General features: G+C 45.1%; 18 protein-coding genes and 1 long non-coding RNA gene across 36 annotated transcripts; 6 read left to right on the top strand and 13 right to left on the bottom strand.

The window, feature by feature from the left end:
* Positions 1-8,324: 8,324 nt before the first annotated feature.
* On the bottom strand, positions 8,325-12,020 carry LOC143010509 (regulator of cell cycle RGCC). The gene is made up of 5 exons (XM_076162856.1): positions 11,879-12,020; positions 10,870-11,034; positions 10,077-10,157; positions 9,379-9,441; positions 8,325-8,796 (listed from the first exon to the last, which is right to left on the bottom strand). The coding sequence occupies exons 1-5, from the start codon at positions 11,898-11,900 to the stop codon at positions 8,789-8,791; spliced, it is 339 nt and encodes a 112-aa protein (XP_076018971.1). The 5' UTR covers positions 11,901-12,020; the 3' UTR covers positions 8,325-8,788.
* Positions 12,021-12,885: 865 nt separating this feature from the next.
* Positions 12,886-16,974, top strand: pcdh20l (protocadherin 20-like). The gene is made up of 2 exons (XM_076162863.1): positions 12,886-13,056; positions 13,539-16,974. Exons 1-2 carry the CDS (start codon positions 13,033-13,035, stop codon positions 16,059-16,061), a joined length of 2,547 nt encoding a protein of 848 aa, XP_076018978.1. The 5' UTR covers positions 12,886-13,032; the 3' UTR covers positions 16,062-16,974.
* Positions 16,975-18,441: 1,467 nt separating this feature from the next.
* Positions 18,442-24,133, top strand: plp1a (proteolipid protein 1a). 2 transcript variants are annotated; one of them, XM_076162853.1, is made up of 7 exons: positions 18,442-18,614; positions 20,205-20,391; positions 20,509-20,665; positions 21,006-21,174; positions 21,283-21,356; positions 21,435-21,500; positions 23,636-24,133. In XM_076162853.1, exons 1-7 carry the CDS (start codon positions 18,611-18,613, stop codon positions 23,801-23,803), a joined length of 825 nt encoding a protein of 274 aa, XP_076018968.1. In that variant the 5' UTR covers positions 18,442-18,610; the 3' UTR covers positions 23,804-24,133. The 2 variants fall into 2 exon arrangements, with proteins under 2 accessions (XP_076018968.1, XP_076018969.1); XM_076162854.1 differs by lacking the exon at positions 23,636-24,133 and adding an exon at positions 21,920-23,435 and having other exon boundaries at positions 18,443-18,614.
* Positions 24,134-29,308: 5,175 nt separating this feature from the next.
* On the bottom strand, positions 29,309-32,951 carry rab9b (RAB9B, member RAS oncogene family). Its single transcript, XM_076162851.1, has 2 exons — positions 32,870-32,951; positions 29,309-31,935 (listed from the first exon to the last, which is right to left on the bottom strand). Exon 2 carries the CDS (start codon positions 31,873-31,875, stop codon positions 31,267-31,269), a length of 609 nt encoding a protein of 202 aa, XP_076018966.1. The 5' UTR covers positions 31,876-31,935; positions 32,870-32,951; the 3' UTR covers positions 29,309-31,266.
* A 1,941-nt stretch (positions 32,952-34,892) lies between these two features.
* Positions 34,893-37,877, top strand: pofut4 (protein O-fucosyltransferase 4). The gene is made up of 5 exons (XM_076162755.1): positions 34,893-35,074; positions 35,300-35,638; positions 35,715-36,095; positions 36,222-36,844; positions 37,017-37,877. Exons 2-5 carry the CDS (start codon positions 35,300-35,302, stop codon positions 37,165-37,167), a joined length of 1,494 nt encoding a protein of 497 aa, XP_076018870.1. The 5' UTR covers positions 34,893-35,074; the 3' UTR covers positions 37,168-37,877.
* On the bottom strand, positions 37,593-47,771 carry znf185 (zinc finger protein 185 with LIM domain). 2 transcript variants are annotated; one of them, XM_076162753.1, is made up of 32 exons: positions 47,583-47,771; positions 46,555-46,622; positions 46,181-46,298; positions 45,969-46,088; positions 45,848-45,877; positions 45,541-45,600; positions 45,384-45,431; positions 45,224-45,298; positions 45,058-45,138; positions 44,765-44,824; positions 44,603-44,677; positions 43,955-44,521; positions 43,607-43,672; positions 43,460-43,507; positions 43,315-43,377; positions 43,014-43,088; positions 42,728-42,802; positions 42,531-42,605; positions 42,094-42,153; positions 41,906-41,962; positions 41,106-41,156; positions 40,633-40,701; positions 40,472-40,531; positions 40,284-40,346; positions 39,912-40,004; positions 39,696-39,743; positions 39,542-39,577; positions 38,883-38,945; positions 38,717-38,791; positions 38,555-38,620; positions 38,354-38,459; positions 37,593-38,248 (listed from the first exon to the last, which is right to left on the bottom strand). In XM_076162753.1, the coding sequence occupies exons 2-32, from the start codon at positions 46,562-46,564 to the stop codon at positions 38,147-38,149; spliced, it is 2,595 nt and encodes an 864-aa protein (XP_076018868.1). In that variant the 5' UTR covers positions 46,565-46,622; positions 47,583-47,771; the 3' UTR covers positions 37,593-38,146. The 2 variants fall into 2 exon arrangements, with proteins under 2 accessions (XP_076018868.1, XP_076018869.1); XM_076162754.1 differs by having other exon boundaries at positions 41,906-41,959.
* A 1,742-nt stretch (positions 47,772-49,513) lies between these two features.
* On the bottom strand, positions 49,514-51,857 carry nsdhl (NAD(P) dependent 3-beta-hydroxysteroid dehydrogenase NSDHL). Its single transcript, XM_076162705.1, has 7 exons — positions 51,620-51,857; positions 51,370-51,531; positions 51,127-51,273; positions 50,914-51,042; positions 50,672-50,814; positions 50,288-50,390; positions 49,514-50,191 (listed from the first exon to the last, which is right to left on the bottom strand). Exons 1-7 carry the CDS (start codon positions 51,638-51,640, stop codon positions 49,859-49,861), a joined length of 1,038 nt encoding a protein of 345 aa, XP_076018820.1. The 5' UTR covers positions 51,641-51,857; the 3' UTR covers positions 49,514-49,858.
* Positions 51,858-52,929: 1,072 nt separating this feature from the next.
* Positions 52,930-54,866, top strand: cetn2 (centrin, EF-hand protein, 2). Its single transcript, XM_076162879.1, has 5 exons — positions 52,930-53,172; positions 53,278-53,442; positions 53,540-53,668; positions 53,759-53,896; positions 53,995-54,866. Exons 1-5 carry the CDS (start codon positions 53,170-53,172, stop codon positions 54,082-54,084), a joined length of 525 nt encoding a protein of 174 aa, XP_076018994.1. The 5' UTR covers positions 52,930-53,169; the 3' UTR covers positions 54,085-54,866.
* A 147-nt stretch (positions 54,867-55,013) lies between these two features.
* gcna (germ cell nuclear acidic peptidase) lies at positions 55,014-58,734 on the bottom strand. Its single transcript, XM_076162809.1, has 13 exons — positions 58,487-58,734; positions 58,177-58,274; positions 57,899-58,058; positions 57,742-57,814; positions 57,607-57,656; positions 57,417-57,480; positions 57,259-57,329; positions 56,711-57,166; positions 56,448-56,613; positions 56,154-56,298; positions 55,899-56,034; positions 55,592-55,796; positions 55,014-55,491 (listed from the first exon to the last, which is right to left on the bottom strand). Exons 2-13 carry the CDS (start codon positions 58,264-58,266, stop codon positions 55,263-55,265), a joined length of 1,845 nt encoding a protein of 614 aa, XP_076018924.1. The 5' UTR covers positions 58,267-58,274; positions 58,487-58,734; the 3' UTR covers positions 55,014-55,262.
* A 737-nt stretch (positions 58,735-59,471) lies between these two features.
* LOC143010529 (UDP-N-acetylglucosamine--peptide N-acetylglucosaminyltransferase 110 kDa subunit) lies at positions 59,472-72,589 on the bottom strand. Of its 6 annotated transcripts, none has more exons than XM_076162885.1 (22): positions 72,211-72,589; positions 70,344-70,524; positions 69,207-69,450; positions 68,968-69,036; positions 65,441-65,557; positions 65,270-65,349; positions 64,973-65,168; positions 64,714-64,854; positions 64,508-64,608; positions 64,252-64,405; positions 64,050-64,151; positions 63,760-63,957; positions 63,282-63,440; positions 62,900-62,989; positions 62,639-62,764; positions 62,332-62,502; positions 61,906-62,022; positions 61,412-61,582; positions 60,858-61,010; positions 60,506-60,758; positions 60,213-60,336; positions 59,472-60,131 (listed from the first exon to the last, which is right to left on the bottom strand). In XM_076162885.1, exons 1-22 carry the CDS (start codon positions 72,245-72,247, stop codon positions 59,957-59,959), a joined length of 3,159 nt encoding a protein of 1,052 aa, XP_076019000.1. In that variant the 5' UTR covers positions 72,248-72,589; the 3' UTR covers positions 59,472-59,956. The 6 variants fall into 6 exon arrangements, with proteins under 6 accessions (XP_076019000.1, XP_076019003.1, XP_076019001.1 ...); XM_076162888.1 differs by having other exon boundaries at positions 61,439-61,582; XM_076162886.1 differs by having other exon boundaries at positions 63,778-63,957.
* A 16,275-nt stretch (positions 72,590-88,864) lies between these two features.
* Positions 88,865-97,547, top strand: fhdc2 (FH2 domain containing 2). The gene is made up of 12 exons (XM_076162860.1): positions 88,865-89,041; positions 90,206-90,838; positions 90,936-90,997; positions 92,377-92,479; positions 92,725-92,810; positions 93,039-93,139; positions 93,413-93,483; positions 93,631-93,738; positions 94,010-94,080; positions 94,423-94,540; positions 94,695-94,859; positions 94,961-97,547. The coding sequence occupies exons 2-12, from the start codon at positions 90,452-90,454 to the stop codon at positions 96,908-96,910; spliced, it is 3,222 nt and encodes a 1,073-aa protein (XP_076018975.1). The 5' UTR covers positions 88,865-89,041; positions 90,206-90,451; the 3' UTR covers positions 96,911-97,547.
* Positions 97,548-99,063: 1,516 nt separating this feature from the next.
* Positions 99,064-102,651, top strand: rhogd (ras homolog gene family, member Gd). Its single transcript, XM_076162772.1, has 2 exons — positions 99,064-99,131; positions 99,708-102,651. The coding sequence occupies exon 2, from the start codon at positions 99,737-99,739 to the stop codon at positions 100,310-100,312; it is 576 nt and encodes a 191-aa protein (XP_076018887.1). The 5' UTR covers positions 99,064-99,131; positions 99,708-99,736; the 3' UTR covers positions 100,313-102,651.
* Positions 102,652-122,883: 20,232 nt separating this feature from the next.
* kctd12b (potassium channel tetramerisation domain containing 12b) lies at positions 122,884-134,336 on the bottom strand. The gene is made up of 2 exons (XM_076162850.1): positions 132,920-134,336; positions 122,884-124,115 (listed from the first exon to the last, which is right to left on the bottom strand). The coding sequence occupies exons 1-2, from the start codon at positions 133,761-133,763 to the stop codon at positions 123,478-123,480; spliced, it is 1,482 nt and encodes a 493-aa protein (XP_076018965.1). The 5' UTR covers positions 133,764-134,336; the 3' UTR covers positions 122,884-123,477.
* A 3,337-nt stretch (positions 134,337-137,673) lies between these two features.
* Positions 137,674-143,699, bottom strand: znf711 (zinc finger protein 711). Of its 4 annotated transcripts, none has more exons than XM_076162783.1 (9): positions 143,529-143,699; positions 142,406-142,489; positions 142,202-142,299; positions 141,842-141,862; positions 140,374-141,261; positions 140,125-140,268; positions 139,828-140,010; positions 139,560-139,703; positions 137,674-139,467 (listed from the first exon to the last, which is right to left on the bottom strand). In XM_076162783.1, exons 3-9 carry the CDS (start codon positions 142,278-142,280, stop codon positions 138,287-138,289), a joined length of 2,640 nt encoding a protein of 879 aa, XP_076018898.1. In that variant the 5' UTR covers positions 142,281-142,299; positions 142,406-142,489; positions 143,529-143,699; the 3' UTR covers positions 137,674-138,286. The 4 variants fall into 4 exon arrangements, with proteins under 4 accessions (XP_076018898.1, XP_076018899.1, XP_076018900.1 ...); XM_076162784.1 differs by having other exon boundaries at positions 139,569-139,703; XM_076162785.1 differs by lacking the exon at positions 141,842-141,862 and having other exon boundaries at positions 143,529-143,698.
* A 418-nt stretch (positions 143,700-144,117) lies between these two features.
* Positions 144,118-153,417, bottom strand: LOC143010456 (SLAIN motif-containing protein-like). 6 transcript variants are annotated; one of them, XM_076162777.1, is made up of 9 exons: positions 153,142-153,416; positions 152,030-152,694; positions 149,567-149,703; positions 148,390-148,512; positions 147,141-147,281; positions 146,662-146,991; positions 146,363-146,506; positions 145,828-146,125; positions 144,118-144,998 (listed from the first exon to the last, which is right to left on the bottom strand). In XM_076162777.1, exons 2-9 carry the CDS (start codon positions 152,680-152,682, stop codon positions 144,944-144,946), a joined length of 1,881 nt encoding a protein of 626 aa, XP_076018892.1. In that variant the 5' UTR covers positions 152,683-152,694; positions 153,142-153,416; the 3' UTR covers positions 144,118-144,943. The 6 variants fall into 6 exon arrangements, with proteins under 6 accessions (XP_076018892.1, XP_076018890.1, XP_076018888.1 ...); XM_076162775.1 differs by having other exon boundaries at positions 152,030-152,691; XM_076162773.1 differs by having other exon boundaries at positions 153,230-153,416.
* Positions 153,418-156,059: 2,642 nt separating this feature from the next.
* Positions 156,060-158,511, bottom strand: LOC143010517 (uncharacterized). 2 transcript variants are annotated; one of them, XR_012964804.1, is made up of 4 exons: positions 158,477-158,511; positions 158,147-158,278; positions 157,339-157,453; positions 156,060-156,509 (listed from the first exon to the last, which is right to left on the bottom strand). It is a non-coding gene; the product is annotated as an uncharacterized LOC143010517 (long non-coding RNA). The 2 variants fall into 2 exon arrangements; XR_012964803.1 differs by lacking the exon at positions 158,477-158,511 and having other exon boundaries at positions 158,147-158,293.
* Positions 158,512-158,778: 267 nt separating this feature from the next.
* Positions 158,779-160,568, bottom strand: LOC143010498 (solute carrier family 25 member 53-like). The gene is made up of 2 exons (XM_076162842.1): positions 160,321-160,568; positions 158,779-159,959 (listed from the first exon to the last, which is right to left on the bottom strand). The coding sequence occupies exon 2, from the start codon at positions 159,956-159,958 to the stop codon at positions 159,086-159,088; it is 873 nt and encodes a 290-aa protein (XP_076018957.1). The 5' UTR covers position 159,959; positions 160,321-160,568; the 3' UTR covers positions 158,779-159,085.
* A 377-nt stretch (positions 160,569-160,945) lies between these two features.
* prps1b (phosphoribosyl pyrophosphate synthetase 1B) lies at positions 160,946-164,962 on the bottom strand. 2 transcript variants are annotated; one of them, XM_076162844.1, is made up of 7 exons: positions 164,654-164,962; positions 164,053-164,242; positions 163,397-163,495; positions 163,111-163,235; positions 162,729-162,902; positions 162,363-162,522; positions 160,946-162,031 (listed from the first exon to the last, which is right to left on the bottom strand). In XM_076162844.1, exons 1-7 carry the CDS (start codon positions 164,773-164,775, stop codon positions 161,939-161,941), a joined length of 963 nt encoding a protein of 320 aa, XP_076018959.1. In that variant the 5' UTR covers positions 164,776-164,962; the 3' UTR covers positions 160,946-161,938. The 2 variants fall into 2 exon arrangements, with proteins under 2 accessions (XP_076018959.1, XP_076018960.1); XM_076162845.1 differs by having other exon boundaries at positions 164,059-164,242.
* Positions 164,963-168,760: 3,798 nt separating this feature from the next.
* frmpd3 (FERM and PDZ domain containing 3) lies at positions 168,761-178,130 on the bottom strand. Its single transcript, XM_076162832.1, has 10 exons — positions 178,023-178,130; positions 176,989-177,120; positions 176,638-176,757; positions 175,926-176,062; positions 175,274-175,400; positions 174,854-174,943; positions 174,451-174,630; positions 174,077-174,212; positions 172,493-173,371; positions 168,761-171,576 (listed from the first exon to the last, which is right to left on the bottom strand). The coding sequence occupies exons 1-10, from the start codon at positions 178,125-178,127 to the stop codon at positions 168,770-168,772; spliced, it is 4,713 nt and encodes a 1,570-aa protein (XP_076018947.1). The 5' UTR covers positions 178,128-178,130; the 3' UTR covers positions 168,761-168,769.
* Between the last annotated feature and the right edge of the window lie 36,755 nt (positions 178,131-214,885).

Genomic DNA, 214,885 nt, shown 5'->3' with positions numbered 1-214,885 from the left:
GAATTCATAACAAAAACAAAGAGAGAAGTGCTTTTTATTTCCCATCCCTCCCTCCCTCCCTCCCTCCCTCCCTCCCTCCCTCCTGCGGGAAGCGCGTCCAGAACAATGGCCTCCACGTCAATATTCATGAAACCTTTTTAATTGCTTCTGTGTTTTTTTGTTTCTTACGTTTCGATGCCTTACGAAGCTTCTTCATTTCGTTTCTTATCATTTCTATACCCCCAGACTTTTCCAAGCGGAGCGAGTTGATATCTGACTTGAGGAGGAGAGACTGAATCCAGGACGGGGACCTATAGAGGATATGCAGATGTAGAGATTTTTAACCCATTTTGGGCCCATTTATTTTTCCTGTTGTGTACGACAGAGCGACCACACGGATAGAGTCACGTTTGTGTTTTTAGCTGCACTGAGATGATTTTGTCTGGGACGCTCGTGCTGAGAGGCGACGCTCAGAGATGAAAACTATGTTACTGTGATTGTTTTGTTAAGAAAAAAGTGCATCTTTTACAGCCAATTTTCTCTGTTAAGCTATCTGATATTATCTCCACAGAGTGTGTGTGTGTGTGTGCGCGTGTGTCTGTGTCTGTGTGTGTGTGTGTGTGTGTGTGTGTGTGTGTCTGTGTGTGATCAGAGCACCTGGGCGTTTCTGCGTGCATGAGAAAACGGTTTCTTGCTCACAAAGTGCAGAGAGGAGACAGAGATGAGAGGAAATGCAGATTACCGGAACTTGCAAAAACAAGAGGGGTGTGTGAGTATGAGTGTGTGTGAGTGGGTGTGTGTGTGTGTCCGTGCACCAGTTTTTTTCCAGTTTGTGGCTTGTATAATGTGGTTTGCGGGTGGGGACTGAGTACTTTTCTCACGTTGTTGACTTTTCGTTCTCCACCAGTAGTGTTTCTGCTCCGTCTCTGGGTGTCTGTCTTTGCAAAATAGCACTTTTGTTATTTTTCAAAATTATATATGTCTAATTTTTTGCTTAAAGATTACAAAAATAAATCTATTATTTTATGTGTAAGAGAAAAAAAATAGCTAAAGATTCAACTGAACTAACTGACATGATTCCATGACTTTGTAAGAAGCAGACAGTGGCCTGTTTGCACTGAGTGAAAACACATCAGTGCACACTTGTATTTCTTTGAATATATATATAAATATGGGCGTGCATACATATATGTATAGGGCTTCTATGGAGATTTCGCTGCCAGTTACGCAAATGGAGTCAAACACTGTTCAGAGAGTGAATCCTTTGTGTGTGTGTGTTGTTGTTTCAAACACGCCTCAGCCAAGACCGCAGCAGCTCTATATGTATATTTATGTATAGATATATTTAATATTTATTTATGTATACCAGATGCATACATGCTGATTGTGCCATGTGCCAAATTAAAACTGTAAAAAAAACTCAAATGAAGAGGATAAAGTTTCACTACACTTTCTTCCCTCTTGATCAAACTTCTTTTCCTCGCTTTTATGACTTTTATTATTTCCATTTTGAATGATTTTGTTTTATTTTTTTGCATTTTCCTCAAATCTTCCCTCCAGGACTTCCTGTCTACCTCCCTCTTCCTCTCTCTCCCCTCCTCTTCCCTTTCTCTCTCACAGAAAGCTTTGATAAAAACAGTCTAACAGCTCGGGGCCAATCTGCCTGCACCACTCCAGATTTTACTGTAATTCATGCAAAGTAGCGCCGCAGCAATGGGAGACGGCGCAGAGATTGCCTTGATGTGCTCACATCGCATCCTATTATACGTGCCTCTCCTCCAGAACACTGGAGCCGTCGGTTCTTGTGGGGTGGGGAGGAGGGGGGGGGGGGGGACGCGTCGTTTTCACTGCCGTAGCTCCAGATCGTCTCTTGGAGGTTTATAAGAAATTCGACCTGACCGCTGATCCTCGAGCTCAACTCCGGCACTGAGATACTTTTTTTGCGCCACAGATCTAAATATTTTTGGGTGAAGTATTCTATTAGTGTGTGCCCAGGTACGCAGAGACTGGAGAGGCGGCAGTGCGTGAGGTGCAGGCTGATCAGCTCATCACCCAACCTGCCACCAGCACAAACCCAGAAAAGGTTATCTGAGGAAAATTGACTGATCTCTGAATATGAGTCATTCTGTCTCTGCTCAAGCGGCTCTCATCCACTCTGCTTTAGGCACCGCTGCTGCTATGGCAACAAGTATGACATCTCTGACCTTTTGATGAGCCTAAATATATTTATTTGTCATATACTTCTGATTGACTCGCAGCTAAATAGATGAGTTTATTTATTTGGAACTTATTGGAAGACTGTGTGTCCTTAAAGCAGACGGTGAACCTCCCAAGTAGACTGTTCCGTCTGCTGCACTGAGAGGTCAGTTTCCATTGGCTCTGACACACACACACACACACACGTACACACACACGCACACACACACGCAGTGGCACAGGGCTGAAATTGAGTGTCGAAATTGAGTGAACTATCAAAGGGGAGAAATGTCACGGGAGGGCAACTTGTTTTTTGCCATGTAATTTTCCCATATGCCATTAAAGCAGAGCAGATGTCACCGAGTATTGGCAGGGGTAATCCGGGGGGCCCCCAGGACCCAGCTGGGGGAGATTTTGCCCTGTAAAGAGACACATAATTAAGTGTTGGGCCAACGGAAAAGGCCACGAAAACTGCAAACGGCGTGGCACCGTTTGCAGAAAACGAGGTCAAACTCCTCCTGCAATCTCCGCACCTGAAGGCTTAATGAAATTAGTGCAAACTTCCTAGGAGGAGAACTCATCGGCGGTGGCGGCGGAGAGAGAGAGAGACAATTGTGGTTTGTTTTTGGCCTTTTCACTGCGAGTGTGTTCAAAGGCATCATTCATGGATTGGCTGGAATGCCCCAGTGGGGGTTGTGACTGCCGCGACAGCACTGGGAGACAAACCCAGCCTAGGAAATGGATGTGCCAAATTACACAGTGCCACCCGCTGGGAGCCCACTGCAGGTGTTTGTGGTGTGTGTGTGTGTGTGTGTGTGTGTGTGTGTGTGTGTGTGTGCGGGTTTGTTATTTGTGAAGTGTGAGTGTGTGCAACTATTGCGAATTTTATTTCTACCACGCTGTTACCTACAGTACACTTCCCTCTCTCTCTCTCTATCTCTCTCTCTCTCGCTCTCGCTCTCCCTCACCCCTATTCCTTTTTCCTGTGTCTCATTTCGTCTCATCTTTTGTGTTCTCTTCCTTTTATTCTCCCTCATACACATTTCACTTTTGGCAGCCGCATCTCTCACACACACACACACACACACACACACACACACACACACACACACACACACACACATACACATACACACACAGGGACACTTTCTTTAATTGAGAGTCTTTATTCTCAAACTGTAAGTGCCATAACCTGGACAATTTGCTTATTTCCAGACATGTAAGGTCTGATTTTGTTTGAGTAACTCTCCTCTTCCTCTCTGGGGGGAGTAAATATATGATTGGGAAAAGTAGAAACCACTTACTGAACCACAAATCATGCCGTCAGACTTCAAAATCCCACCACATTTGAACAAAAAGCATCGACCATCTGTGAAAAACGCACTTTTCTACCCACAAAGCAAAGACAAATCACCTGCATATTCTTCAGGTTTCTGAACGACGACGTCGACGTCAAACCCCTGATACTACAGTATATTGCATTTTTCATACACGCTGAGACTGAAATCAACTTACCTAATTGTCCATGGGCCCCAAATATGTCATGATAAAATCTTTGCCATTTCAGTGTCATTGTACAGATTACTAAAGATGCCCTGTTACATCTGTTTATGTTCATAGAATGTATTTATAATCGCGCAAACTTGAGTAATCAAAATAAAATATCTATTCTTTCTGTATTTTATTGTGGTTCTCATGTATGCAGACGATGACGCGTGATTTCAGGAGGTTTTGTAAGAATGTAATTGTAGAAACAGCTTGAATAGAGGGAAAAAGGAGCTGCTGTGGGTTTTGAGTGGGTCCAGCAGCGGATAGTTCATGTAGTACAAGCAGCCCCACCTGCCTCCCGGGCCTAAAGCTGCCTGTCGACTACATAATGATCTGCCCTCTGTAAGATGGATGGCCTGCAGAGATCACAGAGACTGCTGAGACCAAAACCTACACGTTTCCCCGGGTGTGCGTGAGGAAAGTAACAACACCGGGGAGTCAGGCGTGCTGCAAACCTGGAGAGAGGATCCATCCTGTCCACAAAATCTGCTGACCGGGAGATTCTAACGGACAGGTGGCGCCTTAATTATTCACCACTTCTTTGAATTTTCCTGCTCTTCAAAGTGATTTCTTCCCCTTCTTCGCTCTGCTGCTGGCTCTGGGTTGCATCAGCTGGACTTCACCATCAGATGGCGTCCACTAATGTCTTTCTCAGATGTGAGTTACTTGTGGCAGGGAAAGGTTGCGTCAGTGGACCGTTGCTGCTTCACACACACACAGACCAGAAGCTCCCAGAGGAACGTCCCAAAATCAGCTTTTCACTAAGATCACATTACAGTGACTCTCAGGGGCGTCTGTTTGATCTTTAGCACTAATTCGCGCTACCTGGATTTCTACAGATCCGCCGTGATTTGGACTTCAATGCCTTCCGTTCAGTGCTTGAAAATCCACACCAGGTTTCTTCTAGAAGGAGCTGGAAGAAGCTTTTAAGTGAAGCTCAGAGAGGTGACGACTTCTTTGATGAGTGCTGCTCTTTCCGATCGTTTAGATTTATTCCTGGATCTCATTCATCTATCCTATCTTTAAATTCAGCTCCATCATCCTCCAGTCTTTATTCATATAACAATAGTAATGAATGCATTTTGGCGCTCGGCATTAAATTAGATTTAGAGTTTTTATTTTGCTGTCAGATATAATCAATCCTGCTGTGATTAAATGATTCATTCCTGACTCAAATGCTTTAATTTCACTGAAATATGGAATGAATTGCAGGGTTTGAGATGTGTGCGGTGGTGTTCCCAGTCAGCCGCCAAACTGGGATTACTGGGAATCCCTGGTTGATGTACACGGCGTCACCCTGCCGCCATGAGCTCAGATTTTCCAGCCGCTTGTTTCCAGCTGCCACCGGGTTCTCAATCCTTCTCACTCCACTGCGTTTTCCTTTGGTTTTCCGTCCAGTTCCTTTGTCCTGCGTTCCCGCTGAGGGTGAGAGTCCCGACACCCTCCAGAGGCCGGCTTTTATCTGCACTCTCACTCTTTCTGTCACTGCTCAGGACTCATGACCGCAGATGAGAGCTGGACCATAGATTGACCAGTAAATTGAAAGCTTTCCCTCCAGGGCTCGGCTCTTTCTGCAGCAAGCAGTCCAGTAAATTGTCTGCCATCGACTGCAAACTGATCCATTGTAAGTTGGAGGTCAGAAGCCAATAGAAGTACATTATCTGCCAACGATAGATGGGACAATTTCGGTGGGTCAACAAACTGGACTGTACCCTTTGTTTTGCTGCCTAGCTTAGTTATTCTGTTCACTAGACCTTGAACATCGCCACAATCAATGCTGGGATTGAAACATCATGGGAGTCCTTTCATAGTTTCTGTTCTCTGGAGTTTCAGTAATGAATTCAAGTGAAACATGCCGGCTGACTTGAAAGAGGAAGGGTGAAGAGTTGAGAAATTCCCACTCAACAGTGTTGTAATTCCTCATTTGACTTCCAGCTGGACGATTCACATTCTTTTGGGGTTGTGAACATCCTCCTATGGAATTCCGCCGGTTTCCTGCTCCACGCTGTGAAAAGCCTGTGCCGAGACAGACGCAAACAGGAAGTGACACGGGTGACAAGGGCGTTGACTTGGCCAAGCAAAGGGGCCTCAAAGTGTTTTCCACAACTTTAAAGTGGAATGTTTTTTCCTGAACAGGGGGTGACGCTGCGTAGAGACCTTTAATAAACTGCTGCCGTGGTTACCCTCCTGTTATGTCACCATATTTATACGGCTGAATGAGATGTTACAGCATTTACAGGCAGCTGATGTGACTTTGATACATTGTGAGGCCTTTTTACAGTCGGAGCTGCTCGTTCACACTTTTGCGAGTCAAGTTCTGCTGCAATAACAAAGCAATGATCTGAATCCTTGATCCTGGCTCAGTTATGTAAGCCCAGAGTGTGTGTGTGTGTGTGTGCAAGTGTGTGAATCTGTGGAGGGGGCTCATTCGGTGGTGGTGGGGGGAGTTGATCCATCTAATTCCTTAGGAGAGCTTTGTTAGCCGAAGCCATTTGAGGAGCTCTCAGGGGAGCGACGCTGCTCCGCTCTCTCATCAGCGCCGTGACAGGACGCTGCGTGCTCTGCATGCCGCTCCGGTTCGGGGGCTCCTGAACGCCTCGCCGCGCGCCTGCCTGTATCCCAGCTTCATTTACTCATCGTTCTGATAATAACAAGTGTCTCCTTTCTGCTATAGTCAATTACATCTTCATTAGCTTGCTAACTAGCTTAAAACAAACCCTGCATCATGTCTGGAGGTTTCTAAGTCTATGTGACATTAATCAGTGAGAGTCTATAGGTGAACGCAGTGAGGTAACATGTTTATTACATCTTCATCTTCTCCAGCACCTTCGTCAGCACCTCTTGATAATATCACTTCATTTTAATTTATCAGCTAATGATAATTCGTCCATCCATCACGTTCTCTGCCTGTTGATTGGCTGACATGTTGGCCTCTCGCTTTCATGCCACGCCAATCAAAACGCGGCTCACGTAGCAATTAGCAGACAAACAATATGGAGGCGTTCCCATATGACAAACTGATATATTACATCAAATCCCATTTGAAAAGCAATCTAATGAAAATCACATGGAATAATTAGCCTTCTGCTATTTTTCCTGTAAAATGAGACGACGGCGTGTGTGAGGCGATCCGACAGGGGAATCACAGGTCCGAGTTACGCAACGGGATGCAACAATGGAGACGAAAATTCCAATCTAAACCCCTTTCAGTTTCATCTGCTCTTGGTGATCCTGTTCTCCATCCGTCCCTCGTCTACCTCCTGCGAAAAAACAGGACGTGCCCTTCGCTGGCGAGGGAAGCCAACTTTGTTTGTTGCATTCCTGAACATCTGTGGCCTCAATCAGTCATCCTCGTCTTCCTCTAAGTGGAACAGACGAGGCAGGAGGAGCAGAGTGTCGCCCCTCTGCGTCTCCCCCATTTTGTTGTCTCTGTTTATCTCTTTATGTAAGTCAACACATTTTCTATTCATTTGCTTGTCTCCCTCTCTCCCTCTCTCCCTCCCCTTCGCTCTCCCTCCTCCTCCTCCTCCTTCACCCTCCCGGAGCAAAGTTCCCCTCTCAGGTCAGCGTGGTTAAACGGTTCAGAGTCGGCCGCTGCTCTCTGAACAAAGCGCCTTTTAATGAGACATAAACTGACACGGAACAGTATCATTAATGTTCAGCCTGGCTTCCTTTCGGCCGCCGCCATTGACTTAATGTCAAAAACCAGGTCGGCTAACGCAGTGTGTTTGTGATATTTCACCGGCCGGCGGTTGGGGTGATGGCTCATATCAACCAGCTGTCAAGGGATATTAAGGATAAAACAATGGCGGCTCAATAAACGGCTGGTGCTTAACATCTCAGTTCTGCTGTGAGACGTTTACTCATCCCGGCCCGAGGAACCCTGAACACACCAGGCCTGTGTGATTACAGTTGGAGCTGTGCGATCCAGAGCTACAGCCTGATATTGGTTTGTTCCTCAATCAGCCTCGTCAGCCTCACCTCAGCTTTGGCACTTAGGCAGGAGAGGAAGAAAAATGTCACTTTGCAAACTTCGGCTGGATTAATGTGCTGATGTCAGTCAAAGTGAAATCAGAAGACACAAGTGACAAATCAGCGCCAAAGCCCGCCTCATCTTTTTCCCTGCAGCCAGGTTGATTTGACAAGGAGGGATGTCGCTTGTTCGACTTGATGCCGTGATGAAACGACAACAAAAGATAAGCATAACTATGATGGATAAGCACTTAATAGTGCAAACGCAAAACTATTTCCTCCCCTTGTTCAAAGCTTGCACGTCGCAGCTTTGAGTTATAGCGGAATGGAAGCTCTAGAGGAGAATTACAGCGTGACCATTTAATGAGCTTTGTTCCGCTGTGAGCAGTGATGACGCACTTCCCCTTTAAGAAGTCATCCTCTGGCTGTCTGAGCAAAATTTGTGGCTTTCCTGATTTGGTAGCAGAAGTGAAACTCAACAGCGTTTTTCAGAACAGACTTACAGGAAGTGCAAGTACAAACAAAAGAATGGGCGATGAAGGATCTTCTCACACACATTCACACACACACACACACACACACACACACACACACACACACACACACAGAATAGTCAGTAGGAGAACAAATACAATAGAATCCGAGTCTTTATTTATATGTTCATTCTTCTACTTTACACATCTGTAACTGTACAAAAGTTTATGAAACAATTCTATTAACAAACTATACAATGACATCATCAGTGTATAAATGGACTTTTATACAAAACATTCGATCTGAGCCTCACTGCTTCCGTTGACGTAACCTCACTTTGTCCTTCGTTCTAACAGACTGAAAGCGTTTGTCTCGTTTGGAAACACGTCGCACGTCTTGGTTCTGGCGCCGCGGGAACGTCGTGTTGCCAGGTAGGATGCAGTGTTGCCAGGGGTGAGGTGGGGTGAGAGGTAGGGTGGGGGTGGAATGCTCCTTTTCAATTTTCTAACGCTAACCTCCCTCCCCCCTCCGGGCAGCCAGGGGGGAGCTGTGATCTGCCCGTCTGCTCGGCGGCACTCAGCCATTCCGCCCCCCTGGCCTGTCTCTGCCTCTCCACGTGTCACATATCTGCCAGACAAAGACAACAAACAAATCTAAGGAGGAGGGATAAAAGGGATGGAACACACACACACAATCACACAGACACACACAGGCACATACACTTGTTGAGTAAGTGAGGGGAAGGCTTGTTTAAGATGCAGGAGGGGGGAGAGTTACGATTAATATGTTGGAGCAATTCTCTGTGTGTCAAGCTCGGCGATAACACCTGATGCATGTTTTGTTCTTGCGTGTCTGTGTGTGTGTATGCGTGTGTGTGTGTGCAGCTGGCTTGTTGCACGTGTTCACAGGTCTATGAGAGCACCGCTGCTTGGGCGCAGATAGCAGGAACATGATGCTGGTACCGTCAAATACGCTATCATCGCTAAAGGCCGCGTAGATAGTTCAGCCCAGTCCCCGCAAATGGCATTCACACACACACACACAGACACACACAGACACACACGAGAGGTGCTCAGAGATAACGGGGAGCTAGGGGATGGGACAGAGACTACACGGTGGCGAAACATGAGGGTTCTGTCAGCGTCCGGGCCCGCTGACGGGGTGTGTGACGGCTAAATATCGACCGACGGAGGAGTTTGAAATACGCACCAGCAAGTTCTCTGTCCAGGCTGTCGATGAAACTCTGAAGATCCGTGGTGTCTCCAAGCTTGGCTGGAGGGAAAGGGGAAAGAACGCAATGTGAGAAAATATAGAAAAAAGGCAGTGGAACATTTCTGCGGCTCAGTTCAGCGGTATTTCCTTTGGACCAGAAACTGAAAACTAATCCAACTCTGCGGAATTACATAGGAAGCAAGCAGCGTGTGGAGTGTGAAGACGACCGAGCGGAGATCAAACCAATCTGAAGCCGTATCAAACTCTTTGGGCTTGATGAGGCCCCGCCGAGCCCCTGTAGGATCTCCGCTCGGTGTTGTGTGTACGAGAGTGTGTTCTATAAACAGAGCCAGCGTGAGTGGCAGCTCCGGGTCACTTTCCTGTTTTATCATCCAGAGCGATTCGACCTTCCAAATGCAACATTCATTTACAGCACAAGAGACACAAAAAGGCCCTGCAGGGGGGGTTTAGAAGGGGGGTGCACGGCGGGGGGGCGAGGGAGAGGTAGGGGGGGGGGGGGGGGGTCACAGCAGCAGCGGAGGCTTTGTTGTGTAAAAACAAAAGTGATGCCAGGTTATTGTGGAGTGTTTTTGTGTGGCGTGTGATAGCGATCAGAGTGGAGAGTGATAGCCATCGCTGTAAGAACCGCAGCTATCTGGATGAAGATACGGCCTTGGCTGAGGCCTGGCGCGTACCTTTTGGCGGCGGCGTCACGCCTGCTGTGTGGAGCTCTTCCTCGCTTGTGTTCAGGCTGTTCCCCAAAGACGCCTCGCTGCCTGGAGGGAGGGGAGAGCAGAGGAGACATTAGAGGAGATGAAGAGAGGAGAGGAGGGAACACAGAGGCCAGATTCTAGAGATCATCAACGCTAATAACAATCTTAGCACGGAGCAGGAGCTGCAGATAATGATCCTGAATATGCATTAAGATGATGGTAAATGCCTCCTCACAGCTGGAGCCTCCCATGCGTCCAAACCTCCCGTTTAAATGAGGACAGGACAGACTTTCATTTAGCCCACGACTGTTCAACAAATAATAAACAAAAAATAGGACGGCTACAATAGATGGCTTCCCCGTGAATGCGGTTCACTCGGTGCACGGCCATTGTGAGGAGTAAAGCAGCTCATTCTCCTGCCGCGTCCAGGGATGTGTCCTCCTGTAACACTAATTTCAGGCAAATTAAATGTGTCAGGCTGCAGTTGTTTGGGCTGATAAAGGGGCTCAGCCAGCACCTGCAGGGACCCCAGACAGTCTCTCTCACCGGCAACTTATTGCTTTTCCTTTGCTCCTCTCAGTCGAGTAAGCAAATGGCTTCTTAATCACAGCGATGTGATACAGTAGAGCGATACGGACGCCACTGAGCTGATGGAGCTGTGAGCTTTCTCCGCTATCACAGAGATTTATCAAAAAGTGTTATGTTGTGTCTGGCCTTGCTCAGCCTTGGCAGAGGTACGTAGTCTGTAGTCGGAGTGAACGGTTTTGCTACTCACTGTAATCTGAGTCTTCCACGCCGCTGTCGTCCCCGAGCCCCGTGCGTGTTTTGCCCTGGTGCAGTAGATGCTTGTAGGCGTCCGGCCTGCTTACAGACGGGGCCTTCAGCTCCTCCACCACATCCTGGAACTCCTGCAGCAAGTCGCCCAGCTCCAACTCCATGTCTGTGGAAAATGTGACAGCGGGGAGAAATCAAGTTACCCCACAAGATGGAAATGAAGTCAGAGGTTATAGAAATAGCAAGTTCATAGCTGGACAATTACATGGTAGTCTGATGTTTTTGAAGGGAAAAAGCCTTCATTAACATTCAAGTTTGTGATGTTGTCAAGGGGAAAACAGTCAAATCACTCAGAGCTCTTTCATAGTTTCACTCTGATAACGGTAAAACGGATACATATATTTTCAGGGTGAAGAAAAAGACAAATATAAGCCAGGAGCTGAGATCTACACTTCTCATATAAGATAACTGAATGTGTGGAGATGAGTTCAAATCCCCAGGAGGCAAAAACCTCTAATAACCTGTAAAACTATGCCGGTACAACAAAATAAACCATGTCGATCCCGGTATTATTTCTAATTCGGTGTTATGTGAAGGCTGCAGGGCAACGTTTCATAAATCATAAAGCCACGGTTGCAACAGAGAATAAACCCGGCGCAACTTTTATACGCCTTTTATTTCCATAGAGGTGATTTAGTTTAGAAGAGACATAAACGTGCTTTACAATCCCCCATAGGAGGAGTAAACCAAAGTACAAAGATAATTAAATATAAAATAATAGATTTAATATGTGAGTAATGAAGAAAGTGCCAAAGTTTATGATTTAATAGAGGCAGTAATAGAATAAATAAAACTGTTAAAACGTGAGGAAAACGCTAAATAGAAGCCAAAATAAAGGCAGGATTCACTCGTATAAAAATGAATTAAAAGCAAAGGTATTGAAAGGATTTAAAGGCAAGTTAAGCAAACATTTAAAACTCTGAAATTTAGTTTTGAGGCGTTGGACTCACCTGTGACTCTCTGTGAAGACATTCTGGAAACACAAGTAAACTCCAAAGCTGCCGCGTGTGTGTGAGAGAGAGTGTGTGTGGCTTCAGAGGGGTTTCTAACGTGACAAGCGGCATTGTAGTTTTATTCTAAACACGAGCTGCACGCCCACTCGAGACGCAGCCAGTCAAGATGCAGAACGACCGCAGAAAGAAAAAAGAAATTTGCCGCCGCGTACTGGAAAAAGCGCCGACGATACATGACGTCATGGAGACAGACCCGAGTGAAGGAAAAGCCCGTTATGCAACAAGAGTTGTAGCAAGAAAGAAAGAAAGAAAGAAAGAAAGAAAGAAAGAACGAAAGAACGAAAGAACGAAAGAAATGTTGACCTCTAAAGTTTTGTAAATGTTATTGCAACACTAATATTAATGACGTAACAAAAGTCTGCGCCATCCCCGTGATTGTTGTGCTCTATGTGGTGCAGTACCGCGTCTTGCCAACAGAGGTCGCACTTTCTACAACTGAGGAGTAAAATAACTCAACTGGTTACCATAGCATGAGATTTGTACCGCGCATGCGCGTCTATAAGAGGATCAATCCCCCCAGTTTGTGCAGTGAGATCCTGTATGAGTGCAGCAAAAACTGTAAATGGAGAATCAATGGCACAGGATAGCTAATGTTATTGGATTTATTTACATTGATCTGCTCGCCTCTTTTTGTCTCAAATGCTTGTGGAAATGTGGATAACAGTCACAGAGACTCTAAAGATGATCACTTGATGAGCGTTAAAGCTTTCTAGCAAAACAGAAACAATAATTTCTACCAAATTTACACTTGAGAAGACAGTTTCCTCTTCCTTTGTCTCCACTCCTCTTCTATTAAACATAAACATGTTGCCACAAGTCGTGTGTTCTTTCATTCTTCAATGTTGTAAAAGGAACTTGAGTGGTTGATTACTAAACAGAAATTGTTTTCAGATCATGCGGGCAAACCTGCTGTTCTGAATTCTTGCCTGTCACATTCTGGTGCTAGGTGAGCGTTGGAGGAGGAGCTTGGAGTGAAGAATGCCTTCAGCCGTGCAGGTATCAGGGCTCTGCCTCTGTCTTCAGCTCTCACTCGCTGCCAGTGGAATTTGTTGACATGTGTGAGGGCAACGTGCCATGGGACTCCTGATAATATGAACTGGACTGGACTTCTGCAGGTCAGTGTGTTAAAAACATTACAATCATTCTGAAGGCAGCTAATTGACAGAGAGTATTATTAAATGTGCGGTGGAATACCTCAGGCAACAGTGACAACAGTGTTTAGGAGTGTCGGCTCACATGAAGAAATACACACGTTAGCTCCTGTTATTGATCAGGAGGAGAGACGGATTAGAATGTTTAGGAAAATGCAGGAATATATATGTTTCCTCCTTGGATAAACGTTTTACTCTTTTGTTCATTGTGTTTGTTGGAGCAATTGGTTCAAGAGAAGTAAGCGGCATCGTGTTACTTTCACTGCACAGTCCCGCTTTTAAAAGAGCTCAATGAGGCGTAAAGTTTAAACCTCAGCGCTAACTGAGAAAATAGCCAAACTTTGTGAGGTTCAACTGGAGCAAAACACTGTGGAGTCATTACCAAACATAAAGAATCCTAGAATAGTCCTATAATTCTTCACTTGTTTGTTTTTCCTCCCCATCAGAACCTGCTGGTTGTGGTCCACCTGGAGCGGATCGTATGTGTCCGCTTCTCCATCCCAGAGGAGCAGGAAGCTGGGACTCTGGCCGGGACACTGGGCGGACACTTTCCGCCTCCGTACCAGCTCCTGACTCAGGAGTACCTGTGGATGGATAAAAACACAGGGAATTTCTACATCACTGAACAAAAGATGGATCGTGAGGCCCTCTGCCCTGAAGAGACAAAAGCAGAGGAATGCATTATACTACTCAATGCTCTGGTGGGGCCCTCAGGAGACATAATACAGTTCCCTGTGATCATAGAGGACATCAATGACAACGCGCCGCATTTTGAAAACAATGAAATACACCTGAGGCTGTCTGAGGATGTCACCGTAGGGACCAGTTTACTATTGGACGACCAGGCTCAGGACAGCGATGCTGGGCGTAATGGAGAGCTGCAGTACCACCTGCAGGGTTCTAATGGAGCTTTTAAATTAAGGGTTGAAAACGGCCCCGTCATCATGCTTGTTGTGCAAACAGCTCTGGACAGGGAGAGGCAGGACCGATATCAGATGGCGCTGGTGGCCGCCGACTGTGGCTCAGAGCCGTTAAGTGCTACTGCCACTCTGGTTGTCACGGTGACAGATGTGAATGACAACTGTCCAAGCTTCGGTCCTGACAGCGCCCGCAGTGTCACCGTCCCCGGGGACTCGCCCAGGAACACGCCGGTAGCTCAGGTCAGTGCCACAGATCCAGATTTAGGCTCTAATGCTGCCATTGTGTACTCGCTCAGCTCCAAAGTCTCAAACCGGGCCAGAGAGCTCTTTAGCCTTGACAGCCACACAGGGCACATCGCACTAACACAGGACCTCCAAAGTGACAGGTCTGAAGAGCTGGTGCTCAAAGTGTTAGCTACAGGCGATCACTGCCCCCCTGCAGAGACGCAGGTAACTGTATCTCTGCTCCCCAAGACAAATCAGGCCCCGGCCATAAAGATCGGGTTCATAGCCGAGCATCAAAACCAGACCATGCTGTTACCAGAGAACCAGCCGCCCACCGTCTTGGCGGTCTTGCAGCTCGTGGGCGACAGAGATGTTAACGACTCATTTCTCCGCATTGAAGGCGACGTCCCCTTCATTTTGAGCCTGCAGAGCGACAAATATCTGCTTTCCACATCAAAGCCGCTGGATTACGAGACGAAGAGTGAATATGAGTTTAACGTGACGGTGAACAGGCAATCAGCCGGAGGATTGGCCATCGCATCATCCAGGGAGCTGATCAGGGTGCTGGTGGTGGACGTCAATGACAACACGCCACATTTCCTCCAGTCACACTACAAGATGGAGGTGAGAGAGAACAACCAGCCAGGAGAGCCGCTGCTGAAGGTCTCAGCTTCAGATGCAGACAGCGGACACAATGGCAGGGTGACGTACCGGCTGGGCGAACACACAGCCGCCGTCTTTAACATGGACAGTGTCACAGGTCAGCTCTCCGTGTCCGCTCCTCTGGATAGGGAGCGGCAGGATGTACACAGATTCACCGTGGTAGCACAAGATGGCGGCTCTCCTCCTTCAGAGTCGGTGGCCACGGTGTCGGTGCACGTTGTGGATCAGAACGACAACGCCCCTGTGTTTGTCAACCATCACTTTGTTTTTTTCATCCCAGAGAATGTTCCCCCTTTTGCCCAGGTGGGTCGGATAGGAGTGACGGACCCAGACGAGGGGGAGAATGGGAATATAGGGCTAAGTGTTGTAAACGGCAGCGGATCCTTTGTTCTTGATAACTCTAAAGGGACCCTACGCAGCACCACCGCCTTAGACCGAGAGATACAAGACCGCTATGAACTCAGCCTGCTGGCAAGCGACAACGGTCACCCGTTTGCTTTGACCTCCACCGCTCGAGTGACTATATTTGTAGAGGACGTCAACGACAACCAGCCAAAAGTGATCCTTCCCAACAGCAACCTGTCCTGCCTGACCGTTTCTCCAGCAACCACGGCGGGCACCATGGTAACAAAAATCTACGCCATCGACGAGGACTCCGGGTTTAATTCGGAGATCACGTACACGCTCGCAGCACGAGACCCGGCGCACCACAGCAGCCCTTTCCGGTTGGACTCGCGGTCCGGAAACATCACAGTGGCTCAGCGTCTGCAGGTGGAACACATTGGAATGCATCACCTGTTCATCGTGGTCAGGGACGGGGGGAAACCAGCTCCACTCCATACCACCGTCTGGGTTAATCTATTGGTCAATGAGACCGCGAAGCCCTGCCACCTGGACAGAGCGCCCAGGTCTCTGCCATACACACTGGCACAGACCCCCACGCAGGCGCCCATCTGTGAGATGGAGGAGGGGTCCACCAGATCTGCTCAGCTGACACTGTTAGTGGGCTCAGGCATGCTGCTGGCGTCCATCTGTTTGTTTGTGCTGACAGCTGTTTTATACCTGAAGCAGAGGAGAAGAAGTCCAGCACAGAGTAAGAGGGAGGAGAAGGAGGAGAACCAGATCCCACTCAGGCTCAGGGATAAATATTACTCCGACTAAACAGAATAAAGCAAACAGCGTGCGTAATTCTTTATCTGTACAATGTCAAGAATGAAAACTGTGCTGCGAATCAAATGCATTTTGAATATCTGTGGAATGTTTCGTGTATTTTAACGCCCACATTCTCGGAGTTACTCGCATAGATGAATTCAAAAGAGCGAAACCACAAAAATCTGTAGAAATAAAGCTGATCTGCTCTCTGGCCCGGTTTATTTTTAAATTTTCATGTGACCTCAGGAGTCAAATAGTTTGAATTACGTGCTGAGACTAGTCCTGGTGCGCCGTGTAGCCAACAGTAAAAGGCTGTAATTTGATCCATGTAGCTGGTGATAAGTACAGTTATTGCTAAGCATCAGACAGAGCGCAGAAGAGCCCGCATTGCTAAAATACCAGCAATAGAGTCATTATCTTCAGGGACGATTCACCTTGACCCCTGCAGTGAGGAGAGAACACTGAGCCGTGAGGGCTGAGGTAATGGTCTGCTAAGTTGATTGGCCCTTACTCAGATTTCCTAGTTTGAGTGATGGGGAGTCTAAAGTGTTTAGACACACAAAAGGGTCTAATGTTCCTCTGGTGGGGAGGTGATGAAAGTCTCTCAAGAAGCAGCAGATCTGTGATGGACACAGGAGGGCAGAGAGAGAGAGGGATAGAGAGAGAGAGAGACAGAGGCCGTGGACAGGTGAGAGACAGCGGAGGGAAGGCACACCGGCATCTCAAGTCACGGCCTTTACCGTGTCATCTGATCTTCTCACCCACACCGTTTTGGATCAGACCCAAAGGCGTAAAAACCATACTGTACGCTGCACCCAGTAACCCCGACTGGCCTGTTGTTTTCATGACAGATGTTTGGACTGCAAACACACAAATCTTCAAAAAGACTGCCGCTCTTTTTGTGTTACACCCTCTCGTGCGGGGCTACGCAGGAAAAACAACTGAAATATCAAAGCAGGTAAAGTGATACATGAAGTATGCATCACTTACCCTTTACAAACGTGGGAACATAATTATACAAAGTGCCGGTTTCAGAGGAGAACAAACTATTACTGGGAAACTAAAATGCGCTGGCGGAATGGTGGAAAACCATTACATTCTTTCATCTGCAGTACACAGTGTACAACATCATGATTAGTGTTTCTGAACACAGCTGAACGGGTCTTGTATAACACGAGTGGTGTCTCTTAGGACCTCTGAGATTGTTGTTCACAAGTGAATAATCGAGCAGGAGAGTATTATAAGACTAAGTGCAATAATAGAGCAGAGGTGAGAGCAGAATTGGACATGTAAATTTAGGACAAATGCCATCTTTTCTCCTGGAATGACATCAAAAAACGTTACACAACCTGTTAAAAACAAGCACTTAGAAGAAACGAGTTATCTACAATAGATGCAAATGTTTGACTTTATGAGAGCTTCATCTTCAATAACTTATCACAGCTTTTTTTCTTTTTTTTACAAAGAGCAAATCCATTTTTCTTCACATTGAATATGATGCTGGTGTGAGAATTAAACAAACACCTCTGCTAATGCCTGTCTGTCACCTTGCTTTATAGAAGAAAGCCTGCCATCTACTGGACAGAGAGGGAAACGCAGCCTGTTCTTTATTGTTATTAACTCCTGGTCTCAGGCCCAGAGGGGCAGAGAAGAAATCTAGAGGACCAGGTCTCGCAGTCTCCCTCTGGAATCGGTGTTTCTCCTCAGCTGAGGCTCATTTCCCTTGTTTTTATTGCTTTCAAATTCGTCAATTTTGTAGTTGCATGAGCTGAAATGGACAAATAAACAAATATAATTTTTCCCTACTGAACAAACCCACCTCAGTCTTAATAATCTGGCATGAAAAAGCTCCAGCTGACTATTAAATGCTCATTTTCGTGCTTTTTAGAACAATCAGCCTGCTTTTAATGAGGCGTTTAAGGGCTAAATTGTCCCAAGCGTATGTTTGCTAGACGGGACGCCGGCGGATCCGAGTCCACATGAGGCTGATCACGCCGCTGAGTTATCGCCTCTGACGAATCACCTTCTCCGGCGGTGTATCGTGTCGTAAGTCTCCCAAAGGCCATCTGCATGACTCATGAGCCGCTACTCGAGTTTATTTATCGCGCTGAAAATGTTGGCCGCTCCGGAGGCTCTTCAACTCCAGAATAAGGGGCCTTGGTGGAGCCTGTGACCGGAGGGTGTGGACGAGGCCAAAATCATCAAAAAAAAAAGGTGATTAAAATGCAAAAATGCGCTTTGGTCCGCTGCTTACCAACAATAATGAAGTTAGTAAATAATCTCGGAGCGCAAAGTAACCCTGACCTCCTCCATTCTCTCATCATTCCACCGTCTTGGGAGGAAGTTGATTGAAAAGCGACATTGTTTCTTTAAGATCGCACACTCGCGGCCATTCGGCGGCTCTGTCCATTGTTGAGAGGGAACAGAAAGAGAGTTGAGATTGATATACGGGGGCCGGAGACAAGTGGCGCATATCATCAGCGGAGCAGCTGTGGAGAGAGAGCGGCAGTAGCAGCAGCAGTAGTAGCCAACGAGCCCTTGAACGCATCATTCCAGACATGGGTAAGAAAGTCCAGCCGTCATAACCTTTTTACCAGATAAACTTCATAGCGTCACATTTGAATTAGATTGTTAGATGATTGCAGAAGATATGAGTGGATCCATGAAAGGGCAGCCGGACTTAATCCGCCTCTTTCCTCTCAGTTAAGGCTTCAGCTTCTCCCGCTGATGTTCCTCTGATATTCTGGGGCTTTATTTCATGCTTGAGGTGGCATTGGTGCTTCTTTTCCACAGAGCCCTGTCACATTTACGCTCTGGTTTTTAAAGAGCCAAAGCATTTTACTGTATAGGTGTGTGTGTGTGTGTGTGTGTGTGTGTGTGTGTGTGTGTGTGTGTGTTTTGGTTCATATTGCTTCACCTGATGTCACTAATTGGAGTTAATTAAAGGGCAAACAGGATGTAGATGATCTCACTGCATACAGGTTAATAGTCTGTGACCCTATATAAGTTTAGTTTAGGTTTGGATACTTATTTTCTACTTTAGTGTGTGTGTGTGTGTGTGTGTGTGTGTGTCTGTCTACAGGCCGGGTGTGTAAATGGCAAACTGTGATTTATTTTCTAATAATAGTGAGAGTTGGTTGTTTGCCAGTTTTGTTTCATTTTGTTGGCCGTCTCTATACAGACTTCCTCATCTGTGTTGCAGAATTCAGTCTAGATGATCTCTCTCTCACACACAAACACACTCACACACACTGTCTCTCACACACACACACAGCCAACATGTCCATGAGTCCAAAATAAAGAGTTATCTATTTGTCCCTCCCACCATCTGTGCTTACTGTAATGGTACCAACCACAGTCTGTCTGCTTCCATTGTGTGTGTGTGTATGTGTGTGTGTGTGAGTGAGTGTGAGTGTGTGTGTGTGCGTACAAGCATGCATGCATGTAATGGCACACATTCGCACAATTGCATTGTTTGTGTACTGATTTCTTTCCCCACACACACAGCACACACAGCTCCTCACCATCACCTCTTTGTCCCTGCGTCTCATCATAAGGAAGTATATGAGTTTGTGTTTATATATCTGGAAGGGTTTTTCTGTGCGTTAGGCATGGAGGTGCCTCTAGCCTTTGTTTGCTTGACATTGGTGGCCCTTGTACCCCCTTGATGCTGCGGGACAAAGCCTGTTGTCTCTGCAGTCACAAAAGCAGCCTCTCTCTTTCACTTTGTCTCTCCTCTCTGTCCACCCCATTTTCTCACACTCTCCACGCTGGGCCGTGAATGGAGTCAGGGTGTGAGCCGGGGTCGGAGCAGACATATCCCCGTGCCCTTGGCCCTTGGCATCCTTTCAAAAAAATCACATGACTATGAGGAAGAATGCACAGCTTTACCAAATGAACAGACTGCTCGCAGGGACAATAAGTGTTGACAGCTGCAGCTGGATGCACAACGTGTCAGAGCAGCGTGAAGGAATCTGCTTTGGTAAAACGTAAAAACAAGAACAACAGCGAACACCCAGCAATGCATCCTAATGCGTAGAGCACACTGTAATTATTTGTACTATCTGTCATAAAGCATCAGCTTGTGAAGTCACTCGACGCTTGAGTGCCTGATGTGATCTGACTTTCTGTGGCGCGGCGTCTGACGAACAGGTTGCTATGACTGCTGCATGCGCTGTTTGGGTGGGGTGCCATACTGCTCCCTCGTCGCCACGCTGCTGTGTTTCTCTGGCATCGCCCTCTTCTGCGGCTGCGGGCACCAAGCGCTCACCGAGACGGAGAGACTCATCGAGACCTACTTCGCCCGTAACCTTCAGGACTACATCACTCTAGCTTATCTGTAAGTGATCCAATCGAGTGTCGTCGAGCTCCTGGTGTTTCTTACATAGAAGGTTCAGATTTGACGAGAAATCCCAATTAATCCATCTGTTCTTCCCCCTTTCTTCTTCTTCTTCAGCATTCAGTATTTCCAGTATGTCATCTATGGCCTGGCCTCGTTTTTCTTCCTCTACTGCATCGTGCTGTTGGCAGAGGGCTTCTACACCACCAGCGCTGCCAGGCAATCCTTCGGAGAGTTCAGGAGCACCATGTGTGGCCGCTGCCTCAGCCTCACGGTGAGAGGCCCTAGAGTGGGACAAGTAAAGAGGATTAATACAGGAGTGATACACACATCACTCCCTACTGGGCGCCCGGCTCACAATCTTCAGGCTGCTTTAAACCTTTGCGGACATGCGAAGATAAGCGTACAGTGTGTGGGTTGTGTGAGTGTGTGGGTGAGTGTGTGTGTGTGTGAGCACTTAAGTAAAGCTGTGTGGATGGAGGAGCAGGGGACCGCAGAGCGAGATAATAAGTAAAAGTAATGAGAAAAAAGTAGAAGTGAGGCTGTTGCATTGCTTATGTGCGTCACTTTCTCATGATGTTTATTCCGCCTCTTCCTCCTCCTCTTCCTCTCAGTTCATAGCCCTGACGTACGTGTTGGTGGTGTTGTGGCTGCTGATGTTCGCCTTCTCCGCCCTGCCCGTCTACTTCTTCTACAACATGGATGCCACCTGCCACACCATCGACGTGCTGGCCGAGACCCCGGCCAGCATCAACCAGCTCTGCGTCGACGCCAGGCAATACGGTAAACCCACGAAACGCAGTCACGGCAACGGGTGTGATGTCATTTACCGAGCTCTTTGTCCTCAGCTCTTTTAGTAATGAACTGACGGCAGATATGACATTTAAACAGGTCTGCTCCCTTGGAACGCCGTGCCGGGGAAAGCTTGCGGAATGACTCTGTCCACCGTCTGCAAGACCCGAGAGGTACGACGCACGAGATGACACGCTGATGTAAATGTGGCGGTCGCGTCTCGCTGTCTAATGCTAATCTCTCCCTCTCAGTACCGAATGACCTACGACCTCTACATCGCTGCCTTCGCCGGCGCGGGCATCACTCTGCTGGCCCTGGTGAGTCACTCTACTCTTTCCACATAGTGGTACAATAGAGTTACGCCTCATGTGACGCGGTGACGCTCAAAGTGTAGGCGGCGAGGCATCCCAAGCCTCCATGACTGATGACTTCTGTACTATTGCTCTCTGTTCCCCTTCTTCTTCTTTTTTTCCAGCTGACACAAACATCATAATAATACTGTAATGTCTGGTGGTTTCCCAGCCGGGCGAACGCTGCGCCCATTATACTCGCATGCTCCATTACAAAAGCTGTTATACGGATGGAATCTGCTATTGAATTAACGCCATTAGCAGTTAATCTTTTTACAGAGGAAGAATCTTGTTCGCTGACTTTCAGGATGTTATGGAATCCTCCTCGCTTGAGCTCTGATCAGAAACTTTCTCTCCCTCTCTCTCCCTCTCTTCTTCTTCTGTAGCTGACCTATACCGTGTCCACCACCTATAACTTTGCGATTCTGCGCTATTTGGGGAGGAAGGGCATAGGAGCACGATGTTAAGACTGACCGGCTTCCTGTCCGCTCTGTCACTTCCGTGGGAACCCAAAGGGAGGGAGGTTCTTCTTCTTCTTCTACCACATCCTCCACACTGACCCACCTGTGGTGCCGGGGGCTCGTTGGCCCCGTTGGACTTCTTGTATCAATCTTCAAATCTCTTATTTCTTTCCCACCAGATTGTCGTTGTTTTGTTTACTTTTCTTGTTCGGGGTTAGGATGTTATAAAAGACCGGTGTTTTGATTTCACTTCACATGGAGCTCCACATGTTTTCAGTGCCCTTTCACCAAAACATCTGTAAAGTACCACTTAAGTTGTTTGCCGGTGTGTTAAAGGTCACGCCAATGCGCTCATATTACTTAATAACACACCACTAATAAAATAACATAGCCAAGAAATAACCAGGAGAGTTGTGGCAAATGGGGAATTTAGAGGTGTTACCATGGCTACCACCCCTCACATCTGGTTGCCATGGTAGCAGACAAGCACGCATTTGCAGTCTCGCACTGACCTCAGGACTTTTCTCACGGGCTGGAGAAAAGGCCGGACAATGGAGTCACGCTCGCTTTTAGAAGCGGCCGGCCAATCAGGGGCCGGCAGCGGGGGCCACCTGCGCCCCGGAGCACGCCAAGGGTTACGTTAATGTGTCAGGGGAGAGGGACCTCGGAACAAAGACGGGCTAAGACTTTTTGAGCCTCTGGGACGGCAATCACACACACATACACACACACAACACATCCACCCACTACTGCGTGACCCCCCCTGCCCCACCTCCCTCCCACCGTCCCCCCTCCCTCGCAGAATAATAGAAAATGATGTATTCAAAGTGAAGGACATCTTAGCTGATATTATTGATTAGTTTCTTTCTGATAAAGGGACATATTTGTGTAGTTGCTTTAAACTGATCTAGAAAGGTCTGACATTGTTTCTCTCATCATTTTGAGATGGCAAAAAAAGTATACAAGCGCTTACTTTGCCGGTGACCTCGTGTCATCGGACCTCAAGCGCATTATTGAAAGACGTGTGACTTCTCCCCCCCCCCCTCCCCACTGCCGTTAAAGCATGAATAGAGATAGGACAGCGTTTGTTTTGTCTCTAATTCTGTAGTCATTGTCGTAGTTATTGTATAACACATTGGACTTATTTGTAGCTGACTCTACTGGTGATGTTTACGCTCATAGTGTTACTAACTCAACATTTTCCAACAAAATAGATGATTTGGTTTGGTGGAAGCTTTAACCAGCTGTGAGTGTTTGACCTGTGAGGTGGCAGCTGGCTGTGTGATAAATATTTTTGTGTTGGTAATATTTGATAATAAAAGGAACATTCTTTGAAGTATTCCTTAGGTGTGTGTGTGTGTGTGTGTGTGTGTGTGTGTGTGTGTGTGTGTGTGTGTGTGTGTGTGTGTGTGTGTGTGTGTGTGTGTGTGTGTGTGTGTGTGTGTGTGTGTGTGTGTGTGTGTGTGTGTGTGTGTGTGTGTGTGTGTGTGTGTGTGTGTGTGTGTGTGTGTGTGTGTGTGTGTGTGTGTGTGTGTGTGTGTGTGTGTGTGTGTGTGTGTGAGACAGGCACCGCCGCGTCCCTGGCCCGGAGCCACGCGGAGGGGCCAAGGTGTTTTGTATTCTCTCCTCTTTTGTCCACAGGTGCACTGTTCCCTGCACTTGGCGGTGAACCAGGCCTACCTGAGGAGGCTGAGGCAGGGGGAGGAAGAGGAGAAGAGGCGAGGCTATGACCTGTTTGGGAAGCTGCAGAGGGACAGAGAGGGGACGCTGTGCTCTCCCTACCCCATAAACCTGTCTGACATCTGCTGACTGTGCCGCAAAGATCCCCTCCGTGCTCGCCGGCTTCAGAACGGCGCTTTTGTGTTAGAATGTATTGGTATTTTGATGCAGTGTCTTCTTTATTTGGTCGATATTTTCATTAAAATGCATTTTGTTATACGTAGAGTCGTTTGGAAAGCGATAGAAAAACTTGTCTCCTTTGTTTACGCAAGTTGTAGCCGTTTCTCAGAATTTGTGAACAGATTGTATACTTTCTCTATGACTCAGGTCAGAGGTTTAGAACGACACAATCCCGTTACCTTGGTTTTCCTTACACATACGCTGCGTGATCAATGTAATTTTAATGAAGGGAGAATAAAAATGCAGCGCACGATTGGAACTCTGTGTTAATAAAAGTAAAAGAGCGTGAACGTGGCAAATGGAACGTTCACCTTCTCGTTTGGAAGACAAAATATGACTTAGGCCTGTTCTGGTGCCTGGTTTATTTGTAGGTTCGCGTCGGTTAATATTCACCACTAACAGCAGCATGTTGGCACAACCAGCCTCATCCTCCACAATGATGAAGGAGGGAGGGAGGGAAGTTGTACAATAGCGTTCACTGTAGTCGAGATGAGCTGTAACATTCACACATTAAATCACGCTCATGGGGTGAATACTGCACAGTAGAATGGACTTTAGTGTCACTGGAACACTATTACTAAATGGATGTCCTTTGCCATATACATAAGTCTTTACTATGAGCAGGCATATACAATTAGCGCTCACATTCATAAATACAAGGTTATCTAACGCGTTTGAGTCAGGCTGGGGGGGGGGGGGGGGGGCGCAGTGACTGTGACATATTCTATGATCGAATGGAAGTGATGACGTCACGATGTTCGAACGTGTGTTTTTTTTTCCCGGTCAGTCGCGGTTCAATGTGACAAACAAGATGAAGGAAGAAGGAAACGCAGCGATGACACCGTCAATAAGCAAACAGCTGATTAACGTAATGAGCCCGCAGCTCATGGAGGACATCAAGTCTGAGTGGACAAAGACACTTGTGGACTTAAGCGACATGCAGCTGTGGCTGAACGTCAACGCGGTGGAGTTAATGAAGTGGTCGTGTAAGGAGCTCGTCCTGCGCGCTTACTTCGCGGTTTCTTCTTATCTGCCACCCAAAGGAGCCAACAGATTTGTCTTCGGTTGCGGGACAAAGGAGGTCCTCGGTAACTTTAGAAGATGTCTGCCGTTCAACCTGCCCAGACAGAGTCACAGCGAGCGCTTTGACTCTCTGCTGGAGTGGGTGGCAGCGCAGACCACCAATATCATTAACGACCAGGTATTGATTTCTGATTTCTTCCTGCACGGGGCGGTTCCTTGCAGGGTGTTGCGTAATGGCGCCAGACTGTGGAACATCTCCATGTTTGGGGATTACAGGCGTAAACTCCGCACCGCCGGGGATGGAACGCAAATCATAGGGATCCCTGCCGATACGCTTGGTTTCCTTGGTGACGCCGAGAGATATGACGATGATGATGTTGATCCGTTTTTGAGGATGGCTTTCTGAGCAGCAGGGGCGAGTGAGCCGTGCAAGGCAACACACCTGCTCATAATCAGGCGCAGTGAGGGATTCAATGTCTTGCTCAACAACACTGCGACAGGTGGGGATTGAACCAGGAACGACGGCTCTACCCACTGAGCTGATGATGACGTAGAGGACTAAACGGTGTTATTTCAGGCGGTGCAAGTTCACAGCTGCCCCTCTATGAAACTTAATTCTACACAGTTTCAAACTTCAAACAAACGTCACAGTTTCCACCAAAGTTAAGACATTGTGGGTGTCAACAGAATATGTCATGTTTTTTAAATTTTGTTTATCATAGTTCAGATGTTTTTCAAATGTTTCAATGCAAAACTGACTTCAAACTTTATTGTTTAGCTTGTATTATTATTATACTTTCATCTGGTGTGTTTTGTGGAAGAAAACAGGTTTAAGTGATTTAATGGTCAAAATGAAACTGCAGGATTTCACTCCATCATACAAAGATGAATCTGTGTTATTTCTTAGCTAAATTAGAGAAATGGATAGAAGATAATTATATTTATGTAAAGTTATTATATGTATTGTGAACAAGTTTGAATAATCTTTTCACCTCAAACACAGGTGAAAAAAGCAAGAAGAGTTGAGAGATCACAGTATTTGTGTCTTTTGCTTAATTTTATTATTTGTGTTTACAGGTTTGTAATATTGCGTCTGTATACCATTTATACATAAAGAGCCGATAGTTTCAAATGCAACAATTGCTCCTTGTTTTTTCTGTTCTTTATTGGTTTTATCTCTAATCCTGCTCCCACTGAACCTCTGCTGCTGTGTGCTGTCGCAGTCCTACACACACATCGCAAAACACAATGAGACAGGTACTTCAAACCTATACAGACTTGTAACTGTTCATTCCAATTGTTAGGGTCAATAGCTGCAAATGAAACGATTTTTACAATCTGTTGTTCACCCACACAGCTTCCATTGTATAATAAAGAGCTGTGGCTCCCACATCACATCAAACATGGCTCCTGTAGCGGCTCTGAACCCGGCTTATGGTTCCATGCAGGGCATCTACATTACTCACAACCACCCAAGCCTCCTTTTAAAATGATAAACAACAGAACACAAATGCTTATACAATTTCAAAATGATCAATAAGTGCTGCACTCCAGAAGCAGGGGCTCTAGAGGGAGGATTTTCTCCCCCAGCCTGTGTGTCCTGCAAGGGGGTCTTTGTGGTGGAAGCCTCAGAGCCAGAGGAGCCCCAGGGGGAAGGGGCAGTGTGCAGGCTGGGCCTTGTGTGTCGTGGCTTGTTAAAAGGAGCTGTGATGTCTCCCTGGATCCAGGCTCCATAAGGGGAGTAATGAAAACATCCATCCGTAGAGGGAAGAGTGAAGAGTGGCTCATTTTATTGTGTTTTTGACGTGGCAGAAAGTGGAGTCCTCAGAGGAGCCCAACTACACAGAACCAAGGAGGATAAAGCGGAACAGTCCTCTTTAAGGTGATTTTACCTCACTTGCACCCCCTAAAATAACACTGTTTTGTACTCCGTGAGCTGCTCTACATCATCATGAGCTCGGGGGGTAGAGCAGTCATTTCTTGTTCAATCCCCACCTGTCAAAGTGTTGTTGAGCAAGACGCTGAACCCCTCACTGTGCCTGATGATGAGCAGGTGCGGCGCCTTACACGGCTCGCCCCTGCTGCTCAGAAAGCCATCCTCAAAAAAAAGGATCATCATCATGATCATCATACCATTCGGCATCACCAAGGAAACGAGGAGGGTTGGCAGAATTCTCAATATGTTTTCCGTCCCCAGCAGACATGAATTTACTCCTTTACTCCACAAACATTGAGATGTTCCACAGTCTGGCACCATCACGCAACACCCTGCGAGGAACTGTCCCGTGTATCTAGGAATCTGACATGGATGAGAAGATTGTTAATTAGTCCAAACAAGCCAAGCGCCTTTTGTTTTTGCCTGCTTCTTTTCAGCCAGAATTGCCCGAAAACTGATTGACAAAACAGCCATGACGGACATAAACATGTGGGCTCTGGCGTGTTGGTCATTTGAGGTCAGGGTTTGATGTTTGAGTGCTTAGATTCCTTTATTGATTCCATTGTCTGGCATGTGTAGAGGGAGTAGATGTGCTGTTGTGTCCAAACCACTGGGTATGGCACTGATTGTCAATGAGAAGAAGCCCCGCCCCCTGCGCGCGCACAGTGCAGTCAGGTGGAGCAGACAGGAAGGTAGAGAGAGAAGAGAAGAAGAAGAAGAATGCGTGTGGAATGGCTGACATGTTTTATTTACTTATCTTTTAAAGGTAGAATTTAATTTGAAATATTAAGAAAGAGAAACTTAAATATGAGGAATGAAATGTTAAGCATGGTTTTTGAATCTTATTCAGCGTTTACACGGATAAACAGTCATTCCTGTCTTACTGTCTTACAGTTGTCAGGAACAACGGGAGGTCTTTGTTCCAGCTGCCCCTAAGTGGTTTAATTAGCAATTATATTTTGCTGTAAGGGATTTTGGATCTTTTCAACAGTTTTGACGGTATTACGGTGTTTTTTAAATAAAAATGTCTCTATCACTGTGGTCCACTTTTGCTTTTTAAATGCGGGTTTTTCCCGTTTTGATTGTTTATTAATTGAAATTTGTTGACGTGTGGTTTGTACTTTCGTCTTTCTTTCCTGTCGCTGTTTATTGGATTGGTAAATGACGTCACGGAGCAAAGTTTCATGTGTTCAGCGGTCAGTATTGTTTTGTATTTACATAATCACCGTCTGCTGCGATGACATATTTCCACGAGCGATCGAAAACGATGACATTACGTGGGAAAGTTGTTAAAATGTGTGTTTTCGGTCAGTTGGGCTCAGTGGAGCTAAGAACATGAACGCACCACAAGAGGCAAACGCACTGATAGCGCCGCCAATAAGCAAACAGGTGATTGATGTGATGTGCCCGCAGCTCATGGAGGACATCAAGTCTGAGTGGACAAAGGTGTTTGTAGACATAAATGAGGGACAACTGGAGTTGAGCGGAAATGTCATCCAGTTCATGGGTCGTTGGTGTAAGGAGCTCGTTATCAGCGCCTTCCTCTCCGTTTGTTATCATCTGCCACCCAAAGGAGCCAACAGATTCGTCTTCGGTTGCGGGACAAAGGAAGTCCTCGGTAACTTTAGAAGATGTCTCCCGTTCAACCTGCCCAGACAGAGTCACAGTGAGCGCTTTGACTCTCTGCTGGAGTGGGTGGCAGCGCAGACCACCAATATCATTAACGACCAGTTATCCATGTCAGATTTCTACATACACGGCACAGTCCCTTGCAGGGTGTTGCGTGATGGTGCCAGACTGCGGAACATCTCCATGTTTGGGGATTACAGGCGTAAATTCATGTCTGCTGGGGACGGAACGCAAATCATAGGGATTCCTGACAACCCTATTCGTTTCCTTGGCGACGCTGAAATGTACGATGATGATCACTTTTTGAGGATGGCGTTCTGAGCAGCAGGGGCGAGCCGTGCAAGGCGCCGCACCTGCTCATCATCAGGCGCAGTGAGGGGTTCAGCGCCTTGCTCAGCAACACTTCGACAGGTGGGGATTGAACAAGGAAGGACCGCTCTACCCCCTGAGCTGATGATGATGTATAGCAGCTCACGGAGTGCCAAACGGTGTTATTTCTGGCGGTGCAAGTGCAGTAAAATCCCCCTAAAAGAGGATTGTTGTGCTTTCTCCTCCTTGGTTCTGTCCCTCTTCACAAACAATAAAAGTCACTCTTCCAATTTCCCTCTGGGGATGGATGTTTTCATTACTCCAAAGGGACATCACAGCTTATTTTAACCCTGATTCACGGGGCCCGGCCTGCACACTGCGGCCACCCCGGGGCTCCTGGAGCCTGTAGACCCGGCCCTGGCTCCTGGGGGGGAGACATCACCGCTCCTCCCCTGCTACTGGGTGAAAGCACTCTGATAGTGTGGGAATGAAGTGAAATAAAAATGACATTAACAATACCAGTTTTTAAATTGTACATTTATTTGACTCATCTCATCATTTGGAAATCCTTATTTCCACGACACAGGGCAGGAAATACAGTAAAGCAGCCCAGGAAACATTAACACTTTCAGCCCTATTCTCCAATTGGATTAATGTAGGCTTACACATCATTCTGTTAAAATGCCCAACTCAGTTCACAGTTAATAAATCTCTCGTACACCCTAAGTGTCAGGACCCAAACACACCCTTAAAAAAAACACCACCTACAGTAATAGTAAACAAAAGAACAAGCAGTGACTTGATAAATCAAAAAAAATTGTGTTGTGAAGATTGGTGACAGCAGCTGAAAGGGTCATGTTCACATTCACAGTGAGACGTTTGTAAGGTCACCGTCGGGTTGCACACATACTGAAACATGATGCAATCTTAGTCACTGAAATGCAAACATCTCAGGCTAAAGGATTCTAGACAACCAAAGTAAACTAAAAAGGTTTGACAACATTGAACCATAGTGACAACCAGAGGGAATGTTGACATTCATAAGATACTTGATCTTATTCTGTGACAGGTTTGGGTTCTTTTAAAGTAAACACAACATGAAATACTATTCGAGCAGCGATGGAAATACTGAGGAGAGGAAGCTTAGGATTTAAACCCTGCGTTCTGTCATAAGCGTCAAACCTCAGCGGTATTATTTTCTTAAACCAAACAAACAAGACAGACGCACGACAGTAACTTCTGCCCAACAGCAGGGAAACCAAAGGAACAAAACTCAACACCGTACCTGTGGCAAGTAAACCTGTGAGAAGACAAATCAAATAAAAATAAAAGTACCATTCACTTAACAACAACAATTATTCTCCTAATACTACGTTGCATGTGTCGTCCAATACTGTTAAAGAGGTGAATACAGAAAAGAGGTGATGTACAATAAACACTTGGATGGTAGAGTTGATCTGGAATGACCTTGTACTGGATATTATCGTTATTATGTCCGACCTGGTGTCCCTTACATGTACAGAGGATCAAGTTTGTCTTACAGTAACATAAACAGCAGTTTAACAACAGTAGCAAAAGCATGATTATTACTTTTTTTTCGGACATTTGAGAAACACTGATCTCTGTCCAGTGTGCAGCCCCCTTTCAGGTCACATGGACACACAGAATGATCGCCTACTGCAGGACGTCTGTGGCTCTGCTATAGTGGGGTGGTAACGGATAATGATTATTAGAGCGTGACAGTAGCTTATGCCCAATACTAGCAGAGCTGCGATATTACAGTGCACAACTCCCTTTGCTTTGTTTCCAACCAAGGAAACGTTCCCTTTTTATGTCGCAATCGCTTCTCCTACTCGTACCTCAATATCTCCGTGTGTCAACAAAATGATTTCGGCCCATATACTGAGCCATATCGTGATTTTCTTCTGATAAAAGCAAGATACCTGATTAGCTATCAAGTATCTGCCAAGTAGGGTAAAGAAATGTGGTATTCAAAAAGTTTCCTGAAACTCTAGAAAACAATCTCCCAGAGAGATGAGGAGTCGTGATTTAAGACCAAGTATGTTGCTGGGACAAAGGTCTGTGCTCATCAGGAGAGGATGGGTAACTTAGTCAATATGGGTGAGTCAAATGGGACAAGTGAACCTAAATGCAGTGAAAGGACGAGATGATAAAAACCACCGCATAGGCATACAAACCTCAAGCTGGGTAAACCTTAAAATTCTTGTGCAACAAAGTACAAAATCTTAGTGTGCCTGTACCTTCGTCAAAGCAAAAACCGAAGCCTTCTGAACATCGGCTGAATCTGTAGCATAACACTCTGCAGAGCCGCTCCAGCTGATCCACAGTAGCTTAAGGTGGACGTTGTACTCGTACCTACAGCACACGTACCATAAATAACACCTTACCGGCTCTAACTGCTGCTACAGGCGTGTTTCAGAGACGTTAAAAGAGAAGGTGGACTCACACCGACCCATCAGCAGCAAGAGGAGCGAGAGCTTTTGCGGTTGCCGTGAAGATCGATAGTGCTGCACAGCATCGCGTGGTCAATCTGGTCCTCGGCAGCCAGGACCTCCCTGACAGCTGACTCGAACGCAGCGGTGACGTTAGTGTCATCTTTAGCACTGGTCTCAAAGTAAGGGCAGCAACCATTCTCCTCACACCAAGCCCGAGCCTCGTCCTCCCCCACCTCCCTCACTTCCATGTCGACCTTGTTTCCTAGCACCACAAAAGGGAACCGTTCAGGGTCTTTAACGTCCGAGTAGTACATGAACTCCTTCTTCCAGCCGCCCAGGTTTTGGAAGCTCTGTAGGTCGTCTACGGCAAATGTTAGTAGGCAGCAGTCGGCACCGCGGTAGAAGGGTGTGCGAAGGGACTTGAAGCGTTCCTGGCCAGCCGTGTCCCAGATCTGGAGGGTGACCAGGCGCCCGTCCACCTCCAGGTCCCGGTTGAGGAACTCCACACCGATGGTGTGAAAGGACTGGGAGTCAAAGCGGTCAGTGACATAGCGGTTCATCAGGGAGGACTTGCCCACTCCACCGTCCCCGAGTAGGATCACCTTCAGCAGTAGGCTCTTTCCGCTCATCACTCTTCCTCCCACCTAACTAGGCCTCCACACCAGGTGGCAGACCAGGGACAGTTTAACCTAGAATGAGGAAGAAAGGCAGAAACTGAAACTTCAGACTAACAAGAAACAAATGCAGACAAAAATGAATCATCACTCTACAAAAGGAAATGAAAGGTGCTGACTTCTCTAAAAGCATCACTACCAGATGTGTCTGTGGGCTTTGAGAGGGAAATGCTGATCTAAAATGCTTGAATTCAACCTCAAATAGCCTTTTCCTCCACAAAGAAGAGTCGTATCAGTTGTGAAATAGATTACTTGGTTCAAGGACGCAATGAAAGGGTTCAATGACCGACAAGTCAGTCAAAGCTCTCAGTTCAGCTGCTCATGCTGACATAATGATGACGGATAAAGAGGATTTCTGTCCGATTGTTGTCTGCATATTACAACGATTACATTATTCATAATCATATCATTTCTGTCTGTCTTCTCATGAATCTGTTTAATGCTTGAAAGACTAAATTGAACATTAATGCCGGATCGTGTGTGCAGAAGATGACCAGATACACTGTGGGAGACGCGCTGTAACAACAGGGCTGAGTCAGGACCACAACATCCACTGCGCATGCGGGGACCACAAACTTGTAGCAGCTTGCTGCCAAACGTGTTGGGCTACAATCTGGATCAAGCTGCAGGATCACTGGGCAGACGTTCGTGAATCAGGGTTTCACAACAGAATATGAGGCGAACACGAACATTCTAAAGCAACAGACATTCAAACGTGTTGTTGTTGCTGTTAACAAGCCGCCGAGCTAATCAGCTGCCGGCTAGTGTGGATGTGGCTACTTGCTTGTTGACATCCATCCTGGTGAGCCCTTAGCCGTTAGCTTCTGTGAATAAGCGACTTAAAACACTAAAGAACTCTCGAAGCAGACGACAAACATGTATCACGATGAGGCAACATATGAATGCAAGCTTATATCTAATGTATAGAAGCATATACGTGTTCGCTCACCTGTTCTGAGTAGTTATTGCGGCGCTCTCTCCTCAGCTCCCCTGCATCAGGACTGAGCTGGTGTTATGACGTGACGTGCGCGCTCCCCCTCGAGGAACTCCGCGCGTGCACGTAAGGTAACCGCTTAGGTCCTAGCGCCGAATATTCACTCGAATATGATTATGTACTTCAGCTCTGTTTCTCACTCTGTGGTTGAGCAAAAAAGAACGACAGAATGAGAAAATTTGAAAAAGTAAAGAAAGTCGTTGTTTCTTTCTCTGTTTTCTCATGTCTTCGTTCTTTTGGCCCGATGTTTTCTTTCTTCTTCTAGTTCTTCTATTCTATCATTCCATTTCTTTACCTCCACTTGCAACTAGAGCGGCTTCAAAACAGCTCTAGAGCAACAACATATATTAAGTTCTGTTCTCTTTCTTCACCTACTTTTCCTTGGATTTCTATTCTGTGTTTTTAACTTCGCCTCCTTTTTCTTGCTCTAACGTGCTTTTTCTTCACCTCCTTTTTTCTTTTTTTGTTCTATCATTCGTTTTCTGCACCTCCTTTTCTGTTTTTTTATTGTCTCATTCTTTTTCTTCGGCTCCGTTTCTCATTTTTTCAATTATATCTTATATATCAATTATAGATTCTGTTGTTCTTTTTCCTCACCTTCTTTTCTGTCGTTTTCTATTCTCTCGTTCTTTTTCTTCACCTCTTTTTTTTATTAATATGATCATTGATGATTCCCAGCCCTTCACTATTGTGGAGGACATAGGATTCAGACAGCTTATTAAAGCTTTGAACCCTAACTATGTTCTCCCCATAAGGCAGGTGCGTATGTGACCACATGAAGCATTTTTCCCATTTCCCCATATTTGCCATTGCAAGAGGTTTTCATCATCTTTCCTTTAGGCTTTGAAAGCTACGGTGGATGCCAGATACACAGAATCCATCGAGAAAGTGAAAGCCAATCAATACTGATGCTTATCATTTTTGTGAAAAGCCTATATCTTGGTCAATAACTGAGCTAGAGCCGCACACACCGCATCTATATGGCACTGGGATTCATTGGTGTAAGTTTGGGGAAAATGTGATTTTTGGTCAAATTCTCCAAAATGACATGGACCAAACTGTTCATTTTTTGACCAAATTCTGAAAAAGCCCATATCTCGGACGGATGAAGTAGAGAGCTAAAACTCATCACACAGCCTCTGGGGGGCATGAGGATCCATTGGCATGAGTTTGAAGAAAATTCCAATTTTGGTCATATTTTCGAAAAAGGTAAGGGGGGACCCTTATCAAATTTGACATTTTTTGGATCGGCCATATCTTGGCCTCGGAAACACACAAAAAGCATACACAACATCCCCTTGCCACTAGGATTCATTGGTGCAAATTTGGAGCAATTTCGACAATTTCGATAAATTTCTCTAAACGCCCATATCTCGGACAAGGAAGGAGGTAGAGAGCTAAAAACTCCACACACAGCCCCTGGGGGGCATGAGGATCCTTTGGCCTGACGTTTAGTGCTCGTCTAAAGATAACATGGAAATAGCAATAGTTACACCAATGTATAAACATGATGTGCATATTTGAGGATACAGTAATACAGTACTGTACAATAGGCAAACTACACTTATAACATTATTGTAATCAGATACAGTAATGACTAATGAATATGTCTACAGCGATTAATAGCTGTCATCTAGGTAGATGACATAGATGTTAGACAATGAACATAATTATGTTAGACATAGATAACATAGTGTATATGTACATTAAAACTGTAGGTACTGTAAGCAAACCCACCATAGCTCTTATGGTACAACACAGTGTGACACTGCTGCACATAAACACACACAATCATCTCACCACTACTTACTTTAATTGCAGCGAATACAGTGTGGCACAATACATGGCGCTGGGATTCATTGGTGTAAGTTTGCGTCTATCACCGCTTGTGGGACGTTCGCGTGTTCGTGTGTATTCGCATTCCGGAGTTGTGGTGGCAGTGTGGGGCTTTAAGCTGGCGACGCAAAAAAAGAAGAAGAAAACCGCAGAAGAAGAATGCAGCTGTTTCCCATAGCTCCGTACCGTTGGATGATGCCTGATATCATCTGACTCCTGTAACACCTCTAAGCAAAATAACTTTGTTTTTGAGAAAGCTCTTTATTTTTTTGGAAAAACGAACTGTGAGAAACGCGCCTCAATGCTTGTGTTGCATTGAAAACGGTAGGAATTTGTAAATCTGTGCATATCCACGCATGCGCTGCCAACTCGACAACAGCAGAGAGAAACGCTCGAGTTGTTTGTTTAGTTTATTGAACTAAGTTAGTGGCTGACAGAAACCGTTTCTTTAATAACACTTCAATCTGGTTAAAGCACGGGGTCATTACGTTTCAGTTTTAAATGATACTTAATTGATCTGCTGTGTATTTTGCGTGTGTGTGTTGTCAGATGGTGGGTCGGAGCAGGCTGATGCCCTGTGTGTGTGCGGGGCTGCTGGGTCTCCTCTGCTGGGTCTGGGTCTCCTTTGCGTCCTTGCCTGATATGGACCTTCAGCTGGAGCCCTTGGATGCGGTGGACTGGGGAGCCTTCCAGCCCCAGAGTGCTTTTTCAGACATGCAGTTCTCCGCCATCGCTTCGTACCGCGGCCCCGGCAACAGTGACCGCCGCGGCAACAAAGAGCTGCCCATCCTCCTCTGGTGGAGCACGGGGCTGTTCCCACATTTCCCTGGTGACACTGAACGCATCGACTGTGCCACATCCTCCTGCCTGGCTACAAGTAACCGGAAGGTACCAGACCGACTAAACAAGCTCACATCCTGTTAGTGAAACTCTCCCATCTCACAAATCACTTTGATCCTGAAAGGTGCAGCAGTACAAACGGACAGCATCCATCATCTTCTACGGGACTGACTTCCGGGCGTACGAGGCCCCGCTCCCTCGCCTCCGTCACCAGACGTGGGCCCTGTTCCATGAAGAGTCTCCCATGAACAACTACGTTCTCTCCCACGCTCCGGGAATCCGTCTCTTCAACTACACTGCCACGTTTCGCCGGGAGTCCGACTACCCTCTGACCCTGCAGTGGCTGCCCTCGCTGGACTACCTGCTTCAGCCCGCCACCGTGACCCTGAAGGAGAAGAACCGCCTGAGGCAGGAGGGCCTGGCCCCGGTGCTCTACATGCAGTCTCACTGTGATGTTCCCTCAGACCGGGACAGATACGTCCAAGAGCTGATGAAGCACATTGAGGTAAAGATTGAGGTTTCTACTAAAAAGCATGTTAGAGGAACATTAAGACACCTGTCATGATGTACAATGTTTATTATGATACATTGAGTTTGGACAAGCTGCCTCATTCCTCTTGTGTGTCCATAGGTGGATTCTTATGGCAAATGCTTGAACAACAGAGCTCTGCCTTCTCATCTGGAGGACACGGGCACTGCTACAGGTGAAGATCAGGGCTTCATGAACTTTGTGGCGCGCTACAAGTTCCACCTGGCACTAGAGAACGGCATCTGCCCGGACTACATGACGGAGAAGCTGTGGCGTCCTCTGCACCAGGGCTGCGTGCCGGTGTATCGAGGCTCCCCGGCGGTGGCAGACTGGATGCCCAATGACCACTCTGCCATTGTTATAGACAACTTCCCCTCGCCCAAAGATCTGGCTGAATTCCTCAAATTCCTGGATCAGAACGACGATGAGTACGCAAGATACGTGGCGTTCAAAGACCCCGCTGAGGTCACCAACACTCGCTTGCTGAGTGCGTTGGAGACACGCGAGTGGGGGGTCAATGACATGAGCAAACCCAACTACCTGAACGGGTTCGAGTGTTACGTGTGCGACCAGGAGAACGCACGACTGGCAGCCGAGAGAGCGAACAGGAAAGACCCGAAGAAGAACCCAGCACCTCGGCCTAGAATGGCCCAGAACTCCCACATGGGGTGCCCCCTGCCAAGCCCGGGGTACGGACGCGTCCAGGATCTACCTGCAGACGACGGGTGAGTTACTGCTGCCGCGTCTGGGAAATCAAGACGGAACTGCTCTCCATTATACAAACACTACTGGCGTAAGAATGTCCCGAGGGGGAGGAGAGCAGAGTCCCTTTAAATAGTCTAATTAAAATGGCCTCTGTGTGCAATGAGCCTAATCTGTTTGCATATCTGTCTGCAGATGGTTGCAAATATGGCCCCAGGACTACTGGCAGAGTCTGGATCAGGCGGAGGGGCTGGAGTCCCTGATAAGGCACAACGAGTCGGACCCGGCGCTGCTGTGGAGGCACATCCAGAACATGGCTGTGAGCAGAGCCAGGGGGACGCGCTGAGACGGGTTTGTCCCCCTCTGTTTACACGGGGGACAGACTCCACTCATCTGTTCAGAACTGAGCCAACAGTGTGGACAGAGACAGAGACTGTGATGTTGTACTAAATCGAGCTGTGCTTTTTCCTCCTCTCCCTCTGTTCTTGGTTCAATATTGAGAAAATGATTTCCTCTAAACATTTCCAGCCTTCTGTTAGACGCCGTCGTTGCTTTTATTCTGCATTCATCTAAAGACGTTTCCCGTCTCTGCCCGAGTGTGTGAAGACCATCGCGTCTGTAATCAACGTCTTCTTCACTCTCACTTAACAGGCAGCTGACGGTTTATGAGCTGAAATCATTTTATGTACAAGCGTGTTAAATGCAACAAAGTCTGATTCCACTTAGCCACTAAAAGAGGAAAGTTAAGTATATAAAGACGACTATCCTCTGCATTTGCACACAAGTTCTCAGGAACGCTCTTTATTATTATTATTGCTTATTCTACTATAATAACTCCATGTGATGCTAAGATCTATGTGCAATAATGTTTAAATAATGATGTAAGCATGTAGCTGCTGCAGACCATCACAGTGTTGTTTGCCTACTTTTATATTACATATTTATATCTGCGTTAGATAAATCAGTTTATTTTGTTAACAAAGCATGAAACACATGAACAATATTTTGTACCAAGTCAAAGTAAATAACTTTTTATAGGACTATTTTTTACTCTATTGTACCCAAACTGCCAGTCAGCTGTGTTCACAGTCAGCTGATCCTTCATTGTTTACATACAGACTTTCACCACCAGGGAAAAGAAAACGTAGATAGGAAACGGAAGACAAAAGACGGCCTAAAGTAAATGACATTGTTCACTACAACTCTTTGATCAAACCAGTTCAGCTCAAACCCCAATAAAGTCTCAACTTTTGTCAAAGACTGGTTCTCACTTTATATGCAAATGAAGGTCGGGAGGATAAGAAGCTTCAGAGCGGGAAAGAGAATCAGTCCAGGGCTTTGGAGTAGCAGCTTCCACAGTGCACCTTCCCGCCGTGTAGGAACATGTCGTCGAGGAGGTCTCCCATCGGATGACCGCACACGCCACACTGCGACACACACACACACACACACAGGGAGGAGATCATCACGTTAGATAAGGAGAAAGTAGGAAAGAGCGACTCTCACAAACACAATACGACGTGGAGGTTTACCTTGAAGCAGTCGGGGTGGCAGTTGATGTTGAGGTGCTCGATGGTGATCTTTGCGTTGTTGCCCACCGTCTCCCCGCAGTACGTACAGGAGGAGTTCACGGGGGCACTGGAAAGACAAAGGAGGGCCGAGACACTTGTTAGTAACCCTTTCACGCCCTTGCTTAGCCTCTTTCTGCAGATTTACGTGCGGGTGGGTTTTACCTGGAGTAGGTGGAGGGGCTGCTATAGGAGTAACTGCTGGATCTTGATGTAAAATAATCAGAGCCACTGAGGAGAAGAGCAGGGTGGGTAATTCATTAGGGGTGGAAAATGTCTGAAGGCGCCACAGTCAAATATGGGGGATTGTGTCTGATCTGATCTTACCTGCCGGAACTGTCTCTGGCGTTATGCGAGGCCAGCTCTGACGCACTCACGTACTCTTTCAAATACACAAAATTCCTTCAGTAGACAGATTGGGAGAAGAAAACCAGATTAATCAATATGCACCATAAACTTTTTTCTAAAAAATGATAATCTCTCCTGGACTCACTTTCTGGGTTCTGGTGCCTCTGGTGCCGGTTCCTCCCTGGAGGTCCTGTTGAAGGTTTCATAACTGTAAACACAACACAGCAGCGTTAGTGTCGTCTGTCAGCACAATGCGGTCACACATACGGCCGCCACATCTGTCAAACGTAACTCAGGAGACAATCATTTCCTGCCCTCAGTTGTTAACGGCTCGCCATTAAAGCGGCTGCGATTCCACAAAAGGACGACTTCAGTACACATCATTAATTAGACATCTGGAGACCCGTAATTACAGGGACGGGAACGAGGGCTAACTGAAAGACAATGGGCGGCGTCTCGTCGTTTGATGTCAGTGATAGACTTTGTGAAGCGGAACGTAAAAAGAGATAGAGCTGACTTTAGATTCAAACTCCAGCAGATTAAACTGACTTCTACAACTTCAATGAATAAACCTCACCTTTCAATTGACTCACGGACCGGCAAAGGGGACAAAAAAGTGACTTTTATTATCTATGCATACCTCCTCCGAGTCATATATACTTTTAAAAAAAATCTGTTTGATGGAGAAAGTCTTCGCAAAGGGAAAGAAATTCAACAGACCAAATAATAAAATGACATTTTGGAGGGAGTAGGAGTATTCTTCCATTATGTCTGTGTGTGATGTTCATAGGATCATAAACTCACCGATCCGTAGCCGGCTCTGGCTCACCGTACGTCTCCCTGGAAAGTCAGGAAAGTTGTGTTAAAGTTGTCATCTCATTGGAATCATCATATATTATAGATCGGAAATTTTAAAGGGGTGTAAGGGAATCGACGTGATTTAGGGATTTGCACTGACCGGATGGTGGTGATGGTGGTGATCGTCTCAGTTTCTGTCACCTCAGGCCTACGGAACAGAGAATTAGAGCTTTAACAACAAGCAGGGTGAGTAAATGTGACGACAAAAAGTTGTAAACCAGGTGATTATTCTTGGATCGAGTGGTGTTCAGTTGTAATCAGTTACAGATCAGTGCAATCACAACCCGCGAAATGAGTTCACACGCTATAATGATACCTTTGCTCCTCTTCCTCCTCTTCCGTTGTCGTGGCGACGGTATAGATAGTGGGCGATGTCCATTTGTCCCAGGGGGAGTCGTTCTCGCTGGACCTTAAGCACAAACAAAGTCATGACTGTGCAGCACACAGAGGTGGAAGAGCCTCACGCTGCAAGGAGCTCCATTTATCTCCCTTCTGAGGGGAATTTACAACAAATAAATATATATGTGGCCTATTTTTATCGGCACTAGTGCACAATGTCTGCTGGTTCAATGAGCTGAGTGTTCCCTCTGCAAAAGCCAAGCTGCTCCGCCACAGTGAAAGAGAAGGAGGTTACGGGAATAAAAGGAGCACATGTGCACTCGGAGCTTTTAATAGAATGATGACTTACTTCTTCTCAAACCGGACTAGTGTCTGCTGATCCTCCGTGCTGCTTTCAGGTTCATATTCTTTACTGATGGGACAAACACACAGTGAAAATGCTTTAAAGCAGCTTAATGGACGAGACGGACGGTTACGAGTTTGGACCGTACTACGATGTGGACATGTAAGAGGGGGAACGTCAAAGTGTGTCATCACCTCTGTAGGAGCTGAGAGTTGCTGGGGTCCCATGAGCTCGCCCAAGAGTGTGTGCTGGGGCTGCACACACAGACACAGACAATACAGCGGTTAAGGACTTTCCTCTTCATCTCACACTCGCACATTATTCACGCAATTATGCACCACGCTCAGTTTAATACCTTTTGGTGTCGGTGTTGATTGGGTTCAAGTCTACCAGCGAGTCCATGTTGCTACTCAAGGTGTTCACACTGTCAGAACACAAACACACACACACGATTATTCAATAGAAATGTCATGAAATCAAGCTTATATCAAGAGAAATCAGAGAATCTTTCTCCTTCAGGGAAGACCGTGAGTGAAATACAGATGGAAGCACGCGTGTGTATGATGGCTGCTGATTACAAAGTGAAGCAGGTGTAGTAACTAGCATGTTAAGTAGTAATATGATAATATCAGTGTCATAAATGTAGGGTATAGAAGGAGGATTTGCATTCTCATTCCCATACATGGAAATAGTTCAAATGGGTTCGAGCAGGTCAGAGGAGCTGCAACACAGAAAAGTGGCTCATAATCACAAGCTGCTGCATTATGCATGTGGAGATGCTATCTGCCAGGCTGGAAAACAGTCACAGCTCCAAACCAATATCATTACCTGTTATGGGATGTGGGCCTCATCGGATATGGATCAAACGGATCAACCGAGCTGAAAAACAATTTCACACTGATTTCACTCTCAATTGTCAGCACGGCCCATCTCGTGTCAGAGGAATTCTGATCACATTGACTCATAATGGAAAGATTTAATGCAGTTTGAATTGTAAATAGAAACGCAGAGGGACCTGGAGCCAAACTCAATCAAAATCAGATGCTTTGACAAATGCCGAGGCGATTCTTCCGCTGTGCGGTAAGAAAAAAGAAACAAACAAAAAAACGCAGCGGTTTCCATTCTGTCTTCGCCTAAAATGAACTTTTGATTTCAGTCAATACCAATTACACTGAAGAAACATTAACATTAGCACTATTTAAAGCTTTCAGATAACAAAAACTTTCCTATAGACTGATAACTCTGTTGATTTCACAGAACTTAATTTGCCCCAAGACATTTAATTAAAACCAGAAACTTTATCACACCAACGAATCTTTCAAGATTATTCCAAAAGCAAATGAAAGTAAATGAATGGCGAATGCTTTAATAAAGGTAAAGCTTAGGGTTTGGTTATTTTAAAGCTTGCACATTGGAAATGCACAGGTGTATCTAGGCAGCACCTGGATTCAGTGAGGACAGAACTCAAGGGGTCTGAATTATCCTTCCCACTGCATGATGGGAAGAGGAGAGGAGAGGAGAGGAGAGGAGAGGAGAGGAGAGGAGAGGAGAGGAGAGGAGAGGAGAACATAGAGCATTTACCATGAGGTAAGAGGTTAGAGCTTGAACCCCACTGAAACAATTCCTACCTTTCGTCAGTGATGATCACAGTAGTGGTTGATACGGTTACGGTCTCTGTGGAGCTGCTGGAGGAAGAGTTACACAGCACAGTTTGAGGAAGAGTTAGTATAAATCCTAACAAAGCATATCTGAGCAGAGAGAGCCGCTCTGCACACGTAGATAATTGTTTAAGAGCAAGCCTGTCATCTGCCTCTACCTTAGTGTTTCGCCGACTGTCTCATCTGTCTGCTTCTCTTCCTCCCGCGCGTCGCTGAGGCTGGCAGGGACAAAACAAAGCCACAATAGCAATCAGCACGGAACATTCTCTTCCATTTCTGCTGGCGTGCAGATATGACAATTTCAAAGTGTCACTCATTCCCACTCCGCAACTTTAATTTCCAGCTCACGCTTAGCAAAGGTTAAGGGGAGAATGCAGAGAGGAGGAAGGAAGGAAGGAAGGAAGGAAGCATGGAAGGAAGGAAGGAAGCACTGATTTATGGGTTCCATCCTGAGGCGCAATGGGGTTTATTAAACATGTTACACCTCAGGGTGCTGGACACGCTTCGGCCCCTTCATCCATCCTCCTGATAGCTCCTGATGAAGCTTTAATAACGGTAAAAAAGGAGAGAGAGAGAGCGAGCCGAGGCCATTCACCTGCTTGCTTCAGTGCTGATAGGGATGACATCATCAGCCAGGAGATTCAGTGAGACAGTTGTGCTTGCTGGGTTACTGAGACACCAAACATACAAGAGTCACAAATCTGTACAGAATTCTGGCTAAGGTATGGGTTTCGATTTTCCAAGGTGAAACTAGGATACATCTTGGCATGAATTGATATTGCGCTCGTGTACCTGTCCAGTTCGCTGAGGAGATCCTGACTCCAGCGGCCCGGGCTCTGTGGAACCGGCTCTACAGGCTCCTCAGGACTGAAGAGAGGGAGAAGTGGGAGAGGGATTTACTGTAGGATTCAGAGATTTGTCCCTAGAGAAGACGGGGCCAGCTGAGGTAGAGGTGAGGTGGAGCATTAGAGGTGCAACACTGCCACCTTGTGGGTTTGTAACAGGCAGGGAGGGGAACAATGGCCAAAAGGGGACGGTTAATAATTGCACAATCAGCGGGAGCGAAATATGAACGAACCCAGAAGTGAGAGCCAGGAGATCATCGGTTATTGGTATGCAGTTGCTGAGTACTGGAGTTGGCTCATGTTCAACACTGCAGACAAGACAGAGAGGAGAGAAGATCAGCGCACACACACACACACACACACACACACACACACACACACACACACACACACACACACACACACACACACACACACACACACACACACACACACACACACACACACACACACACACACACACACACACATTACTACAGTGCAAGCTATACTTTAAAATAATACTTAAGAATTTAGAATTAGGGCGTTTCATACCCTCCGTTAATGAGCACCAAGCTGGCTTCCTCCTCTACAAGGCTGGGCTGATCATCCTTAAAGCTGGGGAAGGAATTAACCGTTATAATCACAAAGTGTATGTCATTCTGCAGTGTTTGTGGTGTAGACAGATGAAAACACGCACCTGTTTGAGGCAGAGACAAAGGCATCTACCTGGGTTTCCTCTGATTGACTGTGAAAAGAAGAAGAGATGAATAGAAAGATCAATCCAAACACCACAATTGTTTCGTTTTAGAATTGGATCTTTGCTTTGGTCTCATAAAAAAATCACCTGGTTGAACTTGTGTCGAAAGAAAGGAGCGTGTCAGACAAGGCGACCAGCGTGTCAACATTGGTGCTGTGAAAACACAAGGAGAGCAAACACGTGACGTTTTCCGTGGCAGCCGTCCATCACACGCCATCAAAGAGCGAGAGCAAACATTTGAACTGTGTACCAGCACAGTCGCCTTTTAATCCTTTACAAAGCAGCGTTCAGACACTGTTAAGATTTGACGGTCAACACGTTGTTTGACTCGTGCAAGCTTATGTGACAGTATTAGATATTACAACGTGTAAACAAGGCGGGAACATTACAGCATGATATGAAGGAGTACTGAGGGTAGTTCGTGAAAAGTCAAACCTAATGTATGGAGAAGACGCTGGTTCAGGTTCTTGGACTGCAAACTCTGGGGTAGGTGAGACCGGGGCAGGAGGTGCAAAGGCTGCAGGCACTGGGGCAGGTGAGACCAAGACGAGAGGTTCAAGGGCAGCAGGTTCTGGGGTAGGTGACACCAGGGTTGGAGGTTCAGAGGCTGCGGGTACTGGGGCAAGTGAGACCAGGGCAAGAGGCTCTTGGATAGTTGACTCTGGTGCAGGCTTGACCAGGAGGTCGTCATCAGGCTCTTGGTCTCTGGGGGCATCTTGAATAAACTCGGCGATGAGTGCTGGCAGTGGAGTGTCCACCTTGGTGCAGCCTGGTTTCATGCCTGCAAACGGGTCTTCCTCCTCCACAGGAACCGGAGAGGGGTCTTCTTTCTCAAGCTCGACGATGAGTTCTGGCAGTGGAGTGGCCACCTTGGTGCAGCCTGGTTTCATGCCTGCAAACGGGTCTTCCACAGGAACCAGAGGGGCGTCTTCTTTCTCAGGCTCAGGTGCAGCGACCTCGACTTTAGGAGCCAGCGGTTCATCAACAGCACTGGTGTTGTTTCTGTAAATCACACAGATGAAACTTAAAGGAAGTGGAATGAAAGTGAGTGACTCGCTGGCGCGGCGCGGTGAGGAGACTTACGCCGTCTGTGACTCGGGCTCAGGGACTGTGGCAGATGGGGCAGGAGGACTTTCATCATCATCGAAAATCTCCACCCTGATGAACACATTTAAAGTAGAGCACAGATGAAAACACACACACATACACACATTTGATCATAGTCTTGGATTCAAAGCAATTTACCTTTTAGCCACGAATGACACACTGCTGTTGACTGGTGCAGCGTCTGCATTATCCAGAGACCTGAGGTGTTGGACACACACATAAATACTTTAGATCTCGAAACCTTTACAACATGACCCTGGTGATAAATTACAGTAATTATTTTTATATTACTTCCAACAAAGAGGTTGTGTTTTGGGTCGTGTTGGACATGATCCAGGGACGAACCAATTACATTATTATCAGACAAAACACAACAACACATTGGGTGATTCAGTAAGGAGCGTTAGAGGAGTGACATCATAGATACATACTCGTATTTCTTTGCAGCAGAGAGCACGTAAGACCGCGTTTTGACTGATGACCTCTTCAGAACATTACTGGCTGCTTCCGTCCTGCAAAACAACTCATTGTAATTCTCCCTCTCTCACCCTCTCACCCTCTGTCACCCTCTCTCTCTCTATCCCTCTCCCTCCTTACCGTTTCTCCTTCTCCTCCGGGCTGAGCTGCTGGACCTCCTGGATCTCTGAAGTGGTTCTGACAGTGTGAGGGGCTCTAAGTTGAAACACAGATCTTGTGAAAACACACTCAAAGAGTTTCCGTGCCAGCAGTCAATCACTAATCTCATTTACACACTCACATTTTCTTGTAGGTGTCTGAGGCCTTTTTGCTGTAATTTGTTGTTCCGCTGCAAATGGATGTAAAAGCGGAGATTAATTCGTGTAGGAAGATGTTGATCAAAGTGCCTCTCTTGTTTACTCACTTCCCTGCCTATTGAAGCGAGAGAAGCTCCTTACCTGATGCCATTAAACGTTGAGGACGTGGCAGGCTTGCTGTCTGTTCGTGTGAATACACCTCTGAAAGGGAAACAAACCATCTTAGAGCTTCATGACAAATTGATGCCAACTCTCACCGCCTGAATTGCTTTACTTCCTTTCTTTTGATTAATGACTTACTTTCAGGTTCAATGCCACAAATGGACCACAATGAGATTGTTGCTGTAAACTTTTGTGTTTGCTTATTTGTGTATCCTTATTCTGTTGGTTAATAGTGGTACAGAACTTGCACTGGGTTTGACACAGGAGTTCGGTTTGTTAGTCTTACCTGATCAAGAATCCTGAATCCTTTGGCGTTCTGCACACAGGACAAAGACGAGATGAGCATGACTGTGTTTGGTAGATAGAAGTTGTAACGGCTGCAGCTAATGACAGAATGCAGAGTTTACCTGTCTGTGGCAGGTTTGGTGGGTTCCTCCGTGGGCTTTACGGTTGAAGACACTGGACTGATCTCAGAAGTTGCTTGATCTTGGTCTTCGCTCAAACGACGGGCTCTCACCTCTGCTATCCTACATGGATGCACATTACGTCGCTTTACATTGAGCCATGGGAGTGTGGACGCTTTTGTAAAGTGTGGGAAATGGGAAACGCGTGTTCTCACCATGGTTTCTCCTGCTGGGGCTCAGCTTCCGACTGAGTCCTGTTAAGCATCCAGCTTCCGTCTCCCTTCAGCTTGGTCCGCACCTTGGTGGTACGGAACACAGTGTCTCTGTTGCCCTCTGAGACACAAACACAACCACAATAGATCACACAGACCTCAAGCCGTGTCACATTAGACTGATTCTTAATGGCTGAGCGTTCTATTCATTCCACTTTAGGTTGTCAAACACCACAAGATCAACCGGCCGTGCGGTGTGTTAAATCAGAGCGCTGAGACAACATATTTGGAATCATCGGCGTAGCAGAGACACACCCACGGATGCCCTCTGCTTCTATGACACACACACATTCACATTCATAGGTTTGTCTGCTCACCGCCCGACATGGTTGTCCCAGATGTTTCTCCTTCTTTCTCCTTCACCGTCTGCTTTCAAACACTCAAGCTATGGGAGGTAAACAAGAAGCAGCAGGGAGAAGCAAGAAAGGTCACGTGAAAAACTTTGACCTATTTGATACCAAATTATGATTCATTGTGAGTCTGTATTGGTGTGGCCGTTCGCACCCAGTGTCCCCTGTAGAGAACACATGCTTTCTCACACATTCCTCAGTCTCACTCCTCAGAAATGTGGACGATCCTGTCCTACCACTTCCCAAGAAGAAAAATAGTCCCATTGCCTAAATACGGCTGGATGAGAGACACACTGAGACACATTTGACTAACATGTGGAGCACAGAGGAAGAAGATTCTCACGTACGAAACATGACTCAAGAAGTACTTTGTTTAGTTGTAAACAAATGAGCTGGGCCCCTCTGATATTTCCTGTCAAACTTGAAGTGTTCGGCAGGAAACACACTTCCCCTTGGCGAGAAGCTTAGCAACAGAAGAGGGATCCTTATCTGAGTGTAGACAAGGGCAGCTTATGCAAAACTGTGGCATGTTGCCAAATGCAGATGCAAATACAACATGTAAAAAAAACTCCTTAGGCTGTGAACTCTTTCAAAAACATGAAATCTCTCTGATGTATAGTTCTGATTAATGGTGACAAGACAGCAAACGCAGGGAAGCTATTTATCCTTAGTCACACAGAGAGAGAGAGAGAGAGTCCACGCATGATGAATGATTAATGAGGGACAATGCCATTACAGCAAACAAGAAGCAGGAAAGACAACTCCACCACAGACAAGCAGACATTACAAGGAAACACCCAAAGTAATGAGCAAACACTGAAATCCATAAACCTATAAACACTGAGACCTGCAGGCTGCGCAAAGGAATCCCTTTCTGCTCTCTCTCACACTTCTCCGGACGTCGACGGTCACCAAAGTGTCCAACACCGCGTGTGTATGTGTGTGTGTAAAGTCACCCCGGCCTGTAAAGGTCCGGTCCGGGGGCTGCTGCTTACCTGCTTCCGACGGGCCTCCGAGAAAATCCAACCGCTCCCCCGCAGAGTTCAGGATGTGTGTGTGTGTTTGTGTGTGTGACCGGGTTTGCCTCGAGAGTGAGTGCAGCAGGTGTGTGAGCTGTGGGGAAAGTCCTGTGCGTGTGTGTGTGGGTGAGCAGGTACGGGCGTGAGCAGCAACAAGCCCAGCCAGTCAAGGAGGGTTGGCGCGGGGTGGAGCGCTCATGTTTGTCTCTCCATGTGAGTGTGCGTGCGTATGCGTGCGTGCGCGCGCGCGCGCGTGCGTGTGTGTGTTTGTGTGTAATCGGGGTTGCTAAGGGTCCGTTTCGGTTTAGCTGATCGGCGCTTTGTTCGCGGCAGTGAGCAGGCGCAAATCTGGATATGACAACCGGGCTGACAGTGACCCGTGGGAGAGGAGAGAGCAGAGGACACGAGTGAGAAGACTGCAGCATCCCGGGGAGAGGGGGAGGGGCGGGGGGGGGGGGGCAGAGAGAGAGAGAGAGAGAGAGAGAGAGAGCGAGAGCAGGGGTTTCATTCAAATCAGGCCAAGAGCAAAGGAAACACGATTTTCACCAACAAATCAATCAATATCCCAAATTTCAATTAGTGGCCCATAATAAACAAACAATACTTTCTATTTTTAGAATTCCAGAACATTCCTGTAAATTTCAAATACTTCATTTAATTTGATATTTGCCTGAAGGCCTGAGATCAAACTAAAGCACTGCAACTGAAACACGACTCCTCTGTGGGATCAAAGGTCCTCAGACTGGAGAGGAAGCCAATCGTGTTCATATTTTCATACAAAAGATATAGCCTATTATAGACAAAATGTGAGCTCCACAGTGTGTGTGTGTGTGTGTGTGTGTGTGTGTGTGTGTGTGTCCATTTCTCCAATTTCTTCAACAGGGTAGAAAATAGCCCCCAGACCTAGCGGAGTGTTTGACCTGACTGTGTTCTATCTGAAAACACAACATTGAGATCAGCCTGCCGCTGCCTCTTCCAAAAACCATTTCACCGCCGCTGTGCCCGTATTTACCAAGGCTTTACAAATAAATAAAAAAAAGGGTGTGCATGTATTTCACAATGTGTCAAGAAAAAACAATCATCGTGACACACATGTTCCTAAGTCCTCACAGATACTAATTTGTCACAGGAGAGCGATGGGGGAGGAGAGAGGGAGGTGGAAGAGGAAACTGTCACATCTGAGAGCCAAAGTTTCACTCTGCTGAGCACATTGGCATTGGAATCTATTGTCTCTCTCTCTCTCTCTCTACCGTGAGCGAGCAAACCAGTCAGACAGCCTTGCCCAGTGGCTGCGACTCCAGCAGTGAATCATTAGGGTGCCACTAGTTCAGAATTAAGGAGGGAATTCAAAGTATCTGAACTTAACCCCCACCTTGTCCTCACCACACCAAGATATGGAATGACAGAAATGTAGCAGCCAATGAAAACATTCAACAAGAACCGTTTGGGAATGAGACCCAGCAGCTAACAAGTCCTTTGTTCTTTGTTCTTCGTCCTTGTATTTCTGTAAGGATTAGAGATTATTACTCAAATGAAGGTGGAAATGGAGACTGGCAGCTGGAGGTTCTGATTCATTCCCAACTCCATTTTGGTTCTTTGGCGATCATAGAACAGTTTTGTCACTTTGTCCAGCTGCCACAAAGGGAAGCAGGTGCATTAAGTGAGGCGTGCCCATCATGGTGACACTTATCTTAATGTGTAATCTTTATACTTAAGAAGTATGTAGGATCAGATAGTGTGTTTGGATCCTGTGAGTGTTCAATTAAATGAAACTGTATTACCGGGAAAGTTATTATCCAAATGAGTTTATTAAGGTATTTTGAAATGAAGAGCAGCTTCTTAAAGGTGTGCAGAGCACACACACACACACACACACACACACACACACACACACACACACACATATATGAAAATGAAACAGGAATGTTTAATAGTTGCCACTGTGTGTCCAGGTTGTTTCAGTGAATAGAAACTGGCTTTAATCATTTACAAAGTGCTTTGGAATCTTGGCATGAGGCTCCACTACGAACCAGAACCAGGAGGATCTGCTGCCCTCTTCTGGTCAAAACAGCGCAGTGACATGTTCACCTTCACACATCTATGGAACAGCTATGATAGCTAAATAGAAACAAGCTTTCAAACGCTTCAAACCCGTCTGTCTGACCTGACCTGGCAGCTAATCTCATTTGCATTATCACCTTATTGTGATTCTGACACCGTAACTCAACCTTACAGTCTTGTTCACGCCTCCGTCAAGCCCCTCGTCTGAGGTGAGGGTAGCTCTGCACCGTACGCTCTATCCCCTCCTTCAGACTGACCACTGGTTTATAGCCCATGTCCTGCTTGGCACCGTCACAGTTATAGTAATGATGGGTGCCGGCCAAAGCCACTCTCATGGGTGTGAAGGTGGGTTTGAAGGCCACCAGAGGACGCAGGATCAAGGCCAGGAGCCAGAGGAGCATAGCCAGTCCGTACACAAGCATGTAGGGGAGATGGTAACGTGGAGCAGCGTATCCCAAACCCACCAGGATCTCAGACATGAAATCCCAAAAGCGAACCGGCTCATCGTTGGTGATGTGGTATGACTGAAAAGACAAGCAGAGATTAAAGGGTTAAGTAAACTGGGATTTCATGATGGAAACCAGTCAACCGCCACCATGAGTGATGTAACTGTCACTCACTTTACCACAAATGGGCGAATCTGCTCTCAGACGCTCAGCAGCCAGGATGTGACCATGAACTACATTCTCCACAAACGTGAAATCCACCATGTTGGTCCCGTCGCTACACACAGAGAAGAAAATACATGAGCACAGAGAAGCACAACAACAATCACAACATTTCACATACTAATTCCAAAAACCAAACTATAATTATTTCACCCAAATCACATTTATTTTGCAAATGGTTGCAGTTGAATCCGCATAGTTTAAAAGCAATATAGAGGATAACACACACACACACACACACACACACACACACACACACACACACACACACACACACACACACACACACACACACACACACACACACACACACACACACACACACACAGGCCTCACCCAATGATAAATTTCATCTTCCCCCTTTGAGCTGCGTCCACCAGGATAGGAACCAGCTGTGGATCCCGAGGACCAAAGATGCCGTGAGGCCGGATGGCAACGGTGAGGAAACCCTTCTCTTTGTTACAAGCTCTCAGAACCAACTAAGAAACAAAGAGAGTACAATCTGAATCTTAATAACAATCATATTAATCCACATCTTCTGCTCATGAGGATCGTAGTTTCAGGTTCTCGTCTCCTACCTTCTCTTGTTCGATCTTGGTCTGTGTGTAGTAGTCGATGGGCTTCTTGGCGTAAGGTAAGTTCTCTTTCCCGTTCTTAATGTCTGTGCCCTCAAACACCACACTGGCACTGCTGGTCAGAACCAGTCTCTGACAAATCAAACAGTTTACAGCACATCAGTGATGCAGCCTCTTATGTAATCCTTCCCTCCGTCAGCCTCCACGCTGCCTCACCTGCACTCCAGCCTCCATGCAGGCCTGGATGACGGTGCGTGTTCCCTGGATGTTGACCCTCTCGAACAACCCCCGGTTATCACTGGCAGGCGCAGGGGAGGCGCAGTGGAACACCAGGGACACGTCCTTCAGAGCCGGGAGCAGATCCTGGGGCGGGCAGAGAAACACACAGGGCTTGTAATGCATCATTCAAAAGCTATTAGCATCAATCAAAGGCCATTAGTTGGAGGATAAGGATGGCACCTGTTTGTTACAGAGGTCTCCCTGGTGGAAGGTGACACCTGGCAGCTCGTAACTCTGGCGGATGTCAAACACAGAGACGGAGTAACCTCGATCCATCAGCTTCTCCACTAAGTGTCTGCCGAGGAAACCGGATCCTCCGATGACCGCACACCGCTTATTAGCCTGTAAGAGACACGGGAGCTTTGTGTCATACAGGGTTGGATCAATGTTTACATCATGAAAAACTTATAATAACAAACTTGTCACTCACCGGTCGAACACGTGTGGCCATAATAAGAACTGGAGAGGTTTTAACTTGAAAGGCACAACGGCGGGTGAAGTAGTTGCGGCTGCTTCGCTCCTAAAATGGCCAAAGCGTTCTCCAGTCCTTCAGTGTCCGTCCGTAATTCGCAAACGAGCCGAATTTACACTCGGGAAACGCGATATTAGGCTGTTTACCTGCTTTTCACCTGCTCCAACTGGCCCCGCGTACCAGACGAGGTGGTTTGAATCAGCTGAGTGAGACGTGAGCTGTGATTGGCGGAGCCAGCGTCGGGATAAAGGTGACGTTAAGACTAGCCAATAAGGTTTGGGGTACGTCAAAGAACGCCACCGCGTTGACCAATCGGCGAGCACATGCTGACTGTCTCCGCCCTCTTAGGAAGTGAAAGAGGGGTGTAAGGACCCTGCGGACACAGTTTATGTGCCATTCCATTTCTAAGTGTATATCGTTTTTCTTTCCTCTTGTTCGTTTGACTTTTAGTCTCTTTTAAAGTCTTTACTTTTGTTTCTTTTTAGTAAATACACACCTATCCCATTTGATCTTTCTCAAAGCTGTGTTCACCATCACTGTATTCCCCAACCTTAAATAAAGTTATAAAAGGGAAAAAAAATAATTCAAACTATGCGCAACCAACAAACCTTAATTTCACGCATTCCTATTTTTGTTATTTACTTCTTTATTTTTCTGCAGAAATCTCCAGTTCCACATTACAGTCCCGTTATTAGCCAATCGCCGAAAAACTCCAAAGAAGTGGAAGAAGAAGAGTAAAAAGAAGAATTGCATTGTGTTTCATACGTTAATGCTAAATACTTGGTCAGTAAATATGTTTTTATTAGGCGTTTATGCGTTTTAATTAACGTAAACACTTAAATAACCCCCTACAAATATCCAATAAACTTGGATTAAACCGTTTCATGTAGACGGAAAAGTCAGTTAATCAATAAATGAATTCAACATGGATTTCTCGTAGGTAATCAATAATGTAGCTTCTCACTCACGCAATCGACGACAATTAATTAAATGTCATATATTAAATTACGCGTCCAGGGTGTATTAATACAATTTACATACAATTAAGTGCTAGTTGCATGTAATATAGCATTTCTAGGAAAAACACTGTAATACTTTTTAATATCGTGATTTGCGTCCCTTGATTCTCAGGAACCAATCGCAGGGCAGGTGTGCTTGATTTATACCCCTGCTCTGCCCGCGCGGATCCTCCTCCGTCTCCTGCATTGTCGTAAAAGGCGGGGCTCGTCTCCGGGCACGGAGGGTGAACAAACCGAATGCCTACACCCTGAGACGGAGGCTGATTCACTAATACGCGTCATTACCTGCACGCAAACGTATATTTCCTTTATTGTAGCCATTTATCCTGTGACTTTACATCCAAGGATATAACATTCAGTGTAAATACGAGTTAACTCATGAGAGGAGGAGCCGTTTTGTTGGATCTTCTCCCTAAACGATCAGGCGGCTTCGTAGCTCAGAGGAGAATACAGTTAAATAGAGCCGTGTTGCCGTGATACCAGCATCCGATGGTGAGTGATTGATTTATTAAAGATGAATAATCCGACAATGGAAGCTGGATCTTGCTCCGTTTCTCACATACGTTCATCTCCCCCGCTTGTGTTCTCTCTCACCAGGCAACCACAGCAAAGAGACCTTCCCTGCAGGGTCCAGTGCCGCCTCCACGCAAGAAGACCAGCCCCAAGCCCGAGCTGACGGAGGAGCAGAAGCAGGAGATCAGGGAGGCCTTCGAGCTGTTTGACACCGATGGATCCGGATTCATCGACGCCAAAGAGCTCAAAGTAAACAGACCCTCCATCAAGTAGATCAACACGTGTCAGGGTAGAGGACAGCTGTCATCCCTTTGTTTGTGTGTGTCTGTGTGTGTTTATGTGTCAGGTTGCGATGAGAGCGCTGGGGTTTGAGCCAAAGAAAGAGGAGATTAAGAAGATGATTGGCGAGGTGGACAAGGAAGGAACAGGGAGGATCTCCTTTGCTGACTTCCTCTCCATCATGACACAGAAAATGGTAGATATCTGACTTGTTGATTGAGAACTTTTGATAGAGTCCATTTTCTCTCTTTATAAATGTTTTCACATGAACTTTTTTTAAATTCAGGCAGAGAAGGATTCCAAGGAGGAGATCCTGAAAGCGTTCCGCCTGTTTGACGATGACGAGACGGGGAAGATCTCCTTTAGGAACCTGAAGAGAGTCGCCAAAGAGCTGGGAGAGAACCTCACAGATGAGGAGCTGCAAGTGAGCAAAGCAATGAGTGTATTATTACGCAATAACCCCAGAAGGTCCCTTGACATTGGACCTTCTCCCATCTCATCTTCTCTTTTGTTTTTGTGAAGGAGATGATCGACGAAGCAGACAGGGACGGAGACGGGGAAGTCAACCAGCAGGAGTTTCTGCGGATTATGAAGAAAACCTGCCTGTACTGAAGGAAGCACACAGTGTTGATACATACACATGGTGTGTGAGGAACCGTATGTGTGTATGTGTGTGTGTGTGTAACATGTCACGCTGCTCATACGGCTTAGTTATGTTGTGCCATATATTCTTGATTGAAAAAGTGTCAAAAGGTTTAACATACAGCAGGAAACGTCACTCAGACATTATATTATAAATGTTTTCCCCTATTGGAATGCTGCATACATTTAATGACATTTCTTTGATAATTTTGTCTATAAAATTGAAAGTACATGAGTTAAGATATTCCAGTGCCTGCCTAAATATGGAGACAAACAAATACATTCCAAAGCATTATTTTATAGTGGTTGTTTGTTATAAACTGGCAGCTCCCGTGTTTCATAGTTTTGGCTCCTGTATGTTCATCGTTTTCTTCTGTTACCATGGTAGCAGTTACCATGGGGCAAAGCGTTCCATCTCCCTAAAAAAAGAAGAAGTCCGTCCTCCATGAGCTTGGGGAGCGCTGCTGTGTCACACCAGTGCTGCCTGTGGATCTGTGCCTGTAACTAAGATAATCATCACAATCAGGGAAGCCGCCCGACCTCTCTCACCCGCACACCTGCCTCAGGAGGTCCCACTTTGTTCCAAATACACTCGTCCATGTGTTCCGTTTTGTGTTTCTGCTTGTGTTAGGGTATTCATCCTTCTGTTGTGTATCATTCCCCCCTCCCCCTTCAGTATTCTTGAATGTTTTGTATTATAGTAATTTAATGGGAAGATAATATATTAATGTTGAAGGTCACATATCAGATTAAAGGTCTTTAAGCAGTTTGTCCCATCTTATTTCTCATTATTAACCCAGAAGATCACTCGTCTAAGAGATGTCATCAGTGCACCAGTTCACTTATTATTATTGGCAATTTAACTTTATTCAAACATACAAAATATAGTAACCTTTGTATTAAAAATTTCCCTGGGTTGTAACCGGACGCACAACTTTACAAACAGGCTCAGTAAGAACACAATGAAAGTACTGACGAGGCTCAGTTCAGATAGGTTCAGTCACACACTGACAGAGAAACACGAGAATAAAAACATTCATTCATTCACTCAGGCTGCTTGATGGTGAAGCCAGTCTGATTCTTTGAGGTATTCAAGAAGAAGAAGATAAAAACATAAAAACATTTTCCTTGTAAACGTGTCGATGCTCTCAGCTCTGACTGAGTTTAGTCTTGGTAGCAAAGTCTGCGCTGAGTTTGCGCATCACCTCTGCGTGGCTCTGACCTGCCAGCTCCTGCCGCACGCTCCCGTAGTTCTCTTTCACGAAGTTGGCGAAAGGCGTGGGGGCGCGCTTGGACGGCGTGAGTAAGATCAGCTGCCCCGTGCAGGAGGCGCACGCGAACCTTTGCGTGTCCAGCGACTTGGAGTGACGGCCGATCCTGCAGAGAAGCACAGCACGGCGTGAGAACAGATCAGGGGACAAAGGGTCTGATGAAGAATACCTAGGGCTTTAAACGCTGTGAGTTCAGTCAGACGTACGTGTTCTTGCAGCGCGTGCACTGGTACTGGAACTTGTACTTGATGTCGTAGCTGTGGCAGCGGGTCACCATGGGCAGCTCGGGGTGAGCCAGCGTTGACTTGCGGGCGTACAGCTTCCAGAAGTTGCCGTGTCCGTCTCTCACGCCGTTGATCAGCCAGGTGGCGGCGTGACACATCTCGTGGACCAGCGTGTCCCTGAGACGATCTAGGGGAGGGGGGGACAGAGACAAAAGGAGAGTTTGAATTTAAACTGAATTGTGCGTTACAGGCAGGGCCGCACCTCACGCTTCAGGGCCAGGAGCTTTACCTGCAGAATCACACACTTTCACTGACAGTTCGATGCGGGCGTAGCGGTTCCCTCCCCCCCTCTCCTGCCCGGTGATACAGAAGCCGGCCGTCTTCCTCATCTTCTTATTCCAGGTCACTGACATGTCGACGGGGAGCTTGAATAGTCAAACAAACAAAACAATGTTAAGATATCGAGACAAATCACAAATTCAAAACATGTAACTGAAGAAGAATGTCAATGACAAAGCATCAACACCGTGAGCACACTCTTCACCTTGCTGTCAAAAACACTGGTGTTGTATAAATGGTAGAGTTTGCTGGTGAGTTCTTCCTTATTCTGCTTGAAGTTGCGGCCGTAGCTGGGGCCGGGGTTAGAGAGGGACTCCAGGAAGCAGCCGGGGGTCTTACACACCACCAGCCTGCAGGGAGAGCAAGGGGTTAAACTGGAGAAATGTACTTATATGCAAGAAACAGAGCCTGGGAAATGTTTTAAGTCACAAAGAAATATGGCTCTTAAAGAAACCAGCGATTGGACATATTCTCTGTCAGGCTTCAGATGATGTCATACCTGCTGATGGGACCTCGTTTGGGCTCCGTCTGACTGACTTTGGGTTTGGAGATGGGGGGCTTCCCCGGCGTCTTCATCTCTGGTGGTATGTCACTTAAAGACCTGGAGGCCGGAGCGGTTGGCCTCTTCACAGGAGGAACCAGCATGGGAGGCTTCATGCTGCCATCTAGAGACAAACACAACCGCAGGAGACAAACACACTTAGAAGGAGAGGATGGAACAATTTAGAAAGTTAAGGAGGACGACAAACATAAAATGTTTACCTCTGACGCTGTTAGATGACAATGGAGTGTTGGTGAGCTTGGTTTTACTCTTTAGTCTCTCCAGGAGGGAAGTGAACTCCTCGTCCGAACTGGACGACTCATGCAGCTTACTGGGGGCTGAGTGTGTGCTCTTGGTCGAGCCACGGGGGCCGGCTGAGGTCAGAGAGGCCTGAGGCTTGCGAGTGGTGAGAGAATACAGAGACGGAAGGGGAGGCGAGGGCGGTGAGGGCGGCGAGGGAGGCGAGGGCGGCGCTGGGGAGCCGTACAGAGCAGACGGACCCTTGTTTGCATCTCTCAGGGGTTTAGGCTTTGAGTGACGGGTCCTCCAGGTGCTCTTGATCACTATGCTGTCGTCGTCATCACTGTCACTGACAAAGACGGGGGAGTCCCACTGAGACAGAGGCCTTCCTGCTGGACGCTGAGCTGCTGGAGTCCTGCTGCTGCTGCTCTTTGGGACTACAACATATAAAGTGAGAAGAAAAAGCATCAATGTCAAATCTATACTATCTTCTTTACAGATCACAGGAACTAAATACCAATACGGTTACCTTGAGAGGAGGATTTCTTCTTAATAAAGTCGTCATCAGAGGACAAGTCGTCCACTATGAAGTTCTTAAGGCTTTAAGGAAAAACACAAGCAATATTTTCAGACATTTTCAAAAATAAAATGAATTTCTTTAGTAAAAAAAACCCTTTAAAGACTCACCTGTCTTCACTGCCGCTCTCTAATATTTTCTTTTTCACATTGGGGGTTTTCACACTTTTAAGAACTTCACGGCCCGACAACAGAGAAGACAGAAGAAGAAACAAACCATCATCCACATGTTTACAACCATTTCCCTCAGATTATTGGTGTCCAAACTTGACTCCATTAGTAGAGATCATGACATACTCACATGTTTCGAAACCGTCATCGCTGTCCGAGCTGACTGCAGGTGCCTTTGATCTGGAGAGGACAAAAGAGGAACAGATTTTTAGATCTGAACCATCGCTAATGTCCGTCCAGGTTGTAAAGCTCTCCACTGTCTCACCTGTCTGTCTTTGCAGCACTGTGTTGTTTCTGTGATGCGGCTTTGGCTCGAGGTGTCGCCTTTTCCAGAAGAACTGAGGGATGTAAAGGTAAAGCCAACACATTAAAGTATAACTCAGCTCAAGCGTATGTTTACAGCAGCATTTCCAGTCGCTCACATTGGTCAAAGTCGTCATCGCTGGACTCGATCAGGACCTTCTCTCTGTACTGGTGCGTACTGGCCTCTGACCCCCGGTTCTCCTTCTCTGGATCATCCTCACTGTCAGATCCATGACCACATGTACCGACACGACGAGGCTTACCAACACTCTTCATCAGCTGGAATACATAAAAGGGGACACATCTGTACTTTGATGTGTTTATAGTTGTGGCTGTTGACACTTATACTCACCAATACTACAATATCGTTGTTGAAACATGGAAATGTGCAACAAACCCTTTGTTCCGCGGTGTCCAGTCCCTCCTTGTCCATCCATCCCATCTTCGTAGCGACACTTTGAAAAAGTCTGCTGGTTTCATCGTTCATTCTTCTCTCTACAAAAGGAGGCAAAGTGGCAACGTTAACGTTTAAAGCCCAGCGTTAAACTTACGACATATCCGCTAACACGCTTACGAGCTAAACACGCGCTGTAGGCTGTTTGTAGCGCTTTCTCATCGCTACTTTGCCTTCATTTGAGTGTTTTAGCGTAAATGTTAACGCTGTTGACCAAACAACGCGAGTCATACTATGAGTTTAAAGACGTTACCTTCACTCGCAATAGTAAAAAAATAAAATGCTGCAGTTTTTCCGTTGACGTTTAATGCATCAAATCCATGTTACATTTGTTATTAAAGTCGAAATTAAGACTTGTTTCAGATACGACGAATAAACTGTGTACACAACACGAAAGGTTAGCTAGAGACGATTCAAAACTTGTAATCCGTTAGCCCGGAAGTTATCACAATGAAACACTCACCAATCAGAGTGGACGTTCGCGGTGACGCTTTCCACGCCCACCGGCAATGGCATGGTTTCCCACCCGTGGCCCCACAATACGGGATGTGATTGGTCAGTTAATGTAACGTGACATCGAAACGGGCTACTTTTGCTTCGTGTTGGTACGAATGTGGCCGAATACCTGCAGGTTCACGCTACACGACCACACATGTAAACGTAACTTCAAATGTGCATCTTATTTTCACTTCCGGGATGTTTACTTCCCTGTTAAAATGAGTGCAGTAAAAAATAAATCCAGAGTATCAAATAATCAAACAGCAGAAGGCTACATGCTTTTGTTTTAGCCATCTCTTTATTGTGTTTACACCCGTGGGCATCATTGACATCCTACAGTTAACGGACAATACAAAAACAAAAACATCTTAGAAAATACTTACCTAGGCCATTCCTGGATTGAGTGACAAATCAAAATCGATATGTAAATGACAGCTAAACTGAAGTTGAGGCCCTTTCCAATGACTAATGAGAAGCGTCTGCTCAGCTCGGTCGAATTGTCTTTACAAGCAGTGTGACATCAAACAGGACGACAGCTAAAGAGCATATTCTATACAACAAAAACTTTAAAAATTGGCATTTGGTGAGGGAAACGAGTCTTCCACTAGACTATATTCTTCAAATCTTGAACACTTAAGCCAATGCAGTCAGTTATTAACAGCTTAAGACAAACTAAAGAGCAGTTGCAAACCACGTTTTATGCTTGCATGTTAAAGCTGCTTCACTTTTTAGTCAGAAACACAACTTTATTGGTGCAACATTGTCCTTTTAAACACAACACAATCCACTTATAAATAGAACAAGTAATGAAGGCTGGGCATTCTCTCAGCGAGACAGCATTCACTCCTGTATGCACACAGATGCGGTGCCAAGAATCCGTCGATTCATCGGGGTCGTGGAGCGATCACAAGCCTCTCATGCTCGCCAAGGTTGCTGTGGTTTAGGACTGGAGTCTCAAATGACAAACGCCTGATACTTGGGCTCTATCTGGCTTGTGTTTGGTGCAACAACAAAGGTGAAGAGGGGGGCAAAAGGGTACAGCAGTTGGCTCCTTCACAAACAAGAGTCCCACTAAAAGTAAATAAGAATGGAGACACATTCTGGGGAGAGGACTGGAGTGGAACTGAATCATTCGAGCTGGGGTTCCAAGACTGGTTTAATAAAAATGCTGAAGATAACTGCAGAGGGTTAGACTGTAAGGGGCAAAGAACTCAAATGTTCATGCTCAGGCATTCTCGTTGGTCTCTATTTGTTTGACCATGTGTTCTGGCTTGTTTCCATTTGAATGATGCTCCCACATCTGCAGGTAGAGCTTCTCCAGGTCCATTGTGTACTGCTTGGTATTGAAAAGAGGGCTGGAGATCCGCTGCTTCCAAACACGGGCCCTTATCATCTTTAAGCTGCAAGACATTAGCAGGGTCAGACTAATAGTTCAACCAAAAGAAAAGTGCCAAGAAGGAATCAGATCAGACTTTACTTACTATTCCATGTCAGAGCCAAGTTTGACTGCAGAATCCTCATAGTCTTGGCGACTATGTGCTATCAGCTCAGGGCAGCCCAGGCAGCTGAGTTGTGACGCAGCCACACGGGAGGCAAGGGTCTCACCTATACAGATACAGAGAAATTATAAAGCAGTTTGGGCATAATTAGAAATTTCCTCAAATTATTTTCATATCCTATCCTGTTTTAAAAACTGCACTGTACTTACTGCCATCAAAATATTGTATTCAATTTGCCCTCAAACTGTTATAATGCTAAACAAACAGCATCTCACCTGGCATGGTGACCATGGGTGTTCCAGCCCAGAGAACATCCATGCCTGTGGTGTGACCATTGCACAGAGGAGTGTCCAGGCACACATCAGCCAGCTGCCCTCTCCTCACATGCTCCTCCTTAGGGGCCACAGGGGAGAAGATGATGCGAGAGCCAGGCAGACCCATATTCTGTGCATACTGTTGGATGTTGGGCTCGCCCACAGCCGGGAAACGAAGAAGCCACAACACACTGTTGGGCACACGTTTTAGGATCTGTGCAGAAAGAAAATGGTAAAAAAGTTTAAAGTTAAGCTTAAAAAGGAACAACATACATGTACGTTGTCATTTACAAAGTCTGGCTGTGTAACTTACATTGGCCCACATCTGAAGGGTAGGGGGGTCTATTTTGTAGAGCTGGTTGAAGTTACAGTAGACAATTGAATCCTCAGGGAGGCCATACTGGGAGCGTGTTGTCACAACGATTGTGCGTGGCACCTCCTCACCAGTGGCAGCTTTGTTGTTTATCTGAAAAGGAGAACAGATGCCTAAAAAGTGATCACTGTGAATAAATGAGTCACCAAACCTACCTAAGTATCCAACCTAATAATAATAATAACAACATGCCTGAAGGGGCTTTAACATTAGACTTCTTGTCACAACATAACAAAGCTGAGGTTATAACAATGCTTTAACAGCCACCAGCTCTCTCAACAACATGCTTTATACTTCTTTAATGAACACATCATACCATAGGGTCTAAAGTGTCAGAAACTACAATCACCCCTGCAGCAAACTACATCAACCTACTGCTCTTGCCTTTCTCTCTACATCCATGGATGTACGTATACAATGGGTGTATACGTACATCCATCCGTTGTCTCAACATTGCATGCCGTTCAGCAGAAATGTGCAAAAGAGAGGCGCACCTGTGTGGTAGCCAGGCCATTACTGACCGTGAAGCCATTGATTGTGACCTGGATTTGACCTTGGTTGATCATATTGATAATGGCTTCAGCAGCTGTGTTCATGGGGATCACGGGCATGGACAGAGCTCCATTACTGTCCACGGGCGCTTCCTGGTTGTTGTCACACTTCATCTGGTCAGGGAAAACAACCAACATGCTTGAAAAACATTTAAAGAAAATCATACTTGAATGCAGTTTTGACCAAAGGAAATGCAGAGCTGTTCAAGATCGTTAAGAACTCCAAGGAGAGAAATGAAGTGGCACAAAGTGTTTTGACTGTCATGGACACTTAGCAATAATACATGAACCACTAAGCACACAATGACATCCAGGCTCCAAATTGTTGTCAAGCAGTCTACCCAATTGTGTCAATCAACCAAATAAACATACCTACCTTACTAAAACTGGCACCTGGTTTAACAAGGCCAAAGATTCATTTAATTATGTTTACTCACTTTGATCACCTTCACATCCGGCAGGCTGTCCAAGAAGGCCTTCAGATCGATGCCATTAAGAACAATGCGGTTGTCAAAGATGTGGCCATTAGACTTGAAATCAATCACAGCCTTTTTCTGTGGGTAAAAAAACCACAACACACATTATAAACTAGAGAAGTCAGACAACGTGCTAGGTGCAGGCAGGATAATTCTCTAAATCTATTCAAATAAGAGAAAAAGAATTAATTCGAGATATGCTGTCATTGAAACAGTTAAATGGGACCAAAATAAATCTTAACAGCCAAGCTGAAGGCAACCTGATGACAGAGTAGCTCACTGGAGCAACTTTGTCTTCAACAAGAAATTGTGCAAATAAATAAACAAATGTCAGCAGCCAGACCTGACAATGAAAAACATAAACAAATAAGGAATGACTAAACAAACCTTGAGGTGAGGGAACATGTTGGCATGGTCTCCAATGAAGAAAGTATGGGGCATGTAGGCTATTTTCTCAGAAAATTGTTCTGCTACTTCCATGGGTGATGTCTCCTTGTCAGAAACAATGTAGTCCATGAAGGGAGCCCCGCTTGTTCCTGGGTAGCCCAGCCACATCGTCTATGGGACAAGCATACAGACACATTGTGGATGCAGTTTTGATGCCAAGATAAAGCTGAATAATGCAGTTTGCTGCTCAGATGAAGCCTCATCCAAAGATACAGGATCAGTGTCAGAAACCACATTCAAAATGTACCTGGATGGGTGCTGGGCGGAGGGCAAACAGCTCATTCCTGGCTCCCTTGGTGTATCCATTCATGTTGACCAGAATGTGAACTCCATCCTGGTGAATGCGATCAGCTGCCTTGCCATTGCAGGGGATCTAATAGGGGAGAGCAGTGAATGATTACTGCAAACTGAATTCGTTGCAACTGGGCTCTGCTAGTGTAGCCATTTCAAACATGAAAGACCTGGGCAACATGTCGTGTAATCATCTGTAAATTAAACAAACATTTACCTGTGAAAGGTCCGTGAAGTGATGAGCCTCTGCCACCACTTTGACTCGGAAGTTGGTACTGTCGTCTGGGCTGAGTGCATAGCAGAACACCTTGAAAAGTAAAAATTGAGAAACGATTAGTATTTCAAAAGGGACATGACCCAAACATTCCAGAAGGTCAAACCTATACTTTCCTACCTTGTAATATCTTAACATGCTAGCACATGACTGTAAACTTAAATGTATTCCATCAAAAGCTGCACCTATATTTTAAAACATCCTCTCAGGCAGTGGGGAGTTCCATAGGCCGCGCCCCTCTTTTACTCGTTTTTACCAAGAAGCTCATCATTTCTGTAGCTAAAATCCCTGGTTAGGCTATCTACTAGTTAAAAAAATCTCACACCTCAAATTTCTCTGGGTTGTGCATTCCAGGAATAGACTGCATCAGGTGGGAAGTAGGGTGGTTGCCAAAGTCAGAGCTGACATAGCCAACACGCAGACGGCCTCCACTCGCCTTCAGGTCCTTAGGATGCTCAAACGCAGGTTTGTGTAGGGCATTTACCTGTGAGACAGAAAACAGCATAAGTATGCAACTACATCAGGACAAACTGCTCTAGGGGAGTTAGTAAGCCAAGCTCATATTTACTGAAATAACCATGAATTTAAGAACACTTCTGCTATCGGTTAATCTAAAATCAGTGTCAACCCAAGACCTTCATCCCTGCAAGCAACCCATTCACCACCAGCTTCCATCATGTTGTCTACAAATTCATTTCTACACACTATCTTGCCCATCCCTTACCTTCCCCATACGCCCACAGACAGCCACTGCCATCACCAGCCACCTTTCATCCCCAAAAATCAAATAAAATAGTACTTGCTTTGATCTGTTTTTCTACCTTGTCCAAGCAAAGGTTGCCATGGCGTTCGGCGATGGCCTTGCGGAAGCCATGAGAGAGCGGATACAGCATGCTGTGGTGAGGGTGCACTGAAGGCAGGCGATTCTTGTCCAGCTGGTCGGCCACAATGCTCACAAGCTTCTTCATCCGGTCGTCATAATCTGTCCAGTCGCACACAATCTGGAACAGTGACATGAGGGAGAACTTTAACTGGCCTGGTCCACAACTAATTAATTAATTAATTAGGACCTACAAGATGAGCTCTTAGGTACCTGCAGGCAATGTGCCAAGTTGCAGTAAGCATCAGGGAAGTCTGGCTTGAGTTTCAACGCAGTGCGATAAGATGCAATGGCCTCTGGGATGTTGCCAGAATCCTAATAGTAAATAAAGACAACAGAGGCAATGGAATGTCAAATACTTTACATACAACACGAGTATACATTGACTTCTAGTCCCATCTACAATTGTCCTTACCTTGTGGATAGAGGCCAGGTTACTGTGAGCGTCGGCAAAGGCAGGGTTGATCTGAATGGCACGGGTGTAGCACTGTAATGCTCCTTGTACATCCTGCATTTCCTTCAGTGTATTACCCATATTTGAGTAGGCATCAGCAAACGTGGGACTGATTCTATAATCAAACAGGACAGGAGAGCAATTTTACCACCTGTTGTAATAGGCAGTAATCAAGAATTTGAATTGTATGAGCCATCACCAGCGTATAGTTACACACCTGATTGCCTCCTTGTAGTGCATGAGCGCCTCCTGCAGTTTACCCTGCTGTTGAAGGACACTTGCCAGGTTGGAGTGAGCTGCTGCAAACTCTGGGAAGACCTGAGGAACAAACAAGCAAAATTAGAGTTAAATAGTGCTCACATTCAGAGCCACCATAACTGCCACATTACACACATCTGTAGTGCAAAGAGCATGTTTCTGTACCTCTAGGGCTTTTCTATACAACTGCACCGCTTCCTCGATGTTGCCCTGCTCACGCTTGATATTGGCCAAGTTGTTAAGTGAGTCTGCATGGGTTGGACACAGACGCAATGCCGTGTTGTAGCACTCTTCTGCTTCGGACACCTGGCAAAGACAAAAAAAACATTAAATCCAGCAAATGCAACTTGGCATTACATCAGCATCTGCCTGTGAAGTGCAAATGGTCTTGACGGGAGTAAAACGAAAATAATAATTAGCTTACATTGCCCTTCTCCTTCAGAGCGTTTGCCAAATTGCAGTAAGCGTCAGGGAAATGGGGCTGCAATTCAATGGCGCGACGGTAGGTGTCGATAGCCAGGTCAATGAGTCCCTGCTCATAGTAGACACAGGCCAGGTTTCCATGGACAACGGCATGGTTGGGACTGAGGCTCAGTGCTCTCAGGTATCCAGCCACAGCTCTGGAAACAAAACATGAATGAAGGTTTGTCAATTGTGTTCTTTAATTTATTCACATCTTTCACGTCAACAGTTCTCAATAATACATTTTCCTTGACCTCACCTGTCAAAGATGCGGGCTTCCTTCAAAACATTGCCCAAATTGATGTATGCATCAAGGAAATTTGGGTCCAGAGTCACTGCCTGAAAATTGGAAAAAGGGTTTAAATGTGCACTTGGTATATAATAAAACAATTAGGAGTAAGATGAGAACACTTAAAATGTTGCTACTAACCTTTTCAAAATGGTGTATGGCTAACCATATCTCCCCCTGGGCATTGAACACACAACCCAGGTTGCTCCAAGCCACTGCAAAGTTGGGCTGCGTCTCAATGGCTTTCAGGTAACAAGCCTTCAATGGGTTAATAATAAAAAAATAGGAAAGGTGGAGAGGAGGTAGAATGGGAGAGGGATAGTGTGTAGAGGGGAGGACGGGGGGGGGGTGTAAAATAAAACAAATAGAAGATTGAGAATAAAAAGGAAAAAACAAAAAGGGGAAGAGAAAGCAGAATTAGTGACTGATCTCCATGAGGGCAAAAAGTGAGTCTGCAGCACGGGCTCGCTTGCGCACAAATCTGCCTGCGCCAAGCTGCATTGCTTTTCCCTACGCTGCGCCGATCCAACCAACACCCACACGCAGGCCTCGCATCCCACAGTTATGATCACATTTGTAACAAACTATGTTCCCCACATGAGCTACACAGTGCTTTGATTCTACCAAGTCCCAATAATTACAGCCCCAATCAATAACATTGACAAACATTGATCGATAACAAATTATTTTTCTTTAATGCTTGTTACAGCACGAGCACTCTATGACTGCTTCAGTTCATGTGGGCGTGACCTCACAACCTAGGATGCTTGACGGTTCATGTCGGTGACGGTTCCTGTAATGCATGCGCAACAAATCCAGCGAGCGCGCGGGTGTGTGTTTATCACCACCAACCACAATGCGCCGCATACTGCCGTGTGCGTGACCTTGCGCCTGGCAAAGGTCATTAATTAGCTGCCGCGCTCGCCGACTGGCCAGGTCGGCCGCTGCAGACACGCATCCCCTGCCAGAACTCCTTCCAACACCAGACTGGCACACAGTCGTCACCCACAGTGCATCTCAGAACATGAGTTAGGGGGAAATGAAACCTATTAGATATGGAAGTCAGCAGCCAATAGCAACTTCCTGATGTATAACTTTGCCATGGCAAATGGATTTTTGAACCCAGAGAAAAGGGGATCATAGGGGGTCATAAGGGCCAGTCACAAATTTTCTGAGATAAGGGGGGATTTAGGAGCAAGGCTGGTGGTAAGTGGAGAGAGGATGTCAACTGACGGGCCAAAGAGGGTAGAGGGTTTGGGGATCGCACGCTTGCGCTTGCCGCCTTTTGGGTTGCTTGGAGGGTATCGCTGCGCGGCCCCTGCGCTACTGCAGACTCACAGCGCAATATCTGCATCATCAGATCGCTGCAACTCCAAATAAAGAAGGTAAAAAAATCAAACAAAACAGGAAAAATAACAAACATGTAAGAGTTAGAGGGTTCTTACTTGTTTTGCACGATTACTGTTTCCAAATCCAACTTTCTTTTTACTTCATACAAAACTGGGCAATTAGTATAGCGTACTTCAAGAAATGCTTACTATACTTTGTTTGGTTAATTTTTTTTTCTTGTTTGCTCTTCAAAGGAAGCCACAAGACAGAGGAGCTCAAGCATGAAGTGAGGTGGTTTTTTGTTTTCTTTTGTTGGCAGTTACAAACCCGTTACCATATTTTTGGACTTTGTCAGAGTGGCGGCCGCAGCTGGCTGGAAGAAGAGGAGAGGACTGATGCTGCCCTAGTGTTCCTTTCCGCCAGGCACCTACGCAGGAATAGTGTCACCCACCTGAAACCTTCTAAATAACAATATCAGTTGTGGAAAAACCAAAAGAGACAAAATCAGAAAACAAGATCATTAGTAAGTTTTTCAAACAATACATTCTGCTTCAATGTGGAAATAAAACAGGTTCTTTCGATTCACAACAAACTTAAAAAGACTTTTCTCAGTTTTCATTCATGCAATGAATGTTTCACTTTAAAGAAAACAAAAGGAATGCTGAAAGGATCATTGGGATGGAAGAAAGGCTTTGTTCTCTCCAGATTCTTGGAGCAATATAGTTCAGCAGTCAGACATTATAGCCATTACTTCAGTTTTCACCTACACTGCAGGAGAGAAGTTACTGGCTTGACCTTCCCCAATGAACTGATCCCATTTCTTTGGGAATAGTCATGATTACACTTTTGAAGACAAATTTCAATGATCTTTTTCTTTATCATGTCCTGCCTTCTTGAATCCTGGCCAATGGGATAAAGAGAAAAGACTGTGGTTTAATTATGGTTTCTAGAATCCTCCACAGGTCTGAAATAAAGAAGTCATCGCTGTTGCTGCGCGTTCTGTCTCTCTAATCCAGCATCTGACGCAGGCGATGGAGCATAGTTTGTGAGCCGTCTGCCTGACGCTACTCTGGCCATCTTGCAGGCACATTGTTACCATTATTGTTCTCAAACCCACATTGTAAAACACATTCAATGATGGGAGGCTGTCAGCTTTGATAACCAGCTGGATAGTTGAATTGTTAGCCATATTCAAAGGGAACATTCATGGGAGCGTGCAATAAAAAGCCGGGTAAGGGCCTTTTTCACACTGAATGGGCATATCTCAAGGGTCAGGAAGACAGCTCTGAGCGCGCATACTCCAATCCTCAGCAAGCGCGCGGGGAGTAGAGCGACAGAGCAGGAGAGCTAGGAACTCCCTGATGCTCCTCCCCACTCCTTAACCCCCCTCTAGCATGAAATAAGATGGCCTGTAACCAGTGGGACAATTCCACACCTCCAGATTTAAACCCACCCAGGGTCCCTTTAACAAATTTAAAACTTGTTCAAAAGGAAAGTAGGGCACTAGATGATTAGGGCACACTAGCACCAACTGCACTGGGGGCAGTGTGAGGTTGAAAGTGTCGGTAGTTTGGTCATAAACATTACTGGAGTATAGTGCTTTGGTAAGAGACCATCTTATCTTTTGCACTGCAAAGTTAAACTAACTTTTCATCAGTTCATCAAACTTTCAAAGACCGAGCCAGCATTTCCCCTCCAAGAAGCAACTACATAGAAATGCATGAGCAGAGGCTCAAAGACCAGATTCATATATTAAAAATTGCAGCATAACAATATGTTGTACAAGTTACCAAATCAATCTAGCCTTTCTTCCTGAAGGAAGGGGATGGGGGGGGGCAAACCTCGGTAAAAGGCCGGGGTAAAGAAAAAGACAGACTAGGATCCAGAGATCAGGTGGGGACAAAAGTGATGGTTCCTTTATAACTACACTAAAAAATAAATATGTATGAAGCTGTCTGAAAAGTAATCAACAGGAAAAAAGTCCTGGCTATTGTGATTTAAAAATGATTAGAGAAAAACTGTCTCATATGGGTGCTGACTCATTCCAGTCCACTACTTCCAAATGTTTTCTGGGGAATTAGACGAGTATGAAGCGAAGCTCACTGAAACTCTGAGAAATGAGAAACAAAGCTACGATTTGCTGTAGCTTTGTTTTGTTTTGTTTACTTGGACTGGAGGGTTGAATGTAGATGGCTTGATGTTGCTTTAAAAAATGTCAATAGGAGAAAGATCTATGGCCTTCGAGGGGGGAAAGTAAAAAATAAAAAAAATAAAAAAAGGAAATGAATAAAATAAATATAAAACCAACATCAGTCAAACGTCGAGCGGCTGAGACGTACCTTAGCCTCTTCCAAACGCCCAAGAGCTTTCAGCAAGTTCCCCAGGTCACTCCGCACACAATAGAGGTCCTACAAGGAGGAGGGAGGTATGTTCAATATGCAGCCACAATAAAAGCATTGGTGAATTTGTTGACTGCTCAATCTAATGTGAACTGAATGAAATTACTATTATTATTCTTAAATCTAAACTAAGGCTTTATCCCTCACTACTGTGGGCGTATGCCCCATGTGTTACTTACAGGGTTATACTGTAACGCAGACACATAAGCCTGTACCGCTCCCTCCATATCCCCTGCTGCCACCAGCGCTGCGGCCAGGTTGATGTATCCATCGATAAAATCTGGCTTCAGTCTCAGGGCGTGTCGGTAATGCTCGATGGCCTCCTGCAGCTGCCCGCGCTCCTTGAACACATTGCCCAGGTTGGAGTAGGCCTCAGCCAGCATCGGGTTCTGTTTAATGGCCAGTGTACTGAAGTGAGCAGACCTGTAGGGCAAGAATGAAAACAGGAAAGTCAGAATCCTGCTGGGAGTGGTCGGGGGGGAGGAAGACAGCAACATGATGACAGGTGTAAGGATGTTTGACATAACATCATATTCAAATGGAATGTGGACACGCACACAATCATCCCATCAACACCATGGTGCTTACAATTTGCAAATCGTGGCCTGATAAACCCTGAAAGGTCGTATTGGTGTGGAAACAAACGAAAGGGAACATCACAACTGGCTTGAATACCAGCTGTGTGATCGCCTCGCTAAACTCTTGTCATCTTGACTGTCTTCACTCTTGTCATCTTAACTATGTCTTCACTCTTGTCATCTTAACTATGTCTTCACTCTTGTCATCTTAACTATGTCTTCCAAACAGAGAGAAAGGTTTGAAGTCTTGCCTGGAACACGCCTACGAGGTTGCTCAAACCTGTTATCTAGTCAGCAGCATTTAACACTTTGATGCATCTGTAACCCTCTTGTTAAGAGAGAGGAAAATCAGTTTAGCATTTAACAAACGCTGAGACTGTCTCACTTTCTCGCAATTCTGAGAGGCCGGTAAGGACACCATGTATTGAGGGCATGATCTTAAAATTCAAGCTGTTTTTCAATACTTCTCAAGATTGTTGCAAATGTGCAAATTCAAACTATTCACCATCATTAACGTCACCATGAAACCTGTAAAGCAAGAGTACAGACACCACCTTCACCACCACCAACACCCTGAAAAACGTTATGAGGGGAGAGAGGAAGGACACAGAAGATTTCAGTGGCAGGATTTCCAGAAGCTCCCCAGATCACCGGTGTGCACTGAAAGTCAGAGCTGTGCCAGTGTTCTCTGCTCCTCCAAAGCCTCAGTGTGCTTTAATGTCAGCCCCCACACCTCACCTGTCGAGTCTACGGCACTGGAAGTGGATGGAAGACAGGAGCAGCAGCACGCCTGTGTTATCAGGCTCCTGTCTCCACAGCTGCATGCAGTGGCGCTCTGCTGCCTCAAAGTCTCCCGACTGATACTCCCGGTGCGCCAGCTCAGCCAACCCTTGGAAGGAAAGCATACGTTTTGTCGGTTCTGGAGCACCAACACAGCCCAAGGAGGGGGGAAAACAACATGTTAGAGGTGATGGAAGAAAATAATAGACAAATGAAAACTAATGAGATGATACAAAGAATAAATATGTTCAAACTCAACTGTAAAATAATGGACAAAATGAAGGGAACCACTAAGATTCCGTACTGTCACAATGACAAACGCCAGAACTGCTTTACTGATCCAACTTGTTGGAGCTGTATTTGTCATACAACTCCACCCTTCATGTGAGACTGAATCTTTTGTCTGAGACACAAACGCTGGTTCATAAAGTGAGACCTGCTGTCTGCCTCTTACATTTCTGTTTATAGTTGCGTGGAGATTGGAAAGTTTATGTTGTTGTATCTGATCACATGATTAATTGTGTTCAGATGACTAAGACTAGCAGCTGTGTGTGCATACACACACACACCACTACCTTCCCTCTCTGACTGCAGGCATTTTGCCAAAACTTTTGTGTGGGCATGATTAAAAAGTTAAAAGAAGGTGGGCATCAGACACGGTTCAGATGAAACACAGCAGCCCAGCCAGAAAACAGTAGGGGGGCTGCCACACTGTAACCATTTTATAATTGACTGCCTACTGATATAATGGTGTATATCACACCCTACAATAATGAGAATGGAATTTTGTGGAAATTTGAACAACTCAAGTGAAGATGAGAAAATGGCCCCTACAAAATTCACAAGAGAAATCAAATATATTTTGAATTAACACATGCATTGGAAAGAAATTATTAATCATGCAACAGGTTACGTGCCAGCACGCAGTACAAAACGTTGCTGGTACACTTAACGTTAATGTAATTACACACTTGAGCGATTGTATTCAACCAAATGAATAACCAGGGGTGAAGGTTTGTTTCTTTTGAGAGCACCAGCAGTGAATCATCAAATATATATAGACATTCAATAGATACAAATGAATAACTAATGTGTTCTGATTAAGCTCATAATAGCAATTACTGCAAACGTGTCGGTCTGGTAGTTCAATGAATAAGAACGTCAAGTGAAACTAAGGTTGGGCTGAGGCAGGAACAGATGGTGCATGAGATATCAAATTTCATATTTCCACAGTTGTAAGTGGATATTCTGCTCTGGAAGCTCATGGAAAGCCTGGGTTGAGGTGGCTAAATGTGCGACTTTACATTTAAGATTAACATTGTAATTCACAGCGACTAATGAGGAGCATCTATCCATTAAATCAGGCAGCTGTGCTACGATCAGTTCCCTTGTTATACAGTATATCAGTGCAACGTGTAGCTAGCTGATACCAGGGCCAACTTTGTGATATTTATGTACTGGAAATCATTTAATTGTATGAGTCGGTGTACAACATGGATGCACGGTAACTTGAGGTCAATCGGGGTGGCTACACGGCAGCTACATCAGCAATGTCAAGCCTTTGAGGTTAACGTGTGTGCGTGGTTCGGCTTCTCTACCTTTGCCTCGTTGAGTCAGCACAATTTCCCGTTTAACCCACAGATACACACACTCCTTGTAAAACTTAAAAACACAGTAAATAACATCTTATAGCTATCGTTTTACAGCGATACGCGGTGAAAGCCGAGTAGCGAACGCCAGCTAGCTTGCGCGCTACTTCGACCCCCACCGCCTCTTGAGGGTGTAACACGACAGTATGGCGACTAGCAGCTACATAGAAACCAACCTGTGCTGTCAGCCACGTTCCCCACTGAGCTCGCCATCTCCTCGGTCTTCGCGTCTTGCACTGTGGTAGTCAACGTGTCTTCCGGCGAGTTACCGTTTCAAGAGAGAAATATGCCGGACAGTCGTCTTTGTCGGCGGCGACCAAGCTAGCACGTTGAGGTGACAAGCTTTACCTACCCTCTGCGTTTCTGTGTTCAGACCAAACGCCAGATAACCCAGCCTTTAGTAAATATATGTTTGGATAAGTAGTTAGTAGCTCGATTAAAAATACATTAACGACAGACTAGATGGAGATTGTTACTTTGCCCTGCTCGCCAATCTCTATAAGCACGCTACTTGATTTCCTCCTCACAACAAAGCAGTTGTGTTGGTACACAAAATGGCGAACGAACCGGAACTCGTTTTTTTAAGAGAAACTAGATCCACACATTCATGGGGAAAAAATGAAAAAAACATTACTAGCTATTGTTCTTGTAATGAAATAACAAAAGGGTGCAGGTTTCACATTCTCTCTTGATTAGGTGTCATTATATTTTATCTTTGAAGAGAAACGAGACCCAAACGAAATGCGCGGAAGAACACATTGGTGCAGTGGGACATTGCGGCAAATTGTGAGGGGGTGAGCGCACGTTCCACAGAAAGGCGGGGCTCGCACAGTCAGAGCTGCGTTTCGTGCCATGCTTACGTCATCCATTCCCAACACCCGCCAATTCACGTTTGCGCAGGCGTGGAGCTGAAAGCCTTAAGTGTTATTATTACTGTGCAATCCTCATATCTTTGGATCACAGCTCACCGCTCTGTTACTACAGGAAAGGCTGACACTGACCCGAACCAGCAATGGAACAGATTCTGTTGTTAAAACTGGTCAAAAAGTAAATAAGAATACATTAAATAATTTTTTTTAATAAAGATACACCTTAGATAAACTGCTATATAGATTACAAAACACAAAATATTGTTAACATTTTATGGTTTTAAAATCTGAGAAACATGAATTTAGAGTGTAAGCGGGTTTGTAGTTTGAAGTCTTGTAAACTGCTGAAGATGTCATGCAAGTATCAAAATCGCCGACAGGGGGCAACCCATGTTAACCTATGTCATGGCCAATTCTTTACATTAAGTTTAGTTATCTGTAATTACATGTAGAGTAGATTATATTTGACTGTAGTTGATGATAGATTCTCAGAAAACCTGGAAACCCAAGACCTAGAAAAATTGTTGGTCTATATTCAATTCCATTAAAAGAACGTTCCTTTTTTAAAATTCAAAATAATGTTATGAGTTTTCTGTCCAACATCACATTGGCATCAAAGACAGCACATAGATCCTCATTTAATTGTATTATCTGTTGTAATTGACATGCGGCTACCAGTTTTGAAGATGTGGCACATGAAGTGAGTCATTAACATGCCATTCTAGCCCTAAAGATGGTGAAAAGGGGGCTACTGCTTGATGCCTTCTCATTTTTCCCATAGTGCCTCTATGGGAAAGTCGCTGACATCATTGCCAGTGTTTGGTTTGTGTTGTGTGCTCAAAGCATGCATAGGGCGCAGGGTTTGTGTACTCTTCTACACGTTCCTCTGTTTTGCTGTCAGTCTTTACACTGCTTGCAGGTCACTTGTGCACAGAATGATGTCATGAGCACCGTGTCTTTGGCAATTGCATCTGACATGCCTTTATCTTTGTGCAAACTACAATCACTAGCCGCGCTGTCAGGAAGAAGACAATTTCTCCAGCCTAAGGGTTGGTGACAGTTCTCTACAACAGACCCTGCTTTCACACAAGCTATTTTAGGAGGCACGTGAGAGCAAAATCATCAGTCACTCACTGGTCAATTTGGCTTGGTTGCTATTAAAATCTCAGCATTGCCTGGGGGTGTTTGTTGTGTGCTTTAATTGCTGGGCCAAAGAATGCTGCGACCAAATGAATGCCCTAAATTGCTTCAGTCCATTCATTTTAGAATAACATCCAATCCATCCTGCTGACCCACATTGTTTGGAATGTTATAGAAATGTTTCCTACGTACTTAAATGTGATTTTGGTTTGAGGGGGTTGAGAGGAATAATATGAATAATGAAGTCATCTATGTTGCTCCATTCAGTAACACCAAGTAAAAGCGGCTCAAGACAAGCAACTCAAACATGCAGATTTTACTTTAACAATCTTAGAAGAATCTCTTTACTCTCCCTGACATCCGGAGCAGCCATCACAGACAAGCATCTACCCAGAAAAGTTACACAAATGCTTTAGTTGCTTCATTGAATATCTTTGAATTGTGTTCACCATGGTACCTTATAGATTCATAGCTGGTTTGAAATGCTTACAGCTTGGCCTTAGGCAGTGCTTTTTAATGGAAGGAATGTCACTGTCCAACCTGTGCTGTGGGGATGTACAGAATGTGGTAAAAGAGCTTTGAAGATCTAATTACAGACAACATCTTCTTAAATGATTCCAAATCATTACAAGTCATTGACCTTTGAGGACTCAAACAAACAAATATATTTGGCTGAAGTGCATAGTTTGTTAAGGAAATGGTTTGTTCTGCTTTCATGTTTTTTTCTATATTTTTGAATAGAAAAGAAAGGAATAGACAGCTGTGATTTGTGCATGATTGCAGCACTTTATTTCTTTGCCAGATGGCCTGCAGCAGCAGACATATTTGTCACCACAAGCTTCCCTCTGCAAGACGGACAGAAAAGAGCAAAACCATTTCCCCTCCTCATCTTTGCGGCTGTGCGCTGTGATTGTTGACAGAATAACACAGCGTGGCAATGCTGAGTCAGTTTGAAATATGTGAAGCTTTACTGTCAAACAAGCAATTTGATTTAAGTTCTTATAATTCCTACCCTGTGAACAGACTTGGGATGTGCTTGTGTTTTAGTCTGTCCAGGTTAACTGTAGTGTAGAAAGAGGTCAGGTAGGCACATGTAACATTTGACTCCTAGCTGCCAGCCACATTAATCATCAGGTTCCCACAGTTTGATTCATAGTCCTGGTCTTTATTTAAGACCTTTGTCAGCTGCAGACCGATGCACGTGTTTTATAGCCGCACATTTTGTGGTTAGAAGTTGTTTGCCTGAACGAAACAACTATGCAGAAAAATGCTCCGCTGTAAAACTGTGTCTATTTGAAGTTTACCACTTTACTACTCGTTTTTTCCAGTGTTACAGATTAAAAGTTATTCAGCACAGGTGGGAAATAAAAAGTTCTTTCTGTTACAACTTGCACGTTACTTCCTCACCGATCTCTGCTAGTGTTATTGATCTAAAGCGCTGGGAAAACAAATTGCACATCATCATTTGCCTTCATTAAAGCCATGCAGTCACACTTTAAACTATTTTATAGTTTAAACAGAAATGATTCTGCATAATTGCACACACACCATATAAAACTGCTTGTGGTTGATATGGTGAAGTTCAGTTTACATGGCAGTCCCAGCGTCAGAGAGGAGGAGCAGGACAGGTCAGGACTGGTGCTGTTAGAAGGTGTCCGGGCCTGTCCAGTGCCCTCTTTAAAACTCCAGCATTCATCACCCATCGTCCGTCTGACTCCCTGACCCCTCTCACCCCGGCTGGCGTGTTCCACTCCTCCTGCGTCTCTCCTTCCCTATTTCCCCCGTGAGGAGAGACTCGTCCAGGAAGACCTGGTGACACCACTGCTGATAGCATCTGTCAGTTTTTTCCTATCAGTTACGTTGGCTGACAGACATCCTCTCCAACCCCTGTCCTATAGTTTTCACCTACTATCTGGGAAATTCCCAACAGCATCCTCCATGGCTCACACACCTCTCTGCACACAAACTCTCTCTCTCTCTCTCTCTCTCTCTCTCTCTCTCTCTCTCTCTCTCTCTCTCTCTCTCTCTCTCTCTCTCTCTCTCTCTCTCTCTCTCTCTCTCTCTCTCTCTCTCTCTCTCTCTCTCTCTCTCTCTCTCTCTCTCTCTCTCTCTCTCCCCATAATAGCATTTTAACGATCACATATGTATGCATTCTTATTCTAAGCATGTTTTTTGCATTGTTGCACAGCATTACTTTTCGAAGGTGAGTTTTTCCTCAGATTTTACATTACATTACATTACGATCATTTGGCAGACGCTTTTATCCAAAGCGACTTACAGTACATTACCACCCTTCGCAGAGGGGGGAGCAATTGAGGGTTCGGTGCCTTGCTCAGGGGCACCTCGGCAGGGACTCGAACCGGCAACCCTCTGGTTCCCAAGCGGAAGCTCTACCCACTCGACTACTGCCTCCCTTATTGACATTTGATTTGTAGTAAATCTCCCATGTAAAAACACTCCTCAGATGGAAAACTCCTCTGATCCCAGCTTTACATTTAGGGGGGTGGGGAGGGGTGGGGAGCATTCAGTGGTGTGCAATCCCAGAGACAGTGTGTCTGGGTTAGGGGAGGATTAGAGGATATGCCCCGTCGCTGCATGAGGTTTCTACACTGTGTGCAAATGTGGGTGTGATGTATGTGTTCTATCTCCTATTAGCAAGTGAGCACCTTCAGATCAAGCAGCACCCCTCAGCCCTGCAGCTTGGAAACCACCTCCCTCTGGAGCGCAGCCCGGGACAATCACTGCCACGCACACATTAAAATGATTTGTTTTGATTTGCTTTGATGTAGTTGTGTAGTTGTAGTTGTTGTTTCACACATATCTATCTTTTTGACTTGCAGTTATCTCAACTTTGGCTTCAGTTTTATCTTGTTTGAATTAATTTTACGAGCGTTGTTTGCTTTCCATTGCTTGTTAAAGCTCATTGTTGGTCTGATTAAAGTATCCCAATGTTTTCATGTTTAATGACGCAATCACTGTGCCGCTTTCACATAGTCCTCATTTGACTTTAGAGCCTTAACATTCAGAGATTTTATTGATTCTTCTTCTAATTAAAATGACTTGGCACCACCCAGGCACAGACACACTCTGGGAACATACGTGTTACTACTCTCTGACTTCTGTCCTCCTTGCTTCTTCTCTGCACTGTAAACAGAGCACTTGTTGTGGCCCATCCCTATGTTTATTTAAGATTACACCGAGGTGGAACACATCCATCGACTGAAAAAACACAAATAAGTTGTCTGAGTCTAATCTTATAATTACCTACTAGTCACCCGCTGTACATGTGCAACACGGTGATGATTTAAGTGGAAGCATGGCGACTTGGATGAGTGATGTTGTTCTCTGGTGCTGACGTACTCAACACTCAACTACATTCCACCTATGAAACAATGATCTGAAACAACAATGATCATATCCTGGACAAGGCAGGAATTTGGGGCAAATCAGGGAATATTGAATAATTTCGAAAAGATTGATCCCATGGTCAACGTTTTGGCCAACTTGAGAAAACTTTAAAAGTCCATATCTTGGACAAGGAAGAAACTAAAGAGCTAAAAAGAGCTAAAATTTCAGACACAGCCTCCAGGCTGCACTAGGATCAATTGGGCTGCACTTTATGAGGGCCCACTCTCCTCAGAGTTAATGAGGCCTGTTGTTCACCTGGCAGTTTGCCTCCTTTTCTCTCTTTTCCTCTTCATTTAAGTGGCTTGCCTCACCAGTGACACTTACAGTGTGATTGACCTGTGACTGGCCTTTAGCAAATAGAACATGCTGTGTCGTATTCTCACGCAGAAGTTATCCACTTTGAGAAACCTTTTATCCGAAGAACTGGATCATCTATCACCCGTCCCACTCCCCTTTTCTAGCCTCTCCGCATTGCGTAATAGGCCGTACCTTGTGAGTCAGACGGTTGGGGGAACATTCAGCTCAGAAAGAAGGTCACCAGAGGAGAGTGAACCAGCCTCTCATCAGGCCCGGGGCACAATACCACACTGTTGGTCATAAACTCATCCCCACTTGCCATCTGCACGCTGCTTTGCTTGACAGCCACGTACTTCATGCAGCTGTTCTTATTATGTTGGAGTTCAATCGTCAATTCTGTCTGTGTGAGAACTTTTCCTTCTGTGTCTCACCGAGGCTGTTCAACGTTATGTAACTGCACACTATGACACAACAAAGGATTAGAACAACGTTGAGAAGATAAGCTTTGCAATAATAACAAGCAGCACAAAGCTACAAAGTTTCCTTTTCTCTGGGGGTGTTTATGTTTCAATGCTACAAACTCATTCACATCACCATGTACTGCAGCCGTCTCTGTTAGGCCGGCTTATTTGTTCTACACACCACATCATCATTCACCAGCTCTTTGGATAATTAGACAATTATTTGTTGACATTGTTGTTTGAATGGTTTTATCGCCAAACTTAGCCACCTCTGTCTTTTCCCACCCGGCTCTTTTCCTCCTTTGGTATCCTGTTTATATGAGCGCTTACTCGTAATATATCAAGGAAGCTGGAATCCATTTCAAGATACAATGTGCCAAAAAATAATTTGCATCCACATTTTGTTCATAGGGCATTCTGTGTGTGTGTGAGCATGGATCTCTTACTGATTGCTGGTGGGAGTTATGGTAAGTATTTGGTGTCTGTGTGTTCATTTATTCGTGTGTATGAGCATGCACGTGCATTCATGTCTGCACAATATTTTTAGTGTACATGTGTGTGTTTCTGGGTCTGTGTGTGCATGGCTTAGGTCGGAAAGGGTTTGACCACAACAGCTGTGGAAGGAACAGGGAAGGAGTCCAGAGGAAAAGGTGTGTCTACTCCTTGTCAACCGCGACATCCACTTGCCCTTCCCACACGGTGCAATAAAATATACACTGGAGACAGTTTCCCCCCTTATACACACACGACACACACACACACAAGTACATGCGAAGACATGATGAGAAACTACAGAGCTGCCCATTATTATAGATGACCTGACCTCCTCTTGTAAAATGTCATGTTTAAGCAAATTGGATAATTGTGTGCTGTAAATTTGGAGCAGAAAGCCTCCCACAGAGAGACGTCTGTGGTTTGACTTTGGATCAGAATAGAGAGGAAGTGAGGTGGATATGCTGACATCCATTGTAGTAAAATACCAGTTTGGTTACCGGTCAAGAATACTCTCGCTTTGGTCGGCCCAAATCTGCTCTGTTCACACTCTGCACTACTCCTGTACTGAGGTGAGGGATGGTTAGAGCAAAATGAACTCCCTTTAGTCATCCCTCAACATAACACATGCTGAATAAATGTATGACAAACCAAAGATTAGGACCCACAATGATGAAGTCTACCTCATTGAAAAGGATTTGAATTAGAGGAACTATCCAATCTTTATAAGGAAAGAGGTTAATCGTTTTCTCACGCCGGTCATCCATTTTTGGAGAGGCATCTTACTCACCAAGGAGACAGCCCATGAGCTCATTCAGACACAGCTGTGGCAGCAAGACAGACTGGGTCAAAGGCCAACAAGAGGATGGGAGAATCCGAGGTATCGCTGTCTACTGTAAATGTCAGCTAAACTGCTTTTACTCTACAGACAAGGCTGCCAGAATTCATGGGTGATAACAGTGGAACATTTACACAGAAGGTCACTTTTTGATTTGTATCAGCAAAAGGAACAGAGATGAATTTTCCATTTAACTGCAGGCTGGTTCAGGTCAAGGAAGTTCACGCTGTCATTTTCCTGTGCTATCTGTTGCCAAAGAATCACAGGAATTACAGGAATCGCTTCATCGACCGTGAATGAGAACGTGAAAACTATTAGGATATAAAACAACACCCATGGTCAAGGTTATTATATATATTATATTATTATGTTTACTAAAACCATAAGAGAAGCAATGGTTAGTTAGGATAAGTGTTTTGTGACTTTAGGCTACACAGTATAAAGCAAGGGAACAGATCACTATAACATCATGGACACTGATAAAGCTTTTGATATACTTTGACCTATGAATGACAGACAAAGCAATAAGGATGTGATTCTAACTGCCTTTTAAAAGCTTAAAAAAATTATGAATGAAAATATAAAATAAAATAGAAATGGCCAAACAGGAATACAACTAAATTTAAGCTAAACTGAAAATGAAACAATATTGAAATTGAAATAGAAATGGAGCTAAAAGTACCTGAAATCCTCCTTTGTTTCTTGAAACATAAGGTGATGAGTCACCGCCTTATAAACAAGGATTATGGTGTGATAGTAGTTATGTAACTATCTGAACCAATGTTGCAATGCGGTTGAAGCAATCAAAACTTCATCGGTGAAGACGAGTCAAAACAAGCTCCTGTGTGGGCGACAGTTGGCACTATCGTCTAACCTGATTGGATATTTTCAGGTGACAAAGCTGAGCATTAAAAGTGTTTGTGCTATGTGTGATTTCAGTTAGTTGCACATTTGAACTCCTAAATTATCTTTGACCCTATTTCCACCCTCCTTGGTAACAGGACCTGGGAAGTGGGACCCACCAGGGGGAAACAGGGGGGTGAAAGGTCAGGGGTTGCTGATGCAGTAATAAGGGTCAGTGAGGGAGTGGATGGTGTTGTGACCTTTGACATCAGAGCCAAAGACATGCAGACAGGCAGTCTCAGCTGACGAGCCAGTCCCGCTCACCAATCAAACCATTAAAATGAAATATCACCCTCTTCTGTATCTTCACACACATATCTATGTTTAATATACTCGGTGAACTTGAGGAGGGCGGCCTATTTCAAAGTAAAAATGTGCAGTGAGTAAAGTGATTATTTTCCTGGTCCCGCCCTCCTATGGTATTGTTGTTGAACTAGCAGGCTGGTGGGTGAGGCTCTGCAGGGCCAGAGGTAGAGCAGAGCTGAGCAGGCCCAGCAGGCCCAGCAGGGGAAGTGCGTGTGCATGAAGAAATGGATATTGGCGCAGATCGAGGCACCGACTCCACTAAATTGAACATGTTTGTTCTAGATAAGGCCCATTTTTTAAAGCTGGAAATCAGAGACATTGGCATTGTAGGATGTTGGCTAGTCCGGCTCTCCGCTCTCTAAATCAGAACATAATACAATAGCAGTGTGGACAGGACAGATAACAGATTTTGGCTGAAACTTTTTTGCCACTTTGAAGTGTGCTGACTTCCAGGCTCAAAGAAAACACAGAAACACTTAGCTGAGGGACAGAGGACACACTGGAGGACATCTATTTTATTTTAAAAGAGATGAGCAAAGTCACATGGAGGCTGACACTTGGAACCAAGTGACTGTTCAACCGTTGTCAGTGTGCATGGCCGATCTCAACCTGCCAGCAGCTCTTTTTATACAGATTTACTATTTAATCAAGTGTACATTTGTACTGTGACTGTAAATTATCTTCAAAGGCAAAGTTTCTATTATTGTTATATTATTATAGCCCTCCTAGTGCACTTGAGGAAAGGGATGGAGCTTGGAAAGGTTTGAAAGCTGTGGAAATGTGTCAAGACATTTCTTTTTGTCCTGCTTCCTCAGTTGTTGCTCTGTCTTAATAAATTAGGGACATTTCACACACTGACATCAGACAGATTACACAGATTTCCCTGACACACACGCTGATGTTCATTCAGGGTAAATCTGCTCTGATCTAAAGGCCCGGGACATACCACTGCACAACTGTCTTTCTCATTACTGTCAGCTGTAATAAGCACCTTTAGCTTATCTGCTGTTTTTATAGGAGCACTATGTTATTAACCTCCCACTGGGAACTCTGGCTACACTACTTGTGCCATGATTCTTCATATGTGAGATCGGTGACCACATATGATCTCAGAGTGGTAAATACAAAGGATCCATTTCAACACATTAAAACAGCTTTGGAGAGTTTTGGGGAGGAGGGGGGGAAAGGTCTCACCAAACTGCACATCAAAGGATTTTCCATGTCAGTCACATTTCAAAGGGGTCTACATATGAAAGAGCCAGTGTTTGCTGAGAGCCGTGCCCCTGGACCCCGCTGCTCGGCTGTGCCACATAGTGCCACCCTTCTCTACTCTGATGCTCACATTGTCACCAAGAACTAAGGGATTAATCAGGCGTGTTCTGTTTATGTTTGATCGCAGCACCAGCGAATGTTGGACAGTACGGCCGCCATGTCACATACGCCACTCCTCTGCGGGTCAGTGGAGATGACTAAGATCAGCCTAAGATGTATAGATTTCACGACGGGGCGTCCTGTGCGACATGAGCCAAAACAAATTGTGATGCCGAGCCAAAAAGGCTGGGAGAGATGTCCACATGCGACAGAGCTGCGATGCTGTATGTAACGTGGGACAATCTAACAGTAAACCCACTCCAGTGAGAATGAGACAACAAAGACAACAAATTGGCATGAATTTGTTTTCTTTACCGTTTTTCTGTGATTTTCTGCTTCATTCTGAGCAAACAAGACAAACACCAAATGTGGCAAATAAACAAAGTCTTTTGGAATTAGGCCACTGAGGAGGTGGACACGCCCTCGTCTCCTCCCTCCGTCGCTTCTCAAGACCTCCCCCCCCCCCCCACACACACACTTCTCCTCCTCCTCCTCCCCCAGCACCATCTAAGGTCACAGTTGGAAGATCATGAATCCGCTGTGGTGCACGCCCCCCCGCCGCCCGTGCTGGATGAGGGAGGTGTCAAACAAGAGGCCTGCCATTATGATTCACGTATGTGTTTTGTGTGTGTGTGTGTGTGTATGGATGTGTTGTCCTGTATGTGTGTGGCTGATTGCTGTGCGGTTAGTTGCCGGCTGTACTGTACTCCCAAACCCCAGAGTGGGTTATTTACATGGCCTGTGTGTGTGTGTGTTGTGATATAATTAACAGGTTCCCCCTCTGCTGAATTTCAGTTGTCTCGATACACAAACAAAGCACCTCCTGTTAACTCTTTACGCTCCCCGAGCTGCTGAAACAACAGGCAGGTGTGACCACTAACAACAGGATGACAGGGTTCAACACCTCTGCTCCCCACTGACTTCCTCCTCTTCACACACCCTGGATCCAGACTGAATCGCACCCAGAGCCAGCAGGGGTACAAATGCCAGCGCGGAGGCCGATGTATGTGATATCAGTGTTAAACGGCTCTATGTATGCGCCGCGTTTGTGTTTGTGGGTCGGGTGTGTGTGCTGCCACTCTGCTGGACTTAACCCCTGAATACCTCCACCAGGATAATCCATTTAACTGTAGGAGCAGCCATCTACTGAGACATTTGTAGCTAACCCCAAACAGCCGCTGATAACCTCCCAGCCTGACCTGTGACCTCTGACCTGAACCTGAGGGCTCATCAAACAAGACATTGGCCTCCAGGGACTAAATACACACATCTTAATGGGTTTCTCCTTTCTATTTTGCTCTGTTTTTGCTATTTCTCCTTCTCTCTCTCCCTCTCGACCCCCCCTTCCCTCTGGTTTCTGTTTAATGCAGCTCCAAGCTAATCCGTTGAATCTGTTTCCTCCTCGGCCCATCCTGAGTTTTCACAACAGAGAGCCGCAGGCCGGAGGATATACACGTGAGGAGTTATGCGTGGCTCTTTCTTTTCTAGCCTCGCTCAGGCTCAGTCACGCGTGTTTCATGCCCGAACACAAGAAAGCCAGATAATCGCTGTATCACTTATCTAATTCAAGTCCTACTTTGATCGGCCTTTGATTTGGGCTTTGCTCTAAATCTGAGCTACTTTCTTTTTGCAGTGCAGAGTTCAGGTTTGTCTCTTATACTGATATGATGCTTTGGTAATCTGAACCACTTTCACGTCGTCTAAAGCAAACGAAAGTCCAAGAACTGCACAAACACAAACACATAAACTCAGAGGCCTTGAGTGACAATAGTTTGAAAACTGCAATATCCTGTGAAACAACTAATGTTTATTTCCATGTGCACGCTTTTTACATCCATCACTGTCACTTGAGCCTCCCCCTGGGCCTCTTTGTAGGCCCTTTAGATCCCTCTCAACAGGTTGAGTGGTTAATGAAGGCTCAAAGAGAGTGATAGAAGGTAATAATGGGTTATAACACTAATTGGTGGTGATTGCAAAGCCTCCAAAGTGGTATATTTGGGTGAGTAAACAGAACCCCGCTTCTCTTCAGTGAGCCTGGCCAAAGTGCTCTCTCTCTCTCACAGCACAGCCTAGCAACAGCCCGTCCTTCCATTTTGCTGGGTTTTGACCAAATAACTCAGCTGGCCATCGCAGCTCTGAACTGGTCACTCATCCTTTTGTTCCCTCTCTCTTTCTCACTCTGCCAAACATGCCAGAGTGAGAGGGAGAGAAAGAGAGAGAGCAGGAGGGAGAGAGAGAGAGAGAGAGAGAGGGAGAGAGAGAGAGAGAGGGGACCACCTATTACTATCCTATTTCATATTTAAACATAATTTCTCCTTTTTTACTTCTCAAATTTGCACAGACACAGTATTCCACACATTCACCGATTTCTCCAATGGCCCAAACTGCCCACAGTGGAAGAGACTCGTGGTGGCACTTTTGGGGTCCTTAGGGTGCCTTGTTTCACCAACAACCTTCAAAAGTTCAACAAGAGGCAGGCTGCATTGTTATGCAACAGTTTAGTGAGGCTGAATAGATCTCAGCACAGGCCGGTGGTAACGATGGGAAGAGGGTAGCAGCTAGGTTAATCCCAGAAGCTGTCCCCCAGGGGCCTGGCCCTAAGATCTCCTCTGTGTTTTCCTTTCAGGCTCAAATGTGTCGGCTCTATCGGTGCCGAAGAAGGAAAAGAAAGGAGGAGGCTGGGCGATGGAGGTCTGGTAGCAGGCTGGTTAATCCCTGCGGCCCCAACACAAGGGCCCAGGCAAAACTTCAAGGGACTCCTCCCCTCTCCTCTCCTCTCCTCTCCTCTCCTCTCCTCTCCTCTCCTCTCCTCTCCTCTCCTCTCCTCTCCTCTCCCCTCGCCATTACAGCCAACCTCGGGGGCACTGGGCCAACAATCCCACTGTCTCTTACTGGGTGACATCACCGGGTTGGCACAAAGAAGCAGAGGGAGGGAAAGGGAAATAATTAGGTTTCGCCGGTTGAAGTAACTCTGTGTGTGCGTGCGAGTGTGCACATGCACGATGATGTAGATGACCCTTCACCCAACGTGGAGCACAGAGATGTTTGGTCAACACTCAAGTGGAGCTCAAGGGGAAGGAATCAGCTACAAAATGCAACAGTAGGGATCAAACTGTTTGCATTTCAGGTCATGAAAACAAGAGGCATTAAACATTAGAGGAGATCAATAGATATCTGATTCAGTTAGTTAATTGATTATAATGATGGATGACTATAGACTCCATACATGCGGACCCCAGCAGAGCCTGTCTGTTCACGGCGCTCCATGCTATACGCACAGCCTACTTAGGGGAACGGCCTTTGTTTGCACGACGCGCTTTGTCAACCTCTATTTAGTGGCTCCTCTACAGCAGAGCCGGGCCTTTGAATATTAACTGTGTGATCACTCTTGCCACACAAGCAGCCATTCTCGACCCCCTATCGACACAGCCCCGGCTCCTCTACACTCCATTTCAGGGCTTTGTGCCCAACCGCAGCTTGGATAGAAATTTGGTCCGGAGACTCTTGCGGTCTCTCATCAGCGACTGGGAGGGAAGTTTATTTTCCATTGCTTCGCTGACATCATTTATGAACCATTTGATTCATTTTACAGATGAGGAAAGTCTGTGGCCCAAATGTGAGGGGCTGGAAAGAAATGGAAGGACGAAAAGGGAGAACAGGCCAAATTTGTTTACGCCGCTCCCTGTCACTGTCATTGAAATCTTCTAATGGAGTGAGACCCTCTGCCTTTCTAGTGTAATGACCGTAGCAGCTGGGGCAGGAAGGGGGACGAGGGTGGGAGAGTCTGGGTTTGTGTTTTTGCAGACCAATAATCCCCTTTATTGAGTCTCAGGAAATCCTAATTGGAGTCGGAAGTGGCTCTAGCGGCCAGATGTGCCAAAGACAAATAGAGGAGAACTGAGAAACAAAACCCCCAAGGACAACTGACCACAAGCACCTCAGCATCCCAGCCACCCTGCTGAGGTTAATTTAAGCCTATCACACACATACAGAGACACACAACAGAGCGAGCACCTCCTCACCTCAGTCATCCCTGGTGAATTTAAATGGATTACAACACGCAAACGTGCACACACATCTAATGCTAAAAATGCTCTGGCAGCAGGCGGCTTGGTAAACGTTACCAAACCTCAGCTGTGCGCCTAAGAATGTCTGCAACACATTTGTGTGTCTGTTCAGAGGGTTAGGGTTAGAGTCGAGTATTCTTCTTCTATGGTTCGCTGTTTAGTCTTTCTTTACTTTCTGCATGAGATTTGACATTCACTTTTCTTCCTAATCTCTCTGTCAGCATTATGTTTGCATCACCGTCTAATGGCCTGTCTGTGAACCCCTAATGTCACACTGGGCAGCAGCAGTGTGTGGGAGCCTCTTTTGTGCCTAACATGCATGCGTAGGAGTGAATATGTTCTCATGTATGAAGAGAACGAGCGAGTACGAGTGCACGTATGAATCTGTGTATGAAACTTTGAAAAGGAGGTCGAGATGCCGACACGCAGACTGAGCGCGCCTGTGTCGTCTGTCTCTGCTTATCAGGCCGGCAGTCTGACTGAAGCCAGAGATCCTTGTCAGGCCTCTCTGTCTCTTAACTGCACGTGATCAGAATGCAGCGGGGGAAATGAAGGGAAGTCTAAAGAGCCTGCGTTTGATTACAAATGCCTCCCCAGACCTGCATGGGATCATACCCAGGTGTGCTGTGTGTGTGCGTGTCTTTGAGTGTATTGTAGACCCCCACAGAGCTTAAAGTCAGACTGACCTATTTTCTCTACCACTATGGAAATGACCCAAGTCCCAGGAGGCAAAAGAGACACACCAGAGGCAGGGCAGCGCTCAGCCTCCCTGCTGTTGCATCAATACTTTCAGATGGAATAGTTTTACAGCAACTTTTAAAAGCTGTAGAAATGGGGCAGCTGGGCGAAGAAATCTATTATATTGATTTCTTGACATCCGGAGTTAATTTCTGCAGTGTGAAAAAGCCATTTGTATCGGACATCACCGGATAATATTTGATCGCCGTAGAAGAAGCTTGCACGGAAATGAATTCTGTGTTTGGGCGTGTGTGTGCACCTATGATCGTGCATGTCTGGGTCTGTGTGTGTGGGTGAAGGGAAGGGAGGAGGGGCCTCGCAGTCTTCACCTTTACTCAACCCTGAGACTTCAAAGGGAGATTAGGCAGAGATGGAGAAGGGCGAGCAGTTGCTGCATGGCTGCAACCAGGCGGTGTAAAGCAGCACAGGGCTAAGCTGCAAAGGGTCGGTGGTGTTGAGGTCTGGTGTGTTAATCCTGATTTCTTCATCCAACTGTGGGAAAAGTTGGTGACTTCCTTTTAAATATCAGTAGTTCTTAGAAGTTATCAACCATCACCTACCAGGATGTTTGCCTGAATGTTCTAGGATGTATTGACCGACTGAAGGAAAAGAAAACTCCGCCTTTTGTTTCACACTTGAGTTATATGCAGTGTAATTTGACTTGAATGCATTTATTCAATGATTCCCTCCCACACTCACACAGGGTTACACACCGATCTCACACATGAACACTCTCATGGACCTTCATTTACTAAAGAATAGGCCAAGCCAACCACAAACTCAGAAACTCACTGTTATGCAAAAGAGGGGCTGACGGGGAAGTGGGCCTGTAAACACATCACAGACTGTTTTGTCTCATGCAGTTGAACTGTTGCGGCGAAACAACGGAGGGATGTCGAGTTAACTCCTTACTCTTAATCAAATTCTGCCTCGATGTCTAGCGCAGTGTGTGGAATCGAGCCGTTCGGGGCCATTTATGGACTATAAAACTGCCGTCTGTCAACAGTGGCATTTCCTTGTATTCTGAGCTCTGCACTGTACTCTGAGACGTGAGCAACCCGACAGAAAGTGAAGTTTCCTGAGAGAGATTTATTCTGGCACGGCTACACCATAACATGGCCCGCTGGACAGGGACAACAATAGCCAGATCCTCGAGGTCGTAACCCCCTAATTACTGTAGCTTGGGAACCGCTGACTACTGCCTGTCAGCATGGCCTGTGAAAGGGGCTACCTGAGCTGGACATGAGAGCAGCAGGTGAGACGGGCCAGGGACACTCCAGCACCTCTGATGAAAGGACCGTGTTATGTCTTTACGTCCCAGCACCTGGACCATTTCAGCACCCAAGATGGACTTCTAGCCTCTTGGCTTTCACACACGCCCTCAGTTTTTTTCTTTCTGCAGGCCGATCCCGGTTCAGGGAGGAGGGATGTGGATGTCACTTCCCATGTCTGATAGCCATCTGCTCCCTCCTCTCAGGTTCTCTCAATAGCGTGATCAAGGCTTTCTGCAACAATTACAGATCACAGTCCCTCCCGAATGTGATCATTACTCGGAAATAGAGATTGATCATGATTTCAATGCAGCTCTAGGCAGCAGGCAAATATGATGTATTTCATCTAAACATTAATTAATGAGTATTATATCAGGTATGACATCATTATTTTGGAGATCTAGTCCAACAGGAAATGTAAGGTTTTAAAGCTTAATACTACAGAGCCTGAATCTTTTGTTTTTCTGCCCGGTAAACACTCCTGACTATAACATCTTAACAGTCTAGAAGCAGACAATGAGGTGTTAAAATTGTAAATGGTCTCAATGTGCACAGACACACACATACCTTGAAATCCCAAATCCACCCCTGGGAAAACTGGGAGGACACAATAAACGGCATATCAACGGGCAGGAGTGCGCATGCGCGATCGCGATGAGCAGTGGGGAAGTTTCCCCAGTAAGTTGGGAAACCCAGAGGAGCGCAGAGAGCGACACAAAGGAGATCAACCGCTCACATCACTGTGATTTAAGCCTTTATTTACAACATGTTGACTGTTAGATAACATCCGGCAGATTATTCTTCTGTTTGTGGAGGCGCATCATCGGAAAAGTGAAGCTGTTAAATGTAAGTAAATGAAATAATTTGTTTGGATTGTTCTCAGCGTAGTTTCTAAAGTTTAGATTGATTGAAACAGTGTTATTATAATTCATTCACCATGTTAACCCGCCTGAAATTCACCACAATTCGCTGATGTGTCGATTTTATCAGTCTAAGTGAATAACAAAGTGAACGTGAATATTAACGTTACATTTCTTAATTGACACTCGATTTGCGCGGATCTCTCTCTCTCTTACTATTGTTTGTTGATTTAATAACTTCACAAGCTTCTGAGGCATCAACATTTATCTATTAGATGTTTTTCTCTCGCTAAGTCATAAATTCCATGAAATGATGGATGAGCTCACTGAGGGTTTGTGTAGCGCGCTCATGCGGTTCTGAGTGGAACAGCTCACCAATGAATCTGAAAGTTGCCAAAATTCCCAGACGCTGTGATTCGTGCGAAGAGTGTGAGCCGATGATGGTGATGATGTATTTTCAGGCGAACTCCAAAGCCTTGTAATGATGAAAGACTTTCCCCTGAATTAGACACCTGAAACCTATGAGTCATTCCTAATTGTGAATCACTAATCCTGCTCCAACTTTGCTGTTGCACGTGCGAGCAACAACCTTTCAGATGTTAAACCTTCAATAACGACAGAAGAAAATTTAAGGCTTTATTCCTTTAGCTCCAGACCCCCCTCCTTGTGGGCTTTGTGGTTATCTGTGTATGTCTATACCTTGCCTGTGGTGTCTCCATATATATTCTAATTAGAAGGGAGAAAGCCAGGCAGGCATGGTGGAGGCATGTGTGCTTGCAGTGGGGTGAAACTGAACAGGATGGGACAAGCTGTTCAAACAGCTCAGCAAGGGGGAGAGAGCTCATCTTGCATAGCTAGTACTTTCCCAAAAACGCCTTGAACTTCTCCTTAAAGGTGAACCTGGGGCTACATCTTCACCCCCCAACTCGCCTTTTTCATCAGGCGATGCATTGGAGTCATGCTCATGAAAGGGGCTGACAGGCCAGGTGTCAGGCAGCCTCACCGGTCAATTATGTATGTTCAAGTGAGGTCATCACTGGAGTTAAAGCTGCCTGAGTGACTCACTTGTTGCGAAACCTCCAACGCGCAGCTAACGAATCAGCTCAATACTTTTGTCCAAGATAAATCTGTTTGTTGTCGTTTTTCCTAGAGTGGAATCAACCTTTGAACTGGAGCACGTTGGAATGTGGAAAAAACTTCCTAGAGCGAGCAGACACTCTGGGCAGAGGGACGAGCTTATGTAGAGGCGCAGGGCTTCTATGCCGCTTTGCATCTAAACCCAGTCTGAGGCCTGTATGCTCATCATCTGACTGTGGCCATCGAGGACTCTTGTGCCTTTCATGGAACACTGCCTGTCCACACCACTGGTGCCTCTATTGTCGTGGAAGTGACAGCCATGGATTCGCTCCCAGCGCTGGTCACCTCTCCACCACCTCCTCTTGCATCTCAACCCCCTCTGCTACCGCCGCCGCCCCCTCCTCCTCCTCCTCCCCCGCCTCCGCCGCTGACGTCCCCCACTTCACCTTTCAGCCGCATGGACAGCGCTCGTCGGAGTCGACTGAGGAAGCTCAACTGGGAGCGCATCCCCAAAGAGAAGGTGGAGGGGAGGAATAGTGTGTGGAGTGGGGCAACCACGGGGGAAGATGAATTCCCGATTGACCTCAGTTCTCTGGACGAGCTGTTTGGTCAGAAGGACAGTAAGCCTCAGGACAGAACCAGCACACTAAGGCGCCGATCGTCTTTGCTGCGCTGTAGATCCCCACAGGACAGCAAAACAGAGGAGGTATGAGGAGGAGTTTCTGATTCAAAGAAATTACATATTGAAGACAAATGCGGTCACTCGGTCAATTCTTAACTTGTCTTCTTCTTTTAATTTACAGATCTCTATATTGGATTCCAAACGCAGTATGAACATTGGAATATTTCTACGTCAATTCAAGATGTAAGCGCCTTAATTCCTTTGAGCGTTTGTACACTGTCAGGGTTTTAAATCAAAGTTATTTAGACCTTTAAAGGCCTTTGAGTCTGCTTTGCTTTGGGGGGTCATACATCATAGAAATTGTAATTAGTCTTAAGAGAAAGAAAAAGGAGTGTTGGAGTGCCTGGAATTGAGCCCAGAGGGCCAATAACCCTAGAGTTGGGTTGTGTGTGCGTGGGGATTTGTTTGTGTGTGTGTGTCAAATGTGTGAGGACTCATCCACAGAGGTCTGTCAGGGTGACAGCGTTTTGGAAGGGACAGGTGTGGAGGAGATGGCACCCTGAGCAGCTGGACTGGGGGGTTGTAGAGGAGGGTGGTGGTTAAGGGGCCGGGTATAAATGGTCACCCTAGGAGTCAAGAGTTGACACCTGCTGATACCCTTAAAGAGGGTCTCATGTTAAAGCAGACCCCCTGCAGAGACTGACCCCGCTGGAGACTTTTCATATTCATCCATCCCCTAAAGCCTCTTTAGCATGTCTGCCTGTCTCAAACAAAAGCTACAGTTCTCCTTGATGAGAAATGTAAAACTCAAAGCAATCTGCTGAGCTGGTGCAGCATATTGTCGTGCTTCTGTGTATGTGAGGCATTCAGGGAAAGTCAGCCGTGGGCATCTTAATTGAAGATCAGTTCTCCTCTAAACTGGAATTGTCAGGACTTGTAGACTTGTTGCCACTGTGTGAACGGAGACTCTTCTGTAAACAAACCTCTTTCTTGTTGGAAGCTTATTTGCCTTCTTCTTGTTCTGATCGCACAGGTAGACGCAGTGTTGGAACAGAGGTGTAGGTCGAACAAAGGATAGCTGTCGGTGTGTGAATAGTTGTTTCCGTAACCTCTGATGTGCCAGTGGAAGCTATTGAATTCAGTATTTTGTTTTCATCGGAACCAAGAACTGTGTTTCCTTTGTTAACGTTTCTTGAGTTTTTATGAAATGATTTATTCACTAAACGTTTTTGGTGTATGTGTGAGTACATGTGTAGCACTGGGAGGAAGTAGGCAGAGGTCAGGCAGTTTAATTTCATGTCTTTCACCTCACATCTTGACATTCCTTTCCACATCACGACAAGGCCTCTGATTAGTTTGCTATGTGTGCCTGTATTTGTCCCGTGTCGCCATCATGGCGTCAAAAAACCCTCACTCCTCAAGACTTAGCTGATAAGAAGAGGATAAGCCTCGCTACTGCGTGATCAGAGTAAAACAAAGCTGATACAAGTTTTCCTTGTAGGGTGTTGTGACTTTCAGGCTGAAAAATATAGGACATCAGTCGGGGACAATTCTGTCTAAAGTCCCCTGTATGTGATAAATGATTTCATAATTATGATGTGTGTGTTGTTTCTCCTCCACAGACCTGCTAAGGAGATAGTGGAGGATATCAGACAGGGTGCTGGCGAGCGTTATGGGGCAGAGAAGCTGACAGAGCTCTGCAAGTTACTGCCTGACAATGAGGAGGTAAAGTTCTGTATGTCCTCTTTGGCATGCAAACACAACAAAGTCCCCTCCCCCCTCGCATCCGACTCTTCATCTGGCTCTGGTTAGGATGATCAAACGTTTGCCATTACACCATGTCGTCTGATGTGGCGTGTTTCCTTAGTAGGATCATGGTGAAGATATTGGAACTGATTGTTAACGGCATATTTTTTCCTTTCTGTCAAAGCAACTTTGGAGGCTTTTGCTTATCATCTGTTCTCTCTCAGGAATCTCGCCTGAAGAGGTTCAGTGGGGAACGGGGCTGGCTCACACAGCCCGATCTCTTCATGCTGCTGCTGGTGGAAGTCCCCAGGTACACCACACCTCCAGTTTGATTTGTTTTTCCAGCTTTGATTTGTTTTGATTATTCTTTCATTATCTGTGAAGGACCATAGTTGTCCCAGTTACATGAACACACTTAACTGCATAATCACGTTGTACTGACGTGTTTATTGAACTGATGATTGATCAAGACTGCCTTTTCATTCCCCTCATCTTTCTCCTTCAATCCATCAATCCGTCCCACCCTTTCCTCCTGTAGTTTTCGGCTGCGTCTGGATGTCATGATCCTACAGCACGAGTTTGACCCCGCTATGACCTCCCTATGTGTGGCAGCCAGATGTCTGAAGGAGGCAGCTAGAGGTAAAGTAACAACAGACAGTTCTCTTCTCCGCAAATGATTTCAATGTATGTTTTGCACTCTTACATGTTTCCTATTTAGAGACAGATGTAATGTGGTTATGTTCTGAACAAGAATGCAAACATTATGTCGTAGTATTCAGAACAACTTACAGCAGAGTTTTTATAGAGCTTATGTTGCTGGTCCAATGCTGGTGCAAGATTAACCTCCAAAAAGTAAAAGTTTAATGTTAGTACAAAGACTATAACAACCTTGTCTGTCCGTTGCTCTTCTAGAGCTGCTGAGCTGTCCGAAACTGCACTCCATCCTTCGTCTAGTGCTGAAAGCAGGGAACTATATGAATGCTGTGAGTGTTTCTTTGTTCTCTTTCATTTTTATTTCCTGTTCTGACCAAGTAGAAACCTTTTATGTCTTTGCATTGTATGTAGTGTTTGTTTAATTTTGTCACGTGTTGTGTGAGTATGTTTCTCTGACCTTGTACGTGGTTTCTCAGGGTGGATACGCAGGGAATGCTGCTGGTTTTCGGATTGCATCGATGCTCAAACTGGCTGACACCAAAGCCAACAAGCCGGGCATGAATCTTCTGCATTACGTAGCTATGGTAAGAATTGAAATAGTTTTGGTAAAAGATATTGATGAAGATGAAGCATAAATACTGAATATAGCACATAAAGCCCTAGTAATGTGAAGTGAAATACTCAAGTGTAGCAACCTAAATTGATTTGAAAACTTCTCCACCTTTGACTCTTCATCAGACTAATATCAGGCCATTGCTATGAAGATGTACAAGACTGATTTTCTAAATGTTAACAGATGTTGTCTTGCTTGTTTCCAAACAACGGCTGTGTAATAATATATCTTTGTCTCTGCAGGAAGCTGTGAAGAAGGACGAGAGTTTACTGTCCTTTTCTAGCCAACTAGGCCATCTTGGCTCCGCCTCCAGGTAAGTCTCATGTTTAGTAACAGTAACAGTATCAATGCACCCCAACCAACTCCAAGAAAACAGTCAAGAAAACCAGTTAAGTTAAGTAAATGTAATGCATTAATTCAAACATCAGAACAAGGCCTACAGCTGTTAGCAAGCTGCATGAGCGAAAGTGGGCCAGGACATTGTTGATGGTCCAAGTCTCTGCTGGAGCGTGAACGTTACCTTTCTTTATGCTCGGCAGGATGAAACACTTATGGTACTTAAGTTACAGAATTAGAGGACGCAATTTGTTTTCTTGGAGTGGGTTTAACAACGGTTGGTTGAGTTTTTGTTCACACTAATTTCTCATCTGTATAGGCTGAGCGAGGAGTCCGTGTTGGAGGATTTATCGAAGTTGAAGAGCAGAGTCTTGGCCCTCAAGGAAAACATCCAGACTGAGGCAGAGATTCAGAAGCATGCACAGCCTTTCTTGGAGGTACAGAACACAGTTTCATTAACTGAAATGTAATCCTGAAGTTTCGCTGATACAATGGGATTTAATGTGTGTCAATAAATTGCTGTAAGAAAACAAGATGTGGAACAGATGCTGTAAAAGATGACTTCATAACATGTGTTTGCCATTTGTGCAGGTGGCCGAGGAGCGCCTGAAGGAGGCAGAGGATGAAATGGAGGGTATGAGGATGTCTAGTCAGGCTCTGGTGGAGTTCTTCTGTGAGGACGATAGCACCTTCAAGCTAGAAGAGGCTTGTAGGGTCTTTCACTCATTTTGTCACCGTTTCCAAAGAGCTGTCCAGGTTAGACCCATGATTCAGTGTCGACATGATCAGAGAGACGCATAGATTGAACTCAGGAGTAAGGATTATGGAAAAATTACAAATTATTCTGTTTTCTGCAGGAGAATGCAGAGCGGGACTTGAAGGAACAGAAACGTCTAGAGCGCCAACGTGAGATGACTGAAAAGCGTCGTTCTTTGGGAGTTTGTGCGGGGCTGGAGCTGGGCCTAAGCCTATCCCGAGAGCCCCAAAGTCAAGAAGACCAAGATGACCTGGAGAGAATCCTAGAAAGGAACCTGAGCTATACTTGGAGTCGACGCAGCTTGAAAAGCTCTGAAACCCGTAGACACTCCCACCACCAAATTGATGTCACCCATCTCCAGAGCTCAGCCATGAACGAGAGCTTCCCAGAGCTGGCAAGCAGCCCAAGTTCGACAAGTTATCATTCGAACAGTTCACTTTGTAGCTCGCCAGAGACTGTCAGCGCAGGTTCACCCATTGAACAAGAGCCAACTCTGGCAAGAGGGGGCAGGACTCCATCTATCAGCCAATACCAAGCAGCCAGCCAGACCATCAAAGCAATGCAAGGCACACATATTGCTACATATACTCCTACTAGTGCACATGGCTTCAAGGTCAAACATCAAGGACCTGAGAGCATTTCATTTGTGCTGCAAAGCCAAATGGCTTCAATACAAACATGTGACCTCGAAAAAGAAGTAACTCAGGTTTCACATGGACACAGACCATCTGTGGCCCCAGAATCTTCATCAAGTTCCTGTAAAAATGCTGTAGCTAAAACTACTGCAACTGTCTCCCAAAACCAGAATCCAGCATGTCGGCATAACTTTAGTCTGCCAATGTCAGACAGCCGCCCTCTTCAGAGTGAAGCCAACAACGCCTCAGAGTCTGTTTTTACAAGTGGAACATGTTCTGATAGCAACACCATTGCTGAGCCATTAACATACCCGAGTTCTGAGAAACACATGCAGTCGTTCATAGATGCTGCAGATAAATTCCAATCACAACCACGGGAGAGGGAATCGTCTGCCATTACATCCAATGCTGTGATGTCTTTGACTGATTCATGCCAACAAAAGCAACAGGCAGATACAGAAGTGGCCTCTACACCTGTGGCAGAGAACTGGATGCCCTCTAGTCTACCAGAGTTCAGCCACTCGCACCCACAAGAATACTCTGATTTGCCTAAACCTAATCCTGTAAAAGAGAGTGTACGGCCATATACCCGCGTGGTTGAAACATTGGAGTGCCACACTCTGGTGAAAGGCCTGCGATGTTATGATGCTCTGTCACCCCCAACCTCACCACTCCCAAGACCTGCACCAAGCCTCTGTTCAAAGTGGAGAAAAGAGAGGGAGATTGAACTTCGAGGGGGAACAAATCCAGGGTCTCCTACACTAAAGGAGGAGAGTAGAACCAAGAAGACCCCTGTGCGAAGTGGAATAGGTGCCAAGAGGGGACTTGTGTCACGTGCAGGACCATCCAATAGCACAGGCATTCCCAGGGTGCGCTCTAAAACTGAACCTTCAAATGGAATCTCAGCCCCTTCAGTTGAATCGGCTGCACCTCGTCCCAGCCGCATGTCTGCTCCCCGCAGCATATCCATGCGCTCACCCCCGAACACACAACCTGCCTGTATTCAGGCAGAGGTAAAACGAAGCAATAGCACACGGGAGGCGACACAGACTGTAAGTGAGCCACAGATCCCAGGAAAGGCCAGTCTGATCCGCAGGACCTCAGATAGATCTCTACCAGAGAGAGTCTCAGGCAGCCCTCAGGCCACCTTTGTTAGAGGAGCCCCTCTCCGTGTGTCAAAACGACTTGCCCCAAACTCTGAAAATCAGGTTTCCAATCAGCCTCGCACTGCTAACAGCCCATCCTCTGCCACAGCCAAGTCTATACGCACAGCTGTCATATCTGCTGCCCGAAGTAAAACTGCTAAGACTGCAAGTACAAACTCTGCCCCTGTGAGCTCCAAAATTCCTACAACTACACGCATTCCGGGTCCCAAAATGCCACGATCGACGACAGCTCAGCCACTGTGGAAGTGATGGAATTGATGAGATGCCTGAACTATGTGTTTTCGCACATTTGTCGGTTTTTGGACATTATTTTACATAGGTGATAGCAACCTGCACTGACGGCAATGGCCCTCTTTTGTCACATGTTGTATCCACTGAGAAGTAGATCATTTGAAACCTACCTCTATTCATATCCGTTTTTGTCCTGTGCAGGCAATAGGACATTGCAATAACATTAATCTTAAACCTGAATTTCATATTAACACTTAATTTGATCCCCATAAAATTTATCAATGTGATATCTGTATGTAGTTGCTACTTTCGGTTCTATTGCCAATTATGAAATATTATGTTTCAGTGGTTTTTAAGCAAAACGTCCAAACATTTTATATTCTGTAAGCCTTGGGCTTCATTCAAGTATTCATTGGGCTCTCTCACAGTCCAAATCACAATCGGTACAATATTGACCTGTTCGTCCTCCTGCTGAGAGGCCATCATCATTTTGTTGCACTTTACAAACTGAAGAGGCGGCGTGGATATGAGTATTGTAAGATTCTTTCAGTTTTGTTTTATATCTTAAGAGTTTATAATTTAATTGAATGGCATTGGTTGTTATTCACTGTGGTGTGTATTTGTAAATAAGAGAAAATGAAATAAAGACTGTGATCGTGACAGTCGGGCTGGATTTTGTGTTAAAGAAGTATTTCTCTAGTAATACTCATGATACTCATCTTTCATCATGTTTTGGTCTTTCGACACACTGCCTTAGTTTGTGTCATCATGAAAATCCTTTCTCTTCCTATTCTGCTGCTCTTCTACTGTCTTTCTGTACTCTGCCCTGCATCTCCTCTGACTCGTGTCCTTCACTTTTCTCTCAATCACTTTCTGCTCTCTTCTTATTGCATCTCTTGACTCAGTCGGCCCCCAGTCCTGCCACTACTGGTTGCCATGGTAATGCTACAGGCGTTACGGGGAATCTCCAAACAAAATAGCGGGGTGCAAGGGTTGGGGTGGAGGGTGACTGTGGCTGTAGAGTCCCAGTGGGAATTCTCTTTTTATAGGCAGCAGTGACGCCAAAACCTCTTGGGAAAGGCTATAAACTGGTGCCTCTTTGTGTTGTTGAGTGTCCGGTTGTCGGTCAGAGCTGGCCTCTTAACCTGCCTCAGTGTATAGAGATGACATCATCATCGGGTCTCCAGGGGTGCTGGACTGACTCGCCGCATGTGATGCCTTTTTTAGCTGCCTTTTTTAGCTGCCTTCACAAGTTTGCATTGATCTGAAAGTACTGGCGTAGTGACAGTAATGACTTGTTTGAGAGTGAAAAAGTGATAAATTGCCTTTACAAGCGACGATGGCCAAAGAGGAGTGAGGTCCAAAAGACAGGATTTTAATTGCCTAATGGCCTGTCTGTGTGTGTTCCACTGTTAAATGACAAACTGGATGTGTCCCATCCAGTGTAAATAAACATAAAAAGGTTAGTAAAATGTGAGGTGTAGCAAAATAATATCTCTAAGCCCTTATGTGTAGTGGGCTTGGCTTTTGTTACCATGTAAAAGGGATAAGTCTTAGCATTTTGACATCTCTTGTGTCTCTTTATATCCTTTGTTTTCCCACCTGTGGCTCCCATTACACACCTGGCTATTGGAGGAGAGGGAGTCTCCTTCCTCCTGTTTCCTGAGCTTTTTTTCCCTTCCCAGAGAACTTCAGGCTTGGCTTGGATCTGTGAAGCCCTTTGAGGCATTGTATGTGATATTGGGCTATACAAATACGCTTCACTTGACTTGACTTGACAGACAGGATTGAGCACTGCAGCTTTTCCATTAACAAAAAGCGCTGACTCCTCTTTTTATTGAAAATTAAGTCTCAAAAGGTCTTAAATCAATGTTTATGCTAAAGGAGGAAATGCCCTTGAAAACAGGAAATGGCTCGTACCATTAGCTTGCATGCTGTAGAAACCACTACAAAAGTTGAAAACTACAGTATATTTCAATATTATTCGACCAACCGAGCAAAACATTTAAATTAAGCATTATCTATATTAAAACAGACAATAGTATCGTGTCACACTCACGTCACTGGAAGTATGAAGCGTAGCGGCGCCATCTAGCGTTTCACATACTGGAACGAGACGATACCACTACATGTCCCAGCGTTCATTGCGCCCGCACGGCACATTTACGTAATGGACAGCTCCCCGGATGCGGCTGTGATTGACTATACCAGGGAAAAAGAGATCGAAAGCCAAGTGGCGGTAAGTCGCAAAATGCTTCAAAATTCGCTCTAATCGCTAACCACTACTTTCGATACATACGATGTATTGTAATACTTTATTTTAGAGTGAGTTGTGGCTTGTGTGGGATCAGGAACAGAACTTTGTGAGACGTACTTGGTAAATTAACTTCTAACTTGTTTGCTAACTAGCTAGCTCGTTAGCATACAAAAGCGCTAGTTCCTTAGCTTCATGGTAGCTACCGGGGAACGCCTAGTAATATAAAGTGATAAGTGCGAAATATTTAACATTACCACACCTTTGGATTACTTTGATTACAGTTTTTGCACTTTATCCAATTATCGGTTATGTGTATCTTAAAGTTAGCGGGAGTTTGTATTCGGGTAACAACAGAAATCGTCCCGTAAGTCGCCCCGCTAATGCTGGCGCTGGTTAGCGGCTCGGTTGTTGCTTCACAGCTGTTTTCATGTTGACGCGCAGAGTTGATGCGCAGATCGGTTGATCGTAGTGATTTTTTAATGAGCGGTTCCTCTCGTTGTTGGTGCTGAGGGATCTGTAACTGTCCTTTAACCCAGGTGTTCTTCCCCCCTCTGTCAGGTGCTGCAGCCCCAGTGGTCGTAGGCAGGATGCAGACCATAAAGTGTGTGGTGGTGGGTGACGGGGCCGTGGGCAAAACCTGCCTGCTCATCTCCTACACCACCAATGCATTCCCCGACGAGTACATTCCCACAGTGTTTGACAATTACAGCGCCCAGATGAGCGTGGACGGCCGCACGGTCAGCCTCAATCTGTGGGACACGGCGGGCCAGGAGGAGTACGACCGCCTGCGCACGCTGTCCTACCCCCAGACCAACGTCTTCATCATCTGTTTCTCCATCGGCAGCCCCTCCTCCCACGCCAACGTGAGGCACAAGTGGCACCCAGAGGTGTCTCACCACTGCCCCAACGTGCCCATCTTACTGGTAGGCACCAAGAGAGACCTGAGGGGCGACGGCGAGACGGTGAAGAAGCTGAAGGAGCAAGGCCTGGCTCCCACCACCCAGCAGCAGGGAAACGCCCTGGCCAAGCAGATCAGGGCGGTCAAATACATGGAGTGTTCCGCCCTGATGCAGGAAGGCGTGCGGGAGGTGTTCGCTGAAGCGGTGAGGGCGGTGTTGAACCCGGTCACAAAAAAGAACGGCAAGAAGTGCGTGCTGTTGTAATGAACGCTTCCCAGACTGGGACTGTGGAGGAGGATGATGGAGAGCAGCAGATTCAAGGGAAGGCGGAGTAATGAAGGTCGTCATCTCGCCGCCTCCACCACGCTGTGTAGACTTCAATTTCAGCTCCTCTTGTTCCTCCTCTCCTCCTCCTCCTCCTCCTCCTCCTCCTTCTTCATCGCCTCTGTTGCCTTCCTCACCAAAGTGACTCAAGCCAAACGGGGAGCAACAGACACGCATCTCCTCTTCCACCTTTCCCCTTCGGACCGCTTTGATTTTAACTTTGACCGTATTTACGCCTTCCCTCGAAATTTGACACCTGTTTTCTAGATTTATAGCTTTTTTCTGCTTTGCCTTATAAAATCTCATGCTGATCGTGGGTTGCCACAAGCCATAATAACACAACCAACCAACCAACCAAGCCAGCCTGCGAGCGAGCGAGCGAGCGAGCTACCCTGTTTGACTGGAGAGAGAGAAGAGACCTGCCTCTGCTCAGGTGGAGAATTAAAGACTACCTCACACACTCACCTAGGTTGCATCTCATGTGTCTAAACTATTACAAGGTCAAGAAGCTTTTCCGCGCCCAAAGTAGCAACACCTTCTAAATTTACGCAACCCAAGTTCAGACGAGGTGCAACGCCTCAGACCAAAACCACTTCCCCCCTTCCCCTCCCCTCCCCTCCTGAATCATTCAACACAAATAAGAGGTTGAACCCGTCAGAACCCAGCCGCCGCTCTGCCGTCTTCAGTCAGGGCGCAGCAGGTGTCAAAGAGGCCAAATTAACCTGCGTGTGTCGGTAATGGATGTCTTTGTTTGTTGCACAGCTCTTCTGACTCGACATCTTACTCATCAAGGCTCACACAAGGGCTCATTTTAAAAACGCCGTGCCTCAGAATAACTCGAGCGGACGGGGTCCCACTGACCATATCGTGTCTAATCATGTTGAATTTACTGTACATTTCTTTTTCCCTCAAATGTTTTTAACCCTACGAGTGTGGTCACGGCCAAAGTTGAATATATTTTTTTGTTTTGTAATAGCTCATGTTTCTTTGATCAGTAAGATGTTTGTTTTGTCGTTCATTCATACTCAAATGTGATAAAGCAGAACTCCTAACACTCCCCCATGTCGATGACATTATTCCATTTCACCTTCTCCCTCAGCAGATCAACCTCTGCTCAATGGATTCAAGCCCGCGTTTGATAACAGATTATGTTTGAACTGCAAGGCTTCCCTACTTATTTTGTCGTATTGTTTTGGGTATTTGATCATTTCATATCTTTAAGGAACCACAGTGCCATAGCTGCCTTGTTAGTAACGGTGTTCTACCTTATAAGGTTAGTTATCAACAGTATCCAAGGAGCCAAGTGTTTGTATCAGGGGCCTTCACGTAAAACCAAAGACCAAAGCAGGTCCATGTCAAACCCAAAGCTTCTTCTTGTTATTATGATAGTGTTTCGAGTGCCGCAGGATCACGTGAAACCAACTCTTACTCTATGGTTTCATCATTTCTCATCAAGTTTCCTGACAAAGCCCATTTGGGGCCTTCTTCTGAGATGCAGGTGTCTTTACGGTCACATTTCGCGCGCCAGCGGCCCCCCTGCGACCTCTTAACAGATTGTGGTTTTTACGTCTCTGCATGGTTCTGGTGCAGCGAGGGGCGGGGGCGGCGAGGCACAAGCACAACAAGCAAACGAGCCGTGTGAGAGGAAGAAGTGCCTCGTGTTTTATACATTTTATGGAAAGTTTTTATGGAGATGGTCGCTCATCCAGTTTGTGCCTACAGCTGCCAGTAATAACGGCCACCATTTCACCGTATTGCTATTTTCTTGTATTCACGTGAACGGGGGTATATAAGTACAAGTATAAGTATAAATAAGTGCGGCCTGTGTAGTAAGTATAGACCAACTGAAGCCTGACATGAGCGCTATTTTTTTACTTTTATTTTTTTCTATAACCGAAATAATGCTTGTCTGAGATCTGCCAAAAGAAGTGTGACAATTTTCCCAGCCAAGTGTGTGCGGAGTGTGTGTGAGCGTGTGTGTGTGTGTGTGCGTGGAGGGGTGAATGTGCACAATGTATCAAACTGACAACTGTGGTGAGCTTGTTTTTATTCTGCCGTGTCCCGATTAGGTTGAGATGATGCTGTTGAAGTGGAACATACACACCTGTGGGCTCTCTGTCCTCGTCCCGGCCGCGTGCGTGGTACTACACTTTTACACTGGGAACTTGATTTGTAGAAATCTATTTGTAATTGTTTTATATATAACAAAAGCATATTTGTAAATGAACTAACAGTGAGATGATTTTAAATTATGCCAAATAAAATGGTGGTTAAAAGCCTGAGTGTTGTTTTTTTTTTGTTGTTTTTTTTAAGTTTGGGTTAAAGGTGCTTTGGCTGTTAGGGCCAATCAGCACATTACTGCGTCTCGCTATGACAGCGGTGGAAACAGAGCGGGCATACCTATGTGTAACAAATGAGTCATATTTAAACACTGCTGTGAGTGTGTGTGTGTGTGTTTTCAGCTGGGAAACCACAATATGTTCCTGTGACTTTCTCAAGTTTGCCGAAAACCAACTTCATTACCGTGTCTGACCACTAGATGGACACAGAACTCTTAACGCCAAACTCAAACTCTGTCCAGAATGAGTGTCATTCCTCATCGCAAAGGTCTTTTTTTTCTCTTCCTCCCCCTCTCTGTACATTCAGAGTTAATGGTCTATAGCCGTCTCATCGCTCAGTTTCGCTGACACCTGCAACTTCCATCAACTGGAGCATCTGAGAGAAATTCCTTTGACCTTTATAAGTGGTGACAAATGCCAGATGTGTTGAACGGCGGCGCCACAGACTCATTACAGCGTCGCTACTGCTACGTTTAGAGCCAGCTGCACCCACAGACATGTTTCTGGCTTTGTGTTTACAACATGTTACACTCATTCAGGGCCTGAGAGCAAATCTGAGAGTGTACAACAAACAACATAAGACAGGGTGAGCAAGACGTTCAATCAAGCCGGGTTGCTTAATGAGACTGGTGTTAGTTTAGAGATGAACGGGCAGCAGAAAGATAAATAACACAAACACAAACTAGATGGTGTAAGTTGCTTATGTTGTTAATGTGATTCTCCTCCCCGCCACGCTGCACTGTTACGTCAAAAACTGTGAACTCACCGAGATTTCCTCCGCCGTTATGAAAGCGGTAGTCGTGCCGAGCGGCAGATGCGGTCTCAGTGAGTCATCTGCGTAGCGCGAGTGGGCGTGCAGGCCTACAGTGGGACCTTGATCTCCGCTCCGTCTATCGCTGGTGCTCCTTCCCTTCTTCTGGTGTTGCGTTTGTTTGATGATGATGACGCTGTGCGGTGCGACAGGAGTGGGCAGCTCCGGGTGATATGAAGCCAAAGGAACAGGGGAGATTCAGCTTCAGCTCTTTCCCCCCCTTTTTCTAAAAGATGAAAAAGCAGCGGCCTTGATGTAATATTTTGGCCCAGGGCGAGAGTAAGGCGGTAAAAGCTGCTGGCGTGCATTCGAATCCCACTGTTTATGACTTCCTCAGCTTTTCTCACCTCTTGTTTTCTGTCCCGTTTGGCACTCGGGTGTTCAAATCTGACTCAGCAGCTTCACTTCTAAGAGGTCACGACCTTGCCGGTGCAGGGATGATACAGAAAGTTCATTTTGGAAAATTCTACGAAATGATAGACGTCAAAAAAAGCAATTAAGGAAAAAGGTTTATCATTATGCTGAATTTTATAAAGCTACATTGTTCGCTGCACGTTTTGATAACAGCAGCACAAGTTCAGCCCGACAAATACACAATATGAGCTGAAAAACAATATGAACAGTTAAGATAAGAAGAGGAGGATAAGAGCATATAGGAGAGAGAAATTAATTAAGGGTTGTGGATAGAAAAGGAACAGAATAATGATGTTGTTGGGGGTAAATTCAGACAAAACAAAGAATAGAAACTCTTAATTATTCTGTTATTTCTGCAGCTTGGAGGTGGAGAACGTCTGCATGCAAAGTAAGAGCAGCGGGTACAGAAAGTCCTCAAGTGCCTTCCACATATGCCTGTAACTCAACACGCCTCAGTGCCTCGGGGAAAACAAATGCAGAATATAACCGGGCTAATAAGATGTGCTGTGTGTGTGTGTGTGAGTGTGTGTGTGTGTGACTGCCCACTGTTGATGCACAGCCCCATTAAATCCACAAGAGGCTGTTCACACGCTGTCAGTCACTGATGTCTGTATCACCCAGCGCCACAGCGGGGGGGTGGGGGGGGTGGGGGGGGGGGGGGGAAGGCCAGATGGCTCAGGGTGCCAGAGCAAGTCAACGCCAACGCTCTTCAACATCGCACCCAAACCGTCGCAAGGGTTTGAGTGATGAAGTGAGGAAATAAGAGAAGAAGAAGAAGAAAGAAGGAGGAAACTGATCTGTGGTAAGATTTAACTGTAAGCCACAGGCCAGCTTGGTTTGATTGGTTGGGACATCGTGTACAACTGCCTCCACAGACCACAAACACACACACACACACACACACACACACACACACACACACACACACACACACTCTCTCTCTCTGAATTGATCTAAAAAATATTTCCATTTTCCTCTCCCAGCCTTTCTTTTTATCACTTCCTGGCTGCCGTAATTTTCAGCATTCTGATGAATCTGTCAGCGGGTGAGCTGAACCTTTTCACACGCCTGTCAATGCCGGCAGCCAGCAAAAGGGCAAACCTGCAACTGAGGTACTAATCCAGCCCAAACACCGCCAGCCAACTCTCCCCAATACATCTGCGAGCCTCGGCCCACATGAAGATGACGCAACATCATCAGTCAGACTCCTCGTTCCTCTTCTTCTTCTTCTCCGGATTCCTCTCATGGTTTTTGGATGCAGCCGCTTTGGCACAGCGGCGTGTGTTTCAATCATGACAGTGGTTGGCGTGGCTGTAACCTTGACCCCTGTGTGTGCTGAGAGACGGCACATCCTCAGCCGCTGGTTTGGGCTTCCTGCAGCACCGTCTGTCTGTCTGTCTGTCTGTCTGTCTGTCTGTCTGTCTGCCTGCTTTGATCCCCCTCCTCTCCCCTCTGAGGAGCAGCTTCCCTTAGCTGGACTGAAGTAGATTGCAGAGGTTTAACTTGGTCTCTTTTTCTTTTCTGTCTGGACTTTTTATGAGGTCACGCACAATCAGTCTCAGCGAGGATATCAGCACTTTGAAATGCTCGTTGCTTTACTGTAACACACTCTTGGCGCTGTTTTTTTTTAGTTTGTTTTCATTTAATTTGTGGTTGTATCGTTGCCACAGAGGATGACAGCTGCAGCACTTTCGGGTGCCATAAACCGGGAGGGAAGGAGTCCTCAGAGTCTCAGTGTTAATCCAATTCTCTTTAGTCCCATGTGAGGAAAGAGGATTGGGCTCTGTATGAGTGTGTGTGTGTGTGTGTGTATCCTCAGATGTTTATGGATTACTGGGAGGTCAGTTCAGCCTCTTCTTGGCAGGGAGCACGTCACTGTTTTGCTTGGCTTATAGTAACATACTGTAAATCTCATAACCTGCTTTCCCCGGTCGCAGCACAGTGTGTGAACGCTGCATTTCAAGTCAAAAGCACTCAGGCTGTGACAGGATGTTCAGCTTTTGAGGTGCCGTTCCCTCGGAGGAATAAAAAAACGTGACGCCAGTGCCATTGTTGTTGACCACGTCTGCTTCAGCTGCAATTAGGCAGCGACTAAGAGCTCGCTCAGATGACAGAATAGAGCTGCTTTCCCAGCGGCAGTTACTCCTCTCTAACAAGCAGCGAGACGTCTCTGCCTCCTTTCATTCCACCCTCCTCCTCCTCCTTTATCTCCTTGTCTCTGACTGTCAACAGCCAGAAAATGCATTTACTGATGCAGCTTGTCCTGGTTCTTTCTTCTCATCCAACCTGATGCGGTGGATGGATAGATGTTTGGATTATTCTGGGGTCATATTCTGATCTGTAAATGAAGTTCACAGATCAGAAAACATGGAGAAAATAAAAACAAGAAGGTGCTGCACATGTACTGTACATAAATTAAGATATCTACTCATAATACAGTATATATGGGAACATAAAGTACAAAAATATGACTATACTGCTGGAAATATTGATGTAATTTACATTCATGGGAAGCATTTTGGAAAACAACACTACAATCCACAAGAGTATCATATAGAATCACTTGTGTTCATGCTTGAGAAGGCAGGGACGTGTGGACAGACAGCGTGTGTTTGGTGTAATTGATGGTTTGCTTTTATAACATCTGACATACTGAGACAAACAGTTTATGCTGTGGCCATGGAAACGGGAAATTAGCCTGTTCACATGCGACGGTAATCTGCAGGCTGACACTTCACTGCACTCGCATCCCTAAGAGTGTAACAGGAGAGGGGAGGAGAGGAGAGGAGAGGAGGGGAGAGGAGAGGAGAGGAGAGGAGCCACGTGCAGACCTTTGAGTGTGCACGGAATCATAATTTACCCAACAAACCAAACACATGTCTCTCCCCGATTCAGCCTTCATCTCAAATCCCCTCTCCTGATTGAGCTCCGCTTCCTCACCGCAGACGTCTCCTGGATGGCGGTTGACTCGATAAGAGAGACGTCTCCTCCAGATGTGGCATCTGCAGCTCAGTAGTGTGTGCTTTGGGCTCCCCAGTGGCTGAGGAGGCAAGCTGTGTACAGTTATTGAAGCCGGCTCCCCCCAGGGCTGCGGATTAATCGCTAATCAAGTCTGCCTCAGCCTCACTACTGCCACAATCGCCCTGCGAACAGGGAGGCAGTGGATGTTTGACCCCCGTCTGCCGTCTCTGTGTGGTGCTTCAGTAGAGATCAAGATGCTGATATACACAGAATCCTGCAGGCTTCATTTCAGCATATGGACTCAAGTGGAGATATGTGTATGGAAGTACTTATGGAAGTAAATATTTGGGTGCTCTGTGTGTAACACCCACACGCGCACACACACACACACACACTGTTTTCACATTTACATTACACGCACCGCTGCACATTGATGGTGATGAATTTACACAAACTATATAAGGTCAGACGCAGGTTTTTCCCCTCATTTTGCTTTCCCACAGTTTTGATTTGGTTGCAGGAGAGAGGAGACGATTCTGTCTGTTAGGGACAAAGGCATCTTCATCTGTAAATGAACGAGTTACACACTGAATAAAGCATCTGGTCAAGATCCATAATGACCTCAGCTCTGAGTGCTGGGCTCAGTGTGAGACGGAGAAGTGAAAAGAGGATCAAAGACAAATCTACTAACACAGTTGAAGTTAGTTTCATCGCCTCCACTGCTCTCATGCTTTTCAGAATATTATACATGTATAATAGAAATGTTATCTTTATTATTGATCATCTTAAGCAATAGAAATAGGGGAGAGACTTATAAGGACCTTATTTCATTTTAGGGGCTATTTAAGATGGAAGCTATTTAAGTGTCTCTCTATGTCCCCATCACTGACGGAGATGATTGTAATTATATGCTCAGTGTTGCTTCCCTCCATACCAAAATAGATGTGTAAATCACTAACCCACGCAGGGTCCACACACACACACACACACACACACACACACACACAGTAACAAATGTGCGCTCACGTCTCTTGTAATCAACCCTGATGGAACACAATTAATATCCAGTTGCACCAGCCTTTGTTTTGTTTTTTTTTTGCTGGTGGATTTAAAAAGAAAAGAGGAGCTTTGAGGGGAATTGAGTCGTGAAAAAGCAACATAATGTGTTGTCTGCTTGTCGGGGTCAGAGACAAAGATCTTGTGGTTGTGGTTGAATGACTTGTAATTTTCCAGAGGAGGGTTAAATTAAAGAAGATACAGGAGGAAACATCCTGCTGCGGTTCTGTTCTGATACGATTTTAGACGTAGAAAAACTCCAATCACAAGCTTCCTGTCTGCCTCTAAATGACACGCCGACGGATACCAGGCCAGCTCATTCCCTTTGCTAGTCTTCAATCAATAGCAGAAGCAGCAGGGGAGGGGGGAGGAAGAGGAGGAAGAGGAGGAGGGGGGGGGGGGGGGGGGTATTTTAGCTTCTCCCACTTTCACCTCTAAATCAGGCTCACCATGGCAGGGACGCAAGACAACCCTCTTCATCCTTCATCTTTACTGGAAAGACAAGCCTAGAGGAGCTTCTCAAGGCAAAGTGTGAGCTCTGCAGTCTCCCGGCCCGGCTGCCTCAGCAAACCGGGCATCCGCTGAGCCCCCAGCAGATTTATGCACGTGTCGGTATATTTGGCCACCATTGGCATTAAGATAGATCTCCTCCAGGAGGACAACATCAGGGAGTTTGAGATGTATGTTGTAATAATCTTGACAGTAAGCCAGCATGTTTGCCCTTGAGGAGTTTCTTTGTAAGTTCTTTATGTGAAACCTCATCGTTTTTGTCACATAGTCGATGTGTCGAGTGCAAAGTCATGCTGCATGCTGAGACATCTTAAAGCTGATTTGCTCCCCTCTTAGTCTCCTTCATTCTGTATCCAGCAGAAGTTTTACAGGAGCACATTCATCCTTTAGAATGTCAGTCTGTCTTTACACGAATGTAACAAGACGTCTTTGTTTCAGGGGTGGGATAAGAAAAGGAGTGGGACAGGTGAGGAAGTCAGGTGACCGGGCCCAGCAGGGAAACCGATGGACAGGTGGTGAACTGCAGTCTCACACACACACACGCGCGTCCGTCTGCCTCTACATCTTCTTTCCTCCATCCTTCTTCCTGTTACTGCAGAGATGGATGGGTCTTCGTCACGATGGATGATGCTGCCTAAGACACCACCGCGGAGCCATCGCTCTTGTGATGAGGCGTCGGGACAGCGCCTCGCGGTGTGTGTGTGTGTGTGTGTGTGTGTGTGTGTGTGTGTGATGGAGATGGATCAGCCCAGTAGAGGTCAGACTGAGAGAAGACTGAGGAGAAGCGTAAACAAGTAGCTGCTACAGGGTTGTTGGCGTGGGCAACAGATGGGAGGCCATGACTGTGTGTGTGTGTGTGTGTTTAAAACAAGGGGTGTAACAGTTGAAGCAGGGACCCCCTAAGGTGAGCGGTTAGAGCAGAAGCAGTTGGCAGCATTGTGCGTATATGTCAGAGGGTTCCAGGCCTGCTGCGGGAGGAAGGGTAATGAGAGCAGCCACAGAGCGGAGGTGTTTGTTTAGGGGGCAGTGGGAAGCATCTAATTAATGCCATCCCAGAAACCCTGGTGAGGTCTGCCCTTCTGTTCAAAGCCCCGAGCGACCTCACCCGCCTGGCCCCGCCCGCCCCGCCATCTACCACGCCTGAATTATTGATAAGACTGGGAAGAGAAGCCAGAGAATAGTGATGGATCAGGATAGCTCTGCAGTATGTGTGTGTGTGTGTGTGTGTGTGTGTGTGTGTGTTGTAAGCGTGTGCAAACAAGTGCATGGGGCTCAGAGGAACTTAGGCATTTTAAAAAAAGTGAGGTATAATGAGGATAATGCCACAGACGGCCTTCTCAATGGCCTGTGAACAAATCCAATTTAACAAATTCATGGAGAGGAGCGAACGAGATGAAGGGCGGGACGGAGGAGAGATAATGCTGACAGAAGAACGACAGATCCCCGCGCTCACAGTTCAGCTGGAATGAATAAGTACAAGCAGTGAAATGCATTAAAGTTCAGGAACTCCTTGCGATTGGTCGGTTAAATGGTGAATCACACTAACACACACACACACACACGCCGTGTTCATTAATCAACAAGGAGAGTCAAACTTGGATGAATGTTCACACTTTTAGGCCGAAGGTTGAAGGATTACAGCGACGCTCTGGTGTCTTTTTAAACAACGACATCTAGTTTGAACTGTGTCATTGGGCTTCAATGAGACTAGATTGATTTCATTGAATTTAATCCTGATGGGTGAAGCAACGAATCGGCTATGATGTAGTCAAAGAACTCTGAGAAATGTAGTGGAATTAGACATAAGAAGAAGCCAGAAGTGCTTCAAATCTGTACAGTACTTCCATGAGAGAGCGAGAGAGAGAGAGAGAGATCAAAGGATGAGGACAGAATGAGAGGAAGAGAGTAAAAAGAGAAAGGGAAATGAAAGTTGTTCCAAACAGCAGGAAATGTGCCTGTGCAAGAACAAAATGCAGCAGATCACAAGAGAAAGTAAATGGAGTGTCTGCTGTGAGTCTTAAATCAGGGTGAAGCTTTCCCCAAACACACCCCCCTCTCTCTCCATCAGTGAGAACAGATGGAGGTAATAACCCCAGCAGGCAGATGGACGCTTCCATCCCAACGGACCGTCTCCCAGGCACACTTTAATCCCAGGGCGCGGGGCCACGGATGGCCGGCGGCTGAGGTGACCAGTGGGCCGGGCAAGAGAGAGAGAGAGAGAGAGAGAGATAGGTGGAATGATTTACTGACAGACTGGAGGAGAGAGAGAGAGAGTGTGCGTGTGTGCGTAGCGGCTTTAAATACCAGAGTTGGAGGATGTGACTCATCGTACATCTTGAGTTACCAACGCAGTCAAATCAATACACAGCACAGGCCGTGTCCTTATATATCTGATTAATTAAACCTTAAGCTTGGTGCGGCGCAGTGGGCATAAAAATCAAGCTGCTCTCCAGAAGTCAGACAAGAATAATTTAAAAATAACAAACATCTCGTTCAGTGCCTGAGTTACCTTGAAATCGAACAAGATTGCAGGAAATCTCTGCAGACAAACGGCCTGAACGCTTTTTGCATAAATTCTAGATTCCATAAAGACTAATTAGCCCTTTGTCTCTGTCTCTCTCTCTCCCCCCCCTCTGTCTGTCTCTCTCTCTCTCCCTCTCCCTTCCCCTCCCTCTCTCCCTGCTAAGTCATTAACAGCAGGCGTCCCACGGGAGCCTGAGCTACCTGTGCTGCACTGAACAAACACTACCTCCTCTTATGCATCAGTCACTGTGGCCCCTGAGAGCAGCAGAGAGTGTGTGTGTGTGTGTGTGTCTCCTGCTAATGTATTTTTAATCACTTGTGTACAGTTTGTCTTCTCCAGGAGACCGAGGCACCCGGTCCTCCTGTTGTCTCATCATATTAACTTAATTCAGGATCATGCCGCTAACTCTCTGCGCTCACACACACACCCAGAGCCAACAGGTCGCTCACCTTCTTCACTTGAACAAACACAGCCTGTTCTGTTTACATTTACAGAGCTTTCACCTCAAGCCATGCAAGAAGAAGAAGAAGCTCTTTCCTATTTCTAGCAACCTTTCAGGAAATTCTCTCGTAACAAATGTAAAGAGAGAGAGGAAGGCAGAGAGAGCTTAGCAAGGACGAATGTAGAGGAAACACTGAGCTGACAGCGATAACCAAGATGTTCCTGTTGCTCACAGTGGATGGGAGTCTCAGCAGGAGCAGCAGCCAGATGTCACCATCTGTATTTATTCTTCACCGGCAGACTGAGAGTGATGGCTGCTTTGATCCAGCACAGATCCAACATACCCAACATTACAGCTCCTCTCTGAACGCCCAGCAAAGCTACACATCTGAAGAGCTCCAGACAAAAGCCTCTCATATCTGCCTGTCACGGGCTGAAAGATGTTATGTGATTACAAATTGTTTCATTAGCTGAAATGTTCGTCGCGGGGGGAAGCACGGCGAGATGTCTTCCCTTCGAGGCAGACTGAGTGAGAAAAATGATTTCCATCCACCTGCATGGGGAAATGTATTCTGGCTTTGTTCGCTTGATGTTTGCTATGACATCACCGGCATGTTATTGTGGAGAACAGGACGGCTTGTTCCTACAGAGAAGAGCTTTGAAGCGGAAATCCAGGGCTATTCAGTGAAAAGGCTCTTTGGCTCTGTAAGCTGTTGATAGGTGGCTTCAGCCTCTGAGGTGCTTTTACTTGGTGTGTTTGTCTCCCGCTGCGCCGCCGGTATAAACACTCTCAGTATCAACAGTCTGAGGAGTAGAGAAGAGAAAGAATCGCTCTGCATTTTGCGGCCGTGACCGCCTGGAGACTTCTGTGCGACTTCATGACTGGATAATCCTCCGTATACGTTATGAAGTTAAGACCAGTTGAGTGTTTTGCTGCAAGGGATTTAACCCACGGCACTCCACAGTAAATCCCTATATAAGGGTGTACGTGTGTCTGCATACGTGAAGCCATTTGTATGCGTGTGTGTGCGTGTGTGTTCATGTCGAAGCCCTCAATGTCAATTTACATTTTAATAGCAGCCGTGGGACTCATTTTATGGAAACACGTACAGTCTGAAGATTTTTTTCCTTCTGAAATCAGCTCAGTTTGGGCACAACAACTTGTTTCTCTGCCTGTTTTGAATACGATTCGGTAAACAACCTGTGGGAATCTTAAATGCCTCTTATCTGCAGCGTCTGGCTCATATGCAGTCGAATTGGGCTCCTGATGCGCGGACGGCCGATCCTTCACCCCTGAGGTCTGCAATTTGTAAGCCAATAATTTGAGTCGAGGTAGAGTTTAACCACCAGAGGACATTGAAGTGAACAATCTGCATGTTAAACAAATGGAGAAGAGATGAGATTTCAGGTGAATACCCCATCATGATCACCCAGGACCTTCAGATCAACCTTGCATCATCACAGGTGCAGCGTTGAATAATTCAACACCTTTACAGCACATGTGGTATCTAATGCTTTCATATTTCCATTGTTAACCGTCTTGAACAGCAGGATTAGATTCAGATATGTCCTGATTCTAGTGTTGTATTGGATCACGGTGTGTGTCGCTGCTGCTCTGAGGTCAGACGTAAGCGAGACCTCTGAAGGTCAGCGTGTGCCGAGCGGCCGGCCGCTGTGACCCAGCTGATGCAGAGCGATCCTGAAAATCAATCAGTGTGAACAAATTGGCGTTACAGTTGACCTTTCAATCGGGAAACGAAACATTCCAGCTTCCTTCATGTGACGATCTGAACATAACTGTGTTTTACTTCGACCTTGTGTGTGTGATCCCTGACTAGTGTTTTTTTTAGTTCAAGCTGTTAAAATATGGGCGAGGTAAGAATAAAAACAAAAAGGGTTCAGTGGCTCATAAGCAGCTTGATGTTGTGACAGCAGAGAAGGAAGTTAGCTGTGATTCCTCATTCCGCCCCTCCGGTGTGTGAGTACAGATTGTCAGTTGCGGAGGAAGCGTGCAGATCGTTTCCTGTTTTGCATTTCCCCGTCTCCAGTCCTTCCTGTGCCACAGCTGCAGGTTCGTCTAGAAACTTGTGCATGTGAAACTTAACGTTGTGCAGGAGCTGGCAGGTGCTGTGTGAAGATAGAAAGTGAAATCGCAATTGATTCACTCTGCAAAGCTGAGGCAAGTGCATGAAAGAATACAACAGGAGCCAGACGGGTGCGGTGCAGCTGACCGGAGCAGAGCGCCAGGCCAGGGCCGCTGCTCTGACCTCTGACCCCTGACATGTATCCAACCAAACACAACCTCCTCACGCGCCCGTTCGTGATTTTTCTCACTCAATCTCACAACGAGGTTTGTATTTTGGAGCCTTCTCCCGTTTGTATTCTCAGAAGCTCCTCTAAGTTTCTGTGGCACAAATGTTTGGCAACTTTTGTAGAATACAGTATGTCGTGCCACAATCTCTCCTTGTAACTGTGTGATCATAGAGTGGATTGTTGGAAACTTGGACAGCCAGATTGAGACACTTAACAACCGTTGGCAGCTTGTGCGTCTGCTGGTCTGAGATAGAAAATTATGAATGTCTCCATTTTGGCTGCTAATTAATTTGTTTCTGGCCAAACTCTTCATAATGAAGTGTTTCCTTTTTAGAGACAAAGCATCTAATCGCTCAGCATCCACCCAGGTTCTTTGTGCATGTACGTGTGTGTGTGTGTGTGGATTGATTTGGCATTGCCGTCGCTGTCTACACTCAGGCTGCAGTGTGGCGCTGTGATGAATCGCTGCAATTTGCCCTGCCTGAGGCAGAGGCGATACCAAAGACTTTAAAGGCGGCAGCTTGCATTGATTACTAAAGCAGGTAATTGCTTGCTATAGATAAAATCAGTGCTAGTCCCTGGAATGCTGTCAGGTTTTGAAACAAGAAAAACTTTTGATCCTCCCAGCGGGGATGTAAAAGCCTGCTCGTGTCAAAAGTGATAAGCTGAAACGGACCGAATCAATTCTCGCCGTGGGTTAATTGCTTTTCCTCGCACGTCTGCCACATTTTAAGGGTGAAGGGATTGTTTTATTATTGATTCAGCGTACGGGGAAGATTTTAATTTCCCCAAACCTCTGTATCAGTACAGCCTGTCTGAGGTTAAAGAAATCCAATTATCAGGTCTCGTCCCAAAACTAACAAAAGCCACAGGAGAGCCATGATGCTGGAATGACTGACGGGACGTTTGAGGGCTTATCACATTTTTTGAATGGCTTGAGATCAGGATGGATACATGAAGGTCACAGCCATGGATGGAGATCATAAACAACACTTTGGCTCTGATGCAGGCTTGTAATGCAGTGCAGTGTCCTCTGTCCTGCCGTCCACCAAACAACCCTGCTGGTGACCTTAAGTTGTTTACTGTTGCAACTATCAGAGACATAAACAGGAAATGAAGAAGCCTAAACTCTCAGTCTGACTGTGTTGCACTCTGTTGTACTCGCATATTTCAATCTAAACGGTGGAAAGACACATTTCTCTCTAATCGTTAGCAATCTAGTTAATTAATCCGATTTTCCAGCTTCTTGTTTTCTGCCCATCCATCATCACCATTCATACTCTGCAGATCCATACACATTGCTAATAAACCATAGAATGAGGCCTTTTATGATCATTTAAAAGGCTGTTGTGGACCAGGAAAAGCAGGAGGTGGATCAGGAATACAAAGAGAGTGGAAATGAGAAGACGAGAAGATGGAAAAAGACAAAATCGGCAAGAGAACCAAAGAAAAATACAGAGGACTTCAAGATTAAAGTGAGCCTTTTCATTTCCGTTTTGAAGCTAATCTATGCAGGCAGTGATTTGCGTTCACCTCCTCACTCTTAACTCCCATTGATGTGCGGCTTTTGTTCGGTGTCCAAAACATTCTTTTTCATTCTTTTTTATCGCTTTTATTAATTATACCCGTCCTGTATCCAGAGTCACTGGGGGGGACAGCAGGCTCTCCGCTCACCTTGACTCTGCCACAGGCTATAATAGAGATTTCCCTGTTCTGTGGGAGAAGAACACAGCAGAGTGATGATGACTGCAGAGCCATCAGAGAGTCTATACATAATGGATGACTCAGGCTCAGTCTGGCCCTGAAGCACATTGTTTTTCCTTACCAATTAATTTAGCAGTAATGATTCCTCAAGCACCTCAATAAGGCGACACACACTCATCAAGGAATTAGAACTCATGTGTTTACATTCAAGAGCTGAAGTGATGACATCATGGCCGTCACTCACACTTTACTGTGCTGTCAGTCAAACTAACACACGACTTGTTGAGCAACACTGTCAATGTTTTCTGCATATATTAACGTGTGACAGACGTCTGAGAGGAAGACTGTTGCAGACAATGTGCCGCAGCTTTGTCCATGCGATGAAGAGGAGTGTGAGCCTCAGTGCTGAGTTGGATGCAGAGACACAGGAAGGCAACACGGCTCCTGGTTTCATTTGGGGACAGCGGGGGAGCTACAGCAGCCGCAGTGTTTTTGGGTTTTTGTTTTGCTCAGGAGCTGATGGGGCCCCATGAGGGAACAGCAGAGACACACACACACACACACACACACACACACACACACACACACAGGTAGGGTTTGATGATGATGTACAGCCGCTGTATATTGAGGAGCCTCCTCAGCAGTATACGATGCCAGGAGAGCGCAGTGACTCAGGCTGACAAAGCAGCGAGCAGAGGAAACTACTATCTGCTCCCCGAGCTGCAGAGTCCTCTCCTGCCAGGAACGTCGCAAGCTTTTCATGCCGGGTTGTGAAAGCCACCGTTAATATTCATACAGACCCAAATCCACCCTGACATTTAAATGGGATTCTTTTAATATAGTTTTAAAGTTTAACACCGTCTTTTTCACTTCTCCAGGCTGTAATATTGGCCCAGCGCAGAATAAGCAGGTATAGAGATGTAACCAATACACACATAGGCAATATATGTCTCTCTCTCTTTCCCCCTCTCTCCCTTTTTACAGTTGTTTATGCGGAAATATTTGGGATGAACTTTGTCAGACATGATAAAAAATGCATGAATTCTGCTTTTAGGCAAACAGAACTTTTTAAGCCATTCAGAATCACTCTGCGTTTCAGAATTATGCCGTCCGTGTTCTCCGTCGCGTCAGCGCTCGAGTACCAAAGTGCCAAAGCAACAATCTGTCATCTACAGCTGGACGACGGGAAAAGAGCCAAATGACCCAACACACCAAAAGTTTGTACACAGCAGGAGTTAGAGTGGCTATAAACAAACACAAGCAGCGAGAAAATAATAGTAGTTCAGCATAAATACTGCTTCAGCCTGTAGAAGATGATGAAGTGGATTAGCTGCGTGATGACGGGGAATCAAACTTAAAGCCCCTAAGGTCATCATTAAAGTCTTTATTCGTGTATTTGCATAAAGCCTAGAACAACATTCTGAAAATGCTCAATACAACAGAACTTATTGATAAATCACCAGAGGGAATATTGCCTCTGCCTCAATCTGCATTGCTGAATTTATGTATGTTAGCAACGTTGTAACTTAGACTTTACTAGTTTTGTTTATTACAAAAGTTTTCCTTTGACAAGTTTGGCCCAAGAAATGTCAACGACTTGTATTTGTTTGCATCCCGTTGGCTGCTGAGTCGCAAACTCGTACTCATTTGGAGTTCGCTAATTAATTCACGCTGCTCTCAACAACAAGTCGAACTGAATCTAATTGAAAATCAAAGCCGCCCGGCCTTCACCAGGTGGAGCCACTTTGTCTTCTGTTTGCTCCGTTAGTGCCATCGATTGTTTGCCCCCTGTGATTGGTGGAGGATGCCGGTTGAAGACAAAAACACGATAACATGTGTATGAGTGTGTGTACTATGGATGCTTTTGAATTATTGGCCCTTAGTATTCGTTTGGTGACGCTGCTCCTTTTCTCACTCAACTTCTCTGTTCAACATATTTTTTTATGGACATGCCAAACTTTTTTGCCCAATCCAAAAAGCACAAATTTTATGCTCCCTTCAAAATTTAATGTCTCTTCATCAAACGAGGAGGAGGTGGATCGTAACAAAACAGAAAGCTCAGTGTCCTAGTGTGGCTGCTTTTATCGTCCTGACTTCATCTCTTTTTTCATTCATCATTTTTGTATCTCCTCTGAGGTTTCATTATGATGTCATTTCAGCATAGCCTTTGCCGGCTGTGGTTAGTTGCCGTCGCTCTGTTTGTCATTCATAAACATTACAAAGTCTGGTTTTCTTTATGATTTTAGTTCTCTTCTTCATCTGTGTCTTTTCATTTCTCCCGTGTGTATAAAAACAATCCCCATAAGGAAATGCGTCACACACATGTAGCTCCATGTAACAGGACTGAGACAATGGCTTCACTATTATCACTTTGCTACGGAACACCACCTGTACAACCCGACTAACTGTGCTGTGTCACCACTACTTTGTTTCCTTATGCACCTCATTCACGTGTGTAACACATTCCCTTGTTGTCAATGTTTATTTCCTTGTTCACTTTCTTTCCTCCCCTTCTCTGTGTTTGCTCATTGGAATGTCAAATGCCTTCTTCAACAACAAAACCTTTTGTATCCCTCTGCTACAATTTGTAACATTGGTGCAAACAGACATTAGCCTCAAAAACAAGACACACAAGAACAACCCACAGGACCACTGGGTACAAAGAGCAAAGACAAAACAGCCCAGAGGAGGACACACACAGACTAAATACAGGAGAGGTAAAAAGGGATGATGGCCAACAGGTGAGGCCAATCAGGAACAGGTGAAATTAATCAGCAGACGATCACAAAGGCGGGAAAACACAAAAATGTCCTGATGGTGGCGCTATAACAACAACAGATAGATTTTGTCAATAATGTTGGTACAAGAATGAGTTTGTGGGTCTGTATGTGTGAGGAAACAAACTTCTGGGACACATTCCAGACATGTTAGGAGCTCTTTGACCTTCCGAGGAATTCGTGCCAGAAACCCCACAGTCAAACCGGCTCTGTCCGCTCTGTCCGCTTCTATTCTCACAAAACGATACACGTCGGAGATCATCATCATTATCAAATAAAAAGACTTCCCTTCATCATCACTCAGTGTCAAATGAGTGTTTTGTGTGATCGGAGGAGTTGCTGTTAACTGCAGACGACTGTAAGCGTTGAGAATGTAAACGTCTCCTCATAAAAGCTCTTTTATATCAAGCATTTCATCAACAAAGCAGAATCTCTGTATAACATCTTAACCCTGATTTGTTTGCATTTTGCTGAATGGCCGATAAGACCGGAGCGCCTCGCTGGAAAGCTTTAACGGTGTTAAATATGTCATTAAAGGCGACGTGGTGACAAACAGGATTAAGGGCTAATTGCTGTTAAAACGCTGCTTTCTCTCTGAACGTTGAAAGCTTTTCCCTCGCTGCCGCTGTCAGACCTCGAGGTGTGTGAGCACAATTAGCAGCTGCTTGAAAGTTCCCCAGCCAAAGTGTTTCCTTACAAACCTACATTCGCCATCCTCCTCCTCCTCATCTTCTTCTTTTTCTTCGTCTTCTTGCAGACATTTTTTACCAAACACCTTTATCCTTATCATTTTTGCTTTCATCTCCTCTGCAGACTTTCATATAACGCCGCTGGGGTGCCGTTGCTTCACTCTGCTGCCTTCAGATGTATATTTTAGGGCTGTTTCATATTTTCTTAAAACAACATCAGATATGACTCCAGCAGCAGCCAGCAGCAGCAGAGCGCCTCACCTCGCTCACCTCACACATGGGACAAATCAACACAAGTGATATTTGTCACGGCGACTCCTCGGAATTATTGTGATAAGTTCATACGACGTGGAAACACACAATCACTCAGAGGATAACGCACACACACACACGGACACACACACACACACACACCCAGCAGACTGATGGGAGAGGATGGGGTAGATTAAATTCAGGCTGCAGCACGACTCTCCTGTCTGAGAGCAGATGGCCTGCAGAGTGTCAGCAGGGCACTCATTGCTATGCATAAAAATGCAACTATCCGCAAAAAAAAACACAGAGAACGAGCGTCAAAGATGCTGCAGCCATTTGGACCGGCGACAGCAATAATGAGCAGCAAAGCATCATGGGACGACTGCGGAAAACGGCATGGCTGGATTTCAAAGGGCCGAGCTTTAAATAATGTGTTTTATCTGTCAGCACGAATGATGACAAATTCTAAACATGTCGCAGGCTGAAACGTATTCTCCATTTTTACAGTGGCTATTCCCACGCAGAGGCAGGAAGTCTGTTCCCCTGTGCGACAAGCTCGACGCAGCACAACAAGCAGGGAAATGTGCCTGCGAGCGTTTCTTCCACAGGGAGAAGCATCAGGCCACACATTTGGCTCTCACGTCTGACCATCTGCTGTACAATCTCAACAAATCCCACACATCTAAGCGATGCCCGGCAATCAAGTCGTCTCGTGTTTCTGTTCACTTCATGATCCTGCACATGACTGCTTTCCTGCCATTCTGTTCCCCAGGCGACACAGCTGCAGATCCTCTTACACGCCATTAATCGCGGGTCAGGATCACGTCCAGGGCAGAAATGAGCAGCGAATCCTCTTCGTACACACTTAGCAGTATTTACATGTATGCGAGTTAAAAGCGAGTTAAGTGAGCTCAGAGACAGAGAGTGTGTGTGTCTGGGTGTGTGTGTGTATGTGTGTTTGATCAGTGCAGAAACGAGGGAGAGAGAGAGAGATAAAGAGAACAATTGCAGTCTGCTGTGTGGAAAGTGAAAAGGCTGCAGGATTGTGATGTTAAACTACCCAAAGGATTAAGATTCAGGGTTTTAGGACAGAAATGAGAAAGCAGAGAAGAGAGATGGATTCTGCCTCTGCACAGTGTGTGTGTGTGTGTGTGTGTGTGTGTGTGTGGATGGCCTATAAAAGAGAGCTGCCGTGTAAATAAATTTCACTTACAACCTCAGTTTGCCAGCACGGGGTTGAGTTCAAACAAATATCACGTATGGAATGGAAACAGGTTTAGATTTATTCCCACACGCCTGAGCGTTGTGCATCATACTGTTATTGTTGGTGTCGTTGTTACTCTCACACCAGACGCTGCGCTCCAGATCCAGAGAGAAATCAGGCTGTGAGTGCAGAGCTGGAATGCAACTACAGCATTTACTCAAGTGCCATTTGATTTATTTGACAAACACACACACACACACACAGACACACATACACACACATTTATGCATTGAAGTTTGGGCTTAGCCTACTTTTGATTGTGGAGTGCATTTTACTACCAACAGAACAGCAAACATTTACCTACAGGACTTTAGATGGAGTATTCTCACTTCCTGTTCACTTCCTCCCCTGTTGTTCCTGGGCCTAATCACATGGATGACAGTTATGGTGACACCTTCTGCTTTCTCTCCTTGAGGAAGATTAACTGGCCGACATTACCGGAGGCGTTGCATTAATCCGTTTATCAAATTAGTAAATGTGCTGACTGGATGTCAGGATTGGTGTTAACTCTCTGCGGCGAGTCCTTCGCTTGTGTCGGAGCGAATCGCTGACAATCAGGAAACAGCAGGAACGGGAAAACTTTGACTCCAGTCGCAAATTAGTTTCGACAACTCGACTGCCAACACTTCCATTGTGAGCCCGAAGAGTAATTACAGCAGATAGAAGCAGAGCGTTGCTCTGGCTTCCTCCTCATCACCCTAAACACACACTCCGCTCACTCTTACCTACTTTGCTTGCTGTGGAAAACACTGACACGCCACTGCTCACTTCACCGCTCCGCCGTGCGTAGTTTGCCCCTCGCTCGGTCGTAAGCGTCCGGGCGGCCGACCGCGTCGTAGATAACTCGTGCCCCGAAGAAATGAGATGCTAATGCTGCGCCGGCCATTCGAAATAAATTTGCGAGGTGCTTCGTCATGCTAATGCGAAGCTCCCTGTGTGTCAGCAGTATGAGAAGAGGCGGCAGAGCGAGCAGGGGAAGGTTCCTGGGGGCCAATGTGCTTCATCTGGCTCCCTCTGTTTACTGCTCCAGGCTGCTGGGTTTTAACGGGAGGGATTTCATGTCCGCTTGGTTTAAAAACCTCTCGTTCCTCTTAAATCTGAGCGAGAGAACGGAGGGAAGCTGCAGCAAATCACAGGCTTAATTGTGTTCGTTAAAACACAGAACGAGACGAGAGCAAAAACACAGAACGAGACGAGAGCAAAAGCTAGAATTTGTTTGTTTACTCTGGCGTCTGTTGTGTGGAGGAATGTTTGTGTGTGAGTCCAGCCTGCTCCCACTTGGCTGCTTTACCTTTTCATTTCAAAGGAGGAGTATTCCCTTTGTTGAGGGGATGAGCCTATCAGATCAAAACCTCAGAGCGCTTTAATAATACGTCAAAAGGCTTCAGCCTCAGCTTCAGATAAGGAAAAAGGCTGAAAGAGAATTCCAAAGAGGAAGCTTTGTGGGTTTTGTGTTGGACTGAGACGCCTGTTTTGTCTAACAGGCCTCCGACACAACAGACGCTGCAGCTTGAGCTCGACAGTAAACAGGAATTTCAATCAGGATGACTTGTTGTCGTGGCACTCGTCTGCATGCGTCCTGACTCAGGCTGCTCTGTAAACGACACGAGTGTGAATCCGGGAGCTGGGCCAGCGCTCCGTCTCTGTCCGGGGCTGGAAATCTGCATGGCAAATGGGAGAAAAGGAGCTGATGAGGCGATACTGGGAATGATTTACAAAGTGGGAATCTTTGTTATGGATTTCTAGGCTGTGACCGTCCAGTTGGAGACGCTTTAAACAGAGCGTCCGTCCATCGTGTGAGATGCTGAATGTCCTGCTGAGTGAGTGATGGAACATTTTAGCTGCTCCTGCACAGTCACAGGCCTCTTCTTCTTGTTCTTGTTCTTGTTCTTCTTCTCTGTCTGATGATAAGACAAAACAACTTCATCCTCTCCATTGCCGCTCAATTAGCAAATTTCCTTGCGTAACAAAGCTCCCCGGGGTGCGATGACACCGTTGCGATTGGCGCCTCGACGCGTTGGAAGTGCCAGATTGGAGTTTGCTTCGGTCGCAGAAGAAGCTGCGAAATAGACGAATGAGTCATCGTCACCCATTCCAGAACGCGAGACCTCGAGTGTTGAATGAAAATAGGAGGAATTGAAATAAAGGAGCATAAACGCGGCCGAGACGTTTAAACGCTGTCAGGTTAAAGGTTTGATGGAGCACACAGGGATTGGGGCTGATATATGTTGGATTCGTCTTCTGAAGTCGATCAATACGATGTGACAAGATGATGAACATGGTTAATTAGAAGTCATTTATCATTTCAGTATAGCCTGCGTGTATAAAAGAGCAAGAAACACACACACACACGCACACACACACACACACACACACACACACACGTAATGAATCAGCAGCCAAACTGGATGAGCATTTTATTCAGAGCACATATAGAGGAACAAAAGACACGCTGCGTTTATCCGCCTGCTTGTTATTAGCGTCGCTCTGGCCCTCTGTCTTTTTCCCGCTCGTTCTTGCGTTCTCCTTCAGAATTCCGTCACCGTTTCCAGCTCGCCGATAACGTATCGCAAGACGGACGAAGACGAGTGAAAGGCTTTGAAGTTGGACAGCTATTATTGAGGAGGTGAGGCGGTTTAGACGGTTAGAGCCGCAGATTTCACTTCTCTCTGTGATTTTGCATCATCGGGGTCAAACGGCTCACATTCCCAGAGCGGCTTTCCTTTTCCAGCCGCTCCGTCGGTGCAGAGAGGAGGGCAGAGCGTTCCTGCACTGGTGTGCTCTCCATAGATGAGCGAGTGAAAAACAAAGCATTTAGCATCTTTCATAATAAAGTGTGTAGCTGCTTCAGAATAGCTTAGCGGAACAAGAGAGCGTCACTAACAAGCTCTATGTGGAATCTTAAATCTAAACTCTATAGAACATTTAATGGGTTTGGTTTCTGTCATCATGCAAAAACTAAACGTGCTGTCAGTCACTTTATTGCACTGAGACTATGAAGCTCCACTGCAAAGCTCAGAAATCTCTCCACGAAAAGTTTGTCTGCTTCTCTATGCGTTGTGTTTCTTGAGCAGATCGCTCTGCCAGTGCCTCTTACGGTTGGGAAACACTCTGGGCAAGCGGATCTTTTTGAAGTCCTCGATGCATTGCTTTAGATCCTCCTCCAGCATCTTCCTCTCCTCCTCGTCTTCGTCCGCGGGGGCCACTGCGGGCCCGCCGTTCTCCTTGGCGACGGGCCGCGGCAGCGTCTTTAAGCGCAGGGTGGTCGGCCGCTGGGGGCTGTCAGGGGTCAGAGGTGATGGAGGAGGAGGAGGGCTGGAGGAAGGGGCCGGTTTGGGCGGCAGCGGCGGCTTAGGGACCGGAGGCGACGCCGGCGGGAGGTCAGGACTGGCTGGAGTGGGAGGCGGAGGAGAAGGAGGAAGAGGAGGAGGAGAAGGAGGAGGAGGAGGAGAAGGAGGAGGAGGGAGAGGCGGGGTGAGAGGAGGAGGGGAGTCCAGGAGGGTCTGGTAGGGGTTTGGTGGCTCCTGCATGGTGCTGCATCTCCTCTCTGGGAGGCTCTGGGCTCTGCTGGTGCTGCTGCTGCTGGTGTCTGTGGTGTCTGTGGTGTCTGTGGGGGCTGCAGCAGGATGAGACACCCCTGTCCCAGTGCTCACCGTAGGGGCAGAAGGTGTGGAAAGCACAGATGAACCTGCAACAGAGTGAGATAATTACATGTGTGCACGTGAGACTCCATATGTTAGAAGCAGAGTTAACAGGGAGAGACGTGGAGGAGATGCCCTTAGTGAGCACAAGAGCGTCACACACAAACGTTTGATTCCCTTCTGCCGTCTATTGTTTGTCTATTGGTGTAGCGTGACTCTAGCAGAGAAACACACACTGGCTTTATGCCGCTGTTGTTTTGTTTCTAAAAGCGACGACAAAAGTAAACACATCCTGGCACCAGAGGACGCGGATGAATTATGGAAATAACAGAAAGGAGAGGAAGAGCGAGCTCAGCAGGAGAGCAGAGGAGAGGAGACGACGGCGGAGGAGGAGAGGAGGAGACGGTATAGGACACTTTCAATCCATTTAAGATTTGCCCCCTCACACACAGCTGTGCGTTCTTCTCGCGTTAATATATTTTCCGAATGAAAACCACTATCACGGCTCGGGAACACTGTGACTGAAGCTAGACGAGCCACTTTTCACGCTGTGTTGACTTTTCATCCCTGAGTGTGAGGGAGGAAGGAGGAGGATGAGGAGGAGGATGCTGCTGCGGTGCGATTTCTCAGAATCCTCTGAGCAGCACGTGTACATTCTACACTTTACACTGTGTGAACTGGCCTCTCTGAACTCGCAGCCATTTTGAATTGGCTTCTCTTCTCCCTTTGTTTACCTCCTGCCTTACCTCTGATTTTCCCTTTTTCCCACGTTAACGCTGTCCAATGAAGTCAAGAATACAAATTCACTTCTTCCTTCCCGCTCATCTTAAATTTCTGAATAAAGACGTCCTAGTTGACGTGTGAACAATTTCAATTTGATGCTAATAAGGTGAAATATTATTACATAAATGAACCTTATATGTTCCTGGAATGATGGAAATTGCTTTTCATATAAGTTGCGTCTTCTCTAAAGTGGTTCCATCTTGTTTTTCCATTTGAGAGAATCTTGTCTTGCCGCTTAGACAACAAACAGCCTGTTAAAATGTAAATGCTGGCGTAGACGTAAATGCTTTGAATAATCAGTTTGAAATGAGGCAGAGCCGTTTTGGCGGAATCCTGCGGTGACGGCGGCGCTGCTGCATGCGTTGGATTAACATGCAGCGTGTTGACTGAGGAGGACGCGGCCATATTAAAGCTAACTTGGACGCGTTTCCACTCCAGAGTGTGCACGTGAGCCTTAATCTTCCTCACAGGCAACAATACACACTGCATGGGCAAAAGATGTGAAAAGGGAAATGTGCCACAAACACAGCAGGCACATAATATACACACACACACACACACACACACACACACACACACACACACACACTCACACACACACGCACACACATGGATGCATGCACGCGCTCACACATTTAAAGACACAAAAAGGGGGCAGCACTCTTCCCTTCACTGGGGCTCATCGTCACGGTAACGTATCTTACATAACAGGAAAAGCAGCTTGTGTCAAATGGAGGAGGTGGGGCCGAAGTCCTCCTGTGTTAGCTTTCTGCATACCTGAATATGGGACTGCAAAAGTGTGTGAGTGTGTGTGTGTGTGTGCGTGCATGTGTATGTGTGTGTGTGTGTCAGTGGGGGCGAACCACTGTGCCACTTGTGTGTGTGTGTGTGTGTGCATGTGTAAGCAAGTGTGGACTGTATGTGTGTGGGCAAGTGTACACATAGGGTCAGAATGTGTTTGTTTGTGTGTGGTGTGTGTGTGTGTGTGTGTGTGTGTGTGTGTGTGTGTGTGTATTCTGGGCATGTAATGACATTTGAAAAGAGTGAGCGATAAAGACTGACAGAAAGAGGAAGATGTGGTGGGTGGGAGTGGGGGTGTGTGTGTGGAAAATAAATACGCTCTCTGCTGTGTGTGTGTGTTTTTGTGTATGTGTATGTGTTCAGCGTCTCTTGTCATAATGAATACGAAGTGTTGGAGGATGGCTGGGACGTGGGAGTACGGGGGGGCTTAGTGGTGTTGGGAGGAATAATCCACTGGGGGGAGAGAGGGAGGGGGGAGGGGCTCCAGGCTTTCTCCTGTAAGCCTTATGGAGAACAGAGAGACAGAGAGACAGAGAGAGAGAGAGGGAGAGAGAGAGAGAAAGCACTCACTCGCTCTCTCCTCTCCCCAGGCCACCGCTCCACAGATAGAACGCTAAAGCCAAAGCACTCTCTCTCACACACAGACACACATACTCACACACTCCCTCTCCCTCCCTCTCTCTTTCCCTCTCTCTCTCTATCTCTCTCCCTCTCTCTCTCAGCGACTCCCATCTGTTCTCTGTGACACATCCCTCCGTCGCCATCAGTAGCACTATTAGCGACTCTAATGTGTCACTGTTGCCAAGGTTCGCCAACTCCTCCGTCACAAAATGTCTCCTCTGCGGGTCATTCATGTTATTTTCCCCACGCTACACACAAACATACACATAAAGGTGTTCTGTGTGGATGCATATAAGAACTAAGACACACACAGGATTGAGACTTTATGGCTTTGTATGTTCTTGTGAGTAACGGCCTGTGGCTACTTCTTGCAATTTTTTTACCGGCAGGTTGGCAAACACTGCATCGCCATGGTAACGCACACAATGATATGCAGAGGACATAGCTACACAATGCGGCGTAATGGCTCTCAGATGGAGGAGCTGTTTATCCCAGAGCATGAAGTCGTACATATGGCTCCGTGCTGCTGCTCTGGAGGGAACTCATGCTACATAGTTTTGGCAATTACTTCGTGTTTTCATCTAATTACCAGCTATTCAGCTCAGATATCTCAACATCTGCTTTGTGAAATGATCTGTATGGCGCCTAATGACAGACCGGGGCCTCGCCGCCTCGTCTCGTTCAATTCCTTTGCTCGCTGATTGCTGCGAAAACAAATAAGTACGGGGGCATAATCAGACACGGTGCCACTATGTTGCGCTGAGCGGCGTAAGAGCAGTCTGACGTGTCCAAAGCACCGGAGTGTGCCGCCGAGTCTCCAATTACCGACCTGTCAATCTACATAATATAGAGGAAATGGCTGAGATGAACGGCAAAAAGGGTGCAGCGACGCCGCCGAGTTAGAGGAACACAGAGGGGTTCAGCAGAAGAGATCGATAACGATAAGTAACACACGTTTGGAATGCTAACTCCTATAAAGCTCCCCGTACTTTAGACGCCTTGAGCTGTGCCTGGATCACACCTCCCTCACCACACTAAGTAAGCACTCAAACACCCACCCTGGCACCCTGAGGACCTCCAGTGTTTTGGCCCCAGGGCTCCTCCTCTCCTCCTCCTCCCTCCTCCTCTTCCAGTGTGAACCATTGACCTAGCGAGCTGAGGACCGTGGCAAGGACGTCCAGATTACTGATAATTACAGGGGGAGATTAGCGCTCGGGTCTCCAGATGGTTGGAAGGTGAAGCTTAGCCCAGAAACAAGTCGGATGGAGGCGACTCACACCAACACACACACACACACATACACAGGTGAAGAAGAGGCGGGATAATGACAACGTTTGGGTTTATAGTCAACACATTGCCAACAAAATTGCTTCCACTCCTTTAACAACCCTCAAATTCATCCTACCTTACTTCTAAAATTGGACAGCGTGTGTGTGTGTGTGTGTGTGTGTGTGTGTGTTTTGGAGTTGCAAGATGCACCATTCCTCCAATCGCCTCCAACCTTGGCATGTTGCAATAATGGATGACATCATTAGGGAAGATGTCACAGCTGCTAATGACATCATTGACAGAAGCACATAGAATCATGGATAGAATCATGGATGATGTCACCTGTAGGTGGTTGGGGTGACGGGGGGTGACACTAGAGCAAAGCACCCTTGGGACCCGGGGATGCTTTGCTCTTGTGTCTATAATCTGTGTGGGACAGCAAATAACTTCAGATGCTTGTAGTTCCTCTGCTGGTTACCCTCTAACCTGCCGCTGACACTTGGCCTCGCTCCCTTTAACTCATTTCATGGCCGCTGCTCTCTGGTTCCTGTCCTACTTTCAGACTTCTTTTTTTTTGCACACCTCTAACACTTTTCTGCATCAGAGCTTCGGAGCTTACAAGGGAAAAGAAAAGACTGAAGAGAGAGAGAGCGAGAGAGCGAGTAGATAAAGAGAGAGAGAGTTGTGAGAGAGGCGACAGAACAGTGAGTGCAGACACTGTGCACCATCTTTTGGCGGCTCTTGTCTTGTCCCCCGTCTCCCCTCTCACCTCGTCCCCTCCACCCCTCTGGACATCCCGTGACCTTGCATGACAGCGTCCCTCTGGTGTTTAAGGGCCAATATGTTTTCTGACAGCTGCTTGTCTGCGCTCGCTGGAGGACAGAGCCGCACGGAAGTAGGTACACATCTGGCTCAATGCCCGCTTCCCTATAAATAACCTCACACACAATGGGACCAAGACGCCGCGAGCCAGCGCTACTGTACTCCGAGCATGTGGGCTCACACACACACACACCAGCGTGGGCAGGCGGCCCTGTCATCAAGGACAAACACTCAAGAAATCATTAAGAGCTGCGCTCACGTACATACACACGTGTGAACTCACAAAAGCGTAGAGGCCTTCAATTAACAAACACATAACAGGAATGGCCTCCCACCGTTCACACACTGTTAACATATTGCTGGAGAAGGCGGGAGGAAGAGGCAGGAGGAAGAGCGGGGCCTCCATCTGCTCCCTGCTTCCATCCTTTGCCTCTCTCCTCTCTGTGCGTCTCCCACTGGCTCACACTGCTCCCAGGTAATTAGCAGCAATAATGCTTTTCTATATTAGCATGGAGTTCTGCTGTTTATTACCATCAGGAGAGGACGGGGGAGGCAAATGGGCCGTTTGTTTGCTAATGTATTTTTAACTGATCATGAAGGAGAGCGAGAGAAGACGGCAGCCAATTAGACTGGAAACCTCACAGCACAGAGTCATGAGCCGGGGCGTCCCCGTGCACTCGCTCGCTTACACCGGCATATTCCAGGAGGGTTGTTGCACGTCCTCCTTCTCTCCGCCGCCTGTGTGTGTGTGTGTGCTGAGCTTTTACAGGCGACAGCTGCCCGCTCAACACACCAGTGAGCCAGCGGGCGTGCCTGATCAGAATCCCTGCATGGACCCATATCAGCCCACCAGGGGAGCGAGTCACAAACAGAGCTGACAGGCCCCCAAACATCCCTAACACACAACACACACAACCAAAATCTAAAATTAGACAAGGAACTGAGGAAAGGCAGTATGAGCCAAACAGGCGCGGTTGCAGCTGAATGGTTAGAAACGGAAACGCGGTTGCGTAATGTCTGAGCTGAACTCCGTCAACAGAAGCGATGATGTGTCGTATTAAGATGATGGAATGTGAAGAAGCCGCATTCCACAGAAAGATGAAGCTCCGTTGGTTTCCCGCCTTTCTGCCAATGTGATCAGATTATGATTATCAATATTTCATAGAATTAATGAGGATCAATCTCTGTCTGGAGTAACAATGGAGCTGAGAGGCCTTATGACTCACACAGCCCGCTGAGGGTTTTGTTGCCAGGGTGATTTAGCACCTCAGCAAACATCAAACTAACCCCCGTGAGACGAAACAACATTAAAACCTTGTTGGTTTTAATCCCTGAACTCGTCGTCTCTCTGCCTCTTTGGCCGCCGTGTTCCACCTCATCTCCTCTGACGTACATCTGCTCGTGTCTCTCCTCTTCATAGTAGGAAGCCGAGAGAGACGAGGGGATTGAAACCAAAGAGACCGAGGGCCCGTTGCTACGCCGACCCTCTCGCTTTCACACTGGCAACTGGGAAAGCACATCACGCTCCAGATCAAAAAGAAGTCTCACACACACTCGGGACACAAGGTTTCTTCTTCTTTTCGGCCTTTTATAATGACACTATAATTGAAAATGCTTTTTGGTGGAACATGCAATATAAAAGTTTGAGACATTACTCTACTTGAGACCTGGCTGCTGCTGTTACATGGATGGAACGCCGACACGTGTCACGCTTCTACTGTTGAATGTCGAGACTCGCCGCAACCTATGGAGGTACACAAGGAGAGACCGGTGTGGACGGCGACGTTTGAAATTCCACACCGGCCGAGTCTCTCCGTGTCAGTGCTAATGAACGACCTGAGCGACGGGCCTGGGGGGGCGGGCCTGAGGGGGGCCCTGGGGGGGGGGTCTGGTGGGGTCTAGGATCATGCATGTCAGGCACAAAACATCACCTGCATCTCTATCTGTGTTTATCTAGACCAGACAGAGATAATGTTCAGAGGTCTTGACGAACGTTTATTTGAATGTCACTGATTTGAGTTGGGATTTTGTAAAATAACACATAATTGCCTCAACTAGAGAACATCGGTCTGATTGCTCTTGTAAATAAGACCCATTAACTTGTCTGAGTCGGCCTGAACAACAGCAGTAATTCACAGTCCTGTACTTTACGGCCCCCGGTCTGGTCTCCTTTGGATTCTTACTGGAGAAAAAAAACTAATTAGAGCCGCTATTAGCGCCAAAATAAGAGGTTTGTAATCCGCTTTAACAGACGCCGTTATCTTGCTCGTGTCCTCATTTTTATTCCGGCCGTGCTCTGTGGTCAAATATTCAATACAAGCTGGCGCTAAGGGGGAGAAAAGGAAAGAAGGGGAAGAAATATGGAGAGGCAGATGGGAGCATAAGCGAGATGAAGCCCGGGGTGAGAGTGCGGCACATTTAGTGTTTAATATAGTTTATGTTCAAGGGCGCTTCCTTAACGGCTCTATCTCCATGGAAAAGGGCTGGGATTGGGTTTTATGGCTGAATTAAAGGTTCTGTGAGTTTCCAAAATGTGAAGCTACATTATCACAGCGTGTTGCGTTTACCTCAGAGGGGTCGAGTGCTGTTTGATGTCGAGCAGCGGCGGCGGCGGCGTTGGTCGTGAGTAGAAAATACAACCCAAATTCCAAGAAAACATCTTTTATTTGACAAACCAAGATGTTGAACACTTTTTTGTTTTTCATTTCAGTGCCGTCTGTGTGTCTGCGGTTGACCTGACATGTTTGGGGCAGATGTCAACAACACTCCATCACTCTGGAACAGAACACTGCAGGTTGGAGACATTTTCAGAATACATTTATTGTCACTGTCCAACGTTCTGCCAAAAACTACGACCCGACACGTCAGTTGAAGTGAAATCCTACACTTCCGCTCTAAAGTCGCTCTATAAATCTCTCATTTACTGCCTGATCAGCGTGTATCTGACCGTACGCCTTATGTGGATCTGTTGAATTCCTTTGTGTGTGCCTTCAGTGTGTGTTTGAATCTGAGGTATTTGATGTGCAGACCTGTCCTGAGGCTGTATCTGAAAGTGACTCGCTCAGTTATAACACACGTTAGACGCACTCTGTATAAACGGCCCTCACAATGCCCTTGCTACAGTGGGGAGAAAACACTTGGTCATGGCCGGCGACAGCGTGATCAAACCCTTTCTCATGAGTATTGACTTACAGTGAGTGAGAGCTGTCATCAAATATGCAACAGCTCCACCTGTAATACTGAACTGAGTATTAAGAATAACATTTTTTGTTTACAAAACACTCCAAACATGATCCGCTAAGATGACTACCACATTTTTTTTTTTTTTTTTGGGAAAGAAGCCATGTCGTGGCGGTGCGAGCCTCTCCCAGCGAGTGAGCGAGCGAGCGAGCGAGCACTTCACGGGGGAATGCTTTCACATATGTAACTGAGCAGAAAAAGCACAACAAGCACAGAGCGGAGCTGTGGGCTTAGAGTGATGTAACACCTTTCCATCTCCATCTCTGCCCTGCCAGCGTGGGTGAGTCAAATACTGAAAGCTCCATTCCACAATCAATACACGCATTTCATCTTTTTTCATTCAGTCAACAAGAGCTCTTGATTTCTGTCCTCTCGTCGCCCCTTTGAGAGGCCCTGCTTGGTTATTTTTTGTCACACAGCCAACAGGAAATGCCATTCAGCGATAAGTAGATTGTCCTGTAAATTGTCCTTCCCAACGAAAAACAAAGTTGATTTTTATTTTCTGTTTGGTTAAATTACCTGTACAAGAGAGGGTTAACTAAACCCTCCTTCATAACAATGGAGCAGGAAAAGCAATATGTCCTCAACCACATGGAACAGGACATATTTAATAAAAACTGAAGGAAATTAGATTTTTGTGTTACGCTTCCTTCTTGTGCCGGGCTGCTCGCAATCCTTCAAGGATGATAAGATGTCCAATTATTTGGTAATTTAGTTCAGCGGCGCAGGAGAAACTCTGATTTGCTTGAGTAAGCAGGCAGAACTACAGTGCAGCTCTGCATGTGGTGGGCACTCTTTACAGCCCTTTAGATTAGAACCTCAAGACCAGTTCAGCTGTCATAGAGACACAATGGGGTTCAATTTCCACAAAATTAGCTCTTGGATACAGTATTGTGCTTTATCAAGGCAGATGTAATACACAGAGTACAAAGGGGAAATAGTACACACAAGGTATCCGTCTCTGAAAGAATGGCTGCAGGAGGTTTGAGGCCAAGGACTGGGACTGGGACTAGATGGAGGAGTGGCGTAGGAGAGGGCAGAAGCTGGATGGGGGGAACGGGTTTGGGGACGGACAGGAAAGCTGTGGATTCCACCTACAGAGAAGGTGAGAAGAGTCAGAGCAGCTGGTGGATACTGTTTGTGTTGGGGGGGGGAAAGGCTGGAGACTGGAGAGAGAGATGGAGGAGCACAGAGTCTAGAGCAGGAGCCATCGGAGAAAGAGAGAGACGGGATGGCTGGAGGCTGGAGGCTGGAGAGGGGGCTACTTGGACAGGGTGGGGGACCAGGGGGGGACAAAGCCGATAGTCTCACTCACGGTAGAACACATATTCAGTGTAGCTGGTCCAGATCTTGTCGTCGGTCTGCTCGTGGGCAAAAGCGCAGGTTCCTGTTGAATTGCAGGCCACCATGTGAAAGCCTGCGTCAGCCAGCTTGTCAAACGCCTGCTCCAGAAAGGTGAACTTGAGATAGTAGCGGGATGTGTAGCGCTCCGGGGGACGGTCAGGGTCACGACTCTCGTTCAGCGTCTCCCCAAACACCTCTTTGGCCAGGGAGGTCTTTCCACAGACCATGATCCGTGCCACCCGACGGAATTTGGCATCGGTTTGGCTGTCGCGGCCCAGAGTGTAGGAGCCTCTGTAGCCTATGGTGATGAACCCAGAACGCTTGCTGTCCACAGAACCGGGCACCAGACTGGCACAGGCGGCAGCAGCTGCACCCAGGGAACTCAGGTTACGGGGGACTTCAATCGCAGGTGAAGAGTCTTCCGGGTCGCTCTGACATCCCTCATCTCCCAGGGAGTTCTGCTTGCTGATTTTGGGCGCCAGTAGCTTCACGAGCTCGGGCAGATTGAAGAACTCAGCTTCCCTTTGTAGACGCCCGCGTTCTGGAAAGTGGTCTGGGAGAACCAGCTGCTGGTCACGCATGTAGTCCAGGATGTAACGGAACAGGAAGCCGTCTCGATCCACAAAGAATCGTCCCTTGGTGTCCCTCGCCAGTCCTTTGTTGGACTTTTGACTGAACATCTCCCACAGCAGGGAGTCTGGCACACTTGTTAGGGTAGAATAGCGAGTTATGTACACCTGCCCACCAACATTGAGCTCTATGATCTCTGGGAAGGGCACCTCCTCCCCACCTATACCACTGTCTGGTAAAGCCATGGCTTACTCCTACAAATGCAGCCTAAAAAAACTCTGTGTCCGCTTAGATGAAGCAATAATTGTTCTGATTGCAAAAAAATAATCTGCAGTAAATCGAGTCACAGTATTTAGCTCTATGCAAGGGAAAGACTGCGGGTCCTGGTGCGGAAACGCTGCATAAAACGGCTAGAAAGTAGGAACAGGACTAACTACAGCTCGACTAATGACACAACCATCGGGTCCTTCATCACTAAGAACTCGACAATGAAATCCAACTTGTTTTAGTTACAAATACGCGAGCACAGCTGCCCAGAGCGCCTCGTCCCCTCTAATCTCGCTCGGTGGTCCTGGCGCAGACCGGATCAGGTGTCCCAACTTGAGCTGGGCATTCCATAGTTGTAGTACATCTCCTCAGGATGCTCTTTAGAGAAGAGCCAGCGGATGAAGAAGAAGTTGAACGAATAATGCGAGACGAGAAATATGTAGAGGAAGATTTCCAATTTTTCCATCTCCGGGACGTCGCTTCTCGTTCGGCGGCTCGGTCCCTCTCCCTGTCTCCCTCGTCTCCCTCGCCACACTCTGCTGCGACGCAACGGCGACTACGGCGGTATTTATCCCGGATAACCACGCCCACTCGCGGATGACGCGTCTCTGCTGTGATCCAGGTCAAACATATACCGAACATCACTTTTGGCAGATTGCTCGTTTTTATCCTTGTTTTTAGGTTTATTACCGTAATATCGAATGGTAATGTTACGTATATTTTTATTGATGTAATAAGTACTTTAAATAAATAACGGGCTCGTTTATGCTCACAGAAACCACGGGTTAGATTTTTCATTGCAGAATTTTACATTTTACAAACACATATAAGGGATGATTACAGAGCCTACAGAGAAAATACGATCCAGTCTCTATTTTTCGCTTTGCAAAGACTGAATCAAACAGTGAAATTAATAAGTAAAACGTTAACTATTAACAATGTATGCGAATTGTGCTGTCGTCTCTGTACAATCCGCTGAAGGATTTGTGGGAAAAGTACATTTATTATTTACTCAAAATGATCAGCGCGGTCCCGTCTGCCTGTATAGTGGGAGAACAGTGACACCCAGTGGACACTCTACAGTATGCACTTTCTCTTACAGTCAAATCATTTATGACAGGGAGGAGAGTTAGTAAAAGGCAATGTGGGCACACCAGGATTTGTCTTTATAGTGTTCTAAACTGTGTCTGTTCCTTTGGTGTTTCACGTTTCAGAGTCATCGGCAAGGCCTTCAACTTCAACAGCTGTGAATTCATAAAAGGGAATAAATGACAAGACTCAGTTTCGAGTGTAAACGCTGTGCAGCAACAGCAACTCCCGACTGCAAACTGGTTGGCAGCCCGGATGAGTCGGAGTGACAAGCTGAGGTCTCTTATCTGTCAGTCTCCATCTTTGTGTCTGCCTGCTCCCCTCCTCTCCCAGTCTTATGTAGTTCATGCCACAGTCCTCTCTCTCACAATTCAAGAAGCCAATTTTGCTCGACTCTAACCAATCTGGCACTGATTTCCCTGGAGGGAGGCCCACAGTCTACAGCTGGCTGTCGCACCAACCTTGCAGCTGACAATCTGGACCAGCTGGCACAGGCTATGTGGGCCGCTGTAGGTTCTGGAAGTAAACGCAGCAGTGCCGTCTGCAAGTGGAATTTGACATCTCGGTCCCAGCTCAATTTGCCATTTCCTTCACAGACATAAGCACAATATGCCTTTGAAGAACAGAATCCCATGCAGTTCAGAATCAAAATCTGTCAAACAATATGCTGATGCAGAAACATTCACTGGCACTACAACTGTTTGGGGACGATTGTCAAGATTTTAACCCCTCACAATGATGGAAAAATGTTAACATAAAGAAATAAAGCACTCTCCATTTGGAACCTGGATTTCTAATGTTCATCAATCTAATCACATCCTGACCACAGAACATCGATCTTGGAAATATTACTACATCAACTAAATTAGTTTGCAAAAGCTGGATTATCTGTGTATGTCTGACAACGCTCATCACAGTGATGGCCCTCCAAGATTAAGTAGATGCTGTGTGTGTGTGTGTGTGTGTGTGTGTGTGTGTGTGAAAATTTCTCTCTGCGACTATGTGTGTGTGATTGTGTTTTCATGCTCCACTGGGAACGAGATTGATGATCAACATACAGGAAATAAGGAAATGTTAGTAGCTGCACTCATACACAGAAATGCGTCCTGCCATGCATACTGATGTGCTGGGTAATGTGAGGAAGAGGGATTATGGGAGGATTTCATGTGAAGTCTGCATATTGATCTCGGGGTCCGCAGCAGTTTTATGCTGACAGCTGCATCAGTCAGTGATTTATGAGATATTCAGTGAAAGCAGCACAAAGTGACAGGCACTTGCATCTTTTTTTCAGGTGTTTGTGTGTGTGTGTGTGTGTGTGTGTGTGAAAGCATCCGCACCGCCTCATTACCCCCTGTATCACACAGCGTACATCTTCCCTGGCAGGTGACGTGAAACATAAAGCATTTCCTCCGCGCGTCACTGTAAAACATACTTAAATTGCTTTTGTGGAGTGGAGTAAAGAAAGAGACTCTGAGTGTTCTGAATACGAGGCTGTCAGAGTCGACCGCACAAAACAGACAAATGAGACAACAACAGAGCCTCCACCAAGAACTCTACTTCGCTCCAGCATCCCGGAACCTCATAACCGCCTCTTATCTGGCATCAACAGCCTCAAATCCAGTGTCTACCATTATTCTGAGTTCAGTAAATGCATGTAATCCCTGAACTACTAAAAGACTTTCAAAGGAATGACTTCACTTTCAGAACTCTCTGGAAAAGCAAAAAAGACAAATAGGGTAAAAAGATAATTGTTTATTTTGTGTCTTTCCCACCAGTAGTTATTCCACAATCAGACTGAAAGAAAAATAGACTAAAGGTACAAGAAATGCATGGATTTGTTTTGTTTTTTTTAAATATATACCACAATTGATTTAATGGAGACAGCATATGTGCATACTTTAACGACTAATGCCAATATAATGACCGCTGACTTCAGGGGTCCATCCCACGCTCGGGGATTGTTCTTGTTTAGGATTAACGCCTGGGAAGCTTTGTTAGTGCGCACAAACAAAAACACAAAACCAAACCTGTTGAACCAAACAATCCAAGGTTTAACTTCACCGCTTTCAAATCATAACTCAGTGTTGGTGTGATGTCAGGTTTTGTTTCTGCTTACCCGCTCACAAAGCAAGCTCTGGGATTTGTGTTCATATGTATGCTGTGTGAGTGTGTGTGTGTGTACAGTACATACAGCACATACTATACACACACACGCACACAGTCCCCCTAGCGCAATTTCTTTTAAAAAGTAATTAAAGTGCTTTCTACAGTCCCAAGCACACAATCTCTTGGAGAATAGTACTGATACAGCATGTTTGAGACTTAAAAATCACTTATCTGACGAGCTGCATTCAGTGCTTTAGGAACAAAAGACTAAACAGGTGTAAGGCATGACTGGAATCAAATGGTTAGTTGAGGGGCACATCTGTGTCATAGTTAACACAACACAACACAACTTAGAATGGCAGTCAAACACAACCACTTCAGGGGTTATCACACACGACAAAAACCGACCCTCTCAAGTTCACGATACACTAATCAATAAGCAGCAGCGACGCCAGAACAGAGAGTGGCGGACTGTTTGGGGTGAAACGTGACGCGGACGCTGAAGCCGTACTCCACCAACCACCCTGTGCAGATTCCTTTTGCTTTTGTTATCCGATCGGATCCAGATAAACCATATTAAAAAGACCCAGACGTTTGAACAGAAGAAGCGTTACACATGATTAGTCTGCACGGACGTTCAAGCTGGGGCGGCGAATCACGACGCACACAAACACAACTGATTTAATGACAGGGTTTTTGTATTATGTATGTGAATGTTTGCTCTAACCATGTTGATCTGGTCCGTAGCCCTAACCTGTGGATTAATGACAGACAGCACTGGAAACAAATATCAGGGTAAAAGCTTGTTAATAAGTAAAAGAGTTTCTTCGTTGGTACTTTGGAGGCCATTGTTCTCCCGTGTGCATTCCGCATCCTCTGGAGAACTGGCATGACGTTAACAAAGCACCGCTTTCTGTATTACAGGACACAGTCATCATCTTGCAGCGTTTCAGCTGAGTGGGTATAAAAATATAGACATTTGAAACCCTGAATATAGGTTCATATGTGATTTTTCGCAACAAAACAAGACACAATTTACAGCTGTCCCACTAAGTGTACACACTTTCTTTTTTAAAGTCACCCCCGTCTAAAAATATGTTCTTGCATTCCCCCCGGGGGTGAGGTTTACACCCATTACAACACAGAACACCGAACGGTCAATTATAATATTGTCATTGTTATAAACAGCCTACAACCACCATTCCTTTGTTAATACACTAAAATTACCTCTGGGTGTTTTGACAGATTTACTTGGAAAAGAGGAGTGTGTGTGTGTGTGTGTGTGTGTGTGTGTGTGTGTGTGAGGTTACATCAACATGTCTTTGTGATGCCTGGCTATGTGCTGGCTCTTCTCTGAAGGCCTCCTAAAGCCCTTGGTGCAGTAGTCGCAGCGGTGCGGGTAGTCCTTGGTGTGTATGGAGATGACATGGCGTTTGAAGCCAGAAGCGTCCGTACTGTTATATTCACAATACTGGCACTGATAAACCTTTCTACCACTGTGTGTCTTCATGTGCTTCTTCAACTCGGCCGGCTGCCTGAAGCCTCGTCGGCAGCGTTTGCACTTAAACGGGAGGTCCTTCGTGTGCAAGGACAGGATGTGGCGACTCAGGGTGAAAGTGTCGGGCGCGTTGAAGTTACAATGCCTGCACTGGTGTAACTTGTTGCCCTTGTGTGTCTCGGCGTGTTTCTTCAACTCTGACGGCCTGTGAAAGCCTTTCTCACACACGTCACACTGGTGGGGGAAGTCCTTGGTGTGAACGGAGATAATGTGTCGTTTCAGGTCACTGGAGTTGGTGCTCTTGTGCTCACAGTGTGGGCACTGGTGGGTCTTGTGGCCCTGCACCATCTCCATGTGACGCTGGAGTTCACGTGCGTCTGCGTAGGCTTGGGGACAGTGGCTGCACTTGAAAGGCAAATCCGCACCATGTTTGCTCTTGATGTGAGTCTTTAGGTTGGACTGATCTGCACAGCGGAACTCGCAGTGTGGGCAGTGGTAGGGCTTCTCACCTGTGTGGGTCCGCATGTGCTTCTTCAGCTCTGACGGGTGACGGAAACCTTTGGCGCATTCTACACAAACGTGAGCAAAGTTCTTACTGTGCACAGCCAGCAGGTGCCGGTTGAGCAGACCCTGCTCGGCAGTTTCATAATCACAGTACTTGCAGTGATGCAATTTGGGCTCGCGGTCCTTGACGATGAGCTTGTCGGAGCCCAGGGGGCTGGACTCGTGGTAGCGCCGCGTGTACTCTGTGTATTCACCAGAGCGATCACTGTTGTGGCTCAGCAGCTTGTGGCTCTCCAGGTGGCTGTGGAAACTAACCTTCTTGTTGGTGGTGAAGTCGCAGTCCGTACACTGGTATTTCTTCTTCAGCAGGTGGTCCGGGTGGTTCTTCATGTGGCATTTAAGGAAACCCCGGGAGCGGAACTTCTTCCCACAGATGTGACAGGGGTACACTGTCAGAGGCATGCCATCAGGACCAATGATAACAGCTAAAGGGACGAAAAAAGATTGTTAATGTTGTTAGAAAAGCACAAGGATTTGTTGTCATTTGACTAATTACTGAGGTTACTTTAGGACTCACAGTTCATACCTGTCTGGCACTGCCGAATCTCTCCTTTCTTCTTTTTCTTAGCCTTGGGTTTGAGGGCCCGGTTAGTGCCAAGCCCATCACGGATCTGAAGAAAAGGTGTGGCAGTTCCATTCTTCACAGTCTCAATGCTACTACCTGCACAAACATGACAGCAGAAAAAATGCTCGCTTTATGGCAATTTCACTCCATAAATAATCACATCCAAGCTGTTCACTGATCTACAACCACCCAATGGAACTATTTTTTCAGAAGAACATACTGATGTCGTCTTCATCATCTTCATCCTCACTCTCATCCTCATCATCCTCTTCTTCTTTTAGATGGTTCTTGACTGCCATATACACCATTTTATCACGACCAACTCCCAGCCTGCCTGATGACGCAGCCTCCAGATCAGGATGTCCGTTGTGGTAATCATCCTCCGTTATGACTTCTGTTCCACCTGGAGGTCACAAAGAAAACTCTGTCAATGCTGCGATGCCAGAGAATGAAAGAGTCTACAAATGTTTTCTTATACTGTGAGACTGACAAAGTGGTAATTCTCAAAGTCACTTGCCTAAATCGTCATCCGCTTCAGCCTTGAAAATGTAGACTTTGATAACCTCTGCGCCATTATCTTTGGAATCCTTATCTTCCATTACCTCAGTGCTGATCTCAAGGGGAGTGTCTCCAATGTCCAGCTTATCTCCCACTTCATCCACTAAAGTAATATATAAAATGGTATCGGTTACTCAAAAATGTTTATCAACAATAATGAAAAGTAAACTAAATTCAGAGCTGTGTAAGTAAATCCAAATTGTCTCACGGGAGATCATGAGGTAATCCTCAGAGCTGCTTCTTGCGTCATCCTCCTCGTCTGTTTGCAAGGGAACAGCCTCAGCTTCCAGCTCCTCGTGGATGATGGTCTCACCGTTGGTTGCTCTCACCATCACCCCTTCAGACACCAGCTGGTGGTCCAGGGTGTTGTCTTGGTGCTCAGAAAGTAGTTCTGCCACAAACACTTGGTCTGGCATGTCATCGTGATGGTGGTCTGGGTCTTGGATGAGGTCTGATGTTAGGACGTGGTGGTGGTGGTGGTGGTGGTGGTGGTGGTGGTGATGGGGGTCAAGCTCTTCCTCTATAGCTACCTCTGTCCCCAGAATATTGTCAGGCATGATCACACTGTGCTCTGAGGACACCATGTCGTCGCTGGTAATTTCATGGCTCTCTACCCCTTGAGACTGCAGACTTTCCACATCTACCTCTAGACCGTCAACAACCTCTGCTTCTAACCCCTCCACCTCTACCTCCTCCTCGAGGCCCTGAACAACATGAGCCTCCAAGTCTTCATCGTCGACCACAGTTTCCAGGCCCTCAACTACGTGTGCCTCCAGACCCTCCACTTCCACCTCACCGTCCAAGCTGTCAACAACCTGAGCCTCAAGTTCTACCACCTGTGTCTGTAAGTCTTCAACCACTTCTGCCTCTAGGCCCTCCACGTCGGTTTCCAAGCTCTCCACCACTTCTGTCTCCAGACCTTCGACTACCTCCGTCTCCAGGTCTTGGACCACATGGGTCTCGAGGCCTTCGACCTCGAGCTCATGTTCCAGGAGGATGCCCTCGTCTGTCATCACATCAGAAAGCAGCATACCCTCGGGCACAGACACCACAATGTGCTCCCCGTCTATGTGAGCCAGGCCTCCCATTCCTGCAACTGTAAACACAACAACGTGGAAGGAGGTCAGAGGGGTGCAAGACAGAAAACTTTCAACAAAACAATGTCTCTATTTAATGATGCACATTCAAACACAGTTAAGACATTGGGGCATCTAGTTACATGTTTAGGAAATTGTTTGAACTTGTTTTGGTGTGCTGTTATCATTTGTGCATCATCATAGCACTTAAGCAACACACCACGTATGCAATAATAATTTGGTAATAGGGTTTAATTTTTCATATAATAATCTTCAGAGATATCGATGCATCTTTTTCTATATGTATGTTTTTTTTGCAGCCAACTCATGCGATTTTTGGTCTGACAATGAATACAATCACTGACTTTGAATGAACAATTTGGTGTGAATAAAGGTTATGTTCGACCAAACTAGCTGTTCCGGTGCCTGTCTTAATTAATTTGAACGACACCTGCTTGGATGTTAAAAACAAATGTATCTCAACTTGCAATCAAAATGCATGAGAGTAAACGCAGTTAGATTTCAGATCATGCAGACCTAGAACAGAATATATTTGCATCAAAGACCCAACATAATATTTTTCAACAAGGAAAGACTTACTTAATGCATCGTATAATTGATCTGAAAAGCCAAACACAGTCTGATAAGTTAATAGCTTGGAAACTAAGAAAAATACAATGTCGTCAACATCACACAGCCATTCATTATTGCAAGCAACTACCAGAGATGACATTTGCATGTTCAGTCACGTACAGACAGCCTGACAAACCTGATGATCAGTTAAGTGTGAAGAGCATCTCCAAATCATATTAAATGGATGGATAGAATGCTGACGTATAACTGAAACTGCATAACTGAATGACATTCTCATTGTTTCTGCAGAAATATAAGCAATCTCTGCATCTGTGACATAAAGTTTCAATTACAATGGTAGTCATCTTTTTCTAACCAACTACCTACCAAAGTCTTGCATGATCATAGTATGGGGCATCTTCAGCTCCTGTGTGTGCAGCTCCAACACCCCTCCACCTTGGTCCATGTTTTCACGAAGGAAAAGACTGAAAATAACAGTATACTTTACATTTGCTGTTCTTCAGTGTGCTCGTGTGTTTATCAAAATGAATGCAAATGCAACAACTACATTTGCCAATATTCATAACATACCTTCACATTTGATGAGAAGAATCTCTAGAATAAAACCAATAGGTTATTAATCGTGCGTTCTTCCATCAAGGTGGCCAATCCTTCCTTCAATGGAAACACAAACAACTTGAATAAGTATGCATAATGATTATTATGGAAAGGGAACAGGTGTTAATGTCTAGGTTATAAATAGTCTATGGGTCTTCCACAGCTCACTACAATTGGAAATTTTCTAAATATGTTAAGGTTTCTTTAGTGAATATTTGTGTTTGGGTGATTGGCACAATAACAAATAACTGCCTTGGTATGTATGTCTGCCCACGGGCACCATCCTTTGGTTAGCGGGAGTACTGCAAGCGGGTCCAACCTAACAACATACTGTATTTACATCTGAAGATAGTTGCGCTCCATGGTTTAAAGCAGTGTGCAGGAGGGCTGATACGGGGCATAGGGGACTGGTAGCTATAGGAATACGTGCTTGTGTCCGAGTAAATGCTTTATCATCCCATGAAAAGACAAATGTGTCATATCTGCAATGATTTGAAGTATCCCTGTGCAGTTGTTTTCGTGTATCTATATCACTTAATAATGGAAGCAACACTGTGCAGCCATTGTCGTTTACACATATAGGATACCGGAACATTTACATAAATGTATTTACGACTCTTTTAACTTAACTACACATGCTCCGAGTTTATGGCCGCCAATGAAATACCGCAAACGTTATGCAATACATAGTAGGGCGGCAACCGCCCTCCACCCACCGCAGCTAGCTAGCAAGCAGGCTAGGGCTGTTCCTGTCAGCGCCATTTTGTTTTAGCATAACGGCTAACGCCGTAATTCGAAAGCCGTTTCATAAAATAATATTACAAAAGCTTCCACACACCATGTAACGATTCTGCAAAAACAATGACCATAACCGACGACCAAGCCGTGCACCATGTCGAATTTATTGTACACCAGTCATTAATTTGTGCGCAAACATTGTTCGGTCGGCTAGCTAGCTTGCTAAGCTAACGGAGCTGCCTGTGCCGCATTATCTACCATGTTGTTTTCAGAGAAGGCTGAAAGAGGCCCGCTACGGCCGACTGGGCCCTTGTGTCTTATTCAACGTATCGTTCTAATCGATTCAAAATAATTTTACCTGATAACGACGTCTTCAGACTCTATCGGTGTCTCTCCCCCCTGTTGTTTTTGTCTGTTATTGTTTTGGTTTATTTTTGACGGTAAGCTAAGTGCGGCCTGCAGTTTTGGATCCCCGGGCACTCTTTGCTAGGCCTCGGCCAATCAGCTTGCTTCCTGACAAGCAGAGGGAGGGCGGGGGGCAGACAATGCGTGGCCTCGTTTACCGCTGATCCCTTACTATTTGCGTCATGCATAGGAGAGCACTTACATTAACACAGCCATTATTTTAATGGAACCACATTTGTGTTATAGTCATCTACACAACACCGAGACAGTATCACGGTGACAATTGTACGTTTTTATGTGGTAACGTGCAGTGCGCTCACATTTTGAGTCCAAATGAGGCCTGTAGGCCATTTTGTGACACGGGGTTTGAAGCGCCGCGTCTGAGCGCTCATTTCAACGGCGCTGGCTGCTGCGCCCTGGAAATATGAGGAAATGACAGCTATGCTGTTGTTTTTGCGCCGGGTGTAGGATTTTACTGCATATTGTGACTTATTAGCCCATGACTTTGGCGTGGATTAAAAAAAAGAAAAAAACAAGACATGCAGCTTCAGGATATATTTTATTCAGTTCCTAATTGTCAGAGGCACACAGCATGAGGGTGCATAGCTGTCTATGGCACAAGGCCTTCGTGCATAAATATTTTTTTCTATTTCTTTATCCAAAAGCAAACATTTAATTCCACATCTAGACATGGAGTAAAAATACAGTACCATGATTGTACAATTTTTCACTTGAGATTATATCTAGAATAGAAAGTTCTGCAGCCGCAATGTACAGTACCTTGGCACAAATCATTTTGTTCCATTTTCATAGTATTTGTAAGGGCAGTGTGGTTTACAGAAGTTGCATCGCTGTATGTGTATTCTTATGTTTAAAAGAATCAAAACACGTACAACAAAATTTGAATTATTTCACAAGGAGTTACTCAAAAAAATTATATTAAAAATCATATATTCATCCAGATCATTGTGGGACATTTGGAAGATTATACCTTTACCTTATACCAATACCTTGACCTTATACCAATACCTTGACAGTTACATCTACATGATCATCATAACCATTACTTCCCCAACAATCTCTCATAATAATCATAAAAATAAGACAACATTTCTGGAAGCTCCAAAGTGGTCCATATAACAAGTGGCGTGTACAGTTTATGTGTGCCTTCTTGCCTGCTTACACATCCTTTGTACTTGGCTAACGTTTCATGCAATGAAAATAATCCTAACTACAAATCCAGTGCAGCCCAGCATTCCAGTCTGAAATAGGAATTGAAAGGGATCACAACACTTTCATTTAACAATATCTCTGTTCTTGGAACCACGTGAGGTAAAGGGGAGAGGTCAGGTGAAGGTTGCATCAGGCTCAGTAACAGCCATCTCTCCAGGATTCATCTGACATTTTAGTCATGCCCAAAGACCTGTCGATAAAAACAAATGTTAGTTAGACTTAATGCTGTACATAATGGTGAATCTACAAGGCTATGTGGGAGTAACGTGGAAAACACAAAATTGCTCAATACCACAAGTATAAAAACTTATTAGGCACTGGGCATAAAACATTATTTAAAACAAATTAAAAAATCATAAATGTGATAGATGTTTGAACACAAGCTGCAATCTAAGCAACTTGTTTTTCTTTTGTCCAAGGTTACACTGCGGCTCTGGTTATTTTATTTTTATTTTATTATTTAAACACAACGTCCCTTCCCCTCATATTGCCATCTTTGGGACTCTACTCAGGCTCATGTCATCTAAACACTGCAAAAACAAATGATCAGTTTCACATCTCTACTTGCCAGACGACATCAGCTCTTACAGAAAGAATTCCCAACCCATCCCTTTGTCTCACAATGGCTGAAGGACACCATGATTTTTCTGGGATGTCTCCCCTTTTTTGTTTTCTTTTCCCCCTTGTGTCTCCCCACTTTTTTCTCTTGCCACAGCCCATGATGCGTTTTGCACCTGCTGGTATAGTGGAATGATGGCATCCTGTAAAAACTTCACCTATGAGGTCATCTTTCTAGCGACAGAGATGTCATTCGAGTCTCCACGGTCACATCGTCATTTCAACATATCTTTGCTGGCTGCAGTTGGTTTCTGTCAAATATTGTCCCATAACAGACTGGATGGATGCTCATTGTCATGCCAGATGCTTTCTTCAATACAAATATTCAGCAAAAAATAATAATAATAATTTGCACTGATTAATTGATTACCTAATTGATTGATTAACACACAAGTACTCACCTCCGAGGGGGCTGTGAAAGTCTGCTCCTGTTGGATGCTGGTGGCACAGCCTGTCCTCTGCCCACTCCTGGCCTTCCTGCCCCAGTTGAGGCTCTTCCAGGGAGATAGGCTCCCCCATTAGCAGAGCTTGAGGACTGGACCCTACGGGACCCTCCTGTAGGAGGAGTCTGGATAACAGGCAGACCTCTGGATGATTGACGAACAGCTGACATGGAGCCGACAGGATTCACAGCTTTTACTGGAGTTCGTAGGGAGAGAGGAGACTGGCCATTGCTGCGTAGCCGACTACAAGTCATACCTGCAGAAGAAGAAACAGACAGTGGTACCATGAAATGTCAACCAACGATTTCTTCAGGCAGGTTGGGAAAAATGTATCGTTAACATAATGAACAAAAACAAATGGTCAATACACTCTAGCGGGTGTGTCTGTATCCTGGGTTAACAGAACTATGGTACTATGATCCAACGCAAAAGTAGGTGTCGTAATATGGTATCTGAGGGAGTGGTGTGGGCCAGGTGATGAGGGCAGTGTTACCTGTGGGAGGGGAGTGAGTAAGGTGGGACATGCGGTTGCCAGAGCTCTGGAGGTTAGCCTCCATGCTGCGGCTGTTTCTGACTGCCTCCAGGGAACGTAGGCTGGTGCGGGGGGCCAAATTAGGCATGCTGTGCCTCAACTCCTCTGGAACCACATATACATAACATATTTAGCAACAGCAGTATATATGTATGTATATATCATTAAGGCTTTGTATAAAAGCAGACTCGATGTTGATCACACTAATCTGTTTCACTTGCACCCTGTGTATGAATAGTGTATTAACGATCAAAGCATACCTTCACTCTTGGCAAACTTGAGCAGTTCTGGGCTAGGGCCCTGGAGAGATCGTCTGGGGGTTCTAGTGCGTGGGGCGCGGAGTTGGCTACTGTTTTCCTGACCGTGGTTGGAAGTGGAAGGAGACAGGCACCGGGGTGAGCTTAAAGGTGAGGGGCTGAAATGGTGCTGACGCTGGGGCAGGGTGCAGAAATCCTCCTCTTCGTCTTCCAAACTATAGCTGTCAAACTCCTGGTCGCTGTAGGTGCCACCACGGCGCAGTGACTGCAGAGAGGCTGTGGAGCTGCGTCTTGAAGCAGATGCTGAGCTTGAAGCATAGTCCTGTCTTAGACCTGAGATGAAAAATACACAGTTAAATAGCTGCCTAGGCTTTGGTTTCATCTTTCCTCTTCAACTACCTCTCCCATACAAAACACTATTTACAATCTGGACACTCATCTGTGGCCAAAGTTGAGAATGCCATTTGCAAAACACTACTCACTCTCCTCCTGTAGGCGCGCCATGATCTGGACATCAGTGAGATCTTGCAGTTTGTAGCCCATGGAGATAGAATCATCAGATGTGCTGAGCTCACTGTCTATGGAGGACTGGGAGCTCAGAGCTGAGGGCAAGCTCCCAAGGCCTGCAGAGACAGAGGGACATCTGTTCCAATCTGCGTCTTGTATATCAATGATAAAAATATCAATCACACTTTTTTGTTGGGCTAAATCTGTATTAATAGAGTGAGATTCAGCTGACAACATTCACACGTGACCCATTTGGATGGACATGCGTCTCCACCCAGAGTTCACCCCAGCGCAAGGACTGTGCTGATCAACGCGAGAGCAGCTGTACCCAAAGTTACCCCGACAGGCACGTCTGTCAGCGACACACAGGCCGGAACAAACTGGCAACAACAACAGCCCGGGGCATTTGGTTATGTAAAAAGTTTTGGATTAGATAAGGGTCACCTCCCACAAGCCAAGCACTCACAAGTTCATGCAAAGATTTGTTATTTATGGTGTTCACAAAGCAACATGAGCATTGCTGCACTTTGCACGCTGTGGTGCCATGTATTGTGAAACACGGATAGATATCCAGAATGCACAATAACCGTAACAAACCCCCATTACATCACCAATGATCACTACGATACAAGTCAGAGAACGTAGTGGTGCACAACACTTCCAATGTCATCTGCTTAAAAGGACCATACCAGTGTTTTGGCACGTTAAGCCGATTTACTTTACATAACTGTCAATTGCTTTGCAGAAAATACCAAAGCTAGAGTTTTATGAATGCTTTTATTGATGTTCAAAATCCACTTGCAAAGGTTCAGTTTGCTTGAGATAGGTATTCCTACATAATAGACACCATGTTCAAAAGAAGCAGCGCCTCCCTTCTTCTTCTGCTTCTATAATGACGGAAGCAACAAAAACACTTCCACAATGTTTACATTTAATACGTTTAAGACAGTGGTGAATTAAATTAATGCAGCTTAGTAGCCAACGTATTCAGTCTTGGGATTTAAGATTACCAAGCAAAGCGCATTGGTGGAAATTAGTACATTATCTGAAGTAAAATATGCATAAAACAGTGGTAAGGTCCCTCCCTTGTGAGAAATCACTGGGTTGTTGCGTTCGTGCGCGACTTTTCAACCATCAAAACACCAACATCCTTACAATACAGGACGTCATCCACCTGCTGTTAGCGGAACATGAGGAGCACAGTGTGTTAATGTCATGCCATACCTGAGCTGCCACAGGTTAGTAGGGATTTGTTAGTTGATTTGTGGTACCCAGGAGAGATCAGGCCTGAGCCTGCTGAGCCTGCCTCTGCTGATGGGCTGCTGTACACGTTCCTCCATCGGGATGCTGCAGAGAACAGGACAGGAAACACAAGTCAGCGCCTGAGCAGATCACACAATACATCTGCATGCACTCAATACTCAAAATATGTTATTGCTGTAATTAAAGGGCGTTCCCTGAGCATACATGACGTGTTGGGGAAATAAATGTGGAGATTGCCGCCTCCACTTCCATAAAAGCTGATTTATTGCGTCGATTGCAGTCTAGTCAAAGTTATAAAGTGTGTGTACACATGACAGATGGATGGTAGATAAAAAACGGACGAAATAATGAACTGCCTAGTGTGGAAGAGATAAACAAGCAGCACAAAGCGCTCGTTTCAAACAGAACTAACAATGTACTCTTCTTTGCTTTTATTTGTTTAACTTTCACTGGTATCATTTACCTTTGTACAATTTGGCATAAATGTTCTCTGTGCCACTGGGCAGTTTCATTGCCTTACAGCTGTATAATGGTGTCATTTAAACAGTAGCGCTGACCCCGGGGGAGGAAGGTAATCCAACCCAGCTCATGACTCCATGTAGCCCTTCAGCCTTGGTGTGAATAGCTTTGTTCAAGTTCCGCACTGTGCAGGAAGTGAGAGCTGCGAGCAGTGGTAAATAATGAATGTGGCATGTTGGATCAAACACAGCTCCTGACATACACACTGCTAGGACACATTCCCTGTTTTGGGCTTGGTCATATGACAAAAAAACAAACAAACCCAGCCATGCACATGAGCACACACAGACACACACACAGTGGAGGTGAGCAGTAAACTTGAAAGCAGTACATCCATTTAAAGGGGGTCAACTCCCTCCCTGTGGTCAATTAGGTAACGTAGGACTTAGGTTCTCATTAAACGCAAATGCTGCTGTTGTTTAAACGTTAGGTTAAGTATAAAGAGTTAGCTCTGGGCTTTGGTAGCGGTTTAATAATAAATGCAGATGAATAAATACTTTGGCTCAAGCATTTCAAAGGCCATATAGGTTAATGTAGAGAATACATGTACATATTTGATGAAATTGTCTTTCAGATGGTCTGTGACACTGGTCTAGTCTGTGTAATACTGAATGCATACTCTGGTCCAAACGGTGGATAAATGTCCGACAAGCCATTTCTGTTTCTGGGCTGCGATGATCAAGAACCCTCCGACACCATTTCAATGGAGACTCTGGGCCTGGATCTGCTACTTGCTTTTTAGGAGACACATACAACCTGAAAAAGAGAGGCAGAGAAGCGGACAACAAATAAAGCTAACCAATAGCAATGACAGAAAAAATAAGAATTGAAAATATGAGGGTGGGGGGTTGGACAGCGAGGCAATGAGCATATGGAGGAAAACAGAGGCAGGGGGAATAAACACAAGCCTGAAAGCACAAGTTCTTTTTTTTTTTTAAAACTGAAGCCCAAATTCAAAATCGTTTGTACCCGACCCTGACTGGTTGAGCTTCAGAAGCTCCCAGTCCAACTTAATGAAAACTTACGAGCCTCTAAAACCCCTACACAGCCCTTTTATCAAACACTTCTCTGTGTATGAACTCACAATGTCCTTCTAATTTATGTCTACATTGACTGTGTTTTGATTACATTATTGATGAGATTGTACTTTGAGCACTGTCTGCTGTTGCTGCTGCTCGGCCACTGTAATCTTCCACCCGAGGTTTGCATAAGTCGCCACGACAACGCACATCCGACAGCTGCTCTATCTACATAAGGGAGAGTGACTTCCTGCTTCTACTGCAGGTGCGACAACACACAAGAGAACGGAAGGATGTCATGCAGAGAAGAAGGAAGCAGTGGATCCATATACATCTGTAGCCTGATCCTAATGTACTGAACAGCATATTAAGGGTCTATCACTGACGGTGAAACCTGAGCGCTGACACAAAATTAGTCTCATCTATAAAGGATTGATTAATTCATCTGTGAGAGGTCAACGTGCCAGACAGCCTCATTGGCTTTTATGCAGCGATACAATAAGATGATTTGAAAGAACCTCAATACTTGTAAACAGCACATGGATTATATCCCGATCAGTCGTGTTTCATGTCTAATGGTCTCTCTGATGTGCCCAGTGAGAGCAAACAGCCATTTGAAGGCTTGGCAGTCACATGGGCTGATCCTTTGAGCTGGCTACACAAAAGGCCCAGACTGACCGGTTCTGGACCAATCAACTACTAATCATCTTCTTATTAGGCAATCACACAAAGACTCATTTCCCACAGGGATGCGTGACAATACAGACAGCAACGTCCAGGTTACACCCTGCCACAGAGCAGAGCCTGTATGCGTTGGCTGAGGGAGACACTTTTACACACACAAACCCTGCATTTGACGCAGGAAAATCTATGCAAATGGCTGTGATTTTAATGGATTTCTTCTCTGTATTTGGTTACTAAATTGAATGTTATTGCAAGACTGTATAGAATATCTGAATTTGTCACAGTTACACCCAGTTGGACTGTCAGACTAAAGTCAAGCATTGTCCTACATACACACTTATACCTTGTTTCACTGCCAGGTCTTGTGAACTATTCAAAGGAACTGCAAACATGATTTTACTCTGTGTCTCTATGTAGACCTGAGGCTTGTTGGATCTGGTTTGCTGAAGGCATTTGGACACAATCTTGTTTAAGAGTCAATAAAGTTACTGTTTTGCATAAGTATACAAACACAGTACGGACCAAACTTTACTTTGACTCAATGGGAGTCTTGTTTTTCCCCTGCACATATCTGATTTGTCCTGAGCCACAACAACAAACCGCTCAGGTCCTTCTCAGCTCTAGATTCCTGTGTGGGTTGTACTGCTGGGTTACACCGGGGGCCCCAGATCACATGCTGTCAAATCCCAACCAAAGCAGTTTAGCCAGGTGGCAGCATCCAGCCAAGCACAGATCAGATTATGTCCTTATGGGGATTACTCAATGTTGTGGCTATGATAAACTCACAAGACACATACAGTGTGATCGGGCTAAGGACCTGAAACTGAAAATAACTCAGGAATGGTTCTAAGTGGCTCTAAAGCACCATGGCAAAGCTCGCTGCACCAGAAAGGTCAGAATAGACAGGGACAGGGGAGAATAAAATCAACAATGATTATTAATACTTAATCTTCTAATAGTGTTCACTTCTATTAAATGGTCCAAGTTCATCTTGTTTCAAAGCATCTGGCTGGCATTTCATTAAGCTACAACGTGACCTGCAGCCAGGAGCAGTGATGCAGATAAACAGTAGCATTGTTGATATTTAACACATTGCGTAAGAAGGATTGGAATGGAAACATGAGGTAAGATCCTAGAAGAACATTCTCACTTCCAGCTAGTCGCATATTCAAAGTTTGTGACAGACATGTTTGCCACAGGCATGCAGCGCTTTGTGAGTACCAGAGTATGCAAAAGACTGCCCTTGCTTCTGAGGATGACAAACCAAACATGTTTATAATGATCCTTGCTCTGTCAGGCAGCACACATCAAACAAACAAACATAATGGATCCAATTGGCTGCTGGGTGTTTCTTCCACTATGTTTAAACAAAAACTTACCAACTGTCATCTCCCTCGATCTCTGCACAATCATCTTCCAAATCTAGGACGTCCACCTCGTCCAGTGCAGTTTGGTCGACCCCTGAGTCGCTCTCTGCAAGTGTTTCTGATTCATAGCTTTCTTGAGAGGGGCTCTCTGGTGTTTGAGTTTGCTCCTGGATCTGTCCTGCTCCTTTACTGCAGGTCAAACTCAGAAAGCCCCCACACGGCCCCTGATCCTCTTCCTCTGACTCCTCCTGTTCATCTTCTTCCTCCAGTCTGCTGGCCACAGGCAGTGGGGACATGTCTTCACCACTGCTGCTGTCCTGGGGAGGCGACAGTTCAAAGTCTCTGATGCCCAGCTCCCCACTGTGCTCCAGCCTGAGGTGCGAGTTTGAAACCCCCTCACAGGCGACCCGGGTGTTTATATTGACGCTGGCTGTGAGGTTACTGTTGCATGCGGCTCCTGCATGGATGATATTTCTGCCTCCTCTGTTGCGGAGGGTCTCATTCTGGACCTCCAACCTACGTACTAGTTCCTGCAGCTTTCGGACCTCCTCCAGCTCCACCCCTGCCAAGTCTTGACCACCCTCCACCTCCTGGGTCTCCACGAATCCAACGGGGTCCCCATTGTCAGGATGGGGGCCCACGTCGGTACTATCTGGGACCACCATGCTTCTAACCTGCTGGGAGAAAAGGAAAGACTTGACAATCAGGTGATGACAACATGCACCAACTTCATCATTTACAAAACAAAAACACGAATCACGCACACATTGCACTTGTACACACTCATAGCTTTATAACGACGGTATGCCCTGAATGAAATACAGGAGAGAAACTATCCTGACTAACCTTTATTTGACGCCAACACACCGACTAGCTTTAGTGACAAGTCACCACTGTGGCGCTAAGCTCAGCTAACAACAAGTCATTAACGCTGATCACTTTTCCCTCGTAATAGCGTCCGCTGCAACTGGCGCTACATGTGGTCCACAATATGACGACGTGCATCACCAATTCTACTCCCCAATTACACACTTGCCGCAGCTTTAAGTGTATCGATTAACGTGGATACATGTGAGAGCTGTTATTAACGTTAGGTGTGCTAGCATGCTAGGAGCCAACAGTACCGATGAGTGAGCCGTGTCCCCTCTTGTCGCGTCCCTGCGAGCTGACTGAGCTTGCCCGCCACTCAAAAGCTTAAACTCCGGTGTTTACCAGCGGCTCCATTGATGAAGTAGACAATTAGAAACGATGCCCGTGGAAACCGATGCCAAAATTGTTCAAAGGCTTCTTGTTACAGCGAAGACATCCTCGGTTCATGTTCTCTCGTTACCAGCGCTTCGTTTACCTTGTCTGTGTTTTGCTAACTAGCTTGTTGATGGACGTTCGCTAGTGGTGATGGGTCAGTCACGAACGAGCTGGCTCTTTGAAGTGATCGACGGGAGCCGGGTCCCAATCAGGAGCCGTTCACTTTTTTTTCTGTTAAAGCCGCACGGGTTTGGATAAGATGTGTGGGAGGTGAGCTGTGAAGCCATGATTGTCCATGATTTTCACCGGCAAGTGTGCGATAGAAGCGGGGGTAAAGGAAGACAGAGAGAGACTATGAAGCTGTCCATGATTTTTTCCGGCAAGTGCTCTGGCACCAGCAAGTGCGCTAGAGAAGCGCCCTTCCCCCCCCCTTTACCTGCGCAACTGTGCCACTGTGACTCCAAGACTCCGACTCCGGAGTGTGAGTGATGAAAGGTCAGTGGCCAGTGGCCAGCTCTTTTTAGTGAGCCGAGCCAAAAGAACCGGCTCTCTAAAAAGAGCCGAAATACCCATCACTGCTAGTCCAATGATCAGACCCGCGCCACCGCTCGCCCCGCCCCCTAAGGCGTTTGGCGTGTTTCCTGTTATTTGGCGCCCCCTATGAGAGGTAAGTAGTACTGCTACGACCGTTTTTTGCAGTGTTCCCTTCAGGCATTGGGTGTCGCAAAAAACCCTTGCATTGATTTAAGAACGTCAAACAAGAACAATGTGTTGTCTGTGTTTAATAAATCAACATATCCGCCAAAGTACACGGTAGTTCAGAATCAGCATAGAGGTGTACTGTACGTGTTTTATACTATTATTTTTATTTTAATTTGATTTAGCAAAAAGAATTTGACATTGAGATTGAGAGGTGAAAACACTAATAATTATCTGTTTTATACAGGTGGTTCACACTGTGGGAGAAAATGTAATATAGAGAAAAGCCAGAGGATGCAAAAAGTGTAAATGTATGACTAAAACAAAACTAACATTCTACAGTGTTGAATTTACTGTATGTGGCAATCCATATTCTCATATTTGTCTTTATTATCATGTTCACGGGCAGCATGTGGGCATAAATTTGGCAAAATGCACAATGCACGTTCAGGTATAAGTCTCATAATATCTTTGGTTTATGAGCTGAACATACAGCAGTGATGAAACAAAATGTTCCGGCCTAACTTGTTTTGCAAGAAAGGAATATAATGTGCTCATGTTACACTGTTGACAAAGAGATAGCGTGTTGTTCAAAGAGATAGCGTGTTGTTCCTAAAACTTAGTTTAGACACTAAGAGCAGCTGAACTGTAAAAAGGCAATGCTATATTATAAATTACATTTTGTATATTAAGTTACTGAATGTAATGCATTCAGAATAGTACTGCCGTCTGGTTTTGAATAGGTTTCTCTTTTCCGTGTCCTCATGTGACCTTGCTTCCGTGCAGCACCTATACATTTGTGTTGCACAGACGTGTCTGAACGCGATACACCCTAGAGAAAAAAACAGCACCAATTGCTTCCGTGCTTTAGGATTCATATAAATAATCATCACCTTAAAAACAAAATGTTCTTTTTACTGACAAAAATCGATGACTGGCTTTATAAGGGGAACTGGAATATGAAATAGGAGATCAAATTTTTGACTTGACATGCTTGCAATTCTTGGGAATTGAAAGCCCCAGGTAGTCTCCTCAGATGAGGTATTTGGGCTCATGTGCTTGCATGCTGGTAAATTTGCACGTTTGAACTGGTCTGTAGTGGAAAAACACAACCTGCCTCCTCTTGAGAAATCACTTCAGGAAGAGAATATCATTGATCTATGAGATACACAGTCACATTCCCAACATCAGCACAACAAGGCATGTTCATATTGAAAAGATGTATCGGAACACATTCACTCCTCATATGCTTGTGCAGCACAGTAAATGTGAGGTCCCTGCCCCAAGGAGCCTTAATCTAGACATCAACTTTTCCAAAACAAATCATATTTTATAGACACACAGGTATGTGTCACACCTGCAGCTGATGCACTCCCTTTCCCTAAGCAAGTATAGGCCTGTTGTCAATCTATTTTGTGCGTAGTATTGCAATGATCCACATTAAGCTGAAGTCAGCAGTACAATCTTAGTTTGTTTGCAGCTTTTTGTGCATCATTTCTAAATTTTAACAATGTCCACCCTGTTGGGCAAACATTTATCAAATAACCAGTTTTGCCTGGGCCTCTACCTTTAGGAAAACACGGATAGTCTGTCACGATGATGACTTGAAGGCAAATAATTAGATTTTTGTTTGTCATTCAAGGTTGACTGGCTCGTAGGTCTTGTCATGAATTACATAACAGCCATTCTGCCCAGTCTGTTTTACTAAACTTTTTTATCCACAAAATCTTTATTCCACAAACAATGAATAAATAAATAAGGCACCCCCAAATAAGAGAGGGTCCTCTATAATATGTAATGTGTCTGTCATGATTGATTATGGGTGGTAGCGGTTATTATATTGGTGGGACCCCCGATCACGACCCAGGCCTTGTTTTCCACTTTGTTATCATTACCCTGTATTGTCTTAAGCTGCATTGTTCATTTGTAGTGAAATGAATATATATGTGACATTATAGGACCTATATGACATTACATGGGAGGATGTGATGTGATTTGTTGTGCTTTCATCTCATGGTCAGTCTAACCAGGGGCACCTCCAAGACCTCTGACATAATTCTAACACTTAATACAAAATGACAGAAAATACATACACACATTGAACATTTTTACATGTTTATTTATTTTTTGATAAAATCAAAAATATCTTTTTTTGGAACATTTCCCAAATGGTTCCATTTATAGGCAAACATATGTCGTGGTCAACAATGCAGTATGATCTCATGAAAACAAATATTTCTGCTTTCCCTTTGTTTTGAACCCAGTGTTGTGTTGATCAGCCCTTTATAGAGAGCATGAAAAAACAATTCAAATTCATCCGTTGAAATAATTTTTCTTGGGACAATAATCTGATTTTCCCATAAAGCATCCAATCAAACACCTCTCTAATGACATCATGGCATGGAAAACTGAAAGAAGCCGAGAAGATGGACAGAATAGTTGAGGAACAGAAGGTAACATAGCAGAATTGTAGGAGACGTTGTAGGCCGCGCCTCTCACTTGGAGCACTTCTTCTCTTCTGCTTCAGCCTTCCTCGCTTCAATGAGATCTGTGATGGAAAAAGAGAAACATACTCATTGTTGTTCAAAAAAGTCCAACAAACAATAACTCACAAAGCTTTTATTGCAAGTAGTCTATTTACTCTATTTAAGTAAATGTTTATTTGGCGTGGGAGATGACCAAGAATATCTTAGCTCTGGGTGTATAAATCCTTAAGCATGTCAAACAATGATTTCTGATGTGCCCTCACGCATCAGTGTTAAATACGGATGTTAGCTAGATTTGACTATGTAGTGTTGAAGCAGCTGCCGTGACAGATTCTTCTCTGCTACAGGCAAAGTCTTCACACAGTTTCTCCCTAGGAGCATCAGCTGTCTGCTAGTTGCACTGCAGATGATTTAAGTAGAATGTCTAACAGTTAGTTTGCAGGGAGCAGGAAAACAAAACAATAGTCAGGATTTGGCTTGTGAGGCAAAATCAAAAGATCTAGAAATAGATGGAGAATAAAGATTGCAGAAATTGCGGGCTCAGCAATTACATCTTATGAAAGTCAAACTAGAGCGTAATAGACTATAACATCCCGCCTCTGGCTCCTCTGAGAAAAAATTTAGACAAAACTAACTCCCCGAATGCACAAGCAGTACCACCCAGGCTTGTGTGTGGCAGTGGTACCTGATACCTGTACCTCAAAGCCAGGAGTGTTTTACCCAGCAAGAATTACATAACTTGTGAATGATACTTGTGAATATTGCATGTGTGAGAAAAATCTGCATTAAATGATCATGTCAGGTTGTTGGGAATTAGGCAACATGCAAAACTCATATCAAGCATGGCTGAGATAGTGAAGAGAACCTTCCTTTTCCATTTACAATACATACCTTCCTTGGTTGGAAGGTGGTTATTGACCTGTGGTATGGTTTTCTTCAGACTATTCCTTTTAAAGTTATTCAATTCCTCATTGACCTTGTCTTTGTCTGCCATTTTGGATGATTGCTAATGGAGAGAGAGAGAGAGAGAGAGTGTAAAATATCAATTCAAATAAAATAGGTATTTTTCTTGATCAATGGACAATTGCGTGAAAAGGTGTAAACCAGATAGCAATTGCATTTCACCACTGAGTGCATGCCCATACAAGTAAAAAAATGAAGCCCCACCTATGCTACCAAACAGTAGGGCGTGAACTTCAAGAATTATGTAATCCAGTCACACAAAACACCCACAGCACCTATTACCCACCTTCCCACAATGAGAGAACAAATAACTGCAATCTCGATGGTGTCATATTACATTGTACTGTTGCACTGGGCTTAGATTCTGGGAGAGAAACATATTGTTTTTGCTACACTTTGCTCATAAAATCTCTTACTGGGAGGTTTGTAGGCTATATTTGAGAGGTAAACAACACCATTACTACTGAAAGGAGAAAGGTTTCAGGAAATGTTTAAACTTTTTCCCTAGGAGACGCACATATAGCCCTTAGTCTTCACAATGTGCTCAGAACATCACAGCGATTGCAACGGAGCAATCTAAAGTTGCACTAGTTGGATAATCAACAGTGTCTGCACATACTGCCCTCACTTAAAGACCATGCAGCTTTAACAATGCAAAGGGAAATGCAGCAGAGAGGGAACAGAGAGCAGATGATCCTGTTGCAACAAAAAAGTGAGTTAGAATAATTGACTTTACCTGATGCAGTGGTGCGTGGTGAGAATGTTCCTGTCAGGTAAGATGTGTGCCGTTCACGCAAAACCAGCGGTTTAAATAGAGAACACACGCCCTTCACACGCAAACATGGTCTCACTCTCATTGGCTCCTCACCTTTGGGGGAGAGTTATAATAGGTCAGGCTTTGTACTTCTGGATTTCCCCTTCAAACATTATTATATTAAGCTTGTTTTTTGGCTTTATCAGGCTTTGTTTGTGAAATAGAATAGGTTGAATGATTTGTTTCCAATTGATGCATATTTGATTGATCGATTGAGTCTCTGAGCTGCTGTAGAACGCACAACCCACATACTTAAAAAGCTCATGCAGGTAGCCCCCAGTTTCTACAATTACAATAGCGCTTTCTGGTGGCCGGAACATGGTATGACAGAAGGCTGACCTCAGAATGACGTCACGAAAAGCAAACCACAAATGCTGATAATATACACAGTTTCTCTTTATTGATGCACTTTGAGGTAAATGCATGCTGTGTGGAGCCAACAGAAGTCTGACATGACATGCGACAATCTTTCTTTCACAGTTGAAACAGATATAATATGATCTTTTAAATATGAATAATTCACTTTTATTAACATTTATTCCTTTCATTCCTATACATTTAATATTTCAGACAGTAAACCAAAACAACATCATGACTAGGCAACTTGAACATGTGTCTATTTCCTGTATGCACCTCAAAATGACACAAGGCACCTTTGATATACGAGCACCTGATTACTACTTTTACCTCTCAAACTATCTTGGGCCATTAGATTCGACTTTACAAAATTGTTATGGCCAAGCACCAAAAGGTGAAAATAACGGCACAGTTTGCTGGATGAAGAGACATTTCTTACTTGAGTGAAATGGTCAAACTAAATGAATGTAATTGTATAACACTATAGATATTCCCTGTTTGTATTCAGCCTGAGCGTCTCGCCTGCCTGTCATAGAGAGCAGTGGTAATCCCCCATGTGATACAGGATCTAAGTATAACCAGGGAGCCCCCTCGGTACAACAGACGTATGCTACGCTGCCGAGTGTCCCACAGCATCCTCCAAGAAGCCATGACCCCTTTCGCCTCCCCACCTACCCTTGCTTGCATGTTAGCAATTAGCACAGACAGCGGGTACAGAGAAAAGCTGATGGCCATAGAGGTCAGTGTCCCTGAGGCGAAGGAGGATGCTGTCGGGGACAACCCCTGTCCCTCCACCGCAGCACACATCGGTCCCTTCAAACCAAAGTAGAGGCAGCTGCCGAAGGCATTGCGGGCCATGATGGGTAGGAAGGCTTTGTAATACCCAGAGCTCAGCGTCTCTGCCCTGAGCTTTAAAAGAACACTCTTCAAAGTGGGCAGCTTTCGGTCATTCATATCATTTTGCAACACATTCTGTACACGCTCGAAAGGAGTGAAGACCACAGCCTCAACCACACCTGCTCCCATTCCAGCCACAGCAGGGAGGGCAGAAGCAGGGATAACACTGGGAGATGACAGAGACAGTTGATGGAGGAGGGTGTCCTGCAGGCCAAACAGCAACGTCCCATTCAGTGACCTCATCAGCAAGGGTGGGGCCAAGCCCCTGTAAAGCTTCACAGGTCCTTCCTTACATAGCTGCTGCACTGCCTGGGGAAGTGGAGTGTTGTGGAGTTGTTGCCGAAAGACAGTCTTATATACAGGGAAGACAATAGTGGTGGACAGCAAGCTGGAGGTGCCTCCACTCAAGTAGCTTTGGAAACGAACCACTGGGTCTCTTGGGCCCTCTTCCTCTTGATTATGTTCAGGACTCCGCCCCATCCTTGGGATGAGAAAAATAAAGTCATATATCAGTCAGGACTACGCAACTATTTGCGCTCATAGCACATTAAAATGTTATATTATGCTGAAGAATGAAGAAGAAGTTTCATGCATTGTGGGATTTTCTTTCCATAGGGATAAATGATGATGATGATGGTCTGTGTGCATTTGATGATTACAAGAGATTTGTTATATTATGTATATGTGAATTTTACTTGTTTCTTTAACCGTTTGTTTAAGAACTATGCATGCACAATAGAAAAATAGGGTTAGATTGCATCGCTGCATATTTACAAATGAACAATAATCTGCATTACTGGTTGCAGCCACAAACATGAATCCGTAATGAAGGAAGCGCTTACTTTAACGGTCAGCTGATGGCAGGAAGCAACAAGAAGAATAAGACGTTCGGCCTGGTGTCCACTTTGATGTCATCTCCCATCGTTCATTGTGAGCCTGCCATGGATGGGAGGTGACAGTCCCGAGCATCCATTCGTTTCCGTCAAATAAAAAACCGCGCGTTGTTTTCCAGTCCCAGTCTCGCCACCTTGCCCAGTCTGATCGATCAGAGCGCGAAGCAAGATGCGGCGAAGAGCTGTGCCGCTAAGATGATTACAGGACGTCAAGATAAGGAGGCAGAGTGATGAACCGAGAGGCCGCGCCGCTCACAGGGAGCGCTGGTGAGATTTGTGACACCACGTGTGCGGTGCCGTGCGCGCTGATTGGTCCTTTATTACCGTTAAGTCAAGCAGGGGAAGCTGGACGATTCTTCCTCAATCTGACACATAAACTGAAAATCTGTGACACAAAATTGGAGGAAACTAAAATCTGCCGTTTTGTATTTTTGAATTAAAAATCTACAGGCGAAATTACCATAAATAACTTCATCAGAACAGTATACTAATAACACTTAACTGAAACTCTTCATTTTGATAAAAACAGTAAATAATGCATCATTTCTAACTCACAGAAAACAAATACCCAATGTAAGATTTCAAGCATGTTTAATTTTTATTAAGAACACATCTTCCATCTTAAATGGCAGATTCATCCTACAGAAAGCGTAAACACAAAGGTGTGGGATACGCACATTAATATGACAAATCCTTCTTCCAGGCGTACAAAAGACAAAAAAGAAGAAAGAAAAACAGCAGGTGAACATTTCTGAAGGAAGCTCCAGCCTGCAGAGAACCCACGTGCTAAAAACCCAACAGCTTCTCTTTACAAACCAGATCTTTATCCTCAAAGCTTAAAGAGCAAACTCTGGATACTGTGCGACCCCAACTCAACAAGGGCACCTCAAACGATAAAAAATAAATGCCTGTAACATATTTCATATTAAAAGACGCATCAATGGTCTTCATCCACAAATACACAAACATGGGGAGGGGGGGGGGTCGAGGCGCTCCAGGTTGAGTGGAGCTTCAGTGGCACTGTAAACTAAATCAAACATTCACTTCATTGCAAATCAATCTTTCAAAACAGCATTACATCAAAGAGCAAAAATGACAAAACTAACACAAGAATGCGCATTTGTAGCAGAGCATTGTAACAGCTTGATGGGCCGGACGCTTCTCCTGACCACCGGAACCTGCCAGGGATAATTATGAGCTCTTATACGGTAACATTCAACTTACTCCCAAGGTCAGGTGCAATGGTCAGGAGAAACTCTGCATCTTTACGTTATGAAATGGAGATTAAGTACAGAGAGGATAAAGACATAATTTATCCACGTACAATAAATAAGCTGGCCTGAAGTTGTAGCTTGAGATTGCTTTGGTGGCCCTGATGTAAGGGCTCGGGGAGGGAGGGGTGGGATCAAGTGAGTGGGGTCAGCATTAGTAACGGACATGACGGTTCATTCACTTCTTCACTGTTAGTTAGCAGAACATCTTTGCTAATGGCTGTGTTTGGGTAGGGACGTTCCCTTTTCTCTTATTTGGTGTAACAGCACATGGGGTTGGTGGAGGACGCCGTTTGTTACAAGGGGACGTGGCTGAACAGGTACGACACAGACTCGCCGTTGTGAGTTCTGCGGATGGCCTCTGCCAGGATGATGGAGATGTCAATGACCTGGAGGCAGAGAAGAGGGAACCATGTTAAGATGACAACACACAAACACCACGGAAATGAGTCCGAAATTTTAAATAAGTACCACCACTATTACAAACAGGTGAGGTCCTTTGTGATTTGTATTTAGAACGTGGATGCTTATTACAAGTGCTTATCCAGAACTATGAGTCTCATAATGCCAATAAATAAGAGGAACTGATCTGTAGCATTTATTCAGTCATGATGTTTTATATGCCACATGATTGATTCATTAAAAAAAAAAAACACAATTGCTGAAGAAATGCCAATGAAAACATATTTTCAGTATTTAATTCAAATTCAGATTCCTGACCTGTATCTTGGGGCAATGTTTTATCTTCTCCTCCTGGGGGATGGTATTGGTCACCACCACAGCTTCAAAGCAGGCGTTGTTGATGCGGGAGATGGCTGGGCCGGAGAAGATGCCGTGGGTCAGAATGGCGTACACCTTCGTGGCACCAGCGGAAATTAATCTAATGGAGAAGAGAAATGGTATAGTGTATTTAAAGCCTCCTCAGTCTGCTTGACGAGATGAATGCTGGAAAAAGCTTTCTAAATAATCCAATAATGATTTCCTGCTGCAGACCATGGCAGCCACAAGAGCTCGCTGCCTGTAGTCTGATCTCTTTCTCTCACTGTCAGGTTGTCAGCATGTTCTCCATGCGAGCTGGATGCTTACTTGTCAGCAGCGTGGCAGACTGTTCCACAGGTGTCAGCCATGTCATCCACTAGAATGGCAACACGATCCGTCACATCCCCGACAAGAACCATGCGGTCCACTTCATTTGCCTTTTTCCTCTCTTTGTGGATGAGGGCAAAGTCCACATTCAGCCTGTCTGCTATAGAGGTGACCCTGCAGGGGGGGAAGTGTAATGTCTGCAGGTAAGAGCAGGAAACTAGGAGACGTGAATTACAGTGTAACTCTACACCTCTATTTGCATCTCCACTGGAGATTACCAAAACAAATACAAATTTGAATCCAAAGAAGAGTCCAGAGGAGGTACTGGACAGGCAAGTCCTGCTCAAGGGTAGAACACCTATGGCAAGCACCCCTGACATACCTCTTTGCTCCCCCTGCGTCAGGTGAGACAATGATGCAGTTTTTCCACTCGGGGATGTTCTCTTTGATCCACTTCAACACAGCAGGCTCTGCATACAGGTTGTCAACTGGGATATCAAAGAATCCCTGAAAAACAAAATGCAACAACATGAACTGTGAGTCACGGCTAGAAGGATGACGTGAGGTTTCTACTGTAAGCCTCTAAAAATAGGCATTACATGGCATCTTATCAGGAACACAGTGAAACACACTATTTTGGCCCTGTGTTGTGTTTATGTGTTGCTCACCTGGATTTGTGAGGCGTGTAAGTCCATAGTGATGATGTGGTCAGCGCCAGACACCGACAACATGTTGGCCACCAGCTTGGCAGAGATGGGAGCACGACTCTGCAATAAAAATAGATTCAGCTTCAGTCACATGGAGTTAGATAAGGCAGGCATTGCTTGTAGCTAAAAATAACTTCAAACTGTGAGCTATGATATTGTCAAATCATACTGGGTTAACCGTGAAGAACACTACTGAACAAAGTACTTCTGACTAATTGTCTCACATTTATAATAGTATTTTGGCTATGACTCATTTTTTATTTTACTTGGGAGTGAATATGACCTTTGTTAACACATCAGCAATGTACACAACAGCCAATTAGTTAGAAACACCAAGTCTATAACAAGAGAGCTTCCAAATGAGAGATTTTGATCTGCAAACATTTGTCATGCATGAAATGGAATGAGAGCAAATGACTGCATACTGACAAGAAATGGATGCAAACGAAACAAACGCTATACATTCAGCAAAGCATTTTGGACAAATAAAAGGGGACCAAAATAAAAGTATGTGCCTCGTCAAGTGGCTGTTGGTGGACATGGCTGCAGGCTTCTGGTCAGTGATGATGCAAGGTGGCAAATGGCATGACAGAAGTAATTAGACAGATATCCCTCACCCCCACCTTGTCCTTCTTGTCTTGTCGGGCATAGGGGAAGCAGGGGATGACAGCCGTCACCCTGGAGGCGGAGGCGATTTTACAAGCGTTGATCATGATCAACAACTCCATCAGATTATCATTGATCTCCCCGCAGCCACTCTGCACAATGTAGACGTCCTCCCCACGTACACTCTCTCCAATCTCCACGCTGTCACGGGTCAGAGGTGACAAGACAAACACTTAGTTTCACACTGTGCTAACACACGTGACACTCAGGGGACAGATAAGACAAACAATGTTTCTGACCGGGGATGATAACAATGTGGGTCAAATAAAGAAACGGAATCAGAAAGCAAACATTTTACACCGTATATAACATCTATCACGGCAGGTAAGGAGGTGTTGTTAGTTAGCTGATCAACATGAATGGACCGGCTACAGTTAGCACGCGCTGCCTGCCACGCGTGGACACCAAGTTTCCCAAAACACTGCGCGGCAAGAAAAAAAAAAAATATACACCACGTTTCTAATTAAATAAACGCAGCTAAACCGTTACATCACACGGACATCTGCCCGGTAGTTCTTCGCCGTCATTAGCCATAGCAGCATAACCACCCACCATGTTTCCTGGTTGCTGAATTTCTTCGTAACAACCTTCCCCAGCTCCAGACCCAGGCGGTCGGCTATTTTCTGAGACAGGTCCGGATGGGAGCTACCGCTAAATATTTTGATGTTAGGCATTTTGGGCCGGTCCAGAGCGTCGTTCAGTCAGAGCTGGCAGCGGCTGTTGAGTAGAAAGAGAGTGGAAACGGTTGAGAGAACCGCTGGAAACGGAGCAACTGTTGATATTCTACCCCTGCCGAAGCTAAGTGTGTTTCCCTACCTATCCACCATTATGGCTCACACAGCGCGTGCGACTCTCTTCCTCTTTGGTGCCGCGCACGTTTTCGCTTACGCCCTCTGCGTCATGGCGTCATACCGGACATGGGGCCGGAACGGGGACCCCAATACTAATTCAAATTAAAAGTACTTCAAAATGAAAATAAGGCGGTTACTGACTGTCCGTACGAAGTGAAAGGCGGCGTTCGTTTGTCGCTACTGCGAAGTTTGATGATGTCGTGCGTAACTATGACTTGTAAACAGTTTTGGTGTGTTTCCTTCCAAATTAAAGTCTGGCTCCTCTTTGGTTTGCCGCTACTTTTCACCCAACTACCGACAAATGACAATGGTGCCACCAGGACTTACAACCAACAGGCTCAGTGTTATGATATAATCGTACCCAGTTGTAAAGACGACCAAATGACTATATTGCAGGTGGAAAGGTAGCAGAACAAACCATGATTTTGCATTTACCTTATGTTTTTGCCTTTAGAATAGTACATGATAAGATAAAAGGTAAAGTCACTCAGTCTGATGAAGCCTCTGTTTGCAGGTCTGATCCCCAAGGGCCGGATGTCCTCTGCAGACCACAGAGACAACATACAATTCAGTCATGACTGTGTTTGAATGAGGTAAGCACAAGTTTTAGCAGTAACATAATGTTGTCTTAGAGATATTTGACTGGTGTGAATTATGAATGTATGATGTTAATGAACTCTTAAGACCAAGTGATTTTTGCCGGATAGTTTGCTGAAGTATCTTTGCCGCAATGGCAGTAATTTGGTAAAGGGGCTCTGGTTGTTGGCTCAGCTTTGATCTGCTTTTGAAATGCTCGCCAAGACTGAACATAATCCATAAAAATGTTGCATACTTAAATGAATAAAACCTAAATGCCAGTAGCACAAACACATTTAGCTTTTAATGTTTTTTACAAAAGAATTACAAAGTTAGAGGCCAAAACAGTGAGAAGCTGCTGGCACCAGGAAGGCAGAATGCTTCCAGATGATAAGCTTTCACATTACATTATATGTTTGATGCCATTCTAGCTGACACCTTATGATAACTTATGATTTCTAGTTTACCGCATGCAGGGTCATTGCCAAATTCTCTGAAAAAGTTTATCTTCAATATACTTTATTGCTCTTAAAACATGAGTTACTTTGTACACAGACAAAAGACCACAGTGACGACAAGATCATTGACAGTAAATAAAGACAGGAATGAATAGGTGCACATAAAGAAACAATGGATTAAGCCACGATAGGCTCATCGTGTGAATGAAACAGACAAATCCACACAAGTTGGCAAAGCAACTCGACAATGACAACCACAGAAGATGTTTAACATAATGTTAAATGTTCAAGTGCTGATGAGAGAACATTGCCCGATGTTTTGTTTATAAAAATAAACACGTCCCATGCTTTATACTCATTGTATATATTTTAAAATATATGTTTCCCTATTAGTCGCTATGTTACATTACTACTATAAATAATGACCTTACAGACATGTTTCATCTTTTCTCTTCTTTTACAAAATATTGAAGAATTTGGATAAATCTTAATGTTACAAGTATTTAATATTTTAAAAGTATTTATTACTTTTATTAGATATTTACATTTCCAGTGTATAATAATATATTCCCACATTGAAGAAAATCTGCAAAACATTACATGATGGCCTTTCATTTGGCATGATCAGTCTGCTTTAGAACTGGAAAATGATATGTACAACAGTCATCACCCTCAAAATGTTACTTCCCCTTTATAGTCAAAGTTTGTCTCTCTGAATGTCCATCAGGTACTGTAAGTGGAAACATGCAGTATAGTGAACAAGAAAACACTGCATATGGTTATGGGAGATGTCACGATAACACTGTTAAAAGAGAAGTGCCTGTAAACATTGTCATTGTATTTTGAAACCAGGGAAACGGAAGTACAACAAAGTGGAACCCTGGTTTTCCCTTTTTATTGGCGGAAAACCCTGCTGTATAAAATGAAAAAGATTTATTTTGTGTAGAACCATGTGCAAGCCTATTAAAAGTTAAACAATACAAATTAATTTGTTTGGTTTAAAAACATGTCCGTGGCTCAAATTTACAGCAGTACTAAGACATGACTGTATATCTATTTCTAACTATATTTTGTTAAACAACACACATGGAAAATTGTCATTATACAACCAACATGTGTAAAGATTTTATGTTGAATTTGTCAGGTTTTGATTAATGGTAAGTTCATTTACAGCTGTCCACAGCATGACATTCAATATTCTAATATTTCATCTTGAGACCCAGTAGCCAAATCCCTTGTTTACATTTGTTTGTCTATACACTGTACAGTGCTACAGCGCAAATTCTACTGATGTATAGACCACATCTTTTTTAAGGCTTATCAGTGTATCAGAACTCAATTTTCAGGTTGCCATGAACTTTCTGAAAGCACCAGCAATATTGGATTTCACGATTTGTAGCACCCAACTATCAACAGGGTTTCAGAACACTTTCTTTTAACAGCGAATGTAACATACATACATATGGACCTTCTAATGATTTAGTTTCAGTTATGACAAGAGGATGAGACACAAAGAAGATTTCAGACAGGAAACAGATGTTAGTTTTATTAAAATACATAGAAAACTACTTTGTGTGGTTCTTATATATTTGCTAGATTGCACAATGTATAACAGCACATAAAAAGCAAATTTGTTATACTGTTTCTGAAAACTTGAATTAAAAAAAAGGATAATTTGAAACAGTAAAGCCTCATTTTTGAGATGAGCCACATAAAACTGTTGCAACTGACGCAAGTGATTTTTTTCCAGCAGCAGAGTGAATTACAAAACATTAAACAATATATTTCAATTTTCAGAGCTAACTTTGGAGGCTCTGCAAAATTCTATAGATACGATTACTCACTTGAAAGTGGATTTCTATTAAAAACTATGTTTCACAAGTGAGATTAACAATTGAGCTGTGGATCAGTGCTCATGTAAAATATTATGTGTGCATTTGTGGGTATTCCTTATGTGATGACAGCTGAGTGAGGTAACAACACTCATTACTGTACAGTGGATAAGACTGTGACTTGGGTCTCTGCTACATTGTCTGCCCTGAGCAGGTATGTTCTATACCTGCACTATGTTCTATCAGTGAGAGAGTGGGACTCAGTCAATATTGTTTAATGATACTTGTCTTTCCGCAGTTTTCATTTTCCAACACTGTCATTTTAAGTAGTTTCAGCACACCAGACAGGTCAACGTAGCCAACAGAGATCTCAATTTTGCATTACAACAGTTAGAAAATTCAACAAACAAACACATCACCATCTAACCAACCAATGCTTTGGACTACGCAATTTACAGAAGTCACTATTTGACGCGATCCCTGTAGTATATTTGCCCACAGCATATTTATTTCCTCCGATTTATAATAATCTTTATATTTCTCTTAATACATTTCAAATATACTCTTCACCCTTTTCTTCACAAACTTTTATATATTATTACTTAAGAGGACACAACTCAAATATATGTTACATAGAAAATAGTATATCATAGTAATTTCTGAATATTGTGAATATTAACGTGAGGTGGATAGCCATGTATCACCCAGTCTGTTATAGGGATATCGCTCCATTGTGCATTATTTTGATGTATCACATTTCAAAACAAGATCCACTGGGCTACCTCATGGCCTGTAAACATGGATGGAACAGCTGCATTGCAAATTTTTTTATTTTTTTTTAAACTGAGGATGATTCATTGCATTTCTTGTAAAAAAAATATAAACAATAAATAAATAATGAATATGGATAGAGCCACCCACATTCACAACTGTTTTCCCTGGTAGATGTCTTTACTGGGCAGGTAGAGTTTTAATGGGTCGGGTGAGTGAGCTCATGTTATTGGTGGTGGAGCAAACTTGAGGACTCACTGTCTTTGTCGGCAGGCTGCTTGAGTGTCCCATTGATTCCTCAGCTGCACGCAGAAGCAAAGTGTAGTTGATAGCTACTTCCTCAACTTTTCTCAACAGCTGCTGCCTTTGTGATTCTGAACGAACACCTCTGACCAATTTGATGAAGGTCTGAGTTAGGTCACATAATACTTGAAAGCTGGCCGTGACAACGGCAAGCATACGAGTTGGGCTCTTTTCAACACTTGCCACTCGTCGACATGCAGCTCTGAATTCTTTGAACCTCACTGCCAGCTCCTGTTTATACTCTGCAATCCGTGAGGGCTGAAGACGAGGCTCACCTTCTGCTTGTGGGCTGTTAGCGCACTGACGCAGGATAGCAAGCAATTCATTAGCATCAAGTTGAGCGTTTAAGAAACCATCAGGCAAGCTGAAAGTCTTCCCCTGTAGGCTCTGTACTCTTGCCAGGCTCCCTTCCAATGTACCACACGCTCTTAAGTCAATCTCCTGTGTCTGTGGTTCCTCCTCTTCCTCCTCCTCTTCCTCCCCGCTGCAGTCCTCTGCATTGAGAACCTGGAGAGTTTTGCTTACTACTGGAAAGGTATGCGAATCTAGCTCCATGCCTGGAAGGACCTGAAGGGGTATGGAGTATGAGAGCTCATCCTTCTCACTGCTTTCATCTGCTGCCTCACACTTCCTGTAGCAGAAACAGAACGAGCAGCATTTATCCCTGTCATCACTGTCTTCACTAGGCAGGGTCAGCAGCACTTCCGCCGTGTCCTCTTTGTTTTCATGTAGTAACTCCTCTCCCTGAATGAAGAACACACCCTTTTTCCCCTTTCCCTCTGTCTGAGAGTGGACCGGCTCTACTGGGGTTGGTAGCCTCAGTCCTGTGGCTCTCACTCTCTCCATCTCCTTCTCTAGGCTCTTGGCTTTGGGCTTGACCTCAGCATATACAGGTGTGCTACTGCTGTTATCCAGTTCGCCAATGCTGTATCGCCTCTGGATCTTCTCAAACTGTGGTGCTCCAGTGCAATCTGTCTGGGAAGTACAGGTGGGCAAGCAGGAGATGTGCTCGCCTTTTGGCTCTCTGGACTCGAGGCTGGTAGAACGTATTCGTGTGGTTTTGATCTCTAAGGTCTGGGGTCTCCTTGTAGAACCTTGGGTGTGAGCAGCTTTGGAAACTGCTGGAGGGGTCTTAGAGATAGTCCTCTCTCTGCCCCTGTGCTGTGTTTCTGCTGTTGATCCAACTGGTGTGTCAGGTAGACGCATGCCTCTACACATTCTCTTACAGTCACAGCTGCGTCTCTGCTCCCTTGAGATACCTGGGGCCTTCAGGACAGGACTGGTGCGGAGCTGACAGGCACAAGGGGTACCTGATGGCACAGGTGAGGATCCCTGGGGCAGAAACTCTCCTTGGGATGATTTGGGCTTAAGGAGCTCCTCTAAGAATTCCAGCTCATACTGGCGGACTTTTTGCAACTGAGCTCGTCGTTCATCTGTTTCTCTTCGCATTCTAGCGGGGAACGTAGCTGAAAGAAGGTTTCTAAAGCTCAAGAAAGGGGCACTGCGCTGGGATTTCACTTTACTACTGCCCTGCTTTAGCTTCGAGTCCCTAGTTGGGAGAGTGGAGACCTTCTCTACATAGGTGCTAGCAGTTGTAGGATCATCCAAAATGGGTAATGATTTTAAGGGGCATTTCTGTGTCTCAGGATGTGATTTGGCCTGGGAACTCTCAGTCCTGCTCTCAGTTGCTTCCTTTCTCTCCGATTTAATAGGCAGACCAGGGGAATACTTAGTTTGTACTTGAGGACTGGGTTTAGCCAAAGTAGGTTCTGCTCCTAATTTCACTGCACTTTCTTTGCTGTTAGTGAGTTGGAGGCCCTTAGCCCGAAGACGCTCATCATCTGTTGGGGAGGAGGATTGAAACACTACCACCTTCTGAACCTGTGGGTCTTTTAGTCTTAGTTGAGGTCCAGGCTCTTGCTGCACTGGGCATGTGCAGAAAAGGTCATCAATTGGCAGAAGTTCTGTTGAGCTTGAAGGCTTCATGGTCTCACTACAGGCAGTCTTGGCATCGTGGCACATGTCAGTGGGGGAAATTTTGGCAGAAGCAGTTCTGTCCACAGGCAAGAGGATAGGTAAGGCTTTTTTGTTAGGATCTGTATTAAGAGGTGATGTTGTTTTCGCCTTTACACCCACAGAAAGATTTGGGCTCATGGTCTCCCCAGAGAATTGAGATATCTTCTGACCTTTGCTGACTTGGGCTGTAGGTGATGGATCTGATGTTTTATGTTCATATGGTGATTTAGAAGGGGGATCTTGGCTTTTTGCTTTGGTGGACTCTGGTTTTGTTATGTCTGCCTTTTGTTCTAACTCTGTTCGAGTTTTTTTATTTCCCCCCTGTTCTGCCACAACACTGAGTTTTGCTGTGTCTTGGCTGGGGCTGACTTTAAAGGGAACTGTCTTGCTGAGGATCACTTGCTTAGGTGGGCAGCCAGCACGAATCTGACCCACAGTGAAGGCCCCAGTTCCTATGGTCTTTGCAGTGCAGCCAGGGATAGCCAGGGGAAAGTCCCGTCTGCAGAGGATACGTTCCTTGTTGATGTGGTGAGCCAGCAGGTACGCTTGGTTCTGATTCTGCTTCATGGCAGACACCATCTCAGATACATCTGTCAGTTCAGAGGAGTTGGTCTCATGGCCTGAGTCCAGTGATGACTCAGGTGTAATTGCAGCTAAGACAATCAGGCCTGGGTAGGAAGAGAACACAGCATACCATTAGTGATCAAGAATCAACAAAACATTAATAATATAAAAATGAATTCTAATCATATTACTATTTTTTTAACTGTGATTATTGACCAAAGTATTTGCATCTGGGCTGGATTGAACTTGATCACAAAGCACACAATACTTCAAATATATGTACACACTCACACAGACAGACATACAAGCTTTCAATTAACCACTTAAGCCCGTACTGGGCTTTTGATCACCCTTTTGATGGGTTTAAAATATCAATCATTGCTACAAACAGAAATAAATGATAATTAAGATGATAAATCCAGATTATCTGTATTAAAGACCATAATTCAGATTGGCCACTGAGTAGAGCTGTAGCACATGGCAAGGGGGGAAGTGCCTGTCCTAACCCAGAGACGGTCCCTTTGTGTGGGCATGAAAAGTTTTGTTTTCAGTCTCTTTAAATTTTTGCCTGCTAAATCATGATGTACTGAACGATCTACTCAGTGAATGTTCCAGATGTTGCTAACGTGAGTCTCCTGAAAAACATTATGAATCATATGTGATGCTAAGTTCCAGAATGAGTTCCATTGAACAAGAATTATGGGGACAAGGTTTAAGGGTTTAATTTGGAGTTAATGGGAAAAACTGTACATGCCTCTACTTTAATTTAAAAACACAGCATTTTCCCCTGCTATTGACAAGCTTGTGTGGTACAACTGAAGTGTCTTTTGAATACATGTAGAACCTCTTGTTTTTCCATTAAACAATTCAAATAGTCATTGATTTTCTTTGTTCAGGCTATGATGATTAGTTGATTAATGTCTCTCTCACCCTCTTTCTTTCACTCTCTCACACACATAATTAATACTACTGTTTATACTGCGAGTGAAATGTGGGCTGCGGCATGACTCAGATTTTAACCTGCGGTCTGTGTTGGCTGTTGAGGGTGATGCGGATAGTCTTCAGAAGCTGCCAAAGCCTCTAATGCCTGTAAGGTGGACACGAGAGCATCATCAAGCTCCTGAGCATGATCTCGCACTGTTCTTGTTGTCACATTGTCAATCAGTGTCACAGGCACATCTCCCTTGGCTTGGGCCAGTTTTCCAGATGTGGCCCCTGGGTTGGCACTTAGTCGAGCTTTTCTTCCTCTCTTAGAGTCGTCCTCATCTGAGCTGTTGTCCCTGAACCCAGGTGGTGGGGCAGCAATAGCAGGAGGTGGTGGTTGCAGCTTCTCTCCCCCATCCTCGGCCTCTTCCTCTTCATTCCCTGGTGGAGGTAATGCCATAAGGTCAACTGCACCTCCATCTCGGGATGCACACGAATTGGAGCAGTGTTTTCCTGAGCTCCCACTACAATTCACTGCCATTGATAGACCCTCTGCCTTGAACCTGGCTTTGCAGGAGTCACAGAAGAACCTAGATGCTTTCTGGGACTGACTCACTGTTTGAGCTCGAATTCTAAAACTTGTATTCTCCGCTGGTGAGTTTACTGAAACCTCAGCTATTTCCTCTGTACTCTGCAAGGTGGGATCAGATTTGGTGCGGGGCCGACCTGGGGGTTCTTGGGAAACAAAGTTCTCATTGATATCAAGTTCAGCCTCAGCCATTGTTTGCAGCTCCTGAAATTGCTGTTGTTCCCGAAGATGAACATGACACAAGCCAAGATGCTGAGGCTCTGTAGGAACAAGGGCCCTTGAAGACCCTGGTTCCCTGTGAGAGCTTTCCCTCTCGTCTCCTCGTCTTCCTCCACTTGATATGCCTCCTGCCCCGGATCGTGGATGGGCATGGGAACTTCTGTAATCTGAGGATAGAATTATCAGAGCAGTGGAGAGTTTGAGGTGTTAAGAGCTACTGGAGATGTAGAAGATCCAAACAGGAAAGCAGCAGAGGTGACAGCTGGTGCTCACATGAGAGATTGGTATTTCACAGATGGATGTTCAACTTGAAGTTTGTTTGGATGTTGGAGTATTCTTGTGGAATGTGATGGGATAGTATGATGGTTCTTCTTTATGGTGGACTGCATGTTGAGCAAGCAGATGGAAGCAGATCTGTGCATGCTTCGACACAAAATGTTTGTAATTACAGCAACACAGAAAAAGGCTCTGGAATTCCACAATGATATTGTATCTTGGAGAAAGGATATGTGGATAGTCCCATTCCAATGAGTCACAATGGAGATGAAAGGAGAGACAGCAGAGGGCACCATGTGATGGTACTTCCATTATATCCTGATAACTACAGGTAATGGAGTTGGTCCAAATATCAATGAAGAAGCAGGTGAATATCAACATATGCTAAACATATAGTGAAGTTTGCCTGATGTTGCTCATCTTCTATGCTGGGTTAAACATACCTGCACATCTCTACATGTTTAATCTTAAATTTAAAATTTAAAAATGTATTTTTCTCTTTTGTTTCTGTATTTGCTGTTTATCATATGGTGTGCATTTTAGCATGTATATACACATCTGTCCATTACAAGTTAAAAATGTGACTTCTGACATACCTGACTTAGTCAGTTGAGACTGACCAGGAGCACGGAAGTAGATGGTCCGTTTAGGGTCCACAAACAGCTTATAATAGCCAGAGATGAGGCATGCAAAGTTACTGGCATCGGGCCATTCCATCAGCAGGACCAGGGGCTGCAGAGGGTGGCAGGGATGGGAATTAGGAGACTATTTAGGGGGCAGGCAATTAGTATTGCCTGCTCTTTCAATACTGACATGTTGACAATAATATTGTTGAATAAAGCCATGAAAGGTTTGAATTAAAAGTAAATGTCATGACCAAAGAATTGAAAATATAATGTCCACATTTGCCATTTATTGCTGTGCAATTGTGTCTTGATGAGATGTTATGATAGTGTGCATGTTGAAATACCTTGGCCTCATGAATGGTCATCTCCACTCGAGCCACTCCTTGGCTCTCCCGGTAGAGCTGGATCTTGGCAACCCTGCTGAACTCAGCCAAAACTGTTGTGAGGTTGTTTTTCAGGTCAATAACATGACTAATTCCATGTCGAGGACCCACCAGGAGTGTTGTAGCTGATTGCTTCTCATCCTGTAAAAGACAGAGGGGTTCCGAGTATTCACAAAAACCCTGCACTATGCGTATCCAGAATGTCTTTTAAAGGCCACTGTTTAAACTATTCTTTCTTAAATGTGCAACAATCCTTATGTGTCTTGCTGCAAATACACTCACAGTTAAAGTGTGAGAAAAATGTATGGGGCAGAAATTAAATAAAAGAAGCACATGTATAGTATTCCTGTGCAAAATTAATTACCAGTCCAACAGTGTGGAACAACAGGCCACCAAAAGGTGGGAGGTCATTGAGTACACGCATGTATTGCAGCTTCCCTTGGAGCGGAGGAACCTGTCAACAGAATGATAAAAACAATACACTGATTCAATACACTCCATGTCCTCCGGGGGGCAGTGTTGAACCATACATTGTTTATTGTTAAACTTCTTATGCAACTGTCAAACCTATAGGCTATAGCTATCAAGGGCTTATCCTAAGGTAAAGGACTTGATGTCATGCAGACATAGTAAAAGAAAACAATCAATTTAAATCTCCTCTAATGTAGGAGGGAAGATGTTGACATTTTATTTGACCCAAGCTTTTACAAGTTTAACGTATGGTCCCTGAAGATTTACAGTGTTAATAAATGTGTTACAATAACTGTGTAGCTTATGACAGCACCTTGTTGCCTGATGGTGGTGGATGCTGATAAGTCTTCAGCAACTGAGACAGGCTCTTGCACACATTCTTCTCCTTCACTGTTGGCAGCAAAGTGAGGGGAAGAAAAGGCTCTAGGCCCCATTCTTTTCTGTAATGGAGAGTAAAAGGACAGATGGTAAAGGTATATGTGAAAGAAAAAAACATTGGACTGTTCAATCGAGGGGAGATGTCAAAACTGGCATAACAAAAGGAGCCTTTTCTTCCTCCAGGAAGACACACTGAGCCTGGCTTACACTGTCTACCAGCGCTCTCCTTGGCATGGTCAAAACTATTACAAGCATAATGGATCTGTTCTGCCTCTGTGGATGCGATGGCAGGAGCTAATTAGTTGCTAGGTTTAGGTTTTGAAGACTAAATGAGCAAACTGAGAGGGAGATGTAATTTCACAAAAGAATGGATTTCTTTGTCTTATAATGACCTGGGGAAAATGATCCTTGAGTAATTCCAGTTTTATTATTATGGGAATTAATTATTAACCTTTTAGAAAGTATTTAATGAACAAACGGCATTGTGGGGCTCGCTGACACGCTACTCAGAATTGCTAATGAAATAAATGCAATACATTATATTTGTAATTTTGCATAAGGTCAAGCTAATTTAGTTGTAGACTCACTCTACATGCTTGAGAGAGATCTTCTGATTCGGCCTGGCTGAGGACACAGTGATGTAGATATGGAGCGCAGCCAATCGTAATGTGATGTCGGATTTCCAGTCCGTGCCAAAGCGCTCCTTGATGACATCATTGCGACTCTGTAGGGACATGATGGAATGCGGGTGTCATTTTATGCCCTGCTGACACCCGGTAACATCAGCATTGCTTTGAATCACTCAGTTGCAAAAATGGTTATCTCCATTTTTAACATCAATCAAACTGACGTTGGGATAAAATGAAATGAAGAAAGAAACATAACCAACATAAAGTTTGATGGATTTAACCAGGAATGCCGACTAGAAACACAACTTCCAAATTTCAGTTTTTGGAAACGACCTCTTGATGTAAGCCGTTGTAATCTCAGGTCATTAGTTTTAGAGGCAGCATCTTCATTCATGTTGGATAGCTCCAGGTAATGTGGCAATGCTTTGTGGAGATACTGTAATAGCCTTAGGGCCCCTGTGTCTAAGCCTGTCTGTGGTGTTTACACCTCACCTCCAACATCAGATAAAGAAAGCAAGGGCAAAAAAATAAAAAAATTCAACGAAAGACTGGAATGAAACAAATTACTTTTGAGAGCTTCTAATCATCGGCACTCACTGCTCTCCAAGCAGACAGCTCTCCAATTGGACTGAATGACATCTATTACAGTTAATACAGTAATACAGTTTACCTGTATATAGAGGTACTCAAATGCAGCAGGGTCCCTTCTCAGCAAGTCTGCAGGATCCTTGGGGAAGAAGCAGATGCGGAACAAACACTTCATCCCTTGGAAATATGTTCTATGCACCACCTAGGGGAATATCAAAATATCAGCTAGATAACAGACTACATGTTTGGCATTGCTCATACATTTCTCGTTTCATTTTCTTTTGGTGAACAACAAACAGCTATCTGGATGTAGACTGTCAGAAGAATATCTAACACTGCCCTCACACTACTCATTCCAAAAACGTATCCATCAGTAGAAATAGAAAATATTTAGATACGTTTAATATTCACTCTCTTGATTTCAGTCTCTTACATGTGTCAGAGGTTGGTTCTCTTGCAACAAATGCAACCTCTGATTCTGGTCCAGACCGCCGGCCTCCAGCACCAAGGCAAAATGCTCAATGTAGCGCAGTGAGAGGCGGTCCTGCAGGGATGAGATCACATCCTGGATTGAGAGAGAAGGAAACCTAGGTTACTGCATGGAATATTCTGTATGTGTATATACTAGAATACTTTGTCAAATTTCTGTCTTCACTGACTTTCATTGCAGTAGGATGCTTTTATACCCTGGGCTATGCCTAAGGTCATTTCTTTTAAGAAGAACTGAAGAAAATGATATGTTATTTCAGCTCAAGTTCCAAAATGAGTTTAAAAAAAACAACTTACAAATAGAAATAGTTTGCTCTGTATGAAAATATAGTCCCTCAAAGAGTGGACCTAATGATTTTACCTTAGCAACATCTGTGCACGAAAAACTAATATTAGCAATGTGAGATTGTAGTCTAATGTAGTTTGCATTAAATGCAGCCTAGGAATCAATCGAGGGGCTCACAGAATGCTATAGATTCTATCCTAAAATACTGCAAGAAACTTCCTTATTTGACTGACTGTCTAATAGGCATGCAACAGGGTATCCTATTTTGCCATTGATTTAAGCTCTGGCATTCTTTTATTGATTTGGGCTTCTTATTATGCTGCAATTCCATTTAATTAGGCTGACGGGGGATAGCTTCCTCTATCTCTCCTTTAAAGTGCCGCTCTGTTTCTCCTTTACTAGTTCGCTCTATCTCCAATGAATGATCACAGGAGAGATTTGTAAAATCTAATAGAGGAGTTTTAATGAGTCTGTTAGGAGATGTCAGAGTCGTTCTAGGGCCTGACGGAGAAAGACATTACATCTCTGACTCTGAGTTTGTTGTTCCCTTGTCCTTATTAATCGTATTATTGGTATTGTGAAATCGTAAAGTGATGGTATTTTCATCACTTTTTTACATTATGTGGGCTTGGAAATATGGAGTCAGTCATCCATGGTGCTCTAAATAGTAACTAAAAGTCATGAGAACATACCCTAACAGTGGTTCGGCTATCAAATGTAAAGGACTTTATCTGTCCATTCTCCAAAAACACCTTCAGTACATTTGGTATGAGCAGCAAGGATTCGTCCTTCAGCATTGTCTGAAAGAGATGAAATGAGAAAGAAGCATAACTCATTATGATGTAGGATCAGTGAAAAACAGATGGCAGTAGCATACTAGTATAGTAAGTATATGAATGTATCGGTTGTCATGGCTGGTTTTTGCTTCAAGCAGTACCGTTAAGACTAAGGTTCCCTTTGTAAATCATGGAGCAAAATTTTGATTTAGCTCAGGACAACCTTACGCTGCCCAGCCCATGCATTGTATCAGGCCCAAAGAAGGGCTTATTGAATTTCCGCAGCCTAATCATTCAATATATATGCCATGCAAAGAAAATTAGGTGGCTGTATTCACTGCAGACGTGCGTGAGTGGAGACATCGGAGAGACGTAATTCAAGGTTACTGCCTTTACTCAAAGTCCTCCTTAGTAGGAGAGTAATGATATGCGGCTCAGTTCATTCTCTGTGGGATGTGATGGGCACTCTCCCTCCCCTTTAGTCTCTTTATTCCCCAAGGTGGGGAAAAAGAAAGAAAGAAAATGACTCACTTCTCATAATGTGTTTTCAAAGAACTAATGCCTCAAACATGGCTTTTATCATGGTATGCATTGGGAAAGCAATGGTAACAACAGGCTGAGTGGGTTACTTCTTAATGCTCTCAAAATGAATACATATCCTTTTATTCATGTTTCTATTTGCTATCTGATAGCACCGTTTCTAAAACAAACTGTGGCCAGACATTACTCACGGCAGTGAAGCAGTGCAGATTCCTCAACTATCAACTATTTGTTTGTATGTAGTCTAAATGTAGAACTTTGTCCACAGCAGATGCCTTGCTGTCTGTTTTTTGGGAACTTTGGCTGAATGAGCTGTTGTTCTATGCTAATTAGACTGGAGTGGAGCTTAAGTGATGAGTGAACAGATCTTACACCATACCCCAGTTTACAGGGACATCACCACAGTGAAGGGACGTTACCAACAGGTTTATCTGTTTTCAACTACAAACCACTAACTTGGTCCGTGTTATTGAGGCAGCTGTGAGTCACTTCCGTCTGATTTGTGTTAGATGCGGCCAATTAATTTCATAGAATGATCTGTTTGCCACTCTGGGTTAATAAACGTTATGGTGCACGCTGGAGTCTTTACTGACAATCAGGATTCCCTGTGATCAATCCCAGTCTGCAGCTCCTGATCACAGAGAAATTATTATAGATGATGAAATGTCCTGTCATGGATTGGGCGGTTTGGGAGTCTGATCTTTACTAATCATAACACCCCCCCGCCCATCTTTCCCCTACTGCTGCCTTGGGTTCTATACCTTAAACTCTGATCAGTTGGGTTCACAATTGCAAGAGACACAGGAAGGAAGATTAGTAGAGTAAGGAAGGAGATCAACCCTTCTCACTGCTCTGGAGTTCCATTTAATAAGTGTCCTTTGTAGGTTTATGGAATCATTTCTTTCTTTAACAAAGGTTTTACTTTAGTTCTCACCCCATTTTAAAAGATAAAACTGTAGTATTAACCTGTTTAATATATAAAATTGGTACTGCCTGACTAGAGTGGATTTAAATTCAGAACGCATGTAGAAAGCAGTTAATTGAAGGCCAAATTGCCAAACCAAAAGCTGGCACACAGTAGAGGAATGTCAATAGGGTAATTATGGAAAATTGTTAAATATTTGATATTCACTATCTTGATTTCTTACATGTGTTACATGAGGCTGGTTCTCTTGCAACAAATGCAACCGCAGATTCTGTCAAGTATAAAAAAGAGAACAATAGTTTGTGCTACTCTTTACCTCAAGCTTTGCAGCCATTTGTTACTTCCATATGATTTTTAATTGCAAACTAATTGTATCTCTGGGGACCTAACAGTCACAGAAGAGAACTCTGGTGTTGATGGTCATTTTTCAGCTATTTCCTGCCACGTCTTTGCAAGGTAGATTATGCAAAAATAAAAGATTAATGTTTAGATTGTTGTATATTAGATAATGTTGCTTTGTCAATTTGTCAATGCTCTTTCATATGGAAATATGAGTGTGGTATGAGGTCGTGCATAGAGCTAACCTCAAGGTCAAACCATTAGCATCATTGACAGACACCTAGCCAAAGTAATTAGCATGTTAAGTATGTAGACTGAACGCATGCATTTTACATTTTTCTATAAATAAATCAATCATAAATACATTTTGCCTTCATGCCTTTTTCATTTAGCTCAGTATGCTCCTTTAAGCCCACCTCAATGTGTGTGAGTAGTCAATCTCATTAGGACCTTTGAGCCATGATAAACCCATGTCAGACATTTGTCTCAAAATATCTTTATATTACTTTCTAAGATATTTATGAACACATGCATGAATACATTCTAGATGCAAGACTAATCTTGAATTTTCCCAATAGTTATATTAGATAAATAGAGCTACAGAATAAAGAAAAGTGGAGAGAGTATTCCTCAAACGTTTACAATTGCTGATTGAACAAGAACTGCACAATGGTAGAAGACAGGACAGGAAAAGAAGACATGATTAAAACATGTACGTCACAAAGAGCTAAGACGCATTGAACTTACTGAGTCTGGGTCACTGATGGACACTTGCTCTGAAAAGCGCACTTTAGGCGGGTTAGTTCGCAGGCGGGCCTTTTTGGCTGCACTTATGAAGGCAGATTTAGGTGACTGGGGATAAGAAGAGAGAGATTAATGGTCAAATAAACTTCAAAAATGGGAAGAAAGACAAGAAAAGGTCCTGTGACTACTGATGCAAAAGATGTGATACCTAATGAAAGATTAAATATTCAAAGATTATAAAGCTTGGTTTTCTGAGCCACTAAAAGCCAATCCAGTATGTAGACATGGCCTTGCATATTATCGCACACCTAGACTGCATTAGAATTATTACATTTCCACCGTTATGATGAGTCATTTATGCAATGAGTACGGCGCAAAGGGCTGCGATAAAAAGAATTACATGAAGTAATAGAGGTTAACAGAAGGCTGAGAGCGGAGCCATAGAATTACTATCTTCTCTCCCCGTCGGCACTCCTACATGGCGTCGTATGTAGAGGACGCGTACGATCCCTGGAAGTGGCAAATTGATTGTGAGATGTGTCCAGAGACGGGAAGGTTTTGGTCCCTAAATGAGTCGGCATTTCTTGTCGGGTGGCAGGACTCATGGTTTATTGAACAAGAGCTTTTATCCTAACCCAGACATTGTGCAGAATGCCAGAGCTAATGTCCCGGAGTCACAAGCGGTGTCACAAATGGGTGCAGACAGAGCTGAAAGTGTAATTTTTCTGCAATTCACAAGCAATCGCTGGATGAAGTAAGGACAACACAGTCCCAAATAAGCTTCACAGTGCACTTCATCAACCTGGAGTCAGAGGGGTGTGACTACACTTTTTGTTTACACACGCTATCACTTTGGTTAACGGCGTGATGGCTGCTCGGGAAAAATAAAACAGAATCTATATGCTTGAGTTTATGAAAACAATTCTAGGACTAGCTACAGACCAGGAGAAAAATGATGTCGTAATTGATGTATCATGTCTGTAATAACTTGTTATAACTGAATTTACTCTATACTCGCAGCGTGTATCGTAGATGCTTTGATATTGCACACCTTCATCTCTGATTTATCATATCACATATCTTTATTGCATCATCCAACAAGTTATCTCAGTTTCTCCTCCATATTTTGCAGAGCCGGTGGGTTCAAACTAAGTACGGGGCTGTGTGTGACAGAGAGTGGAAGTGCTGAAGTTTATGAAGATTAAAGGAATTCCCTTGGGGGGGTGGAAAGGAGTGTGAGAGAGAGAGAGTTCCATTGTACTACCTGATGGGGTTGAAGCACAGTGAGAACTATGGAGTCTTTGCAGCGTCTATAGGGTGAGAACAGACAGTGCAGTGGGTTAGATAACACAGTGGATAGTCATGGTGTTTGAAGAGGTTCTTCACTTTATATCTTTGTCATCTCCTCACCGTCCTTCAACTGCAAAAGGACTGACTCATCATCATCATCATCCACATGCGGGTGTTGATGTAACATATCGCCAGCAATAAGGTCCATTTTCATCCAATCCCTTAATCTACATCCTGCTTACTGACGCTTCCCCCTGCTGGACTGCTGCTCCCCCCGGCCCTTCTCCTCCCCCTGTCCCACCCTCCCGCCTGGGACAGTAAAGGATGTTACCTTACAAGGTCTATGACTCTCTCTCGGGGCGCGTCGCTCACCGGCTCCTCGTTAATTGCCAAGATCTGGTCTCCAGGAAGAAGCTTGCCAAGGGAGGGGCCGTCTGTCACACAGCCAGGGTAACAATACAGATACAAGAGGAGGGTTCGTTTTGAAACGTCATCGTTCTTACTTTGCAGTAATTACTGTATGTGTAGTGCTACTGTAGCTCTCTCAATCCTTCTCTCTCTCTCTCTCACACGCACACACACAGACACACACACATGCACACAGACACACACACTAACCAGGAGAGACGGAGCGTACAATGACAGGCCTCTGGCTCCCTGCAATGAAACCAAAGCCTTCAGTAGGATGTCGCTGGATGGTGACTTGTCGAGCTGAGGCAGGACTTATGGTGCCACTGTCCATACCATCTTGGCTCTCCTCTAACATTGCAGAGCTTCAACACACACACATAGACGCATAAACAGTATAGTATATACGGACAGATACATACAAATGAACACGACTAGAGTGTGTTTCTACTGTCAGGTGCATGTGTATCTGTGTGTACCTGTCACATGCATTCTGGTGTCCATCCTGGACCTTGGCCATCCCCTGAGAGGAGGGAGGAGCATGGGGCAGAGTTTCACTGCAAAGGCTGCTCTCTGTTTCACAGTCATTCACCTATACAATAGACAAAAGGAAACAAGGGGTACAAGGGAAGAATTAGTCCCTGCTTGCTCCTGACTGAAAATAATGGTTAGAAGTAATCATGGGGGTTTGGGAATCCATTCCATTACTTTTTTTTTTTTTTGCAACGCATTGGAGCAAGACTTGGAGCTCTGCTGTACAGAAAAGAATGAAATGATAAATGTGCTGTTGAATAATGCAACTTGGAAGCATGCAATCCCAGACATCTTCCAGCCTCAACAAATTGCATTTGGCTCTTTGAAGGTTTGCATGGTACTGAAAAATTAAGGTATTTCATTGGAATAGATGGGCTGGAAATGTCTGACATTTGAGACGAGCCTGTAGGAAAAATCCAATTAGTAAGTGGCTATAATAGTTCAGATACACTTTTGTACATACACAGTGAGGCCCTGGAATCTGCCAGTGTGAACCGAGTCACTGCAGAAGCACACATGCTCTTTTGCAGATGCCTGTGTGTGGGAGGTAGTGAAAGCAAAATTACAGAGAGACTGTGCATGAGTGTGAATGTGGCAAGTGGGTTTACATATTTGTGGCAGGAAAACTGAAGTGGTGATGGTGCGTAACTGTGGGAGGCAAAGGTATTTAGGCTCATATCTGTGATGGGGGCCACTGCTGATTGCTGAGACACTGATTGTGACGGTAATAATGCAGATAGGGATGACTGGGGACAAACAGATAAGGAGCATCGCAGCACTGCTCAGGCACATTATGCAGGGATACTTGCTGAGAGCAAATACCTTGCTGAGTGCCACTGGCAGGGAGCAAACTGTCAATAAAAGCAGAGTGATACACATCTGTCAATAGTTCAGATTCATATTCTTGTCACGTTTTGTTTGGAGTCACACTGGCTTATGGAGGAGCACGTCTCATTTACAATTCCAGTGATGGATTACTGAGCTGGTGTCACAATATCACTTCAGAGTTCATACATTGAATGGAGGTTTCATTTTATACTCCATGCATGAGTAAAATCATTTAGATGAAATGTGATCCTTCAGTCGTATTGATCTTGTAAGAAGAAGGCAACATTTGATTAAACATTTCTGTGTTTGTATTCTGCTGACTTGAGTAAAGGCTCATGTGTCGAGTTGATGCTGTACCTGCTGTTTGTGCCTGTAAAGAGGATTAGGTGTTTGTGATTGAGAAGGATTTATCCTTTGTTACACTCAGTGGATCTTGACAGCACTCTTCTCTTTTAGTTTATTCTCATTTTTCTGTTCCTATTATTTCTTCCCCTTGCCACCATCTGTCTGCCTCTCAGGCTGCTGGAAGGACACTCGTCCTGTTTCATTATCAAAGAGGTGCACTGACTGGCTGTTCATCAGATGTGTGTGCGTGTGTGATGGCTGCATGTCTTTATGAAAGTCATTAACCTCAGAAAGGAGACAAGGTTCAATACCCATGTCTGATAGAACCTGTGCAAACTCCCTCTCCATTAGTCTTGTACACTATGACTCGATTAAATGGAAGAACTGAAATCGTGTACCAATGCTGCAATCATTTGAGTCCCATCAGAGTTTTTATATTTATTTTGCTTTATAGGCACAAGGCAGCCCATCTCTCACAGAACTGTGGAATTTTCAGTTTTAAACTTAACATTCATCTCAGAAATGAGGTATGGCATTCAGAAATGAGTCGCTAGGGCAAAAGAGTGATGAATTTAGCCGAGGGAAACAGAAGCTTGTGCGCTTGCAAGGATAAACAACCATTCAACAGTGGGGCTGACCTTTTCCTGAGAGAGGACACAGAGGAATTCTGTCAAGAAATGATCCCCAAGGGCATGAGCAGGCTAGCCTGTTGCTATGACTACAGCTCTTGCCAGACGAAGGGATAGTTGGTGGATGAGAATTGTGATGTGATGGCTATTAGAGAGAGAGAACTGACCAGCGGTCTCTCTGATCCCCCTACAGCCACTGTGGCCAGATGTCTGTGCCTTTCCTCGGGCACTGAAGAGGCAGAACATACAGTATCTGCTCTGCCTTAGCGGCCACACCGGCTCACCAGGCCTCGGGGTCCAAGTATGACCTTTACTGTGCAACCTTCCAAACATTCTCTCTAACTTACTCCCTGTTTTCAGATGGACACTGAAGCACATAACAGTTTAATGTGACAGCACAGAATACGAGTTCTTCCTCCCGTGACCAAAGGGGGGCGTTACAGTTCACCTCTCTCACATTTTCTCATGTCCTGCCAGGAAAAGCGTGTGTAATTCATGTAGCTTCATTTTCTCAAATTACAACGATAACTCGATAGAGCGCAAAGCTGCTGGCTACAGCTGTGCAAACTGGCTGGGCTCGGCAGGAAATTTGCCACGCAAGGAGGCAAATTACAGAGCAAACACGAAGGTCAGCCCAGTGATTGTGAATGCGTACAGTAAAAGCTGAAAGCAGCAGTCCTGTTTAAAGTAAATAGGCGTCCCACTGAGCAGCACACCCATGTGGTCCCTGCTGAGCCTGTTTGAGATACATGTCTCCCATTTTTTTGACACCACACTCATTTTGTTGTCTGAATCATACACGGGTTGTTGGCTTCTTCATTGTTTGTCTCTACTCTTTGAAACAGCTGCAATCCTTTGGGTAATAAAGAATAATGCTGACAATGCAGCTTTCTCAGGATCTATCAAACCATCTAGAATTCTATTAACCACTTATAATAAAGAACTATTCAAATTCAAATGACTTGTTTAGGCCTGAACTAAGAATGAGAGTAGATATTCCATACAGTATATTTGACTTTTGACTGTCTCTCTCTGTGTGTATGCTACACAATTATTACATTAAAACAAAGAGAACCAGAGATGATAGAGTTTAAAATATGTATTAATGCATTCAGGTTAAATTGATGTAACATTACATTACGGTTCCAGGTTATCCAGACTTAATTAGTTTTGGCTATTACCTCATGTGGTTTACCCTTTAGACGCTCCGTCTCAAATGTATATCCGTAATTGCAGTTTAATAGGAATTAAGGAGTCGAGCCCGGCGATAATTATCATAGCACTTCTATGCTGCACTTTGTGATTCTCTCGCTGTTTACCCAGTTTATGCTTGAGGAATTTTTAACTTGCTTTACTGCTGCACAAATTCTTAATTACCGTGTTTAATTGTGTACTAAATGCCGAAATAATAAATTATAATTTGACTCGCATGACATCAGCATCTCGGAAGCAGAACAGCATTAAGTGGACATTTAGAGAGCTGCTATCTCTTTATTCTACTGTATATGTAGGGAAGTTAGATGTCAAGCCAGGTCAAGTTCACTGTATAGCCTGTAAGTAAGATAAATCGCTCAGGATGACAAAAATGCTGGAAATTATGTTGTGTAATTGTTTCTCTTGTGAGGCTTTTTCACTTCTGAAGTTTGCAAATGAATTCTGTGTTGTAGTTACGTGCTCAATGTGGTGTAAGTGGACTTAATATACTAAACTGTATTCCTGAAATGAGCATTTACCTCTGCATGAAAACACTCCTGCAACCATTCAGAATGCCATTTTCTCTTTAAATAGACAATAAAAGGTTACTACATCGGACTTATACTGTATATAATACTGTATGTATGAAATTACTCCAGAAAAAGAAAGTCTGTAGAATGGAATATATCCATTTATAGGGAAGCCTTACAGGGAGGGTGCACGCTCACCTCACCTCGCCACTGAAATCTGTTTTCCATTGCTGTCTGTGATAAAAAACACTCTACAAACATTTACACTGTTTATGGAAGGATTGAAGGTTTTATGCCTTGTTGTGATACAAAGGCCCACTCAAATGAAGCCATCGGCACCGAGCCTAGTCCATCCCGTCATTGCAGGCTGCCTAGAACAGTCGGATCATTGTGTTGGGAAAGCAAAGTGGGATGTGGAACTTCCATACGGTTCAACATGGATTTGTTCACATTCCATATGGTTTCTCATTTTCTATGATACTGGGATTTGTGTGCGCGTACTTATGCACATTAGACACACACACACACACACACACACACACACACACACACACAGCTACTGTCTATACAATCTGTTTTGCCTGTTCCTCCTCATTATTGCGGGGTGCGTTCCATCTCATATCCCTGCTGTCAGATAAACAATTGAGCTCAAACTCCATTTCTATCAGCCACACTTGACGTGCTGACGGTTTGCAAATTACACAGCAGCGTCGATGTTGTGTCATATGAAATGGTAATCCAGGCACACACAGGACCCAGACCTCTATCTGCCGGTCTGTCTGCCTGTCTGTCTCTCCGGCTGTGTTCATCTAGCGGTCTGCCTGCCAGTCTGGCTGCCTGCCTTCCTCTGTTTACATAAATGGCCTCTCTACTCGGGCCAGATGGCATCCACTTAGGGAGCGCCGCTAAGTGCTTTTGTTTTTTTTACTTTTGCTTTCTGAACTTGTTGCCCACCTAGATTGTTTTTCTTTTTTTCTCTGTATAATCGCTTTGTGTCTCTTAGTTTACTCAACTCTCTCTCTCTCTCTCTCTCTCTCTCTCTCTCTCTCTCTCTCTCTCTCTCTCTCTCTCTCTCTCTCTCTCTCTCCCTCTCTTTTTCCCCCTCTCTCTCTCAACAGCCAGAGCTGACTGTGTGTTTGAAAATGGATTGTGTCTGTGGGTGAAAGTGACGGCTCCAGAGTGGTGATTGATGCACTGAGCAGAGAGAGCATTTGGCTCTCTGGGCTGTAATTTGTGCACAAAATTTCCCACTGAATGTTTTTACACAGAGGTGCCTGAGTTGTTGAACTTTTCTCTCCTCATCATCCTAACCAATTAGATACTTTCCTTATTTTTACTCTCTGCCCTGTTTTGGCTCCCAAACATAAAAGATTGTGGTGGCTAATGAGGTTATAAGTAGATTAATTCAAGACTATAGAACTGGGTTGGGCAAAGCTGGCATGGAGCCACTGCTGCATCAGCACAATGTTCTAAGTTGGGTTCCTCAGAACTCTCCTCCACCATTGATCACCACGAGATGAAATTGCCCCAGAATACTTCCCACTAAACCCTCAGCAAGAGTCCTCTGAGACCGAGCAAGCAAAAGGTGATGAGCACCTTGGAGACTGCAAGATTGGTTTTCTGGTTTGTTTACTGTGTTTTATAAAATAGCTGTACAGTAATTGTCTCAGTGCTTGAGACAGTGAAAAGGATCAGAAGCATAAGACAATCAGAATTGGATTCTGTGTTGATGGAACCTCCTCTTCACAATGGAGTTCACAACCTTGAGCAGCAAGCAGTACATAATCAAGCCTTTCTGTCCAAATCCCATCAAGGAACAAATGCAAACATTGGAAACAGACCTTCACTCTGGAAATGGGGTTTCAGTGGAGGCTGTGGGCTTGTAGCAATGCATCACCAGCAACACTGCTGATATGGGATGACTCTGCAAAGCCCAGGATTATTGTTATTACGCCCACGCCCTATTGTTTTCAGAGTAAAGTCGATCATCCTCTCTCTGTTTCTCTCTTCGTTACTTCATTTTGTAAGCGTCTCATCCATGGCAAATGAAGATGAATGATAGTGGATTGACTTTGTTATGCTATGTCCTAGGGCGTCCTACATATAAGCAGATGTACCTGAAACCACTCGAATCCATCATTAATTCACGCAGCCTTACACTGGTGTGGGCTTCATTGAGGCTCCGGAGATCGTGTCGTGACCTTTCCTCACTCCTACACCATTTGTTTTGATTATGGCACAGATGTATGTAAAGGCCACAGCGTATCTTCATTCTGTGGCTTTATGGCTCTGTACTGATGGTCCAATCCCAAAGGCATGCAGTGGATGAACTAAATCATCTGGTCCTGCATGTTTGAAAGGTTCCTTGCGTCCATTTGAGCCGTCTTTGCTGACCTACATTATGGATGTGATCACCTCACTACATGACCTTCCCCACAACATGGTAATTAATGACACCACCTGCCAGATAGAACATTTTGTGTTCCATCTTAGCCCCACAGCCTCGATGCTAAACTATAGGCAGATGAGGGAGCTTGCGTTTAGTCTGAAAGGATCTAAAATAAGAAAGACGCCGCCACTTTCTGTATCCTTGAATCTCTTATGTCGGCCTTTTACTTGCTGTACCTTTTACCTGTAGAGTCTGTGGGCATAATGGATGTCCTGCTTTTCTCTCTCTGCTCACAAAATAATCCAAACTGTGTGCTCATTAGAGACAAATGTGCAGTATTCTCATGTGATAATCATCTGTAATTAGCAAATGTAACACCGGAGAGGCACACAGGCACATTATAAGTCCAGTAAACTAACTTGTCAACTGCAGTCACAGTCCCTGAATATATTTGTGATTATAGTGGTTGATGGCAGCTGCAGTTATGGTGAGACTTAGCAAAGACTGATGTGCGTTATCTTATGTATTTTTAGGTAATAATAATAAGAAGAAGGCACTTTGACTCAATTATATTACGTTAATCTCATAAAACTTTTTTTTATTACTGCAAAGAAGATGTGTGTGATGAATTAAGCAACAATATAAAACAGGATAAAGCCACTGCGTGCAAGTATGACAGTGACGTTAGGACTATTTGCACATCCTCTGGTAAAGCTTAGCTAAAGCCGCCTGTAAGTTCTCTATGATGATATATCAGAAATCCCAAGGTGTTAATTCTCCAGTAGAACAGTAATGATAAGCGGTGTGTGTGTGAGGTGTGATGTCTGGTTGTGACCTTTTAAACGTGTCTGTGCAGCAGTATGTAAGTGTCTGTGCGTCCTGCTGTGATGAGACACGGAGCCACAGTCACCGTTTCCCTTTTTGTTTTCGTTAACTGGATGTAGTCGCTTGTATACGTGTTAACTCTGTCTTCTCTGTTCCTTAACTGGAGTTCAGCCTGGCTTTGTATTTACATCGTGTTTGTGTCTTATCGGCTTTTGCCTGCTAGTTGCTGTTGTTGTTGTTGGTCTATTGCAGATTCATGTAACTAAATCCCATCGGCGGCTGCGGAGTGTATTTGCAATCTGGTAATTGGAAAGTCAGAAGTGTAATAAGTTCTGCTCCCTATTTGCTTCCGCTCCAAAAGGTTGTAATATTTCGTCCTTATGTTTCACTGCTTTTCTGTTTGGCATATTGTGTGGCCATGCCTTGTGTGTGGACCTGGACACTATCTGGTGTGCGCAATGCGTTTATCTTCATATCGCCCTGCTGTGGTTTGCTCCTGGGTGGCTCCTTGAGTGAAGGCCCAGCTTTTGGCATTTAATGCTCGTAAAGTTCTGTATCTGGCAAAGGCTGCGGGCTGAAGGGGGAACTTCTCAACGGCAGCTCTGATTTCTTGCTACGCTTGCTACATCACTTTTGGATTTAATAGAGCTGCCGGACACAAGTGGCTCCATATTTTCAGCGTTTGTCTGATAAAGAACTTTATGAGCATTAAATGGTAGAAATAACAGCGAGTGTCCGACCCCGGCGCTGACCTCACCACAGGTCACTTACTATATATGCTGCCACTGACATGCCTGATGGAGTGTTTAGTTCTTACGCATCTGCTCTAATCCTCTTGCCTGGTAGGAGGGTAGCAGAAAGACTTCCCAACTAATCTAACCACTCGCTCTTAATTGTTGGTATTTCTTTATTAGGTCAGATATAAATAATGTGACTAACTGTGACTATTCTATTGCTGTAACACACATGTTACATTTAGACAAGAATTCTACTGCACCACTATCATCGACAGTCCGGCTTTCACATCTCAGCACAGATCTCCTTCACACACTTACAAAACAGTGTGTGACAGCAGGCCTCTCCTTCAACCGGTGATTCGGTTAAAAGCCATCTTTGCTGCGAAGACCTTGAGCTTGCTTCATGGAGTCCAGATCAATAATCCGGGGGCCTTCTCTCTGGCATGCCGGCGGACAGATATGGAGAGGTGGGTCAGTGAAGCGGCGATGGATCTGAATGGTAGTTAAGAGCTGGGCAGTCACTCGGGGGGGAAAAATGGGTGGATGGGGTTTCTCAAACAGACGGGACGCTGCCACGGCCTGTGCAGGTCACTGAGCAGGATCCTGGCTGATAAAAGGTGGACAAGCTTAAGAAACGCAGCTTATCCATGTCATAATTTGTTACTACTTTCCCTCACTTCCTGGCAGTAAAGCAAATATTTACGGCGGACAGGGGGGCAGACATTAATGGCGTCCACAGGCTGCAGTAACCCGGCAGAGGTTATAAATATGACAAACACGACTGCAATATCTGCTGGAAGCCAAAACAGAGTGGGCATCCGTTTGACTCCCTCCTTCGTTCTTGTGTGTGTTTCTCACTCTGCATTGCACACAAAATTACTTAGAATTCTGAGTCACCTTTCCCGGCTCCTGAACGCGGCATAAAACCCAAAGTCATTGTGAAAATTAACCGATGCCGTGAACTAGAGCCGTTGCACTTTATTACCCCAATTCAGTTTTTTTCTTGGCTCGATAGAACATTGCACAGTTTATCCACTTGGCAAACCTGTGAAGGATTTGTATGCCTCAGATGAATGATATATCGTCATAATCCCCCCGTTCAGTGTGAGCTGGATCTGAATTACAGCAGGCGGGACAGGCCTCTAAACTGAAGGAGGTGGAAGCAGCCTCCCGTAAAGCTGCATCACCATCACACTGGTGATTGATGAGCATCATGAAGGCAATCTTCCTTCCCTCTCATTAGAGTCCACTCTATCCAGTCAGGACAACAGCACAGCGCCGCTTGGCTGAGGGTGAATTACATAAATAGGAGACAAACACAGAGCCAGACTCTGTTTTAGCCTCTGGGGTATTTGGAGTCGGATGCTTTGAGAATGAGTTGAACATTTCCGTCGATATTAAATGTTATGCTTAATAGTACTATCTCACATTCTGATGGACCTTCTAAATAATGACACTCTGACAGTAAAAGTCACAGGAACGCGTTAGTTTGCACCCGAATGATCATTATGTCTTAGAGAATTCTTCACCCTATTATGTAGATTGGACACATTGCTTCATATTTCCACGTTGGCAAGCCGATACATTGGATGATTGTTGTTAGTTAAGCCTTCTGTACGCACACTCCTCACATCATACTCACAAGTGCCATGTACAGCCCAGCAGCGACTGCATGTGTGAACTGAATTGTGTCAGTCCAGTGGTGATGGTAATTTAAACAAAAACAAAGTCACAGAGCAAGAAGATGCAAAACAGATGCATCGCGAGTGAAATAGAATCTAGGGCAGAGATGCTGCTTCAAAATGAAAACAGGAATATTAAATCAGTGGAGTAGCAGTGCAGAAAACAAGCAGTCATAGTCTACTAACCTGCATCGGATAGCTACTCTTGTTGATACAGCGCCCCCTGTTGGCTATATATATAAGCTGTGTTTTCAGAAACGGGGAGGTTTTGCTTGATTTCATTTTAGTTCGTAGGATGTAAAGCTACTCAGACCTGCGTAGCCGGATTCTCTCTCCTAAGCTGGACCAGCACGTGTGTGACACGACTCACAAACGCCACTGTACACACGGCGTGCAGCCTTTACGTCTTACTGCAGAACCGTTTCATGTTATTTACCTGACCTGACCTTACACAGTGTAAACAGATAAAACAGGAGCCCTACCTGCCGCCGCGGTTGAATTTCTGTCTGGCCAAACCGCTGCAGACGCTTCTGACCTTTCAAAATCAATTTCATGAGCTTTTAACAAGGGTTTGGGTAATGGGAGCAGCAGCATTTAACTGGATTTAACCGTAGCTTTTGCATTTATAACGTGATGAATCTCTGGTATATAGTTGCCGATCCTGTTGCCCACTGCTGAACCTGTGGGATGAAAGGCCTGTAACAGCAGCAGAGCCGCCCTGTCTCTTTGCTGTCTCCCTTCAGTGGAGCACATAGTGCTCTGCGGCTCAGCTGACAGCGGAACGACACAGAGTGACACCCATTCTCTACGATATACAGGAGAGCTACTCCCCCTTGCTCTCCTCTAGCTCCTGCGCCTCCTCACGCCACCCTATTTTTGTTCCTTAGCTCAATCGGCATGCAGCTGTCTCCCCCACAGTGCCACTTTGCACCCTCCGCATTTTCTATTTTTGATTAATTTTCACTTATCTGCTTGAAACAGTGTCAACATATTTTCTGACTCAGACACAGTTCTACTTTTGTACCTGTGGTATAAATTCATAAGTCGCGCTTCATTGCACATAAACCGATATTCCAAGCCTGCATTTCTACTTGTTTGTACTTTAACTCCTCCACAAACAACATTAGAGGCCACAGAGAGAATATCAATAGGTTTGCCCGCGACCACAGTAAGTAAACCCGTCTCCCTGGTATCTGTCACTTATTGGCCTGCGGTAATTGCAAGATGTGGACACAACAGCAGAACACCTCATTAATCACAATATTCAGTCTGGTTCCTCTAGTCTGTCCCACTAGAAGCCACATGACTCTGATTGAGGTGTTGTGCCTCAGTAAGCCGCTAGCTAGCATTGCCCTCTTGTTGTTATCCGATAAGAAGACGTGTCGGGTTTGCAAACTGAGAAGCGTCAAAGCATCGACATCCCAATCACAATGCTACATTTCCCAATTATCGCAAATGTGTGTAACTAGATAGGTTCAACTTTGCTGTCTTTGTTTATGCAGCATAGCGGGCGCTAAGCTAAAGCAGAGCGACACAATGAGACTATTTTTCCCATGAATAAACTAAAATAAATCAAATGTACGATAAATGTAATAAAGTCGGTTGCTTTTGTCTGTCAGAGCCTTTCACAAACTAGTTACTGGCCGGCCAGATTGTTTCTGTAGTGGCACTCCCGTTGCCGCTATCTCTCTCTCTCTCTCTCTCTCTCTCTCTCTCTCTCTCTCTCTCTGTGTCTCTCTCTGTGTCTCTCTCTCTCTCCCTCTCTGTCTCTCTCTCTGTCCCTCCCTCTGCCTCTCTCACCGCTGCCTTATCGAGTGGCGGTGTGTCTTAGTGGGTGTGCGGAGAATACCAAGTGGCCGCTCCATCAGGGTGTGTAATTATCTGGCCTGCTGAGCCGCCATGATCCTGCTGCCTGCCTGCTTGGGCCGGGCCTGTCGCTCCTGCCTGAACTGTGCAACTGTCTACACTGCTGTGGACTGCAACAGAAGAGATGTAGTGTTTGTGTGGATTTGGTAGAGTGAGACAGTCATGTGTCTATCTGATTAAATTTAGCCTCAGGACTTCTACACAGGGTTATTATGTTTACAGTGTAAGTGTTAGATTTAATATTTTTATGAGCATATATCAGGGTCCCACAGTCATTGTATGCAATTCATTACAAATGTGTCATTTAAAAGATAAAGTATAAATCCATTAGTTCTGTTTTCAACAAATTCCCTTTAGCTGTATTTAGTATTATGATGATGATGATGATGATGAGCACCACTGAGATTCCCTCTAAAGCCCATAAGCATTAAAGTCACATTTAGTCTTAAATCTAATTTGATAATACTTCAAAATTCTAGGTGAACCATCAGTAAATCTGTGTGCCTGTAAACAATTTAATGTTTATGTATTCTGTTGTAATTAGGTGCCTGGCAGCAACGTTATCGACAGCAGCAGCATAAACAAACTCTGTAATTTAATCTGAAGAAGAGCACAGAAAAAAACTCAAGCTTTTCAGATACAATATATACCTGCGCTGTTAGCTGTGCGCTTCACCTTGAAGGGGCTTTGTGGAGTTTTTATGGAAAACAAGCGCACAGGGGCTTAGCCTTGTGTGTGTGTGTGTGTGTGTGTGTGTGTGTGTGTGTGTGTGTGTGTGTGTGTGTGTGTGTGTGTGTGTGTGTGTGTGTGTATATGTGTGTGTGTGTGTGTGTGTGTGTGTGTGTGTGTGTGTGTGTGTGTGTGTGTGTGTGGTTGTGTTTGTGTTTGTATTTGTGAGAGGAAGAGATAGACAGAGAGAGAGAGAGAGTTGATGCTTGAGGAAGAGGCACTGTGCGACTGGAATGTGTGCAACATTTAAATGAATTGGCTAATCAACTGAGTGGGCTTAGACTAGTATAGTATAACATTAACCCAGGCATTAGATCCCCCAGCAGTTGGCAGAAATTTTTGTCCCAACAGCCACGTGTTGGTGCATGTACAGTGGAACGAAAACCAAAAATTGTCTATAGATTTAGATATTCATGTTGTAGGATGTAGATGCATTTCTATATTTGTTCATTAATATGCTTATGGTAACTCCTCCTCATGTTGGGCAAAACACACCTGAATACTACCAAACACCTGAACGTATCCGCTCTACAGATTTTAATATTCTCTCTTCAGATGTTCCAGGGACTTTCTGTCACTTTATAATACGCCGTCTACTGTTCGGTGCCCTCAGACTCAGTGTGGAGGAAATGAATGTATGCTTGGCTGCTCTCTGTGCGGTAATCCATTTAATGCACCCTGGGCAACGGAGAGGGAAGCGGAATATTCAGCCTGCTGTGGCACACCTATCTAAAAAGAGCTCGACTTGTTGCGTGGAAGCAGAACTGCTGAATGCATGTAGTTCTCGTTGTGGTTGTCATTGTAATGTTGTAGCTTCCTGTCTGCATTAGTCAGGGTGTTCAGTATTGTGGGGGGAAAGAACTCTCTTGACATCTTAATAAAGAGTAAATAAGTGCAGCCTGAGTTTGTTTATCATCAACCTTTCTCTGTCCTTCTGCAGCCACAATACAATAATACACACACATACACACACACATTCTTTATATGCTGCTTCATCCGGAGAGGCGAAATGTCATCATTACCAAATCCAGTCCACTAATATTTACAACAACAGAGGAGCTGATATTAAAGTCATTCATTTCCAGAAGACTGAATATCTATTTATTATTTCTTTCTATTAATTGCTGTTACAAGAAGGGAATATTGGAACCATATCTTGTGCTTTTAATGCTCTTTTTCAGGATATTTCTACCAGCACCTGAGATTCATTAATGCTCTAATAAACCCTTTGATGTCTTTTCATCAACAGTATCTGCTGTGAGATCTTCCTGCTGGGGGATGTTTATTCCAGTGGCACGTGTAGGTGGAGCCCGCTGTGTGATGGCCCCCTCGTGAGTCGCGATGAATCAGGTAGGAACTGTGCACTTTTATCCTCCTTAATGGGCCGCGATCAATAATGTAGCTCGGTATCAGCAGCCGCAGAGTGATAACAGAGCACGAGGGGGGAGGGAACCCAGTGACAATCAATGTGAATGTGGAGATAATCGACAAGATTGCAGTAATGCTCTAGGTGGTGTCATATTGAACCCTTTGCTGGACCCTTTGGAAAAGATCAGTCAGTGAAATCATTTCTATAAAGAGCAGCTGAGCACCGGTGACGCTCGTGAAATGGTGGCGACGGCGAGAGAAAAGAGAGCTGCAGAGCATAGACATTAGATTCTAGATCCTTTTTTCCGTTTGAAGCTGTTTTGAATCTTTCTCAAAACCAAGAATGATACTTCCCTGCTTCGTCACTGAGATTATAGACGACGAAGCGTATCTACCTCTGCAAAAAGCGACAAAATCAGTCTAAGATACGGACTCATCCTACGTTTAATGTTCAATCTCCCTCCTCTGTGTCAGTGGTGTGTTTGTCGATTGTGCCTAAGGTGTTGAGCAGCTGCTGGTTGCATCTCCCTTGGCCCTGTCACAACCAATAATCACAGCTTGTCCTCTCTCCCCCTGCAACACAACGTGATAGGCGGCGCTCAGCCATGTGTGTGAGGTCTGGGGAGAAAAAAAAGGGGTTGATTGCAAAGTTGTGGTGTTGTGACAGGGGTGGCGAGAGGTTAGTGTTTCTCAACCTAGACGTTGGAGAGGGGGGTGGGTGTTCGAAGAAAGGAAAGCAGGAGAGTGAAGGTAAGTCTGAGACAGGGGACATAAGTCATTGCAGGGTGAGTGTGTGCGGAAGGACAAAAGTGGGCACACCTGCATTAAAGTGAGGAATGGACCTAATAAAATCCGACACCATGGTTAGGATCAGTAGTTGCTATGTTAATGATATCTGAGGGATGGTTAAGAAATGTTTGATCGTGTGATAAAAAGATAGTTTGGTAGCACAGCCCTGTTTCTGCTCTTTCACTGAGCTGCAGAGTCAGAAAAAAACAACACTTGACACAGAACGAGCGCCTATGAGTCTTTCACGGTAACAAGGTCGGCGCAGGAGTCCAAATAAAAGGGTGTGTGTCAAGCTGAAACGTCTGATGAGGGTTGTCAGGGCCAATATAGAACAGGTGAAACAACTGTCAGCGCTATTACTTCAGTGTTTTGTAACCCGGTGTGAAATGTACTGCGGCTAGTGTGTGTGTGTGAGAAGGTGAAGGCTGCCTCATCTTCATCTTCACTGAGGATGTCAGAGTGGGACATTTCACCTACTAGGTGGCTACTTTGAAATTCAGCAATTCAGCCTCAAAACTGAGCCTTAATGTCTACACACACACACACACACACTTTATTCCCTCATAATAAGGTTGGGATTTTTTTTGCTGTGACAATGACATGGACCCCACATGCAGTCAGACTGTGGAGTCAGTCAGTCAGTCTGGAGGCAGGCAGACAGGCAGACAGGCAGACAGGCAGGCAGGTGCTGAACCCTGATATGTTTCTTATCATAGAACTGCCTCCTCTAGGCTCATCGCAGTCCAGAGCACATCACAAATACACACACACACACACACACACACACACTCTCACAGCAACACACACCCTTGAGGCTGATATAGTGGCGGAGGAAGTAGAGGGAGAGGAGGAGGAGGAAGAGGAGGAGGAGAGAATCTATTTACCTGTTAGGTATAAAAACTCTTGGGGGGGAAAACAGGATGTTCCAACCAATATGTTCACAACTGATGGAATTAAATGTTCACGGCAACATTATGTACAAAACATTGCTAAGTTTGTCCGGAAGTAGACGCATAAAGAACGACCCTGTCACCGTGGTTACAGAGCCTTTCAATCATAGTATCTTATTAAGACTCTGGCCAAGTGCGGCATTACTCACACTGTGCCTCAGCGTTTTAGTTAAGAGCCGTAACCAAGAGAGAAGACTGGAACAGCGGCCCCCGAGCCCCGGGGTGGCGTTTACGATTCCAGGATGGGAGGCGAATCTACTTAATTAAGAAATAGGGGACATCAGCTGCTGCCTTCTTTACTGTGTCTGAGCTAAGCTTCTTTCACGCTGCAGAAACCCTTGACGTCACACTTGTGTACATGAATATGTGTGTTGTCTGTGTCATTGTGTGCCAAAGAGAGAGAGAGAGAGAGAGAGGCAGAGAAAGAGACGTATTCACCACAGGTACATCAAGTCTCTTTCATGCCAGGATATTGGTCGAAAAGATGGATTAGAGAAGTTGTTGCGCCTGAGGAGTTTGATAATGATCTTTCCTCGCTCCATTCATATGCAGACGAAGTAGAAGAATGTCACATTTTATGACATGTGAGTCTGAATCGCAGTGTAATTCCATTCTGAGTCTACATGATAATAGCTGATATCTGACAGATCGATTCATTTCATTTTGCCATCTGTGAGAACAGAAAAGGAACTGGGTCTCTCTCTCTCACACACACACACACACACGCACACACACACACGCACACGCACACGCACACACAAACACACTAACTAACCTCACAAACAGGCGCTTGTGAAGGGGAGAGCTTCATAGTTATTACTCGTCATGGAACCAATTACAACAGTTTCTGTTTTTCCATCAAATTACCAAACGCAATCATCTGCCTTGTTTGTCTGAAGTACCTGTGGCGTCGGAAGGTTGCGATTTCCATATTCCTCAGGTCAATGATCTCCATAGCAACCCTGTGGAGCAAAGACTGCGGAATCATCTCAACAGCCCAGCATCTGTAAGCCTAAGGGCTGAGGAATGAGCAGAGGTAGCGGAGGATGAAGTGTGCAGACCCCTGAGACTCCAGCTTCATCCTGCGCTGCACCTACATCTCTTCTTCTCTCGCTGCCTGACGCTCTTAACTTCCTCCTGAACATTCTGGGTCCAAGTGCACAATCCTTCAGATCCATCAGCTCAACACGTGCCGACACCGTTTGTTAAATTCAGGATGTAAACAAAGCCAAGTTTTGTTTACTCCCTTGTTCTCAACACCAGGGCTTGTGAATGCTCACGTGTACATGTATGCGTAGATACAGACAAATACCACCATCGATTCAGAAGAAAAGGTGCATCCACAGAGAAAAGAGGTGTGTGTTTATGTGTGTGTGGGTGTGTGTGTGTCGCTAAGCTTCAGCATCTTTGTATTCTGCAACAGTCGTAGGCAGTCTGTCTACTTTAGTTTTCTGTCTCTTGGCATCTGTGTGAATGTGTGTATGTGTGTGTGTGTGTGCAAGCGACATGCCTAACTGTGTGTATTTGCTCGCCTGTGTGTGTGTGTGAGGGAGAGTGTGTGTCCCCCGCTGACGAATAGAAGAGGAATACGAATAAGAATAAGAGTTGCAAGCAGAATGCGGCCCAGGCATCGTGCATCACGCTGGATGAACTCAGGAGCACAGAACCATCAGCAACATTCAATTACCTCACTGTCGATTCATTTTCAAAATCAACTCAATTTTGCCATGCAGAGGAGAGTGATATTTATCAGTAATCACAACTGCTCTCTCAAAAGGGACTGTAAATATCAATCAAAATGAAAACATCGATACCCGCTGGTAAACGGAGCTGTGGTGCCGTTTGGACTGAACCATCTCTGGAAGCTTCTGTCTCTGAATGATTACAGCACATGGACTCAGTTGATGGTTCAGGCCGATGAATTATGGATCATTTTATCAATTATGTGCATGACCTTAGACTTATTGGCTGATTGAACAATTTAACAACAAAGTTTTGACACTAATTAGTCTTAGTCGTCCATATGCGGGCATAAAATCTAATATGGCATTTTACTGCACAATTGACAGAAAAATGCTTATGGGATATGAGAGTAGAGTAGAGAGAAGCTATAATTAACAGTATTGGCAAGGATGTGGCAATACTGTATAATCTTCTCCCACCTAACTCACATCTAAGTCCTCCTCAGGGCCATATTTCATTGGTCAGACTCACATTTTCGCTAATCTATCACAGCGTGCCTCTAAGCCATCTACTCTACGTTTATTTCTGTATCACTCATTTCTTTTTGCGGAGAAAGTGAATGTCAAGATGAAAGTCTCAGCATACATAATGACTTCATTAGTGGTCCTCCTCTGTGATTAATTGAAGTTCCGTGTCACACACAGCGTGACAGGCCCCGCTCGCTGCGAGGCGGCGTAGTGACGGGAGACGAGCGCGGCCTTGATGAGCGTGGAGATGTACACACAGATAGAAATGTGTACGACACACGTGAGCGTAAGGACAGGCAATTATGCTACACATAACACATTGTACAACACACACACACACACACACACACACACACACACACACACACACACACACACACACACACACACACACACACAGCCGGGATGGTGTTTCTGTGATTGTTTGATTGCAATTTCACAGTTTTACCAGTGGTGAGACAGTGTCCTCTGCCCAAACAGTCTTTGATATCGACCATGTTGGCTCAGGTCCAGCGTATCCGTGCCCAGAAGTGAACATCTGAAAGCTTTGGATGAAATCTTTTTCTTCCTTCCGAGCATGAAAGGAAGACATCCCAAGGGCCGCAGATAAGAACGCCCATTATACTTTATGGAGGATGTAACCTTGCCACCGAAGAGCATTCAACCACAGGGGGTGAATTAAAAAAGTTATATCCACTGTGTACAAGGTAGGAAAGGGAGGGAGGAGAAGAGATTAGAGGAGGAATCTGAGAGAAGTTGAAAAGTGCAGTGAAAGTGGGGTTCAGGAGATCAGGAGATAGAGACACAGGTCAGGGATGGAGCCAGACAAGGGTCATGGTGTGGAGATAAGAGGAAACTACCAGGGGCTGAGGATCAGTCTGCTGGGTTTGATCTGGTTAAAGCTCCCCCACTAAGAAGCCATGGCTGCTCTTTGATGGATTTGTGTGACTGAACAAGGATCAGCTTTGAACAGAGGGTCTAGAGAGTCAACGCGAGGGGGGGAAATGCATTGTGGTCTGAGCTGAGCTGAGCTCGTCACTTGGAGAGCTCTCAGCAGGATGTAACCGAAAGGTCAGCCTGTTGTGTGATGTGTTTGGTCGATACAGCGCCTGGAATGGGTCAGCACACACACACATGTATGTAAGAAAGAAGAATAAAAGGAAGCTCTTTATCGGAGGGGATTGCTGCTTGAGAGCACGAGAACAAAAGATTTGACACAGCCTGCTGCTTCAGAGCATCAGTCCACTGTGTAGTGTGTGTGTGTGTGTGTGACCTGACTTCTCTGTGGTGTAGTGCCTCCAAAGCTACTGTGCAGTTGTTAGTTTCTGGGGGTTTTTGCACATAAATACCACATTTACCCCAGAGTCAGTATCTGTCTCCGAGCGACGTGTCATTAAGGAGAAATCAGATGTTGCAAAGGTGCAAGTATGAAGAATGAGGCCAGTAAATTCTAGCTTGGCTCTGTTTGAATAATATGAAGTCTCTAAAGCATTCTCTGACGACGCACCAGTGGCTTATCGTCACCTCGGGCCGCCTGTTCTGACAGAAGATATGAACACGGGCGGATCGGCAGCTCAACTGTTCCGATTCGTTCAACAATGTGCGTTCACGGGGCAACGGATCACAGAGGAAAGTTCCAGCCCAAAACATCACTATGCATGCCACACACATCCAGAGTCGACAGCGCAGAGACACGGCAATAAAAAACAAACGCCGCTCTCCCTTCCTGTGGTGGAAACACCTTCTGTATGCTAAAGCGAGGTGTGTTATTACCCCCCACACCCCCAGATCACGAAGGACCTGCTGCATCCGTGTTGTCTATCTCGAGGACATCGGGGTCCCTTTGTGGCCTTCACCCCCTCGGCGCAGTTTGTGCGGAGAGGGGAGTCTGGAATACTAACATGCTTTAGCGGGGATACAATCATATACATTGCCATTTTGATGAAGCGGCTTTTGTTGGATAATCACAGGAAGTTGGGCGAATTACAGTAAACACGCTTAGCTGCGGGGAAAGCCATGCATAATACATCACACCCCATGGAAAATACTGCTTATGTAGGACTTTAATGAATTCAGCAACAGAGATTAATGTCACTTTCTCACCTGAAGCCAGCCACATGCTAGTGGCAATGTGCTGTGTTTCATAACGCGCTCAGAGAGTGAGATTAGCTTCCTAATATGCCTTTAAATCAGTTCCAGAACAACACTGTAGTAGCCAATTCACGTTATCCACTTCAACTGAACATGGCAATGATTCAGCATATTGGACGACAGCCCCAAAGTACAAGGAACCGACTCTCTGGGATTTAAGTGTTGAACAATTCTCCTATGCAAATTGATGAAATTGGACAACACAACGAGTGGAAACTGTGTTTGTTGTGTTAATATCAAGAGAATTCTGCCCTTGAAAGTAGGACATTTAATATGCAACTACATATCCATAGTGTATTTACCGCAGTCATTTAGTCTGCGGTATTATTAAAGCAATCACACACACATCCATCAGCTGCGTTATGGCAACAGGCCTGATATACCTGGCGAACAGAGAACGCTCCGCTCTGCATCTCTATACTGTCAGCATTCTGCTCTCTGGCATGGAGTCAAGGCAGAATTGCAGATGTGAGCAAAAGCTGCAGAGGACACACCCACACAAACACACACACACACACTTACTGGCCCGCACATACTGTATACAGCTGTGTGTGATCAGTGGACCTTCACTGCAAGAGAACTACAATAGTGGCATCCTACCAAGATAGAGGTCCTAACCTTAATAGAATATAAGTTACATTTCTCAGTGGAGGAAGACAGAGTGAGCTGGTAGTGAGACAAAGAAAGTTAGAGGGTCGAACTCTGGGAATAATTGTGGGGGGAGTCATTATAAATGGCTCGTTAAAGCAGAACATTCAGTCAAGCAGAAAAAGGCCGAATTTAACTGCACAGCTTCTGCTTATCGCTCACTCTGGTAAGGGACTTAGCATTTAATCCTGTTAGGCATTTTATGGTTTCTTTAGATTAAACTGAATCAATCTTTCATATTAGGGTCTAAAAGCTTCTTGTCAGGTAATTTGTACACATAGAAAAGTCAGCTTTCATCTGAAGAGGCATAATGGGACAGACGGGATGCGTACTTACAGTTTCTGGACGGCGACTAGAGGACGGGAGGTTGTTTTTAAAGCAGGGATCGCCCACACACACACTCACACACGCTCACTAGTGTCCGGTCTCTGGGGTGGTTGGTAGCTGTTAGAGGGGGGAAGCACAGAAAAAACACAAAATGATTTAAGAGCGAGAGAGTGACGGCACATTTAATAACACCGTGTAAGCAATTTCTTTCGTTTACATAATTCTCTGAAAGCTGCACTATCTATGTTTTGCCGCCTTCCAGTGTTGAGTCATTGTCACTCCTTTCCAATTACGTAACTGAGGCAAAACTGCAACACCTCACATTAAAGCTACAGCAGGTATTTTACCATCATAACCCAAAACTATCGAATAGAACCATGTATTTATGTTAATAGCATTAATAAACGACTAATCATTAAGAAAAAATAGACACGTAGACAGTATCAGGGTTTGGGTGAAACGGCCATATGGGTGCTGTCTGTCTCGCATGTTGTCTCACACGCTTGTGTCCACAATCCCGCCTCAGTCTCATGTCTCCTCTGATGCAGCATGACACGTTAATGCAGTGAGTGAATCCAGTAAATCCCTTCTCTGTGGGCAGCCATATCTTTGGCAGACTGTCAAGTGTATTTGCATAATGATATGTTTGAGAGCATGGGGAAGTGTGTTGCACTCTGTGTTTGTGGTGTGACAATATGACAGGTACGATGATTTTAAATGAAACTAGGCTATGTTACGGCGATGAGACCAAATGTGAGATCAGACACGTCGCTGTTCATTTCATCCACACGCTGCGGAGATGAACGGGGGCCTTCGTTTGTTCCAGTTATACAGCAGCAGCAGGAGTTTGTGAATTTTGGAGCATCTAATTTTCTACAGGATCTAGGTTTGAATAGATGTTGGATGGAATAAAAAAAATACTTTCCCTAGGGATCTAATTAGAGTTAAGATCACAAATCTGCTTTTAATAAGGCCGCTGACCTTTCCTGTGAGAGCTCGGTTCATAGTAATTTCCTTAAAACTGTTCCAAGATAATCCAGGGAACTCTTGACCTGCATGCTTGAAACTTTTCAGACGTGAATTTCTCCTTAAAAGCCTTTTGGTAACATTAATGATAAATGTTGCCTCTCTGTCACTTGTGGGTTGTTACTCCTGTTAGTTCTTACTGAGTGAACCAACCAAAAGGAAGGAGTTTGCTGAAGGCGGAGACGAGAAAACGAAGCTCCCCGTTCCCAGCTCATCTGTCATCCGTCTGCTCACCTCTATAAAGACACTAAAGGATGCAGTGTGTGTTTACATAATGTGACGCTGGAGGGATCTAACAAAGCCTCTGTGTTGTGTTGTAACGTAGGTGAAGCAGGTTGTCCCGGTCTGTGTGAAACTATCCATTCATGTTGGCTTTCAAGTGGGAAGAAGCTCATGTGTGTTCTGTTTGTCTGTGTGTGTGTGTGTGTGTGTGGGTGTGTGTTTTTCTCCTTTCAGGTTGTATCTGGGCAGAAAGCCTCTCCTTTACAGAACAAATTCTTCATTCCTTTTTTTTCTTCTGCTTGTAGTTGTGGTGTCATAGAGCATCCAGGGTGACCATGAAGCCACAAATACTGTCCATGTTTAGAAACCTCTGTCCTCTGTCCTCTGTCCTCTGTCCTCTACCCTCTGTCCTCTACCCTCTGTCCTTAGTTTGTATTGCTGTTGTCTGTGCTTTGCTTGCCTGAATTCATTGCATATCTGAGGAACGTGACACGCAATTCCAGTTCCCCTTCATGGTTTGTTTTACTATGTGTGATAATATGATTCTTATTATGCAGCCTGATATAAATGATAGTGTACTATATCTGTGAAATGAAAGGTTTGTTTGAATTGAGTTAAAATGCAATGAGAACAGGACCTAGTATTCCTATTTGCCTAATTGATATGATATATGAGATGCGTTCCAGTCTGAATCGTTGGTGAAACAACTACATTCAGTCCATAATTGCGCAAATGATACGTTTGAAGGACATCCAGCCTGCAGCTCTGAACGCAGGGGGGACGGACCAAACCCAGGACATGAATACAGAATGAATACATAAAGTCAGAGGATATAAATTATAATCAGTGAGGAGAAATGTTAATCCTGTAAGGTTTAACCTTTTTTTGACCTTTCCCCATTAACCTCACATACTGCACACACACCTGTGCAGACAGAGGCGGAGTGTGACTGATTGCATCACCATCAGTGTGATGAAAAGTTTGCTCAGGAGTATTTTGTTCCCCCTTCCCCCCTTTATTGTTCAAGGGAGCAAATGAAGCGGTGCAATGGGAACTTTACATGTTTATTTTATACATTTGACTGATCGGGGGATTTGGCACCGGCTTTAATTCCTTCACGGCCTTCTAAATAAGACATATGGGACAATCAATCCAGACCGTATGTGTTTTTCATCTCTTTGCTTCTCTATTCGTGGCCCAAACTGTGTAATAATTCACCACAGATGCTTGTTAATCCTATTATATATCATCGTAATCTTTGGTGTTTCTTCCCATTGCCTCTCATTACAGACACCAGCATCGTCCTTATCTAGCACAGAAGAATAGAAATTGGATAATTAGCAAAAAGAAAAAAATCAAAAAAATCATATTGTTCAGCTTCAAGTTTTAGGAAATGTTTTTACATTTGCATTTCTGCTGACGCTCTCACATAAACGTCTCACTTTCACTGACACCTCCTTAACGATCCTTTCTAGGTTTGTGGTTAGAAGAAGTGCTGAAATTTAATAACCCATCAAAAAGGTTAAGTTTGGACTTTTATTCGAAAACATAGAATCTAGCCGTTCCCTTATATAAACACTGTTACTGTGACTGATGTGTGTATGGGCTTGGTAATGTTAATGTCAAGGTCCCTGTGGAGTCCATTTGAAGGCTTCGAGTCGCTTCGTAGAGTTTAGTCTGAGTGTGTGTGGATATAAAAAGCATGAAGGTCAGCGGAGGTTGAGCGAGTTACATCGCATTACATCACATTTCACACACTTAATCTTTACGCCTTTGATCGCTTCACGCACCCTCCAAAGACGGACATCTGTTCCGTTCGTCGTTAACGCAAATGAATTTGCCGGACTCTCGCTGTGTGTGTGAGGTGTGTGAGGTGTGTGTTTTGCTGGGTGAATGTCTCGCCGTGTAATCTAAGTGCTTCGCCTCGCTGGATTCTTAAACATTCAGGATAAATAAGCTCTGGAGGCCCCTTAACCACCCGGGGGCCATGAATTAATTAACAACCTACTATCGCTCTCTCCTCTCTACCACTTTATCAGCTTCCCTCTCTCTCTCTCTCTCCCCCCCCCCCTCTCTCCTCCAGTAAACAACACATTTCTCTTCTGTTTCCCCTGGCGCTTCAGCCCTCCATCCTTTTCTGACCACAAAAGGAAATGATGGATGAGCTAAACCCGCGTCTGACCCGTTGCCTGCTCTCATCCCATACACTCCTCTGCACCTCTGCGCCCTCACTAAGCTCCTCCCTCCCAGAGCACACACACAAGCACAAACACATCACACAGCTTCTTATTTGTGCCACACAAACACACCACCTGTCTGCTCCGCCTCCTTCACCTTATGTGGCCTTGGACAAAATGGACGGAACACCACTGTTTACCACAATTGAACCTTTACAGTCATATCTCCCCCCGAAACAGGGAAAACTAGATTGTGTATCAATACGACGCTGCGCTTAATGGCAGGTGTTGCGTTGCTACGGTAACCCCATGACGACATCTCATTGCAGCAGGTACGATTGTCCTCTCACCAGTAATTACAGCTCATTATTGCCTTTCTGCTCCCCACCTACCTCACTATTTGTATACGGGCGGGTACAAACGCTGGAGTCGTACTCCTGTGCACCTGCATCGCTTCCAGAATATAAAAAAAAAGAAAATCAACCTCAGCTCTTCTTTTCTTAGAGATCACACAAGTAAGTGGATGTTGTTGTAATAAATCACGGGAAGCTGTTTTCATGGGGGGAATGTGCTGAAACCAGGTGATGTGAGTGAACGTTTTGCACGCATTTGCCTTTAATCTCCGCCCGTATATTCCGGAGTGGCTCTTTTTAAGGTTGTTGGCCCCCTGCGGGAGATGCTTTGTGTGTGTTTCCTGGTTTTGGACAGCCGCCATAACAAGCTCCAGTCGCTGAGCAGCCCTCTTTCAGCGTGTACGACAACGGTGACCGAAGTTAGTACGACTTTCACATTTCAGCAACTACAACATTCCCGTGTGAATGGAAGTTGCTGATTTCCCAGAATTCTCATCCCAGCTTAGAAGTCTTTTTACAAATCACTAATGTTTCTTTTTCACCTTTTTACTTCTGAAACATGACGACCATCCACCATAGAGCCTATAGATATACAGATAGATGGACAGAAATGAGAAACCTACATCCATCCGTCCAACGCGATGCCGCCTCCTCCGCCTCCTACGCCACCTCCTTTCTTCCGCTATCTTTTCCAGCATCCACTTACTAATGGACGCTCTAAAAGCACTATTAAGGAGGTAAATTATAGTGAAACAGTTCAGATATATTTAACAAACCTCTTAGCCATTTCATTTTCTGTGGTAAGGTGTCGGCTAAAAGCCCTGTAATGAAGCAAATGTTTGTCAGGCTTCAAGATAACTCCTGTAATTGCCAAGAGTTCTGCACAGACAATATGCTACCTAATGCCTCAAAGGGCTGTGTGGTTAAAAGTACAGGCGCTTCGGCTTTTACTTTGGCTAGATAACGCACGGTTATGCCTGATGGTTGCTGGGTGGGCGTGTGTGAACAAGGAACCGGTGGGGAAATCATTTAGACGGCTTTAACAAACCTGCTGAAGTGTCCTAACTGGGTGATATCTCAGAGGTCCAGCTGCTCGTCAAATGTTTTCAATCAGTTTAACACGAGCGGTCGCGTTTGCGTGTGCGCACGACGTAATTCCATGCATGCGTAGGTGTGCGCTCAGGTTTGATCTTCTTCCTCGCTCTAACCGGGTTTAGCTTTTGTCAATGGAAAGTATAAATTTGGTCTTTTGTCCCGCGTGTCCTCCGCCGTAGCCTGAGCTAGAAAAACAAGCCGGCGTAGATGTTTGCTCACAGCGGGAGTGAGAGGCTGACAGATCCTTATAACACCAACCTAGTGTCCATGCAAACTGCAAGACCAGAGAGTGTGGACAGGCCTGCAGTAAGCCAGGGATATAAATATACTTTATATATGTGTGTGAGGGATGAAATACAGATTGCACCGGGCGCATGAATATATGGAGTAATGAGGAGAACATGCAGTGTGTGTGTGTGTGTGTGTGTGTGTGTGTGTGTTTGTGTGTGTGTGTGTGTGTGTGTGTGTGTGTGTGTGTGTGTGTGTGTGTGTGTGTGTGTGTGTTGGCACCACATGGCATCAGGTTTTCAAACTTCACTTTATCTCTGCGTTGTGTTCTAATGTGACTGTAAGCCAATACATTGTGCTTAATGAGGCGGCGAGGTTCAGACGTACGGCACGTTAAATTATGTCTTCACGTGACGCTGCGGCAGTAAATATGAATTCTTCATCTCATTTATTGTTGTTTACGTTTCTTGCGAGGCGAATTTGTTGTTTGCGAGATCTATTTGTTTTCATTTATGAGCTCTTCGTCTTGGCAGAACATCGACAAGACACGATGTGACGCGTGCCCGTGATCTGCTCTCTGTTTTAATTTGACGTTTCCTCTCAGCGTTTCCTATGAATGATGAGTTTGTATTCTGGTCTCTTGAGAAATTAAAAGACTCGCTGTTGTTTTAACTTGCATGTACAGGACATCTGGCTTGTCCATATGTGCCCACGTCATGAAACCAGCTGAGACGGTATCACCGGGCAGAGGAAGTCAGAGTGAAGACAAACACTGTGTACCTGCGATCCCAACGCTGTGTATGCATCAAATATAAATAACAGACAAACATCTAATAGTTATGGAAGAAAACAAGCTCCAACTTCCTCTTGAAGGCTCCTGAGAGATATTCTAAATTATGAACCAGATGATGTGCAGAGTCTTAATCCATCATCATAGACAGGACTATTAGTTTAATCCACTTCATCCAGGTCACCTCCTCCCTGCATTTAAATTAAAAACAAATGACCAACCAAGTCAAATGTCTTCTAAGTATTTCTGACTCAAGTAACAGAACTATTCTCCTCATTATGTTCCACGTTTTTCAGCATCATTCCAACACGCAGGTACCACATAATTCCGCTGTATGAAATGGTTACACACACACACACACACACACACACACACACACACACACACACACACACACGGGCACGCAGGGACCTTTAAGTTTTTCGTAAGCGTTTTAAATATTTGACCTTTTCCTTCATACTAAACAAGCGGAGGCTCTGCTTGATCCATTTACATGAATTCGCAAAAACTAGCCAACACGGCCATTTCACATTGTGTCTCTCTGCTCCCTTTGTGCACTTAAGGGGGCCATTATATTATCAAATCACCGTGGAAACCGCACGGAATTGTTTTCAAAATAAGGTTTTATTAATCGATGTGCAATAAAGAGGAATTGTTTTTATTGATTTCTAAGAAACATTTAGGCATATTGATGTTTCATGCAGAGAAAGAGAGTTTATGAAGCATTAAGAGTCCTAACTGTTTATCCTTTACACACTGTACTGATGTTCTTCCGCACAATCGTTTAGTACTCTCTTACCTGCTCTGTTACCTTATAGTCTCGCTTACAGCCCACTCAGTCGCTGTGCTGAGCCTGTCCTCTATTACGCAAAACATAACCTGGAACTCAACATAAGGATTTTGACGTCAGCAGCCGGAAACGCCTGTGAGTAATCATGTCTTTCACCGGCGCTGTCCCCTTTCTCTTAAAATGTCACACAGAGCCCAAAATACACCTCCATACCTCGACCACTTAGACACTCTGTACCAGGGAAATGACTGTTATTCACGCTGTTCTCTGGCGTGACGCATAACAAAGGCCTTTGGTGTGAAAGGCAGCAACATCCTGCCTGATTTCCGCACTTTAGTTACTTTAGTTTGATCACAACGCGTTTGATTACAGCACACTGTCCTCAACTACACCTGATTTTCCATAACAAAGTCCTGAATTTGAGTTTGATTTTGCATCTTCTCTGAGCTCAACATCACTTTAGTCCCACTGAGTGTGAACCTCACAGCGGCACACTGATGGATACGGTTCATGTAAAACTGAATTTAACTGAATTGTGTGATTTGATGTTTAAGGCTCCACTCAAGGTTCACACACCAAAGTATTTTTTTTATTTTGGATACTTACAATGGATTACAAAAGATAAAAAAAATGCAGCCTTGATTCTAATATAAAAGAAGTATGAGTGTGTTTCTCCTATGACCTAATTATGAGCTCATCTCTGTTGAGTCAAAGCACAAAAATTCAGATTAAAGTCAGTCAAAACTGTTGTTTTTCAGTGAAAACATTTCAAACAGCCACAAAAGAGACACGAGGGGAACACTTGAAGCCTTAAAGTCACGGGAAGCTGCAGAAACCACAAAGCTGCCAAACTGATCAGAAAACATGATAATCAAACTGTAATTAGAAAAGAACAATAGACTAAAGCGAACGCTCAGAGGGAATCAGTCATCTTATTTTTTCAATCTGTGTTCCAAATAATTACACAATTTAATGGACCCTTGTGTACGTAATGATGTGCAAAATCTAGAGATGTGAACCTATGAACCACATGTTAAGTCCTGTGTGTTTGTGTGCGTGTGCGTGTGCGCGTGCGCGTGTGCGTGTGCGTGTGCGTGTGCGTGTGCGTGTGTGTGTGTGCGTGCGTGTGTGTGTGTGTGTGTGCGTGTGTGTGTGTAGTCCATTCTTCAATAATGAGTGTGATGATCCCAACCTGGATTATTGTTGTACTTTGCCCCTAAACACAGATCCCATGAAGGCTTCCAGACTTTGGTGCGACACCTGAACCTGAGTGTTCATCGCTCCTGTGTTAAAGTAGCAGACGGGGGATCTTCAGTCTTATTAATGACTCCTCAGTCTAAAACTCCAAAGTGAACATGACAAGGCTTCTTGCTGCTGTCGCTCTCAGGCAGAGGAAGGACATTTCTATCCGCAGTGTATCAGTCAGAAACCTGCTCTGTTTTAAAGCTCATCTGGAAACCTTTTTGTAGACGAACGTTCATGATTTGAGTCTGGGTTTGTTATCGGTTTGTTATCTCTCTCCTCTTTTTGCTCATTTTGCCAAGCTCTTTGCGATGCCATATTGCTTGAAACGTGCAATACTGTATAAATAATTCTTTATTTCAGGTGAAACGAAGCATTCGAAGAACACGTGTCTTCTGTGTGTGTGTGTGTGTGTGTGTGCCGTGTGTGAGTGCTGCCTTTGAACTCTTTAAACGTCAACTCTCCCGGGAAAGTGTTAAAAGCTTTGCATCCTGACATATTGGGCTCCTACGAAAGAACTTGCGGCCTCTGAGTGTTCCAGTCATCCACAGAAAGCTATTACAGAGACACCCAAGTCCCACGTGAGGCCCAAAGGCAAAGGCAGAGGCTCGGTCGGGGGGTATTTGTTAAATAAGAAGCGCTGGAAACACGGTAGAGAGGTTCGGTAACTCTCCCAGTGATTATTCTTTCTTTCATGCTTAAGTTAAGTGTTTGATGCAAGTGAAATGAAGTGTGGCAGAGCGCTGTTCTCTATCTTCAATTAAAGGCTCGGCACTGACAGAGACTAACCATGACGCCGGTTGAGGTTCAGGAACTCCTCTAAGTTTTTAATCCTCTCTTTGCTGTCAGGTGAAGAGTCAGACGTTGTAACTGCGCTTTAATTAGCAGATTAGCTGTGTTTGTATCGGCTGGATGTTAACACGCGTAAGGTTCTTCTCATTAAGTGGCGGCTTTGACTACAAAACAATTTTCAACGCGCTGGATAAAGTCTGTGAAAAGAAACAGATCAAGTCAAGGTGGACGAGGAACGATTAAAGGTAGAGATGTTTATGATTTTGTGCGGTTTATGTGAGATCGAATTATGTCAAAACAACAAATACATGTTGTTATGTCCCCTAATGTGAAATGTAATCCTCTTAAACACGCCCACACACAGCTGAGTGGGGCTCCTGCAGGATAATCACTGGCATCCTGCTGTCTGTCTGTCTGTCACGGGGACAACGTGGACAGTTGTAATCCGGTTTAGATCAAATTTGGCACATTCATAGATGTTTGGATCAGGACCTTTGCTATTGATTGATTTATTGTTCAGCCTGATGGTGCATGCTGCTCTGTAGCATCCACTGTTACAATGTTTTTGAATTGTAAATCATAGAACGTCAGGATGCCTTGTGTCTATCCTCATCCATTCATATAGGCCACGCCCCCATTTGTGCCTCAGGCCTTACTTCAGTCATGACAAAGCTCCGCAGAACGTTGGATCCAAATAGGATAAAAGCTTTCTGTGTGCTTCTTGATTTTGACAGCTTTGCTACAATTTGTTGCCAAATTTGAGTGGACTTGCTTCAAAAAGTGCTCTCTCCCAGTAATGACTTGGTCCATTGTAATCACATTTTAGGGCACGTTTGCTACTTCTTGAACAAAAAAATAAATACATTTCTGTCAAAATCTCCAGATTCTGCCGCAGTAAACCGGTGAATCCTGTGGAACAGGCGTCTGACTGCATTTCTAGTTTTTAATTAGAACTCGTAAATTTCCTTAATTACACTGATTTTTGTTCCAGTCTCTTCAACCATTGAGGGAACAGAGAGAAGCGAACATCTCTCTCCTCTCTCCTCTCTCCTATTTGGCTCTATGGAGCATTCAGTCACAAACCATTGAACAAACATATGATCTACAGCGTGGTCCCTGGGGGAGGATGGGTAATATGTAAAGCAGTCGAGGCTTCACTCAGCCGTAATAATAAATTAGATGGGCGACGGGGCGAAAGGGGAGGAGCTCCCGAGGGCGCAGTGTGGGCTGCCGTTGGGAAGGAGACGAGTGACGCTGTGCACCATTTCCTTTTGCCTCCTCAGCATTCTTGTCACACGTCTATTGCGTCATCCGTTTACGTGGCGCGATAAAAAAGCACATCGGAGGCGCTCGATGTTTCCAGCTGCAGTGGCGTGTGCACGTTTGTAATGGAGGGAAAAGCAGGAGGGAAATATTGAAGGATTGAGGTGAATCATTGATCACTGCAGGTCACGGCCTCTGCTCTGCTCGGCATCCATACTTTCCAGCCTCGGACCTTTTGCTCCGTGCGGTCACGCCTCTGAAGGCAAATCTCCGGCTGTCAGATCCGTGTAGGTTTTCTGGCTGAAATGGCCGACTTCCAATTTGAAATATGTCACCGCCGGCTAAAATAAAATAGAGATCTGGAAAGCTCCTTCCCATTGACGCTCTTTTATAATCCGGTAAGAGTTTTCCCACACTGATGAATACGTGACTAAGAAACCTCATTGTGCTTCTGATGACAATGTCGGGATGGAAGTAACTATGGAAACATGGAGATGGCTCAAGTCAAATAGGGACACGACCATTCCATAGTGTGCATCTTAAACCCGCAGACGCCGCCACGGTGAGATTTTCAGTTCTTATTGCATTTCTGTCACAGCTCAGCCTTGCAGCACTTCGTCACATTAAGGTTACTGCCATCATGCATCACCGTGTAGCAGCCTTTCCTGCTCCAGACTAAAAGGCTGTCGAGCCCTCACCTTTTCCCCCAAGTTATCCAAAGGAGCTCAGAGCCACAGCAGCCCCGGATCTGTCAGTCAGTGAATGATGAATGTCGAGCGCCTTGTGTATATGCGTGTGTGTGTGTGTGTGTGTGTGTGTGTGTGTGTGTGTGTGTGTGTGTGTGTGTGTGTTTCGCTTGTGTAAGTTTATGTGTGTGAGTGTTGTTCTTGAAGCTGTTGTCAACCAGTCTGAACCCTAGGACAATGTGGCCTTGCCTGTTTTCTGTGATTCACTGACATGCATGCCTGTGTCTTAGGCCCCTCCCCCTTTCCTCCCAGCTGCTGGGGGTGATTTCAGTACAGAGGTGGAGATTAAATATGAAGTTGAACATCTGAAGTTTCTCCTTTTGGTAAACACCTTCCTCTCTGCCAGCTGTCAAATCCCCCTCTCTCTTATCTCCGCGGGCTTTGAACCCCACTGCAGAAACAAGGCAAGAAAGTTGGCGGAGGAGTCTGCCCATATTCTTTTTTTTTTCTTCTTCACACAATCACTGAGGCAGATGTAAAAATAGAATCTGTCATAGATGCATTAATCATTTAACTCTGCATGACTCCAATCAGCTGGGTCTTGACTGTAGCGTGTACAAAGTATTCCCCAGGTTCAGGCTGCAGAGGGAGCATAATCACAGGAGACGCCTTTGTTCCCACAGCCATGTTCTGTGCTGAGATGGCTATCTGAAGAGGAACATCTGTCTTTCTGAAGCTATAAGCTTTTTGTCAGACTTGAGTCTCACATCCGGCTCAGAATGCAATCCACTTAACACACACATGCGCTAACATGGCTCTGGCACAGACTGAATACAAATACGCATCAGAATCCAGCACCAGCAGAAACACAAGGAAGGAGCCCGTGTGAGTGAGTTTCTCCCTGTGGCTGTGACAAAGCCAATCAGACGATCTGTATTCAAAGAGACGACTGCAGGAAAGATCTTCCTTCTAGATAGAAACGATGCCTGTTATCTGCGCCTTCATCAGGAATAAGCAAAATGACTATTTTTTGCAAACCGCTGAGAAGAAAGAGTGCTTTTGAGAAAAACATCTTCCTGTCTTCCCTCACAAGCTTCCAGTCACACAGCAAAGCTCCTACAGAGGGGCCTGTAGGAAA

The sequence above is a fragment of the Genypterus blacodes genome, unplaced genomic scaffold, assembly GCF_046128005.1.
Source record: "Genypterus blacodes isolate CSIRO-AG114 ecotype Tasmania unplaced genomic scaffold, CSIRO-AGI_Gbla_v1 ptg000128l_1, whole genome shotgun sequence".
Classification (NCBI taxonomy): domain Eukaryota; kingdom Metazoa; phylum Chordata; class Actinopteri; order Ophidiiformes; family Ophidiidae; genus Genypterus; species Genypterus blacodes.
The sequence above is the reverse complement of the archived record's forward strand: the minus strand, read 5'-3'. Positions and strand labels throughout refer to the sequence as shown.

Bases quoted from the DNA above. Each gene is read 5' to 3' on its own strand.
- LOC143010509 (XM_076162856.1), bottom strand. From the start codon at position 11,900: ATGTCTTCACAGAGAGTCACAG. The intron at 11,035-11,878 runs GTGAGTCCAACG...CATTTTCCACAG, and splicing joins GTCTTCACAGAGAGTCACAG to ACATGGAGTTGGAGCTGGGC. The intron at 10,158-10,869 runs GTGAGTAGCAAA...CCCTCCCTCCAG, and splicing joins CGTGGAAGACTCAGATTACA to GCAGCGAGGCGTCTTTGGGG.
- pcdh20l (XM_076162863.1), top strand. From the start codon at position 13,033: ATGAACTGGACTGGACTTCTGCAG. The intron at 13,057-13,538 runs GTCAGTGTGTTA...CCTCCCCATCAG, and splicing joins ACTGGACTGGACTTCTGCAG to AACCTGCTGGTTGTGGTCCA.
- plp1a (XM_076162853.1), top strand. The intron at 20,392-20,508 runs GTAAGTGATCCA...CTTCTTCTTCAG, and splicing joins TACATCACTCTAGCTTATCT to CATTCAGTATTTCCAGTATG. The intron at 20,666-21,005 runs GTGAGAGGCCCT...TCTTCCTCTCAG, and splicing joins GCCGCTGCCTCAGCCTCACG to TTCATAGCCCTGACGTACGT.
- rab9b (XM_076162851.1), bottom strand. From the start codon at position 31,875: ATGAGCGGAAAGAGCCTACTGCTGAAGGTGATCCTACTCGGGGACGGT.
- pofut4 (XM_076162755.1), top strand. From the start codon at position 35,300: ATGGTGGGTCGGAGCAGGCTGATGCCCTGTGTGTGTGCGGGGCTGCTG. The intron at 35,639-35,714 runs GTACCAGACCGA...TGATCCTGAAAG, and splicing joins TGGCTACAAGTAACCGGAAG to GTGCAGCAGTACAAACGGAC. The intron at 36,096-36,221 runs GTAAAGATTGAG...GTGTGTCCATAG, and splicing joins AGCTGATGAAGCACATTGAG to GTGGATTCTTATGGCAAATG.
- znf185 (XM_076162753.1), bottom strand. The intron at 38,792-38,882 runs GTGAGTCCAGGA...TGTCTACTGAAG, and splicing joins GAGGCACCAGAACCCAGAAA to GAATTTTGTGTATTTGAAAG. The intron at 38,621-38,716 runs GTAAGATCAGAT...TCTTCTCCTCAG, and splicing joins GCCAGAGACAGTTCCGGCAG to TGGCTCTGATTATTTTACAT.
- nsdhl (XM_076162705.1), bottom strand. From the start codon at position 51,640: ATGGCCACACGTGTTCGACCG. The intron at 50,815-50,913 runs GTAGGAGACGAG...TTTGTTTCTTAG, and splicing joins CCAAGATCGAACAAGAGAAG to TTGGTTCTGAGAGCTTGTAA. The intron at 50,192-50,287 runs GTGAGTGACAGT...TTGTCTTTTCAG, and splicing joins ATTCGCCCATTTGTGGTAAA to TCATACCACATCACCAACGA.
- cetn2 (XM_076162879.1), top strand. The intron at 53,443-53,539 runs GTAAACAGACCC...TTTATGTGTCAG, and splicing joins TCGACGCCAAAGAGCTCAAA to GTTGCGATGAGAGCGCTGGG. The intron at 53,669-53,758 runs GTAGATATCTGA...TTTTAAATTCAG, and splicing joins CCATCATGACACAGAAAATG to GCAGAGAAGGATTCCAAGGA.
- gcna (XM_076162809.1), bottom strand. From the start codon at position 58,266: ATGAACGATGAAACCAGCAGACTTTTTCAAAGTGTCGCTACGAAGATG. The intron at 57,815-57,898 runs GTGAGCGACTGG...TACATCCCTCAG, and splicing joins CGATGACGACTTTGACCAAT to TTCTTCTGGAAAAGGCGACA. The intron at 55,492-55,591 runs GTACGTCTGACT...GCTTCTCTGCAG, and splicing joins TGCACGCGCTGCAAGAACAC to GATCGGCCGTCACTCCAAGT.
- LOC143010529 (XM_076162885.1), bottom strand. From the start codon at position 72,247: ATGGCGAGCTCAGTGGGGAACGTGGCTGACAGCACAG. The intron at 62,023-62,331 runs GTTTGTTTAGTC...TTTTACCCACAG, and splicing joins ACATGTTCCCTCACCTCAAG to AAAAAGGCTGTGATTGATTT. The intron at 61,011-61,411 runs GTGCGCCTCTCT...TCTCCTTTTCAG, and splicing joins ATGGCCTGGCTACCACACAG to ATAAACAACAAAGCTGCCAC.
- fhdc2 (XM_076162860.1), top strand. From the start codon at position 90,452: ATGGATTCGCTCCCAGCGCTGGTCACCTCTCCACCACCTCCTCTTGCA. The intron at 93,739-94,009 runs GTAAGAATTGAA...TTGTCTCTGCAG, and splicing joins TTCTGCATTACGTAGCTATG to GAAGCTGTGAAGAAGGACGA. The intron at 94,860-94,960 runs GTTAGACCCATG...TGTTTTCTGCAG, and splicing joins GTTTCCAAAGAGCTGTCCAG to GAGAATGCAGAGCGGGACTT.
- rhogd (XM_076162772.1), top strand. From the start codon at position 99,737: ATGCAGACCATAAAGTGTGTGGTGGTGGGTGACGGGGCCGTGGGCAAA.
- kctd12b (XM_076162850.1), bottom strand. From the start codon at position 133,763: ATGGCTTTACCAGACAGTGGTATAGGTGGGGAGGAGGTGCCCTTCCCA. The intron at 124,116-132,919 runs GTGAGTGAGACT...ACTCTGTTGCAG, and splicing joins CACTGAATATGTGTTCTACC to GTTCATCTGTGCTTTCCACA.
- znf711 (XM_076162783.1), bottom strand. From the start codon at position 142,280: ATGGACCAAGGTGGAGGGGTGTTGGAGCTGCACACACAGGAGCTGAAG. The intron at 141,262-141,841 runs GTAAGTCTTTCC...TTGTGTTTACAG, and splicing joins TCAATTATACGATGCATTAA to TTGCAGGAATGGGAGGCCTG. The intron at 139,704-139,827 runs GTATGTTCTTCT...ATGTTTGTGCAG, and splicing joins AGATGATGAAGACGACATCA to GTAGTAGCATTGAGACTGTG.
- LOC143010456 (XM_076162773.1), bottom strand. The intron at 149,704-152,029 runs GTAAGTTTTTGT...TCTCTTTTTCAG, and splicing joins ATCGAGGGAGATGACAGTTG to GTTGTATGTGTCTCCTAAAA. The intron at 147,282-148,389 runs GTATGGCATGAC...CTGTCTCTGCAG, and splicing joins ACTAACCTGTGGCAGCTCAG to GCCTTGGGAGCTTGCCCTCA.
- LOC143010498 (XM_076162842.1), bottom strand. From the start codon at position 159,958: ATGGGGCGGAGTCCTGAACATAATCAAGAGGAAGAGGGCCCAAGAGAC.
- prps1b (XM_076162844.1), bottom strand. From the start codon at position 164,775: ATGCCTAACATCAAAATATTTAGCGGTAGCTCCCATCCGGACCTGTCT. The intron at 163,496-164,052 runs GTGAGGGATATC...TTTTTATTGCAG, and splicing joins ACAAGAAGGACAAGGTGGGG to AGTCGTGCTCCCATCTCTGC. The intron at 162,903-163,110 runs GTATGTCAGGGG...CCCCCCCTGCAG, and splicing joins GACGCAGGGGGAGCAAAGAG to GGTCACCTCTATAGCAGACA.
- frmpd3 (XM_076162832.1), bottom strand. From the start codon at position 178,127: ATGCTGAAGGACGAATCCTTGCTGCTCATACCAAATGTACTGAAGGTG. The intron at 177,121-178,022 runs GTATGTTCTCAT...CTCTCAATCCAG, and splicing joins ATAGCCGAACCACTGTTAGG to GATGTGATCTCATCCCTGCA. The intron at 173,372-174,076 runs GTATGTCAGAAG...TTCTATCCTCAG, and splicing joins GTCTCAACTGACTAAGTCAG to ATTACAGAAGTTCCCATGCC.